We start from the raw sequence: 288,358 nt of genomic DNA on the forward strand, positions 1-288,358 counted from the left end.
GTCTGGGTGCTGAAGCTGTTGTCGATGTCTGCAATCTTGCAGTGGAAGAAGGTAGATAGAGAGTCGCAGAGGACTTGTGACAGCGGGATTTTGTTGGAGGTGGAGATGGGGATGGCGAGTTCCTTCACGATTTTGAAGAGCTCTTTGCCATTGTGTGCGCTGATGTCGATGCGTTCCTTGAAGGAGGTCCTTTTGGCCATTCGAATGAGTTGGTGGTGTCTGCGGCTGGCGTTCTTGAGGGCTGCATGGTTGTCCGGTGTTTGCCTCGCAGCTCCATTTCTTCTCTAGTCTCTGGCAGGTCTACTTGGATGTCGGGAGGTCGGCGGTGAACCAGATGGCTCTTTGGTCAGTGCATCTGTGTGTCTTGATCGGGGTGAGAGTTTTGGCGCAGTCCTCGATCCATCGCTTGAGGTTGCGGGTGGCTGTGTTGGTGTGGTCGGTCTGTGAGTCTCGGGCGAGGGTGGTGGGGAGCTGGTCTTCGGTGACCTTGTTCCAACTGCCGTGGGGATTCTTCGCTGGTGGTTGTGTGTGGTGGTTTTCTTGAAGGATAAGTTGATGCAGCGGAGGTCGGTCCAGTGGAGTTTGGTGGTGTGGCTGATGAAGACGTGTCTGCTGGCGGAGAAAATGGGGTCGAGCGTGTGTCCGGCGGAGTGGGTGGGTGCTGTAATGAGATATTTGAGGATGAGGTTGGCAAGGTTGTCTAGTAGTGTGGTGGAGTAGCTGTCGTTGGTGTTTTCGCGGTGGAAGTTCAGGTCTCCAAAGAGGCTGTAGCCTGTGGAGGCCAGGGCGTGCGCACTGACGGCTTCTGTGAAAAGTCGAACTGAGGTCAGGGTCCGGGGGGTCTGTACACGAGTGTTCCTTTGAGGGTGGTGTTGGGATCAATGTGGATCTGGAAGTGCAGGTGTTCGACGGTGCTGAGGGTGTCTTTGGTGTTGGCCGAGATAGTGAGGGTATTTCTGTGAACAATGGTGATTCCTCCTCCAGGTCTGTTGGTGCAGTCCCTGCGGGTAATCTTTTAGCAATCCAGGATAGCTATGGTAACGTTGGGTGCCGATGAGAAGTTCATCCAGGTTTATGTGATTGGTGGTTGACACTGGGGGCCATATTGGAGGGATAGAGAGAGTAGTATGACAACTTCTGCTTGGAGTTTCGGAGGGAGCAGGATGCTCATTGGTATTACTGTGGCGAGGAAGACGGATGAGGTGGTAATGCAGCTTTATAAAATGCTGCTGTGGAAGTCATAGAAAAACCAAAGGTGGTGATGGACGGAGCGTTGACAATACAAACACTCACCCACAGTCAACTGATCTGGGTTTAATCCATCACTGTTCTTTAGCTCAATCCGCCACCCCAGTTCAGACATGGCCATATGCAAATCAGTCTAACCCTGTGCCTCATGGGAACAGTTCAGCCCGAACTGCCAAGCCACGTCTTCCCTGGATCGGAATCAAGCTTCCCAGGACCGGTTTCTGGCATTGCAGCCGTCTTCAGCAGGGCTTGCTTGACTCCAGTGCCAAAGTGAGCAAGGGACTCACGTCTGAGCATACCCTGCCAACTTAGGGCGAACAAAGAAAAAACACTGTATGACATTGTTCTGCATTCAGTCCATCACCTGTTGTTTTTGCATTTGTCACCCTGAGTGGGACGGGTATGCTCAGACGTGAGTCCCGTGCTCTCCATGCCACTGGAATCAACCTATCCAGGCTGATGAGGGCTGAAAGCCCGAAACCGGTCCTTGGATTCTTGTTTCCAGTCCAGGGAGGACCTGGCTCTGCAGTTCGGGCTGGACTGTTCCCATGGGGCACAGGGTCAAGACTGATTTGCATATGGCTGGGTCCAAACTGGAATGGCATGGTGAGCAAAAAAAAGATGGATTTAGGCCCAGATCTCTGTACTGGGGTGAATGTATGACATTGTTCTGCATTCTGTCCATCACCTGTTGTTTTTGAATTTGTCACCCCGAGTGGGACGGGTATTCTCAGACGTGAGTCCCGTGCTCTCCATGCCACTGGAATCAAGCTATCCAGGCTGATGAGGGCTGAAAGCCCGAAACCGGTCCTTGGATTCTTGTTTCCAGTCCAGGGAGGACCTGGCTTCGCAGTTCGGGCTGGACTGTTCCCATGGGGCACAGGGTCAAGACTGATTTGCATATGGCTGGGTCCAAACTGGGATGGCATGGTGAGCAAAAAAACGATGGATTTAGGTCCAGATCTCTGTACTGGGGTGAATGTATGACATTGTTCTGCATTCTGTCCATCACCTGTTGTTTTTGCAGCTGTGGAAGTCATGGCAGTGCAGCGCTGAGCAGCAATAGAGTGGTGCTTGGGGTGATTTTGCAGTGCTGGCGACGGTTTTAAAGGTGGTGACAGTATCGTAGTGTGTTGGTAAGCTGTCTTTGTCCAGTGCGCTTGCATTTCAGGTCGGGTGCTTATATTAACCACAACAAGTGCTGCAACAACTCTTACTATGTCTGACTTCAAATATATCTTGCACACGGGATAGGGTGTTTTTCTGTTCGGTGATGCAAACCACTTAGGGACAGAAATGCATAATGCAATGGATCAATAAATGGTCTAATCTGCTTCAATGAACCACAGATCTTTCATGACATATATTTCAGTAGCTGTAACTTTAAGGGAGAGCAGTATTAGAAAGTACTCTCTGTTCTTTTAAGACTCAGTCTTTTCTTTAACTGCATCCTGTAGAACTGAAACATAATTTTACATTCAGAGTGAAGTTAAACCAGTATTTTATTAAAATAACAATTCAGTAGAAAAAATGTAGAACTAAACATTCTATTGTTTTTTAGAATAATTTTCTTTTTTGTATTAAAATGAATAACTAACTTATTAGCACTAATTCATAACTTGTGAGAAATGGGACTGGAGGTTATATTGAGATTCAATTTAGGAACGATGACATCTTTTATTTGAATTTGGGGACGGTTAAATTAAGAGCAAAAAGAGGATATTTATAGAAGGTTACACAGTCTAGGAGGCTAAGAGATTGTGATGGGGCAAAACTTTGAAAATGAATGAACACTGGACTGTGTAGGCAATTTGCTTTCTGCTACCATGCCTCTCAAGAGAAGAGTATCATGATCACATTTTGAGGAGTCTTAGTTGGACTTCAGTTCACAGACCGCTGAAGGACATTACTTTGTGTCTGGAGAATGTTGACCACTTGCTGAAGAAGTTCATTGGTGCGCTGGTGGTAGTCTTCCAGTCTTTGAACTCTGGCGTTGAGTTCTTTAAGAAAAGAAGAAAACATGAAAATGAATACCTACAAGTACTTGTGTATATTATTACTTTCAGCCAGTTGGTATACTTGCAATTATCAGTAACACTCACATTTAGCTAAAAACATATTTGACTTTTTGTCAATTTTGATATGACAATCTAATTCTGAATTCCAAAACACAAACAAGATAAGGTGTGAAAAATTCAAGCAGAAGGTACCACTAACATGTTGTGAATATTGAATAAATGACACTTGAAACTTGTTAAGGCAGAGAAAAACAATGTTTGAATGACTTCTGGTGCTAGCGGACTCAAATTGAAAAAAAGTATTAGGGAGCTCATCCGGATGCCCCCTTATTCTGGGAAGTAATGGCGCACAGGGTAAATAGAGATACCTCATTGCACAGCATTTACGATGCATGGTATTTCCTTTGCAGTCTAAGTTCTGTATCGTGGAATAGTGAATAAGGTTGTACTACTTTGTTTCCCCTAATGCGAGGTGCAAAACTTTGCATGGGGAGTGTTTTTCAGGGAATATTTTTCAATAGGTATCACCAGGCAGTCTGTGTGTGGGAAAAACTACTAGGTGCAGTATTTTATTTTAACAATGTAATCGGGCAAAATCCTGGTTGAGGTCAAATCTGGATTACAGGCAGAGGAATAAAAAGCACCTACTACATTGAGATTCTCGTAACATTACGCTACTTATCGAGTGAACATGTGGGGATTGTGTACTAAACCGGAGAGCATGCAGCTAAACAAAGATCACTTTTATGGAAATTGGCCAATATGTATTGGTTGAATACCAACAACCTAGCCCTAGCCCTAAAATATTGGAATTTCTATTCTGAAAACAATCTGACGTTAAACACCAAAATTCTTTTTTGAACAGGCCGGCAGGGGTACAGCTGCACTTAAAAACCTACACAATTGTTTTAATATATCACTGATAAGCCTATGAGATAGCATAAACCACTGGACCACCTAAGGAACCCAGGACACCCATCCAAACAAACCCTAAAATTACAAATCTTAATCACATTGTAATATTGTTCGAGCACATAACCTAAACAATTACAACATTGTAGGTCCCACGAAACAGCGCACAAGTTCAATCTCCTCACCACAGCTGCCACACACGCAAGAATGTTATCAACAGTGTCACGTCTCTTCGCAAATGTTTTAGGGGCCCCTTTCCAATCTATGCACTTTATCTATCACAACAGCCGCAATCCGCTCCATTGCACCATATTTTACCCCACCAAAAGTTTATCGACAGTTGATATGCCTGCTTTCAGAATTGTGCAACTGGAAGCTTGGAGAAAGTGAGTAATAAGCCCACCTAGTGTGGAACCTAGTGGATAAGAGGCATTATTGCATGTGTTTCCCAAACTGAGCTACCAGTGAATCAGCTTTTAAAGTAATACCAGTTATATCTTTATGATTCTCAATATTATTTCCCAGTATCTTCGAGCATGCCCACCCCCTGTTGGCCATAGTTCCTCTTACGACACATTCCCTCCAGCAATGAGATGAAGAACAAGTTACTTACCTTTGGTAACGCTCTTTCTGGTGCAAAATCCTCACATTTTGAATATTTCCCCAGGCCTTAGACTTGATTCGGAACATTTTCTAGCAGTACCCCCTTCAGGAGGCTGCTTTTTGTTCAATACAGAGGAGAGGAGTTGGCCTAATGGCTAGGTTGGTCAACCTCGAATCTGGGGAACTGGGTTAGAGTCTCGGCAACGACCCTGCCCATCCTGTTATTCTGGGCAAATCATTTAATCTCCCCATGCCTAACAAAAAAAATTATATGAATGTGTCCTCCTGTAACGCAACTGTTCCTATGTAAAGCGCTCTGATATCCAATACCTTTGGGTCAAGTTTGCGCTATATATGATGGTCTTTTTCTGCAAAGCTTTGCCTTTCTTCGCTCCAGTGAACCTGATAAATAGCTGGTGTTCATTAGCACGATCAATATAGAAGCTGAGGGCTCTTTTCAAATCCAAGAGGTGAATCCTTTCCTCCCAGATTATAGGTTTGAGGTGGAGTACTGAACGCCAGAAGGGTGATGGTCTGACCAAAATGAAATGGAGTCACCACCTTCTGAGGGAGGGAAGAACCTGTCCAGAGGAGAAGCTTGTCTGGGTGTAACATAGTGCGAGGTTGATTACAGAAAGAGCCTGAAGCTTGCTGATCCACCTCGCTGATGTTATTGTGACAAGAAAGACTGTAACAACTCCTTCGCTGCCAGGCCTTTTCTCCCCTGTGCCATGCCCTTTTTTGGCTATTTGGGGTAGTTTGTACTTAGGCCCCCATAATGTTTTGTCCACATAAGGTATCCATGCCGAATTGGTGACCTTTACTTGCAACATAGTTACCCAGGGTTTGTAGATTCCCCTGGAGGGGTTCTAGAAATTAAGCAAAATACAGCAACATGTTTGAGTTTTGGGGGAATATAGGAAAAAGTGCTGCGGAGGAAAACACCTGGTTTATTAACTGCAAATGGTATCAACCAAGGGTTTGTAGTGCTAAAATCACTGTCTTCCTAGCTTTCAGGAACAGGTAGACTTCTGTCAGAAAACCATAACTTTGTACACAGTTTTGGCATTTTACTGGGACAGAGCCTATTTTTACTATTTTTTGTGCTTTCAACCTCCTTCCAGTTAGTGGAACAAATGGGTGGGAAACAAATAATGGATCCCAGCTAGCTATAAATTTCTGAATTGTGAACAAAATTCTGAATTCAGCAAGGAGTAATTTGTGTAGATCCTTCAAGGTTTTCCTATATTAAGTAACAGTTGAAATAAAAGAATGCTGAAATTTAGTTGAGAAAAACAGCCTTTTGTGCCTAGATTTTCACCTGTAACTTCTTTTAACTATGGTAGATTTTTGAAAGCTATATACTGTTACGGCCGCAAGACCCTTCTGGTTGCGGAGATATATGAGGCTTGTAGGTTCACCAAGAACCTGAAGTACGCAGAGCCAACAACTGAGTTGCACTCTGCAATGGTTTTTCATTGTGTACCGGGTATAAAGAAATTAATTTGGTAAAATATAAAGAGTGAAAAATAGGTATCAAGGTAAATTATGTATATCTGAAATGGTAACAAAATATGGAGTTTGAAGCAGGGATTATTTGTGCATCTCTGAATTTGTGGGTACCCAAATTAGCATGTGAATTTCAGGATATTGTTCAAAATGACTCCTTTTTTACACACTGTCTTAAATTTGAAAGGCAGAAATGCATAGAAAGACAAACAGTAATAACACTTGTTCTACTATTCTTTTTTCCCCTAAGTCTCCCAAAAAAATGATACCTCACTTGTGTGGGTAGGCCTAGTGCCCGTGACAGGAGATGGCCCAAAACGCATGATGGACACATCACATTTTTACAGTGAAAACTGACCCTTTTTTTTGCAATGTGCCTAGCTGTGGATTTTGGGCGCTAGCTCAGCCGGCACCTAGGGAAACCGAGCCAACCTGTACATTTTTAAAAACTAGACACCCAGGGGAATACAGGATGGGTTGACTTGGTTGGTTCTCACCAGGTTCAGCTACCCAGAATCTCAGGCAAACCTCAAAATTTATTAAAAAACCAAAAAACCTAATTTTCGTCACATTTCTATGAGTGAGGTATCATTTATATTGGGAGACGGAGGGGAACTCTAGGTCATAGGAAATTTTTGCTGGCGAGGTGATCCCAGACAGAAATGTGAGGTAGCAATTTTATTGAGAGACCTGTGGGAATACTGTCTGGTAGGAAATTTGTGTGGGCCAGGTGATTCCTCACCTTTCCCACACAGCTAAATTTGAGGTTTGCAGGGGATTCTTGGTAAGAAAACGGTGGGAGATATACACACAAGCCACACATCCCTAAACTACCCTGGGTGTCTAGATTTCAGAATTGTCTAGGTTTGGTAGGATTTCTTTGATGGGTACCAAGCCCTGGACCAAAGGCACAGGTAGCCCCTATATGTGACAAAACAACCTGTTTTTGCAAGAGAGGCACCTGCATTTTTGGTCCCGGGCTCAGCGTCCATCTAGGGAAACCTACCAGGCATTTCTGAAAGTAGACATTTGTGTGGCTCGCATGGATCCCCCAATATTGCTTTACCGAGAACCCCCTGCAAACCTCAATTAAGCTAACAAAATCATGTTTCACGTTTGGGAGGGGTGGGGGCATTATAGCTCCCATTTAGGGCTTTCCCCAACCCTAAGTACAAAAAAAATCCCCTGCTGTCTAGTAGACTTTCTGCCCCCTTGTGGGGGCAGATCAGGGGTAACAACCCCATCAAGACTGACCTTTTTTTGTTGGGGGCATTGGCATGCTTATTGTGAGCATCCCCCACTCCTCTTTTATTTAAAAAAAAAACAATAATTATCCCTGGTGCCAAATGGGTTTTCTGCCCCCGTTTGGGGTTATTGACTTATCTGCCCCCAGAGGGGCAGAAAGACTGCGGCACATTTTGGGAGGGATGGGGGCATTATAGTGCCCATTTAGGGCCGCCCTCACCCCTAAATACTAAACAAAAGAATCCCTGGTGTCTAGTGTGCTTTCTACCCCCCTGAGGGACCAGATTGGGGGATACTACCCCATCAGCCTCCCAAGGGGGGCAGAAAGCCCGAAAATGCCCAAATTTTTATGGGGGAGCAAAGGCCCTTGCCCAAGAGGCCGTTCCCTCCCTTCCTGGTGTCTTAGCGGGGATAGTGCCCATTTAGGGCCGCCCTCACCCCTAAATACTAAACAAAAGAATCCCTGGTGTCTAGTGTGCTTTCTACCCCCCTGATGGAGCAGATTGGGGGATACTACCCCATCTGCCTCCCAAGGGGGGCAGAAAGCCCGAAAATGCCCAAATGTATATGGGGGAGCAAAGGCCCTTGCCCAAGATGCCGTTCCCTCCCTTCCTGGTGTCTTAGCGGGGATCTGACTAGGGAAAAGAACTATTTGAAAGGGGAGATTCTTCCCTTTCCAACGTACCTCACCCACGTGTTTCGGTGCTCTGGGCTGAGGTAGCCCCACGAGCACCGAAGCAGTGAAACTGAAACGAGCCGATTGGCTCGTTTAAGTTTTAATGTAATGACATCATTACATTGAGAAAAAAAAATACCTCTGGAGGTTGGGGTGCTCTTCCACACCTCCCGGGGCTAAAAAAAAGACAAAACAACACAAAATGGAAATCTCTCAGCTGTTTACAGCAGAGGGATTAGGAGGTGGTGTGCCGAGGACATAATGGTTACCGGCCCCGCAGCCGGGGACGTAACAGATACGTCCTCGGCACTCAAGGGGTTAAAGGTATGGAGTCTGAAAGGACAACTGTATAGGGGCTCAAAAGGCATACATGAGGAACACATGAGGCATGTGAGGACCAATTTTAAGCCCCATTTGGGTGCAATAGAAGACGGAGCAAACATATGTTGCAAGCCTTTGCAAAATTGCATTATAACAGGAGATTTAAATGACATAGGCTCATCTGGCAACCCTAAATAGTCAGGAAGAGCTGACAAGTACCTTTTAACAGAGCCCAAAGCAAGGCATTTCTGGGCTAGGGACAACACAGTCAAAACTTCAGAGAGCTTGGCCTGGAGGGGTCAAGTCAAAGTCTAAACAAGCTTTGTTCGGTATATAAAAGAGTATCAATGAAAGCATTCTACATAGTAAAAACAAACTGTCAAGAATTATATAGCAGAGTTATCACAACGTGCAAGGTGCTTATTTGGAGATTGGAGAAAGTATGAGGACTAAAAAAACGTAACTTGATATTAGCCGAACATCAATGGAGATCTTACCCGCCCATTGAGCATCGCAAGCACCTGAGATCATTAAGGAACAGTTACTACAAGAACATCAGAACTTCTAAAGCAGACTTATTCAGAAACCAACTCAATCAAGCCAGTAACTGAACCAAAACACTATTTGATCTCATAAAAGCACGACTGACCTGCACTCTCAATCAGTCACTGGTGGGAACCAACTCGCTTCCAAACTGAGGAATTAGCCTCCTTTCTGCGCAGAAGGCAGAAACCATGAGAAATGGCCTGCAGCTAGACTTAGAAAAGCAACCTGTCCCCCCTCAATCCTGCCTATTCCCTCTCAGGCGTTTTGTTCCAGTATGCTCTCCCAGTCTTTACCCCAAAAATAACACCTCATGGAACTCTTTTAGAACATTTGATGAAGAAACCATTCATAAAATCTTAATTTGGCTGAAAACATCAAACTATTTCCATGACCCTCTTCCCTTGAAATTCTTCAAGGAAATAATACCTGCATTACTCCCAATCTGGACCAAGATTGTCAATGCCTCCCTCCTTCAAACCTCCATCCCTGATTGCCTAAAATCAGGACAATTTACCCCCATTCTGTTAAAAACAAAAACGGACCAAAATAACCCTAAAAACTTCGGACCTACTTCCAATATCCCTACCCTGGCAAAACCATTGGAAAAAGGTATTCACACTCAACTCTGTAACCATATCGATCTTTTCCATCTATTAAACAAAGTCCAATTGGGCTTCTGTTCTAGGCACAGTACCTAATCTGCTATGACATACATTGTAGACGATGCACTATAAATGCTGGACTAGAACCAAGCCTGTCTTCTAGTCCTCCTTGAACTATCATCGGCATTCGATATGGTGAAGCTCGCAAATCTCCTAGACCTTTTGGAACACCTCTACTGGCATTACAGGTTCTGTCTTTCAAAAGCTTTCCTCCTACTCCCTAAACAGATCTTAAAGAGTCAAGCTTAATCTGTCTCTATCTTGTTGAGGGACAAATTAACAATATATATATTAAAAAAACCTTACCGGATTGCCGTTGCTGTCTGCTGCATTGCGTTCTTCTGTATTCCTGGCATAGTCTCCCAGAATGCACTGCAGCAATCCTGACGCTGCATGAAAGCAGTGTCAGGATTAACCAGAGCGCTGGAACTTTGCGCTCCTAGGCAAACAGGGAGCCAGTGCCTGCTTGCTCAAGCCCCAGCAACGCAGCTGAGGCTGGAGAAAGCTTCTTTGCGCATGAGCGTTTTGGTTGGCCTGAGACAGCAGGACAAACCCTCATGCGCTGTGACAGGAGTGCACTGCCACTCCCTCATCACAGTGGCATCCCCTGGACCCGCCCCAAAGACTCAGCAGAGTCATGGGGGCGGGTCCACAAGGATTAAAAGAAAAACATTTTATTATTGTTTTATTTGTGGGTGGTGGCGCTAAGCATGGGCGGAAAATCCGTTACGCTCGCGGATTTTGCGGATTTTCGGGAAATCCGCAATCCGCGAGATTTGCGAATTTCCCGCAAAATCCGCAAATCCGCGAGCAGCGGATTTTGCTCGCGCTGCTCGCACTGTTCGCGTGAGTTCGCGCCCCGCGAATAAGTGCAAAATTGCAGAAATACGATTTTAGCAAAACTGAAAGTAACTACTTACCAGGTTCAAAAGTTCAGGCACATCATTAGTAGCCATTTCCTGTAGTGCTTCCTGAGGGGCCCCTCCAGAGTTCAGTTGCCAGTTGAAACTATTATGTGACCCTGCTCTGAACCTCAGAATAGTTACACATATGCCACAAAGGTCCTGAATTACAGCTAAGGGAGACAAGCAGGAGCCAGGCTGGAAGTTAAAATCCATTAATCAGCCCCTAATTCATTATTGTCAGTTGGGGCAGGGCAGGTGTTGTAACTAATTTTGCAACAATGAAAGCACTTAGCAAGTGCAAAAGATCACTAATCAGGGCGCACTAAGGAAGCAGGTGCCAGCTAAAAAAATATTCTGTGACACATTAATCAGCCCCAAATTAATTCAGGTCACTTGAGGCAGGGAAGGTGTGCTTTGCTTTGCCGAAAATAATGTACACTGGACAACCAGAGGGTGTGGTGATGAAACAGAGGGTGGCATGGGTGGGCCAGAGGTTGGCATGAGTAGTCAGAGAGTGGCAGTGGTGACAGAGAGTGGCAGTGATGAAGAAGAGTGTCCCAAACAGGCTGGACACGTAGAAACAACAAGTTCGCCAAACTTGCGACCCGACAGGTAAGTTCGCAAATTGCGAAATTGTAAAAACCCTCGCGAACTGGCAGAAACACGGGCGAACACAAAAAAAAAAAAAAATCCGCAAATTCGCGGGAATTCGCGGATTTTGCGGATTGCGAATCCGCAAATCCGCAAAATTCGCGGATTGCCAATCCGCAAAATCCTCTCATGCTTAGGTGGCGCTCCTCTCCTCTAGTCGAGGGACCGTTCCTGCAATGAGCCCTTCTGTGCAATACCGAAGTTACCCCCCTGCTTCTCAACTCTGCCTGGTATTTGCATTTGATGAACTATTACATTATGCTGTTATTAATGACAGAACCATGTTATTCGACTGTTAGTGAACGTGTAGTGAATGTGATTTTACTGCTTTTACTACTGTAGTTCTGTAAAGCGCTCTGATAACCGCAAAGGTCATGTTTGCATTATAAAAACGATTATAAAATAAATAAAAATGTTATCTGCCAAAATGCTATTTATGTTCTAAAATGAACTTATGGATGAAATATGTAGGCAAGGCTACACCTAAAGTCAAACACCATATTCTTGCACACAAAAGCAGTATCCAGTCGGTAGGCTTACACCTAAATTAGAAGCCCATTTAATGAGAAAAGCACATTCAGAAAAGAAATTTGAATGGATCATAAAAGAGAGGACCAAACTATCAACACAACAAATATTTTGCGAATTGAAAATTACTTGCCACAGTATGCATCTGTTCTTTGCATGTAGAGCTGTTGAATCTTATGCTATGCATGGATCGTCATCTAGTGTTGGGTCCGGATGTTTTGTTCGAAGAAGTCTTTCCAGTCATGAGGTAGGTGACTCCTCCTTTCGGTGATAGTGTGCATGGGCATCGACTACATCCTTAGATTGTTTTGCCACAGAGGGTGATGATGGAGTTAGTAAGCGTGGTAAAGAGAGATGTCCAGTTATATTGTATCTAAGTAAGATAGTACTGCAACAGGTATAGGTGCCCGGAGAGACAGGCAGGCACATGAGATTCTACAGCTCTACATGCCAAGAACAGATGCATGCTGTGGTAGGTAGCATTTTTCGTTCGAGGTATGTGAGCTGTAGCTCCCATGCTATGAATAGACTGTTTAGCAGTCATCTCCCAAAGCGGTGGCTAACCTGTAGCTGTTGCAGCTGTCTGAAATAGTGTACGTAAAACTGGCTGGCCCACACTAGCTTTTTGTCTTACTAACACATCTACACATTAGTGTGGTGTAGACCATGTTGCAGCTCTGCAGATGTATTCTATGGGTATATTTCCTAAGAATGCCATAGAGGCCATCAGTTTGCATGCAGATGCACTCAAGGGGGAAATTTAATGTGGTTTTAGCTTTGATGTAGCATATCTGAATGCACTTAACTATCCACCGTGCAATACTTGATTTTGATATTAGACTGCCTTTATGTGGTGGAGCAAAAGCAACAAAAAGTTGCATGGTTTTCCTGAAAGGTTTTGTCCTTTGTTATAGTAAAGTAATGCTCTTTTGACATCTAAGGTGTAAAGAGCACGTTCTGCCACTGACTCTGTTTGAGGGAAGAACACAGGCAACTCAACAGATTGGTTGATATGAAAGGCAGAAGTGACCTTAGGTAATAATTTGGGGTTAGTCCTTCGAACCACTTTGTTTTGGTGTATTTGTAAAAATGGCTCTTCTACGGTTAGTGCCTGAAGCTCACCCACTCTTATCAGAGATGTGATAGCTAGGAGGAAGGTGAGCTTCCATGTGAGAAATTGTAGTTCACATTTGTGCAATGGATCAAAAGGCAGACCCATGAGTCTTGTAAGAACAATGTTGAGATTTCACATTGGAGCAGGTGGAAGTCTGGGTGGAATGACTCTTACGTCCTTCTATAAATGCTTTAATAGCAGGCACTCTAAAAAGAGACAAATGTTGTCCGTTTTGAAGATATGCAGCTATTGCAGCAAGATGTAAGCGTATAGATGTGTACACTAAATTGGAACGCTGTAGATGTAGTAGGTAGCAAATGATGATGTGAATTGAAGTATCTAGTGGATTGATTTTATTGTTGTTATATTAAATGACAAACTTCTTCCACTTTGCTGCACAGCATGCTCTTGTGGTAGGGCGTCTAGCCTCTTTGATAATATTCATGCAGTCTGGGGGAAGATAAACATAACCAAACTCTAGGATTTCAGGTGCCAGATCGCAAGGTTGAGATGACTGGGATCTGGATGCCTTATCTCTCCATCGTTCTGAGTGAGAATATTGAGAGTAAGATGCAGTTTTTGGTGAGGAACTGCTGATAGCTCCAACAGGGTTGTGAACCAGGGTTGACGGGTCTATGTTGGAGAAACTAGGATTTGTGTCAGGGTCTGCTGTCTGAGCTTCCGAACCACTAATGGAATGAGTGGGAGAGGCGGAAAAGCTTAAGCAAATATCCTTGACCAAGTCATCAATAGAGCATTGCCTTTGGACAATGGGTGTGGATACTTGAATGCGAAGTTTGGGCATTTTGCATTTAGGTGGGTGGCAAACAGGTCTATTTCTAGGAAGCCTCACGTTTGGAACAATGGGTAGAGTTCCCATTCATGGATCTGCTGTCGTTGGCGACTGAGCAGATCTGCAATCTAGTTGTTTACTCCTGGGAGGTGTTCTGCAAGGAGATTTATTTTTTGAGGTATGGCCCATTTCCAGATACTCTGGGCTAGCTGAGAGAGCTTGAGAGAGTGTGACCCCCCCCCCCCCCGTTTTTGTACGTAGTACATTGCTATCATGTCTGTGCGAATCAGGACAACTTTGCCTACTAGATGAAGTTGAAAGGATTTCAATACAAAAAAAATTGCTAGAAGTTCTAGATGGTTTATGTATAGTTGTTTCTGTTGCAGAGTCCAAATGCCCTGAACGGTATGTTTTTGAAGATGAGCTCCCCAACCAGTGAGCGATGAGTCTACCATTAGCACTATTTGTAGGACCGGGTTGACGAATGGCCGCTCCTTGGAAAGGTTTTGTATGTTCCACCACTGCAGAGAGCGATGGGTGCGGCCATCCACCAACACTAGATCTGATAACTGACCTTGAGACTGGTTCCACTGACATGCTAAGCATTCCTGTAAGGGACGCATTTGGAGTCTTGCGTAAGGAACGATTAAAATGCACGAACACTCGAGCTGGTAATGAGTGTTGAGGCTGAAACTATGATAATAGAGTCTGCATGTTGCAGATCCTGACTGGGTTGGGACACGCTAGAGCTTTCTGAGTGTCTATTGTGGCTCCTAGATACACTTGTGTGTTGGATGGTTGGAGATGACACTTGGTGAGGTTTACAGTGAATCAGAGGTCGTGAAGCAGTTGGACTGTTTTTCGAGTGTGGCGTAGGCAACTCTGATGCGTGCTGGCTTTTATTAGCCAGTCGTCTAGGTAGGCAGTCGTCTAGGTAGGGGAAGACGTGAATGTGCTGTCTTCTTAGATGAGCCGCGACTACTGCTAGACACTTTGTGAAAATCCTGGGTGCTGTAGTTAGTATGAATGGGAGGACTTTGAATTGATAATGTTGGCCGTCGACCATAAACCTGAGGTATTTGCGGTGAGCTGGGTGAATGGAAATAGGCGTCCTTTAGATCCAGAGTGGACAGAAAGTCGCCTTGCTGAAGGAGTGGGAGAACCTGTTGAAGCGCGACCATGTGAAAGTGGTCTGATTGCATGTAGAGATTTCGTTGTCTGAAGTCTAATATAGGTCTTAATGAGCTATCTTTCTTGGGAATTAAGAAGTACAGGGAGAATACCCCGATCCCTTGGTATTGTAAAGGGACTGGTTCTATAGCTTGTTTTTCTAGGAGAGAGAGAACCTCCTGCTTTAAGAGTGAGAGATGTTCCAGTGACATTGCATGTGGTTTTGGAAAGATATTTGGGGAATTGGCTGTAAGTTCCAGGCAGTAACCATATTGGATAATTTGCAATACCCATTTGTCTGAAATGATGGAGTTCAAGACAGGGAGAAATTGGATTAAACGTCCCCAGACAGGAATGGAATTATCGGGGTACGGGATGGAAGTCACTGTTTCTTGCTGGATGGGGAAGAGCGTGTGGAGTTGCCTCTGTTTCTTCCCTTACTATTGATCCCTCTAAAACCTCCTCTGAAATAACCTCTTGGTGAAAGGGATGGAGTATTACCCTTGTAAGAGGAGTAGTTAGTGTCTGTGGATATGTTTTTAGAGCCAGGCCTATAAAAGGAGTGGCAAAAGGACCCTCTATTGATGTGTGACTGCAAAGCCCCCATGGACTTTGCCACCTCTGTATCTTTCATTTTTTCCAGCAAGGTGTCAACTGCTGGTCCAAATAGATGTTCCCTATCAAAGGGATGGGTGAGGATGAAGGTTTGTACCTCCAAGTTTTTGAAGGTGAAATCCCATTCCATTACAGTGTGGAGTGCCTCAGGGTTCTTCCCTGAGTCAGACTCTTTGTAATGTCTTTATGGCACAGTTGGCAGATATTGTATCCCGCTTCGATATCCGTATAGTAACGTATGTCGACGACACACAGTTGGTCGTAACATTCAATCAGCCCAACCAGTCCTGCAATAATCTCCAAGCCTGTCTTGAGGAAGTTGCCAAATGGATGAGCCTGTCTCACCTAAAGCTCAATGCTGAAAAAACTGAGCCTATGATTCTCGGCAATCCCCTAAATTTTAAAGCAAGTACAATGTGACCGCCGTGTATGGGCCCGATGCCAGCCCCATAAACTGAGAAAAAAAGTTAGGGAGTCTGGCTAGATCAGTACCTCACTTTTAAAGTACAGGCTAGGAAGACGGCCACCTCATGTTATGGCCTACTTAAAACGATCAATAAACTCCTCCCCTTGCTACCATTCCAAGCAAAAACACTGCTGATCCAGGCTTTAATCCTCTCAAGGATAAACTTTGAGAATGCCCTCTATTTAGAGGCGCCAGAATCAGTGGTCGCTAAACTGCAAGATATACAAAATCGTGCAGCAAGACTTCTGACAGGGACCCCGAATCGTTGCTCTGCAAGGCCTGCGTTACGCTCCCTCCACTGGATCCTGGTGCAGGAGAGATTTAACTTCAAGGCTCTCTGTGTCGCCCATAAGTCTCTGGAAGGGAGCGGACCTTCCATTAACAAAGCCATGATTTGCCCTTACAGGTCGAACAGAAAACTCCACTCCGATGAACTCCACTTAGCAGTCGTTCCCAGGATTAAGAAGGTCAGAAGTGGCGGCTGGTTGTTTTTTTACAAAGCCACCAGACTTTCGAACGCTCTCCCATTGGACCTTCATAGAGAGCCCAACCATCTCACCTTCCGAAAACAGTTAAAGACCTGGCTCTTCACCTAGGAAGTTGTGCTTCTAGCCACTGTTCAGTGCTAGGATCCTTCCGGGTAGCCATGCGCTATATAAGAACTATTTCAACCTCAGTTTTGAATCCTGAAACTCTCAACCAAGCATGCCTTCGTAAGAGTACACTGGTGTTAATTGTACAGGCTGCTGTGTCTGCCGCATCTAGAGCACACCTGATAGAGGTATTTGTAATGAGCTTACCCTTTTGAATAAGGTCATTAACTTTAGTCTTGTGTTCGTCGGGTAAGAACTGCATAAGTTTTTCTAATTTATCAGTGAGCCGTTTCATAACGAGCCAACAAAGCTTGAGTATTGGCAATACGCCAATGGTTAGCTGCTTGTGAAGCTACTCTTTTGCATGAGGTGTCAATGATCGTTGCCTCCTTATCTGGAGAAGGAGCTTCACCTGACGTTGGGAGTTGGCTCTCTTGCAAGCATTAGAGACTACAAGAGAGTCTAAAGGTAATTAAACATTGATTTATGTAGGGTCGGTGGGTGCAGGCTTATATTTTTTCTCCACCCTAGGAGTAATAATTCTTGCCCAGACAGGGTCTTTGAAAATGTCATCAGTGTGCCTTAACATGCTTTTGAGCATGGGTAATGTATGAGTGACTGTGAGAGGAGCTAAGGGTCTCAGAGAGGAAATCCTGCTCTAATGGTTCTGATTGTAATTCCACCCCGTGATATTGAGCAGACCTATTAAGGAGCTCAACGTATCCAATGTTGTCATCTGCTGTGGAGGGCCTGGAGGGGTACAACTCTGGATTATTAACTTGATCTGGATAAGTGTGATAATCCTGGCAAGGATCAGTGTCCTGTGGGGGATCTGGATTGTCATCCCCATCTCCGTCCCCATCATCTTGTGGGTCACTTAAAGTTGGTGGTGGTGAATTTTCAGGTATAATGAGTAAATTAGGATTAATAACATAAGTAGGTGGGATGTAAGGAGGAGAAGGGTTAGTACCCTAACTTATCTTCTTTAGAGGGATGTGGTAGTCCTCTGGTAGGCCTAATTTTCGGGTAGAGATGCCTGAATATGCCATGCATCAGGTAAATCACTATTTTTTTCAGCTTCGGATCCAAAATAGAGTTATCGGACCGAGGCTTTTCAGACGAAGTCTCTTTATCCTTGGTTGCCTGTTTCCTCGTCAAAGGTTTTGGCCCCAGTGATGTCGGCTTGGACTTGTGTATAGGTGCCGAAGGTGTCGGGTTGGCACAGAGATGAGGTTGGTTCGAGCCAGAACTGTAAGGATTTCTTTATGTTTCTGAGCCAGGCCCGAGGTCGGGCACCCAAAACTTTTTGCAGTGCCGACCTTGGCCCGATCGAAGACAGAGGACGGATAGGAGCCTTTGTTTTAGGTCATTAGGGGGGGGGGGGGGGCAAGGGGTTGTCTTTACTCACTATACTCTGACCCAGAGTAACTTGCTCCTCTTCTTTGATGTCTGAGTCGGCCTAGGACACAGAGAAGTGTTCTTCTTCTTCGTCTTCTTCTTCTTCGGCTCCCTGGGCATGATGTTCGGAGACGGAATCTTCTCCCAAGATGTCCGGTACGGAGCCGCTTTGCTCTTGCATCTCGTGACGACGATCATGAAGAGTCCTTTCCCATCGTTATGTTCCGGGGCTAGACAGAGGTTGCACACTTCGTGCAAGGCAGTGCATGGAAACTTAGCACAACTTGCGGGACATAACTTGAAGGGAGTCTGTTCCATTGACTGCTAGAGCGGTCGGAGCTGGTAGGCCCGGCGGCCTTCCATGAGTTTTCCAATCAAAGATGTTAAAGTTGAGACGATACGCGACGAATGGGGAACCGCGATCAATAACAATACCGTCGAGGGTATGGATTGCGCGTCGAAGGGGTCCGAGAAACAGTGCAGAATCGGAGCGCAGCAATACACATCCGAACCCGATGGCGGAAAAATACAATCTAAGGATGGAGTCAATGTCCTTGCGCACTATCACCAAAAGGAGGAGCCACCTACCTTGTGACTGGAAAGACTTCTTCGAACAAAAACAAAGTGCAAACATCCGGAACCAACACTAGATCTATACATAGCATGTGATCTACAGCTCACATGCCTCGAACACATATTTTCAGCCTTACTACTAATCACAGTGAACTGAATGACAAGCTCTTGTGGACCCTACCCAAGTTAATAGTGTAGAAAGGTAGGGCAGATATGTCATTAATAACTTCCAAGAGCAAGATGCTTAGGTAGACTGTCAAGTTTATTTTTCAATACATAACCAAAGCACAGACAGTTTAATATCTTTCAATCAGTTTACAGATGCACACAAATAGGCACTTAAAATATTTTTGACTAATGTATTACTGCATTACCTGATTTTTTTGGACATTTTTTCACTAAATGAGAATATGTCTTAACCCCTTCGATGCTATTGACGGAACGGTTCCGTCATGAGCGTCGGTTGGCCTGTGCTCAAGACGAAATCGTTCCGTCATGAGCCCGTTGGCTCATTAGAACGTTCAGCACAGCGCAGGAATCTGCACCGCGCTGATGTGGTTAAAATTAAATTGGGGCGAGTTCAAGATATTTCTGTGGGTCCCAACTTCTTGGCTTGGTGGACGGGGTCCACCCTGTGGAAAGAATGTGTAGACGCCTTTAACCCGCGTGTGTCTTCGGCTTGAGCCTTGCCTCCAGGGACATATTCTGGGTACTTTCCTTAGTAACTTATTGTGCACAAATATAGCAGGCTTTGACAGCCGCCTATCAAAGAGATTAGACTATTCAACACTCTTTCTATGACCTCACTTGATGGAAGTATAACAACACATCCAATTGTATGAGTGTAGTAACACCCACATATGATTTGATTACAGAATAACTACTCACAGTTTATCTTATATGTGCTGGCAGAAGTGTGTTCGGGCTGAGCTGTAAAGAAGAGTACACAGAGTGCTATCTTCACTTCATCACACAACAAGTACAAATGTCATGATAGGAAGCTTCTTTGGCTAATATGTAACAAATATCTGTACTTTTCTACACTTTTCTGTCCAAGGGGACTCATCTAAACCGCCATGTTTTAAACTGGGAAAGGAAGGTGTCATCCTTTTTTCATTTCCTCCAATAGTGTATTCTTGACTCATAGGAACATACCTTCTAGAATGGACAATGACGTAGGCAGGAACATTGGAAGTCACTATATGTCCTGGCGATGGCCTTGACCCCACTGGGCAGATAGCAAGGGCAGAAATATGTTTCCGACTTGTATTAGGGGGCAAATATAAATAATAAACAGCCTACAATACACAATTCTATTCAGTTTGTGACCTGCGTCAGGTACAATTCTACTTACATGGAATATGACTTTTATACACAAGTGAACTCTCCAACAACACAAATCATCAGCAAAAATAGCTTGTGGAGAGCCCTCATTGCAACAATCTTTGTCAGTGAACAGCAAACCCCCATTGGGCATACCACGAATTGTTCGTGAAGGTTTGCGTCCTTTTTATTAAAAAAAAGAAAAGGATTATTTTAGTGTGTTCGTGGGAACCTCCAGTATGGAATAAGGGCTGAAAAGCAGAGGTACGAGTGTGGAGGAGAGAACATATGGAGGGACTGTGTAAGATGAGGAATGAGAGCTTGCTTAAGGAGAAAATTAAGAATAGATGGAGTGCATGCTGGAAATCAGGGGACGAGGGGGTGGGAAGAGAATATGGGCTACAAAAATGAACCTAAAGGTTTGAGGAGAAAGCAGAGTGGACGCAGTATGTAAAAGAGGAATATGGCTATAAAGAGAGACTGTGGATAGTAAGTTGAAAGGAGGTGTGATGGATGATCATGTGAAGTGATAAGAGCGGGTGTGGGTGATAGCTTGGATGATTCAGAGGGATGCCATTAGCTGTTATTTCTGAGAAATTCTATTTAACGTTGCTTTCTGAATGTGCTACTAATTTAGGTGTATGTCTACCCACTGGAAGTGGTGAATACTACCTTGAATTCTTATTCAGATATCGCCCGCATGTTTCTCCTGTTCAACTGTAAGGAGTGGCAAGACCACATAATTTCTCAGTTCAACCCATGCCATTGACGTGGCTTTTTGGTGATTTTACGGTAGATTCAAAACTTTAGTGAAATGGAGATGTGGGTGTATCTGCCTTACCTAGGCTACACAACTTTGCAAATAAGGGAAGAATTGCAATTGCATACAGATGAAATTGCACAGTTTCAATGCCTGAATGTACCACTTGTTTCTATGTCTCTATTTCTTTTAATTTCATTTTTATTAAGGCTTGTAAGGATATTCATGTTATTATGATGATTTCATTTGCACCTGTGTGTGACTTTCACTCTTGTTCTATTTTTTCTTTATTTGTCTTTTTTGTAATAGCTTAACTAACATTAGTCTTCACGGATCAGCGCATAGTGACTTGCTAGACAAGTTGCATCTCAGGAGAGGTCCTTCAGATCAGTAGACCAGATGTTCCTGACAAACCAAATGACAAAAACGGCATTGGAAGGGAACAAGTGATTTTCTGTAATAGGCCTAATGATTTGGACCCTTCTTTCAAACGATATCTAACACAAACCAACCCTTCATGAAACCAGTAAAAACAAACGTATTTCATCTTTTAATACAAGTACTCAAGGGTTGCCCCTGACAATGTGCACAGCTACTAAATATTCCCTACGGATGTGATTGTGTTTAGCCCTCTTTATGCCCACCAGCAAATAAATTGCGGAACACACATTATAAAGAAATATGTACATAAAAACATTGTGTTTTTCTTTTGCATGTGCTCTACTGCTTAGTTTGAATATTTATTCACCTTGCTTGTCCGTCCACTTGTCCTACCCCTTCTTCCTCTACATGCTTGTGAAGAATTCCACTCATACTGCTTTCTGCTCTTAGCACACCCGAATTGAACTTACTTATACCCCATACTTCCCATATTTCCTTTGTTTAATATGCTTGATTGCGTCCATTGAAGAACCTCTGCGGAAGAGCAGTAAAATACGATTGGTAGTAAAAATAACATAAAATACACCCCCTTGAGAAATTTGTAGTACAATAACCGTTTAGCCAATAAAAATATGAAATTGTAAAAAGGAAGGTTTAAGGAAAGAAGTAAATGACATTGTGCGTAAAACAATACAAAATGGATTATGTGAGAGGTACTAGAGTTTTAAGATTCTGTTTGATGAATTTCCAAATGTTATTTTCCGTTTGGCTCCAAAGAGACAGGTGTGGTGAAAAGAAGAAAGAGAAAAAATGAGTGAAACTGGATTGGCAAATTTGGATTATCAGCAGCGATTTTAGATCAATTTCCTCGAGGAGTCACTGCTGAGGTGACATATATTTGTTTACTGTACTGTTTCAATTACCACTTATGTACTGCATCTCAGCTTTTAACTTTCTAACTGTGATCGCCCGTTACCAAGCATTCAAAAACTCAAGCTCAATGCAAATGAAAATAAAGCTGTGATTTAGCATTTGAGGACCCAAAGTAACAGAAGGAAACGCAGATTAACAATATCTACAGTTCTCATTCAGTAGCATATATAAAGAACAGCCCTGAAGCAGCTGCCGGGTCTGGTGGCTCAGAGGACTAATGTGTCCACTGCAAGGGCCTGTGTGTGACATCATGGTCACATGTTCAAATCCCAGCAGGTCCACTCAGCCTTTCTTCCATCTGAGGGCGATAAAATGAGTACCATTGAGTTGGATAACAACAAACATCTGTTATTCAGCGCCAAGATACCTATGGGTGAAAGTGCGCTTTACAAATACACGTTATGTTATATTACAAACCAGCGAGCTCTGGTGAATGTCATTGTTCCTTGCATCCACGTTCAATCTCACAAATTGATCCTCCTTCAGCAGTTGCTATATGGTGCAGTTTCCAAGCAAGAAATGGAGACGAATGTGGACAGGTGTGCTGGCCTTCTGTGTAAGCATCTTTTATAACTTGGCTTGTGGGCACAAGCCACTTGCCAATTTTTTGCAAAACTGACAATGCAAATCTTCGAATCAGAAAAGGCAGTTTGCAGGCTCTCCTTGATAAAATAACCAATTTTAACCTCAGGCACCAGCTGACCTCGTACTATTTTGTTATGTGCATTTAAATACTCTAGTGCATGCTTACCTTTCAGCAGCTCAGTGTTGTTTCCTGATGCTTGGCAAACGGCTGGGACAGGTGAAGATGCAGTTTCTCCTAAAAAGCAAACCAGTATTCAGGTATTAGGAAAAACGAGAAGTTGCTGTTGTGGGAAAGTAACGCGAAATAGGAGGCTGTCACAACTCTGTGGATTGACCTTACACTATACTGAACGTGCAAACCAGTAGAGCCATCTACATTCCCATACCTTTTCAAATCATGTACCAGACACACTACACAGATACACAGTAAACATTACAGCAACAGATCTTCGCTCCTATAATTGGCACAGAAACTTGGAATAGGCATAGCGACAAGTCATAGCAAAATAGCACACCGATAGTAAGAACTGTAGTGCCATAAAATATAATTTCCTTATCCTCATAATGCTAAACCATCTATAAATGTTTAAATAAAAGTGGTTCGGTTGATACAAAATAATTCCATAAGTAACCTGTATTAGGTTCCTTGTTGTCAATCACATATTACAAATGTTTATATTGTCTATATTCATAAGAGAAAGTTCTCACCAATACAAGTTAAAACTGGGGAAAAGACGCATTAAATGCTTTTCAAAATTGCAAAAACAAATAATAAAAATTCAGATATTTTAGTGTGCTTGCGTGGAAGGTTATATCAATCAATCAATCAATTTTATTTGATTCAGACCTCAACTGAGGTCAACAAATACAAGTACATAAGTATAAAACAGTTATATTTGCACTTAAACTCATTAAAAACTTAAACAGGGTATGGCATATTGAGGTCGACAAATACAGAATGCGTGATTATAAAAACCCTTTTTATTCCCCTATTCTTATGCGCATATTGGTACGCGAGCAAATCCTTTGCACGCGTTCATCAAGGTCTCCAGCCGGAGACCGACTATAATATGCACCAGCCGGTTTAGATTATTACTCACGTGCAGCAAACAAAATGGCGTCTGTACTACACACCGGCGCCCCCCCCCGATTGCTTAGAGGGACGCCCGGTGTACCGACTGGAAGGTTAGTGCCTTGTAATAATCTAAACCGGCTGGGGCATATTGTAGTCAGTCTCCGGCTGGAGACCTTGATGAATGCGTGCGAAGGATGTGTTAGCGTACCAATATGCGCATGAGAATAGGGGAATAAAAAGGGTTTTTCACTATACTAAGTATGCGCAGGTTTGTCAAGCAATGTTGTGTGACATACTGGGCATGATGTATGCATTAGGAATATCGATTCGCTAGTGCATTTATCTGTTTGTGCATAAACAAGCTCAATTCAACAACTATTTGAGCACATTAAGTGAGCCCAAGATTGACGAGCAATACCTTAAGATAATCACTGCGCAGCATACTACAATTCGAGGAACATGACCTAATGTTCTGTCCATTCAATTGGACTTGAAAGTACATAAACTTATTAAGACTGAATCTAAATTGCAGAGGATGTGTCACTGTTTGGAGTTAGTTTAAGTGGTTTATTTTGTTTTGTGTTTTTACTAGAGCGGTGCTCCTCATACCCGAGCAGCAGCCAGGTGGGGTGATGCAATTCCTCCTACCAATTAGGTAAGATGGCTAAAAGTCTAGATATGAGATAAAGGTGATTTTTTTGACCATCTCTATGGATATGATGAAGTACTTACATCATATGGCTAAACTATATGGTTATGCCCAAGTGCTAATTTTACTGTGTTTGCGTTTGCTGTGGTGAATTGTTTCCTTTTTCTTTTTCTTTCATTATTAGTCACGGAGGAGAGGACTGAGTAACACCGAGAAAAATATACAGGGGATATTTTTCCATTTTTGTGCAGTAGCCATTAACATCTAGGTCCTGAAGAAAGCAGTGACATATTTAGAGTCACATTTGCTGAAACATGTTGACCCTACTGACTTGCAGATATTATGTCAAATCTGCTTGTTTTCCTATTTTTTTATATTGGGAGTATTCAGGGAACTTAATAAAATAATTCTCATATCCACTCAACTACTACCTAATTTTAATACTTGCACTTTATTATCACAAAATGTATTTTTGGCACTGTAATTCAGCTACCCGGATATACAAAACTTTCCTGTCCAACCCAATGTACAACTCTTGATTTTCTTGAAGTTGTCAGTCTGTCAAATATCACGTTCATAGACAGACTGTACTTTCTCCTGGGTAAGGAGAGCCCAAATGATGTAGGGCGGTACCGGGCGGGAGCTGATGGGCACTTTTTTCCAGACTCAGGAATTTAAGTGCAGTATGACACATACTTTCACATAGTAGTCTTACTTCTGTCCATCTCACAGCACCTATTCTGATGTTTACACAGTAGGATTGTAGCATTTTTTGACCCCCAGACATTCTTTTCGTCTTTAAAATTTGATAAATCGTCACCAAGCCTCTACCAGGATCGTATTTGGACAGATTAACAATACATGAGAAAGGTCTTGTTCTCTACTATAACAAAAGTCACAATTACCTGAGCGATTTTCAAGGGGGTTCCATTTAGAGGAATATACTTTTAAAGGGAGGATTCCTACTCGCAGAAGAAGGATACAATGCCTTACTCTTTGCTCTAACTGAAACTGAAGATAGTGCTCGGGGGTTGCAGTGCTGAGTGACTAGTATTCACACAGGCTGGACCGCTTGCGAACAATTCAGGATTGCTGATCCAGGTCAGGATAGTGCAGTGAGTGGTTAAAGTGATGACCCATGACCGCCACACTCACTGACCGTCTGGTTGGGTTGCAGCGGCTGCCAGGAGAGAACTCGGACAGACTGCCAGAACTAACTAGGCACCGGAGGCAAACCCAAAGATGATTGCCATGGAGGGGGGGCTGGAGGCATCCTGAGCCTGCTGCCTACCTGCTGCAGTCAGTCGCTCAGGCCAGTCACGCAGCGCTGCGGCTGCCTGACTGAACAGATCTGATCAACAAGAACAGAGTTTGGTAAGTAAAGTAGTTACCACTTGCCACCCCCACCGAGAGTCTGTCAGTGTACCAGGTTAGTGCCCTTCCATTTCTGGTCCTGTGCAGTACTTTTAAGATCTTCTTAGAGCAGGGATCTTGAACCTTTTCTGTGCTGAGAGCTACTTTGCGCCTTGATGCCCTTTTGGGGCTACGTTTGCGCGTTATAAAATTCTTTTAATTCATTCATTCACTTAAACGCATTGAGAGCTACCAATATTACTAAAGTTGTTATATGTATTTTAATTCAACCAAGCAAAAGCTTTCTAATTTAATAAGCTGGGCTGCACACAGAGGAGCTACTCAGATGTAGCTGGCGAGCTACAGTAGCTCACGAGACACTGATTGGGGACCCCTGTCTTAGAGTTTCTCGTTGCTGAAATGAGTTTATTTGCTGATATTTATATACTTCCCTCATCTTTATTGCTTTATTTTGCTTGCAAGAAAGTTTCACTCTTAGTCGCGGAAATGTCACTCATAATTAAACTGAAATTATGAGAATGTCACAAATAGCAATCTGAAACCTTGGCAGCGATGAAACTGTCCTAATAATACCTGTACTTGTTGCTTGTATTTCCTGTGTAACAATGCTACTAATTCTTCCACAACCTGCATATTGGACCACATATTTGCAGGATCCTATTTACATTTCTAAAAATTAACCCGCTGGATGACTCCTACAGAAAGCACCTCCTGCAGGACTGGTTGTAAACTGATGATCACGGGTGGATTCGGGCAGAAAGACTTAAGGCTTGTGTCCTTGCATAGTTTATAAATTGTGGATTACTGAGTGGGATGATAATAATGATAGCTAATTAGCGCCTAGAGCCTGTTCGTTTTTTTGTGGTGTGTTCTATTTATACTGTCAATGTTATACTAATCTGCCCTGTGACAGCTCAACAGCATGACCCCATGTGTCCTTCCTTACGTGGCAGCCTGCAAGGGGGGTTTTGGGCAAGCTCTGGTACACATCCTGTACAGCACCATTTGCGTTTAAGTTCCTCATTATCGCTAGATAGGGACTTTCCAAGCACTCTTTTTACCAGTGTTATGAGAATGTTATATTTCTGGTGCCTGAATTATACCTTAAAACTGAACATTTTTGTGTCATCATCTTACACATGTTATGGAGCACTGATAGCCGGAAATCATAGCCTATGTTCCTGTTATCCACAACTTAATGTATTTTGTATTAAACTAAAATGAAAAATAACTACGACATTGAGTAAACTTTATAAAATAAAAAATTGTCTCTGGAATCTAAGTCTATGGATTTATGGAACAACGCTCACCCTCTACTTATCGCACTCCAATGGACTGATTTAGAGGTTCATGGGAACAGATCTTCTGCCATGGTTTGGCCAGATGCCAGATCTTCTCATTTTATAGGTAGAGGAAGTGCATGGTGAGTCGACCCGTGCATTCCCAAGGGGTTGTTTTCTGTGCTTCACTTAAGAGGATGGGTAGACAGCCTCGCTCCAGAATATCGAGGATAGGCTGTCTGGCGGAGGAGGCCGTCTCGCAGCTGGGGCAGGTCCCGGAGCGCCAGGTACAGGGACTGCCGGGGGGGGGGGGGGGGGGGGGGGGGGGTTCCAGCTCTGCCTTGTAGGTGACCCGTAGGGGCATGGGCTCTGTCGGGTCGGCCGCCCTCTGGGGCCGCGGTGTGGTGCGTGGGGCCGGCCGGGAGAGGATCCGAGGCACCAGCAGCATTCTAGCTGAAGGAGATGGCCTCCCCGAGAGATGTGTGACAATTCAAGCATTTCTAACCAGCACCTCGAGGCTAACAAATGCGCTTCAAAGCACGCGCAGTGAAGGAACTGGACATGCTGCTACGGGCGGGAGGGGAGAGGAAAGTAGAGTGCGAACAGACCAGTGGAGCGCCAACACTTCCCCACCGCCACGCAGTGCGAAACATGTGAGGCTGCGGCTGCGGGGCAAAAAGCGAGGTGAAGACTGCTCCAGTCCCGGGTAGCGAGGACAGGGATCGCCGTGGCGGAGCGAAAGGCAGAGCCGCAGGCGCACAGGAGAAGGCGGCGAGGCAGCCTCCCTAAGGTACCGGGGCTGCAGCGGTGATGAGGCAATTAAGGCAAGAGACCCCAGCGCATAGCAGGCACCGCGTGTGGGGGACCTCAGCCAGGTCCCGGACGACTGTAGTTGGCCAAACCTTCCGGAACATGCCCACCCCAGGCCCCCAGAGAACACTCTTCATTGGAGCGGCCTGTCCCGCCACGGACTCTCATGGACCTCTTTACTTTTTCTTTTGTCCTGGCCGCCATTTCGCTGCTGTTCTCGGCCTCTCTTATCTGGACCCCGACCCGCCATTTTGTCCATTCCCTTGACCTTTACCCTATTCCCTCGTTTCCCCCTTGACGATCCTCAAATGTTTCTTCCCTTTTCTGATTTGCCTTTTCTCCATACCCTTGTATCCCTCCCACCCTCCCTTGGTGCTGTGACTGCGTCCCCCCTCCGACCCCACTTGATGGAACTCTGCTCTTCTGGGGTTTTTTTTGGGGGGGGGGGGGGTCTTGACCTGAGAACTTTTTTTGGGGGGGTCTTGACCTGAGAACATCTATGTGTATATATATATGTATATAGAAATAACTCTAATCACTAGTATATGCAGTAGACCTTTGTACTCTCTACCATTCCTATGTGACTCTTAGAGTATATCCATTTGTATCTCTTCCTTGAGTGACTTTACTATTTTACATTTGCAATTTTTCTTTGTTTGTATCTCTTCCTTGTGTGACTTTACATCTTGTACATTTGCAATTTTTATTTCTGTTTGTATCTTTTCCTTGTGAGACTTTACATCTTGTACATTTGCAAATTTTTCTGTTTGTATCTTTTATGTAACGCATGTAATCTTAAATCCTTATGTTTTGCAACTGGTTCTTATGTAAAGCGCTCTGACACCTTCGGGTAAAGTTTACGCTACATAAAATCACATTAAATAAAAATACAAATAAAATATACTATATTGTACGCAAATTGTTTATAGTGCTTTAATTGCTTACAGTTCTCCATATCTAATTCAAAACGTATTCTTGGCGTCAGATATTTTCAAAAGAGCTTCAGGTGGGCTGGGGACCAAGCCCGCAAAAGTGCTACAGTATATTGGGATGCATCGAGGGCTATTTTAAGGTTTCTGTTGAAAGTATGCTGTGTTGACTGAACTCTAAAAGTCTCCAATTTTAATATGTATCTTAGGGAGCCAGGGACAGCAAGTAAAGGGTTAAAAGCCCACCTTATAATGTTGGAAATGGCTCCAGCATATGACACTTAAAGAAAGCTTGAGACGTAAGGCTTGTGCTGGGACTGATTGGGTGACTTTTAGCAGTTTCCGTTGAATAATCCCTTCTTTCACTTTTACTGGTTGCCAGGTTTGAATCTGTATATAGTCCAGGGCATAAAATAGAATAGGTGGGATTTTCATACAGTAAACCTCCAGTAGGGATTGGAAATGTCTATTCCCAGTGCAGCAATAATATGTCTGTAATGCCCCGACATGGGCATCTGCCTTTCGCCTGAGATGTTGAAAATGGTGAGCATTTGGTAAATTATACAAACAAAATTCAATCCAAATAAGCGTATTCTTCGATTATCTCGATAGGGTTACCTCCCAGTGACCATGTGAAAGGAAGAGATTTCCTTCTTCCTCCAAAAGGTAAAATTTTGGTTTTTGAAATGTAAGAGACCAAAAAGTTCTCTTTTGTTCTTTTGTGTATCGATTTGATTTGTTTAAGATTCCTTGTTAGCCAATTGGGGTACGATCGAGTATAACGTTATCATCGACATACATTAGGCTATGGAAATACGCTTTGTGCTAATTTTGGTGGAGAATTAATATTTTGGGAAAAGTTCCCCAGTAGGTTACCTACATAAATCGAAAATAACATGGGGGCAAGAAGTCAACCTTGTTTCAATCCATTCATCGTGGGAATTGGTCTGGTTAAACCATTTTCACCCCGCATTTAGACTGAACACCATGTTGCTGTATGCAAAGAAATGATTATTGTAAGGAAATTGTGGGGAATCCCTAAACTTTCTAACTTTTCTCATAATTTTGGCCTATCCACGCTATCAAAAGCGGTCAAAAAAATCAATAAAAGTGCAGTAAACTATGTGTGATTTTAACACTACAAACATATCAAGGACAGTCTGAAGGATAGCAATATTGTCCGTAACCGAATGTTCTGGGCAGAAGCCAGCCTGTGCCATAGGAATCCCTCCATTCAAAATGCTCAGTCTTTTAGGTGGTCCAATACGCATGCTGGGAAGATCTTTCCAGTAGCATCTAGGAGGGCAGTTTGTCTATAGTTGTTTGGATTGGAGCTGGAGCCTTTTTTTTGAAAAGGGTGACCATGATTCTCCCCCGCCAATATTTTGGTATTGTCCCAGTTTCAAACCAATAATGAAAGAGAGGGGTTAAAAATGTGCTCCAATCCTCAGGGTTTGATTGTAAGACTTTGATTGATATGTTGTCTTGTCTTATTGCTGCAGATGATCTGGCAGATTTAATAAAAACGGCCATCTGTGTAGACGATATGGCTAACATGTCCCAATCAGATTGGCCCTTTCGGTAGGGGCACTGGCCAGGTGAGACTTGGTTTTGAATGTTCAATTCATATAATTTAAGGATGTGTTTTTCCCATTTGGTTATGAGGCTGGCGACGCTTGGACTGATTTTCTTATGACCATTTACATAGCTACAATACTCCAGAAAGACTTGTTATTTTTACGTTTTACTGCAATTTGATTATCAACCCAGTTTTTGTCTTTTTGGTCTTGTTTTTGTTTCTCTTTTTTCCGTTGTGGAGCTTTTTCAACTTTCGTATTTCTCTTTGTCTTGTGGCACAGAAAAACAGATGATCTGTTCGCTTTCCATTTTGGTGGATTTTACCTTCATCTTGCCTAGTTATATTTGCCGGAAGGGTAGCCATGACTGATTGTACTGTATCTTCCTAACCGGTTATAGGATCAGCTTCTCCGCTTATAAGGACTGGCAAAAAGGAAGAAATTTAAGTGTTCATTTTATTGATTGCTTTGGAGTTCCAATGGATCCTACCATATTTTTGGTTTACATCTGCCAGACCTTTTAAAGAATGTAAAGACCATAGGGAAGTAGATTGTGTTTACATTTCATTTCCCATATCAAAAATGCATGATCGCTTTCATGTGTGTACTGAACGTGTAATGATTAAACTTTCGTGATAATTGAAGGCTATATAATCACTTTGTTTAGACATATTGGGCCCCATTATGATGCCGGTCAGACACACTGTGCTGGAAATTAGCCCACCTGTCAAGGAATTAGTGGTCCCGCTTCCCAAATCAGAATAAGACTGCCTTCATGGTGGTCGGAAAGAATAGCTTTCCTATTGAGGCTTGTGCTGCGGTCTGCAGCCGAAGCCGCCATAGGAAAGATGCACTTTTTAAATACCAATGCACCGTGTGGCAGGCACCATGCAGTTTCTGACACACGATGCATGGATGTTTGGGGGGGGGCACCATAGGTGCCCTCCAGGCCCCATAGAAGAGGCCGCAGGGGGACAGGGGTCCTGTTGAGGCCCCCAGAGTTCGTTTCCGACAGCCTTTCTATTGCGGCCTGACCTCCATAAAAAAGCGGTCATAAACGTGCATCGTAATCCCTCCGCTGGTGCCTGAGCATTTTGGGGATAACGATCTGCCCTTCTGCCGGAGGGGGGGCAAATGTTGTAAAGAATAGCTCTTTTGACACATGCATCATGACATGCCGCCCATACATTGGCCCACAATGTTTATAACGAGTACTGGCCATGTCAATAAATTTTACTTCTAACAAAGTACTTCTTCAGTCACTGACGAGTTTAGGCACTCAATGAGTTACATGCAGTCTGTCATTCCAAAGATCCTAAAGACCGTTACCAGAGGTACAGCAATTACATATTATGGAAAATATCTTACAAAGATGACAGTCCAGTTTAGGAATAATGGCCGGATAGGATACAGCACACTGCAGATTAAAATAGCAGCAAGCAAGCCTCCCAGTGAGACTGCATAGGTAGCCGCAAGAGACTATTAAAAAGCAAAGGAAATGAAAGGGGACCTATAAAACAAACAAATGGAAAACTAAAGAATAGGCCACCATCCCTGATGCTGACGAGCACTCATTTCCAGGCAGATGTGCACGTGATTAGGTAAACCGCAGTTACCACCAGACCTAAAGAAGCAATGGCAGAAACTGGCTAACCTATTGCCCCATGCAGCATGTGTTAATCCAGAGAAACAGAATGTGAATGACACTCGAATAGACATAAGTGAGGCTGACCCAAAGAACCACTATGTATTTATATGTATGTAAAGATTTTTCTTTTGTTTTTAACAAGTTTCTGGAAGACAATGTTGCCTATCATTCCATTAAAAGAGAGTGTAGCAAGGATTCACAGTGCAAATCTTCCATCCGAGGGTTTATCAAAGGGATAAACCCTTGCTTAATACAGTAAACTCCAAGATTTCATTTATTAGGAAAGTGGTTTATTATATGGTGTGGTCGTATGGCCTAACCGAATACTGCCATAGTCTTTGATGGAGTGGTCCTTATTTAAGGTAAACCAGATGCTGAGCCGGTAACAGTGGTCTTCCTGGGGCCATCCCTCGGTACATGAACACAGTGAGGTGATTTAGGCTGCAGGGGTCGATGTCCCTCAAAATCTGGGTGAAGTCCAGTTAAAAAATAGTTGGCAAGGGTCTACTGGTCTCAGAATACAGCAAAACCAGCGGTTCCCTTTAACTGGTGGCAACTTCCTTGTTGGGTGACTAAAACGCACTCTGATGACTCTCCTTGGTGCAACAGTCTCGGGTGCAACTTTTTAAGGCTTGCTGATCTTTGGCGGTCAGTGGCGATCAGGCGTTCTGGAATACCAACGTGCCAGGGTAGGCTTCTTCAGTTTTTGTGCCCTGTAGCTTTAACAGGAAGTCAGTCAACTGACCCTTGGAGTCACCACTTCTGTCCGGGGCTTGGAGATGATGTTTTCTTGAGCAGAGCACCACAGGCACAGTTCTATCTTTGTTAGACCAAGGAGAGGCCGGTGCAGTCCAGTGTTTGGAGCAGCCTCTCTCCAATGGGTCCAGAGAACAGCAGGGCAGTCCTTCATTTTTCTCACTAGTTCAGACGTGATCTGAGGCCTGGATACCAGGGGTGCCACATTTATGCCCAGTTCTCGCCCTCTGGGATGTGGCAACTACAAGTCAATAAGCTACCAGGTGCCCTCCACCTTCTGATGACTTCCTGTTAAGTATGGCCTCCAGCTAGGTCTAAAAGCACCATTCAGCCCACTCCTAAATTGGCAGAATCCTTTTCTTGGTGTGTTGAGCTCCCGAATCCATCCCAGGGATGTGGCTTTCCTTTTGAAGTTGCCTTTTGGGCTTACATCCTGTTTGGTCTTCCTGTCAGGGTGAGGTCACACCTCTCCAGTGGCAGGCCCGTTGTGTTCTTTCCGGAGAATCATTCACAACCTCCCTACCCTGGAAAGCAGAAGCTGCCTAGTGGCCAGCAACTGTAAATGGTCCCTGGAAGAGTTTGGGCAAAAAAAATGCAAAAGTTGCATTTATTACCTGAGAATCAAGTCAGGTATTTTATACCTTGAAGTATCTTATTTAGTAGTCCTAATCAGTAATTTTGACTGAATTGGAGAACAAACGCGACTATCGACCTTTTTTGACCCCCTCCAATCACATGCAACCAGATACCCAATGTGGCCGACGGTACTTACAGCGAAGTGATCTTTTTTTGCGGCACTTCGCAGCGGATTATGCCTTCCTGTTCATTTCACTTGCCATAACATGGACATTATTTCACAGTGATGCGGGCCATGAAAGAAAACAAGCAATGAAAACAACAAAAGTAAAGGAAAATTAAAAAAAGTCCCACAACATACCTCGCGCCCTTCAAACCTGCTCCAACACTTGTACAAATGGCACTTCTAGTAAACAGTTAAGTCATCTGGGGCGAACGTGAAGAATACTTTCAAAGTAGTTGCTGCTTAAGTCTATGCTCGTTCGGGCTGGACTGTTCCCATGAGGCACAGGGTCAAGGCTGAGTTGCATATGGCCATGTCTGAACTGGGGTGGTGTGGAGTGCAAAAAAACGATGGATTTAGGCCCAGGTCTCTGTACTGGGGTGAATGTATGACATTGTTCTGCATTCTGTCCATCGACTGTGGTTTTTGCATAAGTGTATGCTCAGCATGCTGCCAGTACTACAGTAAGGAGTATGCAGCTGTTTCGTGGTCCATTGCGTGGCCACAAAATCATCAAGTAAGGCGGGCAAACAACTTCTGTACAAATGGGGGTATGCAGTGCGGTGTGCCGCCATTGTTTCAAATGTGAATAAACAGCAAAAAAAGTTGCTTGTCTGCCGTATTACTTTTACACACAATGGAAATGGCACACACAGTTCACCCACCTCCTCCTCCTCATAGAAAAGACTCGAAGCAGTGTTGTCAAAAGTAAGGCGGCTGTCTCACATTTCACCAAGTATACCAGATGGTGTTAGGAGACAGGGTTGGATTGGGATTAAAAATCGGCCCGGGCACGCAAAACAAAAAAAATAAAAAAAAGGAATTGTCCCACATTTGCATAATGCCTTTCCTCAAAATCACTGCTTCAGCGTAATTTTATAAAATAACAAGCATTTACAATGCAATGGTCTGGGTATTATTACAGGTAGAGCTATTGGCATTGTTCATGATTTTTTTTTTTTAAATCATAAATAAATGGCATTGTCGTTTACATTGCCAATAGCTTAATCGCTCGCAAATGCATGACCTATTGCATTTACACCCACACAGAGCCACTCACACAGAGCCACCCACAAAGAGCCACCCACACAGTCATTCACATAGAGCCACCTACACAGAGCCACCCTCACACAGACAGAGCCACCCATACATAGAGCCACCTACAAAAATAGATATCCACATGTTGGACCCGGGCCTTTATGGCAGGTTCACCCCTAAACTTTTTGCTTTGTGAGTATGAATTGGAGGTAGTGATTTTTTGGTTTCTGCGCACTTTCACTGTGTCCCAGTGGAAAGTGCGTGCACACTCTGGGTGTGTGGAGTAAGGTTGGCCTGCCCTCCCATAGGAATGCATGGGGAATGTCTGTGTCCCTGGTAGTTCCTGATGCGTGAGGTGTGCATGCTCGAATTTGGTATGTGCGAACTCGTGAGAGTTGATGTTTCGCAATGATGTATGTGGCATGAGTGTGTCTTGTGTACAAATGCTACTTCTAGGAGTTGGCATATTAATGTAAAATATTCCTGGCGTGTGATTGGCTGGAGCTGGCTGGTGAGCCTGTCTACAGGAAGGCTGGATGGGTCTGCCCGGTGGTGAGTGTGAGATTAGCATGTTGATGGCTGGGGAGGGCTGCACCTGGTCCCTGATGGGCCTGGACTTTCCCCACACAATGCTGGCTCCGCCCCCTGTGGTGCGACTGATGACCCTAGCCCAGCCAGTGAATGAAAGGGGTGGTTGAGCTATCAAGGATGCTCCAAAACCAGCTGCAACTGGTTTCTCCCCCCACCCTGCACCTACAGACAAAGGTTTTCATAGTATAAAAATGGGGCTGTGTCCCCACAGATGTTGTTCTCTTCCAGGATCCTGAGGGGGCTGCTGCTGTTGCTGGGCAGGAGGACCGCCACTTGGACTGCCTCCCTGCCTGGAGGCCCAGTGAGCTGGCTCTGGGCCCAGCCTTGCCCCCCTGACCTCCTCAAGGACTTTGCCTGGACTTTGCTTCTACTAAGCGCCTGGGAGCGCTTTACTTGGGCCCCTAGCGCTTGAGAGCGCTTTCTTTTTGCCCTAGCGCTTGGAAGCGCTGTTGTTTTCAGCCGGTGCCTACCCGGCGTGTGGCCGCTTGATTTGCCGATTTAGGAAGTCCTGGCGAGTGCTCACCTCGCCAGGGACCTGGCCGCCATAGCGAGAGACCACCTCGCTTTATATTCAAAAGTGGTGTTCTGCCCGTGAAAATCACCGCCGCAGCCCCGGGGCCGCGGAGAAGCCGCGGAGAAGCCGAGGGAACCACCGCTGACGTCACCCGGGAGCCGCGCTGCCATTGGTTCAGGCTGCGGGAGGCTCGCCGGGCGACCTGCGCGGTGATTGGCTGCTGGAGTGAGGAGAAACCAGGAAGCGGACGGGAGGCCACCCCGCGCTCCTGCCGGGAAGAAGAAAGAACCGTCCTCCGGCAAGGCTCTCCCGAGGAGAGAGCCCTGTCACCGCCACCCAGAAGAGCCCAGCAGAGAGAAGCCGACGCCGCCTCAGACAACCGGTGAGTGCGGGCAGGCTCCGGGTCGCTCTTATGCTCAGAGGAGTGCCGTGGGCAGGTTGGTGTGTTCAGAGCGGCCCCGTTGGCAGCGGGCCGCTCCCATGACCTCGGGGGCATTCCTAAATTGAGCCCGAGAGGCTCTTGGGGCCAATTCCTTATTCTGAGTCCCCCGAGCGGGACTCCAACGAATGGGCCATTCTTGTGTGGAGCCCTGAGAGGGCTCCGGGGGCATTTTCGTCTCCCGAGGATGAACTCCAACGAACGCCCGCAGTTGGTAATTTAGAGCCACGAGGAGCTCAGGTGCCACAGTAGCTTTTAGAGCCAGGAGGCTCCCGCGTTCAGAGGGGCATTATTGCTTTAGAGCCCAGAGAGGCTCAGGGACAGTGCTTTTGGCCAGAGCCTGCGAGGCTCCAGCGTTGGCCCGTCATTATCTACACAGCTGCCCAGCACTTCGTGGGCAGCTGCCACGTTTAGGCCTACCCTGACTTTGGGACACAGGGCGTCCTAGCCCAACAAGGCCAGAGGGCCTAGGGACTGCCACAGGTTGTGGCTCATGTGAGTTTTGCGCAATTGCTTGTGCTTGCACCTCTGAATGTGTTTTGATGCATCATGTGTTTTTCCTTGTTTTTACACCGCTGAATGTAGGTTCTGCATCATGTGTTTTTCCTTGCATACACCTCTGAATGTGTTTTGATACATCATGTGTTTTCTTTCCCTACACCGCTGAATGTTAATGCATCATGTGTAATGTTCCTATGCTTATACCCCTAGATGTTGGTGATCCTTAGGTGGTTGTTTTTCTCCTAGTACAGGTGTTGCTAGTGAGGTCTTGGTTCCCTGCGCAATATTTTCCTAAGGTGGTTAGGGTTGCATAGGAGGTACTTATGCTTTACCAGTAATTACTGGTTGTGTGCTAATTTGCGCTACATTTTCTATTTGGTTCTACAAAGTGTTCTATGTGCTAATTACTATTCCTAAAAAGTGATGATTCCTGACAGTGGTCCAGGTGGCCCTGTCTTGTATATATCCCCTGTAAATTCTGCCCGTGCCTGTTGGCACATTGTAAAATGTGTGTTCTTATCTAATGTGTTTTGGTATAATACAAAGGCTATTTTTATATAACCTTGTGTGGAGTTTCCTTTGTGGTGGGCCTTGGGTGTTGTTGCTGGGTGCGCGCGCAAACACTTAACCTACATAGCCTTCAAGTTTAGCCTGGCTGCTCGCGTCACGTTACCTAGAGGGTGAGCAGGGGTTATCTTGGTGTGCGACTCCCTTGCCCTGACGTGGAAGTGGTGGTCTCGGACTGACATTGGCGCAAGCCCTGGCCAGCCAGAGATCCCATTTCTAACACCACACATAGAGCTACCTACAAAAAAATCTATCCACACAGAGCCACACAAACACAGAGCCACGCACACAGAGCCACACACACAGAGCCACACACACAGAGCCACACACAGAGAGCCACACACACACACACACAGGAGAGCAAGCACAAAGAGGGGGCAGGAGAGCAAGCACAGCCAGGGGGCAGGGGAGCAAGCACAGCCAGGGGGCAGGAGAACAAGCACAGCGAGGGGGCAGGGGAGCAAGCAGAGCCAGGGGGCAGGTGAGCAATAGACACCCAGAGCCACATACACACACCGAGAGCCACACACACACACCGAGAGCCACACACACAGGGCCCCACACAGAGCCCCACACACACAGTCTACGCTAGCTGGGACCTAAAAAAAATAAAAAACACAGAGCCTGGCAGATCGTGTGTTGGTTGCACTGTAATTTCACTAGAGCACAGACTTCTGGAGACATCCGAAGGGGCTGGACTTCTTTAGAAGAGAAACAGCTTGACAGTAGGTAGATATGGCCTGTTCATCAGGAAGGCGTCTGTCTCTTGTGTGGGTACTCCTCGAGGCACGGCTGCCTCCGTCTTGGGGCACAGTCTGTAATCCGGCCTTCACCCCTTATCCCTCCACACATCTAAACCAAAACAGCCCCATGTTTGCACTTCTTTCTTTGGGGATAAACAGGCTTCTTTTAAATCACAAATCTATCACCTGCTCCGCTTCTTACCTCGCTAAGTGCCTTTCATTGTGTTTTCCTGCCTCGTCCGCTGCTAAACAAAACACCAGGAAGTTTTTAGGAATTTTTCAGGAATTTTAGGCCCAACACTTCAAGGATGTTTTATTCTCTTTGAGGCAAAAAAAAATAAAGAACTAACTTTCGATATTATGGGTAAAGTTGGATATAGGCCCTGAATAAATGCTTCTGAAATTGCCAATGGACTGCATTAGCTTGGTCTTGTGCTGCTTTCACCAGACCTTCGCTGGGCCTGCCTCACCCTCAGTGTTAGGACCTGGGCGGGCCCTGGAAAGCACAGTGTAATCCCATTGAAAAGTAAATGTCTCGAAATGAACCCCTGGGTCTCGATCAGCCGTTTCAAAATGACAAGAGCTTGGCAATGTTTTGGAAAGTCGAGAATTTTCAGGAAAGTGGTCTGTGTTTTCATATGCAGATGTATCTGTTGAATACAAGGAGTGCTGAAGTGGGGGCCATTGAGAGGGAACCCCGTCAGGCGAGCACTCTTCACAGAACATTCAACCCCACTCGGCGATGCTTTGTTTTCTGTCCATGTGTGAACGTGCTTATAGCCGGCTGGCTTTACATGCAAATCACCTCAATGTATTTCAGCCTCTAAATAGATAAGGACTGCACACCTCTCGCCCTCAGCTGTGCAAATGGCTTCCCAGATTCCTCATGTTTGGGGGGACAGTGCGCACTTTCGGGGGAAAAGTTTGAATTTGTCTATTCTCTCCTTTTCATATTAAATAACTTAAGCGTTATACGTGGACCCGAAAGAGCATCTGTGTTTGATATTTACATAAATATATATATTGCTTTCTCCCATTTGAAAGTTTCAGCTTCATTACACTCTTTTCTCTGGAGGAGAAGCGCTGTAGGTACAATCACTTAGAGTCTGCTGCCGTGTGAAGCTGCCCATACTGTCCCTGGCTGTAGTGTGTACATTAAACTGGCAGTGGCATTCTTTGGAAGGGCAGGTCTGTTCACAGGAGAGGGCTCTGAGTTCCAAATATTAAACAGTTCGTTGTAGCTGGTGTGAAAAGAAAGCAACTGTTTGCCTAGTCAGTCAGGGAGTGTTGCACTAAGACTAGAGGCGCTATGGGACATACAAAACACAGACATAAACTGCCACTACCATTCATCCATACATTGATGGATTCTGCCAGACACCTCCTACCAGGACCATGGTACAGAAAGACATTGCGGGGTTAGTCAGGTGCTATAGCCCATGAGTATGCCAAGAAAAGAGAATGGAGTGAAATACACGAAGGGAAGACTGAAAGGCACGTGGGGAAAGAAGGACTGAGGAGAAAAAGACGGTAAACATGCGAGGCAGTAGTAAAAGCTCCACTTCATTCTGACACCTTTTATTTTCGATTTTCTATAGCACTAAATGCCATGGGAGTGGTTACATACTCCTGCACTCCCACTGCGTGCTGCCATCCCCGGTCCCCTGCCGCTCCACGTCAAGCGCCTCAGGGCCGAAGCTCCTGCCGACGAAAGTGTGAGGGCATGCTGTGGGAGAGGCAGTCCAAGGGGTGTAAATATCCCTCCCCCACACCGCGACAGGGGAAGTGAGGGGGGACTGGTTGTACCAGGACCTTGCTGCCGATTAGAAACTGCTGCTTGTGCCATTTGCGAGCGACAGGGTGCGGGGGTGAGGGAGCAAATGGTGAGAAATGAGGGAAAGACACCACATTTAAGAACACTCGCTTTTGTACAGCCAATTATTGAATCTATATTTGAACCACCTCGTGCCCGAGTGGTCAAGCCCAGGCCTGGTCCACGGCTATCAGTGAGACTCTCGCCTCCTCTCCCCATTCTCCTGACTGCCAGCGGTCCCTTTCCCGAGCCACGGATGCAAGATTTTTCCAGCACTACGGCCAAGTGTGGTGTGATGGGTGTGGAAAATCGTTACGGTTTGGTGAACATCGTCTGCGCCATCTTGCCTTTTTTCCCGATGCCACACTTTTTGTCATACGTTCCCACCATTTTAGCTGTTTTTGATCAGAACCGCTCTCTGCACGTCCCTGACCCCCAACCCGGTTCTTCACCCTCGCCAGCGCCCCCATGTACTAGTCACCCCCGCCCTCACATACCTTGCGCATAAGCGGCAGCCATTTTAAGCACCATGGCCTCCCTGTCCCTCGCTGATAGCCGGCGCGTCTCACTCTCTCTTAACCTCACAGGCATCCCCCGCACGCTGACAAACCCCCTCGCTCTCACATGCCTTGGGTCATAAACCCCTCTTCAGCGCAGATCTGCCTCAGAATCCCATCCTGTTCCCAGCGCGACACCTCCCTTCATTCCTTTCACAGTCTCAGGCCCTTTGATGCAAACCCCCCTTTTCCTGTGTGCCCGTCTGTCTTCCTTGTTCCCAAGCCACCACCTGGCCCTGCGGATACTGTTTATTACCCCGTACAATAGGAAACCTCCCCTCCCCATCAAAAGACCCTCGAGCCGATCAAAAGCCCCCCACTCAATGAGATCCGATCAAACTCCACACATTCCGTGAATCGGCGGAATGTCCAGCTGCGCGATAATCATCACCTGTTGTGACCGGGGTGGGGAATTCAACTGTAAATGTATGTGGGAACGGGCCTGAAGGGGAGATTCCGAGGATGTTCTTTCACATATCAAAGTGTTGCAAGAATGTGTTACGTGCAATAAAGATCATAAACCTGTGTATAAGAGGCCAGGCCTCAGAGATGCGGTTAGAGCACCTCGTGACGATACTTGCTGTCCGAATTGATGTGTTCTCCTCCGGAGAGAATAAACCCTCGTTTCTTGCCTTTCAGTCTCCAGCGCCTGCTTCTTCATTGATTAATATTGGTGGGTCATTGAGGCGACACCGCCGGGCAGCACTAAAGGGTCTTTGGTCACTGGTTGTCTTTGCACCCTTTTACAATTGGCGTCCCAAGCGTGGGGCCCATCAGCGACTCGTGGATCCAGTGGGAGAGGTCCTGACGACAGAGTGAACGACTGCAACGATCGGAAGGTACCCTGTCCGATAGACCCTCGTCTGACAGCCGATCATCCGAACTTCACTGGTTCCGAACGGACCTCTCTCGAGTGATCTACGGTCCTGACTGGGAACCATCAGGAGTGCCACGAGGAGTACGAAGAGAAGAGGACGATCGGGCGCTGGATTCGGAAGACAAGAAACTGTCCATACGGTCCGGGTAAGGTCGTGTAAACACGACGAATTGTGGAATGAATGATGATTGATGGAAAAATACTAGTATTATTCTTTGTTAATTTATTTGGAGTTTCGCTGTCGGCAAACGGAGAAACAACCGGCTCTCTCTTTGCAAGCAGTGAAGGATAGGTAACGCACCCGTCGTGCCTATCTTTCTCCCCCACTGATCAATTGCCCCTCCCCATTGATTAACTGTTACGGATCGTTTTCTGGAGATTCTCTGTCTGCAAACAGGAAAGAATAGGTCCCCTCTTTGCAGATAGTGAAAGGGTAGGTGACGCGGACCTTTGCGGGCCTACTTATTCTCCCCATTGACCATTTTTTATTTTTTATTTATTGACCAAACACTGATTGCCCGATATTGGTTCTTGAGGTATTCACTGCCTGCAAACAACGTAGAATAGAAATATTCTGTCTAGTCTTTGCACGCAGTGATAAGATAGGTAGTGCTGACTATTATCCCCATTGTGATCCGTCATGCCTGTCTTCTCCCCACTGATGGATAGCTGGTTCAGCCCGGACCGTTTATTAGAGGTGGACCATCTAGCCCCGCTGGAAGGCACCCCTAATAAAGACATGTTCACGAAGTATGGATTAATTACCATAGCCTATAGTAAGCTAGGGCACAAGTATACCAAAGCAAACCAAGAGAAACAGTGGCCACTGATAGGATCCTTCGATTTAGACAAAATAGAAACGGTAGAAATAGCCCTTCGTAATAATAAGACAACGCCTATTATGCTCGATAGTCTCGGTATGTGGCGCAAAGAAGCTACGCAACAAAAGGAAAGAGACGAAGTCAGAGTAGGTAAAGAAACGCGGCAGACAACCCTCCAAACGTCTGGTAGGCAAAAGGAAGGGCCAGCGACGACACAGTTCCGAGGATTAGACACAAAAAGAGAACGGTGTAAAGGGATGTGCCGACAGGACAACCCCGAGACACAACGACCCAAAAGTAATCCCCCGACACTATGCACAGGACGAACAGATTTAAGGCAAAACCAATGTGCTTTTTGTAAATGTCTCGGGCACTGGAAAGCCCAATGCCCGACTCTACAGAACATAGGTAAGAGCGGAGGGTCGACAGAAATAACAGGCCGGCAGAAAGGGAAAAGGCGCGAGATAAAAACAAATCAGACTAACACGGACAGGACGGATAGAACCACCACGTTTGATTATGCTCGATGGCACAGATTTAGTCAGACCAATTTCAACGACATGTTTGAGTTCTGGGACTGATTGCTCCCTGTTGCCCCCCCCCACTCTGAAAAACAAAAGCAATTACAGGCCTGCGTAGACAACCCCCCGTTAGAAAAAGGACTCAAGGAAGCCAAGCATCTGTTATATAATTTAGGATTTAATTACGATAAAGATAATACACAACCAACGATAAATAGAAAAACTAGTAAAACATTCTTTAAAGTAAACTGTACTAATAGGAACAATACAAAACATATTACGCTCACTCCGGAAGTTCTCAAAATGTAACAAGTCAACGGTCCCGCCCATCCAGAAGGTGAAACACACAGCACGTGTGGGGCGGGCCAGCCATCAGCCATAGACCAAAAGAAATCGCCGACGAGAAGGTACAGGAGGCTCCATGGGCCGACATGAAATGGTCTTCCCATACTCTCCTTCCTGGGGTGACGTCCCCCGGGCCACGAGTAGGGAGGGGGCGAATGCAGGTGACCCCCCTCCCTCGTATCTCCTGGTCCGGCCATCACGAATTCCTCCATCGAACTGATGCAGGGTGGGCTGGGAGGGAGAGGCGACGCGGACGAGCCTCTCCCACCTCCACAGGTAGGAGGTCTCCCAGCTCTGGCCCGGCGCCGAAGTCCTCCAGCCGGGCGATGGACCCATATTTGCGCAGCACCGAACATACAATGGTCCCCCAAGAGTCGGAGTCAGGGGTGTAGGGTGGTCATCATGTGCACCCCTGATTCGAAGGGACGGCGTGGGATGCGCTGGGAGAGGGAGGCGGCGCGAACGAGCCTCCCTCACCTCCCCAGGTGGAGGCTCCACAGCTGCACCCTGGCGCCCCGAACCAAATGTCCTGCTCCAACAGCATGGTGTTCTGTCTTTGTCGCCACAAGAAGTTTCTTCCACTCCTGAAAGACACGACGAAGGGCGGCGGCTGCAGGGTCTCAAAATGGCGTCTGGGCCCTCTGGAAGGTGGGTCTAGGCCGCTGGAGTAACTTTGTCCGGAATTGCAACTCGGGCACTTGCCCACCTGGGCACAAGCCCCCACCTTCGACAACATCCCCACAGCTTTGAAGATTCTACCAAAGTCCCGGGAGCCCTCGGCCCCTACAGGTTTCCGGAGGGGAACCGCTGCATTTATCACTAATGAAATAACCACTACACAGCCACAAGATGGTGGTGCTCTCGTGACAGCGCCAGCTTCAGTCTGAACCACCCAGGAACATTATGGGCTAACGAACTCGAGTAAGTTCCGGCTGAACATCAACGTGACCCGGTAAGAAAGATTCTACCTCCCTCCCCCCTTTTTGATTGACGGTCCACACCACCAGCCCCTCTGTTAGCACAGGTTTTTGAACTGCCGAAAGGGACTCTGGTCCAACCGCCAATCGTCGGAGACATTTTGCCCCTGATGCTACTTCCGGACTAAACCGGCCTCGCCCAAAATGGCGCTGGTATCAATAGGAACTAAGGGACACCTCGTGGTGTTCTTTAGCTAATGAGACTTGGTGTACTAAGATATATATGTGAACCTTTGCACACTTGACGAAAAAGGGAGGAGGGTTCACTTGGCGAACATTTGAAAGGGGTCCCGTCAAAATGTTGATTTCAATGAACGATTTATTTTGATATTTATTGTAACTGGTACATAACGTCGCTTATGATGCACACCCACGGTATACATCTAGGAAATGTGATTACAATGAGCTTGACTGTGTTTCCATTTATGAACTAAAATGCCCCTGATCCCTCATCACTTAATGAGACGTTTTTAGTTACTTGCAAATAATTAATTAGGCCTTTTTAACATGTTCTTATGCTGCAAAATAACCCCCCCTACTGTATGTGCTTCCACCGTCGCCATGTCCGGCCAAAATATGATAGCACTCTCACATTTTACGTACTGAACGATTATGCAAATAAAGGTTTTCCAAACTATGAATGGGTATCACATACTTTTGTAAATGTGGGAATTGGTGGGAGGTCTTTTCTGTGCACAACCGTTTTGCTCTCTATTTAAGGTTATTAGAAAATGGTTGGTCGGCCCCGGATGGATGATTGAATCTAAGGTATGATACGCTGCCTCCAAATGTGCGACTAGGCTCAGGAACTAACACAGGAAGAGGGACCACGACTTCTGAGAACGGGTAAAGTGAAGCGGTACGAATGACAGAATGTTATAAAGGTATGATACTCGAAGGTGCTAAGGAACAGGGTCGGCCGAAGAACTGATATGCCTTAAAACATCACAGCATTGAGGATGATTTAAGGGTCCCGATAGCTAGATTCACCTCCAAAAACCAAATACCTTGCGCCAGGCGCCCCTGGTTTCTTCTTAGCGTTTCCCTACACACGATCTAAAATACCACGCTCGGACCGTCTCCCCCGTGAACAACCTATCGCTCGCCACCCTTACCACACTGCCCACCCCTTTGACTTCGGAAACCGAGGCCCCAGGGATTATATCCTGAGGGGATAAGATGAGTATGTGGTAAGTAAAGGACTTTCGTGCCCGTACATTTGATATGCTCGAATGTTGTACCCCCTCCCTTTCCCTCTTTTTCTCCCTCTGCAGGTTACAATGGAATCACGATTAGGGTATCGTAACAGATCTGGAGCCACGTCACGTCCGATACATGAAACGGACTAACGCTGCAAGATGACACCAAAAGGCGCCCAACTCAATGCACGTCCTTCTTGTACCTGACCTAATGCTCTTCCGTCCCAAAACTGCATGCTTTCTACATCCTAACACAGACCCGAAACGTCTCATATTGGGTAATGCACTGAATAGCCTAAATAGTACACAGTCACTCTCCAGGACACATGTGTATCATTTAGCCTATCGTTGCACATCTCTCTCTCTCTCTCTCTCTCTCTCACTCTCTCTGTCTCTCCCTAACGACTGGCACCTAATTGGCGAACCTGGTGTACCACCCAATTGGCTCCAAATACCACAAGTATTTGCACAAAATTCGTTTTTAATAAAATTGCATTGATGCCATGTTAATACCTCTCCTTTTCTGCTAAATATTGATGAAAACTAGATTGGCCGAAAAGAAAGGGATAAGTAAGACGACTACGGTTCCCTAATCTGACCCGTAATGAGGGACTACTTGTCAGTGGCTTCTATGATAAAATGTCTCTGGTAACGCGACCTTCCCCGTCCCAAATTGTCTCAATGCCCAATCAGTAAAAGCGATCGAGACATACCCGCCTTCCCAGGACACCATCAGTTTTGTATCGGCTGCCCCAGACGAGAATTTGAAAAATTTCCCTTGCTCCAATTCGCTGTGTTCCTAGTTGTTTTCCATAAGACCCCACTCACCCCAAAGATGAGTTTAATGGTTATCGCAAGCCCCCCCGAGTTTTTAATGAAGTAGCCAGGTTGTAAGAAACGATGTAGAAATTAGAATGATGTTTACAAAGTTAAAATTAGATCGAAAAATGAAAGAACTTGTTGCAGTAAACCTTGTTGAAAATAAGATGTTTAGCTAAAAGATAGGACGCATTGATGTAATGGAGAATCGTTTAGCCTATGTTCATTCCTCAGAAGGATGCCTATCAGACTATGGTGAATAACACGTTGCACTTTTCCGTAAAATACAAAGCCCTGAAGACCGGTCTAGCCTTGCAAGACTCGTACTAGGGAAATGGGTCTCTACCAGGAGAACTGACATGACTGTAATAAACGAATGCAATGAATGGGTATCAGACCTCGTACCACGACAAATGAATGTAATAACCAACAAAACGCCAAAGAAATAGCCACAAAGGGAAGTTGTTGGGAATCCAGCAAACCCATCATCAATTGTTTATACGTTGGCTGCAAACCTCAATGTAGCGGATGTTTACCCCAGTTGCTTGGTGTTGGGAGAGAAATAGATTTACGTAATTACCTTCCTCTGCAAAATCTCTAAAGACTGTCTTTTCAAACTCATTTAAGGGTACCACTGTCGGAGGAGAAAGAGACCGGATGTGGGAGCACGCGGCCTGACTGCAGATCGTGGAACCTCAGCGACGGAGGCCAAGGCGAGACCACAACAGTAAGGAGTCGCAGGACGAGGCACTGTTTCCGACAAAACTAAAGGAAAGGGCTGACCTGAGGCCCCTGCTCTATGATCGACGTGTGCCGAAAAGTCCCCGTTCTCTGAACCTGGTTATGGACCCGCCTGTCAAAATTTTCCGTCCCCCTGATCTGTTCCCGACTTGGCCCTGCTCCATCCCCGCCTCCTCCGACCTACCATAAGGACTACTCACACACACCCCCCTTCCACCTGAACTTTCAAAATCCTCTAAATCCTACTGAACCATCCAGAGAAGGGTATTGCCTGCGACTAAAGGGAGGGAGCTCCGACTAAGTAGACCACGAACTATGTTAATCTCAGAACGGTGACCTAAACTCCACCAAGGGTCGCTCCAAAGAGAAGATGAACGAAGTATGTGGTTCTACCCGCTGCTGAGCGCCTCGACGATGATGGAAGCAACAGGAAATACCCACCACAGAGACCCAAGAAACAAACAGACTCCACAACTCAAAGACAATTGCACTTTCCATCGCAATCCTTTTCTGCCTCCTAATAACTATGCTCTGAGTTATGGAAGAAAATGTACGTGCTCCGAAACCATAACGCATTTCTCCCATGAGGTCTGGCGAAACAAAAATGTACTCCCGCCCGCAGACCTCCAACGACTCAATCCACATGAACATTCCTGTTGACAGAACGAATTGTAATACAGGTGCTTAACAGTGCCAACAGAAGACGACAAAGAATGCTGAGAACTCACTAATGCGGGTCCATGACCATAAGACACTGAGAACTCTGATTATTATTTTTATTATATCTCATTTCTCTCCCAACCACCATTGGATTTGACTATGCTCCCACCGAGTACAAAAAGGGCTTACTTATATGATAACTTACCAGTTCCTATTCCGAATGACTATAAGCATCGATGATCTGTACCCAACGCCCTCGCTACATAATTCTAGTCTGATATTGCATTACTATGACTTTTTCTGCAACAAGCTTAACGATGAACCCGCCTACTAGATGACAAGATTTTCAAATGTGATGTTTATAATGTGATATTTATGTACAGTTCCTTTTGCCTAGGTCTCCATCCCCTTACTTATGACCACCGCAGTAGAGATAGATAGGAAATAGGCCAGCAAGATGTCTTGGAAATGTTAAAGGGAGGACTGTGGAAAATCGTTACGGTTTGGTGAACATCGTCTGCGCCATCTTGCCTTTTTTCCCGATGCCACACTTTTTGTCATACGTTCCCACCATTTTAGCTGTTTTTGATCAGAACCGCTCTCTGCACGTCCCTGACCCCCAACCCGGTTCTTCACCCTCGCCAGCGCCCCTATGTACTAGTCACCCCCGCCCTCACATACCTTGCGCATAAGCGGCAGCCATTTTAAGCACCATGGCCTCCCTGTCCCTCGCTGATAGCCAGCGCGTCTCACTCTCTCTTAACCTCACAGGCATCCCCCGCACGCTGACAAACCCCCTCGCTCTCACATGCCTTGGGTCATAAACCCCTCTTCAGCGCAGATCTGCCTCAGAATCCCATCCTGTGCCCAGCGCGACACCTCCCTTCATTCCTTTCATAGTCTCAGGCCCTTTGATGCAAACCCCCCTTTTCCTGTGTGCCCGTCTGTCTTCCTTGTTCCCAAGCCACCACCTGGCCCTGCGGATACTGTTTATTACCCCGTACAATAGGAAACCTCCCCTCCCCATCAAAAGACCCTCGAGCCGATCAAAAGCCCCCCACTCTATGAGATCCGATCAAACTCCACACATTCCGTGAATCGGCGGAATGTCCAGCTGCGCGATAATCATCACCTGTTGTGACCGGGGTGGGGAATTCAACTATAAATGTATGTGGGAACGGGCCTGAAGGGGAGATTCCGAGGATGTTCTTTCACATATCAAAGTGTTGCAAGAATGTGTTACGTGCAATAAAGATCATAAACCTGTGTATAAGAGGCCAGGCCTCAGAGATGCGGTTAGAGCACCTTGTGACGATACTTGCTGTCCGAATTGATGTGTTCTCCTCCGGAGAGAATAAACCCTCGTTTCTTGCCTTTCAGTCTCCAGCGCCTGCTTCTTCATTGATTAATATTGGTGGGTCATTGAGGCGACACCGCCGGGCAACACTAAAGGGTCTTTGGTCACTGGTTGTCTTTGCACCCTTTTACATGGGGACCCCGCTCTTCGGAGAGTGTGGTCCTCGGGGAGCCCCGCAGATAGGGCGGCTAGCAGGGCAGGGCGGGGCGTAGGCTGGGAGCGTGAGAGAGGGGACACGGAGTGTGAGAGAAATTAGAAAGAGAGAAAGTCAGGGGGTTCGTGGGACGAAGAAGTCAAGGCTATTCCTGCAGAAAGAGGAGCACAGCTCCTGGGGTTTTGTACCTGCTTCATCCCTCCCGTGACCAGGCACCTGGGCGGATTCCTGTAAGGAACGGATTGCGCTTCGTGGTTTTCAGAGGGTGTGTTTCCTTCTCTAGCTGTCTGAGAGTCCCCCTCGGCGCGTGTATCCGTGCTGCCCTGCCAGGTGTGATGCGCGGCTCGCGGGCGTCCGAGGTTCTGGTGAGTATGGCTGTGACCTCACTTCAGCACACAGGGTAGCTTTTTAAGGTAAACCGGTGAAAGGCAGCATTGTTTACAACCTGCCACAATGTCTTCCTGCGTCCTGCCGTTTCTTTCAAACCTCTTTGACTCCGGTGTGTGTGGTGTTGTTGAAGCATTTCTGCCCAAAACCTAACCAAATGAACATGCAATTTTTATGTGTTCCACCGTGTCTAGTGAGGTATTTGGTTCTCCCCGAGTGTTTTTTTTTTTTACTTGAAGTATTTGTGCGAGTTGTATCTGTCCTCGCAAAGCAACAGACTGCAGGACATAGTTCTGGGTTAGGGTAGTGATGTGGAAATGCTGGAAAACGTCCCGGAAGAGGATGTACAGGCAGTGGGGTTTGAGCATTTTTCCTAGTGGGGGTGCTGGGCAGTGGCTTCAGTTCATCAAAAATACAGGGCTTCTAATAATTCTGGTGTCACTAAACAACCAAATGCAGCAAATCAGCAACAAAAACAAGGGATAGTTACCTCACGCTGCTCTCCTGGTTTTACCGAGCATTAAAATGGCGACCGCAACTCCGAAAATTTCGGAATTGGGGGAGTGTTTTTGGCGTTCTGAGTGACGGATGACGTCAGTCGAAAGAACGCAAAACAACACGCCCCCTAATCCGAAAGAGACGGGGGCTTTAAAGGAGTGACGACCCTCTCCTCCAATAGTTGGCCTCCATTTAGGAAGCCGGCCAATGGAGGAGAGAGGCAGGTTCAAGCCCCGATACTCTAAAACATTAAATCTCCTCCCAGAGACTGTGCAAGCGCAGCCTTCGGTCCTTGACCTAAAAAGGGGTGGTAAAAAACATGCGCGCATTAGTTTACACTAGTGAAACACACCTGAAAACAAGTGAGGCCACTTCTGCTCAGGCCCAGCGAGAGAAAGGGAGTGACACCTCTGCCTGTTGCTAAATGGGAGTCAATGGATGCCCATCTCCCTCCAGAAATGCCACTCAGACACCCACTGCCCGAGTGCCCCCGTTACCAATCCGACGCTGTTAGGAGACTTCCCATGCCCGCTATATACGGCGCAGACCCAATTAAAATAAAACAAGAAGGGCTGTGGCTGGTCAGTTGTTGGGAAAGCTAGGAGCTGCGGAGACCAGACGCTAGTAGTCACCCAAGAAATGAACTAAAACACATACTTAAGTATGTCAGTGAGTAAGAAACATAACAGCAGTGCACCATTGAAAACATTTGCAGTCATACATGTAAAACTTAAGGGTAGCAGGTTCAACAAATGAACAATGCCGGCTGGCAACTTATTTAAACAATGTTATGTAGTGTGTGGTGTATCCCAGTGCAAATAAACCCTGGCCCTGATGAAAAATTACCTTAGACAGTAGGGGAACTTCGTGGTGGTACACAACTGTATTATACTCCGGGAGGCGTGAAAGTATGTGAAGCTGAATTAAGACCCCAAGTTGCATCAGAAGTCAGCATGAAGAATAAAGTAAATATATTTAAAATGCAGTTGAGGAAGCATACAAGGAATGTAGATCAGTGTCTGAGATTTGTGAGGGAAGTGTTAAGTGTGTCAGTGTTAGATCTGGGGGTCTCTAGTTGGCAATGGTATTCACCTTTGTCCAAATAGGGACCCTTACTTCTAAGTCGGGATAAGGGGATTACACTCCAAATAATGACTGCTCACCCCCTTGGTAGCTTGGCACAAGCAGACAGGCTTATCTCAGAGGCAGTGTGTTAAGCATTTGTGAATATACACAGTAATACAGTGAAAACACTACAGATGAACACAACACAGGCTTTATAAAAATAAGTATTCTTTATATAGACAATACTACACTTAAGATTGCTTAAAGATGCTAAAATGTTGCTAAATTCAAGTTGATGATCAATGCGTCAAAGTTCTCAACAAAGTACCTGGATGCGTAATGCAAAGTAAACAAACGGCTCGCAAAAAGGGGAGATGTGTCGGGCCTCGCAGCTTGTGCAGAGTAGGGGATGCGTCGTGATCCTTACCGGTGCGGGGTTGATGCGTAGATTCTCCGCCTGAAGGCCCCTTGCGATGCGCAACATGGCGCCTTGATGAGATGCAATGATCCAGTTGTGATGGGAAAAGATGGCGCCCTTGACGTGGCGATGCGATGACGATGCGTAGACGCCCTAGCAGCCTTACGATGACTCTGTACTTTGGAGCTACGACAGGCCCTGCGACACGCTTCTTCGGTGATGAGATGGCAACTCTCTCAATGGCGTCACGCTTCTCCGGTGATGCGACAGCAGGCAGCTTCGATGGACACACACATCCAGGGACATGAGACGAAGGCTCGGTTCTCCGGCGATGCGACGATTTCAGCTGCGGAGGCGACACGCTTCTTCATGATGCGTCGCGCTTCCATCTCCCAGCGACACGCAAATGTCTGGAGTTGAGCATTTCCCAGCAAGGAAATTCAGAGGGGAGCTGGAGATGAAGTCTTTTGTCCCTGACACTTCAGCGGGAGGCAAGTACAGTTCAAGCCCTTGGAGAATATTCTGTAAATGATGAAAGTCTTTAAAAATTTCCTTCTCCTTTCCTTGGCAATGAAGCAACCACTGCAGGCCAACCCAGCAAACAGCACACTGGCAGAGGGGCAGTCAAACTCCTGCAGCTTCCTTGGCAAAAGGTTTCTTTTCCAGAAGTGAGCTAAAGTTCTGGGGACTGGGTCCCAATATTTACACCCCCAAATCCTTTGCTCTCTGAAGGCAGAGAGGCCTCTGTCTAGTCTAAACCAGTTCCTGAACACTTTGTTTACATGACTCCTTCCGTCCTTTCACTGTGCAGGGCAGAGACATCAGCCGCCCCACATGAGGTGGAGCCAGCACAGGGGAGGGAAGGCACAGCTCTGGAGCACTTTGTTGACAAGGTTCCTTCTCTCCTTTCACAGTGCAGGGCAGATACATCAGACAAGCCACAGGAGGTGGAACCAGCATTGTAGAGGGAAGGCCCAGCCCTATTCAGGTCCCAGGTGCAACTCCTCCCTCCCATCTAGATGCAGATCTCTCTATTCACCACCCGGCTGCCCCAGTCTGTCTCCTGGAATCCCCAGCCCTATCACTTACAAACCCAGACAAGGAATACACAACCTAGCAGAGGCAGGCCTGGACAGTTAGGCAAGAAAATACCTACTTTCTTAAAGTGGCATTTTCAAACACAGAATGTTAAAACCAACTTTACTAAAAGATGTATTTTATCATTCTGAGTTCAGGCATATTAAATTCGAATTCCTACCATGTTCCCTGAGTCAGTTAGGATTATAAGAATGTAATAATCTAACTGCCTATTCTAGCCTAAGGAGATCAGGTAGCCTTGCAACAGTGAAAAACGAAAATGGCTGTAATTCACTGTTAGGACATGCTACACACATCAGAGCATGTCCTACCTTATACTTACAATGCACCCTTCCCTTGGGCCTACCATAGAGGTGTCTAATATGAAGCAAAGGGAAGGTTTAGGGAATGGCAAGTGGCTGCACTTGCCAAGTCGACATGGCAGTACTAGACTGCGCACAGGCCTTTCAACGGCAGGCCTGAGACACACTTTACAAGTTGCTTCTGTGGGTGGCACAACCAGTGCTGCAAACCCACCAACAGCATTTGATTTACAAGCTCTGGGCACACATGGTGCACTGTACTAGGGGCTGACAGGTAAATCAAATAACCCAATCATGGGATCGCCAATTAGTACATCAATTTAACATAGGGAGCACTTGCACTGTGGCACTGAATAGCAGTGGCACAGTGCCCAAAGCATATAACCAGCAAAAACATATCAAAACAGGGGAGGAAATGGAAGGGAGACTCACGCCAATGATGCCAGGTCTAACAGTCAGCATGTGGTGAAAAGCAATCAATGTTTAGGTTGGGGCTACTGCTCCCAGATTAACAAAAGATGGTGACACAGATAGTGATCAAAGGCCTTCTTGCCGGACTGTCGAACGGATTACTTGAGGGAATGTTTCCACAAGGAAACAAATCATGGCATCTGTCTGCTGCTTCCCACTTTTGCCGACCAGAAGAACCATCTAGCATTATATTATTCAATTTTAAAACAAGTGTTGCTCTAGTGTACGGCATTTGATAAAGTATATACCGAGATAGCGAGAGAGCTGTACTTCCTTATCGAGCTTACAAACTGAAGCACTTCTAATATAACCAATAGATACTGTGCGTTTTGATGGTGCAGTTCACCCGGGGGTGGGTGGGAAACTACCGCAGTATTGTAAAAAATAAGATAAAAACATTACTGTTGGGGAAAGTTGTTGGTGATGCAAGTTAACAACAGACACAAAATTACATCTATTGTGAGTAATAAAGCGTAAACGGGTGTGAAAGTGCATTTAATCCCCTAAGCGTATCCCAGTGCAATTACATCCGGGTACTAATGAAAATTCGACACAGACACTCTGGGAAGTTTGTAGCTGCACAATAAAATGCATAACATTTCCGAAGAATAAAAGTATGTAAAAAAATATATAATTTCATTATCGTTGGTGATTTGTAGCTGGTGAAGTGTATTGCTGTTTCGCCAGTAACACTAGACAGAAATTAGAATTCTGTAAATGCGGTATCGGAGGACAATGTTCCTTAAAAAAATATAAGTGACATTTGGTTCAACAGTGACAACATATAAGAGCCGGTACGCACTGTAACTTAATTAAACACTGTCATTTGGCGAACGCGTATTATAGTGCAATTAAATCCAGGGACTAGAATATCACAACTAATATTCGCTGAAGTCCGTAGCTGGACACTTAAATACATAAAATTTGTAGAAGCATATAAGTATGTTAGGGTGCAGTAAGACGTTTGTTTAAAAAGTAACAGAAATAATAAAAGAAATGTTTTATAGTAGGCGAAGCACCTACAGTGTGTGTAATAGTGCGCTTACAGCCTGAGGCGTGTTCAAATTTACCACAATTAGCCTGTGCGCTGAGTGGGAGAAGAGGAGCAGTGGGAGGGAGAAGGGGGCACGAGGGAAACAGAGTAGCAGCAGGCAGCGGAAGTCAAACGAGCAGAGACAATGTGCAAATATAAAGTAATAAAAAAATACCCTATCTCGGATGTTTTGTGAGTGCCGTCTCCTGTGTGGCGCTGTGTTCTGGGAGTGCTACCTTCAGGTTGTAGTTGTGAGGCGGGCTTGCAGAATGCCCAACAGAATTTGTTGAGCGGTGTCAATTAAAATAAAGGCCCGCCTCGCCAAACTCTTTTTTTCAATAGTTAATGCTTTTATTAAGTAGCGCAGCATGCCACCTGTGCCACGCTGCTTATTAAAAACATAACCGGGCATCAGCAGATGAGAAGGCAACCCCAGAACACGGGGAAACATGTGCTCCGCTGCCGGTGCCAGCTCACTCCGATGTTACCTTACCGGACAGGTGTCAGAGTTACTATACTAAAAATTCCACGTTTAAACACTCGCTACACAAATAAACACTGGATACACACAAAAAATAAAACAGCTAATTCAGCCTTCTACGGGTGCCAGTGCCAGCTCACTCCGATGTTACCTTACCGGACAGGTGTCAGAGTTACTATACTAAAAATTCCACGTTTAAACACTCGCTACACAAATAAACACTGGATACACACAAAAAATAAAACAGCTAATTCAGCCTTCTACGGGTGCCAGTGCTTTACACGGGCTGAAGTGGTCAAGTATTGAGAAGCTTCACATCTTACATTTGAAAGGGAAATTGCCATCCAAGTACTGCAGCTGCACCGGAGTACTACTTCAGGATGTAAGCAGACACGGTGATGGTGTGTACCCTCTGAGCTGCTTTCCTTGATGTGAGCGGTGTTCACTCCTCTGGTTCCCCCCGCCCCAAGGAGCGTTGGACTGCTCGACCACGTTACTACTGAGACTTAAGTGCAGAAGGGGGACTTGGCCCAGTTGCTCAGAATCCATAGTATGTCAGGCCCATGACATCAGGAGCAAAAGACCTCAACCCCTAAAGTTGGGCCCAGAAACCTGTGCTTGTCCCGTGGCCCTCTGAAAGAGGTTCAAACAGTACTTGTAAAATTATTTCTGAGAAAAGCACCACCATCGTCTAACAAAAAATCCACCTGCTAAGGCAAATTGGATAGCAGTTTGCCTTAGAAAATACTCCATGGATGTTGGGGCCCTGTTAATAATAGTCACGTCTTGGGGATCAGTAAACAGCAAATTAGACACCCCATGGAGCCACCCCACAGAATTCTGTGATTGAATTCAATGAAGACTAGCTTAGAAACTCTTCTGAAACAATATATCTTTAACCCCTTCACTGCTGGCCCGTTTCCGCCCCTGTGCGGTAAACAAATGAACAGGGGTGGGCCATGACGAACCCCAGCCGTCATCAGCACACGAGCACCGTAGTGCATGACGGCTGGGGTTCGTCATCAGCATGCAAGGGGTTAATGAAGCAACCCTGAATGTTGTTCCTCAAAAAGGTTCCAAGGCATTGGATGAAGGGATTGGGTAATGCCACTATTAGCTCAGAGCTTCTGCCAAAAAGCTCAGAAAGAAACATGTAAAGATGAACTTGATAAGGTGGCATCAATTTTAGGAACACTTTGCAGGCACCTCAGGTCCTCCTCCCGGAAAATTTTCCTAACATCCTGGTAAAGTGCACCTTAAAGAGGAAGTGGCTTGCCAACATGGCAGTGTAGACGTGCTCCGAAATAGCTACGAGCGGCTGCCCGTGTTGGCCATAATATCCTGTGGAATCCTGGCTCGTTTGGGCTGAAAAACGAGCTTCTAACTTAGTGGGAGACCTTGGCCCACGGCCTGAAGGAGGAAAGACCCGCCGAGATCGTGTCTTCCAACCCGGTGCCCTGATCGGGTGGAGCTTCGGCCACCATTTTGAGAAAACTTGGGTGGGACCGGGCTGGTCCGTCGGTGCTGCGTGCTCCTGGGACCCCAGCGGAAGGGGGTAATTACACTTACACTCCGATTCAAGAAAGGAGCCACCGGCGGGTAGCACGGCTCGGAGGACGACCCCAGGCAGTTGCTGTGAGGCCGCTGTGTGGGACGTGGTTTCTCCGTTGCGCCGTTGCTCTTAGCATAGACTGAAGCCCTCTTAGTGGAGACTGGACGGCTCGAGAGAGTAAGTGAGTCGATGTGCCTCACGGGACCTCTGTGGTGGGTGGAAAATGGTAAGGCCGTCAGCTGTGGGATGGGGGCTGTGAATAGATTGCCATTCTCATAATACTGCAGGGAGCAGTATCTCTGAGTGGAGACCCCCCCCACCCCGATCGTCGAGGAGTGGTCTGCCATTACTAGATACGGACGGCGTGTTGGGAGGTGGACAACGCGCCGTGACGGAGACGCACTCACCGGGACCCGATCTGCTGGGTATGGGCTAGCGAAGTGATTCAAATACTTGAGAACCTGGGGCTGAAGGGCTGTGGGAGACCGAGATTGAAGGAGATCTCCTACACCGACAAAACCTGTGGATCAGCCGGGGGTGCGCTGGATGAACTAGAAGGGGGGGTGGGGGGTTGCTGGACGCCCTTTGGCAGGAGGATCCGTCATCCTGAGGAACGGAGTTGTATAGCTGTGCAGTGTCCAGAGTTCGTATTAAATATCCCTGCATATCCTGGGGTCTGGAACAGTATCATTCAGTGTGCATAAGACTCAGACCCCGGCCGGGGTTGAACCCAATCAGATAAGATATAGCCTGCGACCCCCTCCCCCCAGGTTGGTTAAGACCCAATCTGTACAACAAATTGGCCAATATGGGTAAAGATAAAATGACAAAATCACAATCAACTAAACTTTGCCCAGCATAATCGCGCTGCCCGGAGGATAGAATTGATGACCGAGCACTGGAAAAAGGAGCACTGGTGGGGGCTGGTGACGATTCCCCGACCCTAATGGAGGTTATCCGCGCAGTTCGGTCGACCAGAGAGGACATGATCTGAAAGTTTGATGCTGTGGCTATCAACGTCAATCAGCTGAGGTGTGACCTCAGAAAGGTCTCGGACAGGGTGGTGGTCATGGAGAAGGACATAGAGACCCTGAAGGAAGAGGTTAACAATCTTAGTGCCACGGTAATGGAGTTGAAAGGACAGATGATCAAGCTCGATGACCGGGCCGAAGATTCAGAAGGCCGGTCAAGAAGGGGGAACCTAAGATTTGTGAGGTTCCCTGAGAGGGCAGAGGGCTCTGCGGTGGACCTCTTCCTGCAGGATTGGATCACTCGAGAAATGGCACCCAAACAGCTGTTGAAATTCTTTAGCGTGGATCGGGAGCACAGGGCACTGGTGGCCCCCCTAGACCCGGAGATCCTCCTCGAGCCATCATCGCGAAGTTGTTAAATTCCAGGGACAGAGATCTTCTGCTCCAGCTCTCTCGCAGACTATTCTTTTTTGAGGGTCACTCCATACCAATATACCCTGATTATACACAAAGAGTCCAAGAACACAGGAAGACTTTCATTGCTATTAAACGACGACTCAGAGACCTGAACTTGAAATACAGCCTCATGTTCCCGGCAAAGCTACGTGTGGAGAGTGAAGGACGAGCATTATTCTTTTTCTCAGCGAGAGGCTCGTTGGACATCAGGGCTCCAGAGGGGAGGCGCCTGGTCCCTTCTACGAGCTCTGCAGGATCAAACTCCTCGTCCCCTGTGAGGAGTCGTGGACAGCTTCAGAGACAAGGGCCCAAAAAGATAACGATGAGCTTGGGCCGAATCACAGTCCTACGTGATGGCACACTACAGGCCTCGGACCCCAAGGTTGTCCCGGATTCAGTGGAAGTGACGCCAGAACTTGAACCCGGTACAGTGAGCAGGACTAAGCTTTAAGAGCTGTGTATCAACTGCTGAACTGTACAGATAAGTCTGCGAGTGTCTGAACTATGCTGAGACCTGGGAGCCAGCCCTGTTTGCCTATGGAGGGATGCCAGGGGGTAAAGCATTCTGAGTATGGGGAAGTGGCCTCTCGATTGATGTGGTATTATGCTTCTCCTTCGTTCTTTCATTAGACTACAGTATAGGTCGAAGGTCTTGTCAATTGTTGGAAGCATTGAGAGCACAGGCTGCTGTCGGAGCAGCTATGCCCCCATCAGAGACTAGGTTGCACCCCGGTGTAACCAACTCTCTTGCACAGCGTTACTTGTTATGGGTAGGGGGGAGGTATGGGGCGGTATGTATGATGGCTTATATGGAACTGTATATTCGCATTTACGTTGCTGCACAAGGAAGGGGTTACGAAAGTTTTAGTTCCTGGAAGTTTATTTATTTGTTCTGGAATCTACTTGGTCACACAGAATTACACCATGATGCACGATTTCTGGTTGAGATGGGGGGACTCCCAGGACGGGGAGTGCTACACGCCTTGAAAATACTACCACCTTACCATGACAGTACAATCACTAAAGTTCCTTAATTGGAACGTTCGAAGGATGGCAGACTTAGTTAAACGCCGTAGAGTACACGCTTTCCTGAAGAGGTATAGAATAGCGATTGCGGTTCTACAGGAGACACATATCTGGGGGACACCATAAAGTGTTTACATAAACGGTGGAGGGGGGAAATATATGCCACATCTGGGGCATCGGTGTGGGTGGCACTGGGCGTTCCATTCCAGGACCTTCATCAGGTCTTGGACCCTGAAGGACGGTATGTTATTCGGTTCGGGAGGGGGGAAGAAAAGGAATTATGTATTATTAATGGGTATGCATCCAACCTGGACTGCCCCAATTTTTACCCAAAAGTGCTGAAGGCAGCGACACTGTACATGGGAACGGAAATTCTTCTTTTTGGTGACTTCAATTGTATACTTGATAGGAAGTCAGATAGAGCACCCCCAGAGACAATACCAAACCCTGTATGGTGAAATCCCTTACGGGTATTCTACAGGGTATGCAGTTACGGTATGAATGGAGAGCATGCAATCCTGATAGAAGGGAGTTTTCCTGCTACACTCCTACAGCCAACACCTTATCTCGGATTGATAACTGCTATTTCACGGCCAGCCATGTTGCCGTGACAGAGGCCATCTCTTACCTACCACAATATTTGTCTGACCAAGCACCATGGCTGTTGATCCTGACCTCCGTGCCGGGTGGATTGCCCATTCAATTATGGTGACTTCGAGCTGAGGCCCTTACAGATCTCCCATATGTACAGACTGTGAGGGAGGCTCTCCAGCATTACTTTGGGGAGAATTGGGGATCCACCGCCACAAAATCCACAGAGTGGAAGGCCATGAAAGTTGTTATCAGGGGAGTCTGTATGAAGACCACCTATGGGGCGTACCACCAGCTTATCGCAGATATCGATTCCTTAGAAAAACGCTTGAAAAACCTAGAGGCTACACTGCATCGTGCTCCAACTAATAAAACGAAGTGGGTGCGAGTTAAGGGGGAGTTACTTGAAGCTTGGTCGCAACTAGAGAAATACAAATACACCACCTATAGACAGAGGCTTCATATGGAGGGCGACAGGTCGGGAGCGCTGCTAGCTCCGCTGATTAGGACGGAGATGGACCACACTCCGGTATTACAGCTCTGTGAAACCATGGGGAACATAGTATACACACGACATGATTGTAGGTGAATTCGCGTCACACTTACAACAGACCTGTTCGATTGTAGCCCGGGCCGGATGTCTTGCATTTCAAGACTTTTTTAATGATATAGTTTTGGGACGCCTCTTACAAGGGAAGAAATACTGACATCAATTAAACAGCTGAAGAACTAAAAATGCCCCGGGAGTGATTGTCTCCCGGACGAGTTTTATAAGAGGTTTGCCCCAGAGTTGGTGGACCACCACCTTGAGGTGTGCACAGAAGCCCTAGACAAGGGGGCACATCTCAACACCATGATGGAAGCACTGGTTTTCATGGTCCTTAAGCCGGATAGGGATCCTCACTCCCCGAGCTCTTACAGGCCTATATCTCTTTTAAATATTGATGAGAAAATACTGACCGGTGTCCTAGAGGCACAACTTTTGCCGTATATGACTCAATTGGTCCACCCGGTTTATCCCAGGTCGGAATACCACACATAATTTGCGCAGATGTGCACACTTATGGCATGCGCCGGATCTCCGGGAGTCTGAGTGGGCGTTGTGTCTTTTAGATATTCGTCAGGCCTTCGACACTGCTGAGTGGGATTATATGTGGCTGGTGCTTACCCGAATGGGATTGGGGGATAACTACTTAAGTGGCTGAAATTGCTTTACTGTAATCTCACGGCTCGGATTCGCCTCTGGAAACAGGTTTCAGATAGTCTGGAACTCCAAAGAGGTACCCGACAGGGCTGCCCCCTATCGCCGCTCTTCTTCCCCCTTGCGATGGAGCCTCTGGCGATTGCCCTCAGACGACGGATGGAATGCAGGGGGGTTAAGCTGGAGACTGCGGTTCATGTTGTGTCCATGTACTCCGATGATGCCATGGTATACCTCGGATACCCTGAGATGGCGGTCCCAGAGCTCCTCCAGGAGCTGACTCGTTTCGTTGAATTTTTGGGACTTTGCCTTAATCCGGGAAAATCTAAACTTTTCCCCATGGGCAGCCTGTGGGATGTCGGGATAGAAGCCCTGCCTATAGTGGGGATGAGCTGGGTCACTGACACGGTCCGCTACCTGGGGATCCGGCTGACTCACACGCTGCAACATGGGAAACAGCAATTAAAGCTGTGGTGAAACAAGCATTGTATGCCCCGGAGGCCCCGCTGCAGGGAGTGATACTGTTCAAAAGAATAAATCTAAATATGACCATCACTAGATTGATGGTGGGAGGTTGCAACACAATGGGGGATCTATACCTGGGGCAGCATTTCCTCACAAGGGAGGAAGATGAGTCGATGTTTGATTTGGGTCAGGGACAATATCTCCACTGTGCAAAGATCTCTGCAGTTGCACAGGAGATCTGGCCGACATTTCCAAAGGAACCACCCATAACTGCCAAACTCTGGGCCCTCACTTGGATGGCTTTGGGCTGCAGACTGGTATCACACATATACAGGGTGTTAAGAGAGGACCTAGCCACATATCCACTCCCAGTGCAGGCTAGATGGAATGGACTATTAGACAGAATCTACCCGGATCGTTCCGCCCACTGCCCCAAATGTGGTTATTATGACGCCCAGTTCTTACATATGACATGGGACTGCCCGAAACTTAAATTGTTCTGGAAATCGATCTTAGAACGTTTAAAGCAGGTGGCGGGGTGGTTGATGCCAAAATCTATTAAGCAGGGGCTTTTGGGACTTATTCCAAGGCCCAAAAGAAAGGAGCTTACACAGAGGTTCCTACAGCTGGGACTGGTGCTGGCAAAAAGAAGGATTTCAATTAGCTGGCTGGGCTCTCTGCCACTCCACGATGGATAACTGAGCTAAAGACTTAAAGTAATGGGCCACAGCGGAACTACTCCGCGTGAGGCGAGTCCGTAGGGAAGACAAATTAGAGACGACGCGAGGGCATGGCAGGGTATGAACTGAGAAATCCCCATTGGCGAGAGCCCCCTTTCACACGCTAATGAGGGAACACAGATGGATGGAGATAGGTCAGAGGAGAGATCGTAGCCAGAGAACAATCCCGGACTATGAACCTTCCAGAAAGCCTGGGAGGGTGGTACGGACTGTGCCGTGGCACAAGTTGCGGGGAGGGGTTTCCCAATGTGACCCAGGGTGGGGGGATGTTTATAGTTGAATTGTTTAGAGTTGTTTTTAGGAGCTGTATTTCTATATTCGAACATAGTATGGAGTGGGTAGCACCAGATCTCAGTTGTAATCAGGTCTTTAACAGATGGAATTGTACTGCTGGTTTAGTCTGTGTATTAGGAACCAACGAACTATGTGATATGTAACTGCTGCAAAAATATAAAATAAAAAGGTAAAAAAGTGCCCCTCAAAGAAAAGTTCTCAAAAATACATGATGTGTTGCTCAGACACCACTCCACTTCTTTCAGTTGCAGGTTGAACTACAAAACTCGTATTCCAGTTCCACAAGACACATCCACTACCACTAGTCATCAGGAATTCTCCCTGACCGGTACAACCTTCCTCTGTCTCAGCAATTTTAGTAGTCCTAAGCCTCAGGAGACAGCAATATTTCAGGTCAACCATGAATCAATTCTCTTCAATTACCCAGGTAAGAAGGTTTCCATAGAACAAGCAGGTGTGTTTTCAGTTCTCTTGAGATATTAAAATATTCTGTCTTTGGAATGGACTAAACAGAGTATTTTAAAAGTTACGGTAGCCAGTTATTGCTGGTGAGAAAGACCTAATACCATTTTTGCTTACCTCTACTGTTTTAGAACAGTGATGCACTTCCAATATTGGGTGTATGCTTTCTCGCAACAAAACTATCTCAAAAATCTGTAGTGTTGTGAGACTGTGTAGACTCAGTAGAAGAAGTATGTAACTAGCTGTGGAGGTGTTAAGGTGTGGTTATTAGCTGTTTGGACATAATCAGAGATCAGAACATGATTGTATCTGAGGAATAAAGACGTACATGTACAGCTCAGTGTGTGGCTTATTCCTTTGTATGTTCCCGGTCTCAGGAGCATATTAAAACTGGCGACTAGTGATGGATCTGTGCCCTGAAGAAACAAGACGGCTCTCCCAGGTAAGTCTGCAACACTATTGCAAACCCCTCTTGTGTACCATATGCGCCTATTTCGATGAGAAACAGTTCACAGTTGGCATGTGTTGAATCGAAAAGTCCCGCTCCAGCCCACTTATGGCTCTTGAAGAAGTTGAAGACCCTGCAGAAACCCACTGTTACTTCCAAAAGAAGAGATACTGCGCCTCAGCCTAACACAAAGCTATCATCGGTATTCAAGCAGATGGCAAAGGCAGTGGCAATCAGGTACTAAAGAACAAGTGTACTTACCAGCACAAGTGAGGGAAGTGCAACACAACTGCAAATCGGGCATAACGACCATGCCTGGCTGAGCTGCGGAAGTGTGCAAAGCGGCAAGTGGAATCCAGTGCACCGAAAGGCCTGCAGAATAGTGACATTTTCCATGGCTGCCGAAAGAAGTACTAAATATGGTGCAGCCACATTTCTGAAACCACCGCTTTTTTTCGACACTGCCAAGAGGCAGAATATTGACGCCAGAAGGACTGCATGGATAGAGACCTTCGATAATTTCATAGATGTCCTAGAAGATGTCGATAATAAGAAAATCATGAAGTACCTAAGAACTTTGCTAATGACGAAGTAAAACAAGTACTGAAGAAAATACCACAAGCTGACACAATCTCATACCGTCAAGTCGAAGAAGAATTAGAAGTCAAGTTCAATCCGATGCCGAACGTCTACTATAAAAGGCACATTTTTATTCAAGCACGGGAGCAAGCTGGTGAAACTATGGATGAGTCTGTTGAAAGATTTGATGAGAAATCAAGCATTGCAAATTTAGTGAACTTATTGATGAAGAAACCAAATGTCTTTGAGTTATTGATGGCTGTTAGTCACACTCCTACAGAAGCCGCATGTTGAGAGAGACACTCAAATTTTGAGAAAATGCTTATGGCCACCAAGGGCGAAGAAAGAGCAGATCGACAAGCCGCTGACATGTAAGCTGGAAAGGCGAAAAATGAATCAACGTTGGCCATGAAGAGTGAGCAGAAACACCGAGTAGACACATGCAAGTAATAGTCTACAAAGAAAAAAATAGTGTTTCCGATGTGGGTTTTAATATTCACATGAACACAAATGTCTCACCATAGGTAATATGTGCTAAGGCTGCGGTAAGGAGCACCAGTTCCTAACGGTTTACCAAGCTAAAAAGAAACTAATTGCTTCCCAGTGAGAAGAGAAAATGAACCCCAGATCGTTCCAGAAGCCTTTTTGCCAATGCGCCCAAAAAACAAAGGAGGCGTCAGGTACGACAAGTAGAAACCAAACAAAGTCACTCATAGTCAAGTTTTTCCTACAGAGGCTTCTCAATGTCCTCATTGAGCGCCAGTGAGGAAAGAAACTGTGTGCTGATGGCATCGACTGACAAAAAATGGGCACATGTAGGTTTGGCTGCTTGCAAGGAAGTACTAATGACAAAACCAAACCACCTAACGAAACAACAAAACTCATTTGAACATTGCCCCAAAATTACATTAACCCCTTTGATGCTGATGACGAGCTCAGCTCGTCATCAGCCACGGTGGTCGTGTGCGGATGACGAGCTGAGCTCGTCATCTAACGCGGCTTTTAGAAAAAAGCCACGTAGCGGAAAAATAACCGCTGCAGCGATGCGGTTAAGGGTCAGCGGTTGCCCCAAAACTTTCATTATAAATAGTGGAGCGTTGATTAACGTCATGCCAGTTGAGAACAGCTTATCTCATGTGCCACGTCTCCAGCCGTGAAACACAAAAGTATACTTGTGGGCAACCTCAAAACCATTGTAGAGTCAAGGGTCCTTCACAACGACTTTGAGACATACAGCAGTATCCGTGCAAGCGCCAATTCATGTTCTTTAAGGAGCCTCGTCCAGGGCTTGCCCCCTCAGCTTTTTCACCGCTGGTGACGCAAGACTGATATCTATCAATTACAACCTCCACACTCAATCTGAAGTAGTGAGTCAGTATTGATCATTACTTCATGGCCTGGGCAGGCTCAAGAGTTAAATTGTGACTACACATTAATGAGGACAGAGTCGCTTTCCGCTTTCAAGAAGTTGTTGAGAAAGAACTAGAAACGCTGTTGAAGCTTGACATCATTGAGAGCTCCATGGGTGTCGCCCATAATGGTGGTACCAAAAAAGGACAGCGAGGGTGCAGTGCGCATCTGTGTTGCTATGAAACCAGGCCAACAAAGCAAATGACAGAGAAAGAAATCCTGGTCCAGATATAGCGCACATGAGCACCAGGCAACGGAACAGTGCCAAAGTTTTCTCCCGTCTTGACCTGAACATCAGATATCATCAACTCGAGTTGGGAGAGAATTGCAGGTATAACTACTTTTTAGACTTATGTTGGTTTGGTCAGATATAAAAGATTATTTCAGGATGAGCTATTTTTAGGGACTACTTGTCCTTTCTGGGGAGTTAAAAAGCCTCTACCTTCAGGGAAGACAAACTGACTTTTGACCTCTGTCTCTGAAAGCAGAGCCAATGTGTCATGATAACTTGATATAATCACATCTTTATTGCTTACAAAGTGAAAGCACCATAACAATGCCATTAAATCTTGTTATCTTGTCACATTTGCTGGCCTTCAGAGACAGAGGTCAAAAGTCAGCTTATCTTATTACATTTATTTTTCTTTCTATGACTTCAGTTAGAGGATTTTGTAAAATAAACTGTGTGATAATTGAAATAAAAGGCTGTATGAAGTCAGGCTTTTTTCCAACACAACACTGAAATAGCTTAGTGAACTATTCAAACATTTCAAATATATTTCACTAGTTATAAAGATCCATTTTTGTAATTCTGTGTTGAAAATGTTTTATAGGATCAAAACAAACTAGAACACTTTACTTGGTGATGTGGAAGACGTGTGGCGCAGTGGCCAGGGTGCCTGAGTCCGGACCACGGGGTTCCCGGTTCAATCCCCAGTGCTGGCGGCAGGTTAGCCTAGCACCATGTGACTCTGGGCAATAGCTTGCTTAATCTTCCTGAAGGCCCCCAGCGCCGGGACACCTCTCCGGAGGTAACTGTGCACTTTACAAATGCTGGTATTTTCATTTTTTTCATGTGCAAATTTTAAATACTTTTTGCAGAAACACAATTTCGAATAAGATTTTAGGAGCTATTATCAGTAAAACTACATGTTAGAGGGAAAGTTTTGTAGCCATTTCACTGGATAATATGTTAGCTGTAAAGGACAATGCACTACCACATCATGCTTTGGTAATATATTTATGAAAAGTGAGTTTTTAAACATGTAGTAGGAATTATTACTGCTTCTACCTAGATGACAATGCTATTAGTGAACTAAGAGGCAAGCCAGTAATCATGTGTACCCTATATATGGGCTTGATTCTGGTTATACATAGAGCAAACGTCTAGTCAAGTAAATAAAAAGTTTCTTTGTACAGAAAAAATAGTGAACTTGCATATTTTAAGGTGCTCTCCTATGTGCTAATAAAGAAAAAGGCAGCTCCATATGACAAAATATTTGCCTAGGATCACACAATTTAAGACCAGTTCAAGGGTCAGGTACATTACAGTTAGGTTGAGTAGATTATTAAAGTTACTAGACCTGCAGGTCTAGTAACTTTTTTATGATTTTTCGAGCCCTGAGGGTGTTGTACATCAAATAATTTACAGATACTTTTAATTGCAGTGATGACATATATTTATTTGGAGAGACATGAAAGGAGCCCGGCAAGCCTCTTACACAAGTGTGCCAATTATTAGCTGATGTAGGTCTTACTCTGAATACAGCAAAGTGTGAGTTTCACAAGACCAAACTCATATTCTTGGGACACATATTTTCTGATAGGGAAATGACTCCTGACCCTGAACTTGACAAAGTAAAAGCACTGTCAGAAACTTGCCCCAACAAGATGTGAACATGCTGCGATCTTTTCTCAGTATGGCCAGCTATTGTTCAAGGTACATTCAAGATGTAGGTACTGTAAGTGCTCCATTTAGAGAGCTGACAAACCAAAATGTGCGGTTCCAATGGTCTGGTGAAAATAATCAAAGTTTCAAAGGAATAAATCATGCAATTGTGCATGCAACCAATATATCCTACTTTGATCCCAAACTACATACTGAGATCTCAGAGGAAGTGAGCCCAGTGATGCTGGGGGCAATCCCTGCGTAGCATAACAGTCATCCGAATGCTAAGAGACACACTGTGCCAGTCGGAATCTGTCTGACATAGAACGGGCCTATTGTCAGCTGGAGAAGGAGAGTCTGGCTGTAGTATGGGCCTGTGAAGTGAACATTTTCATGTGTGTCTGTATGGAAAACATTTCATTATCCTCACATATCACCAAGCGTTACTCACCATCTTTGAGAATCTAAAAGACAAGAGGCTCCCTCTCATTGAGAGGTGGGTCTAAGACTGTAAGAGTATGATTACATGGCTTGTGTACAATTGTGCAAAGATTAGAACCCTGCTGATTATTTTCCACGAGTACCACTAAATCGTCAAAGTTCATCATTCAAGAAAGCTAAGGAGGACATCAACTTTATTGTGAAGTCTAATACGCCAGTGGCCATATCAATCGAACAGATTGTTGAGGCTACAAATGCTGACAAGAACATGCATAATCTCAAAATCCTAGCTCAAAAAGGTACAGGATGAACTGAAGGTGTTGTATTGAGAGGCTCAAGAATTGTCAGTCCTGAAAGCCTGAGACAACAAGTCATTCAACTAGCCCATGAAGGACATTGTGGTATTGCAGCGATCAAAAGAGCCCTAAGAGACAGAGTGTGGGTCCTGCACTTTGATGAGCGGATTGAGAGGGAACGTAGAGTTCCATCTTTGCAATTGCCTTTCCCCTAAAGTGACACAACATCCACTGACCATGTCTGAACTTCCTCGGAAGGCTTGGGAAATGCTTGTAGTTTCTTTCTATGGGCCCCTAGGGAACAGACATCATCTCATGGTAGTCATTGATGAATATTCACCTTCCCACTGTTAGAGTATTTGTCATCAATAACCCATGACAAGGTCATTGAGTGACTGGACAACATCTTTGCAGCATGTGGGTACTCCGGCCATTCTCAACTCTGACAATGGTCCACCGTTCAACAGGAAAGAGTTCAGAGAGTTCCAAGTCAGAATGAATGTCAAGAATCAAAAAAGTACACCTCTGTGGCCTCAAGGAAAGGTGTGTGGAACCTTTTATGGATACCTTCAAAAGGGTTATTCAGCAAGCATGCCTTCAGGGAAATGAATTGAAGCAGGCCCTGTGTCAAGCCCACCGTGCTTATCCTTCAACTCCTCACTCCACAACGGGTGAAAGCCCCGCCACCTTGCTGTTTGGGAGAGCCATCGGAACCAAACTGCCACAATGGACAACAGAGTGATACTTGAGTGCTGACGAGGTTAGTATCATCGACACTTCTCTGACGTGCAAGTTGAAGACATACGCCGATTGGTGTCGGAGAGAGTCTTTAGTCCTGGCTAAACAAAGCGGAAAACAAACCCTCCATTTGCTGTTGATCCGCTGAGGGTTGTAACGTGCAACTGGTGCTGCACATCATCCCGACAGTCCAGCACATGGGACATGTTACATTATAAACACCTACCCTTGCGATCGTCTGCTCCTACACCTACTGATTAATCCATCCCACCTGACAGTCCAGATCAAGCATCAGAACCTGAACCAACTGTTCCTTAACAGAGTGCATCTCAACCACTCCCTGGCACTCGATCTAGTTGAGTCTTGCGAGCGCCTCAACGACTCATCGAAAAAATATAATATAACTGTTGCTTGTACTTTTCATTCAACAAAGGGGGGATGTACTGTGGTGGGACCATGTGTGCTAGGAACCCTTGTGGGTCTGGGCAGACTCACTAGAGGAAGTAGTTAACTAGCTGGGCAGTATTAAGGTGTTGTTATTAATGGTTATTATGTATTCAGAGATCAGAATGTGATTGTATGCTGAGTAATAATGAAGTGCAATCCAGAGCTCCATCTGTGGCATAGTCCTTTGCATGCTCTCAGTTTGGGGAGGACGCTACAAGATCCACAACCAAAAATCAAAATGGTGATTTCTTCCCTAGGCTGCACAGAGTAATGTCCTAAATTTCCAACTCCACCCAAACCCAGGCCTCCTAATTAAGTCCTCTAAACTTTAAAGCCTATCTCCTTCGTTTAGTTAACACTCCTATCTAGACCATCTCCAGTATAAGGATCCTTGCCTGCATCAAAATGCGAAAAGATGCTACACTTTCATACAGCAATGTGCAAGCTTTTTGAATGTACTGCAATTGCGCTCATACATATTAGATTTCTTATCTCAGGACTTCAATACGGATATCTGATAACTGCCATCTACCGTCACTGCTTGTCTTTTCAGACTAGATTTTCTAAATGCTGGAAATCTGTTTTTGACAACATTTGCTAATTGACAGGTACACACTAAGAATTACATAACACTTCCTAAAGTAGAATCTATGACTTGCAGCAGAGAGTGCAAGAAACAAGCATCTGCAATGCAATAGGTCTCGCTTTTTTGAGAGTTTAAGCTACTGGCATTGTAATTAGCAATGCCTTTTATTATCTGTTTTGATAATTAAAACAAATAAAAGGCACAGTAATTTACAAAGCCAATAGCTCAAACCCTTGTAAATTCAAGACCTATTTCACTTCAAAAAAGCACCCTCCATTGTCCCGGATTGCTTGGAAAGTGAAAGCGTGCATGGCGCGCTGAATGTTGCAGGAAAGCATGTTGTGCCTGAAGTAGGATTAACTCCTTAAGGAAAATGGTGCTTGCACACTAAATAAGACATACCAGTGTAACAACAGAAGCAAAAGGGGCAGTCCTCATGGGAGGTTACAAATGAAGACAAGGCAGTAACTAAGGAGGGACTAACAAGCCTATTAACAAATCAAACCAATGAAAAATATAAGCGGAAAGTGAGGGTAGCTTCAAGTCCATACTCAAACACAGCCTGCCTCGCAGAGCTGCGCAAGCGCTGCCTAGGCCCGACCTAAAAATACCTTTATTTAACAGTGTTACACACAACTTCACTGAAGATCGCAGATTTAGTTTCAAAGCCATGCTCTGAATCTCTCCAAACTGAACAGCATTTTAATCAAAGCCTGGCAGATTCAAACTGAAGGGTAATTTTCCATGCTACATCATGCAGATTTCTTACGTCGCACCAAAAAAGTGAAGTACACATGCAGGTAAGAGAGGCCTTTGAGAACCACACCACGTCCCGTTCCTCAGCACATCCCTTTCCTCCTTTTAAAAGCGGATTCTTAAACATACACCCTGGAAAATGAACTAAGAATCACAATTAAGACCTAGACAAATACCTTCCAGGCTGTTTAAACTAAACTAATGCCAATGTAAGGTCCAGTAATCTAAACAACATTCTAAATTAGGAGACTATGGCTCTTAATATGGCTTAAACGCATTCCAGCTCTGGTTATTCAAAGGTCTCTTTAGGAGGTTGCTGTACTCGGGAGGCAATCTGCTTAAATGTGCAGCCACTCAACTGTGAAGAAAACAACCAGTAATGAGAAATAGGCTTTTCAGAGTTGTTTAATTGGGAATTACTAGAGATGGTTCTGTTTCAGATAGCAGCAATAATGGTAAGCCACACAGGTTAGGAAAAAGTTAACTATTTCAGTGCACTGGTTGGCGCTTGCTGTCACCAGCGCACTGGTGACTGCTCTCTAAAAGCAGGGCAAAGGGTATCTTACCGACATCCGATGCGCCTTGGCAGTTCATAAAGAACCTTCGGTAAATTTACAACATCAGAATCACACATCCTCAGCTCATTAAACAGGACAGGGACACATAATCAGACTGACTACAGATACCCAGAACATATATATCATCACAGGACAATTCAGACTCTGAGGCTGTGAAGGAAATACCTAAATAGCTGCTGGGCACTATCAGACAGCCTACAGCGCCATCAAGGACGGTGAATGTGCATTACAAAAATGTCAATAACACAAGGTAAGACAAACAGGGCTGTGCAGCAGCACAAAAACAGCAGTAGTTTACTAACCATCACCTACAAGATTCCATCATTCTACATTAAGCATTTAACACACATCCAAGCCCCCTTGCTTCAACGTGTGTGGCATCTCCACACATACCATATGCAATTCTTACAGAAAGCACAGATCACAAAGTGCTTTGGTAGTCCCCGGCTGCCTCCCAAAAAAATGAAAACAAGACTTCAGGACAATGTGGATCGATTGCTCCTTGAAGGTAAGTTGTCAAAGGTGTTCACACTAAACAACACAGGAATTATAAAAAAAAGTGGGTATACAACGGTATATTAGAGAAGGTCTACTTTTAAGCTCTATAAGTTACAAAATCGGAGGATCTGAAACACAAGTCCAAGTCCCCCAGATGCATTTCAATAAAAATAAAGGGACGGTCAACTCGTGGTAAGTGTCAAGTACTGTGCAAGACTCTGTGCCTCTCTCGAGAAAGTATGTCTTGCTACAAGCACCAACACTCTCTTGTGCTGCCAGGCAAGACCGAGTAACATCCACAAATGGCAACAACCACCTCGCCATGGGGCACAATCAATCTTGTGCAGGTAAAAAATAAAACGCGCTTCTAGACTTTGCGCCCGCCAGGAAATCCGTTTCAAATGAGAATATAGAGGCTGGCCCCAAAGATATGTTCACCTCGTTGTAAATTTCCTATGTAAGATAGCACCAGCCCCAGGCATGGCAGCGAGGGTGGAAATTCGCCGACCTGACCACAACAAAGGAGGCCGGTGTGACTCAGGCAGGTGATCTCAGGCCCAGAAGAAGTAAGGTTCAGATGGTGAGGCACAGGCGTGGGCATCTCTGTGCCTGGGTGAACGTCCCATTGGTTACAGATTCTCAAAACCAAAAGGGTAATGATGACCCAGAAGGGGTGGATAAGTGCTGCCATACATACCCATAGATTTATGGGAACGCTCCCCAAATATGAACACACACACTTTAAAGTAGGTGATAAAATCCCCAAGTGGTCGCTCAATGCATAATGGAAGTCGGTAGGGATAGAGGGGTTTCCATTAGCTAGTTTCGGATAACTCACCTGGATTATAAAGTAGGTGTTTGAGGACCCCAGTTTTCAATCATCAGACACCCCTCCACCCCCCAGTGCTCCGGCACTCCAATGACAGCCACACTCCAACTACTGCCGCTGCAGCAGAGCAGTTACAGGCGATGGACATTAAAGTCAAGTGCACTCAGAGTAGGCACTAACACTGGCTACTTTTCCCACACGATATACCGTGTAATAAAATAGGAGACATCTCAGGCCTCTTCTTATCCTTTGTTTAATGGGGTAAGGATTGAAAACGCAATCTAGGTATCAAAAGGATTGCCGCTTTCCACACATACTAAATAACATATATAATATTTATTCAATCTTATAGGCTTTGGGCTGTAGGCCGCTACCAAGATGAGGCCGGTCAAGACATCACTGTCTCAAGTATATTCCTAGTGTAACAGTGACGTTTTGCCTGACCTTTACAATTGCAGAGGCTCTCACTGGCCAATACTATGTATAACGTCTTCAACAAGAACTACTCATTCGGTTTATTCTGGACTGTCCTCGAGGGTTAAGACTGAAAAAACAAACAAGCGAAGGATAACGTCGTGAGCGAGCGAGCATGCACCTCAGCTGTACGGGCGCACACTCAAAGTCACGCTGTGCGCGTTTCCATGTGCCGTGAGCGTGCACATCGGACGTCTAGGAAACTCGTCATCGAGAAAAGGAGCTGAACCTGAGGCGAGGCGAGGCGGGGCCGCAAACAGGAAGCAGACGGGAGCCTACCCGGCGCTCCTGTGCCCGTGAAGCCAGCCGGAAGATTTGCGGTGTGTGAGCTAGCGGGGCTCCCGTGCTCATGGAGAGCCCCGCCTGCTGCCGAGCCTGAGCCGCTGACCCTGCACACACCTGAGGAGGAAAGACCGGCCTGGAGAGCAGCGGGGGAGTCCTCAGTCAGCCCGGTGAGTAGGGGGACGTGTAAACACTGTTTTTTGGTGCATCAGGCTAGCGAGACCGGAGATGGGCACTTCGAGTGTGTGGATGCGCGTGTGTGACTGAGTGTGTGGATGCGCGTGTGTGTGACTGTGTGTGTGTGTGTGTGTGTGCGTGAGCCCGTGAGTAGGTTGGGGGGTGTGTGTGTGTGTGCAAGCGTGTGTGTGTGAGCGTGTGTGTATGCAGTCTGTGTGTGTGTGTGTGTGTGCGCGTGACAGAGAGGCATGGCTGACTTCCTGGCAATCTGAGACAGGAGATGCGCACGGCTCCGGGGGGCTGGGCGTGCGCGCCCATGATGTGAAATCGACGCGCGTGCCCCAGTCTGTCTCCCTTGAGAGGCAACTCCACGACAATAGGTCTCGAGAGCGAGACCTCAAAAGTAAAACAAAAATGGCACATTAAGTTTTCGTAGCAGATGAGAAAAAAATATTGTTACAAATTGAGTCTCTAGTTGGCAGAGCACCCTGTACAAGTAGGGACCACAATCGTAGTCAGGGAAAGCTATGTACACTTTAAATAATAACATGTGCTCACCCTCTGGTAGTTTGGCACAGAGCAGGCATGCTTATCTTAAGAGCCAATGTGTAACAAATTTATGCAAAACACAGTAACACCACAAAAATACTTCACATAGGTTTAAAACAATAGAGAACAATTTTCGGAGTAAGACAACACCAAAACAACAAAACTACAATAAGTAGAACTGGAGTTATGAATTTTTGAAGAATTAATCAAACAGTAGTGGTTAGAGTCAAATAGCGCTTAGGTGTTATTTGAAGTCGTGCTGAAACGTTGTAAATCCTAAGTTAAGGCCGACCATGATGGAGGGCAGTCCGGCTTAAGTACCCACGCAGGGCCTGCTGAAAAAGTATTATGGCTGGAGCAAGCGTCGGGTCAAAGCATGGTTGTTGAGCCTCGCAGTCGGGTCTTACGTCGAACCCTTACGATGCAGGCGCTGCGTCATCATCGAACCTCAAAGTTTGGGTACTTGCCGTCGACCCACAGTGCGCGAGGGATCGGCACTGTGTCAGCATCAAGGGCACTGCATTAGTTCGGATCAGCGCAAAGTAGACATAGTGTCATTTCTATGGTTCTGGGCAGCAACGTCAACTTTCAAGGGCCCAGGACTGGATTGGCACCACTTGGAAGGGCAGGACTCAGATATGGCATTGCCCATGTGCTGTTGCAGAAAGTCTTTGATAGCCTTGAGACTTCAGAACAGGGGGCAAGCCAGCTAGCCCTTGAAGTCACTGTGGGTTCAAGTGGGATGGGTCCAGTCCTTGTCCTCAGCAGCGCAGAGATCAGCCGACAGCAGGGAAGCTCAGCAAAGCAGAAAGCTGTTCCTTCAGAGCAGCAGTCAAACATAGTGACACTCCATGTAACACAGCAGTCCTTACTCCTAGCAGAATTCATCACAGGCCCAGTAGTGCACTACCTTAGTAGGGTCAGAGCCCCAGTACTTATACCCAAATGTGCCTTGGAAGTGGGGTGAATTCAAAGCAGGCCCTTGAAGTGCACAGGTCCCCTTTCATCCCAGTCCTGTCTGTCAGACTATCTCTGGGGGGCAAGCAGGCCTCTGTGTGGAAATGGGAAACTGCCTATTCAGCTATTCGGGCGTATCAGCTCTCCTTCTATTTTCCTGCCCAAAAAGAGCTATCAGAATGTAGATAAATGCTGATGAGTTCTCTTTCACACCTACCCTTTCTGAGTTTGTGGCTGTCGAGAGGGAATGCACAAAGTGCAGCTGTCACCCTTCTCAGACATATATTTTAGAGAGGCTGCAAGGCACACAGAGCATTACGAGCAGAAAAGTGTCCACTTTCTAGAAGTAGCATTTCAAAAACAGTAATGTTAAATCCAACTGTACCAGTAAAGAGGATTTATCATTACCATTCCAAAGATGTGACACATGATGTAGCTACTTGTTAGAAATGGGATCCTTGGCTGGCCAGGGCTTGCGTCAAAGTCAGTCAGAGACCACCACTCCTAAGTCAAGGCAAGGGAGTTACACGCCAAGATAACCCCTGCTCACCCTCTAGGTAACGTGGCGCGAGCAGCAAGGCTAAACTTGGAGGCAATGTGAGTTAAGTATTTGCGCATGCACCCCAGCAACAACACCCAAGGCCCACCACAAAGGAAACTCCACACAAGGTTATATATAAAAATAGCCTTTGTATTACACCAAAACACATTAGATGAAAACACACACTTTACAATGTGCCACCAGGCACGGGCAGAATTTACAGGGGATATGTACAAGACAGGGCCACATGGACCACTGTCAGGAATATGCACTTTTAGAACTTAGCACTTGGTAGAATGAGCACTTAGAACATAGAATATATATCACTGTAGCATAAAATAGAACATAAAGCACACAACCAGTAACCACTGGTAACCGGTAAGTACCACCTACGCAATCCTAACCACCTTAGGAACAGGTCACGCAGGGAACCAGGACGTCACTAGCACCACCTGTACAAGCAAGAACAACCACCTAAGTATCACAATACCTGTAGGGGTATAAGCACATTACACATTATGCATCACAACACATTCAGAGGTGTAGGGAAGGAAAACACATGATGCAGAACCTACATTCAGAGGTCTAAGAACAAGGCACATGACGCATTAAAACACATTCAGAGGTGCAGGGAAAGAAAACACATGATGCATTAAACAACACATTCAGCGGTGTATTAAAGAGCAACTGCGCCAACTCACATAAGTCATCACCTGTGACTGTCCCTAGGCCCTCTGGCCTTGTTGGGGCTAGGACGCCCTGTGTCCCAGTGCCAGGGGCCTAAACGTGGCAGCTGCCCACGAAGTGCTGGGCAGCTGGGAAAAATGATGGGGCCAACGTGGGAACCTCCTGGGCTCAAGAACACAATGTGGGAGCCTTGCAGGCTCTAAATAAACAAATATGCCCCACGAGCCTCTCTGGGCTCGCAACTAACAAAGGGGTGCCCCATAGCCTCCGTAGCTCTAGAACTGTGGCGCTGCGAGCCTTTCTGGGCTCTCAAGACAAAATAGGCTGCCTGAGCCTCTCGTGGGCTCGCAAAACAGAGGTATCGCCTTGAGCCTCCGCGGCTCGTCAACCAATGGCAGCACTGGCGGTGTAGTCCTTCGTGGACTCGAGAAGTAATGCCCCTGAACAACGTAGGAGCCCCGCTCGGGGGACTGGAACACAGATTTTCCCCTGAGCCTCACTGGACTCGAAAGTAATCACCTGCGAGCCTCTCGGGCCTCTGAATAAAACGATTGCCCCCTGGGCACCCTCGTGGGTCCGACACAAATGCTCCCCGTCGTCGGAGTCCCCCACTGGGGACTCTGAAAGCAATGGCCCCTCTGCTGGAGCGGCCCACAACGGCGGGCCCGCTCAGAACTGTAGCCGGGTTGGGGCCGGCTACACCGTGGCACTCGTGGAGCCCCCACCAGCCCTCCTTACTCACCAGGACGGAGGGGACTCTGCTCGGGCGCTGCTCCTCAGGCTTGGTGTGGCGGCCGGGCTGCAGGAGAGCTCCCGCTCCTCGGGGCTCTCCCTCCTTTAAACGGGTCACCACGGGGCTCTCCCTCACTCCTGGGAGCCCCGTGGAAGGCGCCGGCTTCCTCTCTCTCCTCCTCTCACCGGAGTGCGGGGTGGGCTCCCGTCCGCTTCCGGTTTGCCTGAAATCCTGCGGTGGGCCGGGCGGCGGCGGGGACGATTTTGCGGGGCAATGCCGGGTGGGCACCGGCTTTAAAGATGAATTCAGCGCTCCCAAAGCGATAGTGAACAATTAAGCGCTCCCTGCGCTAGGGCACAATAAAGCGCTCACAGGCGCTTGTGGGCACAAAATACAGCGCTCCCAGCGCTAGGCGGGTAGAGGAAAGCGCTCACAGCGTTAAAGGAACCAATGCGCTCCCAGCGCTAGGGACAACAGGAAAAGCGCTCCCCAGGCGCTAGGAGCCACAAAGACCAGCAAAGTTCTAAGGTAGGCAGGGGGGCAAGGCTGGGCCCAGAGCCAGCTCACTGGGCCTTCAGGCAGGGAGGCAGTCCAAGTGGCGGTCCTCTGGCCCAGCAACAGCAGCAGCCCCCTCAGGCAGGATCCTGGAAGAGCACAGAACAAATTGTAAGGGGACACAGCCCCTTCTTATACTTGAAATCCCTTTGTCTGTGTGTGCAGGGTGGGGGAGAAACCAGTCGCAGCTGGTTTTGGAGCACCCTTGATGGCTCAACCACCCCTTTCATTCACAAGGGAGGCTAGGGTCGCTAGACGCACCACAGGGGGCGGAACCAGCATTGTGTGGGGAAAGCCCAGCCCCATTCAGGAACCAGGTGCAGCCCTCCCCAGCCATCAGCATGCTAATCTCACACTCACCACCGGGCAGACCCATCATGACTCATGGAGCCTGGCATCCCAGCCAGCTCCAGCCAAATCACATGTCAGACACATGTTACACTAACATGTCAACTCCTAGAAGTGGCACTTCCGCACAAGACACAATCATGCCACAAACATCATTGCAAAGCATTCAATCACACGAGTTTGCACATACCAAACTCGAGCAGGCACACCTCCCGCATCAGGAACTACCAGGGACACAGACATTCCCCATGCATTCCTATGGGAGGGCAGGCCAACCTTACTCCACGCACTCAGAGTGCGCACGCACTTTCCACTGGGACACAGTGAAAGTGCGCAGAAACCAAAAATCACTACCAATTCACATTCACAAAGCAAAAAGTTTAGGGGTGAACCTGCCAGAAGGGCCAAGTACAACACTACTCCTTTTTAATGAGCAATTGCAGGTTAAAAGTGTTTTAAGGAATTCCCAATATTAGCATCTGAGAGGAGAGGGCCTGGCAGTAGTGAAAAACAAATGTATCTATTTGCCACTGCCCGGACTGGACATGTAAAACTTACCTGTACATGTTGATCCTTTTACTTACACAGCACTCTGCCTTAGGGGCTTCCTAGGGCCTACCTTATGTGTGACATGTGTAATAAAAGGGGAATTTAAGGCTTGACAATAGGTTTTAAATGGGAAGTAGAAGTGGCAGTAAATTGAGCACACAGGCCTCACAACGGCAGGCAAGAGACTGGTTTGAAAAGCTACTTGTGTGGGAGGCACAACCAGTGCTGCAGGCCACCAGCAGCACTTACATTACAGGCCCTGGGTATATGGTATACCACTTTACAAGAGATTTATATTTAAACCAAATACGCCAATCATGTATACACCAATGTCACCATGTTTAAGGGAGAAGCAGATGTACCATAGCACTGGTCAGCAGTGGTAAAGTGCTCGAAGTCCTAAGGCCAACAAAAAGATAAGGCAAAAAGTGGAGGTAAGCAGACAAAATGTTTGGGGAAAAACAACCCAAGGATGATAGGTCTAAAACATATATTTCACTTCTGCATTCTAGCTCTGTGCACTCTACAGCTGTGCAGGGGATCAGAACAAAGTCTGCGTACCGATCAGTGTGACTCCTATTGTGATTAGGAATACAACTAGATTTTTCTTGGGGATATCTGTTAAAATACAGCCCTAGAATGACTCTTCTGGATATTGGCTCTGCTCAAGGAAGGCAGACAGCAGTGAGGGTGAACACTTGAGTGGGAGATAAAACAGACAATATAGGATGTGGGGTGATTTGCAGCAGGTGGCAGAGACCTGCATTACAGCAATAGGTGATAAGCAGAAGGTGGAATATTAGTTATGACCTAGTAGAACACTAAACAAATGTGCTAGATTGCTCACATTAGTAATACTTTCAAGTTGTATTGTGCACTGTTGAACCTACCTTGACTCTGTTGAATGTGTGATTGTGGCCTTGTGGATGCAGGCTGACACGGGGGCGTGTGCTGAGACTGGTTGGGTATGTCTGGAAATAGAAAAGCACGTTAACGTTTTTAGTTTCACTATAAAAAGAAAAGGAGGACGCACAGCTTAAAAAAGAACCACACTGTACTTACAGGATGAAAGAGGTACATGATTCCCTCTCTCCAGTGTCGTTTCTTGTGCTAAAAAGCATAACAAATATTTCAATAAAATACTTTTTTTTAATAATTAAACATTGGTGACAAAGCAGTAAGCATAAGTTGTAACGTCAGCACTCTTTCATCTATTTCAAAACTAGAACATTACCCCTTTCCATTTATATGGAAGGTGGCCTGGGCTCAATTCATTCCAAAAACCCACCAGCAAACAAACAAACACACACATTTAACCTTGACATTTAACAAACTAGCTTTAAAAAATATTCTAGTTTAATACCAGTGACAACAATGCTTAGCGAGCTTGTATTCTTTTATGTTACTGCATACTTTTACATTAGGGCAACCTGGATATGCACACTTCTTCCTTCTATAAGTGTTTGAACCTTGATATTACTTTCTTTTAATTGCCAAGGCTAAGGAGGTGTACTTTAGGTATGTTTGTTAAGGTGGCACGAAATTACTAGGTATTCATTCAAATACGAACCAAAACCTCTATTTGTGGAGCAAAATACTTTCATACGTTCAACACAGAACTAGAGAGCCCTCCTGATACCCAGGTTATGGAGCATCTGAACAGAGTGCATAATTAATAATTGAAAGGCACATTTCCCAAGAGAGGTGGAAGTCTTTGTTCCAAGGCTGACATATCAAGACTGACATAAGATGCATTTGTCCCGGGGTGAACAAAGAGGAAATAAATGTAGATGTATCAACTATAAAACACATGAGAATTCCTTTGGACTGATAACTAGGCTGGTAGATGAGGGAACGTTACTTGTTGAAGTTCTATTGGCTCTCCACCAAGATCCTGAATAGTAGTAAGATGTGAAGTGGAAAGTGTCAGTGGATTTTTCCTACTGAATGGCAACTATACTGCAGAGGTGTGGATTTGTCCTGGATGCCCAGGTAGTACTAACCTTTGCTTATGTTGAGTGTCTTAACGTTAAAGATGTGACGTTTCAACCCATTGAAAGCACAACGAGGAAACAATGTTGCTTCTGGGCGTGGGAGATGAAGTCAAGTATGTGAAAGCTAGGGGGAGTGATGGGGTCTTATGATGTGCAAGAGTGCTGATGGCTTGCGAGGATGCAAATGTCTAGGGGATTCCAGGTTATGAAATGGAGGAGTGTGACAGAGCCAACAATGTCTGAGAGGGCCCGGAGTGAGCAGGGAGAGTAAGGATGACCATGCAAGCATAAGGGGACTAGAAGATTAAGGAAGACCAGGGAAGGCAAGCAGGAGGCCTACGTGTTTGTCAGTTGCAGTACCCTAGAATCAATTGGTGAAACTGCTACCTACTCAACTCAGAGCATGCCTCTTGGAGACCTCCCTCTGCAACAGTCGTTGGTCTATCCAGGAAAAAATAATTGTGCAGGCTTGTCAAAGATTGTAAGAACAAAGGAGCCCAAGGTTCTGATCAGTGATAGCACCACACTAGATGTGCGCTTGTGGGGAGGAACCATCAGCAAGGGAGGAACCATCAGCAAGAGCAGAAGCACCCACTGAAAAAGCTGGTGCAGCCTGCTACTCCCACCACCTCTCTACTTTCCTCCTCGTTAACTGTAGGAAGGAAACTCAGTTCCAGTTCCTGCAGCCAAACAAGTTCCTCTGCAGTGGTCGGCCTGTCATAAATCCGGCACCCCCATCGTAGACTGAGTGTGGGAACAGTGTTACAGTGCTATATTAGAGTCACAGCAGGCTGTACCAGCACTCCATTTCTCTCCTAACCAACTGTCCACGCCCGCAGTGACAGTATCTGACTCATCGACAAACCATGCTAAGGCACCGGAAACTACACTGTGGGCCTCACAGGGTGTTAAAGATAAGCCACAGTGACTCAGAAGAGGGAGGCTACTTGGTTAATGTTAATTACCCGTCCACATCACGGGCATAACTTACTATTTGGTAATTATTAGATGGATGGCTATGGCCTATATTGCCTGCATTGACTTATGCTGCTCCCACCAGCATAATGGGCTCCACCCTATAACATTCACATTGCCTACCCTGAGCCTAGATATGAACATAGTCTGTAACTTAATTTTAACTCGCCCAATCCAACTTGATGAGACTATTTGTTCCTATTTTTCTACCACAGCATTCTAACCCAGTTTTCTTACCCGTTTCATGTTATTCACCTGAAGTTTCTCCAAACTTACTTGAAACCAACCATTTAGATATCCCACAACCACCTCAAAACTACTAAAAAATCACTCAGAATGGCTCCAAATCACACTAATCCGCCCGAATCTCCAAATGGAGCGAAGACGGAACAAATACAATAAGCCTGCCACCTTTTACAAGGGAAAGGCTCAAGAAGGGGGCCTGAACTACCACAGAAGGCCTCAATCTTAGGAGCAGTCAGCCCCAACCAGAAGCTGAAACAAAGGCAGATTGCAGAGTTGCTTGTCTGTGGGGGGTTCATGGGGTGAAGGAGAGAGAGAAGCGGGAGAGAGGAGAGAGAGAAGCGGGAGAGAGGAGAGAGAGAAGCGAGAGAGAGGGAGAGAGAAGGTAAATGCAGGTCTAATAATCTCAATTTGTTTAAAAGGAGAATTAATAACCTATATGTAAGTCCAAGACGAATTATTCAATCTTCCAAATACTAGAACATTGATTTGTGGTCAAAGTGATATTTTTTATTCTCTTCTTATTCCATAATAAATGACAGACACAGACAGAATGTAAGTGACAAACAAGGCCAACCCCTTTCGTCCCGAAGACAATGGGACTTCTTCAGGCCTGATAAATAAACACATTAGACATAAAAACCATTTGCAAAAAATTGATTATTTACAGTTGTTTAAAAAATAAAAATCAAATATACATTATTAAAAACATGATATCAATGCTATAGATTGATTCGCGAAACAATTTAGGGCTCATGACCATACCTAGGTATGGCCCTAATTCTAAACAGGGCCTGCACCATATATTTATTAGTAATGAATTTGTCATCAATGAAAAGTTGACTCATAGTTCACATTGGCATCTTAATCCTAAAATAATGATTCAATATTTATTAATTTATTCTCAAACTGTTTTACGTGTATAAGAATACTGGGAAAGAATAGCTTTTTTTTATACCTGAAACTTGAAAATGTGAACTTTTATTATGTTTTTAAAGGGTTTTTATATATATGAATATGAAATTGATGTATTTTTATGAACTTTTATGGTCTTTCAAAAATTATGGAAAACCGAATAAAGATGATTTGAATTTATTCTCTTGATTCATCAAACGTCAAACTTGATCAACACAAATATAGTGAGCAAATACGGGACAATGCCTAGGTCATTAAAACGATCATACATTAATAATTAATACATTTTTGCAAACTACTCACAGTATTTTAAAACTTCAAGCAACCAGTTATTTAGTAACCGTTTTTGATACGAATGTCAAATCCAACGGAGAGACATGATAGGCTTATACAGTCCATGTGGTACCATCACAACTTGTCACCTATATCCACACCTATACTATCATTTCTTAGTAAAGCAATGCAGACAAATCATCACAAACAATATCCTTATAAACTTGCATTACCAATTTGCTATTGTCCAAAAGAAAGCAGTAATTGATAATTTAATTTATCTTTCATTCTTGAGTTATATGAAATAGGATCATATTCGCAGTTCTAGCAGTGCTCTAACAATAAAAATATTATTGTTGGACTCACTAATCCTCTCACAAGAAAACCATTTGGCCATTATGCAACAGATTAAGCACAGCCCGAAAGATGACCTAACAGGTCAATATGTAATCTACATATACTTAACAGGCCCATAAACTGCATTCCTCATATAAGGAGTAAATACAAATTGACCATTGATTAGTCAGCAAGACAATAATCCAATTCTACTTCTATGTACCTATAAATCAGTTTAGCAAAACATTTTGTATGAAAACAACTCAAGACCTGGCTGTTCGAGCAGTAGGTGTCCTCTGAGTCCGATATGTAACTAAGTAATAAATAGCAACAGTTCTGCCAATACCATTGAACACAATGGTCTTACTACAGTCGCATTACCTGAGACTGCACTTGGGAGCCAAAACGTAGCGTCATAGTCCCATCCAAACATGTGCCAGTGTTGCTCGAAGTGGCGTGGGGCAGCAGAATGGGCACAGCGCCATCTTCCTTAAATTCAGCCTCCTCTTTGAGGCCTACAGATCAAGACAGAAGAATAAAATGGGCAAAGGTAATCCCGGAAGACTTTTACAAAAAATGTTTCCCCAAAATCAAAACGCAGACCGAGCTGTGTCAGAACCCGGACACTCAAGGGAAACTACTGGTCTCCGCCTACGAGGAAATCTGTGCACAGGTCTCGAGAGATCTTAAAGCTAAACCTCTTCCAGGAACCCAAGTTCATAAGCGTTGGTTTGACGCCGCATGTTCGAAGGCCCATAGAGACCTGCTAGCCGCCCTCAAAATTGTTCCAAGACCAAAGGAGGAAATCGTGAGGCTGAGAAAAATCTATAAGTCAGCAGTAAAGAGCCGTAAAGACGCCATTAAGCGCGAAACATGGGAGGAACTCCTCTCAGCTTCGGTGCTTAAGGACAGCAGAAGATTCTGGGCAATTATCAAGCACCCTCTTTTCATGGAAGATGATAATTTACCGCTGGACTGTGTGATCACTGAAGAAAAATGGCTATCCTTTTTTAAAAATGTGTATGGGGACAATGTAGCCGTTGAGGACAATAGCAGACATTTACCTTCTTATGGGATGGATAACCGTATTGTTTTTAACCCCCAAGAAGTAGAAAATGCACTCATGAATACAACCAAACATAAGGCCCCGGGCCCGGACGGCGTCCCGGCCGATTTCTTTATGTTTTCCCCTAAAATGTGGTCGAGAGTGTTAGCTAATGTGTTTAACGCAGTAAACTCCAGTACAGCACCTGCCTCATGGGCCAACTCTATTATTGTTCCCATTTATAAAAACAAAGGCCAGAGGGACGATCCAGCTTTTTATAGGCCCATATCCTTGTTGGACTCCACTGTAAAAATTCTGGGGAAAGTTCTTTTAGTAAGATTAAGGGAGAACGTTGAGGGCTGTGGCGGGCTGTGCGACTTACAATATGGCTTTAGAGAGAGTAAAGGCACGATTGAGCAATGCATTAATTTGTACTTACTCATCTCTAAGTATACAATGGCTAAGGAGGGCTCAGTTTTTCTGGCCTTTATGGACCTTTCGTCGGCCTTCGACCTTGTTAACAGGTCCAAATTGTGGTCGCTCTTGTTAGACATGGGAATTGACGAAGCCCTAGTCACGTACATGGCCTCGCTACACCAGGAGCTTTTCGCAGCTGTTAGAGTGTCCAACAGCGGTAGGTGCACTTCCTCATTTAAATCCCTAAAAGGAGTACGCCAAGGCTGCATTCTCGCCCCTACGCTTTTCACCATCTACATTAACGGCCTAGGGGCACATTTGAGGAGCAGGGGCTCGGATGTACCGCGTGCAGGAGACACACATGTTCCAGCACTCTTGTATGCGGACGATGCCGTATTGATAGCTCGTACGGGTGTTGGCCTGCAGATTCTTCTTGATGCTTTTGGCTCCTTTATGGAAAATCTCGACCTAAAGGTCAACGCCTCTAAATCCCATACCATGGTCATGGGATTAGAGGGCGCAAAGAGAAGACACAAATCATTCTTTTGCAGGGGGACCGCCGTATCCAGGGTTACCACATTTCCATATCTGGGAGTGCTGTTCGATCAAAAATGCACTTGGGGCCCACAGATCAACGCAAAGAGGTTGGCAGTAACTAGATCTTCCTCCGCTCTCGTGGGATTTGCCGGAAAATTGGGTGCCAGACCCATGGAAGCGTTGCTGAAGATATACAAAAGCAAGCCTGTTGCCATCGCATCTTATGGATCCTCTCTGTGGGGTTATGTAAATCTCGACCCCATTCAGAGAGCGGAAAACAGATTCATAAGATCCCTTCTTTCTGTCCCCCAATCAACCCCTACTTACTCCATTCATAAGGAGGTTGGCTTGCCATATGTATCGGACCTATTGAGCGTAGCACCCCTGATTTTGTGGCTGAAAATATGGCTAAATGCTGATTTACCTCTGAACCATAAAATCCTGAGGGATGTCCTATCATTGGACAACCAGAGCAAAATTCCATGGCTGGCCTATTTAAGTAAATCATTCTCAGAGCTGGGTCGTCCAGAACTTTTTCGTTCTCCGGAGAAAATTACGACCAGCGACATAGCCCAAACCAAAAAAGCCTTTTTAGAAAGGAAGGAAGCAAGTCGTGAGGCAGTCGAGCTTCAGAAGCCGGCAGTTAGGGCTCATTTCCTATTGCTGAGCGATTTCCAAATGGCCCCATACCTACGCTTTGTAACTATCCCCTATCATAGGTTTTTATTAACTAAACTAAGGTTTAACCTCATTCATTTTCACCTAGGTTCCTTTAAGGGATGGCAGAAGCCAGAACTAGCCGCCCCTTGCTGCTGCGACCATTTCTCTGTGCAGGATACCATGCACTTCATTATGTTCTGTAGCCTATTCCACGAGCAGCGAAAAAAGCATTTACTTCCATTGCTCAAAAATGCTGGGTTCACACAGGTGAGACCCGCACTGCTCCATCTACAGTTAATGGCTAATCCATGTATTGCATTTGGCCTTGCAAATTTTTTAGTCGCGGCAGCTAGGGCGAAAGCTGCTGGTCAATCTTCACCCTAAAAGTTTATTAAATGCATGAAATCACAGTACAGGCTCTGTTTTATATATATATACCTTTTTAATTAAGTGTAAATAGTATTTTTTAAATGCGTATTTAACTGTCATGACCGTATGTATAATGTATACTTTTTAACGTGTTGTTTTAATGTTTTCTTTCTTTGTATGACTTTAATAAGTCGAATAAAGATATTCTGACTGACTGAGGTGCCATGTGGTAATTCCTATCAATTTATAGGCATTACACCTATAGTTGGTACGGATACAAAATCACAGTACATTGGCAGCCTTCTTGAAAGAGAAATAAATCTCCTTCCTGACAAGATTGCTTTCTCTTCTAAGATGGCCGCTAATGTACTGTGGTTTTGGATATATTCAGGGCATTTGACTCAAATGTGTGTCCACTTTTTTTAGCTGAACATTCCGCTAAATATTACATTCGATAATAGTTGTGAAATTAATATGTGCCCACTATTGTAATCAGGTTGTTCAGTCCAGTCTATCTTGCAAGAAGGTAGATTGCTTTCTCGTTCAAGATGGCTGACAAATTATTGTAGTTTTGGATACGCTCCCACTATTGGTGTAATGTGACTTTTCCCTGAAGTCCCGAGCCAGTTCCTAACATAGGTGGGATGAAGAGTGAAGATTAATCGAGGAAGTCGTGAAACACAGCACTTACAAAGTATTCATCACTGCATACTTTAGCTGGATGAAGTCAGTAATGTTTAGCAAATGCATGCAAAAATGACCAGTTGGCTGCCTGGAAATGCCATCCAACATATTGCCTGTGGTGATAACTGCAGAAACAGCCATGCCCTTAGTGGAGAGGACACCGATTCCACCCTGAGGTTTTTTTTGTTTACTGTGTAGCAGATAATGATACAAAGAATGACTTAATGTGGAATGGTGCATTTAGTCATCACCTTGCCCTTTTTAGCTCTGAAGAAGCTCACAAAGCTGATCATCCACCCTCTGTCCCGCTGAGTGCGGTTGACGTGATAGGATACAGCACTTTTGGGGTGCAGTCTCTGCAGCCACTTCTCTTTTGTAGGAGTTGAAGGGAAGAAAGTTAGAAGGCTAACAAACTGGCCCGTGTGGAGGTTAGATACAACCCGCGGTAGAAAGGATGAGCAGGTACAGAGAACCAACTTGCCCTGGCAGAATATTGTCAAAGGTGGACAAAGTGAGAGTGCATGAAGTTCCACCAAGAAGACAGTCCTCAGAGTAGGAGATTGCATTGTATGCATTGGCTTGGCTTGAAAGAGGATGCCAGTCCAACAAGCATTTGCAACGCAATAGGTCTCGCATTAGGGTAATTTTGCAGCTACGGGCGTTGCAAATGATAATGTTTGTTAGATTTTGTTTTGTCAAACAACAGTCCAGCAGTACCATAACTAATATAATAAAACCCATAAAACAAGGAAAGGGGGCAGTACCATAGTCTGCTACTAGGTGTCCCTGTGGAGTTGTAAAGGGACCTGTATTAGCAACTTAATGTACTCTGCCCTTAATGCAATTATAAAAATAAATAAAAAATGCAGCTGACCCTACTTTGCCATTTGCTTTTATTGGACGCATTCTCAGTTACAATCTTTCTTTTTATGATTGCATTAAGGATGCAGTATCTTATGTGGATAATAGATGCCCATTTACAACTCCACTGGGACACCTAGTAACAGCCTGTGGTATTGCACCCCTTCCTTGTTTTGTGGATTTCTTTAATTACTTATGTTACTGCTGGGGTATTTTTTGACCCAAAAAAGAATCTAAAAAACATTCTTAGTTGCAACTAAAATAGACACTATACTGCCTTTAATAATCATTAAACTGGCTTCCAATATATCTCTGCAACATGACAACTAGGAAGAACGAGAAGGGAGAGATGGTGACCGTGCCTTTGGAAATAGTACGCTCATTTGTGTCACCCAGAGGAAATAGAGAAGGCTGTAGAAGCACGCTTCTTCGCTTCCATCAATGTGACACTGCTTAAGTGACGAGGCAGGGGAGCGCCAACATGGGTATAACCAGAGCCGCACAAGAAATGTCCACCAATGAATCACGTGTGATGATGGATTCCCCGTGGAATTGTATAAGAATTGCAAGGGAAAGACAATCTCCTCGTAGGGTTTCTCCAGGCATAATAGAAAGAGGAGACAAAGGAAGAGCTAGACAAGGTCCTAATATCGGATACAGCGAGTGCTGGTTACAGTTCACCTCTGCTAAACTCCAGTTAGGGCTGAGACTTCAAGAAGCAATTCCACCGGTGAGTCACAGGTAGGCTTTGTGTAGGGTCGCTCGTCCAGAGACAGCCTGCGATTACTGGTACCCATGCTACGTAGTGGAAGGAGGATCACAATGACAACATTGGCCGCTCAGGAGAAGCAGTCGAGGAGTCTGAATGGATCCAATGGTAGCACACCTTCAGAATGTATGTCGTGTGCTGGAGCGTGTGTAGCATGAACCTAGCTAGACAGCAAGAAAGCGCTACACAAGGGCAGAATGCCTGTATGAAGTGCCATCCGTGGGGGAAGAAGCACTGTGGAGGTGGGGGTGCAGCAATGGCAGTTTAGTGTCCCTGGGGACTGACACAGGACATAAGAGGTTCCATTTTCAGGAGCGGGTCTTGGCGCGTGGAGCAGGGAGGGATGCTGCAAGACTCTGCCTCCCCTCATTTATTGGCTCAGCTGCTGCAGGAAGTGAGTGGGGGTGAAAGAGCAACAAACCTGAACACTAAAAACAACAAACCCAACGCAGCAGCAGAAAGGGTGGTGCAAGAAGCTGAGTCGGATTACCGTCCCTGATGTCTGTGCAAAGTTAAACCCCTCTTCACCCCCTTCACCTCTTTGAAAGATGAAGGGCTTTGCGGAGTATCGACGCTAAGCTGGAGGAGGAATGGACATTTACGAGCTGCGCCGTGCTAAACAAACAAAGGTGTGGCCTCCATAATTTAAGATACGGCTCGGCATGTTTCACTGCAATTAAAGAAAAACAGAATGAGTTCCTGGAAATGCCACAAAAACAATGGTTCTTTCATTTAGTTGCGTCTACGTGAAATGGATCTAAGAAGCCCGAATAAAGCTTGTTTTGATTTGACTCGCAAAATAGCGTTTGTACATGCCATTACCCTTTTGTGTAGTCTCAAACAGGAGGATCGCCGGTGTGCGGCCGCAAAAAATAGGTCATACATCTGGCCCCTAAATCTAAGGAGGAGACAATTGACCTAGTTCCTGACGAAAATCTTAGGAATTTTGTTGTTGAAATACCAAGAAGAGCTCCAGACCTGTGAATGAGGCAAGGAAAAAACACAGGAACTGACAGCAGAGCATCACTCTGTGTCTTATATCTCTCTAAGGCGTCATGCTCCTTGGTGGTCAAGCCGAATGGCACCAACTGGTATTACAGCAGGGCTATTGCTGGTGGGAAATGGTCCAGATCCAGTCTGGTACCTGGAGGATATTATACAGGTGGAAAGTACACAGAAAGACAAATCCATCTTAAGACTGAGCACCCACAAACTGGGCCAAAACTCTGACTGCATCATCTTAAGGCTTGGCCACAGTAGTATCAGAACACTCTCATGGAAAAAACAAAACCAGGACTGGAACAATGAACATCCATTCCATTGAGTCAAATGCCTTTTTCTCATCCAGCGAGATATACTATACGTATTAGGCTCAATTACCCATTCAGCCATAGCCAGGCAGAAACACACTCAGCTGAGATTGGCATGAATACAGATTGTTTTGGGCTCATAGCTTCTTTCTCCCACTACCGCCAAGAGTTACCTGGCTAGATGTATGGCGAGAACTTTCTTTTCGATCTTAAACAAAATGCTTTAGTCATGCCATGCCATTGTTAGTGTACCTGTATTATATGCATTGTTCCCTTACCAAAACTGTGTTGTAGTTAACCTATTGCTTATTCTCTGCATCATGACACATTTTGTGTTGTGTAATTGTACTCCTTTACTCAGAGAAATTTGCTAGAGTAAATGATCACACAAGAGCAAATTAAAGCCTGAACTTGGAAAAATCTTGATAGCCTATGTTTACTAGCACTAATGCCCTGCAATCCATCAGTGGAAAGAGCTGTAAAGATGCTTTGACACTGAAGTTAATATATTTTCAAAGCTTAACTAGAACTATTATTTCAACTATTGAAAAATGAATAGTGTGGCTGGGCATCGAACACAAAAAATAATGCCTATTTTGGTTAACTTGTACAGTCAGTGCTTTGCTGGAACTAAAGTGAGCTCAAGCTGGAAGTAGTCATCGTTAGTGGAGAAGGTGAAATAGTGGCAGTGCCCAGAGACATGAGGAGTCCTCTGTGCTTAAAGTAAGGGAAGAGTTATTACTTCTGTCTGACATTAATTCAACCATTCCATGTAACACTTTATTGATATGCTCATTGCAATGCCTTAACTGTGCAGAGTATGCTCAGATATGGATCCTGTGGTGTGTCACACGGATCAAGCTGCACCTTACTAAACCCTACTGACGAGGCACAATTTGGACGAAATCAATCTGGGGTTGCTTGTGTTTCCGGTTAGAGAGGACCTAACCTGGAGGTTTGGGATCGACTGTTCCTATCATTCCCAATGAAGTTGGAACACGGTTGATTTGGCTTGTTCCTGTCTGAGGTGGCATGATGGGCAAACAAATGACTTACTAGAATTCGACCAGAGTAATTTCTAGTGGCTCAGATGAATTCAAGCATCCCACCCATCATTTTCTGTTTTTCTCAAGGCTGATCACCCAATCATTAAAAAGACACATACAGTATGGTGTTTCTGGATCGGTTTACCTTGGTAAGCTGAAGTTCGGATATTCTGCATACTTTTTTGATGTGGAGATGGATTGTGTTGGAAGGAGGCTGCAGCGAGGACAAAATGTTGTTTAAAACAATTAAACAGCATGCATCAACTTCAGTATTTAATAATGGGTGATTCAATGTTCTCTCCATGTGGTTAAATATTTATTAGCAAACTGCTATCTGGAAAAGCAAAAGTTCTAAATGCTTGCACATTTGAAGCAAAAAATTGGCATAACCAAGGACAAAAACAGTTGCACTGTATATATTTCAGCATGTTGTTAAGGGGTTTGCTTCTTGTATTACCCCTCTTTAGATAACTGATGTTCAATCAAGTGGTGCGATCATTCAAGACCCGTCCTACAATGTTACCTTTGATTCGTTTCACTCAGAGACATTATATCACAGATTCATTCTTCCATAGAACAGATCAGTTTTGGAGAATATAAATAAAACTATTATTAATGGGCTATATTACTGCTTTAAATGAACTTCATACAAGTTCTCACTTAGAAATTCCGATTTTGTACCATACCTTATCAGAGGATGTACAACTTTACAAAGCTTGTAATAAACACATATGTAATACAAAGTGTTGCATTATATTGTGGATCTTTACCACTCCTTTTCATGGTTATATGTTACCCACTAGCAATCGCTACTGGGTAGTTATAGTATATAATTTCCATAGAAAATGCTTTTTTTTTTGAGTAGCGAATAACTTTGGCGCATCTCCACAAAATTTCTAACAAAAAGCTACTTTTTGACCAGTTTCAGCATAGAAAGTTTCTGGTGATCCATAAAGCGGCCCTTAGAAAAAGGGGAGTGGTCCCTAAACATATTTTTCAATAAGAATTTTAGACTCAGCTACAGACCAAACTGCTGAATGGATTTACAGAAAGCTAGATCTTGGTCCATAAAGAGCACTTTTTGTAAATTGGTGTAAATCGTCTCAGTAGTTATTGAGCAATTATTGCAACTACAAAAAAAATGTACATTTCACACTGCAGAAGATCCGTCGAGCCGACAGACCTCTTGCTGAGATCCGATTGGCAGCCACCATATCAACCAGGGAAGTGGTGGCAGCAATTTTAGGACTCAGCCCAACCCCTAGAAAAATGCACAAAAAAAACCAAAAAAATACATGGGGCAAGGTAGAGAAACACTGACCTACCTAGGTCTGAGGTGAAAAACATCTAAGGAAAAGAAAAAAAATTGCTGCAAATACACAGAGAACAAGAAAATCTAGGGCAAAAAATAATAATAATAATAATAAGCGCTGGCTCGGTCCCTGGTTAAAATAAAAAAAACAATACAGGTGTGGGCCAGGACCCACGGGGCAACACTTGTTTTTATTTTGGAGAGGGTGCCCATGGCCCTCCTCTCCAAACCTCAAAGAGGCCCTGAGGGCCCTATTCCAGAGGCCAAGATTAAAAAGAAGGAAGGGAGGCACACGGCTCCCATTCCGGACAGGATTAGGCAATCCCCCCAATCCCCAAGGGCCGAAATATATGAAAAAGGGGAGTAGGGCCACATGGACCCCCTCTCTGAGCCTAATAGGCCCAGAGGCCTCATCTCTCCGGCAGAAATGCATATAAAAGGGGAGGGAGCTCCCCTGGAGCCTTAAAAAGGCTCAGTGACCCCATGCCCCGAGGCATGATACTAATTAAAAGGGAGAGGCCGGCTCAGGTACTGTGTCCCAGGGAGCCCCTTCCCCTGGGCACAGTAGTTTATCTACCAGCGAAGACAGGGAAACAGGTTGCTCCCTCCTGGAGGAAACATTTTTCAATCTCCTGCAAAGATGGGCGCAAACAAGCAAGTCTGCTCCCGCAGGGCAGAATGTTTTAAAAAGCTAATACCGCCTTGAAGCAGAACTCTGTGCTCCCGCCTGGAGGGAGCAAGGAGTAGTTTCTGTCCTGTAACTCCAGTTCTGTAGTAGGTATCTCTGTTATAGTCATTATCTAGTGAATAGTCCCGCCCATGTGCGTGGACCCCGGCAATCAAAAATAATCTCTTGAGCTGTCAAAAAATTGCAGAACTGCAAAGACACTTAAGAGAGAATTTAAAGACAAATAATGCAGCCTATATCCACAGGCTACACTGTCCAGTACTTCAACTAGAAATTCCACCAAAAACACCACACATACAATACAGCCTGACCAGTTTCTTTCACTGAGAAACTAGCCTCTCCCAGTAAAAGCCTCTGGAATGATAGAGAGGAAGGCCTGGACAGACAAGCCCCATAGGCTGCCATTATGTGGCTTAAATAGGATACTGTGCCTTTAAGAGAACTTTCCAGAACCTCCCCCAGTATCCCAGAATGCACAGCAGGTCCCATTTACTTTCAGTTCTTTTTGAAGGCGTAACACGCCAGACCTGTAGCATTCCCTACATGAAAAACGTTCTCCACCGGGGAGGTGGGAGGGCGCTTATGACTATAACAGAGATACCCCTACTACAGAACTGGAGTTACAGGACAGAAACTACTCCTTCTGTAGTAGGGGATCTCTGTGTATAGTCATAATCTAGTGAATAGAATGGCAAGCCCATCCCCACACCAAGTGGCGGTGGAGAGAAGAAAATTAACACCACTACTGTGCGAACGGATTTCGCAGCGAAGCCTGCCCAACCTGAGCGTCTGTCCTGGCATCAGTGTCCAGATAGTAACGCTTAGCAAAGGTATGAACAGACTTCCAAGTGGCTGCCTTGCAGATTTCTGCAATGGGCACGTTACAGAGCAAGGCTGTCGTGGCAGCTTTGCCCCTGGTGGAATGAGCCTTAGGCTTACCTCCTAAGGTCTTATTAGCTTTTTGGTAATACAATTGTATGCAGGACACAATCCACCTAGAAATGGACTGCTTAGAGGTAGCAAGACCCGTCCTGACTGATCCATAGTTGATAAACAATTGGTCAGACCTACGAATATCTTTGGTTTTGTCCAGATAAAATTTCAACTCCCTCCTGACATCCAGGGAATGTAGAGACCTTTCCGCTGGAGATGAAGGATTCTGAAAAAACGTAGGCAAAGTTATGGTCTGGTTGACATGAAAATCAGAAATAACCTTGGGAAGAAATTTAGGGTGAGTACGCATAACAACCTATGCAGCATGAAATACAGTATAAGGTTCTTGACAGCACAACGCCTGAATTTCACTCACCGTGCGGGACGATGTAATGGCCACGAGGAACGCCGCTGTTAGACCTGACATCATTGGCTTGAGTCTCTCCTCCATTTTTTCTGTTTGCCTCTACTGTTTTACGATGTTTTGCTGGTATATGCTTTGGGCGCCGTGTCACTGCAGATCAGTGCCATAGCGCAAGTGCTCCCTATGTTAAAATGATGTATCTATTGTATCCATGTTTGGCTTATTTGGTTTACTGTCAGTCCCTAGTCTAGCGCACCAGGAGTGCCGGGGCTTGTAAATACAAATGCCGCTCGTGGGCTTGCAGCACGTGTTGTGCCACCCACAGGAGCGGCTTCGTAAAAGAATGTCTACGGGTCGGTCATGGCGAGACCCACGTGCAGTCTTGTACTGTCACGCCGGCTGCGCAGGTATACCTACGTGCCAGCCCCTCCAACCTTCCCTTAACTTCATGTTAGTCACCCCTATGGTAGGCCCGTGGGCAGGGTGCATTGTAAGTGTAAGGTAGGACACGCCTGACCAAGTTGGCATGTCCTGATAGTGAAGTACCGCCATCTTCGTGCTTCACTATGGCGAGGTAGCCTGCTCTCCATTGAGTAGAATGGGCCGCCGGGATTGTTAATGCTATTATCCTAGCTGGCTCGGAGAGTACGGTGCAATGTCGAGTTTGGTATCCCTGGACTCGGGGTTTAATTACGCATCCGTTGGTGTGGATGGTTTTTGGACTCTGGGTTCGAAAATGGCACTTTTAGAAAGCGTCTATTTTCTTGCCTAACCATATCTGGTGTCTGCTGGTCTTGCGTGTGTGTGACAGGAGCTGGGTGGCTCCAAGAGGTCTGGATGAGTCAGTGTGGGATGAGTGGGACATTTACGTTGAGAGTAGGGGGAGAGTAGTTGTTGATAGCCTGCCTTGCCTGATACAATGCTGGCTCCACCTCCTGCTAAGCGACTGATGGCTCTGTACCTGCCATGGACGATCCTAGCCCCACCTCCTGCCAGGAGGGCGATAGCTCTGCTCCTGCCAGTATCAATGCTGGCTCCACCTCCTGCGGGGCGTCTGAGGACTCAGCCCGGCTCAATGAATAGGCAAGGTGCTACTGCCTAGCTCCACCCACCACAGACCCAGGATGTTGGGAAATCCCCGGCATAGACAAAGGGATCAAAGACGAAAAGGGGTATAAGAGAAGGACCCCTGAACTAGGAAATCAGATCACTTCTGACAAGGAACCCTGTAACCAAGGACAAGAAGCCTGCTGATCTAAAGGACTGCCTACCCCTTCTGCCAGTGTGCTGTTGTTGGGGGAATCCTGCAGTGCTTCTTTATTTTTGCCAAGGAACCAGGAGAGAGGAACTGTGTGTGTACTCTCACGCTTGCTAAGAAAATCTCCAAGGACTGGAAGAGTGCCAGTCTCCTGCTGAAGTCACAGGGCTAAAGGACTTCATCTGCTAAGAGTGCTATTTGTTGGAAGTGTGAATCCAGCACCTCTGAAAGGAACAGCAATCACGACGACCGGACGGTGGGCCCGACCGACGCCAGCAGCAACGCCAGTGAGTGGGAGTACGGCTCTAGCTCCAGAGGACCTCGTGTCTGCACCGCTGCTGATCGCATCACCTGTGTGCCCTTCGACGCCGTGAGCGCTGCTCACTCTGTGCAACTGCACCATCGACAACGCCTGCTGAGGCCTGATCGACACCGAAGACGCGACGCCGGATTGCTCGACGCCGCTGATCATCGTGTGCTGCATTTTCCTAAAGGTACTGTGTTGTTGGGGGTCCGTGTGACTCCAGGCCCGACGCCGCGCTCCTCGCGGTCGACGCCGAACCTGTGGATTATCTTTGCCTCGACGTTGTGTAGCTCCCGTGTGAGTTACCCTGTTGCTAAGAACTGTGTTTCCAAGAAGAAGATTTACTTGATACTAAAGACTTTTATGCTAAAGAAGAAACTACCCTTGAACTATCCTTTTTCCTTCCCGAACGTATTTATTCCGATTGTGTACAGTTTTGCCGTTATTTGGTCTTGTGCTAAGCCTTATATAAAAATACTTATTTTTATAATACTACGGTGTCGTGTCCATTTGTAGTGTATTCACTGTGTTACTGTATGTGGTCATAATTGCTTAACGCACAGCCTCTGAGATAAGCCTGTACTGCTCTGCCAAGCTACCGAGGGGGTGAGCAGGGGTTATCGAAGGGTGTGATCCCCTTGCCCTGACTAGAAAAGGAGTGTCCCTATTTGTCAGAAGTGCATACCTCTGCCAACTAGAGACAGCCGGTTCTAACATTGGTGGGTCAGCGGTGAGGATTTGGACTTTGCATTTATGACCCATGTACAGTGATTAGTGGGCGCTACATAGTGAAAGCAGACCATAGCGCAGTCACAATCCGATTCGGAAGGATCCTATTTTTGCTCTCCGCTTTTCTGAAACTTGATTTTCTGAACACTGCCAGTTTTAGCCATGAGTGACAACGGAGTCACTGCCCCTGCTATCGTTGTTGTGGAAGAGTTCGAGAGGAGTAAGCTAAAGAAATACAAGAAAGATGAGCTGAAACACTTTTGCAACCAGTTTGAAGTTCCTACCACCGGCCTCTCGAGAAAAGATGATTTTTATAAAGCATTGCAGGCCTGGTGGGAATCGAGAAATCCCTCTGATGTGGTGGTGGTACCCACAGAGGAAGGGGATGAGGAGGTGCCAGTGAATGGACCTGTGCCCTCTCCCGGAAGCAGTGTTTCCTCCAAAGGTCTTTCCCCTGAAGAAAGAGAAGAAAGGGCGAAAGAGCGAGCTTACAACATGGAGATGGCAAGGCTAAAGATAAATGGGCAGTTAGAGTTAGAAAATGCAAGAGGTAGAAGGGAAGCTGATTTAGAGATCAAAAAGTTGGAGTTTGAACGAGAGAAGTTAGCTTTGGAGCGTGAAGCCAGGTTGAGGGAACTGGATATCCAAGCTAAAAAGTTAGAGTTGAATCCCTCTGGTGGCAGCGTTCCATCCGAGCCTGCAGAAAGTAAGTTTTACTTCCCGAAAGATGTGATCAAAGATTACAATAAGAATGAAGATATTGGTCAGTGGTTTAAAGCATATGAGTTAGCATTGTTGGCCCACCAGGTCCCTGAGAAGAATTGGGGAGCGGGGTTGTGGGGTCGCTTTGTGAATGAGGGAAGAGATACCCTGTTAGACATGCCTGTTGCAGATAGGATGTCGTATGCTCATATGAAAGATGCTTTAATGTTGCGATATGGCTTAACCCCCGAGCAGTACAGACAAGCTTTTAGAGAATGTAAGAAGTTGCCTGGTACGACGTGGGTTGAATATGTGTCTTATTTTTGCAGAGCCATGGATTGTTGGGTAAAGGGCAGCAAAGTGGAAAGTTATGAAGCTCTTTATGATTTGTTTGCTTGGGAGCACTTGTCTAATAACTGTTTTCCAGAGCTGCGCCAGCACCTGATCGATAGCAAGATATCTAGCCCTAGAAAACTTGCTGAGGAGGCGGACCGCTGGGTCAGTACCAGGGTCCACAAGGGTCCAGTGGGAGACTCAGCCAAAGGTGGGCAGGGTCCCCAGCAGAAGAGTGGGGGGGACAAGGGAAAACAGAAGGAGTCTCAGAAAGGGCCCCAAAGTAATCCCCAAGGGAACCAAGGGAAAGGTTCCCAGCCTCCCCCTGAGAAGAAGCCAGGGGCCCCGACGGGTAAACCTGTTCATAGGGGCCCTCTAACCTGCTACGGTTGTGGACAGGTGGGACACCGGTTTTATGACCCTCAGTGTCCCAAAAAGGATTCGAATGCACCGCCGCGTGCACCCCCTCGTCAGTTGGCGAGTGTAGCCTTGGGAGGGGAGGAGATGGTTGTCCATGGTGGGAGGGGTCCCGCAGAGATGTCCCTGGTCTCGCTAGGAGACATGCAAATGGTCCCTCCACCCCCTCTGCCTAGTAACACTAGTAAATATAGGCAGTGGGTGACCATTAATGGCCATAGAGTGGAAGCTCTCAGAGACACCGGAGCGAGTGTGACAGCTGTCAAGTGTCACTTGGTGTCCAGAGAGCAGGTGGTTCCCCACGCATTCTACCCCGTGATAGCTGCCGATAACTCCCAGAAAGAGTGTGAGGTGGCTCAGGTTTCCTTTGAATGGGGGGGAGTTTCAGGTACTCTTCAGGTTGCTGTGAGGCCCGCCATGCCTGTCGATTGTCTCCTGGGCAATGATTTAGAAGATTCACCTTGGGCTAAGGTGGAGAGAGCGGCGCACTTGAAAATGTTGGGTGTGCCAGAGTGGGTGTGTGCAACCACTCGTTCGATGACAGTGAATAAGGGTGTTGATGGGGTCCCGGAGCCTGAAAGTACGGCACAGGACCCAGCTGTGAAGAGAAGAGGCAGGAGGCGCGGGAAACCGGCCCCCGTAGTTCCCGTGGTCCAGGAGGAGGTAGACCCTGAGGGGGATGCCCTGGAGCCCACAGGGGAACAAATTGCCGAACTGGGAGATCTGCCCGAGCTGACCCATTGGCAGCAGGACGGTGGTCCCTCCAGGGAGGAATTCTGTGCGGAACAGAAGGTGTGCCCTTCTCTTGTGGGCATGAGGCAGCAGGCCTCCGCCCAATCCTCAGGTGATCAGTCAGGGTCCCATTTTGTGTACTGGGAGAACGATCTCCTGTATAGCGAGCCTAAGGCTGCTGAACCTGGGTCAGCCCGTGTGCTGGTGGTACCCCAGCGCTTCAGAGCCTTCCTACTGGGTTTGGCTCATGACGTACCGTTAGCTGGACATCTGGGGCAGGACAAGACCTATGACAGGCTTGTCACCCATTTTTATTGGCCTCAGATACGTAGGGATGTAGACATCCATTGCAAGACTTGTCGCACTTGCCAGGCAAGTGGGAAAAGCGGAAGGAAGCAGAAGGCTCCCCTCCAACCTTTTCCAGTAGTCAGCACCCCCTTTGACCGGGTGGGTATTGACATTGTTGGGCCCCTGGACCCCAAGACAGCCCTGGGCAACAGGTTCATCCTGGTCTTGGTGGACCATGCCACGAGGTACCCGGAAGCCATCCCTCTCAGAACAGTGACGGCCCCCGTGGTGGGACGGGCACTGATGGGTGTTTTCTCCCGGATGGGGTTCCCCAGAGAGGTGGTGTCCGACCGAGGCACCAACTTCATTTCGAACTATATGATGTCTCTGTGGAAGGAGTGTGGGGTAACCTACCGGTTCACCACTCCTTACCACCCTCAAGGAAACGGGCTGGTGGAGAGATTCAACCGGACCCTGAAAGGCATGATTATGGGTCTTGAAGAACCAATGAGGCGGAAATGGGACGTCCTCTTGCCATGCCTGTTTGCTTACCGTGAGGTGCCGCAGAAGTCTCTAGGGTTCAGCCCCTTTGAGCTCTTATACGGTCACCCGGTAAGAGGACCTCTGAGTCTGGTCAAGGAAGGCTGGGAGCAATCTCCCAGGAAAACTCCCCAGGATGTATACAGCTACATGCTGGCCTTTCGGAACCAGACTCGGCGCTTCAGAGAACTTGCTCAGGCAAATCTGGAGGCCAGCCAGGAGGAGATGAAGCGTTGGTACGACCGGAATGCCACTCTGGTAGAGCTTCAGCCTGGTCAGGAAGTGTGGGTCATGTCCCCTGTGGAACCTTGTGCGCTCAAGGACAGGTGGACTGGACCGTTTAAGGTTGTGGAGAAGAAGAGCGATGTCACCTACTTGGTGGACTTGAAATCTCCCAGGAACCCCTTGCGGGTCCTGCATGTCAACCGTTTGAAGCCCCACTTAGAAAGGTCCGAAGTGGGCATGCTCCTAGCTACAGATGAAGGAACGGAGGAGGAGAGTAAGCCTCTTCCTGACCTCCTGTATGCTAAAGAGCAAGACGGGTCAGTGGATGGTGTGGCCCTCTCTGACACACTGACCCTTGAGCAGAAACAGGATTGTCACCAACTGTTGGGGCAATTCCCGGATCTGTTTTCCTTGGTTCCGGGTGTCACGCATTGGTGTGTCCATGACGTTGACACCGGAGACAGCCCTCCTGTGAAGCACAAGGCTTACAGGGTGACTGACAAGGTCAGAGCGTACATTAAGGAGGAGGTCTCCAAAATGTTCGCGTTAGGGGTGATTGAGTCCTCTAGCAGTCCTTGGGCCAGCCCAGTGGTCTTGGTCCCGAAGGCTGCAGCGCCTGGTGCTTCACCGGAACTTCGGTTCTGCGTGGATTACCGAGGGCTCAATTCGGTCACGAAGACTGACGCGCACCCCATCCCCAGAGCTGATGAGCTCATCGATCGGTTGGGGGCTGCCCGGTACCTTAGTACGTTTGATTTAACGTCTGGGTACTGGCAGATCGCCTTGACTGATGGGGCAAAAGAGAGGTCAGCATTCTCCACACCAGATGGGCTATACCAGTTCCGGGTGATGCCCTTTGGGATGAAAAATGCCCCTGCCACCTTCCAGAGGTTGGTCAACCAGGTCTTGGCTGGACTGGAGGACTTCAGTGCCGCCTACCTGGACGACATCGCAGTGTTCAGCGCCAGCTGGGAGGAACACTTGCGCCACCTCCAGGAAGTGTTGTTGGCCCTGCGCGGAGCAGGCCTCACAATCAAAGCCAGTAAGTGCCAGATTGGGCAGGGTTCTGTGGTGTACTTGGGGCACCAAGTAGGGAGCGGCAAGGTTGCCCCCCTGCAACCCAAGATCGATACCATCCTGGCTTGGGCGCCGCCCAAAACCCAAACACAGGTGAGAGCCTTCTTAGGTCTCACGGGTTACTACAGGAGGTTTGTCAAGGATTATGGTAACATTGTGCACCCCTTGACGTCGCTGACTTCCAGGAAGCAGCCACGAAATGTGATCTGGACTGACGCCTGTCAGACGGCCTTTGACACCCTGAAAGCTGCAATGTGCACAGCACCTATACTCCAGGCACCCGACTTTTCGAAAGAATTCATTGTTCAGACGGACGCTTCAGAGCATGGCCTGGGGGCTGTTCTAGCTCAGGTGAATGAAGAGGGCCGAGACTTGCCTGTAGCCTTCATCAGTAGGAGGTTACTTCCCAGGGAAACCAGGTGGAGTGCGATAGAGAGAGAAGCATTTGCTGTGGTCTGGGCGCTGAAGAAGCTAAGACCCTACCTGTTTGGGACTCACTTCCGGGTTCAGACAGACCACAGGCCCCTCAGATGGTTGATGCAAATGAGGGGTGAGAATCCAAAACTGTTGAGGTGGTCCATTGCTCTACAGGGGATGGACTTTACGGTGGAACACCGCCCTGGTACAGATCACGCCAATGCTGATGGTCTGTCCAGATTTTTCCGCCTTAGTGATGAGGACTCCCTAGGTTAAGGGTAGTTCTCCCCACATTTCAGCTGGAGGGGACACGTGTTAGACCTGACATCATTGGCTTGAGTCTCTCCTCCATTTTTTCTGTTTGCCTCTACTGTTTTACGATGTTTTGCTGGTATATGCTTTGGGCGCCGTGTCACTGCAGATCAGTGCCATAGCGCAAGTGCTCCCTATGTTAAAATGATGTATCTATTGTATCCATGTTTGGCTTATTTGGTTTACTGTCAGTCCCTAGTCTAGCGCACCAGGAGTGCCGGGGCTTGTAAATACAAATGCCGCTCGTGGGCTTGCAGCACGTGTTGTGCCACCCACAGGAGCGGCTTCGTAAAAGAATGTCTACGGGTCGGTCATTGCGAGACCCACGTGCAGTCTTGTACTGTCACGCCGGCTGCGCAGGTATACCTACGTGCCAGCCCCTCCAACCTTCCCTTAACTTCATGTTAGTCACCCCTATGGTAGGCCCGTGGGCAGGGTGCATTGTAAGTGTAAGGTAGGACACGCCTGACCAAGTTGGCATGTCCTGATAGTGAAGTACCGCCATCTTCGTGCTTCACTATGGCGAGGTAGCCTGCTCTCCATTGAGTAGAATGGGCCGCCGGGATTGTTAATGCTATGATCCTAGCTGGCTCGGAGAGTACGGTGCAATGTCGAGTTTGGTATCCCTGGACTCGGGGTTTAATTACGCATCCGTTGGTGTGGATGGTTTTTGGACTCTGGGTTCGAAAATGGCACTTTTAGAAAGCGTCTATTTTCTTGCCTAACCATATCTGGTTTCTGCTGGTCTTGCGTGTGTGTGACAGGAGCTGGGTGGCTCCAAGAGGTCTGGATGAGTCAGTGTGGGATGAGTGGGACATTTACGTTGAGAGTAGGGGGAGAGTAGTTGTTGATAGCCTGCCTTGCCTGATACAATGCTGGCTCCACCTCCTGCTAAGCGACTGATGGCTCTGTACCTGCCATGGACGATCCTAGCCCCACCTCCTGCCAGGAGGGCGATAGCTCTGCTCCTGCCAGTATCAATGCTGGCTCCACCTCCTGCGGGGCGTCTGAGGACTCAGCCCGGCTCAATGAATAGGCAAGGTGCTACTGCCTAGCTCCACCCACCACAGACCCAGGATGTTGGGAAATCCCCGGCATAGACAAAGGGATCAAAGACGAAAAGGGGTATAAGAGAAGGACCCCTGAACTAGGAAATCAGATCACTTCTGACAAGGAACCCTGTAACCAAGGACAAGAAGCCTGCTGATCTAAAGGACTGCCTACCCCTTCTGCCAGTGTGCTGTTGTTGGGGGAATCCTGCAGTGCTTCTTTATTTTTGCCAAGGAACCAGGAGAGAGGAACTGTGTGTGTACTCTCACGCTTGCTAAGAAAATCTCCAAGGACTGGAAGAGTGCCAGTCTCCTGCTGAAGTCACAGGGCTAAAGGACTTCATCTGCTAAGAGTGCTATTTGCTGGAAGTGTGAATCCAGCACCTCTGAAAGGAACAGCAATCACGACGACCGGACGGTGGGCCCGACCGACGCCAGCAGCAACGCCAGTGAGTGGGAGTACGGCTCTAGCTCCAGAGGACCTTGTGTCTGCACCGCTGCTGATCGCATCACCTGTGTGCCCTTCGACGCCGTGAGCGCTGCTCACTCTGTGCAACTGCACCATCGACAACGCCTGCTGAGGCCTGATCGACACCGAAGACGCGACGCCGGATTGCTCGACGCCGCTGATCATCGTGTGCTGCATTTTCCTAAAGGTACTGTGTTGTTGGGGGTCCGTGTGACTCCAGGCCCGACGCCGCGCTCCTCGCGGTCGACGCCGAACCTGTGGATTATCTTTGCCTCGACGTTGTGTAGCTCCCGTGTGAGTTACCCTGTTGCTAAGAACTGTGTTTCCAAGAAGAAGATTTACTTGATACTAAAGACTTTTATGCTAAAGAAGAAACTACCCTTGAACTATCCTTTTTCCTTCCCGAACGTATTTATTCCGATTGTGTACAGTTTTGCCGTTATTTGGTCTTGTGCTAAGCCTTATATAAAAATACTTATTTTTATAATACTACGGTGTCGTGTCCATTTGTAGTGTATTCACTGTGTTACTGTATGTGGTCATAATTGCTTAACGCACAGCCTCTGAGATAAGCCTGTACTGCTCTGCCAAGCTACCGAGGGGGTGAGCAGGGGTTATCGAAGGGTGTGATCCCCTTGCCCTGACTAGAAAAGGAGTGTCCCTATTTGTCAGAAGTGCATACCTCTGCCAACTAGAGACAGCCGGTTCTAACAGCCGCCTTCCAGGACAGGTGCTGCAACGAAGCCTTGTGAATAGGTTCAAAAGGCTCCTTCATCAACCTGGACAGCACCACATTCAGTTCCCATGAAGGCGAAGGAAGCCTGACAGGAGGGAATACTTTCTTCAAACCTTCCAGAAAATCTTTGATCACAGGGATCTGGAAAAAGGAAGTCTGTGAAGGGCATTTCCTGTAGGCAGTCAAAGCAGCAAGATGAACCTTAATGGAGTGAACATTAAGTCCAGACTGCGCCAAATGTAGAAGATAAGGAAGGATGACATCTTCCTTGCACGTCGTCGGGTCATAGTTCTTGGACTTGCACCAGATACAGAACCTCTTCCACTTGTAAGCATAGGACGTCCGAGTGGAAGGCCTCTTAGACTCCTTCAGTATGTCCATGCAATCTTCAGGTAGATTCAAATGGCCATATTGCACTATCTCAGGAGCCATGCCGCCAAATTCATGCAGTGGACCGGAGTCGGGACAGACTTGGACATGTTAATGTGCAACCCCAGCTTGTTCAAGAGAACGCACGTCTTCTGGAAATGCGCTTGAGCTTCCGAGAAGGAGGAGGCCTTGATCAACCAATCGTCCAGGTACGGGTAAACAAACACCTTGTTCTTCCTCAGGTGTGCTGCTACCACCGCCATGCACTTCGAGAATGTTCTCGGCGCAGACTAAGTGTTCTCGGCGCAGACTTCAGTCCGAATGGGAGTACTGTGTATTGATAATGATTGGCGCCGACTTTGAATCGCAGGAACTTCCTGTGTTTGTGTGCAATGGGCACATGGAAGTACGCATCCTGTAGGTCTATTGCGCAAAGCCAGTCTCCCTGTTGCAACTGAGGATAAATCTGATGCAACAACAGCATGAAAAACTTTTCTCTGCGAATCCACTTGTTTGCCTGTCGCAAGTCCAGAATGGGCCTGAACTCGTTCTTGTCCTTCTTGCGAACCAGGAAGAACCGGGAGTACAGACCTCTTCCTCTTTGAGACCGAGGTACGTCTTCTATCGCCCTTTTCCTTAACAGGATATCGGTCTTCGCCTGGAGCTCGCGCAGTTGATACTGTGAGCTGACCGGAGGGATCGCTGGAGGCGGGCTGGTGAACCGAAGACTGTATCCATTGCAAACAATATTCAGCACCCACTTGTCCTGAGTAATTTTTCTCCACTCTGCCAGAAAAAATTGAACGCTTCCCCCCCACCAGAGTGGGTAACGGATGTAGGGGAAGTAAGCGCTCAGGGCCTAGACCCGGCCGGGCCTTTGGTCACTGTTGCCGACTGCTGGCCTCCTCTGCCCCTCTGGCTCTTCTGGAACGGCCTTCGGAACTGCTGTTGTTGTTGCTGCGGTCCCGAAGGTTGGCCACGCCCTCTGCCCTGTCCGCCGAACCGCCTCTGGAACGGTCGGTAGGACTTCTTAGTCTCTTTGGGCTTCTACAAGGCCCACAGCCGTAAGCGTCTCAGCCTCAGTCTTCATTCAGGCCATTTCGTCATCCGCATGCTTCCCGAACAGAGTTTCGCCAGAGAATGGCAAATTGGCGAACCCTCTGTTGGGCGTCCGGTTTTAACAACGTGAGGCGGAACCAAGCGTGTCGTCTCTGATTAATCCCATGGCAGAAGCTATGCGCCGCCAGGAGGGAAGAATCGGCCGCAGCACTGATGACCTGATTCGCCACCAACATCCCCTCATTTAACACCTCCTGGAAATCTTCCCTTTTGTTGCGAGGCAGGTGTTCCACAAACTGCTGGAGGGATTCCCAGAGTGCGCGGTCGTAGCGCCCCAACAGGGCCGTAGCGCTCGCCGCCTTCATAGACGTAGCAGACGTTCCACAAACCTTCCTCCCAGCAGAATCCATCCACCTAGATTCTTTATCTGGTGGGACCGTGGATGACGGAGTGGTGGCATGTTGTTTATGAGCCGCCGTCACTATCACAGAGTCTGGAGGGGGTTCCACACTTAAAAAGGCCGGATCCGAATCGGGAGCCCGGTACTTTTTCTGTAGTCTCGAGGGGGCCGCCTTAGTCACCGCAGGGGTGCGAAAAAGGTCCATGGCCGGATCCTCCAGGCTCGGCACCAGTGGCAGTAATGGTCGAGACAGATGTTTTTTGGTGCAGCGTCTCGAAAATTACCGACGTCTTGGGAGTGGGCACCGTCAACGAGATGCCCAACTTAGCTGCACTCCGTAACAGGACGTCGTGAAAAGACACCAGATCGTCCATCGGTGATACTCTCGTCTCCTGTGACTCCGACAGAGTCGGGGAGTAGTCCCTGGTCTCTGAGGACCTCGTCGGGGAACGAGACCTGTTCCTCCTGTGGCGTCGTCTCGATCTCGTGGATGACCTGTTGCGTGATCGTTCCCTCCTCCTGGAACGAGAACGCGATCTCCCGGTCCTTGGACGCTCCGCAGGTTTCCTTGGAGGTGTTCTCCGTGGTTTATCCTGAGGCTTCGGTTTTGGCGTCCCCTTAGGTGGTGTGGGAAGGGGAGGCAGTGACGTCGACCTTGGAGGAGGAACGGGAGGTACCTCCGTCCGAGGGACGGGCCCACGTGGCGGAAGTGGTGGTGGTTGTCCTGAGGGAGGTAGTGGCGGAAGTGGAGGCTTGATGGGAGGATCCTCCTTAGGAACAGGGGGAGGAGGGGCCTTTGGCCGAGGTGGTGTATAAACCACTGAGTACACCGAGCCCGGTGACTTCTTCGGGGGAGGGGACTGTGACCCAGTCCCTCTAGCAGGCGATCGCCTTCTCCAGCGCCCTCCACCGGAACCAGCGTGACTTCTGGCGCCAGAACTCCTCCTGCGCCTCTTAGGAGAGTTGGAACGACTCCTAGACGCTGATCTCTTCCTCTTCGACGCAGAGCGTTGTGCCTCCGGCGTCGAATGTCGTCTCCGCGACTCCGGCGTCGTTCGCCGCCTCCGCGACGTCGAACGCGTCCTCCTCGACGCCGAACGTCGAGCGTTCACACCTAGACGACTAACGTCGGCTCTTCCTCGATGCCGACCGCTCATTCGAGGAACTCGACGGCGAGGATCCCCTCGACGCCGATCGTCGTAGTATCGACGCCGATCGTCTCCTCGACGGCGAACGGCGGTGTCGCCTTGACGGCGAGCGCCGACGCCTGTCATGCCTTCTTCGACGTCGATGGCTTGACGCTGACGACGAAGAGGCCGTCGACTGGGACTTCGCCGGAGGCCTACCTCGGCCCTTTGACGTCGATCTTTCCCGTCGTCTCGACCCGGAGCCCCTGGGAGATGGTGAACACACCGTCGTCATCCCTCTCAACGTCGTCGTCGATGCAATCGACGTTGACGGAGACCGGGACCGTTTGCTGGTCTTCCTGCCTCTGGGGAGCCCCCCAGAGGCCTCAGCAGAGGCAGAGGGAGCCTCCCCGGTCTGCCCAGACCCACCTGCAGCCTGCAGTCGTCTGTCCTCCAGGCCTTGAAGCCTAATCTTCAGCCTTTCCCTCAGAGTCCTTGCAGAAAGGTTCTTGCAGATGTCACACTCTTCAGGGACATGTGCTTCAGGAAGGCAGATGATGCAGACCTCGTGTGGATCGGTCTTGGCCTTCTTCCTCCCACATACTGGGCATTTGTCAAAAAGAGCAGGCATTTTAGAGCCCTAAAAAGCCTAAACAAACACACAGGAGTGAAGGGAAAGCACCAAGACACAAACTGAAAACACTTTTGAATCACAAAGTGCACAAAATCCAATAAACCCTTGAAAAAGGGAGAGCTCAATGCACCAGGGTCCTGTTAGCAGGAGCCGGAAAAAAGAACTGAAAGTAAATGGGACCTGCTGTGCATTCTGGGATACTGGGAGAAGTTCTGGAAAGTTCTCTTAAAGGCACAGTGTCCTATTTAAGCCACATAATGGCAGCCTATGGGGCTTGTCTGTCCAGGCCTTCCTCTCTATCATTCCAGAGGCTTTTACTGGGAGAGGCTAGTTTCTCTGTCAAAGAAACTGGTCAGGCTGTGTTGTATGTGTGGTGTTTTTGGTGGAATTTCTAGTTGAAGTACTGGACAGTGTAGCCTGTGGATATAGGCTGCATTTTTTGCCTTTAAATTCTCTCTTCAGTGTCTTTCCAGTTCTGCAATTTTTTGACAGCTTAAGAGATTATTTTTGATTGCCGGGGTCCACGCACATGAGCGGGACTATTCACTAGATTATGACTATACACAGAGATCCCCTACTACAGAAACATATATACCTTCTCCCTCTGGGCATTAGAAATGCTGACTCCTGCGCCATGCGGTAAGCCAGCTAGGGCTCCATATTATTTGTAAAACATCGCTTAGCATACAGTAGGTACAGGAGTGACATGAAAGTGAGCCTTCAGTGTACATTTTGGTTAAAGCAGCACATAGGGACAGTAAAGCATGATTATATATTTGAAATGGAGCCTTTATGGCCAATGACGCTTTGTAGTATACAGATTTAGCAAACTTCCAAGTGGCAATGTTCATACTCTTCTTCCTGGCTCCACCCCCATACTCAGCACTCTGGAAATTTGTGCCAGTTATCCCACACTTTTCCCCACTTCTTGGGGCAGCCCCTGCTTTGATAGACGACTTACTCTAAGCAGATTGGCACCGGTCTAAGTTCGACTAACTCTTCTATCCAAGGGGGAGTTGCTCCGTCCCAGGTCCACATAATATTACATTTATCCAACCACGCTGCAACGACCAGCCAAATCTTTTGATGTTTTGGCAAGGTCACTTTCTCTGTTATAGACAAAAGGAGCCAATTTGCTTTTAGGGTAACCTCCAAAGTTAATACCCAAGACATTCTCCTGGTCACTTCTCCCCATTAGAGCTGTATGATCGGACACTCCCAAAGGATGTGAAAGAATGTGCCTTCTTGTCCTCACTCTGGCAAACAGGGAGCAGAGCCCCTTTTCCCTATCTTCTGAAGTGGGACTCTGGAGTAGTATGATCTGTGTAGGATTCTCAGTTGCACCGGTCATAAATCGGCACATAACACTACCTCTCTCGGGCTTTGGAGTGCTTCCGTCCAGTTGTCATCGTCCAAATCACCCAGGTCTCTTGCCCAGGACTCCCTCAATGCCACCATAGGGTTAGCGGAATAATGGTTCGGTATGCCCTTAGGAGACATATGGTAGAGGAGGAGAAGCCCAATCAGTAGGTACCTATACCACGCAGCCTCTGTCAATTCATACTCCTGTTGCAGGACTTCGAACCTAACTATTGCTTGCCCCCTCCAGATGTCTCCCAAGATTTCTAATGCTGATCAAGGCCCATTTCGAAAAACCTTTCAGGTCACCCACCTCTTGCAGTAGGTCACTGTCCCATAGTGGCGTTTGGTTAGTGAGCTTACTCCCACAGCCCAAATACTAGTTCGCCTCCTTCCATACGCAGACCACGGTCTGGCTATGTAAAGGGAGGTCTCGTTCTTTTTTTGTCTGTATACGACTGCCAAAGGACCCCTGCCACCCATAGTCTCTCTATCTACTTGGTAGACCAGTTTGCTATGATCAGTAAATACCCAGTCATTGACTGATACTGATTTAGCAGCCCAGTAATACGTAGTATGTCTAGAACCGCCAGTCTTCCATCATATACTCATCTTTGGAGCGTGCTCAGGGCAATTCAGAAGCTACTGCTATTCAATAGCAAAAGACAGGCTTCATGATCTATTTTAGGGATGAACTCTGGGGGGATCTCAAAAAGTGTATTTTGAAGTATATTTAGGAGGCGGGGGAAGGTCATTATATTGTATAGGGCAGCTCTACCCATTAATGATAGAGGAGAGTCCTCTAATGTATGTTCTACATCCTGATGGAGTCTATCCAGTTGGGGGAACAGATTCCTACACAGGAATTAGTTAGGATAATGAGTAACGTAGATCCCACGATATTGGAGCCCATCCAGCACCAAGGGCCCCATACAAAAGGAGGGGAGCCTTGGCTTCCCATGCGCCAGGAGAAAGTTCAATGATTTGGACCAATTTATTTGATATTCTGAGTGATACCCAAAGATTTGCAATATTCTAGCCATGGAGAGTGTGCGCTGAGTAATATAAAGTAACACATCATCCACATACAGAGAGATGCGCTATTCCCATACCCGTTTCTACCTATTCCTTGCATAAATGGATCTTGGAGGATCCACGCTGCCAGCAGCTCAAGCGTCAGTGCGAATATCATTGGGGATGGGGGAGCCCCTGCCTTGTGCACTTCTGTAGGGCAAAGGCTAGGGAAAAGTGTGCCATTGACCTTCATCCTAGCAAGCGGGCAAGATATAAGTTTCACTTATACGCAAAACTCTGGCCCAAAGCCCATTCTCGCCAGAGCTGCAAAGATCTAGTTCCACTCTATGTTGTTGAATGCCATTCGTACATCTAAGGCCATGAGCGCCGCCTGTCCGGCCAGCAGCATTCTGGTCATGTGCAGCACACCATAGAGATGTGGCAAGTTAAGATGTGAATTCCTATGGGGCAGGAAGCCCAATTGGTCAGGGTGAATCACCAAAGTGACAACCTTGCAGTCTGGTTGCCAATGCCTTTGCCAGCATATTGGCTTCCACATTTAATAAAGAGAGGGGCCTATATGATCCACAGTCAGTCAGCGGCATGCCCTTTTGTGAATACTTACAATAGTGGCGATCCTCTGTTCCTCAGGCAGACTGCCTGTTCTCGCAATGTTAGATTTGTAATTCCCTTTCCTGTAATGCCTTTGTTGTGCTGATTTAGGTTAGCAGTGTGCAGCTAAAATACATGCATTTGTATTCACGTTACCACTGAGTTATCCTCGCAACATGTAAGCTTCAGTTAGCCAGTGTGCATCCATTTTGAATTTCCCAATCCATATTAGACTGTGCCAGGGTTAGGCCTCAGTGCTCATATTGCTTGCTTCAGCAGAACACTGTGTTTTGTTATCATTGCTCCTGCTGTCCAAGGCTGTTTCCTTGACTTGCTAATGAATAAGTTAATCTGCCATCACAAGATTAGCTGAATGGGTAGCTTCTGCCCCCACCTTAGGAGATGCTGAAACCCAGAACCGTGGCCTTGTATCACTGATACAAATGATCCCATCTGGCATGTGTTAGCTGATCTCGTTGTGCTCCATTGTTCATGTTCAACCCAGGCTAGTAACTTTCCACGGTGGGTGGTATTAGAGATGTCTGGGAAGTTCTTTTTACCTAATGTAACCTGTTGGGGAGCTAGTCCCCTCAGCGTCCATCTTAAGGTTCAGGTCTGACCGGGGATCTCTCTGAAGAGAACTACATCGAGCCCGACGATCATGAAGGCTTTTCTTCGACCGAGACGATCTGCAAGCGTCGCAGTCTTCTTCTTTGAACTGCAGAGAGAAGCACAAGTTACATACCTGGTGTGAGTCAGTGCACAGATACTTTGCGCGGCACGGAGGACAGAATTTGAAAGGTGTCCTTTCCATTGACGGAGAGCTGGGCAGATGCAGTTAGGCCCGAAGGCCATCCACAAAGCTTTCTGATCGAAATGTATATTCTGTTGACCATAACGACACGCAGAGAGGTGAGAAACATGTACAAAACAATATTGTTGAGGGTAGAGAGGATTGCGCACCGAGGGGAACCCGAAGAACGGGTTAGAACCGGACAGCAGCGATATATGTCCGAACACAGTTAGGGTTTGCACTATCACCGAAAGGAGGAGTCACCTTTCCTCGTGACTAGAAAGACTTCTTTGAAGAAAAACAACTTGCAAACATCCGGACCCAACACTACATGGCAGGAGTTTGCAAAGCATGTGTATCTACAGCACATATTCCTCTAACAACCCCCCCGCCCCCCAAGGTGAAAGGGAATGTTATAATTAGGTGAAAATGCCAGTTAAAACATGTTTTTAAACTAACAAAAACACCGAGATGTTGCAGTAAAGATACCAATTATGTCACAGAACATGTCATGAGTGATGTAATATATGACGTAATTAGCAGTGTTGGCGAAGACGCAAGTTATAATTACTTTAGGGCACAAGTTAGTTACTTGAGATAATTATAACAGGTTAATTTCAGTGGTTTTGTTTGTTTAAGATGGTATGCTTTAACTGACATTTTCAACTAACTATTTGCATCCTTACCCCGCGGGCGCACTATACCTCTGTAGCGCATGGACTTTGGCTGTGCATAATGTGATGGTGGGATTGGGCGCAATGCCAACCCATCCTCCGTGGGCACGAATGGCTTACTATGTGATGTCACAATATAGAGGGTGCAATTTTAGATAAAAAGACCTACTGACTTTATCAAAGGCTAAGAACACCAAAATAAATAAAGCTGGGACTATTGGATTTATCAAGGGGTCTGTGGCCCAAAGTAGACCTATTGTCTTTTTCATAGTCATTAATAATTAGAATTTAGGATTCCACTTTTCTAATGGAGTTAGATTTGGAGACCATTGTGCTGCGGCTTTAATAGTCTGAATACGTGATTTGCCTCCACTGATGGTAATACTCTTGAGAAGGTGTATACATTTCCATATCATGGTATTGCGTTTGACTCTGGATATTCATGGTCTCCCAACATAACTATTAATCAATCAATAACATTTGTAGAGCGCTCTACTCACCCGCTAGGGTCTCAAGGCGCTGGGGGGAGAGGGGGGGGGGGCGCTACTGCTTGAACAGCCAGGTCTTGAGTGGTTTCCTGAAGGAGAGGTGGTCCTGGGTCAGCCGTTGGTGGGTGGGGAGGGAGTTCCATGTCTTGGCCGCCAGGTAGAAGGATCTTCCTCCGGCGGGGGTGCGAAAGCGTGGGACGGTGGCGAGGGCGAGGCTGGTGGATCGGAGCTGGCGGGTGGGTGGGTGCGTAGAACGTGAGGCAGCTGTTGAGGTATTTGGGGCCCATGTTGTGGAGAGCCTTGTGTGCATGGGTGAGGAGTCTGAACATGATCCTCTTGCTGACGGGGAGCCAGTGCAGGTCTCTCAGATGGGCAGAGATATGGCTGTGACTGGGGATGTCCAGTATGAGTCGTGCCGAAGCGTTCTGTATGCGCTGGAGTCTTTTCTGTAGTTTGGCTGTGGTTCCAGCATAGAGGGCGTTCCCGTAGTCCAGTCGGCTGGTGACGAGGGCCTGGGTGACCGTCTGAACTATTAGATGCGAGAAGCTTAGTCGCTCAGTGGGTGCATTAGTTAATCTAAAAGCCACAGTAGCTAGTAGGGCCATCATACCCCAGTTTGACATTTTTAATATTCAGTGTCTTCCGATCACCCTATATGGCGCAGGTGGTTGGGGAAATGCATACACAAACTGTATACAACTTGAAGAGAATCGGTTTAGTAGCGTCTACTTTCACTTCCTCCGAGATGTCCTCATTTTTTCAGTCATGGTGAACGGAGGCTCTCCTACATCGAGGATCATATTAAGCTTGCCCCTTTGCGGTTATGGCTTTCTGTGTGGTCCAACCCCATGCCACTATGAACCAAAATATAATCACTGACAGCTAAAGCTGCAATGATTGTACCAAGATTCACTGGTTATTCAGTGGCGGTTTTGGACCTGCCCCCATTATTTCTCAATTCCACTACTATCAATAGGCAGGGCAAGACAAGGGTCAAAACATCCTTTTTGGATAATAGATTCATGAACTAGGAATCTAGAGAAATAATTCAACCTAATTGCAACATTATACTACCTTTGAGACTACTCCTTGTGTTAAAGCCTACTTAGGGCCCTATTTTGATGTCGGTCGGAGAGCCTCCGACATGTGGTCGGTGGCTTTCCGGCCGACATCTTCGGTTTCACTTTTGACCACCGCATTAAAATGCTGGCGTTCGAAAGTGAAATCGGCCGGTCATTCCTGTTGGGTTCAGACGGGCTCAAGGAGCCCCACCTTAACCATCGGGATTACGATGTCGGTTTCCGACAGGCTTTCCATGTCGGGCTTTCCGACATATAAAGCCAGTTAGAAAGCAACTTTCGGGCTCCTAGCTGGGCTCCATTCCTCCACAGTCTCTGGTTGTGGGCTGAGGGGACACCTATGGTGCCCTCTTGTTAATCCAGCTTGAGGTGCCTGCAAAGCGGTGCAGGTAATAACAGAATCTCCCATTTCTCCATGGGAGCTTGTGCCACGGGTGGTTTACAGCCGCAGCACAAGCTCCCGTAGAGAAATGGGAGTACGTAATGTATGTTGTATTGTAATGGGGGTGTCAGGACTACCAACCGGAGGTTGTTTGGTCCCAAGACCGCGGAGTAGTCGTACGTCCGACATCTTAATCAGTTCCTTAATGTGTGCACTAGAAAAATGGGAAAGACCTTCCGTATCTATATTCAGAGTTGGGTCGATTTGTAGTATCCTGTTGTTCACCCTTGGTCAATACAATAGTGCAACTGTTTGCGTATGCCCCTGTGATGAATTTTCTGATCACTCTGTACTGAGTTTTTTTATTTGTAAAGTTTATGGGATTGATGCCAAAAGGTATCTAATTTCTCTTTTGAAGTGTTACAATTTTAGGCAATGTTTAACAGCACTTTTGCAGATTCTATCATGACAGGACGTCTCTTGCAGTTGGCTCAACGTAAAATAAGCAGTACGACATAGGAACTCGGTGCTTTTTTAACTCTTGATTACTGAATTATGTCTGGATTCACTTTTATGATTATATTTTTCTAATAAAATAAAGTTATGTTTTTATATTGATTGACACCGCTACTAGAACGTGAACATCTCTTCCTGTAATCAAGTGATGCTACTCTAACCCCATCATTCAGCTAAGAGTCACACTGTATATTGTAGCAAGGACTGTGGAACACACTTTATGGTTTTGTTTCTAAAATTGTAATAGAGTCAGAACAATGTATAGAGAGCTACATTAGTTGATTCTGAATGACTGTTAAAAACACACTTACAGGTGAAGCGAGATGCTGCCGTTCTGGAGGGTAGGGTTACCACACGTTCTGCTACGGACAATAAAATATAAAAAATGAAAGCAATTAAAAAGAAATGCATGAATTATCAGAAAAAAACTAAATTGAGCGCATTTCTACAATGCTTTAAAAATATAGACTAAGAACATTATTACTGTAATGTGCGATAGCTTGCCAGTAGTAGCCAAGAACAGTAAATGTCAGCAGAAATGGTCGGTTACCATGCATGGAGGTCCTGTTGGACTCCTACCAATTTCAGTGGAAAAGCTGGGAAAAGGAAGAAAAAATGCACCTCCTTACAGCACCTGAACTAATTTATTTAATTCAGCTAATAGACAGCTGGTCGGTGAACGGGTATGTGAGTGATTGTGTGGGTGTGTGTATGAGAGGTTATATAGGGGTGTAAGTGGTTCTGTAGATGATGTCATCAGTGATGTCACTGACCATGTCATGAGTGATGTAATATGTGAAGTCATAAGCAGCGTATTGGGGGCGTAAGTTATAGTTAGCTCAGGTAACTATAACTGCTGAATATCACTGGTTTTGTGCGAGTGAAATTTGAGTTTAACTATAACGTCCCTCTAATCTTTGTTTTTTTCAGTGGAAATGTATATTATATATATATATAAAATAACATATACATATATATCTCATAGGTTACAGGGAATGTTATAATTAGGTGAAAATGTCAGTTCAAACATGCAGTTTTAAACTAACACAACCCCTGAGAATCACCAGTTATAGTTAGCTCAAGTACCTACAACGTGTGCTCCCGCTATGTACAGTGTTATCATCAATTGTGTCATTTCAGATGTTACAGAGAAGATATAAATGATGTCACAGAATGTTATGAGTGATGTAATATATGAGGTAATTAGCAATGCTGGTGAAGGCGGGAGTTAAAGTTACTTTAGGGCACAAGTTATAGTTACTTGAGATAATTTTAACGTGTTAATTTCAGTTGTTTCGTTAGGGGACAAAAGGCAGGGTGGGCAAGAAACAGACCAGTAGGAGAGTAATTGCTGCGGGCAGTCCTTTTTTTCTAGTGTTCTACTGCTCATAGATTAACAATATTGTTGGCCTAGGCAGATAATTTTGTTATCGAAGAGAGACAGTTTCCAATGTTTTCTATCTAGGGCATCAATATATTTAGTCTCCATAAAAAAGTGCAAATACATAATTTTCCATAAGCAGGCAGGACAAACGTTTTCTATCTTAAAACATGGCATATGGGCCCGAACATGGCTTTGAATATAAAGCATTATCAGAGCTTCAATGCTCAAAGCATGACCCAAAGCATTGGCAAATTATTACTCTCCAAAGTTAACATATACTTGCCCCAAAATATAAAACTAGATTTGCCTTCAAATACCACTATAGTTCACTAAATATATACATATATAATACCACACATATAAATAGGTGTACTTCTGTATGTTTCTTGATTCTAAGAAACGGTATAGCTCCTGCAGTTTAGGCAACGCAGTTAACTATTCCTAAAACATAATTACAGATTTTTAGAGCCAGATGGGATCAAGAGCAACTTAAAAAGGTGGCTGCTGACCTTGCATGAGCTGCTCTAATGAACAGATGACTCTTTAGGATTACTCCATTTGTACTCAATGTTCCATAAAAGGATGTGGAAAGTGATTACAAACTGATAGCATAAACAATTAAGGCAAACTGCATTAATACCCATACCAGCCAAGGCAATTCCAGTCTAAAATGGTTTAGCCACAAACTAAAATGTGTTTCTGGTAAAGGGATAGGAGATTTTTGGGAAAACACGCATTAGGCCAATCAACCATGCTGCCTTCCTAGGTAAATCTACCTTTAATTTCAGACTCAATCAGTATTAAAATGGTCCCATTCCCATACACAAGACTTCATTGTGGGAGTGAACAGATAACATTATGCACTAGACACATCTTAGTTTCTCTATATTTCTATTCAAAGAGTCCACATCTGAATGAGTAAGAAAACAATAGCACGTCGGTCTGGAAAATAATTTACTCAAAATATAAAGCTTCAAAGGATCTAGAGCCTTAAAAACCAACACACAGCAATTAGACCCATAGTTGTGTAAGTCAATAAACCCACAAGGTCGCCACTAGAATTTGTTTTCTTAAAATAGGAGGAAAATATTTGAGGTACAGTTTTTTAATTTTTCAAAATGATTGCACACTTTAAATGTCATTGTGTGATGCAGTAATATTAAAGCAAAGTTAGATGTATGAGACTATAAATGAATCACTAATGTAATGGCAACTAGGATAACCAACTTGACAGGAGGTAAGCTACATAAAGTCCAAAACGGTTTTATTCCAGATAAACATAAGCAATATTTTCTCACAGTTAAAATACTGACAGTTCTAAAGCTGTTGGATGCTGAAAATGCCTTTGTCTTTGTGTGCTGGGAAAGCCTTTTTAGGTCTGGCCAAGATCTTTTGATTTTAATAAAATTATATGCATTATATATTAACTTAAAGGGGCTTTCGGCAACCTCTCTTCATCAATTAGTCTGTTGTGTCATTCACATTTTACTTCTGGCCCCTACAGCATAGAGCAATGGATCAGACTACTTCAGCTACTGGTTAACTTTTTCTCTTTCACCAAAAGCATATCTATCAGCACACAAGGTGTTTCCCTTCAGTTCCACTGTTTTTATTTTTACTTTATAATTACTTTAGTGTTACACTTGTGTTTAGAGACCAGGGTGAAAGCAGGATAATTATACCAGATGGGAGCAAAGGCCTCATTATGTGCTTTATCAGTTCCTGATTCTTGTCAATGCTGTTGCAAATTCCTTTTCAAATGTCCTTTGTTCATCTGACGCTGGTATTTCACAGCACAACAGCCTGCAGTCTTTGGTTTTTTCTTCTTTCTTGCCTTATTTTTCCTTCTTACCCTCACTGGTATTTTTCTTTCCTTTTTTCATTATTTATATATTTTTTTCATTCTTTCTTCCCACCTTTGCTTCCTTTTTCTTATCTTCTTTCTTTTCTCTTTCTTTCCATCTTTCCTTCTTTCCCTCCTGTCTTCTTTCTTTCTTCCCTTATTTCGTTAATTCTAGCATCTCTTTTATTCCCTTCTTTATTTCCACTTGTCTGCTTTCTTTCCATCATTTTTCGTTATTTCTATCTTTCCTTCATTCTTTCAATCAAGCTTTCATGCCTTTCTTGCTTTTTCTTTTTCTTTATTTTCACATTTCCATCCTTCCTGCCTTGTCTTCTATATTTCCATCTTTTTTCCTTTTTCTTTCCTGCTGTATTCCCTCTTTCTTGTTATCTTTGCTTCTTTCCTTTTTTTGTTCTTTCATTCGTTATTTTATTTCTTTCCACCTTTATTATCTTTCCTTCCAGCCTTACCTTCCTCCTTTCCTTTATTGTTTTTCCTTTCAACTTTCAGTATTTCATTTCATCTTTCCTTGTTTCTATTTTTCTTTCTTTTTTTTTCTTTCTTTCAATATGTCCTTTCTTGTTTCCTTCCCGCCTTCTCAGTATTTCAATCCTTTCTTTCTTTCCATCTATCTTTCTTGCCTTCTTTATTTCTGTGTTTAATCTTTCTTTTTTCTTTTCTTCTAGCCTTTTCTCCCTTTTCTTCCTTCCTTCGGTCTTTCTATCCTTTGAATTTTTCACTTGTGCTTTACTTTTCTTTCTACTTTCTCTTCATCTTTCTTTCCATCTTTCTAGCTTTCTTTCTATAGTTCCTTAAAAGTACGTGTCGTTCTTTCCTTCCTGCCATATTTCTTTCTTTCCTTCTGTCTTTTTCCATTCATTCTTTCGTGCCTTTCGTCTTTTTCATTCTTTTATTGCTTTCCTTGTTTCTCTCTTTTTTCACATTTCCCTCCTTATTTTAATTTTTTCCTTCCTTCCTTCTATTTCACTCTTTCTGTCCTATATTCTTTTCCCCTTTGCCTTCTTTCCGTTTTTATTTCCATCTTTCCTTCATTCCTTCTTTCAATCTTTGCTACGTTTTTAGCCTTCTTTCTATTTATAATTTCTTTTTTCCTTAATTCTTTTGTACGTTTTTTTTTCCATACTCCCTTACTTTCCATGCGTTTGTCTTTGTTTTCTACTGTCATTTTTTTGTTCATTCCGTATTTCTTTCTACCCTTTTCTTTCCTTCCCATCTTTCTTCGTTTCCTTTTTTCCATTTCCTTCCAGCATTCTTGCCCTCCTGCTTTCCTTCATTCTTTTTTTTCATATTTGCTTCCTTTTGTCCATGTTTTTGCCTTTGTTCCTTCCTTCTTTCATTACATTCTTTTTTCCCTCTTTCCTTTCTTTTTTCCGTCTTTCCTTCATCTTTTCTTTCAATGTTTCCTTCCTTCTATTCTTGGTTTGTTTTGGTCTTTTTCATTCCATCATTCTTAGTATCATTCTTTCTTTACTTCCTGCCTTGTCTGCCTCCTTTATGACTTTCTATCCTCGGTCATTCCTTCTTTTTATTCTTTATTTTTTTCTTTCCATCATTCCACCTTTCTTTACCTCTTTCTTTTCAGCCTTCCAGCTTTATTTTATTCCGTTTTTATCTTTCCTTCTGTCTTTCAGAATTGTTTTCCTCTCATTTTTTCCCTCTTTACTCCTTTTCTTTCCTTTTTATTTACTTTTCATTCCATCTCTCCTTCATTCTTTTGTTCCATCTTTCTTTCTTTCCTTCGTACATACTTTCTTCCTTTTTAGGTTCCTTCTTTCGTTCTATTCTTTTTTCTTTTCATCTTTCCTACATTTTTTCATTGTTCTTTCCTTCCCTTCTTTCCATCTAGGTATAATTTTATATTCTTCATATTCTTTCTTACTTTTCTTCTTTCTTTTCTCTTCTTTCCCTTTTTCTTGCGTTTTTCTTCTTAGTTTCCTGTTTTCTGCTTTTTTTCTTCGTTCATTTGTTTTTTTCTTTTTGCCCTCTTTACTTCTTTCTTTCCATACTTTTCTTTCTTTCTTTCCTGCCTTCTTGCCAACTTTCTTTCCATTTTTCGACCCTTTCTTTCATTCTTTCTTGCTTTCCTTCTACTTTTTCCTTTGATTTCCCTTTTTTTCCCTTTCTTTTTTCTTTTGTCTTTCACTCAACTTCCTTTTATCTCTTTTCTTTCTTTCCATCTTCCTCGCCTTCTTTTATGTTTTTTCCTCGTCTTGTTTTTTCCCTCTTTCTTCTTTTTTCATTTCTTCTTTTGTTTGTTCTTTGTCCTTTCTATCGTTCCTTCATTTTTAGGGCTCGCCTGCTGTGCGCTTGCGCATAGCTGGCAAGCTATATTGCAGCTTAAACAGAGTTAAACCAACTCGGCGATTTCTTTGAGTGCCCGAGAGCGCGTGCACATCAAAGCCACCAGCCTCCTCGGGCATCTCAAGCTTCCCTCAGCCGGCATTTCTCCTCCCCTAATTAGTCATGCACGGCCGGCCGGTCAGCACATCAAAGGCTGCTGCTCCCGGCCCCTATTCTTCCCTTCTTGCCTCTCCCAGCCCCCCTTCCCACCACAGCAATGCTGAGGGCTTGTTTATATTGCAGCTTAACCATCTCGCATGCTGCTCTTGAAACAATAACCATTGTTGGTCATGATATAATAAACGCTCTAATTATTTTATCAGGGCCACACAGAATTTTATAAAGTCTTTTGCTGGCATTTTCGTTTTATGCTGATTGCTATTTTACACCTTTCACATGCTGGCGATTTGCTTCAAAGATATACATTCATCCTGAATCCCGTTACTAGAGCTTTCTCCTCTTCTGCTATATATGGGTTTTAGTTGAATTTCATTGATCTCTTTTTACTAATGATTTATAAAAAGTGCCACCTACCACACAGCTCCACCTACACAGCTCCACCGATGCACCCACCACACAGCTCCACCGATGCACCCACCACACAGTTCCACCGATGCACCCACCACACAGTTCCACCGATGCACTCACCACACAGTTCCACAGATGCACCCACCACCCAGCTCCACAGATGCACCCACCACACAGCTCCACAGATGCACCCACCACACAGCTCCACTGATGCACCCACCTCGACCGATGCACCCACCACAGAGCTCCACAGATGACCCCACCACACAGCTCCACTGATGCACCCAAGACACAGCTCCACCGAGGCACCCACCACACAGCTCCACAGATGCACCCACCACACAGCTCCACCTATGCACCCACCACACAGCTCCACCGAGGCACCCACCACACAGCTCCACAGAGCCACCCACCACACAGCTCCACAGAGCCACCCACCACACAGCTCCACAGAGCCACCCACCACACAGCTCCACAGAGCCACCCACCACACAGCTCCACCGATGCACCCACCACACAGCTCCACCGAGGCACCCACCACACAGCTCCACCGAGGCACCCACCACACAGCTCCACCGAGGCACCCACCACACAGCTCCACCGATGCACCCACCACACAGCTCCACCGATGCACCCACCACACAGCTCCACCGATGCACCCACCACACAGCTCCACCGAGGCACCCACCACACAGCTCCACCGATGCACCCACCACACAGCTCCACTGACACAGCTCCACCAATGCACCCACCACACAGCTCCAGAGGCACCCACCACACAGCTCTACCGATGCACCCACCACACAGCTCCACCAAGGCACCCACCATACAGCTCCACCAAGGCACCCACCACACAGCTCCACCTACACAGCTCCACCGATGCACCCACCACACAGTTCCACCGATGCACCCACCACACAGCTCCACCGATGCACCCACCACACAGCTCCACCTATGCACCCACCACACAGCTCCACCGAGGCACCCACCACACAGCTCCACAGAGCCACCCACCACACAGCTCCACTGAAGCACCCACCACACAGCTCCACCGAGGCACCCACCACACAGCTCCACAGATGCACCCACCACACAGCTCCACAGATGCACCCACCACACAGCTCCACAGATGCACCCACCACACAGCTCCACAGATGCACCCACCACACAGCTCCACCGAGGCACCCACCACACAGCTCCACCGAGGCACCCACCACACAGCTCCACCGAGGCACCCACCACACAGCTCCACAGATGCACCCACCACGCAGCTCCACCGATGCACCCACCACGCAGCTCCACAGATGCACCCACCACGCAGCTCCACAGATGCACCCACCACGCAGCTCCACAGATGCACCCACCACCCAGCTCCACCCACCACACAGCTCCACTGATGCACCCACCACCCAGCTCCACCGATGCACCCACCACACAGCTCTACCGACACAGCTCCACTGATGCACCCACCACACAGCTCCACCGACACAGCTCCACTGATGCACCCACCACACAGCTCCACTGATGCACCCACCACACAGCTTCACTGATGCACCCACCACACAGCTTCACTGATGCAGCCACCACACAGCTCCACTGATGCAACCACCACACAGCTCCACTGATGCAACCACCACACAGCTCCACTGATGCAACCACCACACAGCTCCACCGACACAGCTCCACCGATGCACCCACCACAGAGCTCCACAGATGACCCCACCACACAGCTCCACTGATGCACCCAAGACACAGCTCCACCGAGGCACCCACCACACAGCTCCACCGAGGCACCTACCACACAGCTCCACCGATGCACCCACCACAGAGCTCCACCGATGCACCCACCACACAGCTCCACCAATGCACCCACCACACATGCTCCACCTATGCACCCACAACACAGCTCCACCGAGGCACCTACCACACAGCTCAACAGATGCACCCACCACACAGCTCCACTGATGCAACCACCACACAGCTCCACCGACACAGCTCCACCGATGCACTCACCACAGAGCTCCACAGATGCCCCCACCACACAGCTCCACCAAGGGACCCACCACACAGCTCCACCGAGGCACCCACCACACAGCTCCACCGAGGCACCTACCACACAGCTCCACCTATGCACCCACCACACAGCTCCACCGAGGCACCCACCACACAGCTCCACAGATGCACCCACCACACAGCTCCACAGATGCACACACCACACAGCTCCACAGATGCACACAGCTCCACAGATGCACCCACCACACAGCTCCACAGATGCACCCACCACACAGCTCCACAGATGCACCCACCACACAGCTCCACAGATGCACCCACCACACAGCTCCACAGATGCACCCACCACACAGCTCCACAGATGCACCCACCACACAGCTCCACAGATGCACCCACCACACAGCTCCACAGATGCACCCACCACACAGCTCCACCGATGCACCCACCACCCAGCTCCACCGATGCACCCACCACCCAACTCCACTGATGCACCCACCACCCAGCTCCACCGATGCACCCACCACACAGCTCCACCGACACAGCTCCACTGATGCAACCACCACACAGCTCCACCGACACAGCTCCACCGATGCACCCACCACACAGCTCCCCTGATGCAACTACCACACAGCTCCACCGAGGCACCCACCACACAGCTCCACCGAGGCACCCACCACACAGCTCCACCGAGGCACCCACCACACAGCTCCACCGAGGCACCCACCACACAGCTCCACCGAGGCACCCATCACACAGCTCCACCGAGGCACCCATCACACAGCTCCACCGAGGCACCCATCACACAGCTCCACCGAGGCACCCATCACACAGCTCCACTGACACAGCTCCAATGATGCACCCACCACACAGCTCCACTGATCCAACCACCATACAGCTCCACCGATGCAACCACCATACAGCTCCACCGACACAGCTCCACCGATGCCCCCACCACAGAGCTCCACAGATGCCCCCACCACACAGCTCCACCGATGCCCCCACCACACAGCTCCACCGATGCACCCACCACACAGCTCCACCGATGCACCCACCACACAGCTCCACCGATGCACCCACCACACAGCTCCACCGATGCACCCACCACACAGCTCCACCGACACAGCTCCACCGATGCACCCACCACACAGCTCCACCGATGCACCCACGAAACACAGCTCCACCGAGGCACCCACCATACAGCTCCACCAAGGCACCCACCACACAGCTCCACCGATGCACCCAGCACACAGCTACACCGAGGCACCCACCACACAGCTACACCGAGGCACCCACCACACAGCTCCACCGAGGCACCCACCACACAGCTCCACCGAGGCACCCACCACACAGCTCCACAGATGCACCCACCACACAGCTCCACAGATGCACCCACCACACAGCTCCGCCGATGCACCCACCACACAGCTCCACAGATGCCCCCACCACACAGCTCCACAGATGCACCCACCACACAGCTCCACAGATGCACCCACCACACAACTTCACCGATGCACCCACCACACAGCTCCACCGATGCACCCACCACACAGCTCCACAGATGCACCCACCACACAGCTCCACCGACACAGCTCCACCGATGCACCCACCACCCAGCTCCACCGATGCACCCACCACCCAGCTCCACCGATGCACCCACCACACAGCTCCACCAATGCACCCAACACACAGCTCCACCGATGCAGCCACCACACAGCTCCGACACAGCTCCACCAATACACCCACCACCCAGCTCCATCGATGCACCCACCACACAGCTCCACCGACACAGCTCCACCGATGCACCCACCACACAGCTCCACCGATGCACCCACCACACAGCTCCGCCGATGCACCCACCACACAGCTCCACCGAGGCACCCACCATACAGCTCCACCGAGGCACCCACCATACAGCTCCACCGAGGCACCCACCACACAGCTCCACCGAGGCACCCAGCACACAGCTCCGCCGATGCACCCACCACACAGCTCCGCCGATGCACCCACCACACAGCTCCGCCGATGCACCCACCACACAGCTCCGCCGATGCACCCACCACACAGCTCCGCCGATGCACCCACCACACAGCTCCACGGATGCACCCACCACACAGCTCCGCCGAGGCACCCACCACAGCTCCACCGATGCACCCACCACACAGCTCCGCCGATGCTCCAACTAAGCTCCACCAATGCACCCCCCAAACAGCTCCACTGATGCACCCGCTAAGCTCCACCGATGCACACACCACTCAGCGAAACCACAGCATCACTCAGCGCAACCACAGCATCACTCAGCGCAACCACAGCATCACTCAGCGCAACCACAGCATCACTCAGCGCAACCACAGCATCACTGGTTCAAATATGTTCTTTCAATGTTTCAAGCTGTTTTCAAGCTTTCACGCTTTATTACAAATCACAAAAAGATGTTAATATTTCACTTCTGTTCTTGAATTTTCGTCACAATAAAAAACACTGAACATAATCTTCACAAAAGTTATTTACAAAAGTTTAAGCTATTGCCATTACAAATTAAATAAATTATTTAAGTATTAATTATTTTTAAAAATTAAAAGCCATTGTTATTTGTAATATCAATACATCTAAGTCACGTAAATACAAAACATGTTGCATTACAAATGCTATAGGTGTCACATTTGCGAAAGTTATAACTATTGGCATTGTAAATGACAAAGCTATTAATTTAGCTATTTAAAAAAAAAAAAAAAAAAAAAAAAATTCATTTATAAGACCAATAGCTCAAACTTTCCTAATGCGAGCCCTATTGCATTTCCAATGCTTGTTATAGTATGTTTTCATCTCTGTAGAATGTGGTTTTACATTTTGCATAGGAATATAAAATATAAAATTTTCATGAAGAAGGGAAGATGATCTGGAGATCTATCTATAAGTTCAGCAGCACTTTATGGCATTCCACATCCAATCAATGTTCATGAAATGCTGATGTTTGATTAGCCAAGAATGTTCTCCTGGCAGTTTGATCCAGGTGCTCCCTGGACTGGTGGAGAATAAACTCTGCTCCCCTTCATCTCCCTGCGTGAAAAGTCATCATTACACCCAAAATCCCAACGTAAAATTTATTTACACATTTGATTGGTAAATGTGTTGTTTATTCGGATTTATGCTTGAACCTTAAAAACAAACCTGGTAAAACAAAAACAGAAAATATATAGTATCTGCCTATATTCCTAGTCTGTTTGCGGTAAACAAGAGACAACCTCTCAGCCAGTATTGGGCTGCTGGTGATATTGCTATATCCCACTACCCACGACCGGAGTGATATAAACAAAGCTGTGAGCTCTTCCGCTTATCTGGATCTAGGGACTACAGAAAGAAAGTCCAGCACGGAGGCCAATATATCCCCCACCCCAACAAGAAGCGACTGGATCCATAAGTGAGAACCTCAATAACATGCCTGAACCCCTCTCCTGGCCATGGATCCATCTACCCGGTACTCTTCAAGAAAAGCTAGCTACCTTTTACTAAATGTATAACATAAACCTGACTTCGAAGGGTAGGGTTCCCAATATTTGCCTTCGCCACATCGCCAATATCACTATAGGAACAACATCTCAGCCTGTTTTTCCCCAGTGCTTTTCATTTAGAAGGATGGTGTTAAGCTGCAGGATCCAAGAGCATCTAAGTCTTGCATTGAACATAGAGCCTTGTTTCTATTGTTTACGCCTTCCTATCATTACTTTCTTGCGCTCCCTCTTTTTTTAATTCTTTCCCTCTTATTTGCTCTTTCCTTCCTCTTCAACTTTTTCTTTCTTTCATTCTTTTTCACCTTTCACATTTCTTTCTTTTCATCTTCCCTTCCTTTTTTCATATTCCTTTCTTTGTTTCTTCTCTTTTTCCAGCTTTCTTTATCTCTGCCTCTTTCTTTCATTTTTTGGACTTTCTATCATTTCATTATTTGCTTCCTTTTGGACTTCTTTCTTGCCTTCTTTAGTTCTTTTTTTTCATTCCTTCTTTCTCAAAGGTTGCCAATGCAGAATGATTGGCTTTTTTAGGTCTAGGTTAGTCTAGTCCTTTTAGGTGTACTATAATTATGTGTATGACAGTTATCTACAGGACCTTAAGCCATATTTCATCCATTTGTCTGTACTTTTGTAATTCACATTTTTCTCCAACCCACTCAAGCATGCCTCACAGGGCAATGTGTCAGCCACTGGCTGTATTCAGTACGAGTTATGGCATGCTACCCTTTAACAATGAGCACATCCACAGAAAATATAGTTTCCTTCAGGGCCAGGGACTATATGGTAATGTGTGTGCTTTTTTGAGACCCCAAAAAGATTTTTGCCTTTAGTAAAAAAAAAATTTGTTTGACCAACACCCGCCACTTCCTGAACAGTAAAAGTTTGCAAAAAGTATAGCAGAAGAAAAGATGAATTGACAAAAGTTTGGCAGACCAAGCCAGACCGTCTAGCTTTCCCAGTGCTTGTTTCCATCATAGCAGAATTTTGCTTCCAGTCACCTAGCTCATAATTTTAACAGTCAATATCCACACATATGCTGAAGCTAAAATTATGGTAAATTTGGTACTAGCTGATAAAGTCAAGGTGTTAAGAGGCACACAACAGGGTTGCACTATGTCACTATTTTTTTCTTTACTTTTGTTGAACCTTTAGTCATAGCTCAGAAATATAACACCACTACAAAATACTTTGAAATGAAAACTACAAGTTCACAAAATTGTTTTACTTTTTAAAGTAGTTAATCTTACTTTACACAAGGGATTTATGCTCTTGTAATATAAAACATGTGAAGACCGAAACCGTGACTTCTTTTTTTTTTAAAGCACAATAGATATTTTACCACAGACGAACGCTAACATATATAGGCAGTAACTGAAACAATATGAGAAAATTCTAGTTTTAGTAAAATCCTTAGACACATATGACCAAAACTAGGTGATTTTGAGAAATGTTTGATAAATGCAAAGATCTTCCTCTTGTAATAATTCGCAGGATTGCCCTAAAACAAAATGTCAATACCTCCCCTTTTCATTTTTGTTTTCTCCAATGCACCATGTGTTTTGTATATAAATGTATTTTCAAAAGATCAAGAGTTTATTCTCTAACTTTATTTAGGCCAATAAATGCTTAGGACTTGCACTTCATACAATAATTCTAAATTGGATTGTGGATTAGGGCTACCTAATTTACACATGAATTATTATTACGTTTTTGAATACTATTGCTTCAGGATTAAGTAAAAACAACATAACATTGCTATGATAACTGCCTGGTAGAGGAAATGATAAATGATCTAACTGCACCAAATACACACAATTACTAAAAAAATGTTTTTCAAAAGAAAACATACATTTTTAAAAACATTTTACTAGATCAATGACCTATGTCGGAACTAGACTAGAAGATTATATAACAGATTTGGTATTTTTTCAGTCTTGCCTCAACCTCTTGCTAGCTAGCCAATAGAGTAGATTGCCTACTTTATCTCCCCATTGGTATATTCCCTGCTGAAAATGCTGCTAATCATAGCAGGCAGAATCCAGCATCTTTCCCCGCAAGGAGTTTTTGAGCATTTCAAGCTGCTTGAATGTTTCCTCTGTTTGTGCGTGATTAGAGTGCATTTTTAGACACCTAATCTGTTTTTTCATCGCCTCGGTCTCTTGCACTCCCTCCCTATCTTTGCGCCTATACATGGCATGGTCTCTCTGAACTGTTGCGAATGCCTCCTAGAGGGACGCTTGGAGGGAAATAAACTCTCTTTAAGCTCAATGAATAGCGCAATTGCAAGTCTACCATCCGCACATCCCTCAACCACTGGGAGTTCGGACTTCAAGTTCCACCCCGCCTATGTCTGCCCTCTGAAGGCACAACTCCACTGGAGAGCCGTCAGAGAGTCTCCTTATAGGACTCGAACTTGAGAGACAGAGGCGGCTCCTGAAGCCCGGAGGAAGAAATTGTTGATGCATGAGTGGAAGTGGTGTGCATGTGAGTAGAATGTAAATGTTCGGTCAGCCCGTTCCAAGGGTGCCATACATCTGTAAGTCCTAGTGAGGCAGTCCACATGCCCAAAGCAAGGGGCCTGCCTACAATACCTGCACTATGAACATCCAGTGTGGGCTCATTATAAGACTGAAGTTCCCATCTATATTTATCTTCTCAGGTGGCGTATTCTATAGGGAATTGGACATGTGTATGATGTTATATTCTTGAAAGCAAACCTAATTCATGGGGTGTGCGCAATTGCCCACTCAGCTCTTACCTCCATCATTCAACAAATTGTTATTTGTAGCATTATCCTCCACACCCAAAGTATGCCCGGCCGTATCATTAGGCCAAAGATGAACCAGTGTTAACTCCTGCCCAGGATATTGCCATCCCGCAGAGTGGGGCGTTACTGCCTTAACAAGCTGCTCACCAACACTGCAGCAAAGGCTACCTCTCACGAGGCCGAGGTGAGGGGGACTGGGCCCCTCAGACATACCTGGAGTCAGGGGGGGCACAAGAGTTCTTAACACATCAGCTGAGTCATTGCATCTACACTATTGCCATCATGTGCAGGACTCCCCTTGTGCCTACCGCTCCGTAGATGGTATAGTTTCCTCTGTGGCGAACAAAGAAAAACCAAAGGAAATGATGGACGGAGCGTTGACAATACAAGCACTCACCCCCAGTCAACTGATCTGGGTTTACTCCATCAATGTTCTTTAGCCCACTCTGCCACCCCAGTTCAGACATGGCCATATGCAAATCAGTCTGACCCTGTGCCTCATGGGAACAGTCCAGCCCGAACTGCCAAGCCATGCCTTCCCTGGACCGGAAACAAGCTACTGAGGACCGGTTTCTGGCATTTCAGCCGTCTTCAGCCCGGCTTGCTTGAATCCAGTGGCAAAGTGAGCAAGGGACTCACGTCTGAGCATACCGTGCCAACTTATGGCAAACAAAGAAAAACAAAAGGAAATGATGGAAGGAGCGTTGACAATACAAGCACTCACCCCCAGTCAACTGATCTGGGTTTCCTCTGTGGCCTTGGACGCCCCTCAATTAATGTGCCTAGAGTGTCTGCCATTGGTTCCCCCAGGTGTTGCTGCAGAGCCTTCCTCTCCTCCACCCAGTCCCATGCTGCCTCGGAGTGGTCAAAGAAAAAGGATCTACCACCAAAGTGAACTCAGAGTTTAGCTTGATACACTTATCCTTTTACCCCAACTTCACTGGGTGGTGCAGGTGACCCCCCGGGAGTTTCTCCCAGCTAAACGTATGCTCCAGAAAGCAGAGATCCCATGCGCCTTGGTTTATCCTGCCCGGCTCAAGGTGACCTGTGGCGGCAAATAAAACTTCTTGCGGAAGCCAAGGCAGGCTTGAAATTTGCCAAATGCTTCACTAAGGACCCAGGGGCATCACAAAGCTCGTCGGTAGCGATAATGACTGATTTGATACCTCCCTGGCCCTCACCTGTGTTCTATTGTTGAAATGTATGACACGTCCACCTTTAATAACATATATATATACTACTAGAGCCTATACAGGATGTTTGTTTCTAAAATCTGCTCGTTGGTATCCTTGACTCGGCCACACTGCCTTACATGGTAGAAGGTGTTCGCCAGGTTTTTCTCTGTCCCCTGGGACGATTCCTCTCAAAAGTTCTTTACAAGGTTTGTTTGAGGAGGGTAAGGACGGTGCACAACCAAGTTGAGGGGTTGATGTGAGGGTGGGTTTATTATAGTTTTTAACATCAGCACCTATCTGCTTCAACATATTCGGGCACACTATACATGTAATGAGGGTTATTGTGCATTATCATTACATTAGAATACTGTTTTCTCATGTACAACATTAAATTGTTAACATGGAATATCTGCAGCCTTAACGACCATCGGAAGGCATGTCAAGTTTTTGCATACTTACATAGCCACTCCATAATTATTTGCCTGCTGCAGGAGCTCCTCCTTGCAGAAAGTACTGCAACTAGACTTAGATCACGCTGGTTCGGTGAGAATGATGTGGCTGCCTATTCAAGCTGTAGGCGGGGAGTGGTGACTGTGATACAAAGGGGCTAGCATTGCTGAGGCACAGGGTCAAAGTTGACGCACAGGGTAGATACGTTTTGCTTTCGGGTGGCATGCTGGGACGCGCAGTCAGGATACGGTCTGTTTATAACTCTAAGATAGAGGACTCCCAATTCTTCACAGAGGTATGGCAGCAGGCAGAAGCATTAGGACCTGGTGCAACATTTTGTAGGGGCAACTTTAATGTCATACGTGACCCTGAAATGGACAGAGCGACACTAGGCGACCACACCCATGGGCCGCTGGACAACTGCGCTTGATATCTGCTGCATAGGACATGCCCACCTGAAAGAAGGAACCTGTGTAAATAATGAGCATGCAACATGGTCGCGACCTGACTATTGGCTTATTTCACAGGACGTGGCATCGTGGTCGGCACAGGCATCACACCTGCTGCACATGCTCTCAGACCACGCCTCAGTGCTATTGGAACTACAGCTGCCTGTAGTTCGCTCCCCGGCCTTCACCTGGCGGCTCCCACCTAGAGCGCTACACAACCAAGTGTTCTGCAAGGACACAAAAATGGCAATCATGGAATATTTCGAGCATAGTGACAAGGAGGACACAATTAGGGCCACCCTTTGGGAGGCCTTCAAGGTGGTTATCAGGGGAGCTTGCATCGACAGGCAGGTGTGCTTTGCGACTTAAAGGGCGAAGGGGGGGTGGGGGGGGGGGGGGGGGACTTGCTGGGCCAGAGCTACAATGCGAAGTCGTGTGGAGCCTACAGGCAAGAAGGAGATTTTGGTGACGAGCTTGCAGTCAATGGCACTGACGTCGATAGACCAGGGCTGCAGTGGGGGATGGGGCGATGCTTCGTGTATCTCATGGGCCATGTCCACAGGTCACGGTGCAGGCAGCATTGTCGATGTCAGCATGGAGCATAGTCATTGGAGATATCAAGGCTGCGATGCGACGTGTGGTGTTCACAGGTCACGGTGCAAGTAGAGGCTCGATGGCAGTGTCGGTGAGTCCAGGGTTGCGTTGTTAAGCAGGCAATTCTTCATGCAGTGCCGTCAGGTCACGGTGCAAGCAGCTGAGTCGGTGACGGCCTAGATGTTCCTATGTCTTCTGTTGCAGCACTAAAGTGCAGTTCTCAGCCCTGGTAAGCATATGAAGGCTGTAGTGTTCCTGGAACTTCCAACAGGAAACAATTTCTACTTGAAGCCCTAAGAGAAACTTCAACAGCAGGATAAAGAAAGTTCAGTCCTTTTACTGACAAAGACAGAAAAAGCACACAGGCTGGGATGACAGGAAAGGGTAGCTTCAATCTAATAATATGGGGAAAATAACTGGATACTACCATATTGTATGCACCCAGGATGGGATGGCAGGAAACATTTGAGAATTAAATCTGGAGAGCAATGAACATCATGTCTGCAACAGTACAGCAGCAAAACCGGAGTACTTTTCTTAAAACGCAATGAATTATTTACAAATGTAAATAATCTGAATATATTTAGCTTTCTTTATGTGCTTAACACCGGCTAGAATCTTGTTACTCAGTAGCAAGTCAAGGACAGCATTTAGAGAATGTAAGGTTTAAGTAGCTATCACCTGACAATTTGGGTGAGGAAAAGATTTGGGAAAATTTCGAAAAAAGTCAAAATCCGCCGATTTTCTTTTTCACCTTAAGAGAGAAATTAGTGCTCATTAGCTTCCCCATGGGTGGGGAAAAAAACAACGTTCACCAGTGCTATTTTCGTGAGCAAAGTAAAGGCTTTTTCAAAGTACTCACATCCATGAGGACACATGAGAAATCAGAGGAACCAATCAGAACTGCCCATTTTCGCATCTGCTTCTGGCAGACTAAAACAAACGGTATTTGTCCACTCCACTCATTATATGGTGGGAAATTTGTAAATATCGCCCTAAGCAATAGGTTTGTTGGATTATTTTCTCTATTATATCACCGATGGTTCCTTGTCAGACTTAAATATAACTAAGGTAACTCAGAGCAAGCCTGTAGTGACGGCTTAAATGACAGTCGGAGCCGTCACGTATGTAAACAGGAGTGTTTATTAATTAAGTACAAACACCTGCGACCTCAGCCACAGCCTCGCAATGCAGCCTCCTCAGCTGGTGTCCCCGGCGCTCGCCTTGGAACGCTGGTCGCGGTGACATTCTAAGTGATGTCACCGCGAGCAGCACCATCACACGCGGAGACGCCGGGGGTGGAAAGAAGAGGGAGATACCACACATCCCCCTCCCCTGCAAATTGAAAACATTAAATACAACATGTGCAGAAAGAAAACATGGGGTGACTAAAAGAACGAGTAGTGGGGAGTATTGCACACAGGAACCCTGACCCAGAGAGGGTGTAAGCTTACAGTAGGAAGAGTGGCAACGGCTACATCATTACATATTGATCAAAATGCCTGGGAGGTCTGGTCACTCTCCTGCTGGGCCTGTGGCCTGGGTGAGGGACACATGACGGCCTCATGGTGGTGGAGCTAAGGTCCAATCTTGGGTCACCCTTTCCCCCCCTTGCACTTTCAGGGACTACCGCTGGAGGGTGGTATTTTACAACTCTCCCCAGGTTCCATATTTTCCCTTCTTGAGTTTTGACTGCATTCTTAAATATTTTAGTGATTTTGGTGGGACTGCTGTACCCTGACCAGTTTGCCCTCCCTGTGGGAGCTCTGATTTTGATGTCGTCTCCTACTTTGAATTCGACCTCCCGTGTGGCTTTGCGCTGGTCGTATCCTTCCTTCCTCACTTTCATGGCTTGTTCATGCTTCTTCAGGCTGTCCTTTTCTTTGGTTCGGTCCGACCACCCCTTGTGCCATTCCATCAACCCTGGGGTAAGCTTAGTGTTGGGTATCCTGGCGCGGAGCAGTTCGAACGGGTGACGCCAGTCGTTTGATGCGGTGTGAACCTGTATGCTTCTATGCGCCTCCACACCTCTTCTTTCCAGCTTATGCCACTGGCTTTGGCCAACTGGATGCTCTCCTTGAGGGTTTTGTTGAAGCGTTCGACCATGCCGTTTGTTTCGGGGTGGTATAACGTGCAACGCTTGTGTCTGATGCCCCTTTCTTCTAGGAAGTCTTCCATCTCCTTCGAGCATAGTTGTACTCCGTTGTCAGTGAGGATGTTGCTGGGGAGCCCCTCTCGGATGAACACCTCCTGTAAAAATCCGATGACAGTCTTTGTCGTGACTTCATTGACGAATTTTATCTCTGGCCACCGAGAATACAAATCTACGAGCACCAATATGTAAGGCGTCCGCAGTTCACCAGACATCGGGCCCACGATGTCTAATGCCAACTCATCCCATGGTCCTGACGGGGACGGCCTACACACCATGGGTGGCGTCTGTTGCTTCAGGACCTTGTCGCTATTGCTGCATGGAATGCACTCCCTGATTCTCCTTTCGGTGACCAGGTCCATGTTCGGCCACCAATAACTCTCCCTGAGTCTTTGCTTGGTTTTGGTGATACCCAAATGCCCTTCGTGGGCTATCTCGACCAGGTTGTCTCTCACAGTTGCTGGTGGTACAAGCCTTGTTCCCCTGAACAGGCATCCGTCAACAATGGTCAACTCGTCCTTAATAGCCTGGTAAGGCCGTAGGTCTTCATCTCGTTTGTCGCCGTGCTTCCATCCATCCCTCACTCTTCTGCAAATTTCCTCCAGTATCTTGTCCTCATCCAGCGCCTTTCTCCATGTTTCTTCTCCCAACGCCTTCTGGATGGTGCAGACATTCTCTACCATGAATCCCTCTTCTTCTTCATCCGTTTTTTCTTGCATTTCCCTTGCTTCTTCTTCACTGACGAGTCTGGATAGACAGTCAGCTGCAAGGTTTTGCGTTCCTGGGACGTACTCGACGTTGAACGTGTACTCCTGGAGGCTGACCACCCAACGCCTAATCCTGCTGGAGATGGCATCCAAACCTTTTTTGCTGAATACTTCTACCAACGGCTTGTGGTCGGTTCGGAGGGTGAACTGTGCACCCCACAGGAAGTCTCTGAATTTTCCTACTGCCCATGATACCGCTAATGCCTCTTTTTCGATAACTGAGTAGTTGTTCTCAGACTTCTGGAGCGACCTTGAGGCAAAAGCTATGGTTTCTTCTCCTTCCTCGCCTTTTTGGGTGAGGACAGCTCCCAACCCTTTGGCGCTTGCATCTGTGGTGAGGATCGTTGCCCGGTTGGGCACGTATGACTTCAAACTGGGGGCTTCAGCAAGTGCTCTCCTTACATCCTCGAACTCCCTCTGGCATTCCTGGCTCCATTTGAATTCATTTTCTTTTTTCAACAGTAGCCTGATGGCGTAAGTCCTGCCTGCCAGGTTCCTTATGAACTTTCCATAGAACTCCAACATCCCCATGAATGATTTGATCTCGTCCTTACTTTTGGGGGGCGACAGATTCACGATGGTGTTTTGCAGTTCGGCCTTGGGACGTATGCCTTCCGTCGTTACCTTGTGACCCAGGAAATCCAGCTCTGCACAGCTAAATACACATTTGTTCTTCTTTACGGTAAGGCCTTGGGACAAAAACCTCCTCAACACACATCTCAGTCTCTCATCATGCTCTACGTGGTTCTTTGCGAAAACAAGCACGTCATCCTGGTAACACATGGCGCCTGGGATGCCTTTTAGGATGTTGCCCATGATTCTTTGGAACACGGCGGCCGCCGAGACTAACCCAAAAGGCATCCTTTAGAACTTGTAAGCGCCCATAGGTGTCACAAAAGCAGTGAGTTCCTGAGACTCCTCGTGTAGTTTTATCTGGAAATAGGCCGAGGTGAGATCGAGGGTGGAAAACACCTTGGCACCCTCTAGCATGCTCATCATTTGGGTGATGTTCGGCAAGGGGTATCGGTCAACCACGGCCTCCTTATTTAGTGCCCTTAAATCAATGCAGAGCCGGACTGACCCATCCTTCTTCTTCGCTGCCACGATGGGTGCCAACCATTCAGTCGCTTCCACAGGTTCGATGACTCCAGCCTTGCACAGTTTCTCCAATTCGGATCTGACCTCCTCCTGAATGGCTATGGGGAGCTTTCTAACTTTAGCCACAACGGGCTTGGCGTTCACCTTCAATCTTATTTTGTGACAGTAGTTCTTCAAGCATCCAAGCCCTTCCCTAAACACCTCTTCGAACTCTGTTGTGATGTCAGTCTTACATTCTTGTATCTCCTGTATTAAAATCTGGGGATTGCTGTTGGGATTGAGATACACACCCAAACCCTTCTGAGCTTGCCACCCCAAGATGTTGTCTCCTACAGTGGATACATATACTTTAGACACAGTAGTCCTATTCCTGTACTCAATTTTACTCAGAAAATATCCTTTCATGGAGATAGGACGCCCCGCATACCCTCCTGGCCTTAAGTCTAACCTCTTCAAGATTATCTTTCCCTTAGACACATGTGAGAACTCCTTAGCATTGATAATTGTTATTCTAGAACAGGAGTCAAACAATGCTTCTAGGTCAACCTCCCCTACTTTTATGGCGTCTTTTGGGCTACTGACTTGACTTTCATCTTCCTGTACTGCAATTTCCGCACACGTGGGGTTTCCGGGACTTTGTGCCTTCAACTCTTGTATTTGCACTACAATCTCGTTGCACACCACATTCGTTCTGTCTCTACTCTGCCTACTGGCCCCCTGCCCACTCTTGCAATATTGCTTGAAATGGCCTTTCTTACCACATTTGTTACATGTGAATCTGAGGGCGGGACACTCCTTGTCGTTGGCTAGGTGCCCTTGCTTACCACACCTGTAGCAGGTACCTTTGAATGTTCCTCCCGGCCTGCCTTCCTTCCTTCTGTTCTCTGCCCACTACCTTCTGACCTTTAACTACGGACACAGTCTCGCATTCGGACACCACCTCACTGACATTGGTCTTGTCATCATTCTTCTTCTCCCCTGCGTCTTGCTTAATCTCCTTGACGCACTGCAACATGTGCTCTACCTGCTTGGCTATGATGAGGACCTCTCTCAAAGGCGGGTCATCTTTAAGCCATAGCTCTTCACGCACTCGCTCCATCCTGCAAGTCAGGACAAACTGGTCCCTAATTCTCTCCTCACTCGCTCCACTAAACTTGCAAGTGGCAGCTAATTTTCTCAACTCAGACACAAAATCTTCTATAGACTCTCCTTCCTTCTGTGCTCTCTTCCCAAAGTGGTACCTCTCCATGATTGTGCTTGTCTTAGGGAGGTAGTGCAAATCTAACTTCTTTAGGCTAACTTCAAACTCATTCAGACCTCTTGCCTCCTGTGCCCCTAAATCCGGGAGGTGGTCTAGGACTTCCTCTCCTTCTGCGCCTAAGTAATAGGCCAGCAGCGCAACTTTCCTTTCTAGTCCTAGGTTGGGCCCACACACAGTAGCGTAATTCAAGAACACTTTTTTCCATTTTTTCCACAGGATGGTGGGATCACCTGGGTTGGTTAAGAAAAAGGGTGGAGGGGTCACACTTTGCATGCTTACTTCACAATAGACAGGATAAAAACTTTCACTCTTCAAGCATGCACCAAAACACTGTGAAACTTTAGTACGTTCTGAGAGACGCTGAAGTCTGTGCCAAGGTAAGTGTGCCTTGAAAAAAAAACTACTGGTGGAGACACCTATACTTAAGGAGAAAACATCTAACCACCTCTGCACAGCTCTCACTTCCTTAAACAAAAATACAGAACATGCAACCTGCTACTGAATGGGTTACTGAAACACAGGAGATTCTGAAGTTATATGAACGTATGAAAAGACCAGCAGTGGGGAAGTGGAGGTTCAAAATACAACATGAATATTTTCCCCGTTTGTACAGTCATTCACACTGGGGCTGACTGTACTCAGCGCAAGGCTTGCCCTATGAAAAGTCAATGCTTTGCTCTAAATGCTGAAACAACAGTTTTTTTTTCTTGTGTTGGCTGTCAACACCGTTCTCCCAGAGAGATTCAAATGTTGGCAATACACATCTTCTTTCTCGTCTGCTCCATGGGGGTCAAAATCGCCAACAGTTCATCACACGTGCAGGACAATTCTCCGTCAAGCCACAGGCAGTGCACCTTCTCTCACATGCACATCTCCCCTGTCGCGTTCAGATAGCGCCTGCCCACTGTGGTGACAGGGGAAACTGCCACACACACGCGCGCGAAGCAAGACCTTCATTAACCAGCAGGGTTACAGGGGTGAGGAACGCTTCTCAAAACAGGTCAAATGCCAGTCAAAGTATGTCGATTGCACGCCGGTGACAATCCATGGAACCAAACAGCCGCGTTAAACGCTGAATCTTTACTCGCAGTACAGTGCGTGCCCCCTCACGTTTATTCCACACTTCTCCTGCCTTCGCCTTGACTGATCTCTCTCAGTATTGTTTCAGGCAGCAATCAGTTCAGTCAACGTGGCTGCCAGTCCCCGACAGCCCTGCTCTTCTGCTCCGGATGGGGACACAGCGCGCCTCGCTCTCGCCTTTACACTCGGCTCAGAGGCGCTAAGGTTACACGCTAGCCAGGCTCCGGCACGAACGGGACGTCTCCCACACACTAATAGCTGAAAACACGTAGCTCGCCACAGTCTAGGGGTTGCGCGCAAGGATGGCAGACAGGCGTACCTCACTTGTCAGGAGAGTTTCGGATGAAAAGTCTACACCGACCTGCAGTTGCCTTCACACGTATTCCGCCATGGCACTTCAACTCCCTCTGCACCTTCTTCGGGTGTTAGACAAACACCATCCACCCTGGGCTGCGTCTTCCTCCGGTCCGTTCTCCGCGTAGTAACACGATGCCCTTTCCAGTCAGCCGGCTGGTTTTCCTCGAGTCTGCTGTCCTACTTTTCTTCCTTCTGGCGTGTTGAGGTCGCAGAAGGTTACCCTCCTCGCCAGTGTGGTGACGGCTTAAATGACAGTCGGAGCCGTCACGTATGTAAACAGGAGTGTTTATTAATTAAGTACAAACACCTGCGACCTCAGCCACAGCCTCGCAATGCAGCCTCCTCAGCTGGTGTCCCCGGCGCTCGCCTTGGAACGCTGGTCGCGGTGACATTCTAAGTGATGTCACCGCGAGCAGCACCATCACACGCGGAGACGCCGGGGGTGGAAAGAAGAGGGAGGTACCACAAAGCCACATCATCTATGTGACCATTATTCAAGAGAGAGTCAAAACTATGGGCCTCATTTGGTGCTTTGAGGGATCTGAAAATCCTCTAACTTTAAGAGAAAGCTCTCAATACAGATCACAATTCACAGGTTGAATTTCTTTTAACACAGGGATATTGCTTGGTAGGAAATTCGCCTGAAGATTCCACCCCCTATTTACAGACTCCAAAATCGGGAGAATTTTCCAATCCCCCCCAAATTCTAAATTAGGCCCTTTACCTAAATGTAATTTTAATTTACTGAGTTCAGTTTAAGTTTAACAGTCATTATGGCTCTTTAGTTCACTTTTTGTTGCAGTAGTTAAAAGAAAATTAGTATCTTATTATTAGTTTTTCCGTTAATGCCAACCACTAAACTCTCAAAACTGCCAATTTTAATAATTAAATATCACCGAAAACAACAATGCAGTTAAACTAAATTATAACTTAAACCTTTCTGTTACAGTCGACACCATGTATGAATCTTGACCCATCCCTTTCCACATACAAGTGCCTGGAGAATGGTCTTTGATTCTGCAGACATATTTCATAGACTATAATAAATTAACATAATGAAGAGGGAACAATTTAAAGAATACAGTATTATGTACTATGATTAAAAAAGCGGTATTTACCTTGACGGGAAGTTGGGACATGTTTTAATCCATGCGCCTTTTGCATAAATCCTGAAGGATGCAGATGGAAAGTGTAGTGTGGCTTGGGATGCCCGCCCTCTATCTTACAAGGAAAGGTTCTGTGTCCTCCTTCATTGTGTTCCACGTCTATTAACTTTGACATTTCCTGTGTTCTCTTAGCATTCACATTTTTGCTAGAACTGTTAGCTAAAATAAAAGGAAAACATAACTGAGAAACGTTTACAAAAGAGGACAATGTTTGATGCAGCAATTAAGTGCCAGCAATGAAAACATACTTCACTTTGCTGCCACTTGGGGCTGGAAAAGAGGGAAAACAGTGCGTATGCAATCATTTATTGATAAGGAACAAGGTACTTACCTTTGGCTACACTCTTTCTGGTAGGTACTCTATCTAACTGGAGATTCCCTACCTTAGAATATCCCTCCGGTACAAAACTGGAGATGAATAATTCTGCAGCAGTGCTCACGGGCGCCTCTAGGTGGTGTTGTAACTCCATACTGCCCTTGAAGTGACAGAGTAGAGCTGCATTTACTTGTTACTCCTGTGTGCAGAGCATGGGCAATTGTTCGTAATAGTATGCCATTTACAAATTAGAGACCTGTTTAGATAAGAAAAAGAGGCCGCTCCCAAGAGTGGAGTCGTGGGAGGGCAGTGAGGAATCTGGTTAGATAGAGTGTCCACCAGAAAGAGTGCAATAGAAGGTAAGTAATATGTTATTCTGGTGGACATACCAAACCCCAGATTCCTAATTTCAGAATAAATACCAAAGCAATAAATCCTCAAGGTGGAGGGTCTGTGGAGTGGGCTCAGACAAAAAAAAGGAGACAAAATGTCCTTCTCGGCAAACTTGGTAGTCAAGGCTGTAAAAACAAAATGCCCTTCTCCATAAACCTGGCAGTCAAGGCAGTAGTGCTTTGTGAGGTCCAATAGACCTTGTGTCACGTTCTAGGTAGAGGCCTTGGCCCTGGTAGAAATGGCTCTCAGAGAGCTGCTTATTAGCCTATGTGCAGCAGTTTTCAAGGCAGAGGGCCATACTTCTCAACAAATTCCTCTTCTACAGTGCCATTCACCATTCTTTGCTCCAGAGAACACTTCTTCCGTGATATGATCAACAGAAAAAGTCCAAACCAAACTTGCAGCTCCTCCCCTTTTAGGGGGTCAGGCAAAAATGTTGGTACATTGATTGGCTAATGTGGAAAGTCACAACTTTCACTAAGAAGGCCTACCGACTCCTCAGCACCAATCTGTCTAAAAAAAAGTTAGTAGGGTGGTTGCAATGAAAGCGCCTGCAGTTCACTCATGGGACATGCAATGAGTAATACAGTGTTCAAGGTCAGGAGATACAGGAAGGAGCAACACATTGACTTGAAAGACTTATACACATGAGGAATGTCAAGACCTAGTTAAGGTCCCACTATGGCATCACAAGTGATTTAAACAAGGACAAAGTGCAAGACCTTCTAGGCTAATAACAAAACAAACATAAGGATTTACGAAACAAATTTTTCCAGCAACTGACATAAAAGAATTATGTAGAGGAAAATTTGGAGAAGATGATGGCATCTACCACACCACTTCATGTGGTAGATTGAAAACAGTTAACTGCTGCCACTCAATTTTGTAGCATGGAGGTGTAACTTGCATATATGGCAGGAACCTGCCCTGCTGCTGAGACAAGTGTTCCTCCTAAAGTAGTAGTCTTATTGGAAGACAGACGCTCATGGAGGATAGATGTTCATGGATGGCTTGGTCTCAGTTTTTTTTTATCTTCTTCAGAATTTAAGACAGGAGCAGTAGTGTCGGAAAGGCAATCACTTGCACTATTCAGCCGGAATGAGTCTCCTAAAAAGTGTTGTTGCGGAAACCCCAGCACGCAAAGTTTTTGATACTGCAAATTCATGACTGTGCAAAAAAATCTAGCCAGGGCTCTCCTTTGGTGAAAGACATGATGTGCCACCTTGGGATGTAAACACCACAAGTGAACTGCCAGACGTCTTCTGCTCAGTCCGTTCACTCTGGCATTCAGGGACCTCACCAAGAGGTTGGAGAACAGCAAGATGTCCTAGTGCACTAGCCCCCTCTAAAGACACAAAGCCTCTTGACACAGGACTCAGGACCCTACTCTGCCCTCCTTGTTGCAGTTCCACACAGCAGTGGTGTCGGTGAGAACCTGCACCACCCTCCCCTTGGTGGATAGCAGGAAGACCTTCAGGGTCAGATCAAAGGCCCATACCTTGAACAGGTTGACACACAGCTAGCCCACCACTGGTGATCAGAAGTCTGTACCTGGTGGTCCGTCTCCTTCGTTGCCGGCTTAGCGTGAATGCTTGCCAGCTGCCGAAAGGAGCTGATTTGTGTGTGTGTATATATATATATATATATATATATATATATATATATATATATATATATATATATATATATATATATATATATATATATATATATATATATGGTTCTACTTATTGGATGTTTGTCATTCTGATATAACTTCATTTATTTATTCACCTTACTCTATGTTTTTAATTGGTTTGGGATTTTTCCTATGTTCTGCTTTTACTTTAATACTGTTTGAGTGCTGCAGAAATACTTTACATATTGCCTCCAAGTTAAGCCGGTCTGCTTAAGCACAGTTTAATTTAGTGACTTTTGTGGTTCATCCTGACAAGAATTTTGGCTGTTGATTGAGTAGGGTTTTCACCTCCTCAACCAATGACATTTTTTACGACAAAGCTGATGGCTGCTGTTGTTCGTTATTATAGTATTTAGCAGAGTGGAGGAAGAGAAGCTCCGGGGAACAGATGGTCATGCCCATAAATACCAAATGTAAGATGCTAGAGGCCTAGCTCAAGAAGCCCTTAAGGAATAATTCAATCAAGTCTCATGTATTTAAGGATGTCATAAGCAGTGAGATCTTCTGCTCCCAGGCCTTCCTTCCTTCTGTTAAGTGATACTTTGAAGTCAATGACAGCAGAAGATGTAAACCTCGGGACACCTTCTCTAGTTGAACATATTTTTCTGCTCTTCAAACTGTAATTACCAAAGAGTGATCACCTGCTTTGAGTACTTAGTTGATAGCCACCGAGATCCCCTACTGCATAAGAAGTTTTGAGTTAAAGGGTCTCAGTGTAGAACTGGTGTATCTGCTTTACCCCTATCTATTTGTTATCCACAACTATAGGCTTCGTTTTCCTCCTAAAGTGTGTAGTCTGATGTGGGGGCTGTTCACAAATCTTTTATTCAGAAGACTCATGTTGATCAGGAACATCAGGTTATATGCTAGGAAAACTGAATATTGTTCCAAACTCATCATTTATTCATTTACATCTAAGGTTTTGTAGGACAGGAGTTCAAGCCAATATATAATTATATTCAACATTTAGCTGGTTACAAGTCCAAAATACGTTAGCTACAAACAAGAAGTCCTAAATGACCGAAGCAAGATCAGAGAAATGGGCATAAACAATGACCTATGTTTTTATGGAAAAAATAATAATGTGGGCCTGCTTTCGAAGTACAGGGGTTCACTTGAGATGCATACTGTGGTATATTTACAGCAGCATTGAGGTAACATTATGCAAAAACAGGAGAACTTTCGGCCCTTTGAAAACCAGTAGTAAAGAGAGCAATAGTAACTTTGAAATGTCTTTATATTGACCTCGGGACGAAAATTCTGAGTGTAAGGGACAAGGTAAGTGACATTCTAAGGGTTAGAGCTGGTACATCGATAATTTATGGTTACTGGGAAAAGAAACAGTAAGGGTAAAGTTAGTGTAAGGCATAACCTTAGGAATAGAAAAAGAGTTAAGTAAGGGAAAGAGATTAAGAGTAAGGCTTACTGTAGGGTTTGGTAAATGGTAAACCATAATGAAAAGGCTTCAAATTATATATAGAACAATATATGGAGGGAAGGGGCATCTTCCCCGTTTATAAAGAAAAGGGCATCAGAACTAAGCTGATAAGTTAGGGATAGGCTTCCCGAGAATATTCTGCAAGATTAATTTTGAAGTGATTACCCTGAAAATAAAATTGCAGTCATAGCAAGGTTACCCTTTCAGATTTTTTCACCATGTGCGTCTCCAGAGTCATCCAGGTAACCCTCAAATGAGAAGGCTGAAGTTCAATATCCTAGAGTGCCTTGGCCTGTGTTGTGATCAAGCTTTCCAACTTCTGGTAGAAACTCAGTGTATAATGTCTTTTAAAGTATGTATTACTTTTACAATTTACATATTTCAGAGATGCAGTTAGTGCACATCCTCCCCATTATAGTGAACGTAACATTTCTGTGTCTCAAACAAATATGTATGTATTTCTATTGAACATCAACACTAGCAAAGCCAAACTTGTACTGGTCATTGCTGGTCAGCACAAACATATGGCAGTCCTAGAAATCAAATATCCTTATCATTTACCTATATAATCTGATGGATTGTGTCTGAAGTACATTAGTATACGGTTATAAATTTAAATATTCTTGTGAAACAACTAATTATAAATGCTACATAGGTTGCCACTTACAGATCTATGGAGGTTTATCTTCACTTTTTCCAGTTGGGGAGATTAGGCTATAGTCCCAAATAGCAGACGGGTAATGGAGAAGTAACTCCTAAACACCCAACACCTATTTTTAATCCTGCCAAGTGGGACCACCAATAAACAAATGTATACGGTACGCACTTAAACCATTTTAACTTAGTATTCCTTTCTGCATTAGGGATCCCTCTTTTAGAGAACTTCCTCGCTTTCTTGTTTTAAAAGAAATCAGTGCTCCAACACCCTGTGTGTTGGTCAGCACCAAGGTGTTGATAGCGGCCCTATGATGAAGCATTCCACTACTTTGTGGGTGAGGGCAGTCTTAAGAAAACTAATAGATTTCCTTTAAGTCAGTCACTGTTATCCACAAATTCTTGCACTTTTGCTTTTACTCCCTATTATGCACATCCAATGTATGATTAATTAGGATACCATCCATTCTTTAGCTGTTCTATTTAAGCAGCTGGTTCCCATCCTTCCCTTTTTGTGAGGTATATCTTGCCCCAAACAGTCAACAACAAATGGTCATCTCCATACCACTGATGTTATAGAATGGCCACATCTCCGACCACCTCCCATTGTAGCAGCTCTCTCCTCCGTTTGGACACAAGTGCAGTGCAGGGTGATTTCAGTGTCACTGCAATATGTATTTTGGGCGGCAATAGTGCTAGATCTATACATTTGCTTTCTAATTTTGTTCTTCGTGTCTGGGCATCAGGCTATGTAGATGAGCCTAAGGTTTATAAATGCGGGCCCGGTCTTTAAGTACAGCTAAAAGGGCCAAAAGTACAGACCGATATGGCTTTACGAAGAGGCATAAGATATGGTAAAAGTTTGCATCTTCATGTTGCATCTCGTAAAACTGTCTGGTATCATTTGTAATATGGGTTGTATGAGTTGAGGAGTAACGCTAGTTCGATGTGCTAACTCAGGCTGTATTAATTTGAATCTAACATTCCTGGAGACCTTGACATGGGAACTCAGGACAAGGACTATTTTGTGTCTGTCATCTCTCTACTCTTCTCCACTGTCCATTATCCTTTAGTTGTTACAGCTTAGTGTTGTTCATAACCTAAATAGCACCATACAACTGTGTAATCATTTTCTTAGTACCAGCCATTGTGAAACATTGATTTGGCACACCATGTGTTACATCACATTCAAAGTCCTTTACAAGGAATCCGTATGCTAACAATTGACCATTGGGGATACTGTTGTCTAAAACTAATCATGAAGCAACGTGTCTCCCAATAAACCCCTCACACTGGAAATGTCTGTTTCAGTACACAACTTTATGCTAGCTGCCATTAATGCCTCCCAAAAACAGAAATAACACCACAATGATAGATTTGGGGCACCTCAACAACCCGGGTTTGTATGTTTGAGGCATCGCATTGATCAGCGTGTAATTCTGTTGCAGGTATTTATTTGATAATTACGTTTCCCAGCTGTACCAAACATCACCACAGAGTTTCATAAAAACAAAACAAAAAACGGTAATGGAAGAAATGCCTGAGTTATTGTCACAAACTGGCAAGCACTTCGGCCCCATTCCAGACCATCGCTTCTCACCTACTCTGCCCTTCTAGCAAGCAACCTGCCTTATGCAATCAGCCTTGGGCCTGCTCCAACAGGAACAGTCCAGACCCAACTGACATAGTTGAGCGTGGCTTAACAAGCAACAGCCTCAGGAGATAAGAGTTGATCAATTTGAAAGGTGGCTGAGAAAAACTGACCGTACAAATACTAAAAAAGATCAAAGAATCACTCAAATCATAGCAATTAATGGCTATCTTTCTAATAAAACGGAGGACTTAAAACGTCAGTACTAGAACATTACATCTTTCAGAATACAGGAAGAACAGGTAAACACCGGTCCAGAGGGCTACTTAGTAAAACTGCTGTGGAATGCTATTTATCAACATAAAAAGTGTGGTGACGCAAATAGCAATAGAACAACTGAAAAGGAAAAAAACTCATGACCCTGTCAATTGATAACATCGTATCAACAAGGCCGAAATAGCATTATGAGAAGCATCAGGAGAGGCGACAGAAAAGTTCATTTGAAGGCAGATCAGCATCCAGAAAAAATTGCGAAAGACCACTGTCTGATTAACACAAAAAGGCAGTGTAATGATACAAACGGCACGGACAATGAGTTAAGAAGAAATCAGACACCACCTTCTCACAAGCAAACAAAAGAGAACATATCAAATATAACAAATAGGTTCCTATTTATGCCACATTATCAGTGACAAGGTCTGCAAGATTATCTGAACAGAGGGAACATCTTACGCCTCATGGCAGAAATCCCAACATTACAACATCTAATGTCTGCAGACCGAATAGCAATAGAATTTGTTAATCCTGGAAACAACATAGGAAATGAAGGCACCCTAGCAACATGGAGGAATAAAAAATAGTAACAGCGATCCTGCAAGAAACCATAACATTCGAAGTCTGGGGAATATCAGTCACCAGCCCAGTAATACAACGTTATCCATCTCCATTCCTAATATTAAGCATTTCCCAAGCACAGACTTCATCAAAATGTATAGTCACCTCGGTACTGCGAGGTGCCAAAGGTGCAGATGGTACAAACACAGAGCAACAGAGGAAAACAAACCTAGGGCTGCCCATCACCGGGTGGATGGGAGAATGAAGCTGCAGTATAATTGGCAAGACAGCGCTCTCCCCCGTAAAATATTCTATCCTGGAACATCGCAGGAGCAAAAGGAATCCTATAAGACAGCGGAAAGTTAGAGTCCTGAAATAGACACAAAATAATTGTGTCCCAAGAAACCTGGCTGACAACCCCAGTTGAGGTCCCTGACAGGATAGGCTATCATGTGAATGCAATAAGAACTCAGCAATACGGAAGAGCTAAGGGGGGCCTTGCTGTTTATATCTCTACGATTCAGAAAAGGGGGTGGTGATGAACAGAGTGTCTGAATTGAGCAGACCACTCTTACCCAGTCCAAAGATCAGGGCTTGATCCATCACCGTTATTTATCTCACTGCACCATCCCAGCTCAGAACCTGGCTATATGCAAATCAGTCTGTCCCTGGCCCAGTGCATCATGGGAACAGGGCAGACTAAACTAGCAAGCCAATTCTTCACCAGAAAGGAGACAAGCGACCGGTCCCCGGTAGCTTGTTTCCTTCCCAGTATAAGAATTGGCTTATGTAGTTTGGTTTGCCCTGTTCCCATCATGCACTGGGACAGGAACAGACTAATTTGCATACAGCCAGGTTCTGAAACTGGGATGGTGCAGTGAGCTAAAAAACGGTGTTGGATCTAGCCCTGATCTCTTGACTGGGTGAGAGCTTTCTGCTTAATTCAGAGACTCTGTCCCTCACCACCCCTTGTTGTAAATATTTTTGTCCACCCTAAGCGTGGAAGGGTATTCTCAGATGTGAGACCCTTGCTCATTGCACCATCAGGATTCAAGCAAACCGGGCCGAAGACGGCTGTAATGCCAGAAACCGGTCCCCGGGAGCTTGTTTCCTTCCCAGTGTAAGAATTGGCTTTTGTAGTTTGGTTTGCCCTGTTCCCATCATGCACTGGGACAGGAACAGACTAATTTGCATACAGCCAGGTTCTGAAACTGGGATGGTGCAGTGAGCTAAAAAACGGTGTTGGATCTAGCCCTGATCTCTTGACTGGGTGAGCGCTTTCTGCTTAATTCAGAGACTCTGTCCCTCACCACCCCTTGTTGTAAATATTTTTGTCCACCCTAAGCGTGGAAGGGTATTCTCAGATGTGAGACCCTTGCTCATTGCACCATCAGGATTCAAGCAAACCGGGCCGAAGACGGCTGTAATGCCAGAAACCGGTCCCCGGGAGCTTGTTTCCTTCCCAGTGTAAGAATTGGCTTTTGTAGTTTGGTTTGCCCTGTTCCCATCATGCACTGGGACAGGAACAGACTAATTTGCATACAGCCAGGTTCTGAAACTGGGATGGTGCAGTGAGCTAAAAAAGGTGTTGGATCTAGCCCTGATCTCTTGACTGGGTGAGAGCTTTCTGCTTAATTCAGAGACTCTGTCCCTCACCACCCCTTGTTGTAAATATTTTTGTCCACCCTAAGCGTGGAAGGGTATTCTCAGATGTGAGACCCTTGCTCATTGCACCATCAGGATTCAAGCAAACCGGGCCGAAGACGGCTGTAATGCCAGAAACCGGTCCCCGGGAGCTTGCTTCCTTCCCAGTGTAAGAATTGGCTTTTGTAGTTTGGTTTGCCCTGTTCCCATCATGCACTGGGACAGGAACAGACTAATTTGCATACAGCCAGGTTCTGAAACTGGGATGGTGCAGTGAGCTAAAAAACGGTGTTGGATCTAGCCCTGATCTCTTGACTGGGTGAGAGCTTTCTGCTTAATTCAGAGACTCTGTCCCTCACCACCCCTTGTTGTAAATATTTTTGTCCACCCTAAGCGTGGAAGGGTATTCTCAGATGTGAGACCCTTGCTCATTGCACCATCAGGATTCAAGCAAACCGGGCCGAAGACGGCTGTAATGCCAGAAACCGGTCCCCGGGAGCTTGTTTCCTTCCCAGTGTAAGAATTGGCTTTTGTAGTTTGGTTTGCCCTGTTCCCATCATGCACTGGGACAGGAACAGACTAATTTGCATACAGCCAGGTTCTGAAACTGGGATGGTGCAGTGAGCTAAAAAACGGTGTTGGATCTAGCCCTGATCTCTTGACTGGGTGAGAGCTTTCTGCTTAATTCAGAGACTCTGTCCCTCACCACCCCTTGTTGTAAATATGTTTATATCTCTACAGCATTAAAAATTAACTCAACACAGCTGACAACGACTTCAGCCATGCAAATAATAAAAATGGAACTGGGCACATTCGCAGGGTTAAGCCCCATTAAACTCATCAATATCTATGCTCACCCGAAATCTAAGATGAAGAAAGACCTTTTTAAGAAAGTTACTGTTGTCATTGCGGAATTTCGCTTTGAACAGCCAACTTGGGAAATAATCCTTACAGGAGATTTTAATGCATATCTACTACACACTCAAGAAGAGGAAGACAATATCATCGCATCAAACGAAATTTGGGCGGTAGAAACGCAGCGGTTTCCCGTTCAAAAACACAATGACAAAGTAGGCCAGCAATTTACAAGGGACCTCTAACATCTAGGTATGCGCATATTAAACGGGAGAATAAAACAGGATAAACCTGCCAACTGCACGTATATTGGCCCCTGCTCAAGTTCTATCCAGGACTATACAATAGTAACCCTCCCTCTTTTAGGGCAAATAAAGAGTTTTTAAATCAAATGCTCACCTGACCGCGATCATTCAGCACAGCAGATCGAATTAAAAATAACATCATTTAAACATCAAGAAGCTCCAGAAATCGAGGGAGAAACATCAACAATCAACTTGAAGCGTTTGAGTGGACGTGTACCACACTACCGCATATAGCTGTAATAGCCAAAAATCTAATGCCAATCCTTGAGTCAGAAAATAAAACTACCATAGAAATATGGATCACATTTTTGGCAAAGCTAGCCGATGCAGGAGTATCCGTCAACAAGATAAATAAAAAAATGCACAGATAACACCAGCCAGCTTAGTCAAGCATCACAAACTTTAAGATATCTCCTGAGAAAGTCCCTTAGGAATGCTAAACATCATAGCCCGCTATCGAAAGTATGGGAGGAAGTACGCTCTTTAAAGATAAAATACAAGAAACAAATTTGGATTGATAAAAAAACTGAAGAAAACAACTTCTGGACAAAAATACTTCATAATGCAAAAAAATCTGACCCCAGAGCATTCTAGGCGCAGGTGAACTCTATGGACAGACCCTCCAAAATCATAAATATGACCAGCGTTGCCGAGCATGCATGAGTACAGCTCCTCATTTCCACATTCTCCATAAACAATTTGGAACAGCTGCCATCAGCTGGAATTTCCATGCACGAAAAGCAAAAAGATACCCCTGACTCTACTCTCGTCCATTCTGAAGTACAAATTTTGCAAATCATAAGGAAAAGTTGGCTTGATAGCGCACCAGGACCGAATGGTATGCCACAGGCAGTCTACAAACAAGATCCAAATTACTGGGCAAGTAAGTTCTGTAGTTTGTTCAAGATGATTGGCACTACCAGTCGTATTCCAGAAAGTTGGAGAGGTGCGATTATTAATCCGATATATAAGGGCGGGGACCACACAGATCCAGCAAACTACCGCCTGATCGTGTTGATAGATGCGGAGGCCAAATATTATGCATCGCTGATCCTAACTGATTTAGTAAACTTGTCAGATGAGAATAAAAAAATCCCAATAAACCAGTCAGGCTTCCGGCGTGGCACAGGCACAATTGCAAACGTATTAGCAATAGGGCTAATCTCCGAGAAAAGTCTACGACAGCGGCAGGGACTCCATCTATGCTTCGTGGATTTCAAGGCGGCCTTTGACAATGTTAGCCGACACACACTATGGGCCAAACTGAAACTCCAGAGTCTACCAGACACAATTTTAAACCCAACCATGTATCTTTACACTAACACTTGGATGCAAGTTAAAATCGCCAATGGCCAAAGGCTCACAAGGAAGATCCCTACTAACGAAGGGTTAAAACAAGGCTGTGTCTTGGCCCCGCATTTGTTTAAACTATTCATGGCCGATCTAACACCAAGGCTAGACAGGGTCAATTCACACCCGCCACGGCTGGGCACGCTGCCACTAACACACTTGTCCTATGCTGATGATGTGGTCCTTCTAAGTCAGACAAGAATCGGCCTGCAACGATTAATCCAGGAGCTAGCTGATTTCGCTAACAAACACCTGATGGAAATAAATATAAAAAAAACTAAGGTCCTGATCGTAACACATTGTCGCCCCAAACAGCCGAAATTTACAAATCGACAACATTGAGTTGGAAGTAGTCGATGGCTATTAATAGCAGTGGATTCATTAGGACCAAAGGTTCACATTCGCCACACAATATGAAATAATTTTAAAAAAGGGAACCGCTCTACTGTTTGCATTTTGCAGGATATCAAAACAGTTAAAAGGCCCATTGTTCACCCCACTCCTGGCAGTCATTAAAGCAAAACTACTTCCAACTATTGCCTATGGAAGCGTGGTCCACTATGTAAACAGCACACAAATCCTAGACAAAATCCAAATGCGAGTGTACAATAGAGTATTTTGTTTGCCATGTGATGCCTCACCAGCTCAGGTACGTCTAGAGTTCGGATTACACCATCAAATACTCCATAAGAGGTATGAGACAATTAAATTCTAGTACAAAATATGGCTCAATCGTTACCTAGAAATCAACTCTGCACTCTGGGAAGCCTTGCAATATGATCCAAAATCCCACTATGCGAAGTACCTAAATACCTCGCTAAAAATAACAAAGATGGCAGACATTTGGCAAAGGAAATTACCATGGACATCATTTCAGCTGATCGTGAAAAAAGCAGCAAACTCGCACTCTTTAACTAAAGATAAAGCAACCTTAAGCCGACGTGCGGACACATGGATGGTTTTATAATGCTATACAAGGCTTGAGCCAGCGGCATACTTGGGCCTCGCTTTTTCCCCCACCTAAAAAAGAAGTATTTGGAGTTGCGCATGGGGAAATTGCCCCCCAATGCTGACCAACCCAATTGGAGGACTCCAGGCCCAAAGGATTGTAATCTATGTGGAGCATCAGTTCAGGACTTTATACACCTGATATGTATTTGCCCGGTGTTAGAGTGCAGTTGTCGAAATTTACTTAGGATGAAGTTTAATGGAAAAGGCATCCGCACCTGTCTATCAGCAATACTTAAAACCCTAGACTCGGAGGACCCACAATTAATCTGTCAATTAGTAAAATTTTTAAACTATTTTGAGAATTTACTAAAAGAATAATACAGGTCATAATAATAATTTAGCAATTCATGCTTGTTTTTAAAAAAGGTACATATTATGCAAACTGAATTCAAATTTTAAATGTGGTATTAATTGTTTATATCTAACAAAGTACGTGAAGGAAATACATTTTATGTTTTGTAATATTGTAATGGTTTTAATTAACTGTACAATAAAGAATTTTTTCACTTTCACTGCTGTGAAAAGCCAGCACTGAATTATAAAAGCCTAAATATTATTTATGAAATCTAGAACATGCTCTGTCTACCATTTTCAAAAGTACCCAAAGAAAATTTCAAGGTTGCAACGTGGTTCTGCAAGCCAATACATACTGCGTTGAGTCCTTTCAGTTGCAAGATGACTGTGAACACTTGCAACAAGCGCAGAAGAGTGTCAACAGCTTGGCTGCTTAGTCCAAGAATATCATTAATTACCTTAACGTGGGAAATATTCATGGATTTTCCACCTGTAAACCTAAATCTCCCATTTGATTTATAGAGGTTTAATCTACATTTCAACAAAGACAAGTGTGACATACATTAAATTGTCTCTACAACAAGCTACAGAACTTGTTGTTCACGGAAAGGTCACAGAGTTTTCGAACAAAAATAGTCTACATAGAAAAGCACCAACATATAAATTTGAGGTAAACTGCAACTATCTATTAGACACAAATGTTATCACACTTATGTTTAGCATACAACTACGAAGGGTTGAAGAGTTACGAAAAGATATATTTTGTACTTTCTTAGAATATAAATAACTTGAGAGGGTGTAGTGTTAGAGGCACTCTTGTGGTTTGAGACCCTGTGATGACCTTTAACTACCATTATTTTAACTGACTTTAGTGTCTTATTTCGTCCTAGCCTGGATGTACGACAGTCCTGCATATGCCTTGCTTGTTTCTTGTAATCTTGCTGTCTTTCATTGGGAGCTGTCATAGAGTAAGACAGCTTTGCCAAGAATAGAACATGTGGGTTGAGCATTTGAAAGCGTGAAAGGGAGAAAGAGGTGTGTAATGTGCTCTTTGGTCTCGAAGTGTAGTGTTGTGGGCAGTGATGCACACATGTGCTCGGTGTTGTATGAGAATTATGAAGTTCTTACTATTGGCTTTGACATGGCCTAATGTCATCTTGTTTTCTGACTTTGCCTTGCTTCAGCTTTTCTGCATGCAAAGCAGCGCTTGCAAGTTTTTTGGGTTATGAGATTTATAAAGTGCTAACTATTTATTGCCTTTGACATGGCCTCATGTAATCCTTTTTCCCTGGCTGTGCCTTGCTTCAGCTTTTCTGCGTGCACAGCAGCGCTTGCAAGTTGCTTGGGTTATTCACGTTCAAGGTCTTTCTGTTTTGTTGCAGGATTGTTTATGTTTTCTGAAAGGCATTGTGAGCTGTGAGCTTCGTCAAGATAAAGGCTGGAACATGTGAGATTTGTAGAAAAGGGAAGTGAGAGCTCCGTCCTGTCGCGGGAATGCTTGCTTGGAACCTGGCCAGTTCTGGTAAGATTCCTTTGGCCCATGGGGGGGTCTTTCTCGAACCTTCTAGTGTGTTTAAAGCTGAGGGTGTGGACTTGGAAACTGGGAGTTTGGAATCCGAGCGAGGATGGATGCGTCTATCTCGGAGTGTGAACCCTGGATGCTGAGCTCTCAATCACGGCTGTTTACTTTCCCAGTCTGAGATGCGGTGCTTTGCACTAGGTGATGTATTGAGTTTTAGTTATTGCCATTGTGATGTGAGCCAGTGGCTGTGATCATTTGATGTGTGAGTGAGTGCGTTTTCTTTGTGATGTGTGAGTGAGTCAAAGTGCACCTCCAAAGTACTCATTTGATGTATATATAGCTTTCTGATCTCTTGCAGGACGTCCAGTATATTTACTTGATTCTTATCTCATATTATTTGCTGCTTGTTTATTCATCAGTATTATTCATTCATTAAATTTACCAAGTGTGTTATTATTGCTTGCATATTAACATATATATATATCTCTTTTTATATTTGAATCTTTTGCATTTGGCATCTGGGAAAGCTTTTGAGAGCATTGGGTAAAATAAAACCCCAAGCCTTATTCTAAGAGAGAGTCCTGGCATTTTGTTAAAAAAAAAACCTTTTCTAAAGGTGCTGTGTTAAAGTGTTTTGACTGGGCCGGGTGTTGGGCTACCGTGTGGAAGATTCTGTGTTATATGATAGGCACATATCAAAACAGAGGGATAGCTACAAGGCAGTGCCATAGAGAAAGAAGAAAAATTACTATTACATCACACAACTATGATTTCATATTACCTTTGGTCAACGGAGTATTAAATTTTGGTTTCCCAGCCTGTCTCCACAGATCCATCATTCGAGGAAACCAGTGAGGCAAGGATGTTGTGTTCTTGCCACCAGGTCCCCAACCAAGTCTCAAGTGATGGAAAACACGTCTTATACCCTTCATCTTTAGTCTGCACTGGTCAGCTGAACGGCAGAAACCTTCCTGGCGCATATCATCCTCAACCGTTTGCCATTCATGCAGGGTGGACATATGTTTAGACGACATTAGGAGTCCAAGGTGGGGTGATCGTCTCAAGGCATTAAGAAGACCCTCCAGCTCCTCTATGGACCAGTTCACACTGCGCCTTCTGACCTCAGTCCACTTTGCCGCTATTTTCCCTCTATGTCCATGCATCCATTTTCCCTGCTGACGAGACACTTGAAACGATCCAACTGTTGCCATGTCCTCTTCATGCCTTCTAGTAGTTCCTGTCATATTACAGGTAAACAAAAGGCATTAAAATGGTGTGCATTCAAAATATTATAGCTAGAACATGCTCACAAAATCTTGAGAAAGAAATCAGGGAGTACCATCACAGCTACAGAGAAAAAACATGTTTTGATAACGAAACACGCAATACGAAAACCATCTAAGGTATATTGTGATTACCAGTTACCAATATTATATTTTAAGTCATTTAAAGAAAACCAGGATCATGCAGTATTTTTCCCAGGACTGTTACCATTGTCTGTCTCCAGAGAAGGTGGGGTAAAACATATGTATTATTTGCCATTAAATCATTGCTACTTCTCTATAGTAGTAGGAGGAGGACATATTAACTAGCTCTGGGCGGAGTTCGCACAGTTGCACGACGCTGGGCTCTGCGAAGTGCAAAAAAAAACTCTGCCGCACTATGCGGAGCTCCGCAAGCGGTGGAGCACGATAGAGAAATGCTGTTTGGTGTGATTGCACAGTGCCGAATGCCTGTCCGCAATGTGCAATCATTGCAAACGGCACCTTGCACAACGCAAGCAGTCCCTGCTTTCCTATTCTGCCGCTCAAGTAGATTTGTACTCGAGCAGCAGCTTTCTCAACCCCGACAGGCTGTTTCTCAACGCAAGCATTTGGACCACTCGCAATGAGAAACCTGCCCCCCCCTACCCCTCCCCCCCCGAAATGAGAAATCTCTCCGGGCGGTTGATTTTCCACGCTCATGTTCGCCAACTTGATGTTGACGATCGCAAACAAGGAAAAATCTCACCAGGAGTTTCATTTTCCTCGCTCGCCAACTAGACGTTTAAGAACGCGAGCGAGTTCCCCGCCCAGGGTTAATATTAACTTCAGATGCGTAGCAAAACTCCATTCCATTAAACAGAGTTAGGACAAGAAAGCACAAATGGATAAGATTCATAAGAAAATGAATATTAATTTGACCAAATATTAAAACAAAACTTGTGAGCATAACACAGAGCAAGCAGTTAAGAAAGTCCTTAAGTGAATGAAGGCAGCCACGTTCATAATGAAAATTGAGTTCTTGAGAAAAACTTCAGCCTGTAAATTTAAATTCTGTGTAATCTACCTCGGAGTTTCTATACTCCAATCTGTCAATATTACAAAGAAACTCAACAGGAAATACCCTCTTTGCAGGCAGAAATGTATATCAATTAGGAAGCAACACCAAACTTATTGGAAACATGTAGAACTCAGTCTTTAAATGATTTTGAAGTCATAAGAGTTGATGACATTGAAATATCTTTGAGCAACAATGAAGGAACAAATATTAAACATGTTGAAGGAATTACTTGCATCATAACTACGAAAAACGATCTTCCTCCTAAAACGGAAGAGTTGAAATGTGTTAATATTATATTTTTTAGTATTCAGGAAGATCAAGTTAAATGAGGCCCAAAGGCTACTTAGTAAATCTGTTGAGGAACACATTCCTGAACTGAAAAAACAAGATATAAATTGTTAAATCAAGAATGTACTCTACCATTTCCAAAAGTACACAAATAAAAATACCAAGGTGGACTCGCATCACCCTCACAGGTGACGGTGGTTCACACTCTACAGATCCGATTGATTGACTGACCCAGTGCAAATCTTAGTTTACATAGGTACTTGTCAAATAAAATAAATGTTGATGGCTGCAATGTGATCCCTTTCCTTTCTTCTGATTCACATCAACTATAATATATAAAATATATAAACATCACCTCTTTACAATAGTCTAACAGACAGAAGATTCTGAAATGGTAAGTATATAAAAATATGCATTGTTTAAATTCAATAGGAATAATAGATACACACTAAGTGTCAATATATAAAGCGCAGAAGAAGAATTAGGACCTCGCCGACTGGAAGGATTGGGTGCTGCATTAACAAATGGAGCCCTCAGCTTTGGTTTCCAGACAATTGTGTATTTATATTAGCAGAAAGAGGACACATTCATTTCAAGTCAGTGTAATAACCTACAATTTAAGCTTAGCTACAATACAGTTTCATTCAACTGCATTAAATAGAGCTAAGTGGGTCCTAATAGAGTTTCACCAAATTCTAGTGGTTACTCTGTGAACTTAAAATTTTGTCAAGTGTACCTGGTGTTCTCTTTAGCCAATAACCAGGGCTTAGAGTGCAAATCTAGTGTTTCCAAGACAGTATATTAACCTCATATGCACCGGAGCCATCATGTACTGGTGCATTTCACAATCAAAATCACAAGAGAAAGCAGACAAAAAAACTGCAGCCTGAGAATGAGAGGGGACATCATGCTTCTTCATCCGCCGATAATCAGTCCTACAACAAGAGACCCAAAGCTAGCAATCTAACGGGTAAAGTTAAGCATCTGTTATCTTTACTGCCCACTTAGCGTTGAACTTGTTTGAGTAATCCTGAAGGACATGGTTAATCTTTTCATATGCCAACAGCTGCCAGAGTATAGGAAGCTACATTCTTTCATTTGGGTTTAGGCCTTTCTCACAGAGACTCAATATAGTCTTCTTGGACACCAGGAGGAGGTAGGAGATCCTCTAACCTCTGAGAGAGTGGAGGGAATACGAGTCCCTTTTGAACAGCCCCAGAAGACTGAGACAAGGGTCCCGGTGAAAGGCTGGCCCTCCACCTCTGATACAACAGCCAAAATTGGCTCAGACGATGGCAAGATCACAAAATATGGCAATGGTCCCCATCCCAGCACACGCCATTCAGTAAGTCCTGGGTTTGCTAGCATCTATCATGTGAGTTAGAGTGCACTGCCATCAATAGACGATCTTAAAGAGCACTTCCCTGCCTTGAGAGTGTTTACCGAAGTTGGCTGTTCGTGTATGGATAGCTTCCCATTGGTTTTGTCTAAAGCAACACCTTAAATATTCTCCCAAGTCCTCTTATAAGGGGGTGGACTCTGGGGTGAGCTGAGGAGCAGAGGTTTGTATATCTGGGAGATCAAGTGAAGAGTTGTTGTGAGACCCTGGAATTTCTCCAGGTACATAAGCAGTCTTGTGGCCCCCACTTTAAACAGGGGATGGAGGACCTAGTGCCTGATTTGCAGATAGTGGAACCTCTATCTCTCTTCCTCCGGTATGCGGCAATTCCGCATAATCTCCTCAAAGGGTGGATTGCTCCTCATGGAATAAATCCGAGACAATAGCAGCTGCTCGCGATCGAGGGCTAAAACGTGAACCTCTTCAGGCAGGAAGAAAAGTCTGTTCCCATGTATCGCGGTCAAGGGGGACGGGAATATGGTTGCTCCTTTATACTGGGAGAGGTAATCCCAAACTTCAAAGCTGGCCCTCATGACTGAGGAAAAGTAGAAGTTACAGCACCTCTGGCACTTCGGGGAGCCAGAAAAGCTCGGCAAGTGGCCTAGCTGCCATATTCAGGTTAATCAAGCAACAGGGTTTGTCTGTTTCCCCTCTCTACCGCACCAGAGCTGCTAGGTAATAAAGGCGGATATTAAGGACACCCAGTACGACGCGCTTTAGGGTGCATGTGATGGACTGGTGGCTGAGTTGAGATAGCTTCTCTGGTCAAATAAAGGACCAGCATATATCCATATATCCATCAGCTGTGCTATTACTGCCCTTTAAAGTGGAAGGGTCTGCAACAAATTCAAGATCTTCGGGAGGGAAGCCATTTTAAAGGAAGCTATTTTCCATCCCATAGAGAGGGTGTGGGGATGACATGAGTAGGTGGCAGCCATAAGGAAGCCTGCCAGTTGTTGATAATAGCTCTGGGAGCATGTGTACAGGTCCGGGGTCAGTGTCATTGTGAGAAACTGTCTCTATATATACTGGACAATAATGCGTGTATAGAGTCCACAAACCCCAAAGGTATAACAGAGGTTAAAGTCAGGACTGACCTTATTCTCAAAAGTGGTATCTTGGTCGAACAGTAAGACAGTACCTGAGGGCAGTGCAAAGCATTTGTTGTAAACACTCAGTCAGCAAAGGATATCACACACTCAAAGACTGAATTCCAGGCCTATGGCTGTTATATCCAAAGATATAGTTGTTTTATTTTAAGAACCAACAGGCATAAAAATATACTTTGCTAGATATGAGAACTCTCATGTAATTACTTTGCAAAGAAGCATCTCTCTAGCACCTTAGAAATCCTATGATGATATAAGAATGTGGAACTGGTGATGTCTTGGCGTATGGTGTTTGCCTCCAGTCCGTTGGTATCCTTGTTACTGAAATATTTTAACAGTGGCAGGTAGTTTTGATATAGTCCTTTAAAGGCACACAAGAAGAATATCACATTGGGAGTTGACCGCCATGGCTAGTTCTGTTTAAAAACAATATGACAATTTGAGACCATAAAAGATCTCAAAGAAAATATTTAAACATGTCCAGCTTGGACTCCTGTAATCATATTCACAGACACTACTGACTAGAAACCAAAACTCTTGGAAATAAGAATCTGCACCACTGATTTAATGGAGAGTGATCATTGTTATTTGTATAGTGAGTTTTTCGTGACTAGAAATTCAGAAGCTGGGGCTTCAACCCCTTGAGAAGGCCTGTTGTGCAGACAAAACCTTACCAGATGAAATAGCGGAACCGTCACATCTGAGCAAAATTGCTACACTGCATCATTTTCTCTGACACATCTGCCACACTGGTTAGAACTGCTAATCATCACAAATATATGCAGGTGGATCCTTCAGGTCCCTGATTTGACCAGAACGCTACCTCGGGGACATTTTGCACTGGCATAAATATATTAATGCACTGTGACTGAAAATAAAAGAGGCCCAATAAAATAAGTTATTTGAAGTAGGAATAAAAGTTTATTTACACCTTTATTAATGAACGGCAAATGTCTATTTTATGTTAGGACTACTGTATTAGTATACATAATTTAAGAAATCACTGCTTACATTCTGTCCATTCCAGGTTGAAATCACTTTATAGAGCAAAACAACTGGCCTATACTCGATTGGCATGATGAATGAGATTTTATCTCCCTGCATGGATTAAACCCCATGTGCTGTGGTTCTGGATAAACAACTTTGTTTTTAACTTATATACATGAAGGAACAGCATGGCGTAAAATATAGATGCAGATTCACAAGACTAATGTGATCACTGGTAAGGAAAGTGAGGGGCATCATGACCGGCTTGAGCCTTCACCTCTTGTGAACCTTTGCCTCTTTCCTCAATCCCCAATGAAAATACATTGTATAATACAGTCTGATCTGATTAAGAGAATAACTTAATTACCAAAAGCATCCGCTAAACTGTGCATTGCCATCTGTATTAGAATAGTAACAATGAGATTCAATCTAAATAAACCACTAAAAGGCTGAAAGAAAACACTACATAGAGAATGTTACAAAGATAAATATCCATTCCTTACCTGCAGAAGACGTACCATCCCACTCTGTGTCGTCTGATTCATAGTGACTCCCGTCAGGTGATGTCTGTCCTATTTCAATCTCTAACACCTCAGGTTTCACAGTTCCAACAGCTGATCAATGAAAATGTATAATTACAGTTTGTAATAAAATACTTAGGTTATTAATATGACGGCATTACAAATTAACAGATATTTTGCTTAGAATTATCTTTACTAGGTGCAACTATCAGTTGGCTGTATTGCAGGCCCCATACTATTTTTATGTGGTTTTGGTCAAAGTATTCAATAATGTCGTTGACTCGTGTAACTGCCCTAGTTGGTGATTTACAGAGCGATCTCAAATCCTTCCAGGATAGTCATAACAAAGAGTTATTGATTGTCTTGTGGGGTGGGGGGGATTTTAACGAAAGGCTTTGAGGGAAAGCTGATCCATCCTCTTGTGGCTTGGAGATATCAAAGGGAGAGGAGTATATACATTTCCCACATACACCTTTTGGGAAGGCCCTGAATAGATTGTTAACCTATAGATATGTGGTTTTTATCAAATAATTCAATGCCTCGGTGCCCCTCATCGCTACTTTTAATGGTGTGCAAAGGGTAGTAAGATCGACTACATCTTAGGGCCCGATTCTGATCTAGTTTGGAAAGAATTCCAACCGAATCCGCTCCGGAATGCTTTCCGGACAACTCAGATCTGGGTAGTCCGACCGTGCAATATGGATGCATCCGGAACGTTGAGGATACGATTCGGTTAGACGCCCATTAACTTCAATGGGAGCCTGTGTTCCGAACAAGAACACAGGCTCCCATTGAAGAAAGGGGTGGCTGGGGAAAATCGTGCACCCTCTGGCGGGCACCCCATCGTGTATGGTTGGAAAGGGAGGTCCCTTGGGTAAATGTAAATGTAAATGTATTTGAGCTTATATAGCGCACAGCTACCCGCAGTGGGTGTCCCGGCGCTTGCTTAGGGAACCCGTCCTGGTATTCCCCTGTGAGATAGCCCCAGCAGGGTATCCACAAGGTGAAAGCCAGGCATCCCGCCGCGAGGGGCCGTTGTGGAGATTAAGCAAGCTATTGCCCAGAGTCGCAGAGTGTGAACCCGTGAGTCGAGAAGGCACCGGAGCGAGAATTATCGAGTCCGTGGAATTTTTAACCCAAGACCCGCCGAGGCGGGGAATTGAACCCTGGTCCAGGGCCGATCTCAGCTTCCGGGTCTGCCGCCTCTAACCCCTGAGCCACACTTCTCCACTGGTACTCCCACAGGCCTGATTTGGAGGGCCTCGGGTGAAGGGGGGCCTGCTTAGGCCCCCAAAGACAGATTCTGGCAGCCGTTTTGTTCCAGAGAAACAGAATCGGAATGGCTGAACGAATCAGTCATTGTACTTGCTTGCTTGGAAACTGAGTGCATAGAGCTGTACGATTCTGCTCCGAAAGACATGTCCGAATACCTTTCAGAACCGATTCAGATAGCCCTACTGGGTTCCAGGCATCGTACTCGGTCGTTGGGAAGTGTGTACGATCAGTCGGAAACAAGGACTCCGGATCAGATTCGGCAAACACAAATCCAATTCGGAGCCCTTCCAAACGACATTGGAAACGACCCCTTAGTGTCCCATGATTTAGCCAAACTAATACTAGACCATTACGTTCTGAACTCTTTTATTAGCCACCATAACCAATTTACAGTAGTTTTGGAACTTACACTGACAGGGACAAAGGGACAGCAGGAGAACCTGACCCAGCCTTACTCGCGCAATGGGGGTGTCCCGAAAAATGGGAGAATGTGGACAAGGATGCCTTTCTGGGATAAACTTGTGTGTGAGAACAGTGAGCCATTCTCAGTACTTACCCGGAAGAAGGAGACACCAGAGAACATCTCCAATGTCTTTAGAAGTGTATGTTCTGTGGTGGTCATGGGGTTTAGGCAGTCTAAAGTCCGAAAAAATTCCCCCCACAGCTTGGTTCGACCATGCCTGTACATTGATCTAAAAGAAACTGAAACTGGCTATATCTACTAGACCGCGCTCAAAAAGTGACATATTGAATGCCAGAAGAAGGTATAAATCTATTCTGGAGTGTAGAAGTTGCCTCCTAAAGGAAGAAGCTTGGGAGGAGCTGCCAGAAGCCTCAGTTTTGAAGGACTCTGCCCTGTTCTTGAAGTCAAGGATATAATTGCCGCCCTCAGAGTGCGGCGGGGAAGGCGCCAGGCCCGATGGTGTCCCTCTCGATCTCTTAAAAGATAATATTGTACTCTGGGCCCCGATTTTAACAAATTTTTGCAAAGCTTCAATAAGGGGGAACCTTAAATACACACATGGAAGGAAGCTGTAGTGGTCTCGATTTTTAAGACAGGGGATCATCATGATCCCTTCTGCTGCTGGTCAATTTTCTTTCTAGATAGCTCGCTCAAGACCCTCAGCAGAATTTTAGCAAGTAAACTGGAGTATTGGCGGGACAAAACTGCATCCATTTCTAGAGCTTAATACGGGTTTCGTACCGGGCTCGGTACAGTCGAGCAAAGCTCGAATCTCCAGCTGGTCATTAGCAAGAATGTCAAGGCAAGGATAGGCTCCATTCACCTAGCGTTTATGGACCTCTCCTCTAGACACGGTTAACAGATCTAAGCTCTGGGGGATTATGGCAAGGATGGAACTTGGCCAAGCCATAATTGGTTCGCCACAGAGGATGCACTGGGATCAGGGTCAGGTTTTGTACGGAGGGCAAACTTTCTTCTGAAATTAAATCCTCTATGGGGGTTAGAGAGGGGTATGTGATGTCCCCCTTATTGTTTCTTATTTACAGCATTGACTTTGAGGAGACTAAGTAAAGCGGGGAGGATCTCACCAAAGTGAAGTCAAGTGCCCTGTCTGTTGTACTGTAAGCCGATGACGCGGTTCTTATGTCAAGAAGCGCAAATGATTTACAATGTCTTTAAGACTCTTTTACTGTTTTATGGGGGGGGGGACGACTTAAGAACTAATCTCAGTAAATCCTTTGCTTATATTCCCACAAATATTTTTTAAAACCTGAACGTTTTATTTGGGTCGTAAGAAACCCAAGAAAAAATTGGTCTGCGTGAACACTTTTTGCTCCTTTTCTAACCAGGTAAAAAAAGTGATACATAAGGACTGGCACATACAGAAACCCATAGTCGCTTTCTAAGAGTCGTAATTTAAAACAGTCTGGTTCATACTAAACCAAGTACACTCCAAATTACCAGAAAAAAAACTCTATGGGGTCTCCCACCTGTACAAGGACATTACCCATGTGGCTCTTGTGGGTATATGCATACAAACCTTTGTAACTAAGACCATGGACACTGGAACAGGAAGACCTTGGGTGTTAAGACAGCACACAAATTGTAACAGTGAGAGACTCATATACCTGATTACATGTCCTTGCGGCCTGAGGTATGTGGGTAGGACTTCTCGCAAATTAAAGCACGCATACTGGTACACAAGAACACCATTAGGTGCAAAAAACAAGCAACCAAACTGACAAAACTCTTTTTGGAGAGGAAGCACAATGTGGAGGACCTGCGGTTGACTGTCTTGGCCAAGCCCACTCTGTCATCTACGGCGCTCAACATAAGTAAAACCCTGTTGAGGATTGAACAAAAATGGGTCTTCACGATGGGCACAGTAGGAGTGCTTAATGAAGATATACATTGGCTTTCTTTTACATAATGCACCAATAATATCTGCTTTCCTGCCAGGATAGATAATACCTCAATGAAATAGGACTGTCCACTGTAAAACGAGGTTCATCATTGATAATGAATGTGAATGGGCACACACTCTCCCACTTAGCAGGTTCGAAATTTCTAAAATTGTTTTCCATTTGTGACTGCCAAATGCCATAACACTTTTCCTTAACTCTTAACCTTTAGAGTCCATGTTTCCTTAATTGTCACACCAAACTGTCTCTTCTGTTACCATTCCTCAAAACATTCACTTGTTGTGAATGATCAAACAGTACCTAATTGTACCGTGACTAACCAGTTAAATTCTATGGCAGTCCACGGAGGCTCTGATTATGCTTCTCTTTACTTTACTGGCAAACAGCAGCCAATGAAACAACTTTAAACTGAGCATACCCCGGAAGTACAACCCCCTTCATAGTCTTCACCAATCATTATCCGTCGATATTGTATATATAGTTTGTCATACAGAAACCGTTTCCTCTTTCTTTGCTGCTGCAGCAGCGAGTTAAGTGATTTGCATGTTTTGTTTCAGTAATTGTATTACACGCGCTTGGCAAGTTCATTGCGCTTTGTACCTTCTCCCCGCGCTGTGTTTTCAGGCTTTGCACTGAGTTGCGGTGATCGGAGCGCATCGCCTCTCGGTGAGGCATTTTAATGTGAGATGGAGCAGGTGCAAGGCAGACGCGCGATGCGCGCTTGAGGGGCAGCCAGTCATATTTTTTTTTTGTCAAAAGTATTTTTATTGATTGTTTAGTAAAAAACAGTAGAAATAAACATGCGACAATCCCGCACTTCATCCCACACAGGGGGTAGCCAGAGCAAGCGCCCGAAGGCGACAGCAGATTGGGGAAGGGTCATCGTGGTCAAGCCTCTTACACATGGCATAGAGTCCTAGGAAGCGCCGATCCCCCAGCATGTGAGTCATCATTCAGTAAGCAATGGAAGAAGAGGTCGCTGAAAAGTCACAGTTGTACAGAGACATAACAACGTGGTCAAATGGCTAGAACTCCCAGTAAGTCGGTCACAAATAGAAGGCAGTAGTGCTAAGAGGCCCTGCTGTAGGCATGTGGCTCGGCATGCAATACTGTAATGGAGCACTAAGAGGGACGTCATAACGCACAAAGAAAACAAGCAACCACCCCCCCCCCCCGTCCCCCCCTCCCCCCTGGTGGTAGCAATAAGCACAGGACAAGAAACCTGATGTGTAGCGGCAGGGATTCAGAGTTGAAACAGGTGGAGAGTGTGGATGCTAGGTGGACAGACTGCGGATTGCAGGCCCTTAGAGAGGAATGCTACCAGCGGGCCCCAGCAAAATACAAAATTCTTAAAATCATCTAAAAAGATATCCGCCATCCTTTCCATACTAAGCAACCTCCAAATCCTCGAGTGCCAGAGAGAGGTGGCCGGAGCCTCCTTTTTCTTCCACGCTGCAGCAAGAGTAATTTTGGCCACGCCAATACTGAGCCACATGATCCTCTTGTCCGCCCTGGTCTGGTGTTCGAGATCAGGATCACGGAGACCCAACAGAGTGGAGGCCATCGAGGTAGGAATAGGGTAGCCCAGCATATCCTTAATTTGGGCTAGAATTTCCTCCCAGAAGGGTTGGATAACGGGACAGCGCTGGGACGCCCTTGGGTAGCCATCGCGCTTTACAAATTCTCATTCCATTCCATTCCAGTCCCACCAAATGTGCTGGAAGTCCGTAAGAACCCACATCCCCTCCAACATCTATCGGAGGTGCCCAGGAAAATCATGTTTTAGCTTGGCGGGGTATAGGTACCAGTCCATCATGATTTTCATATGTGCCTCCCTAAGCTCCTTTGAGTGCCAGTGCTCTTTTTATTGCCACGACGCTCGTGCATGCGCGAGAAGCCGGATCGGAGATTCAGTCCCGATGGGCTTCTCACGCATCAGCGAGCGCAGCTGCTCAGCCCTCAGCCTCCTGAACACCTGACGGGACTCAGAAGCATTTAAAGGCTCTGCCTCAGGGGAAGTAAAAGGTGGCTCCCTCCACAATGATCCAAAGACTTTTTGGCAGTTTTTGTGAGTGTACTAGACTGAGGGACAGTGTGTGGTGCTTTCACGTTCAGGGACAGTGTAGTTAGGGCTTTAGCTTGCAAGTTTCGTTATCTTCCCGACAGTGATCACCCTTGGGTTCTTCCCCCCTTAGGGTCCTCCACAGCTCCTGTCCTACAATGGCGTACTACACCAAGGAGGCTGACCAGTGGGCTGATTATTATGATTACGGTGGTTATGAAGAGGTACCCCAGGAGCACCAGTTGAAGGAGCAGCTGGTCGAAGCCCTAAATACCCACCTCCAGGGCTCTGTGAACAGGACGTTAATTAAGGTTCTACAGCCGTATGCTAAACCCCTGAAGAATTATGGGAAGCGCCAGATGCAGGCGGCTTTAGGCACCACGTCTCAACCCTCCTCTGCGGGGAGCCTTGCGCAAGTGGCGTCTTCGATCCTTGATCATGGTTCCTACGGCGAACCTTTATCGGCAAAAAATTCCACCTGGTTGGCAGGGGATACGGATCAGTCATCTCCGCCTGCCACAGATACCTCCGACACTGATAAGGACACGATAGCACCACCTAAACCGGCGAAAAAGAAATGCAAAACTCACCATGTCAAAGCAGCTTCACCTAGCAGTAATCTCCTTTTTGACCCAAAAAACATCATCCACCAGCGTTCCACAGACTGGGTACCTTGTGTGGAAGTGGCACATTATGTCCAGGAGCACCTTCGACAAGGGTTTAAGAATGCAGTGCGTGCCACTTTACGCTCAGAATGTCCTAGACCAGCATTGATGGGTAAAGTGGCCGACACTCCCGAGTTAGTACCTAACAGGGCCTCTTTTCTAAAGACGTTTTCTAAGGATCCAAAGTAGGGTTTGGATAGAGCCTGGAGAGGGTGCCAGGATAAATTATTAGATATCTCTGGCCCGATTACTAAGATCCTGGATGCGGCAGTGCACGCCAAAGATACTAACACTCCGTTAGATGGGATGAAAATTTTGGAATGGGCACAGAGGGCACTTTGTTATTTGGGCAATGCCAATTGTGCAATGTCAACAGAGCGCAGGCGGTCATTTTTAATACGCATAGACCCCCAATTGGCAGACATGGCCTCAACAGAAGCTGGCACTTTGGCCAGTGGTTTTTTGTTCGGCGACAAGTTTGTGAAAGAAGTAGGTAAATATGTCACCACTTTCTCTGCATTGGATAAAGACCAAGCCAATATTAAGAAGGTTTTCAATGCTGGCCTTTTTAGCAGGGCCGGTCGCTACAGATGTCGAACGCCCAGTCGTAGATTCAATCAGGCCTCCAGAGGTTCCGAGCAGAGAGGCAGAGGAGGAGCCCAAAGGTCCAATTTCTATCTCACCAGAAATCGTGGGGGTCCCAGCAGATTTCAGAAAGGAGGCTACCGAGGACAGGGTAGCGACAGAGACTCCTCCGATTCAGCGAATTCTGCCTCAGTGTGGGAATGCCAAGGTGCGGGTCGGATTGCTTTGTTCCTCAACAAATGGAGAACCCTAACATACAACCCTTGGGAACTGCAGATCGTACTCGGTTTTCAAATAGATTTTTATGCCACACCTCGGCAAACACACAGATCACTACCACTACATTTTTCCCAAGTAGAGAAGTCTTTTATAGACAGCGAAGTGGCATCTCTGATGCAGAAAGGTGCAATTGTACAAACTACACATCACCCTCATGGTTTCACCAGCACAGTGTTTCTTGTCCCGAAGAAAGATCAAGGCTTTCGCCTGGTATTAAATCTCAAAGAGTTCAATTCTTGGGTAGTGTATCGCCACTTCAAGATGGAGGGCATACACTTACTCCGAGACTTGCTCTTGGAAGGGGATTGGATGGTAAGGCTAGACCTCAAAGACGCTTACTTAGCGGTCCCTATATTTCCTCTCCACAGGCAATTTCTACTGTTCCAATGGGGAAACGTCTGGTACGAATTCTCCGCTCTGCCGTTCGGCCTATCGTCCGCCCCTTGGTGTTTCACCAAACTCCTAAAACCAGTGATTGAATTCTTGAGGGAGCAAGGGGTCAGGCCTATCATCTACTTAGACGATATCCTGAAAATGGCTCAGAGTGTGAGCACAGTTCTTCAACATCTGGCTTTGACAACACAACTCCTACTAGAGTTGGAGTTTGTTATCAACACCGACAAATCTATCATGACTCCTGCTCAATCGATGGAGTTTTTGAGGTTCCAAGTGAACTCGTGACATCACAGCTTTTACTTCCAATGAAGAAACAGGTTGCCATCAAGAAGGAATTGAGAGCGCTGTCCTCTCAGACCATATCATTACAGACTTTATCCAGGTTGGTGGGCCCGTTAGCCTCATTGATCCAGGCTTTTTTTCCGGGCCCTCTTCATTACATGGCACTCCAATGATTAAAGATCTTACACTTACGCAAGGGTCTGAGTTATACGGAACCGATTCTGTTGAGCCGCGAGGCCAGGACAGAAATCTCTTGGTGGTTGGAGTACATGGATGCGTGGAATGGCAAGGCCATTTTTGCACCAGTCCCAGAAGTGGTGATAGAATCGGATGGCAGCCGTAGGGGTTGGGGAGCCCGGTGTGGTTCAGTGGAGACTGGGGGGCAGATGGTCTCCGGAGGAGCTACGTCTCCACATAAATTGTCTCGAGTTGCTGGCGGGCTCTTTTGCGATTGGGATTTTGTCACCGCAGAATGCAAGCTGTTATATTCTCTTGAGTATGGACGATGTCTCAACAGTACGGTATATCAATAGGCTGGGTGCACCAGGTAGCGACTACTAGGGGATATAGCCACGTTTTTTTGGCATTACTGTCTTCTCCACCACATTTCAGTGACAGCAGAGTACATTCCGGGCAGCTCCAATGTGGGGGTGGATTGGAATTCTCATTTTCTTCAAGATTCCAGTGACTGAAGTCTTTATCCCAGGATATTCCGGCAACTCAAAAACAAGTGGGTTCCTTGTGTGATAGACCTCTTCCCGTCCAGGCTCAATACACAAAAGCCTCTGTTCTACAGTTGGAGACCAGATCCTCTGGTGAACAACTCGGACGCATTCCTTCAGTCATGGACGACGGGCATGCTGTATGCATTTCCTCCGTTCGCCATGATTCCGAGAGTGTTAGCGCAGATCTGCAGACAGAGAGCGGAGGTGATGTTGATATCCCCATGTTGGAGAGCACAAGAGTGGTTCCCAGTGGCATTGGCTCTTTCTTGTGCATCTCCAATACGTCTGCGATTGTTTCCGGAAAACTTGACGGACCCTCTGGGTCAACCGCATCCATTGGTTCTTCAAGACCAGTTGCCGCTCATGGCGTGGATACTTTCCGGAGACGTTGGCAAGTGCCTGGAGTTTCGGAGAATGCACTGTTTTCTCATCCCAATCATGGGCCCCAGCTACGCACAAGCGATATGAATCAGCTTGGCGTAAGTGGGTTAGTTGGCGTACTGAACGACAAGGGGATCCCATGGGATCCGGAATCCATATGATTGTTAACTTCCTGTCGGAGATGGCAAGTACAGGATTAGCCTAAAGGACGGTGAACAATTTTAGATCTGCTAACTCAGTGGGTCATCCTCACATGGATGGTAAACGAGTGGGGGAACATCCTTTGGTCTGTAAAGTGGTGAGAGGTATCAGGTTGGTAAATCCTCCAAAACCAAGGTATTCACAATTATTTTGGGATGTGGACGTAGTACTTAGTTTTCTCAAAAATTGGCCAGCTAATGAAGGTCTATCCCGTAAGCAATTATCAGCTAAACTGACTTTATTGTTATGTTTGATTTCATATAGACATGTGTCTGATGTAGGGGCTCTGGACTTAGCGGGGAGAGTATTCACTTCTTCGGGGGTTTCATTCACAATTTCGAGACAAACTAAAACCAATTCTAGATGTATTTCCTACCCTGCTTTTCCGCATCATAGTCAATCGTGTGTTGTTCAATGTTTAAAATGTTATGAGGATTGTACACGTGAGTTTGAAAATGATGTCGCAGGACAATTGTTAATATCTGTACAGAGACCTTTCCGACCAGTCACTGCCGCAACTTTAGCCAGGTGGGTTACTTGGTTGTTGAATTTGGCAGGCATCGATACTGCGGCCTTTGGCGCTCACTCAGTGAAATTAGCTATGGCTTCCAAAGCTTTTGCTACCGTTGTATAGCATTTTAGGACCCTAGTGTAATTTTCCCGATTCATGTCCTTATATAGGTATAAATCACCATATCCTTATATAAGCATAGAAATCATAACCAAATTTAGACATAGCTCATGCAGTCCAAATACGGCATGGCTACTTCCACTAGTTCAGAAAATCCACATCGATTTCTTGGAAAACTCGGCTTAAGCAGTTAGGGACTTCCCCTTGCTTGAATATTGATTTGTCCAACAACTCATGGAGGTTTCAAAGAACTGAGACTCTTTGATGACGTTATTATGTCCACCTTTACGTCAAACTCGGCACCTTCAAGGTATAAATATGCGCACACTTGCCCAAGCAAACACACAGTGGTTTGGAGGAGTTCGACTATCTTCTTGCCCGACAGATAGATAGCTTCCTGCTACAGCAAGTGCCGAAGGAAGCTGATCCTCCAGCAAACGCACTGAGACACTGTCTTTCTCTTGCCGAGTAGTCCAGCTCCAGTTTTTCCAAGCTACCCTTGCGGGTTGTTGGGAAATCGAGTCCAGAGACTGACCTCCTTCATTCTAAACCAAGGTACGAAGCTGATTAGACCCTAAGAGAAATCTTGGATAGATTCTTGGCAATGAACACTAAATTTATGCGTGAACAATACGGTGATGGGAGGGTCCAAGGGGAGGTTTACCGACCTGACACAGCTACAACCCCCAAACAAATCAATTTTGTAAGACATAGAGTAGCTGTGGATCACAGAACAAACTGTCAACTCTCTGTGTACCTGACAAAAAGAGAATAATAAATAGAGCCACATAATTAGAGAATATATGTAAGACACTAAGACAAGCAGTCAAAAAGGATATTTTCTGTATGTGAAAAAATACCCATCAGTTGTCGACCGGACCCGCCCTAGTCATCATCTGGAATCATTCACACCAGGAAGGGTAGGTGTTACGACCCTTATAAATGAATTGTACAATGAGTGTGTCCCAGTGAAGCAGAAAAGATATGGGCGTGTAATGACAACTGTTAGGCAGTGCACTAAATGGGAGTGAAACAAACAGGAATAAAGTGCCGAAAAGACCAAAATTGGAGAGAAAAGAGGAAAAAATGTTTTAATCAGCACCTCTACTTCCAAATCAATAAAACCACTGTGATATAGTAGTTTAAACAAATAGCTATTATGTGTGTTAACAGGTCAACATGTTTCTGCAGACTAATGGACCCTAGTAGGTGACCGCTGCTTTCATCAGGACCAAATGGCGCTACTGCTTATTAGGTGATAAACAAACAAATTGTGTTATTTTGAGTGTTGTTTAAAAATAAAGACAGATTTCACCTTGATATCCTAGGTGTAGACATTCTCCAAGTTGGTAATCCAGACATCAGAAGTGGTGGATTATTCACAGTCAGGTACATAGAAGGACAGACAAAATACAAACAGACATTCATTAACATTTGGGTAAGAATTTCTCTCTATTATTATAGCCAAATGTGAGATAGAGACCAAGAATCTTGTTTTATTGTTATTAAGCCCCTGTGTCAAACATATGTACACTAGTCCCCTATTAGGGACTCTCGCTTACCTAATTGGCAGGAGAGAAAAGCTCCACCTCACCTGGCTATGGCGCAGGTAAATAGAGCCCCGCTCTAGTAAGGAAAAACACAAAAGAGAGTTACACGGACATGTCAGTAAAAACTAACTTCACAGACCCACTCAATATAAGTACCCCGTGGGGTAGTTGCTGCTTCATAGCATAGGGCATACATGTTTTATTCGGCCCCTGTATTTGCCTTTTAGCCTCATCATGCCCAGGTCTTTTTGATGACTCATGGCGCCAAAAAGCCCCCCCATATCACTCGTTGTCAGTTTTGCAGTAGAGCAGCGCTTGCAGCCGTGATTAAATTGCCCCGGTACTGAAAAGCCACACTACCAACGTGCCTGTCGTTGTCTCATGCAATAAGGTATTGTTAACTATTGCAACGAAGTTGTAAATTAGTAGTGCCAACAACTTTTACTGTTATTAGTTATTAGGAGTATCCAAGGTTTTATGAGGAGCCATACGCAAAATATTGCCTCTTATGTAGTGTAGATACTGCTCCTACACTGAGAAGTGGTACGGATTAATTATAGGCAACACTCTCGGTCCCAAATGTTTACAATAGGTCCCAGCCTTAGCCAAAGTGCTCCGCACCACGTACGTCTTATCCAAGTTGCAATGCCTCGCCTTTAACGCTATTTCTATATTTAGGAGATGGCGCTGGCATCCTTGTATTTGGCTTACCTGACCGTCGGTACTCCGGGCGTCCCTCTGGGCCGTCTCGGGGAGGTACCCGGTCAGGTGTGGGGCACGTATTTCATCGTAGCGCTGGCGGCCGGCAAAGACGTCACGTGCGTCAATACCGTGCTGCGCACCTGAGAATCATGAGAGATGTAGTTTTGAAAGTCTAACGTGACCCACGTGACGTCATTGTAGGCCGCCAGCGCTACGATGAAATACGCGCCTCACAGCTGAACGGGTACCTCCCCGAGACGGCCCAGAGGGATGCCCGGAGTACCGACGGTCAGGTAAGCCAAATACAAGGATGCCAGCGCCATCTCCTAAATATAGAAATAGCGCTAAAGGTGAGGCATTGCAGCTTGGATAAGACGTACGTGGTGCGGAGCACTTTGGCTAAGGCTGGGGCTTATTGTAAACATTTGGGACTGCGAGTGTTGCCTATAATTAATCAGTACCACTTCTCAGTGTACGAGCAGTATCTACACTACATAAGAGGCAATATTTCGCGTATGGCTCCTTATAAAACCCTGGATACTCATAATAACTAATAACAGTAAAAGTTGTTGGCACTACTAATTTACAACTTCGTTGAGATAGTTAACAATACCTTATTGCATGAGACAACGACAGGCACGTTGGTAGTGTGGCTTTGCAGTACCGGGGCAATTTAATCATGGCTGCAAGCGCTGCTCTACTGCAAAAGTGACAACGAGTGATATGGGGGGCTTTTTGGCGCCATGAGTCATCAAAAAGACCTGGGCATGATGAGGCTAAAAGGCAAATACAGGGGCCGAAGAAAACATGTATGCCCTATGCTATGAAGCAGCAACTACCCCACGGGGTACTCATATTGAGTGGGTCTGTGAAGTTAGTTTTTACTGACATGTCTGTGTAACTCTCTTTTGTGTTTTTCCTTACTAGAGCGGGGCTCAATTTACCTGCGCAATAGCAGGTGAGGTGGAGTTTTTCTCTCCTGCCAATTAGGTAAGCGAGAGTCCCTAATAGGGAACTAGTGTACATAGGCCTGAGGGGGTGGGAGGGGGGATTGCTATTATTTTTAGGAAAACTTTGGGCTGTTACCTAGAGCGAACGATGATTGTGGAGAGTGAGGCGGGAGTTTTCACGATTCAAATCAACGGGGGCACGACGATCAAAGGCTGTCTGGTATATCGGCCGCCAGGAGCCTGCACAAAGTTCAGAGAGAGCCTGCTAGAAAGCCTTATGGAGGCTACCCTACGCAGGGATAAATTTCTCCTTTTAGGAGACCTGAACCTGCATTTAAACTGCCCAGAGGATACAGGGGTTAAGGACTTCTGCCGGGATATGTTAGCTGTTCAACTGGAATTGAAGCTATCGGTCCCCACGCACCGCCAGGGACACCTTCTGGACCCGGTTTATGCTAACTGGGGAGGTGTGGAGGTGTCCGGAATAGAGCCTATCCCCTGGACAGACCACTTTCTGGTGGCATTTTCCATACAGAGCCCAAAATCCAATAAAGCCAGTCAGGCACCCCCTAACTACCTTAGGAGGAAGTGGGCTAAATTCTCGGTGGAGGATTTCAACCAATCCTTAAGTCAGGGTGGTCAGCCTGGTGGCGAAGATATAGAAACAGCGGTCTCAAACCTGAATCAGCGCATTACTGAAGCGCTTGACCAGACAGCTCCACTCTGCCGCACATCCACAGGTGCTCGGAAAGAACGTTCTGCCCCATGGTACAGTGGTGAGCTGAGGTTAACAAAGGCAGATTGCAGGCGAGCCGAAAGAGTCTGGAGGGTGTCTTATGACAATCAAGCTAGAGAACTGTTCTTGGAAAAAAGGCGCCTACATCATAGGCTGATCAAAAAGTCTAAGGCAGCCTACTATGCAGGACAAATCCTGGGGTCGGAGAATTCGGCCAAAGAACTTTTCGGTATTTACAAGTCTCTGACCACGGTAAATTCACCTACTGAGCCGGAGAATTTCTCTACGGAGTCATGTGACCGAATTGCCGAATATTTCTCAACTAAAGTCGAGAAGATCTACTCGACTTTCCCCCATCCGCCGACAGGGATTGACCTCGAGGCAGCATTTGTGGACACGGAGTTGGCAGGGCACCTTACTAACTTCCACACCCCTCCATCTGAGGATTTAGTAGTGGTGTGTCGCTCTGTTAAATCAGGGTCCCCGTGGGACCCAGTGTCACCCAAACGCCAGGCGGACAGCCTTGAAGTTCTGGAGCCTTATATGAGGCACGTCCTAGAAATCTCCTTCAGATCGGGGAAGCTGCCTGAGGGGTGGAAACAGGCGGTGGTGCTCCCGCTCCGGAAGAAACCCCACTTAGGCTTCGAGGTGTTAGAGAATCTGAGGCCCATCTCCCTCCTGCCTTTTCTGTCCAAAGTGGCAGAAAAGGTGGTTAATACCCAAATCATGAAGCACGTGGAAGAGACGGGACTGCTCCACGCGACGCAGTTTGGCTTCAGGCCACGCCATTCCACCGAGTCTGCCCTCCTTATGGCTACGGAACATCTGAGGGAGGGGGTGGATGCAGGCCATACTATGGCTCTGATCCTGTTGGACCTCAGCGCGGCGTTCGACACTGTAGCTCACAACATCTTGCTACAGTGTCTGAACAGAGGTGGCATCTCTGGCACCGCGCTGAGATGGATCCAGGACTTCCTCAAGGGGAGAAGCTTTCGAGTTAGGCAGGGAGACTGCTATTCAAAGGGGGTTCCCCTGGGCCAAGGCGTGCCGCAGGGTTCGTCATTGAGCCCGACCCTTTTTAATATGTATGTCGCGCCAGTTGCCTCGATTGTGGAGAGTCATGGTCTCCAATTGGTTTCATACGCCGACGATACGCAGCTGGTGATCTCCCTATCGCACGCGCCCTGCCTTGCTGCCGATGGCTTCCGTTTGTGCATGAAAGATCTTGCCGAGTGGATGGCTATCAATTGTTTGAAGCTTAATGGCAGCAAGACAGAGGTGCTGGTGGTGGGGAGAGCCCAGTCTGCCTGGTCATCGGCATGGTGGCCACCCTGTCTTGGACCAACCCCAACCCCCTGTCAAGAGGCACGCAATCTGGGGGTGTGGTTTGATGCGGGTCTTACTTTTGGCCCCCAGATCAACCGGGTGGTAGGAGTCTGCTTCGGGATTCTGAAGAAGCTGAGAAAGGTCCTTGACTTACTCCCGATCGGTGCCCGTCAAACCCTGGTCCACGCCCTGGTGACAGCTAGGTCGGACTATGGGAAGCTGCTGTACCTGGGGGCTCCTGAAAAAAGCATGGCACGCCTGCAAGTGCTGCAGAATGCGGCAGCTCGTTTGATTCTCAGGCTGCCCAAAAGGGCGCCTTTCAAGGCGGCCCTCCAGAAGTTACACTGGCTCCCCGTGAGGAGAAGAGTGGAATACAAAGCCCTCTGCACCTGTCATCGAATCTTGAATGGCAGGGCGCCCGACCCTCTGAATAAATTGATCGAAGTGTATCAACCAACACGTGCGCTCCGATCCGCAGGGGGCGGTCTTCTCAAGATCCCCAGAGTTAAGAAAGCCCGCATGGGAGGCAGGTCCTTCAGATGCTTAGCGGCTAATAACTGGAACAAACTACCAGTGGACCTGCGCTTGGAACCGGAGGAAGCCAGATTCCGAGCGAGATTGAAAACATTCCTCTACACAAAATAATTGTCCGCTCTGTCTTTGTGCTCCCTGCTCGCTGCCTCTCCCTCTTTTAGCGCGTGGACACGCCGGTGTGCGTAACGCAGCGCTCTACAAATGTCCCAATAATAATAATGTTTGACACAGGGGCCTAATAATGATAAAACAAGATTCTTGGTCTCTATCTCACATTTGGCTATAATAATAGAGAGAAATTCTAACCCAAATGTTAATGAACGTCTGTTTGTATTTTGTCTGTCCTTCTATGTACCAGACTGTGAATAATCCACCCATTCTGATGTCTGGATTACCAACTAGGAGAATGTCTACACCTAGGATATCCAGGTGAAATCTCTCTTTATTTTTAAACAACACTCAAAATAACACAATTTTTTCGTTTATCACCTAATAAGCAGTAGCGCCATTTGGTCCTGATGAAAGCAGCGGTCACCTACTAGGGTCCATTAGTCTGCAGAAACATTTTGACCTGTTAACACACATAATAGCTATTTGTTTAAACTACTATATCACACTGGTTTTATTGATTTGGAAGTAGAGGTGCCGATTAAAACATTTTTTCCTCTTTTCTCTCCAATTTTAGTCTTTTAGGCACTTTATTCCTGTTTGTTTCACTCACATTTTTTGCACTGCTTAACAGTTGTCATTACATGCCCATAACTTTTCTGCTTCACTGGGACACACTCATTGTACAATTCATTTGTAAGGGTCGTAACACCTACCCATGATGACAAGGGTGGTTCCGGTCGATAACTGATGCACATTTTTTCACATACAGAAAATATCCTTTTTAACTGCTTGTCTTAGTGTCTTACATATATTCTCTAAGTATATGGCTCTATTTGTTATTCTCTTTTTGTCAGGTACACAGAGAGTTGACAGTTTGTTGTGTGACCCACAGCTACTCTATGTGTTGCTATACTAAATTTATGCTACACCTCACTTACTTCTTCCCTCATACTAGACTTAGGTTAGGTTCATCGGGGTAGGCGTATGTTAGAAGCACCGGTTGAGTACTTTTTAGCCTTTGTTATTTATGTATGTATTTATGGTCTAGGAACCATAATGCTTTTACAGTATTATTTTATAATACTCTTCTTACTGTAAGCATTATATTTTGCAACCAGTATCACGATTGTAGCAGTTCATTTATTCTCCATGAGAAAGAAGACTGTTCAATAAATACTTTTATTGACAACGCCCGTCTCTCTATTTCTCTGCACCTCTGGTGAAACGCAGCATGCAGGAATGACTGAGTAAAATATCTATCTATTGTTTCCACGACTCTGAAGATTAGTTTTATCTTGGGGTAACAAAGTTGTCATGTTTATGCGGTTATCAGAAACTAAATCCCTTTTTGTAAAATCGAGAAAGTTTCTAGTGACCTCTGAGCTAGCTGGCACTCACAATTAAGTTTACTAAATTCGATAGAGACCTAGTAGACATAAGTCCTACGTCACATCTATAGGATATTGTAGGAAGGGGGAGTCTCTAGTTGGCGCAGTGGCGACCCTAGCGACAAGCAGGGACTCTCCTCTTCCTCGTCAGGGCTGAGGGTTACCTTCCAGACAACCTCTGCTTACCCTCTAGGTAGTGTGGCTTAAGCAGTCGCAGGCTAATCTTTGGGGCATATAGGTTAAACACTTGCAATAGTACACCTTTACAACCAACCCACCACACAACGAGACCAGACTGTATTCTGTAAAAATATATATCTTTATATAGATTTTAAGCAGCCTTGTGAATACAGTCAACGTACTTTATGATAACGGTTGCAAGTTACTCAGTTCAGGTTACCACAGTTCTTATAGCAGTTCTCTTTGGGCCCGTAGGCCGGTGTTAACCAAAGTTCTTGTGGAGCCGGCGGCTTCCAGGGGATCTGTCCCACGTCGCGTTGCCTTCCCGGGGTCGCTGATCGTTGCGGCTCTTCAGCCGGGCAGGTCACTGGTCATCCGGGGCAGCGGTGTTCTGTGGCGGCAGGGTCCTCTCCTCGTCGTCCGCTCCGACCCTGGCGGCGGCGGCTGTGCGGTGGTGGCAAGTGGCAGTACGGTCCCCAAGTGCAGGACGTACCCATCCACGTGCCGGTGCAGCTGTGCGCTCACAGCTGGGCTGTCGGGCAGGTTACCGACTTTGCGGATTCTCACAGGGCAACTGTCCGTCCTTGCAGGTGAGTGGTTGCTCGTATCGCAGCCCACTCGAGAGCTTGGACCGGACGGGTCCTCCTTCGCTTTGCTCTCGGGCTCCCGGTGCAGTTGAGGTCACGGTGTTTGGGCCAGCGGCGGCTGGTCCTCACTTTGCTTCCGCTGTTGCTTTGGGCCCCGGTCACGGTGGTCAGGCAGGGGTCGTCGCCTTGGAGGAGATTCCTCCGTCAGTACTGCAGCGATGGTCAGCACCCGCAGTCGCTTTCCTTCAGGGGGTAGCGTCCACTGGTCCTGGGACGCTGGTCAGGGGGCAAGTTCACAGCAAGCCCTTGGAGATCTCTTTAGCAGAGTTTGGCACAAAGTAAAGCAAAAGTCTTCTCGTAGTCTTTTCTTCTTCCTCTCCTTCAGCAGCAAGGCACCAGACACAGGCAAGAGTCAGCACCCTTCCTTGTCTCTCACGGTCCTTCTCGTAGGGCAGAGTCCGTCTGTGGCCCAAACAGGATCTAATTTCCAAGGAGCAGGGCTCCTTCTTTTATAGGCCAATTCTTTTGTTCTCGCAGGCCAGGGGGGCCTTTGCATAGCCACTCTCAGTCCTTGAGTACCCCGGCGGGTGTACTCCGGCTTCTGTTTTCAGTGTGAGGGGCAGGCGCATCAGACGCCCCACAGGGGGTGGAGCCAGCATTGTGCGGACAGGGGCGGCCAGAGTACCTTGTTGATGGGGGCTTCGCCCTTCCTGGGCCAGGTGCCGGCAGAGTCATCCGCCGCTCCCCAGGAGGGTGGAGCCAGCATTGTGGTGGCCGAGCACAGCTACAGTTCGAGTCAAGAGGCACTCCTACCTCCCACTAAGGTGTAATCTGCGCATTCACCACCTGTCATCCCTCCAGCCCTGTCACTCACACATCCCAGACAGTCAGATACACATACCAGCAGAGGCGGGCTGAAATGGTTAAGCAAGCAAATGCTAACTTTCTAAAAGTAGCATTTGCAAACCCAGGATACTAAAATAAACTTGACTACAAGAAATATTTTATCATCCTGAGTTCAGGCATACTAAACAGGACTCGCTACCATGCTCCTTGAGCCTGCGGGAATTATAGGGTGTAATAATTCTCGCAGCTCAGTCTGGCCTAAGGGAGCAGGTAGCCTTCAATAGTGAAATACGGTCTTGGTTGTAAGTCACTACTAGGACATGCCACACACATCAGGGCTTGTCCTACCTTACACCTACAACGCACCCTGCCCGCAGGCCTACCATAGGGGTGACTAATATGTAGTCAAGGGAAGGTTCAGGGGCTGGCAAGTGGGTGCACTTGCCCAGCTAGCGTGACAGTACGAGACCGCACGCGGGTTCTGCGGTCGCAGTTCCCAGACACAACTTTACGGCTGCTTCGGTGGGTGGCGCAACCAGCGCTGCAGGCCCACCAGCAGTATTGGCATCTACAAGCTTCGGCACTCTCTAGTGCGCTTTACTAGGGACTGACAGTAAATCCAATGCACCAATCATGGATACCAATCGTATGTACAGTTTTACAGTAGGGAGCACTTGCACTGCGGCACGGATCAGCCGTGGCGCAGTGCCCTGAGTATCGGAAAACCAGCAAAACATCGGAGGCACATCAGCAAAAAAGTGGAAGGGAGACTCACGCCAAGGTGCCAGGTCTAACATGTGTCCCCTCCAGCTGAAATGTGGGGGGAACTACCCTTCCCCAGGGAGTTCCACATCACTAAGGCGGAAAAATCTGGACAGACCGTCAGCGTTGGCGTGATCGGTGCCAGGGCGGTGTTCCACCGTAAAGTCCATACTCTGTAGAGAAATGGACCACCTCAACAGTTTCGGGTTCTCACCCCTCATTTGCATCAACCATCTGAGGGGCCTGTGGTCCGTCTGAACTCTGAAGTGAGACCCAAGCAAGTAGGGTCTTAGCTTCTTCAGCGCCCAGACCACAGCAAATGCTTCACGCTCTATTGCACTCCACCTACTTTCCCGTGGAAGTAACCTCCTACTTATGAAGGCTACGGGTTGGTCAAAGCCCTCCTCAGTCATCTGTGAAAGAACAGCCCCTACACCATGCTCGGAAGCGTCTGTTTGCACAATGAACTCCTTGGAGAAATCAGGGGCCAGGAGCACGGGCGCCGTGCACATGGCAGTCTTCAGGGTGTCAAAAGCCTTCCGACAGGTGTCAGTCCAAATCACATTCCTGGGCTGCTTCTTCGAAGTCAGCTCTGTCAAGGGGTCACGATCGTGCCATAGCCCTTGACGAACCTCCTGTAATACCCAGTGAGCCCCAGGAAGGCTCTCACTGCAGTCTGGGTCTTGGGGGGTTCCCAAGCCAGGATGGTCTCGATTTTGGGCTGCAAGGGTGCTACCTTGCCACTCCCAACTTGGTGTCCCAAGTACACCACTGAACCCTGCCCAATCTGGCACTTGCTTGCCTTGATTGTGAGGCCTGCTCTGCGCAGGGCCATCAACACTTCCCAGAGGTGTCGCAGGTGTTCGGGCCAGGTTCCGCTGAACACTGCGATGTCATCCAGGTAGGCGGCACTGAACTCGTCCAGTCCAGCCAACACCTGGTTGACCAATCTCTGAAAGGTGGCAGGGGCATTCTTCATTCCAAATGGCATAACCCGGAACTGGAAATGCCCATCTGGTGTAGAGAATGCCGACCTCTCCTTTGCCCCATCGGTCAAGGCGATCTGCCAGTACCCAGACGTTAAATCAAACGTGCTGAGGAACCGGGCAGCCCCTAGCCGATCAATGAGCTCGTCAGCTCTGGGGATGGGGTGCGCGTCAGTCTTCGTGACTGAATTGAGTCCTCTGTAGTCCACACAGAACCGGAGTTCGGGTGTGGCTCCCGGCGCAGCAGCCTTCGGAACCAAGACCACGGGGCTGGACCAAGGACTGCTGGAAGACTCAACCACCCCGAGGTCAAGCATCTTGGAGACCTCCTCCTTGATGCAGGCCCGGACCCTGTCAGTCACTCTGTAAGCCTTATGCTTCACAGGTAAGCTGTCTCCAGTGTCCACATCATGGACGCACCAATCTGTGACACTCGGAACCAGGGAGAACAGGTCTGGAAACTGCCCCAGCAACTGGCGGCAGTCCTCCTGTTGTTCGGCGGTCAGGGTGGGTGAGAGGTTAACTCCATCCACTGACCCATCTTTCTCACAGGTCACCAAGAGGTCAGGAAGAGGCTCCGACTCCTCCTCCATTCCGTCATCGGTTGCCAACAACATGCCCACTTCGGACCTTCGCAAGTGGGGCTTGAGGCGGTTGACATGTAGGACCCGCAAAGGGTTCCTGGGCGTCTTCATGTCCACCAAGTATGTCACGGGGCTCTTGCGCTCCACAACCTCAAATGGTCCTGTCCACTTATCCTGAAGGGCACAGGGCTCCACTGGGGCCAGGACATACACCTCTTGTCCAGGCTGAAGCTCGACCAGAGTGGCATTCTGATCGTACCACCGCTTCATTTCCTCCTGGCTCGCTTCCAGATTTGCCTCGGCAAGTTGTCTGAAGCGTCTGGTCTGGTTTCTGAAGGCCAGCATGTAGCTATATACATTCTGGGGAGGTTTCCTGGGAGATTGCTCCCAGCCTTCCTTTACCAAACTCAGCGGTCCTCTCACGGGGTGACCGTACAGTAGTTCAAAGGGGCTGAACCCTAGGGACTTCTGTGGCACCTCGCGATATGCAAAGAGCAGGCATGGTAAGAGGACGTCCCACTTACGCCTCATCGGACCTTCCAGGCCATGATCATGCCTTTTAGGGTTCGGTTGAATCTTTCAACCAACCCGTTACCTTGGGGATGGTAGGGCGTGGTGAACTTATACGTCACGCCACACTCCTGCCACAGGGACTTCATATACTTCGATATGAAATTGGTCCCCCTGTCGCTCACCACCTCTAGAGGGAATCCTACTCGTGAGAAAATTCCCATCAGTGCACGCCCCACCACGGGAGCCGTCACTGTCCTCAGAGGGATGGCTTCAGGGTACCGGGTGGCATGGTCCACCAAGACCAGGATGAACCTGTTGCCCAGGGCTGTCTTGGGGTCCAGAGGCCCAACGATGTCAATACCCACTCGCTGGAATGGCGTACCGACTACAGGGAAGGGTTGGAGGGGAGCCTTGTTCTTCCCTCCTGTCTTCCCACTTGCCTGGCAAGTCGGACAGGTTCTGCAATAAGCATCTGAACTCTTATGCATTTGGGGCCAGTAAAAGTGGGTGACAAGCCTGTCATAGGTCTTGTCCATCCCCAAATGTCCTGCTAAAGGCACATCATGAGCCAGACCCAGTAGGAAGGCTCTGAACTTCTGGGGTACCACCAGCACACGGGCTGACCCAGGTTCAGCAGCCTTAGGCTCCGAATACAGGAGGTCGTTCTCCCAGTACACGTAATGTGTTTTGGCCTGAACACCATTGGCCTGGTCTGCAGCCTGCTGCCGCATACCCACGAGAGAAGGGCATTCTTTCTGCTCCCTGCAGAATTCCTCCCTGGAGGGTCCTCCTTCTTGCTGCCAATGGGTCAGCTCAGGCAGGTCCCCCAGTTCGGCGATCTGTTCCCCTGTAGGCTCCAGGGCATCCCCCTCGAGGTCTGCTTCCTCCTGGACCGTGGGAACTTCAGGAGCCGGTTTCCCGCGCCCCCTGCGCCTTCTCCCTAATGCCGGTTCCTGGGCCTCTCCTTCAGGCCCCAGGACTTCTCGATCACCCCTACTGGCTGCCATTGACCGGGTGGTCACGCACGCCCAGTCAGGCAGACCCACCATCCGCAGGTGAGTCGTCTTCTCCACCTTTTCCCAAGGGGAGTGCTCCAAGTCGTTCCCTAGCAAACAGTCAACAGGCATGGTTTTTCTCACACAGACCTGCAGAGTACCAGAGACCCCCCCCCCACTCGAAGGGAACTTGAGCCATCGGACACTGACTCTCTGAATTATCAGCGTTGATAACCCTACAGTAGGCATGGGGTACAACCTGCTCTTGAGACACCAGGTGCTGCCTCACTGCAGTCACACTGGCTCCTGTGTCTCTAAGAGCCTCAGCTTCCTTACCATTGATGATCACCACCTGCCCATATTTCTTAGTGTTAGAGGGCAGGTAGTTCGTAGGGATCATCTCGCTGTCTCCTAGCGAGACCAGGGTCATGTGAACGGGATCTCCACCCCCCGGGACCATCATTTCTTCTCCCAGGTGAACGCTAGTCACTTGTCGGGGCGGAGCACCAGTGGGTGCGGGTTTTCCAAACAGGCGACACTTGGGGTCACTGGATATGTGCCCAGGCTCGCCACATTTGAAACAATTGAAGGGCCCCTTTGGAACAGGTTTACCTGTCGGGGCCCCATTCTGCTTCGGAGGTGGGGGAGGCTGAGAACCCTGCTGCGGGCTCCCTTGGGAACTACTTTGGGGGCCTTTTTGGAACCCTTTCTGTTTTCCCCCTTTGTCCCCCCCACTCTTCTGCTGGGGACCCTGCCCACTCTTGGCGGAGTCTCCCACGGGACCCTTGTGGACCCTGGTGCTGAGCCAGCGGTCCGCCTCCTCAGCAAGCTTCCTCGGGTTGGACAGCTTACTATCGATCAGGTGTTGGCGTAACTCAGGAAAACAGTGATCAGACAAGTGCTCCCATGCAATTAAATCAAAGAGACCTTGAAAATCATTAACTTTGTTACCTTTCACCCAACCATCCAGTGCTCTGCAAAAGTAAGTCACATACTCCACATACGTATTCCCAGGCCGCTTAGTACATCCCCTAAACTTTTGTCTATACATTTCAGGGGTAAGCCCGTACCTGTTCATTAAAGCTTCTTTCATGTGGGCATAGGATCTCTGATTTTCAATGGGCAAATCTAGCAAGGTATCTCTCCCTTCGCTAAGGAACCTTCCCCACAACCCCGCTCCCCAATCCTTGTCAGGGACCCGGTGGGAGGACATGGCTACCTCGTATGCCCTAAACCACTGTCCTATGTCATCCCCCTTAAAGAACTCCTTAACTACGTCCTTCGGGATGTGCACTCTTGACTCTACCTGCACTGGCGATGTGCTGCCACCAGAGGGAGGACGATCCAAGTCTCTCTCCTTGAGACTTATCTCCCTCATTTTCACTTCATAATCCATTTGGTGCTTTCGCTCTTCCAGCGCCATTCTTTTCGTTTCAAGCTCCAGTTGGATTTTCAATTCTGCCAACTTTCTTTCGTGATTCCTCGTTTCCTTCCTGTCCGCCAGCTCCTCTGGCGACAGGCCTTTACCAAAGCTGTGCTCGCTGTCTTGCCTCTCGAGGTCGATCAGATCTCCAAGTGCATTCTGCTCCTCAGTTGCAACTTGCTCCGCGAGGGCGTCTTGATCTTCCGGGGTCTTTCGGGACTCTATCCAGGCTTTCAGGGCCTTGGAGAGCTGTGTCTTGTTTTTGCAGCCAGCGTGCGGGACCTTGAGTTTCTTGCAAAAGAACTTCAGTTCGTCCCTGGAATATTTATCCACTTTGGCGGGGTCCCACTCCACCTCCAACACCTCGGAGGTCGTGGACTCTGCTCCATCCAGGCTCTTTGTGCCCGGCATGGTTTCTGCACTCGGAATCTTTCTTTCGGCAAAATTCAAAAGCAAAGTCTGTGGCTAAGTAACTGGACCGTAATCCTTGTGTAGTGGTCAGAAGCTCAGGTATAGATATCGCAAGTGTAAATTCGAAAATCCTCACCGCTGCGTCCAATGTAGGAAGGGGGAGTCTCTAGTTGGCGCAGTGGCGACCCTAGCGACAAGCAGGGACTCTCCTCTTCCTCGTCAGGGCTGAGGGTTACCTTCCAGACAACCTCTGCTTACCCTCTAGGTAGTGTGGCTTAAGCAGTCGCAGGCTAATCTTTGGGGCATATAGGTTAAACACTTGCAATAGTACACCTTTACAACCAACCCACCACACAACGAGACCAGACTGTATTCTGTAAAAATATATATCTTTATATAGATTTTAAGCAGCCTTGTGAATACAGTCAACGTACTTTATGATAACGGTTGCAAGTTACTCAGTTCAGGTTACCACAGTTCTTATAGCAGTTCTCTTTGGGCCCGTAGGCCGGTGTTAACCAAAGTTCTTGTGGAGCCGGCGGCTTCCAGGGGATCTGTCCCACGTCGCGTTGCCTTCCCGGGGTCGCTGATCGTTGCGGCTCTTCAGCCGGGCAGGTCACTGGTCATCCGGGGCAGCGGTGTTCTGTGGCGGCAGGGTCCTCTCCTCGTCGTCCGCTCCGACCCTGGCGGCGGCGGCTGTGCGGTGGTGGCAAGTGGCAGTACGGTCCCCAAGTGCAGGACGTACCCAGCCACGTGCCGGTGCAGCTGTGCGCTCACAGCTGGGCTGTCGGGCAGGTTACCGACTTTGCGGATTCTCACAGGGCAACTGTCCGTCCTTGCAGGTGAGTGGTTGCTCGTATCGCAGCCCACTCGAGAGCTTGGACCGGACGGGTCCTCCTTCGCTTTGCTCTCGGGCTCCCGGTGCAGTTGAGGTCACGGTGTTTGGGCCAGCGGCGGCTGGTCCTCACTTTGCTTCCGCTGTTGCTTTGGGCCCCGGTCACGGTGGTCAGGCAGGGGTCGTCGCCTTGGAGGAGATTCCTCCGTCAGTACTGCAGCGATGGTCAGCACCCGCAGTCGCTTTCCTTCAGGGGGTAGCGTCCACTGGTCCTGGGACGCTGGTCAGGAGGCAAGTTCACAGCAAGCCCTTGGAGATCTCTTTAGCAGAGTTTGGCACAAAGTAAAGCAAAAGTCTTCTCGTAGTCTTTTCTTCTTCCTCTCCTTCAGCAGCAAGGCACCAGACACAGGCAAGAGTCAGCACCCTTCCTTGTCTCTCACGGTCCTTCTCGTAGGGCAGAGTCCTTCTGTGGCCCAAACAGGATCTAATTTCCAAGGAGCAGGGCTCCTTCTTTTATAGGCCAATTCTTTTGTTCTCGCAGGCCAGGGGGGCCTTTGCATAGCCACTCTCAGTCCTTGAGTACCCCGGCGGGTGTACTCCGGCTTCTGTTTTCAGTGTGAGGGGCAGGCGCATCAGACGCCCCACAGGGGGTGGAGCCAGCATTGTGCGGACAGGGGCGGCCAGAGTACCTTGTTGATGGGGGCTTCGCCCTTCCTGGGCCAGGTGCCGGCAGAGTCATCCGCCGCTCCCCAGGAGGGTGGAGCCAGCATTGTGGTGGCCGAGCACAGCTACAGTTCGAGTCAAGAGGCACTCCTACCTCCCACTAAGGTGTAATCTGCGCATTCACCACCTGTCATCCCTCCAGCCCTGTCACTCACACATCCCAGACAGTCAGATACACATACCAGCAGAGGCGGGCTGAAATGGTTAAGCAAGCAAATGCTAACTTTCTAAAAGTAGCATTTGCAAACCCAGGATACTAAAATAAACTTGACTACAAGAAATATTTTATCATCCTGAGTTCAGGCATACTAAACATGACTCGCTACCATGCTCCTTGAGCCTGCGGGAATTATAGGGTGTAATAATTCTCGCAGCTCAGTCTGGCCTAAGGGAGCAGGTAGCCTTCAATAGTGAAATACGGTCTTGGTTGTAAGTCACTACTAGGACATGCCACACACATCAGGGCTTGTCCTACCTTACACCTACAACGCACCCTGCCCGCAGGCCTACCATAGGGGTGACTAATATGTAGTCAAGGGAAGGTTCAGGGGCTGGCAAGTGGGTGCACTTGCCCAGCTAGCGTGACAGTACGAGACCGCACGCGGGTTCTGCGGTCGCAGTTCCCAGACACAACTTTACGGCTGCTTCGGTGGGTGGCGCAACCAGCGCTGCAGGCCCACCAGCAGTATTGGCATCTACAAGCCCCGGCACTCTCTAGTGCGCTTTACTAGGGACTGACAGTAAATCCAATGCACCAATCATGGATACCAATCGTATGTACAGTTTTACAGTAGGGAGCACTTGCACTGCGGCACGGATCAGCCGTGGCGCAGTGCCCTGAGTATTGGAAAACCAGCAAAACATCGGCGGCACATCAGCAAAAAAGTGGAAGGGAGACTCACGCCAAGGTGCCAGGTCTAACAGATATATTATTCCAATGCACAGAGCCTATTGGAAATATAGGAACTACACTACAATGCGTCCAACGTTTGGTAAGGCACTAATTTAACACTAGATACTAGAGTTACTCAGTCGTGCTTTTCACAGAGACCTCTTTTTTCCCGTAAAATACTCCAATAGACTTCTGGAGTGGGTTAAAGGATAAAATATCTGCCATAACTAAGTAGGACGAAAAATCCTATGTATTAGCTTTGGTTTTATTGAACGTTGAAGGATAAAGTGCCCCTTATCTTTGTTTCCTTGAAACTTGCTCTGCAAAAACTTTTAACAGAATGTCAGATACCGACGAAGAGAACGGTAGATCCGCAGGAAATAATACCCGACCGGGTTTAGACATTACAGGTCTCCAACAAGATGACCCGGATGCTATAATCATCCCGGAAAATGTAAGGAAAACAATTGTACTAAAAGCTCATAGAAAATGGCCTCAACCAATGAACTTTCCCAGATAGCCTAAATACAGATGTTTGCACTACTGAAGAAACCCACACTGAATTCAGATGATCTTGCAGACAACCAGTCTACCACCCACCATTTTGCATTGGAGAAACTCAGCACGGCAGCAGTCTCTATGCATTTCCAAAAGCAAATCTACAATGAAAATAACCCCAGGACTACAATCTAGTTTCAGACCATTCTACAGCACATACATATTACAAATCAGTTAGTTGACAATACCTTCATTATATCTGACAAGGATACTGCATCTCCATCCTAATCGACCTGTCCTTGGCCATTACACTGTCGACCACAAAGTATTGATCTACAAACAAGCATGAACTTCTCCTGCCTCATCCTGTAGCGGTTCTTGTTCTACCTCACTAATCGCCATGAATTCCTCCACAGCTAAACCTCAAAATCCCAGAAACTACATTACAGAGGAGTAAACATTTAGTATTGCTGAAGGCTATCCGTGAAGGTTGGCACAGGGGGACATCTTCTTTAGGTCTCGACTATTCTATCCCGCAGGGAAAGATAGGCGAGAGTATAGTAGGCAGTTCAAAAACTCTATACCAAACTGGCGGATCCTGTGCAGTTCATGTTGAGTATGCGTGTGCACGCCATCACCAGCCACGTTACACCACCATTTGTCAGTGCTTTGCATCAGACTTCAAAGGCTGCCACTCCCCCGCCCCCCACGTGCACCTCGCGTACCACCATTTGCCTGCTACCCGCCTTCTTTGCTGCTTTTGCTCTCATGTTCTACCCATTTTTCTGCCTTCTTCTGTCCATCCAACACACCAGCTCTCTCCTGTCACTCCCTCGGTTTCTCTCCTTTGCTACTTCTCTGCCTTTTGCTTTTAGTCTCACCTTTCTCTCTTGAATGTCCCACCCATGTCCCCCGCTCTCTGTTGCTTCTCTTCCCACGTCCGATTCTGCCTCCCCCGTTCACCCTTTCCTCTCATCCCCTTTGTCTCTATGCATCTCTCTTCTGTCTTTGTTCCCCTGCAGACTTTTCTTCCGCCCCCTTAGCTCACTCTCTCCCGCTCATTCCTCTCCTTTTAACTGATATCCAAGCGGGAGTTTTCTCTTTTTCTCCTTCTTCGCCCTCTCCCTGGCTCTCTGCCCCCATTGTTCCATCCTCTTAACTCGCCTTCTCACCGAGTGACTCTCTACCTGTCCCGGCCTCGCCGCCTGCTGCCCCACCCCCTTTTCGCCCCCCTCCGTCTCACGCCTCTGCCCTCCCATTTGCCTGCTATGCACTGTAAATACACCACATCACTTTCTAGCTCTAGGTCTCATCTGTCACCCACCCCATCAGCGAGTCTGTGCACGTCCCATTCTCTTGCCCCTCACCCTATTTCCATCTGTACAGAATCACAATCCTCGATTCCCAGTCCCATTTGGTCTCATCATCTCCGTCCGCCCCCCCCTTTTTTCTACTCACTCTGCTAGTTAGACACCTCACTTTCCACTTATGATAGTCTCTCTCCCACCCCACCAGTCCCCCACAGTCAGCTTGCCAACTGCACGACTGTCAAACCCCCACTTCAATCTTTTTCTCACCGTCACCTTCTACCCACTTCCCTCATGGTTGTACGGAATGCATGCATAGTGCTTACTACCCCTAATAAGCCCCTAAAGCGAACCACAGCCCCCCTCGCCTCACCGTGCAGCAATCCCACCCTGCGGGTGCCACCATCCTCTACATAAGCCCGGTATTTGTAAACCTCACCCTCATAACCCTCTCACCCTCCCTCACCCTCACACCCACACCCTCGCACCCCCTCACTCTCACACACCCTCTCGCCCTCGCACCCCCTCACCTTCACACAACCACCCACCCTCATTCACCCTCACCCCCACTCACTCACCCTCACCACCATCACTCACCCTCACTCCCTCACACCCCCACACACCCTCACACCCCCTCACCCACCCTCACTCACCCTCACCCCCTCTCCTGTGATGATCTTTCTGCTTTCTCCCATCCGCCTCTTTCTCTAACTCCCTGTTCTCTTCTCCTGTGCTGATCTGCTGTTCTCTTTCACCCGCCTCCTTCTCTAACTCCCTTTTCTCTTCTCCCTGTGCTGATCTGCTGTTCTCTTTCATCCCGCCTCCTTCTCTAACTCCTTGTTCTCTTCTCCTGTGCTATATGCTGTTCTCTTCCACCCGCTTCCTTCCTTAACTCCCAGTTCTCTTCTCCTGTGCTGATCTGCTGCTCTCTTCCACCCCACCTCCTTCTTTAACTCTGTTAATTTCTCCTGTGCTGATCTGCTGTTCTCTTCCACCCACCTCCTTCTTTAACTCCCTGTTTTCTTCTCCTGTGCTGATCTACTTCTCTCTTCCACCCCACCTCCTTCTTTAACTCCCTGTTCTCTTCTCTTCTCCTGTGCTGATCTGCTGCTCTCTTCCACCCGCCTCCTTCTCTAACTCTCGGTTCTCTTCTCCTGTGCTGATCTCCTCTTCTCTTCCACCCGCCTCATTCTCTAACTCCTTGTTGCCTTCTCCTGTGATGATCTTTTTGCTCTCTTCCATCCGCCTCCTTCTAACTCCCTTTTCTCTTCTCCGGTGCTGATCTGATGTTCTCTTTCACATACATCCTTCTCTAACCGCACACACATACATACAACCACGCACACACAAACACATACAACCACACAACCACACACACAACCACACCCAACCACACACACAACCACACACACAACCACACACACAGCCACACACACAGCCACACACAACCATACACACAACCAACCACACAACCACACCCATCCATCTATCGCCCTCACTCTATCGCCCTCACTCTATCTATATATCGCCCTCACTCTATCCATATATCGCCCTCACTCTATCCATATATCGCCCTCACTCGATCTATCGTCCTCACTCGATCTATCGCCCTCACTCTATCGATCGCCCTCACTCTATCGATCGCCCTCACTCTATCGATCGCCCTCACTCTATCGATCGCCCTCACTCTATCGATCGCCCTCACTCTATCGATCGCCCTCACTCTATCGATCGCCCTCACTCTATCGATCGCCCTCACTCTATCGATCGCCCTCACTCTATCGATCGCCCTCACTCTATCGATCGCCCTCACTCTATCGATCGCCCTCACTCCATCTATCTTTCGCCCTCACTCCATCTATCTTTCGCCCTCACTCCATCTATCTTTCGCCCTCACTCCATCTATCTTTCGCCCTCACTCCATCTATCTTTCGCCCTCCCTCTAGCTATCTATTGCCCTTACTCTATCTATCCATCGCACCACCACAGCATCACTCAGGGGCACCACAACCTCATTATGCACTACCACAGCGTCACTGAACGCCACAGCATCACTCGTCGCCACCACAACATCACTCAGCGCCACCACAGTATCAATCTGTGCAACCATTCAACAAATGGTTCAAATATGTTCTCTCAATGTTTCAAGCTTTATTACAAATGTCACAAAAAGATGTTAATATTTCACTTCTCTTCTTGGATTTTTGTCACAATAAAATACACTAAACATAATCTTCACAAAAGTTATTTACAAAAGTTTAAGCTATTACCATTATAAATTACAATAACTTTTATTTAAGTATTAATTATTTAAAAAAATTAAAAGCCATTGTTATTTGTAATATCAATACATCTAAGTCACGTAAATACAAAACATGTTGCATTACAAATGCTAAAGGTGTCACATTTGCAAAAGATAAAAGTATTGGCATTGTAAATGACAAAGCTATTAATTTCGCTATTTTCAAAACCAACACATAAATAAAAGACTTGTCATTTACAAGACCAATAGCTCAAACTTCCTTAATGCGAGACCTATTGCATTGCAAATGCTTGTTTAATAAGAGCTATGGGAGGGGGGGGGAGTGGGATATGCAAAAAATCTTTGGTTTTAGTGGTTTGTGAATTTGAATTTTGAGAGTTTTGCGGGATGAGTACTGTGGAGATCAAAGCACTATCCACAAACTAGTAGTGAAAGAGAAGGGTTGGTGCTGGAGAGATACAAAATGCCTCAACTAAGAAGCTAAATACATTTTGCAACTCCACATATTGGAATAGATGAGAAGAGTCTTAATGCTAAATGTCCTAAAACTACTGGAGTACTTCGATTCTAAGATTTGCCTTCTACAAGAGAGGCGCTTGACTGGTGATAAACTTGCAACATATGGCTCAAACAAGCATTAGCAGAGACAATAGGTCTTGTGACACACTGGCTTTGCCAATGGGTTTTATCAATGTTGTAAAGCATGTCTAAAGAAAAAGGCACTGCAGGTGCGTCATTTTCTAGGCTTGCCCTTTTGTATACCTTCAAAATGACGTGGGTGCCTTTTCTTATTTACCGAGCAGAAATATATCAGTTTTAAAAAAAATATCGAAAAGGGTTTTTTATTTCCTTAAAACTAAGCAGCAGATAGGCCGCTAGGGAAAGCAACCAAAGGCAGGTACCAGGCTTCAAGTCTAACTAACCAAAAAGTTACAGGTGGATAAAATAAAGACTTTTAAAGAGGTTGAGGCAGGGTAGTACTTTCCACAAAAATGTACTTCCAAAGTTCATAACCTGAAACCAAATAGCCTCCTCTATAAAAGAGAAAAAACCCTTGGCCACAATCCGAGTTTGTCAGAATGAAGATGCTATATATTGCACCTGATAGAGCAGATTTATTAATTAAAATACTTTTTAATTTGTGTGTGTTTAAGTTAGCTTAACTATGCCGCATGGAAATTTCACTGCGCCTTTCTTTGTGTGTATTGACAACTAAAGACAATGTGGCTTTTAAAAGTTGCACAAGAAGTATCCTTTATGTATGTTTATCTCCTTTCAGTGTTTTTCCTTTTTAATGAAATAGTCAAAATGGGGTTACTTCTGTAGTGAAACTTCTCGTACTGTATCTTGTGCTTCGAAAGAAGCCATGCCAGAAATGTTTTCGTAATGTTGCAATAATCAAGGCTGTTTGCTGCTTGCAGTCACTAATGTTCTCCGATTCATTTAAATGGTTAACTGTTTAGCAGTGCAATGTGGTTTCCCCTGTTTCAATGTTTGGGCAGCCTTTAGAGTAGCCTGTTTTATATTACACAATGTCTACGTTGTAGATTAGTTTGTGTTATGTAACTTTATTAGTTGTGCCCAAGGCTCCACTTCACACCATGCAAAGTGGGTGGTATTCTACCCCCCTGAACCTATAAAATGTGCTTTATTTGGGATGTGTGCTACTCAACCTTTGCCTATACTTGATGTCAGTCATCTTACTGACTATGTAGTTTTTCTTTTGACTATGATATATATTGATGCTGATTTGATCTGACTACCTAATTGTTGTTTTGCTTTCTGTAATTATTATTACTTGCGAACAAAACTTAATGGTTTGGACTACGAATAGGGTCGTGCGTTGGTTTCCATTTTTTGCCTTGGCCCTTCATCCTTTGGCAAACACATGGCGCCAGTCCTGTGTATCGGCCCTTTATTAATTTATTGGTGCAAAGTGTTCACACACTTGATAAATAACAATGGGTTATGTTATCAAAGGCCAGAACCGGCATGGTGCTGTAAATACTGTACATTTTTGACCTTTTAAAATTCGACAGGCATGACCAGTAATTAGCGGATGCACTGAATACCACCCATATCAGAATTCTAATCCCTGTGCAAACAGGAGATTACGCTGGGTCCGAAAAAATTCTGACCAACTCATAATCAGGGACTTAGAAGAGTGGCGTAGAGTGGCAAACAGTGTAATGGTGTTTTGCAGAGTTGAGTGGATTGGTGTGGAGTGTCGTTGAGTGGCATAGAGTGGCGTACAGTGCCGTAGAGTGGAGTAGAGTGTCTTAGAGTGGAATGGAGGGGCATAGAGTGGAGCAGAGTGGCATAGAGGGAGTTGTGTAGAGTGTCATAGAGGGAGATGAGTGGAGTAGAGTGTGGTGTCAGAGTAGAGGCGAGTGGCGTGGAGTGGAGTAAAATAAGTGTAAGCTTATAATCCCCTATAGTAGCATCTTTCCTTTAAGGGCTACTATTAGCGGTCAGGGGCCATTGGATAACATGACTGGCACACGAGTACCCCAAGGTTGCCAGCTCCATTATGGTCCAAATGAACGACTTGTCTAATCAAAACTGTCATGTTTTTTATGTCAGATTTGATGTGACATGCACTTAGGTGGCTAGCTTAGAGGTTGCCCCAGCCTTTCCTGTGGCTGACAGGCCGCAGCGGATGCCGCCAAGACAGGACTCTGACCCCCTGCCAGGAGGTATGAACACTCCCACGAGTCAGAAACAAAGGCTCAGCTCGAGGTTTCACTTCTCTCCCCGACAGGATGGCTAGTGAAGTTGCACACCAAGGTGGTGAACTTCAAATCTCTCACCACCTTTGATATGCAACCAGTAGAAAACAGCCAACGCCCTGCCCCCAGGGACATTTACACGAGTACCCGGACAGGTAGGAAAATTAGTTAGTTAGAAGGCGTACACCCCCAGAAGGCTAACCACACCCCTAGGGTTGGCTACTTGGTATGTACAGCCGAGGATGGGCTCTGCCATTTTCAAAAGTGGCACAATAGAGGGTTCAGGGTAGAAAAGGTGGCACACATCCCTGTATATAGTCACCTCAGGAGCAAATTAGGTGCTGAGGCTAGTAGCACATTGGCTACATACACCTACACCCCTAAACCTATGATTTAAGTGGCACCTCTGGCACCAAAACCTAGGATCTGCTTGAATTGCAACCAAGGACAAAGAAGAGACTGGTGACAGCTACTTCAGGACCTGCACAAAGCAAAGGCATGATAATATGCACCTGTGGCAACCACCATGCAACTGCATGACCACAGCTCGTCTTGGACCAGTCACCAGCTTTACAGGAAAGAGAAGCCTCTCTGCAAGCCAAAGGCAACTCCAGAACTCCCTTGGACCAGAGGTACTAGTCCCCTGCAGCCCTCAGGCAAATCACTATCACTGAACCAAACAAAATCACTGGCTATCGGACCTGCTGATGGATCGGCCACAGGTAAATGATCTAGTGCACTGTGGGAAACATAGTCCTTTTCTCCAGCAAATTTCAGGAAGCTACCATTTTCCCCGGGACTCAAGGACATCAAAATAAGTAAAGACTGAGCTTGCTGCTGTCAAGGCTTGTTGGTGGCTAGTCTGGCTACCCCTATCTTTGTTTGACGCCTCACAACTAGTTGTCGAGTATTTGCATCCATTTCACCAGCAATAAATGTTAAAACCAACAATCCCGCAGCTTCCACTTCAGCACCAGGGACAGCCAGGACAACTCTGCACCCGGGCCCTGCTAGTCAGGTAAAATTAAACTAACTGTTGGAGCCGGTTCCTGGGACCCACAGCACATTACCTCCCAGTGGTTTCCAATGGACTCGACCTGCAAGTGACCAAGTGTCCTTAGTGTGTTTTCCCATTGATCGCAATGTTATCATTTTGCAAGTGTTAAATGCACAATTTTGTTTTCCTTTGAAATCCTTAACTCCGGTTATACTCATCCAATTGTCTAAAATTATATAAAAATCTGCTCTATTTTTGTAAATTGGTGTTGAGCTTCTTTTGAGTCGCGTCAATTACTTACCATTCAAGTTGAAACTCTGAAATGCTTAACACATGTTCTTCTAGTAAAGCCGGGCTGTTCTGTGCCACACTAGCAGGACTGAGCTAAGGATTTATTAGTTTGAGTCCAAAGGACGTATTTGGGGTAATGTCAAGGTTTTACATAGTAAAGCCTAACCAGCCTCACTGCATCATACCCCAGTTTCCTACAGTGGAGTAGTAAAGTTGAGTGGAGCGGCATCAAGTGGAATAGAGTGGAGCGCTGAAGAGTGGAGTGTGGTAGAGTGGAGTGTGGTAGAGTGGAGCGTGGTAGAGTGGAGCGTGGTAGAGTGGAGCGTGGTAGAGTGGAGCGTGGTAGAGTGGAGCGTGGTAGAGTGGAGCGTGGTAGAGTGGAGTAAAGTGGTGTAGAAGGAATTGCTCGGAGTGTCGTAGAGTTGAGCAGTGTGTCGTAGAGTTGAGCAGTGTGTCGTAGAGTGTCAGAGTGAAGTAGAGTGTCAGAGTGGAGGGTCAGAGTGGAGGGTCAGAGTGGAGTGTTGCAGGGTGGAGTGTCGCAGGGTGGAGTGCCGCAGGGTGGAGTGGCGCGCAGGGTGGAGTGGCGCGCAGGGTGGAGTGGCGCGCAGGGTGGAGTGGCGCGCAGGGTGGAGTGGCGCACAGGGTGGAGTGGCGCACAGGGTGGAGTAGCGCACAGGGTGGAGTGGCGCATGGTGGAGTGGCCCAGGGTGGAGTGGCCCAGGGTGGAGTGGCGCAGGGTGGAGTGGCCCAGGGTGGAGTGGCGCAGGGTGGAGTGGCGCAGGGTGGAGTTGAGTTGCGTGACGTAGGGTGGAGCAAAGTAGGGTTGAGTGGAGTGCAGTAAATTGTATAGAAGTGGTGCCGAGTGGAGGGGCTTAGATTGGAGTAGAACGCGGAACTGTGGACTGGCATTGTTTATTGTCGAGTGGCATTGAATGGCGTGCAGTGGAATGGTGTAGAGTGGAGTAGTGGATTAGAGTGGAGTGGCATAGAGTAGACTGGAGTGAAGTGTTGCAGAGTGGAGTAAAGTGCAGTAAAAGGAATTGCATGGAGTGTTGTAGAGTGCAGTAAAGTGGCATATAAGGAATTGCTCTGAGTGGAGTAGTGTGTCCTAAAGAGGCACAGAGTGGAGTAGAGTGTCAGAGTGGAGAGTCATAGAGTTGAGTGTACAGGGTGGAGTGGCCCACAGGGTGGAGTAGCACGCAGAGTTGAGTGGCACGAGGGAAGGAGTGGCACCCTGGAGTGGCAGGCAGGATGGAATGGAGCAGGGTCGAGTACAGAGTCAGAGAGGAGAAAAGGGGCATAGAGTGGAGTGCAGTAAAGTGTCTAGGAGTGTTGCAGAGTGGGGTATGCATGGCACTGCTAACATAGACAACACATTTTCAATTGAAATGACTATTACATTGTCACATACAGTTTTACTTATAAAACTATACAGCGCACAAACGATAATTGGTGGAAATGTCATCACCTAATGCAATGATTTGTTTTGATCATTTTATATGTTTCCAACACACTTCAGAATCACACAAAAATGCCTTTATTTGTACATTTTAGAGTCTGATATATTCTGAAAAATGTGCTCTGATTAACTTGTGTTGTGTGTGAGTGCAATACCTTTTCTTTCCCAGTATCCAAGCAATATTGTTACATAAATACTCTCACTTTGACGTCTGAACAAGAAAAGTAAACACCACAGTTACCTCTGAAAACAGCCTGACACTTGACCTCGGTCTTTGTGTGCACAGCAAATGTGACAAGAATCAGATAGGAACAAAATGTAAAAACCTGCTTACAGAAAGAAAGTAAGGGCTCAAAGAAAGATACAATTAACATGCTATGCTCCATTGGATGGACCAAGACATGCTAGACAGAATAAAATAAATAAAGTCACCAAACAGAGAGCAAGCAAATGGGAGTTTACAAACCACAAAGCCTATGGTGAGCAATGGGCAGAATGCATTCCCAGGGAAGCTTTAGAATGTCCCCAAGAAGTCTTATTGCAACCAGACAGCTGCGCTGGCTTTTGGGTTTTGATTTAAAAACACAATCCAAGGGAATTTACAATTCAACGGACCCCAGCTACTATGGCGACCCGGGACAAGGTTAGCCTCAAGGCCTTATCAAATATCCATCCCACTTCATTCTGATAGGGTTTAACTGCCGTTAAATTGGCATTCAGGCAAGACCTCCTGGATAGATGATTTGTGTTTGGGAAAGAAAGGAAATGTACAAAAATGTGAGATTTATAAGAAAAATATTATTAAACCTCACAGAAGATGAAAGGGGACTCCCCATTTTCGGAATCAAAAAATATTTAGTTATAGTTAGGTAACATCAGACACTGGGTCTCATAACCATCTACAAAAGAACTACACAGCTCACCAACTTTTAAAGGTGAATTTAGGCAAAAGATGGAGAAATGGATCTAGTGTCGCACCTGTATCAATTTCTTTTAGTGAGATGACCAAAAGGAACCCCTATCAGCAAGGAAAGGAAGAGGAATTACCAAGAAGATTTGACAGATAATCCACAGGAGGACAGTTTATTTAGAATATATATGATGGCTAAGAGTGCCAAAGTAGAAAATCAGCCTATAAACTTCAACCATAATGGTGCTATGCATCTTCCAGAATGTACAACTGGGACAAACTGAAATAAGAAAGATGTTGGCTGGGCACACTGCTGGACATATTTAAGGGTGTTGTTCGTGATTGATTACACATACACATTGCTTTGCCTCAAGAGCCTCAAATCATTCTGCTGTAATGCCCCGTAAAGCTAATTTAACTGCTCCTCTCACCAACAAATGGTACAGGCCCTACTGGCCTCCAAAGAGATGATGGCATCCTTTTGGGGAAAATAGGATTCCTAAGGTGAGAGGATGGCTACTCAGATTACGGTAATAACTTGCTAATGAGAAGTTGACCATAGACCATAATTTCCTTAAAGTTGCCAGGTCCATCCCACTAAAATGAGCCAAATTTTGGCAGGTACCAGTTCATTAAGGGGGGAATGAGGAACAAATAAATGTGCGCTAATCAGATGCAGACGCAGACATTGGGAATGAACAGGAGCACCACACAAAAGCAAACAAAAATAAGATTACACATTTTCAAATCACTTTTAATCATATCTATAAACTCATACCTTCTGACAGCACTACATCTTGATAAGAACCAACACTAACAAACCAAATATTCTGAATCCCAGTAAAAAATGTTGAATCAAATCTCCGTGCTACCGCCCATTTTCAGTGCTCAAGTGCTCTTTAGTTTGGTCACACTTGAGAGGTTCTCATGCATACACAATTAAAAATAGGAGAGTTTAATTCACACCTGTGACGTGCTTCTGGAACAACTGAAAAGGAAGGAACTGAGAACCTTGAGAGAAGTTCTTTTGATTTTTTCAACTGTAACACTGGACTGGCTAGCAGCTTTTTGATGGGGTCAAAATTTGCACTTCTTTGAACAGACAGATCTATCAGATTGATTTCCTTGCAAAGCCTATCTTAGTGATAATGCTAGAGAAGGCTGATTCCTGTCCTATTGTAGGTTGGAATTAAAGTATGAGATTTAGCTGTAAGTGCTCTCATTTTATATTTTTCAAGGACTTAACTAGGTGAATAAATGGTCTTTCCATCAAAAGGGAGGCTCGTAACCTCATTTTGAAAGTCAAAGCAGAGCAACAAGGTCCCGAGTTTTGGATCTCAGAACATAAACACCGAGCTGTGTATCTCTATTGCTGCATGGGTCACCATGTGTTTGTGAATTTACTGCTTCTGATTGGCAACTTTCTTCACCCTTGAAGGAAAACCCCTTACTTGCACGGCAAACACTCCACAGTATTCTTAATTTTACTCCATTCTGAAAATTATAAGACGGCATAATTGTGGTGGAATTGCTTTGCTCAAGAGTAAGGTAAGCATTTCAACAATTTCGCAGATTCACCTACACTTTCATTTAGACCAATGTAGACGAACGAAGACCCAAGGCTTCTGTGCCAACAGCAGCAGGCTGAGCTGGGAGATTTCCCATAATAATGAAGGTATCATCTTTAGACAACATTATGCTACAACATTTTGAAATGGCAAGTTTGTGAGGCCTTCAACAAGTCATTACAGATTGTTCATGGGGCTGCTTCTTTCGAGCAGACTTGGTTTAGTAGTACCGAGAAAGAACAAAGAACAAACTATCAAAAGAGCCCAAAAGTAGCAAGACTGGTAGACCGAATTTATTCAAGTAATTGGATGTTCTTTTACATGGTTGTATGGTCAGGTGCATGTTGGTACCCTGATATGAACGCTACCTCTAAGATCCACAGGAAGATAGATGATCTGGTCGAAGGAAGCATCATTGTCTGTGGAATACATCTTTTTGATTACTAGATTACTGTATTATTGCTGAGGAACCTTAAACCAACTGGATTTGTAAAATAAGTGTAAGAGTCAAAACTCTTAGCATTAAAAACAAGCACTGGCGTTGCCAATAGGTCTCGCAGTAGGAAAGTTGGAGCTATTACAATTGCAAATAACAATGCCTTTTATTTTTGTTTTCATTTTAAAAACATAAAGGGCTTTGTCATTTACAAAACCAATGGCTCCAACTTTCCTACTGCGAGACCTATTGGCAACGCCAGTGCTTGTTTTTTCTTTTGCAACAACCATTGACAACGCCAATAGGCCTGGCTTGTGGTTGGTGTAATGGTACTTATTATATTATATATCTGGATGCAATTACAGAAGCATCAAAATACCAGTCGGGCTGCAAACTATGCTTAGCACAGATTTTTAGCCTAAGTTGTTTTAAGACGCACCGTTAATTACATCTGCCACGCCCCTTTGAGAGAGCCCACAGTTTTTCATGCCACTTAAAGCCCTGACTACAACACCCAGGATGCATTATACTATCACACAAGTCTGACCTCCGTGGCGTTTGAGCACCATCGCGCGAGCCATGTGCAGGAGATCACACGGAGTGCTCTACCTGAGCGGCCTCTCTGGTACCTCTCGTGCAAGCCCTGCGATCATCGCCCTCCCTGGCCCGGACACACAGCTGGAAAGTGTTACCTTGATGGGATTCTGACACATGAACAGCAGGCGCTCGCTTTTGGGTTCATGCACTCCCGGCGCTTTGGTGTGTCCGTGAGTACTGGTACGTTCAAACGGCGGGACTCTTAAAATAGCTGCAAATGTGGTTGGAATTTAGATTTCATGTAAAATAAGCAAAGGAGTCAGACGGCGGACGTCCTAGAGCGCGGAGCAACAGGAACAACGTGCAAGTCTGCGGGTTGGAGATCGGTGATGGTGCAAGGCTGACCACCACACCTCTGAGCGCGTCACACATCTGTGCCTCAGACGGCCTGGGCCCAGGGCGGCTCGCTCTGGGGAGAGGCGATGCACAGGCGGCCCACAAGAGGCGCCGCCGAGCCACCAAGGCAAGACGCCATAATTCCTGGACAGGCCAGTGCCTCTAAAAGGGCGGTGGGATGGCTGTCACACATAGAGCCACAGCAAGATTCGCCTTGTAAAGTGCTCTAAACGTATGTCAAAAGCTCTTGAAAATACAAGCAATGATTACAGAGCCAGTGTGAGAAGCATGTAATAAAGAAACGCGGAATAAAATGGTTAACTCGCCTCTGCTTTGCCTGCTAGACAGAGTCTAGTCATCCCTTAAACTCCATGCACCCACCGCGGCTGAAGAACTGCACACACCTCACGACAGGGAAATATCTACTCTTCCACTTACGAGCCACGTGGAACTCCTAGAACCCACAGTGCCCCTCGGAAGTAAGGGATGGAGCAAGGCATTCCTCTCTCTGACCTGTGAACCTGACCCACAATCCTTAGACGGCCTAAGGCCTCAAATGACCACGTACGTGTTTATGGCTATGTGGTATTACTCTGAGGGCTCCAGTCTTTGTGGCTCTGTCTTTTGATATTTAGATCTCTATGTAGCCTTCTTTTGGTCATGTTCTTGCACTTTATACATATTTATTTTTAGGTAGGTGAAAACAATAAGCTGCAATTAGTGGCTTTCTACATTTATTTAACTTTTAAATGTACACTTTTGTCAGTAGTGTTTTTAGTTTGCTACGTGGCCGTATGCAATATATCAATATACTTTTGTGAAACCATTCACTTTGTATGTAGTACCTGTACACTTATACATTTGCAGCTATTTAAGCTTCCTTAGAGAATCTCGCATTTTCATTGTTCATTGTGCTGTCAATATGCGCAACTGTTTATCCCTTTCTGCATGTGTCAATCAATGAGTTCAAGTCAGCAAAAAAAACAAGCAGCGTGGTGTGTAATGTGTAGCTAATTGGATGCACTCTGCCCTGCCTACCGGGGCTGCTGCTAGGGTTTGTGCTTTCTTAAAAATGACCTCCCCCCTTACAAATAAGCACGATTTGTTTCTTTAGTATCATCCTGACATCCCTTGGTGGTCAAATTCTGGGCCCTGATTACAAGTTGCACAGTACTGGGGTAACGGTGACACAGTTACTGTGTGTTAAGCCATTAAATAAAGCAGGGAGCTGGAAACACAGCGAGAGACAGGCAGAGATCTATAGCCGCTGGCGGAAAGCAGCTGGGGCCAGCCATGAATAATTAGGGGAGGAGAAGCCGCACAGCACACGCTGGGAGAAGCCCTTTGATGTGCTGTGCGGCCGTGAAAAAATGCAATTAGGAGGGAGGGAGGGAGGCTGATACGTGTACTTGTTTGTTCACGTGATTCACGTGAACTTAAAGAAAACCGCACGTACGAAACCCTTGGTTTCACGAGCATTTTGAGCACTTGAATTCTCGCTCCGCTCAATGCGCTTGCGCGCATTGATAGGTCGCGTGACCTAAAAAACCTACACAAACGTTCTTGTTTCCTGTTTGTCCAACAAACAGCTTATATACATAGAAACTTAAATGTATACTCTCTGGAAGAAAAGGCTCACATATCACTTTCTGCACAACCGTTTCAAATTGTATGATGGGGAGAAACTGACAACATTCTGGGTCAGAAAATTTATTGTTTCCTGCCTCTACTTTTCCTTTTTTGGGGCAGAATTTACACTGGGGTTACAGTACACACAACAGGCTGAAGGGTTAGATTGATAGACATAATAAAATCAGCCTTCGGGGTTTCTTTCCTAGGCCGGTTCAATTTGAAAATTAATATCAATTTTGAAATCAATCACTTACTTATCTAAGCTAAAAGTAGAAAGAATAGAGTCATCCATAGATGTCTTTACTGAAGCAGCAAAATCCCTTTTTTACAACTAGTTGCAATGAAGGATGAAGTACATCAATGTTTAACGTATTGGTATATTTGTTAAACACACAGGGTCCTATTCAGAAATGCAAGTAAATTTACTCAGGTTTACACCTAGTAGTAAATTTACACAATGTTACTATTCCTTAATTGCGAGTGTAAATTTACTATCATGTGCAGACTTGCATGTCTCCCATTCCTCAACACTGGGGATGGAGCTTGACAGGACACATGCAAGCAGAGGTCTCTGGCACCAAGGTGGAATCACCCTATGGAAAATGATAAGTAAAAAATATGAACGTTTAATAATTCTTCAAAATATTTCATGTGAATTACAAATGTACATTAACCAGAAATATAAATTATTAATCTAAAACTAAAAACTAAATAATTTTAAAAGCACATTCACTCAAAGTACATGTTTAACAAATAAATAAGTAGAATATAGTATTTGATTATAAATATTATTTTAAATAATTTAGGAATATAGCCTAACACTCACTACCGTTTTCATACTGAATTATTCACAAAATGTAATTCAAACCTATTTGTTTAATTCAATTTTAAATAAGTTTGATTTAACAATTGTTGTATAAAAGTTTAATAGCATACTACAGTACTTCAGTAGTACCATTGTAGCACTACTGAACATACTGCAAAGTGCAGTTTGTGAATAGATCTGAGGCCCCACACGACAGACAAATCATGAGTAGGAGACTTATGAGAAAGAGGTATTAAAGAACACTCTGTTAAACCAGACAGCTGTTGTGTAAAACACAGGAGGAAGAGTACAAGACAACACCCTGGGTTTCGAAAAGTTAATCAAGAATTCAAATAACACTGGTGCACTGGCACTGAAGAGAATGTAGCTTGATATAGCTTGGTCTCTAAGGGATGTTGTTTGTAACAAGCTCTATCATCCGCTCTTGGTTATTTAGCTCCAGCAGCCAGATCAACAGCAGAGAGCTCCAAATATGTTGAGTTGTGATCCAAGGCATAGTTGCTTCTCTGCCGTACCATGACGATAGGCGATGCTGTGCCGCAGGTGCCAGATATCTGCGACTGAGTGCTTTCCCACCACTAAGAGGGCCCAGAAACAAGAATGGTGATCAACACACTTGTATAGCATTGCCAAGAAGGGTCTTGTGGCCTCAGTGGTTTCAGAGAACAGATCGGAAATGTAAAAACAAACGAAAACACCACATCCAGGAAAGAGTACTCCAAAATAGAGTCTATCCCTGTCTTCTGGCGATGAGAAAAACACCATAACAGTGTAATGATGGTGGAGTGCAAATTGTGAAGCTGATGTAAAAGACTTATTGTGGGAGGCTGTGGCAGCCTAAAACCTAGATAGTTAGTAAAACAGTAAATAAAACTTGATCACATCAATATTTAGTCCGTGCTTTTTCACTGAAAAGGAAATGACTTTGTGGGCAAATGAAACATTTAAAGGTAGCATACAGAAAGAAAGGAGGTGATAGCCACTTCCGAGGCTGTGGTACAACCCCGAATATCAACAATAGACGTTATATGTATCCTTAAATTAGCCCAAGAGACAATTTTATCTTCCGGGGAATCGGTGGGCCTGTTTTTCAGGAGGTATTGATCACAGTTAATATTTTCAATTGGCAGGGGAACCCAAGATATTGGGGGTAGTCATTGCAGTCATTGGTGTCACCAGGATATCTGGGTTCAGGGACCTGTCTCGTGTGGTGGCTAACTTCCAGATACTATCTTAAGTGTAGCCCAACAAGAAAGAAAAAATGTCTTTCTTATAGTCCCCTCACTCACCGGAGTTTCCTCACGGTGACATGCTTCATCATCGGGGTCCTCCCAGTTCTCTACGAAAAGGGGCGTGCTACGACTTGCGAGCTACGTAGGAGCACTGAGTAGTGAAGGACTATGTGTGGTGTAAGGAATGTGAAGTGGAGTGGATGGGTGTGTGTGTGTTTAAAAATACTGTGCTAGTGGGCCTCAATGTTTTATTCTGCTCCTAGACCAGTATGTTAAAAATGGGGTTATACTGTGTACCAACCAATAATGTAGTTGGGTTCAGTATTTGGTCAACATGTTTCACGCTACCCCCAGCGTTTCTTCAGGACCATACAGGGACCAGCCCTGTATTGTACCACTCCTAAAAAACCTAAAGTTAGGAATTTATTAGTGCAACATATATTTACAGTGATTAACGTTGTCCCTATTCGGTACACACGTGGTTCTACATACATACGCTTGACTTTTAAGGCGAATGTATAGTTCAATGGTGAACCTGTAAAAGAATGAGTAAAGAACAATTAAAAAACACCTCGCCCCTATCTCTGCCGAGATCGGGGACTTTTTTCGTCCTTCACAAACATGCACGTTTTTGATACATGCACATATATGCATACAGACTATATGGTGTGGTTTCACCATATTGGTGCGTGCATACTTTCAGATCCGGTGTCTGTTCGCCAGATGCCCAACAAGTGAACTTAACGTGGAAAAAGACAAACGGAAGTGACTATACATAAAACAGTGGACACACATTTAACACACAACCAAAGGAAACGTTTGAATATTTACTTTTGTTGGCGCTTAATAGCACATCATGGTCTCTTAGGGGGGCGGTATTGCCTCGGTGGAAAACAATGCTAGAAGGATTTTTAGGGTTGTAGAAGACGTGGTTAGTGATCGAGCGTCTTTTACATATATCATTTAGTTAGAGGTCTAGTACTCGCTACCCTCTCTTGGCGGTTAGGTCAGATACACTTACTTCCTAATCAGCAACCCGCGCCGTGTTACCTATCAGCTTCCCCTCGGACCGCATCTTGCAATGTGGTCCGCGGGTTTGGTTTTTGTTTGTTTCGATTTCCGGGTTGGAACTAGACCGTCGCGCTCAGGCGGCCATCTTAGATGGATGCAAACGAGCGTCACATGCGTCTTTCTTCCATGCCGTTTGTTACTCGCCCTTATTATCGAACCGGCTTTTTAGAAAACACAACGTTTGGGGTAATGTTATAATAAAAACAAAGAATAAAAATGAAACAATGGGCATTCTTCACAAATAGGGATTGAAGAAAACGTGGACAAAAAAGTTACCACAGGATTAGTTGATATGGTTTATGATATATAACAAATAAACCAAGGATGGAGTGAAAAAATGGAGTTTGAGAAGTATTGTTTTAATCATGTTTTTCTATAATGGTTTTAGGGGCATTATAGTTCTAGAATGTTATTTTTCATGAAAGTTATTTTTCAGCTCTAGGATTCAGGTACATTAGTTTCAGGATGTTATATTTCAACGATTGAAGACACCCCAAGGTATGTCGTCATTCAACCCACTTATATCTGTCTGTAATCTGAAAACCCAGCGTTGCTCTCGTTCGTGAAGAGTTTTTTCAATGTTGTCTTTATTTACCACACACTCAAGGACTACCCATCTCATGTCATTTGGTGTGTGATTCTTCTCAATAAAGTGGTTAGTCATGCGTGTGGTGGATTTCTTACAACGTATGTTGCTTCTATGCTCAACAATTCGAGTGCTGACCTTTCTTGTGGTCATGCCCACATAATGTAAATTGCACGTGCAAGTGATCAGATATACCACCCCACTTGTATTGCAATTGGAAAAGTGTTTTAATTGCCATGTGGTGTTGTTGTTAAAAGTAACTGACTTTGTCACTGCAGTTAGATGGCAAACACTGCAGTTGTTACATGGGTAATGGCCATTCGGTAGAGGTTGTAGTCTGTTAGTATTGATCACTGGTTTAGGTCGAGTATGTACCAGATAGTCTTTCAGGTTCATTCCTCTACGATGGCTGAACATGGGTTTTGGGATATTTAGATCACCACTGTTTAGTATGCTCCAGTGTTTTTTGACAATCTTGCTGACCTGGTTGGAGACTTTGTCGAAAGTTGTGATGCAGATGGGTCTTTCGTTGGTTGAGGGTTTTTGTACCTTTGGTTCCAGGAGGGCATCCCTATTATTATTGCTCGCTCTTTTACAGGCTACTTTTATTACTTTCTTTGGGTAATTTCGTTGTTGTAATTTTTTACTTAGTTCTTCTGCTTGTACTAAGTAGTCTGATTTGTCTGAACAGTTTCTTCTCAACCGTAGGAATTGTCCAAACGGGAGGTTTTCTTTTAGATGTCTGGGGTGGAAACTGTTGTAGCTTAAAAGGCAATTCCTTGAAGTCGGTTTATGGTGAGTGGTAGTTGATAGGGTTCCATCATTTGCCCTGATGTTTAGATCCAGAAACACCAAATGGTTCCTGCTCATGGTGTTTGTGAATTTAAGAAAAGGATCTTGTTCGTTTAGCCAGGAGCAAAAACCCATGGCCTCCTCTTCCTCGCCTTTCCAAATCAACAGAATGTCGTCTATATAACGCTTCCACATTATTATGTGGTTAGTATACGGATTGTTGATGGTCAGAATTTTCTTTTTCTCAAGCTGATGGACATACAATCCCGCTACGCTCGGCGCAAAGGTGCTGCCCATGCTGGTCCCATGTTGTTGGCGGTACAAAGTTTCCTCAAAACGGAAAAAATTCTCTGTGAGGGCTAGACGGCAACACTCAAGCACTATATGTCTTGGTGTATGATATTTCCAGTCTTCTTCAAATAGCACCTCTTCCAGGATTTCCAAAGTTTCCTTGTGCGGTAAACTAGTGTAAAGACTCTCCACATCTAGGCTTATTAAAATATTAGATGTGGGGTCAAAATTGATCTCCTTCAATAGACATAGTACATCCTTTGTATCCTTGAGATACGTATCTGTTTTTTGAACTATTGGGCGAAGGAAGGCATCAGCATACTTAGACAGGGGCTCTAGAATGGAGCCTATTCCGGACACTATCGGTCTCCCGGGTGGTTGCTCCATATCTTTATGGATCTTTGGGATCGTGTAGAAGTATGGGATTGTAGGTTTTGAATTTACTAAGAAATCAGCTTCTTTTTTGTCCATCCAGTCATTTACTGTGCTCTCCTCAATGAGGTGTGCAATGCAGATCCGTAGTCTTTCAGTCGGGTCTTCCTTGATCACAATATAGTTCCTTGTGTCTGCAAGTAGACGTAGGCATTCTTGTCTATACTTTACAGAGTCCTGTAGGACAATTGCTCCTCCCTTGTCCGCCGGTTTTATTGTGATTGTCTTGTTATTTGATAGTTCATGGATTGCTTCAAATTCCAATTTAGTAGTGTTTTTGAACACCTTGATGGTATTGGGGTCAAGGTCTTTTACATCTTTCATTACAGCTTTCTCAAAAGCTAGCAATTCGACTGGTAAATTGTGAGACGGCGGGACAAAAGTTGAACTTTTCTTCAAACCTGTGTCCGTTTCTCTGGTAATTGTCTTATCTTTGTCTTTGAAAAAGACCTGGAGTTTCAATTTCCTCATGAATTCCTTTAGTTCACAACATAGTTTAAATTTATCAGTTACTGGAGTTGGGACAAAACCTAATCCTTTATTTAATATTCCAATCTGGACTTCTGTCAGAGATATAGAGGATAGGTTGACCACTAGATCTAGTGGTTGCTCGTCGTGGGTTCCGGTGGCCCCTTGCTGCGTGTGTGTCGTCCCGTTGTTTCCACGGGTTGGGCCCATTGTACCTGCTGAGCTGTTTTCGTTTTTGTTCTCTGGGTCGTCTGGCCTCTCCCTAAAAAAGGGCGGTTTGGATTGCCCAGGTGGGAGTTCCAATTTTGGAAAGGTTGTTGTGGATACATTGGTGGAAACTGTTGCGGCCCATAAAAGAAAGGAGGCGGGGGGCCGAAAGGTGGCTGGTAAGATGGCCACATCTGTGGTTGGTTTCCTCGATTTCTACCTGAGTTTCCTCTACCCCTTCTTTGTTTTCTATTTGTTGGGTAGTTGTAATATTTAGGAGAATTGGAATTCTCAGATCCACTGTCAGATCCATCGCTGTCTGTATTATATCCAGGATTCCTGTTACTAGGTTTATAGTCCTCTCGTATGTATGGATAGACTTTTTCATGAGAAAAGCTTTTTTTGTCTTTATCCAATTTGATGTACTTGGTATCCTTGAGACTAATCTCAAAGTCTGTCATGCTTTTGTTTAGTTCATCAAGTCTTTTTTTAAGATCAGCAGGTGACTGGAAAGATTTAAGGCGTATTTCTAGGGCCTGTATCTCTTCTTTTAATGTTTCAGATAAACGCGCTGCCGTCTTTATTATCAAGACCAGCCAGTCCCTGGTACAATGCCATGAAATCAATGACCAATCTTTTTTAAATTGTTTATCATTTTGAAAAATGAAGGGTTCATTTCTGACAATTAGACCTCTTGGTGCAGCACTGATTTTGAGATATTCCGCCATCATAACTCCATGGATTAATGTCTTTATCTGTGTTCTTTTTAGTTCCGTTATTTCATCCCAGCATTGATTGGAATCCCCATTGTCTCTGTTGTCTCTATTTGGTGCCCCCGTGTGTGGTAGTATGGACGCCATTACTCTCTCAATTTCTTCCTCTGAGAATGAGAGGCCTGTAATCTCCGCCATTGTTCTTAGTTTCTCAAGGTTGGGTCAGTGGTGTGTGTTACTGTTCTCATAGGACAGGTGTTTGAAAAACTGTCCAAGAATAATATTATTCCCGCAACCAACGGGTTGCCATTAACATGTACAAAAAAGGGGGGAGAAGGAGGTACTTAAGAACAGGTCATCCTCCTAAAGAGATTAATGTAGCAAAAAAGAGCCCAATATCTGGGTTCAGGGACCTGTCTCGTGTGGTGGCTAACTTCCAGATACTATCTTACTTATCTCTTGGTATCCTTGAGACTTTGAGATTAGTCTCAAGGATACCAAGTACATCAAATTGGATAAAGACAAAAAAAGCTTTTCTCATGAAAAAGTCTATCCATACATACGAGAGGACTATAAACCTAGTAACAGGAATCCTGGATATAATACAGACAGCGATGGATCTGACAGTGGATCTGAGAATTCCAATTCTCCTAAATATTACAACTACCCAACAAATAGAAAACAAAGAAGGGGTAGAGGAAACTCAGGTAGAAATCGAGGAAACCAACCACAGATGTGGCCATCTTACCAGCCACCTTTCGGCCCCCCGCCTCCTTTCTTTTATGGGCCGCAACAGTTTCCACCAATGTATCCACAACAACCTTTCCAAAATTGGAACTCCCACCTGGGCAATCCAAACCGCCCTTTTTTAGGGAGAGGCCAGACGACCCAGAGAACAAAAACGAAAACAGCTCAGCAGGTACAATGGGCCCAACCCGTGGAAACAACGGGACGACACACACGCAGCAAGGGGCCACCGGAACCCACGACGAGCAACCACTAGATCTAGTGGTCAACCTATCCTCTATATCTCTGACAGAAGTCCAGATTGGAATATTAAATAAAGGATTAGGTTTTGTCCCAACTCCAGTAACTGATAAATTTAAACTATGTTGTGAACTAAAGGAATTCATGAGGAAATTGAAACTCCAGGTCTTTTTCAAAGACAAAGATAAGACAATTACCAGAGAAACGGACACAGGTTTGAAGAAAAGTTCAACTTTTGTCCCGCCGTCTCACAATTTACCAGTCGAATTGCTAGCTTTTGAGAAAGCTGTAATGAAAGATGTAAAAGACCTTGACCCCAATACCATCAAGGTGTTCAAAAACACTACTAAATTGGAATTTGAAGCAATCCATGAACTATCAAATAACAAGACAATCACAATAAAACCGGCGGACAAGGGAGGAGCAATTGTCCTACAGGACTCTGTAAAGTATAGACAAGAATGCCTACGTCTACTTGCAGACACAAGGAACTATATTGTGATCAAGGAAGACCCGACTGAAAGACTACGGATCTGCATTGCACACCTCATTGAGGAGAGCACAGTAAATGACTGGATGGACAAAAAAGAAGCTGATTTCTTAGTAAATTCAAAACCTACAATCCCATACTTCTACACGATCCCAAAGATCCATAAAGATATGGAGCAACCACCCGGGAGACCGATAGTGTCCGGAATAGGCTCCATTCTAGAGCCCCTGTCTAAGTATGCTGATGCCTTCCTTCGCCCAATAGTTCAAAAAACAGATACGTATCTCAAGGATACAAAGGATGTACTATGTCTATTGAAGGAGATCAATTTTGACCCCACATCTAATATTTTAATAAGCCTAGATGTGGAGAGTCTTTACACTAGTTTACCGCACAAGGAAACTTTGGAAATCCTGGAAGAGGTGCTATTTGAAGAAGACTGGAAATATCATACACCAAGACATATAGTGCTTGAGTGTTGCCGTCTAGCCCTCACAGAGAATTTTTTCCGTTTTGAGGAAACTTTGTACCGCCAACAACATGGGACCAGCATGGGCAGCACCTTTGCGCCGAGCGTAGCGGGATTGTATGTCCATCAGCTTGAGAAAAAGAAAATTCTGACCATCAACAATCCGTATACTAACCACATAATAATGTGGAAGCGTTATATAGACGACATTCTGTTGATTTGGAAAGGCGAGGAAGAGGAGGCCATGGGTTTTTGCTCCTGGCTAAACGAACAAGATCCTTTTCTTAAATTCACAAACACCATGAGCAGGAACCATTTGGTGTTTCTGGATCTAAACATCAGGGCAAATGATGGAACCCTATCAACTACCACTCACCATAAACCGACTTCAAGGAATTGCCTTTTAAGCTACAACAGTTTCCACCCCAGACATCTAAAAGAAAACCTCCCGTTTGGACAATTCCTACGGTTGAGAAGAAACTGTTCAGACAAATCAGACTACTTAGTACAAGCAGAAGAACTAAGTAAAAAATTACAACAACGAAATTACCCAAAGAAAGTAATAAAAGTAGCCTGTAAAAGAGCGAGCAATAATAATAGGGATGCCCTCCTGGAACCAAAGGTACAAAAACCCTCAACCAACGAAAGACCCATCTGCATCACAACTTTCGACAAAGTCTCCAACCAGGTCAGCAAGATTGTCAAAAAACACTGGAGCATACTAAACAGTGGTGATCTAAATATCCCAAAACCCATGTTCAGCCATCGTAGAGGAATGAACCTGAAAGACTATCTGGTACATACTCGACCTAAACCAGTGATCAATACTAACAGACTACAACCTCTACCGAATGGCCATTACCCATGTAACAACTGCAGTGTTTGCCATCTAACTGCAGTGACAAAGTCAGTTACTTTTAACAACAACACCACATGGCAATTAAAACACTTTTCCAATTGCAATACAAGTGGGGTGGTATATCTGATCACTTGCACGTGCAATTTACATTATGTGGGCATGACCACAAGAAAGGTCAGCACTCGAATTGTTGAGCATAGAAGCAACATACGTTGTAAGAAATCCACCACACGCATGACTAACCACTTTATTGAGAAGAATCACACACCAAATGACATGAGATGGGTAGTCCTTGAGTGTGTGGTAAATAAAGACAACATTGAAAAAACTCTTCACGAACGAGAGCAACGCTGGGTTTTCAGATTACAGACAGATATAAGTGGGTTGAATGACGACATACCTTGGGGTGTCTTCAATCGTTGAAATATAACATCCTGAAACTAATGTACCTGAATCCTAGAGCTGAAAAATAACTTTCATGAAAAATAACATTCTAGAACTATAATGCCCCTAAAACCATTATAGAAAAACATGATTAAAACAATACTTCTCAAACTCCATTTTTTCACTCCATCCTTGGTTTATTTGTTATATATCATAAACCATATCAACTAATCCTGTGGTAACTTTTTTGTCCACGTTTTCTTCAATCCCTATTTGTGAAGAATGCCCATTGTTTCATTTTTATTCTTTGTTTTTATTATAACATTACCCCAAACGTTGTGTTTTCTAAAAAGCCGGTTCGATAATAAGGGCGAGTAACAAACGGCATGGAAGAAAGACGCATGTGACGCTCGTTTGCATCCATCTAAGATGGCCGCCTGAGCGCGACGGTCTAGTTCCAACCCGGAAATCGAAACAAACAAAAACCAAACCCGCGGACCACATTGCAAGATGCGGTCCGAGGGGAAGCTGATAGGTAACACGGCGCGGGTTGCTGATTAGGAAGTAAGTGTATCTGACCTAACCGCCAAGAGAGGGTAGCGAGTACTAGACCTCTAACTAAATGATATATGTAAAAGACGCTCGATCACTAACCACGTCTTCTACAACCCTAAAAATCCTTCTAGCATTGTTTTCCACCGAGGCAATACCGCCCCCCTAAGAGACCATGATGTGCTATTAAGCGCCAACAAAAGTAAATATTCAAACGTTTCCTTTGGTTGTGTGTTAAATGTGTGTCCACTGTTTTATGTATAGTCACTTCCGTTTGTCTTTTTCCACGTTAAGTTCACTTGTTGGGCATCTGGCGAACAGACACCGGATCTGAAAGTATGCACGCACCAATATGGTGAAACCACACCATATAGTCTGTATGCATATATGTGCATGTATCAAAAACGTGCATGTTTGTGAAGGACGAAAAAAGTCCCCGATCTCGGCAGAGATAGGGGCGAGGTGTTTTTTAATTGTTCTTTACTCATTCTTTTACAGGTTCACCATTGAACTATACATTCGCCTTAAAAGTCAAGCGTATGTATGTAGAACCACGTGTGTACCGAATAGGGACAACGTTAATCACTGTAAATATATGTTGCACTAATAAATTCCTAACTTTAGGTTTTTTAGGAGTGGTACAATACAGGGCTGGTCCCTGTATGGTCCTGAAGAAACGCTGGGGGTAGCGTGAAACATGTTGACCAAATACTGAACCCAACTACATTATTGGTTGGTACACAGTATAACCCCATTTTTAACATACTGGTCTAGGAGCAGAATAAAACATTGAGGCCCACTAGCACAGTATTTTTAAACACACACACACCCATCCACTCCACTTCACATTCCTTACACCACACATAGTCCTTCACTACTCAGTGCTCCTACGTAGCTCGCAAGTCGTAGCACGCCCCTTTTCGTAGAGAACTGGGAGGACCCCGATGATGAAGCATGTCACCGTGAGGAAACTCCGGTGAGTGAGGGGACTATAAGAAAGACATTTTTTCTTTCTTGTTGGGCTACACTTAAGATAGTATCTGGAAGTTAGCCACCACACGAGACAGGTCCCTGAACCCAGATATTGGGCTCTTTTTTGCTACATTAATCTCTTTAGGAGGATGACCTGTTCTTAAGTACCTCCTTCTCCCCCCTTTTTTGTACAGGGTAGTCATTGCAGTCATTGGTGTCACCAGGTCTGTTTGGGAACTGGTGATTTATAGTTAGGGCTTGACCACAACTACCACTATTTTATATCACCTTTAGAATCATAGTGGCTAGAAGGATGGTTCAAAGGGTCTTTTAATCATGTTGACCTTCAGGCAAAATATTTGAATACCATATTTTGGGGAGGGGGGGTTAATATGACTGGTACTTGATCCTTCTGGGACTGGTGAAGGGAAACCATGCACATTACAGACAAGTGCTGCAGGGTCAGGAGCTCTTACAATGACAGACCATGAAGCTCCACGACTACGAAGATGCTCTTGCTCTCATGCCCGGCTGTACCGTGGGATTTCACGGGTCACAGCAAATTCAATATGTCAAGACAACCTTCCACTGATCAGGTACATTCCAACTTATATATGTAGATAACCACCAACAGTTTCTCAGCGCACATGAACCCTAAATGTGCACAAGCAAGAAATAAAGACTCATATTCTACTGGCTTGATGACATGCTCATGCCTTTTATCAACAGTGACCTCATACAGGGAGAAAAACATTTTGAAAATTGCTGGTTATGGACATCCTGATAGCTCGGCCAGGAAACATTAGCTACATAAAAGCAGGGGGAAAAAAACAAATGTGCACATTCATCAACCGTGTTGTGGCCCTCCAAGGCACAGAAAATAAGGTTCCAAAGTCACAGTGGCCTTAGATTCACAAAGGCTTGCTTTGATCTCTGTGGGGATTTTTTTCTCTCCAGAGACAAGGCAATAAATGAGGTATCCATCTTACCACAAAGGAGATTTACTAAGTAACTTTGAATTTTCAGCAATGTAAATGTAAATCCAGTATTTGTAAGGCGCACAGCTACCCGGAGGCATCCCGGCGCTGGGGCAGTCGGGAAGATTAAGCGAGCTATTGCCCAGAGTCACATGTAGGGCCGGACTGGGAATCGAAACGAGCCCTAGCAAACTGCTCGCCTGGCCCCCCTGGGAAGGGGGGCACGGCCGAGCTGTTTGTCAGGGCCGGTTTTAGACGATTTTGTCACTGGGGCCGATATTGCCGGCCCCCGGGAACAAAAACGGCCCCCAGGGGTCTAAAACCGGCCCTCACCCTAACGGCCCACCGGGGAAATGCACGGTGCCTGTTACGGCCAGTCCGCCCCTAGTCACATGGTGCTAGTCTGACCTGCCGCTGGGGATCGAACCGTGAGCCCCAGCGTCCGGTGTCAGTTGCCCTGGCCGCAGCGCCACACGTCTTCCCAATTTATTTTTCTGTATTGTGTGCAACGCTTTGTTGAACACCAGATCCAGATCAAAGGACAGTCACTATTCCAGCTGAGCTTTGTTAAATGCTGAGGGCAGTGGCTTGCAAGAGCACACTTACGTAGGTCATTCTAAGGAAGGTCATAGGTAGGCATGCTAGCCAATGTTCTTCATCTCAATATTGTTCACTACTTTACAACTTATGCCACCACCCAAACCGACGGAGCAGAGTTATCTTAAATGTGCTTTTTGGCAATGCTGACTCAGATGACAGCTGCCAGCAAGGAGGGGGTTCAAAGTTTAATCCGAATAAAAGGAACTTTTGTAATCCTATGACGTCCTATTTAGGGGACAACATGTATCAAAGGCGAAAAACAGAGCTGACGTATACTTGACTTGCAAAAGAAGAATTGCAAAGGTACATATTCTCAAATGTAGAAGACCTGCTGAATCATCCAGAGAACCTAAAGGCGGCATAATTGTTCTACTAAGTTTTTAAAATGAGAAAAGTTAACATTTTTAAGCATGTTTCTTTCATTGGTACAGGTTTAATTAATAACTAAGCCTATTTTATATGCATTTTGACAATGTTGTGTACGAGGGACTATATGAGTCAATCTCATGAATGAATGCATTTTCAAGCTTGCTTTACATTTAGATGGCGAGATCAAGTTTGAACAAATGTAAATAAACTCAAGAAGCTTGGCAGCCTTGTCATTTTGGCGTGCATCTACCCACGCAGGTGTAAACAATTGGAAAGTTCATTGTTCAGAAGATGGAGAGGCAAACCCTGCTAAATCACAAACAATGAAGGGACCAGCAATGGATTGTAAAAGTGATAAACGTTTCAAAACATTTAGGAAGAAATAAAATGCATATTGTTACCTCGCGCCATAAGAGTGCCCTCTTCTCCAGTCATTTTCTGGTAAAACTTCCTTCACTTTCTTTTTGATGTAGTCGGCCTCTGAAACATTAATTTTGAAACATTTTAATTTGTTTCTTTTCCTGGTGTTCCATGATGAAAAGTATCAGGCTGCCACATACACTGAACGATATACGCAACCTGAAAGTGGGACACATACTTTCTGTCCGAACATTTATAAGTTTTGGTCCAATGTTAACTGGGCCAAGAAAGGCATGGATTAGGCCTTGCGTGTGAGACATTATAAAGCTGCTTTTCGAATTCTGTTGACGGGTACTAGACCTTTATAGTATTTGCTTTCGGCAGATATATATGTGCAGTGTGGCTCCAAAGGAAGAGTTTGGGTCTACAGAAATGACTTTTTCAATCAACAGTTTTCATACATTTTAAATATTTTCTAGCTGTATTGACGTGACTTTTGTTAACACAAACATCTAGAAAATTATGGGAGCAATATAAAAGACATTTTAGTTAAAGAGTGTATTTAACGTTATGACTTAGAATTGTCTATATGCATTTAAATTGATTTTAGCTTTTCTGGAGTGATTCTTGTTAATATGCTAACATGCATTTTTATAAGCATTATAAGTGCAATATTATGGACATCCCTTACCAAAAGTGTGAGCCTTCTTATTTGTAATACTTTCTTCTGCATTACTGCAGTTTCTATGTGTTTATTGCTTTTGAATTGTACGGACAAATTGTATTTTTATGTAGTTTTATAGGGCTAGATCCCGAAAAAAACTTATTTGGCATATATTAATTTAGAAAAAATGTAATTTGCCTCTCTGGCAAAGCAGTCCATGATGGAAAGTAACATGCCGCCACATATATGGACGATGTTTGCAACATGAGAGTGGGATACTTACTTTATAGCTTCTGCAACAATCATAGAAGATGCTTATATAGAAGAAATGCACTGAAACTGTGCAGCACGCAAACATACACATCAAATGGTCTACCTGAATGTAAATAAGGCAATCTCAAACAATTGGGAAAACGATTCAAAAGCTTTAAAAGAGGGTTCTCTTAAGAGTGGCAGGAATTTGACCTCTGTGAAGAGCATTTAAAGATTTTTCAGATTTATCATGGAGCATATCAGGGTATTTCGACATCACAGTACAGAAAGTACTTCATGGCCTGAAGAGATAAGCGACTAGGATAGGAATTACGCCAGCACCTTGTCAAATCTTTCCTGGATATGCACTTAACCTTTCAGACACATGAAATTTGAGGCACATATTTGGTACAATTCTGAATGACACCAAATAAATCATACTGATTTGGGGAACCAATATTGAAAAAAACAAACACAGGTTGTAGTAGCATAAATCTTATGTGTGTGTGTGTGTGTGTGTGTGTCTTATTTTGTAAATATTATCAAGAGCAATATATGTGCTTTTAATTCCAAGCTTAGCCATAGAACACCATGTTTTAAAAGCCATTAGCATTTACATTTCAGAAAAGATTATTGCTACCATAGTTTAATTGTAAAAATTAATTCTGAACTAATCTGGTGAACCCCAGGATCAATTGGAGAATTAATTTGATGAGAAACTGAGGAAGCCCGCAGTGGTTGTGTTTGACAATAGAGTAGTAGCATCAGTATACTTAGAACTTTATTTAATAGTCTTGATTCCTATTGTTGCTGGTTCCTACAAATAGAGAGAGAAAGAGTGGGTGTGTGTTTGTTCATCTCTTAGTATTAAGCATGTATTATTCAATGACATCCGCACATAACATATGGCATGCTGCTTTGAATGAGCACCACCACAATCTGCATTGATATTGTGGAATTTCAGGGACCATTGGTCTGCAATGCTAAAGGGAGGTGGGAGGAATGTATACTAGATGGAACAAGTACTTGGTTTTGTACCATTTGGAACATGCTGCTTCATGCATAGGTAGCAACGGTTAACAAGATTTAACTTCTCTGAAGCGCCTCTGAAGATCTATAGTGAAAGCGTAACATGATGATGACGAAGATTACCGCAGTGAAAATGGGAACTGTACTAGCTGTTTAAAAGAGAGGAAATTGCCTCATTGAAAATTTATCAGAACCTATTTTAAAATGAATTTTGAAAAAAGAAAGTGAAAATGTATGGGCTGTATCTACCAGAGTGCTATGTGGCCTAACTGAAATCACACACACACACACACACACGCACGCATACACGTGTTACCATCCTTGTGGGGACTATGTGTGAATACCTGCCTTGTGGGGACTTACCTTTCCCAATGTTTTTAAAACACACAACTAACAGAAAAATGTTAAGAAAAAATTCATGATACAGGATCCTGCTTCAAATTTGCAAATATATTGTTATTTAATCGTGCGCACAGCACCATCCTTGTGGGGACTTGAACACGTGCTACCATCCTTGTGGGGACCTAGACCGTAACACTATTTGTGATTGAATACAGTCGAAGGCACATGGCTAAATGTTTATTTTAGCAATAATATACACAAACAACATTATAATATATTCATATATGAATTGCTGCATATATAATAGGGGTATACAATAAAGGCAGATTATCTTAATGTGCCAGAAAATACCATATCATGCTTAACGAAAGACACTTAAAGCTGCATTTAACTTATTTATTAGTGCTTAAAATCTTAGGAGATAAGGGAACTAACACATAAAGAAATTAACATATGGAACAAAGGAATATGGTCATCCCCACAAGGATGGTAACACGTGTATGCGTGCGTGTGTGTGTGTGTGTGTGTGATTTCAGTTAGGCCACATAGCACTCTGGTAGATACAGCCCATACATTTTCACTTTCTTTTTTCAAAATTCATTTTAAAATAGGTTCTGATAAATTTTCAATGAGGCAATTTCCTCTCTTTTAAACAGCTAGTACAGTTCCCATTTTCACTGCGGTAATCTTCGTCATCATCATGTTACGCTTTCACTATAGATCTTCAGAGGCGCTTCAGAGAAGTTAAATCTTGTTAACCGTTGCTACCTATGCATGAAGCAGCATGTTCCAAATGGTACAAAACCAAGTACTTGTTCCATCTAGTATACATTCCTCCCACCTCCCTTTAGCATTGCAGACCAATGGTCCCTGAAATTCCACAATATCAATGCAGATTGTGGTGGTGCTCATTCAAAGCAGCATGCCATATGTTATGTGCGGATGTCATTGAATAATACATGCTTAATACTAAGAGATGAACAAACACACACCCACTCTTTCTCTCTCTATTTGTAGGAACCAGCAACAATAGGAATCAAGACTATTAAATAAAGTTCTAAGTATACTGATGCTACTACTCTATTGTCAAACACAACCACTGCGGGCTTCCTCAGTTTCTCATCAAATTAATTCTCCAATTGATCCTGGGGTTCACCAGATTAGTTCAGAATTAATTTTTACAATTAAACTATGGTAGCAATAATCTTTTCTGAAATGTAAATGCTAATGGCTTTTAAAACATGGTGTTCTATGGCTAAGCTTGGAATTAAAAGCACATATATTGCTCTTGATAATATTTACAAAATAAGAACCAAGTAGAAAATACGTCAGTGGGGGTACGCCTGCTCTGATTTAAATAACTTTACGTTAATATTAGGAGTTTCAATATATCAATGCTTTTATTCTACCTTTTAGGTTTTGCCTGCAGAGCGCGTGTGCTGTGCTTGTGAAATGTATTGTATTTATAAAAAATCTTAAATGGGACTTGCATCCCACCCTCACTTTTCATTGATTGGTGTGCTTGACACTTACTTTTCCACCATTTCTATTCGCTGGAGCATACTATTTCCTGTTGCTCCTCTGTGTGTTTCTCTTATCAGTCTCCCATGGCCAAGCACTGTTTTCATCTGCTTTGTAGGACTTTTTTCTTTAAGCTTTTGCCTGCACAGCGCTTGCGCTCAGCTTGTTTTTCAACTGCTGGCATTTCTGTTAAGAGGCTTGAAAGCTTTTGTTTGCCATCCCATCCGGTGTCTTTCATTTGTTTGTCTTCTATCTGTTTCACCCACGCAACAACTTGCATTTCTTACAAGAGTCTAGGAACGCATCATTCTCCAAGCCTCGCTTTCAGCCCTGAGTCCCGCCCCCGGGTTTTGCATGAAGTGCTGGCTCAGTACTCTTCCAAAATTACTACTTTGTTTTCGTTATGCTAGACTGTTCACTATAGGTTTTCAGGAGATCACCAGAAAGGCACAATCAAACAAAATGAAGGCAGACTCACCTTACTGACAGCAGCAGGCACTCAGAGACTCTCTTGGCGAGTCTCATGCCTGAGTGTATACTGCTGCACTATGCACTGCAGTGCAAGTTGCTGTGAGATCAAACAGGTTACACTATCTGATATACAAAATATGCTCATAAAAAAACTACAAAATGACAATGTAAGACAATGCACCACTGCTGGGCATCAATGTGAGAAAGTGACTCTATATATACTGGACCAAAGTAAGGTACAGTGTGCATAGAGTCCACAGACCCCAGAGGTATAACAGAGGTTAAAGTCAGGTCTGACCTTACTCTCAAAAGTGGTAGCTTGGTCGAGCAGTTAAGGCAGTACCAGAGGGAAGTGTAAAGCATTTGTTGTACACACTCAGTCAGCAAAAGGTTTCACACACTCAAGCACTGAATTCTAAGCCAATTGTTTTTATATCAAAAGATATAGTTGTTTTATTTTTTGAACCAACAGGTATAAAATGTACTTTTCTCAATATGAGTACTTGCAGGTAATTACTTTGCAAAGATGCGATAAACTTTGTAAACACAATAGGTACAGTAGTTGCAGTAGGCAACACAATTCTAAACACAATCTAACATTGAGCTCAAGGGGATAAATGCAGCTGATTACTTTATAGATTACTTTTGTAACTCAGGGACTGGATCCTGGATTCAGTCCTGGGGTCTAAGCTGGAAACAGTTTAGTAAAAAGTTTTAGTTAAGGCAATGATTTTTAAGGAATAAAAAGGTATTTTAAAAGTTGACACTTAGAAACTTTTCAGTGAAAAACTAGCAATGTTATCCTATGGACGGAAATTCAAGTCACAGGTAAAGTAGATTCTTGTTACTTTAGTAATCCAGGACTGGACTCCTAGGTTCAGTACTGGGGTCTCTACCTAAGACAGGTAAGTATTTACGTTTCAGTGTTTGGTACGATTTTAAAAGAATATTTGCAATTTTCAAAAGTGGACACTTAGAAGAAATTTCAGAGAAAAACAGTCAATGGTTTCCTTTGGGAGAAAATTCAGGTGACCGGTAAGTATAGGTTAAATCACTTTTGTGGTTCAGTACTGGGCTGAAAGGTACAGTACTGACTCCTCTCCTGATTCCAGGTGAGTAACACGGATTTCGTTACTCGGCGGATTTTAGAGGAATATTTTAGAGTTTCAAAGCTTCACACTTAGAACATTTTTCGAGTCAAACCAGTCAATGTTATCCTATGGCAGGAAAGTGAGTTATCGGTTTCCAGGGGAGTACTCGACTGGTGAAGTTAAGGTTCTTGGCATAGACTCAGGGGTCTCCCAGGGTCTGACAGTTACAGTAGGTACACCCTCAGCGGCACAAGGGCAGCCGGGTGCAGAGAGAGTAGGCCCAATGCAATCCAAAGGAGGGGAGGGGGCCTTCGGTTGGTGGCTGCAAGCAAGCAGGCCACGCGGCTGTGGGAGCTGAGCTCCTGGTCACTTACTCAGGGGAAGTAGAGTAGGGTAGTAGTTGCACTTCCAGCGGCACTCGGGCGGCTGGGTGCAGTGTGCTTTTGAGCCGTCGGGCGCCCAATGTTATTCAATGGAAAAGGTAAAAAGGGAACAAAGGCTGCAGACTCGGGCGGAGATTCTTCAGGTGCCACCACCACTTTGACAGGTAAGTTGGGATCTTGGAGAAGAGGTGAGTACCCCAAAGGAGGGCAAGGGGGCCGTGGGGCGCCGGGTGCAAGGGTGTCTTTGGGTGCCGGGAAATCTTACCCTCGGCTGGTCGCAGTTGGTGGGGGCCCAGGTTCTGAGGCTGCAGGCATCATCTTGGTCATCGAGGAGTGTCTTTGGGCACTGGACTTCGGGTCCCAGTCGCCAGGGGGATGTCCTTGTGGTCTTGGATCACTCGGGCACAGGCCGGGCATGGCGGTGCAGAGTGGGCTGGATTTGCAGTTCCTGGCTGGCACCAGGGGTGTTGCTGTTGGGGGAGTCCCAGTCTGTTAGAGGGTCAAGGCAGGCAGGTCTTCCAGGAGTCCAAGGTTGCTGTCCGCAGGAGTCGCCGGGATTTAGCAGGAGCAGGTTCCAGGGTCGACACGTCGGTAGGGCTGGGGCCAACTCAGTTGGTGTTGTCCTGTTTTTAGCAGCTGCACAGCGGGTCTTCGTCTTCTTGATCTTCTTTCCCCATCGGGATCTGCGGATGGAAGGTTCAGGGAGCCCCTAAATACTGAATTTAAGGGCGTTACAGGTAGGGCAAGGACAGGGACCAATGGGTCCCTGTCCTGGGGTGAGTACACCCCCTAGCCTGCTCCTCTCCAGTGGGTGGGGGGGAAGGAGCCTAGCTGGGATTGGGCAGGGCTCCCCATCTTCAAGATGGCGGGAGCCCGCGGTTGTGCTTCACCTCGTCTCCCCCATCTGAGGGGTGGGGTTGGCACAGGATGGCACACCCCCTTCCTGACGTAGGGTTTCCTGCCAGTCTTCCCGCCCGAGTGGGGGTCAGAACTGGTGGGGGCTAGTTGCTGGGTACAGCAAATGGTCTGGAGAAGCTCACAGAGGCGGCAGGCCTTTGAAGCTTCCCCCTGCCCATCCTAGGGGAGGAGACCTAGCACCTTACCCAGGATGTGCATTGTTGCAGGCCCAGGAGAGTGGGGGGGCTCTCCACCAGGGGTCCAGCAACATGTCTGTTGTGGGGCAGCCAAGGCAACCTCTCATTCCAGACGTGGATTGTAGGTTAGGTTTCAGGGGGCATCTCTAAGATGCCCTCTGGTGCATTTTACATTAAATCTCACACTGGCATCAGTGCGGGTTTAATGTGCTGAGAAGTTTGATACCAAACTTCTCAGTCTTCAGTGAAGCCATCATGGTGTGGTGCAGTTCGTAATGACGACCTCCCAGCACCATATACTCTTAATGGCAGCACTGCACTTACAGTGCCCAGGAATGGCCCTGGGTACTGTAGGGGCACAGAGCTCATGCACCTGTGCCCACACCACTGGCATAGTGCACCCAGCTAGAGGGGTGACTGATATATGCCAGGGCAATGGGTTTGTGGGCATGGCACACAGGGATGTGTGCCATGTCGACTCTCTGTTTAGTTCTGTACTGAGACACTCAGCCTGCAAAGGCAGTGTGTGGGTGTCAGGGTACAGGGCCCCTATGGGTGGCACAAAGTGCTGCAGCCCTTAGGTGCCTTCTCTGGTCACCATGCCCTAGGTACCTACGGTACCATTTACTAGGGGCTGATAGGTGGCCAGAGATGCCAATGGGGTTTTAGTTTCAACAGAGTTTTTAGGGAAGGAACAGAGGCCCTGGGCACCTGGTTGGCAGGAACCCAGGGCACACTCAGTCAAAGCACATCAGCAGTTCAGCAAAAAGTGGGGGCATACCAATGCAAGAAAGATGGCACTTTCTCACAATCATGGGTAACCCGATAGCTACAAGCTGTTTTTTTTTGTTATGTGTACTTGAGTTTGAACGTGTTATATGTGTGTATGGCTTTTGTATCTTTCCTGTTTACTGCCAATAAAGCTATGAATTCACATAAAAGCATGCACTCTGTTAAAAATAAAACGATCTTAAAGCAAAGTGTCCTCAGTTGTAGACTACCTAAAGGCCATAAGGCCACACGCCATACGCCATTACCCACTCTTGAATGTGTTAGACACAGCGCAATCTTTTGCGAACTTGCAATCATACTGCAAAACATTACACCACATACACTGCAAAAATTAAACATGGTACAGGAAAGATAGCTTAAAATTAATTTATTTAAGAAATATAGCAATAATATAAATGATAATATTTTTCAAATGTACAAAATATTACACAATCCCTCTCCAAAGGACTAATGCAGGTGCCTATGCACAACATGACAGTCCTGCACTGCACAAGAGAAGTGATTATGTTACATGTCCCCCCTCTTTCTGTTCATAGATCCCTTTTTTTTCCGTTGTGTTGGCAATAGCACTTAAAACTTAAAAGGTCCTGTTGCACTCAGGACAAATCCACCATGTCTTAAAGAATGAGTTCATTAGGACTGCATATCATTTACGTGATTTTCAACTGCTTTTTTTGGTTTAACACTTTAATGTAATCTCCTTGTGTCAGCATGCATTACAAGCGTGCTTGTGAGCTGTATGATTTTTTTCTACTTTGCCTTTTAACTCATCTTCTTGGCATTTCTATGGTGCGTCTTTTCACCCCTAAATCACAACCATACTAAAACAGGTTTCTCACATTTTTATTTGGGGAACGATGTGGGCTGCATTTCGTTTTAGTTAAATCCTCCGTCCTTCACCCAATATCCCCGCTGTATACCAGCTACTGCACAATATATTTAAGTTAGACCAGTGAACTCAGCTCGCAGAGTTTACAGAGTTTTCAGCACTCCGCGTTACGCGGAGCTCGCTGATTTTGTTTCCTCGCTCATCAAAAGTTGGCGAGCGTGAAAATCCACCTCCGGGTTAGATTTTTCCTCATTCGCGCTAGTCAACGTCAAGTTGGCAAGTGCATGCGAGTGAAATCAAACGCCAGGCGAGATTTCTCAATGCGGGTGGTCAGATTTCTCAATGCAAGTGGTCGCGTATGCTTGCAACCGCTCACGTTGAGAAACCATCTGTTCGCGTTGAGAAAGTTGCCTTTAGATAGAAAATCTACTCAAGCAGCAGAAAGGAAGCAGCGTCCGCTTGCACTGTGCCGTTCGCGATAATTTCACAGCGTGGACAAACACACAGCACTGAAAACTATCGCGAATAGCATTTTTTCTAACCCTTATCGCCGACTGCGGAGCTCCGCATAGCGCGGCAGAGTTTTTTTTTGCACTATGTAGAGTTAACTCCACGAACGCCGCCCAGGCTTAAATATATTGCCATTCTCAATAAACAAGTCCAAACACTTTCACGCAGTTTCAGTAGCTTATATTGCAAAACTATTCACCCAGCTAAAACCTACAACAAAAAATAACTTATTATTAAACACATAGGCGAAACATATTGCATTTATCAGTGCTGGGTATAATCAACTTGCTATCTTGCAAACTGAAGTCATTGCTCATGAAATTACGCAAAAAGAATTGGACTAATATTAGTAAAAGTATTACCTTCTTCACCATGCACATCAAAACGATCTTGAAAACGTTCATATGGATGCTGCGGTTTTCTGTGATTTCCAGTGCATCTTACTCATCATTCACCAGTCTCCACCAACGTGCTTTTCAAAGTCTGAGCCAAGTGTTATGCTTGTAGGTGTTTAACAGTTATATCGCAGCACCCTCTATATCTCTGCAGTTGCTCGGTGAACTACGTTTTTCCAGTGAGAAATAAAAGCATATGTTTTAATGTCAATTAAAATGGCACTGTTTAACTCCGAATGTCGTGAATTATAACAACACTGTATTTGGAATGGCCTACAAAAACATGTACTCAATTCTGCTTGCACAATAGAAGAAAGGAAGTGGTAAAAGGGACACAGCATGATTTCAGTAAAACTTAAAGTCCAACATACTAAAGGCACAAATCTTTATAGACAATTGGGGAAACTAAAATACAAGAGATGCTTACACACCATTGGGAGTTATACATAGAGTTGCATGTTCACTAACTACTGTGAAATATTTGAAAATCATGGTGGACACATTTTAAAAATATAAAATTACAGTACTTAAAGCTTATAAACCGTGCTTAATCTCACTTAACTATAGCATGTTTCTCTATAAAAAATAGGTTTATATTTGGCATTACATCACTTTGAAACCCAGAGACATCTAGCACTTGATGCATGGGTTATATTGATAAATCCTCCCTCTGCTAAGTTTCACACCAGAGGTTACATCAAATAACCATCATTTTCCTTTTATTTAGAGGGCTACTCTACGTCTAAATGATTCTGTGTAATTTCACTAACAGACCTCATCATGCACCAAATAATGAAAGCACGTCCATAATTCAACTTAGCGCTGGTTTGTTCCCATACCAGTTAAAGTGCAGTCGCAATTTCCTGTTTATTCTTCAAAATGTATAGCCCAAGCCTTTAGGCAAAGCTTAAAATGGTCCCAAGAAGTCATCACTATGGAAGGATTCTGCCCAAAAACTGCGATCACCTGTGGATTCGGTGCCATCACCAGCGTTATTTACTGTACAACTTAAAACCTCTGTAGTATTTAATTTCTCTTACAACATGGGTTTTAACATCTATGCTAACATCACACAATTCGTTTTTAGATCAAATAACATCTGACGCTGGATTCCAACATATAGAGGAATCAATTTTCTGCTCCGAAACTCGCTTGGATTCAGATTGCCTAGGGGGAATTTCAGCCTTTTGTCCTCTACTTCACCCACTAATACTCCATCGCGGATTATTCCATGTTTGTAGATTTAGTGCTCTTCCTAGTGTTATATAATTGACAATAATAAGAATATTTGTCCCACACAGTATTAAAGTTGGGAAGTGGCTCCTGCCATTGTATTTTAAAATGGGTCAGAAGGGGTGGCTCAAAAAAGAATGTGTCCTTCTTTCTTTCCACACCAGTCACTAGACATTTATTTTATTAATTTAAAATCTCAGTAAGGTCTCTGCCGAGTTGCGAAAGGGCATGAAGTTGCAAAAAAACAATACCTGTTTTATTCTGATTTTCTAAGTACTAATTTAAAATCAGGCAACAATGAACACAAATAATATTTGACTGGGTATCTCTATCACCCCTAGAAGGACGGAAGACAATATGGCATGGCTTATTAGCAAGGTGAAAAATGTGGAACCTCAATGATATCTGTCAATATTTTTTATGACCGAACTCGTCGGAAGGTTTTTTGTTCGAATGTACTCTATAAATGCATGGTTCTCAGTGTCCTTTTCTTTCCGCTGAGAAGCGTATTCTGTATTTTTTGCTCTCCTTATCTTAGCCAGAGTCTTTCTGGAATTCCTTGTAGGATTCATTCTCTGCATAAAGCATGTAGTTAGTTAGCCTGTCAACATTCTAAAATATTTTCACGAGAATTTGCTATATTCGCAATCTATTGCCTCTTCTTTTCAAACTCGTGTTTTCTCATACCTAAAATATTAGATTTTAGATTGCATTTGATTTATATTAGGCAGTGGTTACTAACTTAAAAACATGATGTCCAAATGATAAACGGTGTCAACTACACCCTAAGAGGATTAGTACGCTCGGTTTAGACTCTGGAAACGTACCTTTGTAGCCAGTGCCAATGAACGCTCGTCCTGCTTTCTATCGTTTTGACTCCTGCCAAAGCAAGATGGGTCTATATGTACAAATAATAATGGTCAATAAGCTATTTAGTTGGTCCTCAAAGACCATCCACGTTTCTCTTATGTTACTGCCACTTTACAGTATATGCATGTTCTCTAATTCACCATGCATCGTTTTCTTTCTTAAGGCCCTGACTAGAGGTGGGTTGCAATGGAGCGAGGTATTTGCTGTACCAAGAAAATTCCAACACTCAGGGATGTTTATAAGTTTTGATAAATACCTCTGTTTTTAGGTTTCTACGGGAAACCTGCAGAATTACCATTCTGTGCACCAAATTCAACGTGTCTTGAAATTTACCAAGCATTTTTCACGAGTAAATTTCGGAAGGTCTGACCTGGCAAAGTGTACCTTGGCAAAATTGTGGACGTGCTGTAGTTGCAGCACAACTCCTAATTTTAATCACTGTGCAAAAGGGGGACTGCACATTGGTTGGAATTTAATGTCCCCCTTCCCTTTTAACCAGGGCCTTAAAAGGTATTTTCACTATGGGAAATATGCTCCAAGCTTGAGCGACCCACAGAAGAGGTAGCACAAAGGCAGATGCAGGGTGTGCTCATTTCTCACTTATAGTAAATGAATGAATTGTACAAATTAGTTAAAATCGGCCTTTAATTCAAAGCAAGAAAACAAACAATTAATTTAAAACAATAATAAAGACATCTATTAGAGAGAAAAAACTGTCCATTACTTTAATGATAGCTAGATATAAAATGTAACAATTAAATCATAACAAGTGAAGGATATATTTAAATTATGTAAAAAGATGTTGGCCTTTTACCACCATGAACAATTCGATATTAAACTAATAAAGATTTATCAATCATTTTACCAAACATAAAACAACTGAATGGGGTCTATCAACGATTGTTCCTGTTTTTAAAAAAGGAGATAAGGGCAGTCCACATTGCTACCGGCCAATCTCATTAATGGACTCCATGGTCAAAATTATGGGGAGAATCCTACTACAGAGAATAACATGCTGGGCGACCGAAAATAACACCATGTCGATTTCTCAGGATGGTTTCTGTAGGGGGCGCTCCACCATAACCCAGTGCCTTAACCTCTTCCTTGTATTGAGTAAATACACCACTGTACAGAGGGGAACTGTCCATCTTGCCTTCATGGACCTTTCTTCAGCCTTCGACTGTGTTAACAGGGGGGGCTGTGGAGGTCCATGAGGGAGAAAGGTGTGGATCCAGGGTTAGTCGACTTTCTGGTGGATATGCACAGTAATACCAGTGCTAATGTCAGATATTCTGTAAATGGGGACACCACTGGTAACTTTGACATAAAGAAGGGAGTGCGTCAGGGTTGCATTCTTGCCCCCTTCCTTTTTAATTTGTATATTAATGATTTAGATGATTACCTACAGAATGTACAGGCGGATTGCCCCAGAGTTGGCAGGCGGGGTATTCCAGTTCCTTTATACGCAGACGATGCGGTTTTAATCTCAAGAACGGAGAAGGGACTCCAGGCTCTTTTAAATGCTTTTAATACTTTTATGTCTGACCGAAATCTATTGGTCAACAACTCTAAATCTTACATAATGCATGTTAGCCATAAACCTAAAAAGAACTTTATTTTTAAACTGAATGATGTTCCAATACCAGCCACAGAAACATTCTCATATCTTGGTGTCCTGTTCGATACCAAGCTTAATTGGGGTCCACACTTGGTCAGAAAGAAAGGTGAACTGACAAGGGCTAATGCTTCTGTTTTTAACTTTGCGACAAAACTGGGCAAGAAGCCAACAAACGCAATGATTAAGCTTTACAATGCCAAATCTGTTGCTACAGCTGCATATGGTAGTGAACTCTGGGGATATGTAACTGAAGAACAGTTGCAGGTTGTTGAAAACAATTTCCTAAAGCGTTTACTTTGTGTCCCCACCAGTACACCCAACTTGACAGTACACGAAGAACTGGGAATCCAGTATCTAAGTGATATCTTTTTCTTAAGGCCTCTGATTTGTTGGGTGAAACTGTGGATAAATCAGGACATACCCCTTACCCATTTGATTGTAAGAGATCTTGTATCTCAGGACAAACACATGCGTGTCCCGTGGTTAAAATATTTGAAAACTTGCTTTTCCAGGCTAGGTCGCTTGAATCTGTGAGGAAATCCTAGCGGAATTGTAAAAGGGGATATATTTGCAATCAAACAAGCCTTCTATAAGGATAAGTTGGCTCAAAGGGAAAGAGAGGAGCTTATGAAGCCAAGAATTAGGAAATATGTGATGTTAAAAACTTGTGAAAGCATGGAGCCATATTTAATGAGTAATTTCACCTCTCATGAGAAATTCTTGTTGACTAGGTTTAGATTTGACATCTTCCATCATCTTCTAATTCGACCGAAGTCAGACATTTTTAATAAGGATACAGCACCCCGTGGCTGCGACGGGAAGTCTCCTCAGGATATGCTGCATTTTATGTTTTTATGTAGGTTTTATGAATATCCCCGCAAACGATATCTTGTTGCCCTCCTAAGGAAACTTAATTTTAACCAAATCAAACCTGCCTTTTTTTACTTACAGCTTTTGTACAGTGATAGTGTTTTACAGGTTAAAGATTTTTTTAAATTAACAATCAAATTAAGGAACTGCCTAGACCAATGATGTTGTAGTTACTATTTGCACTTTACCATGTATCTGGATCATCGTATTGACAATGGGCTACGTGTAATATAATCTTTGTATGTGACTATGAATTATTGTATTAGTATGAATAATGTTTTTAATTGCATTGTACATATGTGCACTTTTATGGTGTGAAATATAACCGAATAAAGTCTCCATTGAATTGAATTGAACAACTGAATATTCCTTCAGAGAGCTATAAGTACTGCAGTATAAGAAGAAGAAATAGAGTCAGCTAGCTTTGTCAGGCACATAGCCAACAGACCAAAGAGCAGGGCGGAGTCCAAATGGTGAGCAGCACACGCTCAAGGTCTGGGCAAAGTAAGAGGTGCAGAAGTTGGCCGTGGGGTGGACCATAGAGATCCAAGGTAAAGTGAAGGCCCGTGAGGAGTAGCACTGGGTCAAAGGAGTAAGGGGGGCAGGGTTTAAAGGAGTAAAGGAGGCAGAAAGTAGCGCAGGGTCCCCTTTCACCAAGAGGCCTGGGCAGCACGTGATCGATGGGGCAGTACAAGGTCCAAGAAAAGAAAGCAGTGAAGGTACAACCGGAAAAAACTGCAGGGTCAAATTAGGGTAGAAAGTGCATGTCTCAGCATGGGGAGAAGCTCAGCGTCCATTAGTGGAGAAGAAACAGTGTTTTAACACTGCATGATCCAGGCTCTCGGAGTAGGATAGGATGCAGAGATCAAAGGGGAGGAGACCGAGACCCAGTGAGCCATAGAAATATAGCTGGGCAAGCAGTGTAGGGTCCAGGGAGACCAACGCACGGTCATAAGACATAAAATCAGATCTAGTGACTACAAAAACACAGTGTGTTTTGTTCCTCACATGACTTGTTATTTGTTCTACTACAAGAAAGCAGAAAAGTAGACTTAATGTAAAGAAACATATGGACAGGGGATACGATGAGAGAGAAAGGTGGTCAAAGAGAGAAGAGGGGATAAGATGAGAGAGAAAGGTGGTCAAAGAGAGAAGATGAGAAAAGAAAGTGAGGAGAGAATATAGAGAAAGGGAATGTGGGACAGGGTGGTAGTCAAAGTGAGGGAGCAAGACATCCCTTATAATAGTTATGGTGCCTGATTAGATAAACTAAGCCATAGTATCTCTACTAAAGAACATTTCAAAAGGAAGCAGCAGGTAAACCAAGGGAGGAGGATTTCAGACAGGGATGTGACCACAACAGAAATAAAGTCACCCCCTTCCGAACCGGTCTTCTGGGTTGGTATTCAAGGGATAACCCTTTCAACGGATAAATTGCCTACTGACCAATCATCATCAGAACGTGGCATTTTCCATAGTTCTCTCTCAGTTAAAGGGCTTGACAAGCAAGATCCTTGGGTCTGACATGTAAATCAGAGCCTTTTCCTGGTTATTCAGTAAGCCCATTTTTTTTTTTTTAGAGTGGGGGATGGAGACGGGAGCAGGAGAAGAATACTCGATCATCACACATCTGCAGTAGAATATCATTAATTTGTAACTGAAACCATAGAAATGTCACATAAGCAGTAATCCTCCATTTATAGGTTTTGCCTGCACAGTGGTCGTGCGGTGCTTGTGAATTCGATTGCATTTAATATAAATCTGAAGAGGGACTTACATCCCGCCCTCACTTTTCAGTTGTTTGTGCGCTTGACACTTACTTTTTCTTTGTTTCTATTGGTTGTAGTGCGCTGTTTCTTGTTGTTGTTTGTGTGGGTTTCTTATCAGTGTCCCACGGCCCAAGTACTCCTTTTCCTCCGCTTTTATCGACAAACTTCTTTGTTATTTGTGAGCAAGCATGACAGCACCCCTGCTTGTACCCTTCTCCTTCTGTGCCACTCCTCTCACAGAATCTTAACGCCTTCAACAGGCTCTGCTTTATCCTCGGCGTACAACCCAACCTGTGCCTCGGCCCCTACAGCTGCAGCTCACTTCACAAAACCCTTGCTTTAAATTACTGACAATTTTTCAACCTACAAAGTAACCTTTAGTCTGTTGTTGCTCAGCAACACAACGCAGCCTTCTTGCTCTATGCTTTGAGGGAAATGTGTTAAAAATCTAAATTTATTTATGTTTTAACAATCCATAAGAATGTGCATGCTTTTCGGCAGGCTCCCCTCCTCCTTCGCATTCCTTACACAGTTACTTGTAACAGAGCCCCTTCACCCACGTCCTTGCTTGTAACAGCCCACAACACACTCGTCCTGCATGAACTCTTCATTTGCATGGCTGAGGAAAGTTTTATGTTTTTGCAAGGGAGCAGCAGCTGACAGGGTGTTTCCATGTTGCACAGTAAGAATGTCTTTTTTACCTTTGAATGCGGTATTTTTTTTCTGAAACAATGCAAGTCGTTGAGTGATATTACAGGTTTACACAATACAGGGCAGCCTCATTACTCTAGCTTCCTACAGACCAAATACTACAACCTAATTACCATGTTCATGCCTTATGCTCTTCTGCCAAGGAATCGGAGTCGAAAGGGCAGCAAAGACTCAACTGTTTTGCACTACTATCAGGGATGTGGAATTCCTATGGCCCGACGCCCAGGACATATTGTTTGGGGTCAAGGGCAACAATTTTTTATGTGTATTTTGTCCTTGGGACAAGTAGGCTCAGCCCCCTGCAGCGCAAACCCTTTGGCTGCCAGTGTGCAGAACCACATTATGGATCAGGGAAGGGCACTGTCTGCAGTTACGGTAATATTTTTGTCCATATGTGAATGCTATTCAAACTTGTATTTATGGTTCATTAATTGAAAACCTTTATTATTAGGGTGAGCGCTCCACTTAAATGTTGCAAGCTCTGACTGCACTACTCACAATGGTTCCAGTATAAAATGTGTACACACGTTTTCAAAGTTTAGCAATACAAGACTATATCTAATGCTCCCAGCATGCTCTCTGATATGATGGAAATAGTTGCAGAAGCTTGAAAACAAGATTGATGATTCTTTGCTTTCAAAATAAAATGTTGATAAAAAAATGAAAGCAGGAAAAAAAAACATTTTGCTAAACTTTCTTTGCAGCATCATTTAGTAATGTGTTGGTGCATGCTAGTGTTTCCCAAAAATATTCATAATGGAAAATCAGTGTAACCATTTTCAATACGATTATGGGAAACAAAAATAAACAAGCATTGGGAAAGTCGGTAGGTCTGAAATTGGTGGTCAGCTTTTTGGTTTTGTTAATGTGTGACTTGTTTTGGCATGGTTTTTGTAAAACCTTATTGGTGTGGGGGCTGCCGAGCCCCTCACAATTATAACAAACATTGGCAGAAGAAAAAATTGTTTTTAGTCTGAAAAACACACTGCTACACTAGTTACTGGCACTGAACAAAACTACTTTGTGTGCCGATATGCTCCTTGTGAAAGAGCGGAATGCAGTCCCTCACAGTGAAGCCAGCTGATACAGAGAGACAGAATTTTAATAAACGCAAAAGGTCATGGCCAGACTAAATTTGGAGCCCAATTATTAAAGAAAGTCTCAAAAGTGCACCCATATTATATAGCTGTAAAGGTGCGAGGCGGTGCGCTACCGAGGAATGGTGGTCTCCCATTACTGATCCTGTCATACCTCCTCCCTTACAGACTGACCCCTGGGATACGGGACTGGACGACGTGGAAGAAGAGCGCGGCGCCTTTAATTGGGCGTACTCTGAGGAGGAGGTGACCCCTCCTCCTGTATTCGTCTGCGACGCCAGATTGGATAAAGAGCAGGAAGTACGGACAGAAACGTGTGACATCACCCCGGAGGAGGAGAAGGCGAGGAGCGGCGTCGGAGAGCGGTTGGAGAGAAGCGGAGAAGTCGGTAAAGAAGGACACCGAAGGAATTCCGAAGAGCAGGCCGAAAGAGACGAACCCCACGGAGAGCCAGGAGGCCAACGACCCTGTGAGCCGCCGTGCCACTCTCCCGGGGGAGGAGCGTGGCTATCCCAGGTACGGGACCGTATGGCGGTGTGGGTGGGAAGACGGCGTGCGTGTAAATAGTGTATAGCCAACCCCGTCTGTGTTTTCTCGTATCCCTCTCCTCTTGTGTTCATTACCCCGCGTTTAACCCTCACTTTCTGTACCCTCCCCACGTCACCGACTACATAGCAGTAAGTTCAACACTGGTGACCTTCCCCCACACGGCCCCAAGGTGCAAGTCCCCAAAAGACTGTAGAACTAACGGTTCCCTCTCTGTTGGTCTTCCTTTACATGGGCTCCGGAACACCGAGACGCTTCATTGACCAGACCTTGAGGACAAGACCGGAAGACCAAAGACCCAAGAGAAGGAGAATACCACGGTTCAAAGACGGATCCCAGTCACTTTGCTAGGGAGAGACTTACGTTTAGGACCAGGAGAACTTTGCAACCAAACCCTAAACGTACTATACCAATAAAACCCTCCTTACTCCCAAGACCTGTTGTCCATTCAGTTTCTGCTTCAATACCGGGTTTGCCTATCAGTCCTGTCCCAGAGCCTATTCTCGGTCCTACGGTTAACCCCTCACCCCTACACCCGGTCACAATAGCCTTGCATTAAGTGCTGCTATACGGCTTTTGTATATTCCTAAGAATTTACAAAAGTAGGACAAGAAATAGTACTTGAAGAAAATATTTGTGAACTGCATTTTAGCATGAGCAGATAGGCATGTGTAGATTTTCTCATACGAAAATCTGAGTGTTTGCAGATTCACTTTTCATCCAACCGCTTTTTTCCACAACACTGGAAGAAGGCTTATGTCTGCCTTTGCCAGGAGTACATTTCCAACTTTTCTCAGTATGGGAAAAAGATTAGAGAAGAGTTGTTGAAAACCCCTAAAACGTGCAAGTTAGTAGGTTTGCACAGACTCAAAAGGGCATTCTAACCCTGGAACTATTCCTTACCACTACCTTCAGCCCCAGTATGTAGATCTGGGGAAACGTGGCAACATATGGGCATTGCAAGTATTCAAACACTACTTTGGTATGAGCCCTGTCATAATCAGAGAAGCTATATCAGAGCTCTTATATAATGAGATTGCTGACATAATTTGTCGCCGCACTACATGGCACTAAAGGGACAAGTGGATTTTGTTACAGGACAAGTAGATTTATGAAGCAACCTGCCCGTTGGACAAGTAGATATATTAATAAATTCCACACCCCTGTGCTATAAATCACATACATTGTTCTCCTCTCTCATCATACCCCTTCATCACTCAGTTGCTTTCCAGTTGGCTACACATTTCCTCTCTGCTTCTTGTGTTTTGTCTATAGTGGTTTGCCCTCAGAGACCTGTGGGATCCGCTCAAGTAATTAATTTGATTTCTAGCGGTTTGAGGGTCTCAGTTGGAGAAAAGTGCAATGTAAACTTTCTAAAATAGAAACCTCAAAATGAACTGAATTTAAAGGAAATATAAATGTACTTAATCCCACAATGTATTTCAAACGCAGACCCTTCTACGTGTAAAGGACTTGGAGAGTTTTACATGAGCACGTTACATTACACAAGGACACATTTATTTTTACATACATGGGGGATTAAGTGTTTTTTTTAAATGTTATCTAATACTACATAAGTGTGCATCTACATGCCATCTCCTCTCAGGTGCTCTGCTCACATTGTTGATAACTGCCAAATGCCATGTGTTTTCAGGGCCTCTCTATCCCTTCTGACCCGCCTCCCCCTGTTCCTCTCACTTCCTCCGGCTCCGTCCTTGCTTGAACCTTCCCTCCCACCCCCTCCATTGTCCTTCTCCCCAGAGACAGCACTGACCACCTCATAGCCATAAAAGTTGCTCCTTATTATACAACTTCTATTTGTTACCTGATTTTTCTCCCACTTCATCCTTTCTTGTTCTAATACCGTTTAAAATCGACAGTCTCCCCTTCCAATTATGTGCTTGCACTTCAAATACAACAAAAAACTTGCAGACAAAAACCACGAAGTACAATATCTAAAAGTTATCCTGAAGGATACCGCTAAAACGCAGTGGCTGTGTATTTAGTAATAGCCTCCATTTAGTAATAGTATTTTCTACGAACATGTATTCGTTGCAAAAGGCATCAACAGTGAATCTATTGAACAGTAGTACCCAGTTCAATAATCTCTTTCAAATATTTAATGCTTGCTCAGGTTCGAGAGCTCTTACTTTATTTTTCTCTTCTGGTTTGCTGTGCTAGCAAAGTGAGTTGTAAGCTTTAAGCCTATGGTATGTCGTATGACAAAACTGTTAAAAAAGGGAAGCACCAAATTAGTTTTATATCAACATATTGCACATTTTATAAAACAATGCTCCCCTTGAAGTCTGCTCATTTCCTGCCCGCTCTGTGTTCACAAATCGTACGTGGTCTTCAGCTTTATCCACGCTTCCAGCCTTTATGAAGTTATTTTTGACGAGGGAATAAGGGGGGATGCACATTGTATAGACAAATCCTGTTCTGTAGAGAAAGCCTAGATGACAACATGAGCCTCACGCTTGCACCATTGGCTAGATTTCAAATGCTGTGTCCAGGCTACAGAAAGGCTGAAAGTCTCCAAGGAAACACTATTAGCCAGAGATACGCGCCATAAATAAGACATTAATAAATACCAGTGAGATTCTTGAACTGTGGCTCTGGCTGCGAATTCACGATTTCCTTTTGAGCAGATAACATTCCAGACCCCCACCCTGGACTCAAGAAGGGAGCTCTCGCACACCTGGGGATTCTGCAAAATTATTAGTCTGCATTAAAACAAACAGCATGATATTCTACAATGTGCATTGGTAAACAACCATAAACTAATGACTGTAAACACAATCCCATATGAAGCGGTCTGCAGCATAGCTCTTTTTGAGAAATATACTTATTTACTGCGCCTACAGCTCAGGCAGACAGCTGAAATTGATGTTACTGAACAATATATTGCCATTCTCAATAAACAAGTCATAACACTTAAGCAGTGTTTCAGTAACGTATATTGCACAACTGCTCAATAAGCTAAAACTTACAACAAAAACTTATAATTAATCACATAGGCTAAACTTATTGCATTTACCAATGCTTGTTATAATCAACTTCCTATCTTGCAAACTGAATGAAGTATTTGCTTATGAAATTATGCAAAACCAATAGGACTAACATTAGTAAAAGTATTACCTTCTTCACCATGCACATCAAAACGATCTCGAAAGCGTTCATATTATGCACATTAATGACAGTAATTCCCTTCCCCAGGACGTCCACGCCGTTCCTGACATCACTCTGCTCCTACACAACAGCACATCCCACGGTATTAGTGCGGTGACTACCTTCCACAAAATGTTGGGACAGTGTTGAAGCTAATATTCAACGGAAGTATTTATGTCTGTAATAACAGCCAAAAGACTTGGGACAAGCCGTGTGCTGACAACCAATCAGAAAAGAGAAAACAGATTCCTCTGGGAGTGTGAAAGCATAGTTAGCTTGAATTGGCCCGAGGAGCATTGTGATGGGATTGGCTAGAGAATTCTTATCAGATACTCATTGGATATGGGTTCCAGAAATTGGCCTGGGATCTCACGTGCTAGATGTTCAAAGACTGAAACGCAGTAGCAGCGCGCGTGCGTGCAAGGCATGGAATTTATATGTAACATATTGCAGCCTACATCTGTAAGCATGATGTTCCGGAACTGCTCATGGAGTGATTTTCCCTGCGTGTTTCAATAAACAGCATGCCGACTTAAGGCAAACAGACGAATGTAAATGAAATCTGTATGTTTTTTCTACACTTTCGGATTTCTGTCTGATTGCCTGGACTTCGCCCTGAAGCAATGTTAGAGGCGCCGTTTGTGACCTAGAGCCTCCCGGCCTGTATCTTCCGCACGACGAGACCAGCGCCACTTGTCCATCTTTTCCGCTTTAACCCATTTGTCATTGTCAATACTGAAACCGGCCCCCAAATTAAACTGCCCTCCTACCCTTCCAGTCGCCAGTCCGGCATAGTTACCTTTTTCAATGCAATACTGCAGATATGTATGCTTATTAGATATAAACGTCATGATTACTGTGTTTCCAGTTTAGGGTGCACAGGTACCCCGTTCAGTGTAGTCAGTTTGTTAAAATAAACTAGCTTGTGTGCCTCCCTGCACCACAGCATCCTCTACACAGAGAATTTTACACTCCTTGTTCTGGAATCCACTGCGAATCAAGGGCCGATATTACATTGCCAACAATCTGCTCTGCTCTGTTGTGTCACCAGTTAATTCACAGTTGTCCGATGCCCTTTCAGTGTTGCTTTGCAGGCCCCTAGATGGAAGGGAGGAGGTTGTGGGCACTGCAGAGTAGGGTGGCCAACTGGCATGGGCGCACATTCAGGATAGTGAGTGTAAAAGTTCAGGACAAGGGGTCAAAATTCACAACAAAAATTCAGGACAGGAGGTCAAAATTCAGGACAAAAATTCAGGGCAACAGGTATGCTTTTCAGACACATCAGTGGATGTCATGCAATAGTGTATAAATAAATAGGCAAGGAACATAAGTACAAGTCACTTCTCCTGCAATTTTTCACTTTTTCCAGCCCGGTCACTTCTCCTACCCCATCACCGCTCCTTCCCTGTCATTTCTCCTGCCCCGTCACTGCTCCTTCTCGTTCACTGCTCCTGCCCCGTCACTAATCCTGCCCGTTCACTAATCCTGTCCGTTATCTGCTCCTGCCCGTTATCTGCACCTACCCATTCACAGCTCCTGCTCATACCTAATCACTTCTCCTGCCCGTCACTTCTTCTGCCCCATCACTTCCCTTGCCCGGTCACTTCTCCTGCCCCGTCACTTTTCCTGCCCCGTCACTGCTCCAGCCCTTTCACTGCTCCTGCCCTTTCACTGCTCCTGTCCAGTCAGTACTCCTGCTCATGCACGATCAACACTCCTGCCTCGTCAATTCTCCTGCCCTGTCACTTCTCCTGGCCTGTCACTTCTCCTGCCCTGTTCACTTCGCCTGCTCCCTGTTCACTTCGCCTGCCCTGTTCACTTCTGCCCTGTTCACCGCTCCTCCCCTGTTCACCGCTCCTGCCCTGTTCACTGCTCCTGCCCTGTTCACTGCTCCTGCCACCGCTCCTGCCCAGTCACCGCTCCTGCCCGGTCACTGCTCCTGCTCATGCCTAATCACTGCTTCTGCCCCGTCACCTCTCCTGCCCCGTCACCACTCCTGCACGGCACTTCTCCTGCCCGTCACCTCTCCTGCCCGGTCACCTCTCCTGCCCCGTTGCCTCTCCTGCCCTGTTGCCTCTCCTATCCTGTCACTTCTCCTGTCCTGTCACTCTTCCTGCCCCGTTCACTGCTCCTGCCCCGTTCACTGTTCCTGCCCCGTTCACTGCTCCTGCCCTGTTCACTGCTCCTGCCCTGCTTACTGCTCCTGCCCCGTTCACTGTTCCTGTCCGTTCACCACTCCTGCCCAGTTACCGCTCCTGCTCATGCCTAATCACCACTCCGAACCCATCAATCACTTCTCCTGCTTCGTCACTTCTCCGGCCCAATCACATCTCCTGCCCGTCACCTGTCCATCACGTCACCTGCCCGTCACTTCTCCTGCCCTGTCGCCTCTCCTGCCCTGTCGCCTTTCCTGCCCCATCACTGCTCCTGCCCCGTCACTGCTCCTGCCCTGTCACTGCTCATGCCCGATCGCTTCTCCTGCCCCGTCGCTTCTCCTGCCCCGTTCACTGCTCCTGCCCCGTTCACTGATCCTGCCCCGTTCACCTCTCCTGCCTCGTTCACCGCTCCTGCCCCGTTCACCGCTCCTGCCCCGTTCACCGCTCCTGCCCCACTCACCACTCCTGCCCTGTCGCTTCTCCTGCCCAGTTGCTTCTCCTGCCCCGTTCACTGCTCCTGCCCGTTCACCGCTCCTGCCCTGTTCACCGCTCCTGCTCCGTTCACCGCTACTGCCTCGTTCACCGCTCCTGCCTCGTTCACCGCTCCTGCCCCTTTCACCGCTCCTGACCAATTCAACGCTCCTGACCCGTTCACCACTCATGCCCCATTCACCGCTCCTGCCCCGTTCACTGCTCCTGTCCTTTCAGTGCTCCCGCCCGGTTACCGCTCCTGCCTAATCACCACACCTGCCCCGTCACCTCTCCTGACCCGTCACCTCTCCTGCCCCGTCACCTCTCCTGTCTCGTCACCCCTCCTGCCCTATCACTTCTCCGCCCCATCATTAATCCTGCCCCGTCATTACTCCTGCCCCATCATTACTCCTGCCCCGTCATTTCTCCCACCCGGTCACCACTCCTGTCCGGTCACCACTCCTACCCACTCACCTCTCCTTTCCTGTTGCCTCTCCTGCCCCATCACTGCTCCTGCCCAGTCACTGCTCCTGCCCCGTCACTTTTCCTGCCCCGGGACTTTTCCTGCCCCTTCACTGCTCCTACCTGTTCACTGCTCCTGCCCGTTCACTGCTCCTGCCCGTTCACCGCTCCTGCCTGATCACTTCTCCTGTCCCATCACTTCTCCTGCCCCGCTCACTGCTCCTATCCGTTCACTGCCCCTATCTGTTCACTGCTCCTCCCCGGTTACCGCTCCTGCTCATGCCTAATCACTGCTCCTCCCCCATCACTCCTCCTGCCCCATCACCTCTCCTCTCCTGTCCTGTCACTGCTCCTGTCCTGTCACTGCTCCTGTCCCGTCACTGCTCCTGACCCATCACCTGTCCTGCCCTGTCACCTCTCCTGCCCCGTCACCTCTCCTGCCCCGTCACTTCTCCTGCACTGTCACTTCTCCTACACTGTCACTTCTCCTGCCCGTTACTTCTTCTGCCGGGTCACCTCTCATGCCCCATTACTTCTCCTTTCCTGTCGCCTCCTCTGTCCCGTCACTGCTCCTACCCAGTTCACTCTGTGTACAACATTTACAAATTACGCAAGGGGGCAAATTCCCCACAGTACTTTGTTTGGGAAAAGCTCCACTGTAATCACTAACTCTGATCTCACTGGCAGATGATATGCTAAAGACAGGCGGCGGGCGCATTGTCATTCGAAAGGGGATAATCAGCCTCAATCGGAATGACAATGGGCCTGCCCACTGTCTGTGAGAGCGCAGGGAGGGGCTGCTGCAGACTCTCGAGTTCAACAGAGAAGTGCGAGCAGCCCCTGGATGCTGAATGAAAAAGCTATCGTTTTTAAGTAGGACTATTCTTGCCTTCCCGGGACGATTTTTTGAAAGAAAGAAGTAGGGAAACGGACTGAAATAATTTTAAAAAATTGGGGCACGCCGTGCCCTTCCGATCCCGCCCACTTCTATCACTTCTTCAGGCTTACACCTAATACAATCAAACAATCGACAATCCAACACTCAAAGGTGACCCTGCTCCAAAGCTCAGGCTCCCCTCCTCCCTTTCATTACTTCAACTTCCGAACCCTACTGTCACCTTCACATTCAAACGGGGGTAGCTTGGTCAGTAAAACTGTGGAGCATGTAAACAAATTGTAGATCATTGCCCAGATATGAAGAGGAAATCTTTAATCTTTTAACCGATCAGCAGCCGGATGCTTTATTTCTAACAGAGACCTGGCTAAACGCCAGCTCCGGGCCAGATATTGCCACTGCCCTTCCCCCAAACTACGCCATAGTTACAAAAAACCGTACAAATCAAGGCGGGGGCAGCATCGGTGTTATTTTTAAAAAAACATTTCAATGCAAATGGGAGGATGTTGATCTGACCAACTGCAAAGCTGGTCTTTTTAAACTCACTTTAACTCCGAAAATCACTTTCACTGGTATCCTGATCTATCGCCCACCAGGGGCGGCTGGGGATTGGGTGGCAGCCCTCTCTGAGGTACTCGCCCCACTGTTAATGGAAGCTTCTATGTTTTCAATTCTTGGAGATCTTAATTTGCATCTGGAGGATCGTAGTTTTCCTATGATCCTCAATTTTCTCTCGGATTTGGAAGCATTGAATGTCCATCTGTGGAATAGTGGCCCCACGCATACTGCAGGTCACCTACTAGACCCAGTATTTGCTCATTTTGACTGCATAAAATGTGAGCCCGCACGACCCATCCCTTGGTCTGATCACTATTTAAATCATTTTAAAATATGGGTCCCCACCACAACAAACCAGATTAGACCGTATGTCTGGTCCAGGAATTAGCAAAAAGTGAATTTAAACGACCTTAATACACAGATCATTCACACTAGCCCTGACATTGTCTTCAATGAGCTCACAATTAGGGACTACCAAGAGATCAATAGCTGGCTAGCCAACACTGCAAACACTATAGTCCCACTCACATTGAACAAACAAAAATCATGCCACCCTCCAGCTCCGTGGTTCTCAGAGGAATTAAGGGAAGAAAAAAGTAAATGTAAAAAATTAGAGAGACAATGGAGAAGAGACTACGCTCCAGCCATGAAAGAATTATATAAAAAAGCGCTTAATGACTACCATCTGTCCTGTAAAATACCTAAAGGTAATTACGCTAAAAACACCATTCTAGGAGCACAAAACAATTCTGGCACTCTTTTCAAAGTTCTAAAAGACCTTGCAGGAGTAGATCTTCAACCAGAATCCGCGTCCTTATCTCGATTGCAATGTAACAACATAGCCAACTTTTTTAATGACAAAATAACTAAAATCTACTCCAATTTTAGCAAAACTAAGAATGACGTAGTTACGTCAGCTACGACCTCTATCCCTAGTGAAAGAGAGATTAGGGAGAATCCACATGAGACAGCACTGTTCAGGTGGTTACCTCTAGATAACTCGACTTTTGTAAAAATTTTAGACAGCATCAGATCGGGCTCACCACAGGACCCAATTCCAGCATTTATCCTAAAACAATTGGACCCTTTCATTTTGGGTGTGATCAGATCTATGTTAAACGCCTCCTTAGAAGAAGCTGTGGTTCCCGCTGAGTGGAAACTTGCTATGGTAGTCCCCCTGCTAAAAAAGGCAAATGGCGACCCAGAGGTTCTATCCAATTACCGTCCAATATCGCTACTACCAATCCGCTCAAAAATCTTAGAAAAACATGTGAATCAACAGCTAGCAGACTTTGTAAATGATAATAACCTTCTGCTTCCCTCCCAGTCAGGGTTCAGAAAAGGTCACTCCACAGAGTCCACTCTTCTTGGGGTCACGGAAGCTATCTGTAAGGAATTGGACAACGGCGGTACGGCAGCACTCATTCTTTTAGATTTGAGTGCTGCCTTAGATACGGTCTCCCACAATACCCTGGTGCAGGCGCTAAAGGATATAGGAATAAGAGGGAAAGCGCTGAGATGGCTGGAACAATTCCTTTCACATCGGACATTCCAGGTGTTCTCCAAAAACAACTCCTCCGATATCCTGGATACCCTCCACGGGGTACCACAGGGTTCCATATTGAGTCCGCTGCTGTTCAATATTTACATTACCCCTCTAGCCGCAATTGCAGAGGAAATGGGCCTCACTATTTATTCTTATGCGGATGATACACAACTTGTGTTCTCCCTAACAGCCACTGACAAATCAATTACCTCTCCCATTCGCTCTGGCCTCTTGAGAATGGCAAAAAAAGACCCAAACACCAGCACCAGAGACGCCTTCAAAAACGCCACCCGCATACACCACCAACTGATCCGGAATGCCAAGAAAGCCGCGTTCAAAGACCGACTAGACAACAACGCCCAAAACAGCAAGGAATTATTCAACATCGTCAAAGAGTTTACCAACCCTACTGCCAACTCCAACGACATCTCTCCCTCTCAAGCCCTCTGCGACTCCCTAGCTTCGTTCTTCCACGACAAAATCACAGACATCCACAACAGCTTCGATAACCAACCCGGAGACCAACCCACACAACCCTCTACCGCACCTTCACCCCCATTGAACATCCTTAACGATTGGAACCTAATTTCCACCGAGGACACCATCCGCCTGATGAACTCCATCCACTCAGGATCCCCCACAGACCCATGCCCTCACCACATCTTCAACAAAGCAGACTACATCATAGCACCACACCTCCGAGACGTCATCAACTGCTCCCTCAACTCGGCGACCTTCCCGGAAAGCTGGAAACACGCCGAACTCAGCGCCCTTCTGAAAAAACCCACAGCGGACCCCACCGAACTCAAAAACTACCGCCCCATCTCGCTCCTCCCATTCCCGGCCAAAGTCATCGAGAAAGCTGTCAACAACCAGCTTGCCGCCTTCCTCGAAACCAACAAATCCCTCGACTTCTCACAATCCGGCTTCCGAGCCAAACACAGCACTGAGACCGCACTTATCGCTGCAACAGACGACATTCGAACTCTACTGGACAATGGAGACACAGTCGCCCTCATCCTCCTTGACCTCTCCGCAGCCTTCGACACAGTCTGTCACAGCACCCTTATACAACGCCTCAAAAACATTGGAATCCAAGGAAAAGCACTGGAATGGATCACCTCATTCCTTACCGGAAGAACTCAAAGAGTCCACCTTCCACCATTCAAATCAGAGGCTACTGAAGTCATTTGCGTCGTGCCACAAGGATCCTCACTCAGTCCCACCCTCTTCAACGTATACATGAGCCCCCTCGCTACCATCGCACGCCAACACAACCTCAACATCATCTCCTACGCAGATGACACTCAACTGATCCTTTCACTCACCAAAGACCCTAACACCGCCAAAACCAACCTGCATGAAGGAATGAAAGAAGTAGCCGAGTGGATGAAGCACAGCCGTCTGAAACTGAATTCCGACAAAACAGAAGTCCTTATCTTAGGTTCCTCCCCCTCCGCCTGGAACAACTCTTGGTGGCCAGAATCCCTTGGAAAAGCACCCATCCCGACAGACCACGCACGGAACTTGGGCGTCATCCTGGACTCCTCACTCTCAATGACCAGACAAGTCAACGCCGTTTCATCTTCTTGCTTCAACATTCTTCGCATGCTCAAAAAAACATTTAGCTGGATCCCTACCGAAACTAGAAAAACGGTCACCCACGCACTGGTCACAAGCCGACTGGACTACGGAAACACCCTATACGCCGGCACCACCGCAAAACTTCAGAAAAAACTCCAACGCATCCAGAACGCTTCAGCCAGACTCATATTAGACATCCCGCGTAATGACCACATTTCAGGTCACCTGAAAAACCTCCACTGGCTCCCCGTCAATAAGAGAATAACATTCCGCCTCCTAACCCGCGCACACAAATCACTTTACGAACTTGGACCCGAATGCCTCAACACACGACTCTCCTTCTACACCCCCTCCCGCCAGCTACGCTCCTCCAACCAAGCCCTCGCTGCTGTACCTCGCATCAACAAAACCACCATGGTAGGAAGATCCTTCTCTTACTTGGCGGCTAAAACCTGGAACTCTCTTCCCACTCACCTTTGCCTCACTCAGAACCACCTAGCTTTCAGAAAGGAACTTAAAACCTGGATATTCGACAAATAATTCCCCACCCTTCTCCATCTGCTCGCAACCTAGGGGTAATAGTTGATGACAAGCTGTCAATGCAACCACAAACTGCCAAAACGGCCTCAACATGTTTTGTAATCCTTAAATAATTAAGGAAAATTCTGTGGCAACTCCCAGAAGGGGCACAGAGAACAGTAGTACAGGCCCTGATAGGTTCTAGATTGGACTACGGAAACATTCTTTACCTGGGAGTATAAAAAAACCACATCACAAATAGACTTCAGGTCATACAAAATGCTGCAGCCAGGCTGCTCCTCCGTCTTCCTTGGCGCACAAGCATTACGGAACATTTAAAAAAATTGAACTGGCTGAAAATAGCGAACAGAGTGAAATTTAAAGCACTCTGTTACATGTTTCGGATTGACAAGAAGGAAGCTCCTACATATCTATGTAAGCTGGTTCAGAAATATATCCCTTCCCGGAACCTTCGATCCTTGTGTCAGGCTAAATTTGTTGTCCCTAGATACAAACGGGCACGTTTGGGTGGACGCTCTTTCACCAACATGGCCCCGGTCCTGTGGAACTCACTTCCACTCAATCTTCTTCTTGAAACAAGTTATCTCCAATTCCGAAAGGGAGTCAAAGCATGGTTGTTTAACCAATAGTGTCCACGGTTTTTCTGATCAGCTAATTTAAATCAAAGGCGCCGGGAAACCCTCAGGGTAGCTTTTGCGACATACAAATGTAGTAAATAATAATAAAAGTTACTCCTTGGTTAAAAATTCTGCAGAAGAAACCAATTACTTGACTTTGTGCATGCACAGCTCAAAACTGTTTGAGGTCTCGCGTAGGCAGCGCTTGTGCTGTCTCTTCGAAACATGCTGTGTTCATGATATGTGCTTGAACCTCCGCCCATGTTTTCAATTGGCTCCTTTGACTGTCTTTTGTAAATGCTTCTCCTTCATTGGTTAATTTGTTCAGTAGTCCCTCCCTTTCTGCTGGTGTAACCTTCCATAAGGACTGACCCTGTTACATATAATCTTGCTTGGAATGTTTTATTTACAGTTCGTTTTCACTATTTTATTCATGACTTTTGGTCTGCTAGTGTTGCAGGCTGAACAGCTCCACACTTCCCCAGTCGCAGTTCCCGAACACCACGCTCAAAAAAACAATGGCAGCCTCAGTCTCGGCTTTTTTTCAATTTATTGGCTTTTATTGGAAATGGCGGCACGCCGCTCTTTAGCTTAAAACATCTGCCATTGCTTCACAGGTCAATATATAGAAAAACAAAGGCAGGTGGACGCCACATTTCTTTTCCATTTATTTACTTTCATAGCAATCTCAGCATGCCACACTTTAATTATTAACATATTAAGGTAAAGGGTGGCGTGCTGCGATCGCTACAAAAGTAAATAAATAAAAAATAAATATGGCAGGCGCACAACTTTTATTTTCAATTTAGTGACTTTTGTGGCAATGGATGCAAGCTACCCTTTAGCTTTAAACATCATTGCTACAATAGTAAATAAATAGAAAAAAATATGGCGGCCGCAAACTTTCTTTCTATATACTAACTGTTGTAGTAATGGCAACACACCACGCTTTAGCTTTTAACATCTAAAGCTAAGGTGCAGCGGGCCACGATTGCCTCAAAAGTCAATAAATATCAAAACAAAGCCAGGCGGACGCCACCTTTCTTTCCTATTTGCAAAGCTAATATCTCTCCATTTAACTAATGCAAGACCTATTGCATTTAAAATGCTTGTTTTTTTTAGATCATTCTCTTTAGAAACATGGCACTTCTCTATTCGCACAATGTAGCCCTAGAGAGAGAGTGTGGGTGTATTTTTTATGTTTTTTAAATGGGTGGTTTGTCTAAACACTTCAGCTGTTAATGGCAAGTGTAATCCAACATTACCTTTCTGACTGGAGGTCCCTGCACTCAACTGCCAATCATATGAAGCATTTATTAGGGGGGTGTTATACCCAAACTCCCCCCTGAAGCTACGCCCCTGCATCACAAGAAGCATACATTGCACATGCGAAGGAGAGCCTCTTTCCAAGCTTCATGACAGAGAAAGCCATTTGCTGTGTTTTTAAAGCCTTGTGATCTAGTATTGAAGACTTGAAGTTTTATGTTGTTTATCTACTTTCCCTGAATTATATTTCTGTAAATAGTTTTTGTTCAAAACTCCTGAAATGAAAAATTGATTTTAATATTCGAGGTAGATTGTTAATGGCCCTTAGAGGCAATTTAATTTCCAGCACTCATGCTGGTTTTGGCTGTGTACGTCCTATAGAAGCTGTGCTAAAGCTGAAAATGCTGTCACAGATGATAAACTAATTTGTGAGACATGCACTCTGCTGCCTATCAGACCCACACAGCAAACAAAGGCTCCCCGAACATGGTTGTTTTGTCACTGGTGTCCTGCAGTCCATCCTACTATGGCTCTGCAAACTTGACCAAGTATTCCCTTTCGCACTTCACTCTAAGGGTAGTGAGGGCAAGCAGACAAAGACTTCTCATTGGGGAAGTAATGAGGGGATAGAGCTTTGAACTCAACAGTCAACCAACCAAAATCATTTCATTTCCTACTTAGTGGTCATCTTTTAGCTAAAAGAAAATGTTCAAATCAAGCAGGAAAAACACACAAATATATGCTCCAAAAGTGGTTTCATTTCAGGTTTGCAATGTCCATATGAGGTCTAATGTAATGTTGACACCCTCTATGACTGAGGTCTTCAATCTCTGGGGCGCGACCCCCAGGGGGGCCGCAGAGTCTTGGTAAGAGGTTGGGTGAATTCCTCTGCCTTTTCAGCTGGAGTGTCATTCAGGGACTCTCCTCTGCTGTAAAACCAAAGCCGGGCAGACAGCTAGACACGCTATTCTGCCACTGTGCTGCTTGCATTAAAGAAATGCAAATGAACACAACAACTTAAATTGTGAGGGAAATCCGTAAATCAAAAGGATGCTTGAGAGATGGTACTGGCTTTAATTGATCGAATCACTTGAAGCTTTGTGATGACAAAGATTTATTCTTTTTGAGCGGCAGTGTACAAAGAGTTAACAACTGAGCTGCAAAGTGTGTTCTTTTAATTGTCATTATATTTACATAGCACTTATTATCCTTGAGGAGGTGTTGAAGGGACAGTAATGTAAAAAACAAAATAACATTTCATATGGCCCGGGTATTGCTAAAGTCTATATCTTGGAAGCAACATTTTATCATAAAACATTCTGTGCATTTTGTAGCACTCTATCTTATACTGTGTGTAATGCAAGTACAAAATAATGACTTACATATTCACAGTGCTTTCTGCCACAGACTGTGACCTCCTAGCACTAAAAATAAAATACACAAGTCAATATTCTCCACTGCACCAACCAAGATTTAATTCTGCGGCTCTCTGGTTACACGCAGACCTCGGCAGTGTATTATCTAATAGTGGTTTCATAATGTACCATAGTGCATTTCCCACTGAGTAACAACTTTTTATATTTATTTATTTTTCATTTAAGCTGCCCGTTATTTTATATGTAGCTACCTGATTGTGAAAGACATAAAAACATACAGAATATTTAGTTTTTAGCCACATCTTTGACTCAGCCCCATGTTCATACTCTCAAGGCCCTCTAGCACCCCCTAAACATGGCTAAAGTCAACAACAGCAGCAAACTAATATAACCTGGAGTCAGTTTTTGCTAAAATATAACTGTCTGTTTTCATAATGTTAAAAATAAAAACCTTTTTTAAAAAACAGTATGAAAGAAGATAAAGGGACCATTTCCTTGTCATTGAATTAAAGAAAGCATCCTACTTGGACCTTACAACTCATCAATAATGATTGTAAATGGTATGTTTTAATTATGATGAATTATGTACAGCAACCTACAGTTCCAAAATCCAAGCCATTAGCATCTTATGAAATATTGTATGGTTCTTCTCGGATGCCTTGCACTAATGTTGCAGCCTATGTACTACAGCTATTGTACCCAGGGCCACTGAAAATATGCCATTGTGTGGCAGCTGCAATTTTAGCATAATTATAGATTTACCACATTTGCTACATAATCTATCATCTGCCGCACAATCTGCTGATTTTCACACAAGTTTTTTTTATTACCCGTACAGTTCAAAAGTTACTAAAGAGCACGCTCCTCCCCCAAAATGTGCAATGATGTTTCTAATTGTCTGCAACATAATTGGCGATTTGTCTCGATGGATTTTATATTGATTTTTCCTGACTCTGCATGTGGTTATTCTCATAGTAATTTTTGCTTTGACAAATATTATATGTTTTATTTTTTTTAACTTACCCCACAATTATGATGTTTTTTCTGATATGCTTCTATTTACATTTCTCCCCAAATGTTTCTAATACATGATGTGAGCTGTGAATGATCAATTATTGATTGAATAAACTACTACTACTACTAAAAAGTAGAGGTACGCATTGCTGTTCAGAATAAGGTCCTTTGCAAAGCTGTACTGGTCACATTTTCATTGCTTATTGCTATATGTGGGTGTTAAACTGGTACTAAGGAGGTGCAACCGCAGATTGTTCGTTTCTCTGGAGAAAAACAGGCACACCCGTCACATTAGTTCAGAAAGGTCTGTTAAACTGGTACTATTGAGGTGCAAATGCAGATTGTCCGTTTCTCTGGAGAAAAACAGGCTCACCCATCACATTAATTCAGAAACATCTGAATAGGTTTTGTCAAATTATGTTTTGTTTGTGAAAAATAAAGTAATATTGTGCATTTTTAGGAAAATTCTTTTTGGGGACTTTTTGTTTGAACTGTTTGGTAAGCCTCTGACGCCGTACCACAGCCACCTATAAACCTTTGGTTTGCTAAACACTATTTAATATTATTTCCCCAGCAACATTGGGGGCGTTCACGGTTGTCGATAATGAGGAGTGACAGGTTCTAGACATTTTTGTCAGGAGGGGGTCCTTACACCTAAAAAATTTTGACAGGCAGTGTCTCGGCATCAAAAGATTTGAAGACATCTGCTCTATGGGGACCGCTTCCCCCTTTCTCATGCTGTGAAGTCCCCCCCTTAGGCAAATTTGGCAGTGAAACAGGAATAACCATAGATGAGTCACAGATGCAGACTACTCAAAGGTTTAGCTGGAGGTCATTTCAATAGTCTGTAGGCCAAACAAGTTAATTCAGGCAAAGATTATTGTTTCTAATTGCCAAAATTCCCTTTGCACATAATAGACCCATGTTTTCTGCTCAGTGGCAGTAGCAGTCCGTGGCTTAGCCCAGTACAGCCAGTGGCCTTGCACCTCAAGTTGACACCAGAGGTCCACCAACTGCAGTTGTGCTGTTATTGGGACTGCTTGAATTAGACAGTGCATGTGGCTGGCTTGTCAGATGTCGCACCATGTGGCCCGATGCAAGGGGACATTCATCTTCAGCTGTTGCAGCTTCCGGGGGGATGCAGCAGTTCCTAACAGGTGGACACCCTATATAGCTATGGTGGCACTTGGCCTTTGGGGCTGTCACTGGGAATGCTGGATAACACAGTGATTTGGCAAGCAAATTCTTGGGATGCTCACATCAGGAACAGGACTGGGGATCACCTCACACAACGGAGAGAGACCAGTCCAAAGATACCCTGCCTGCAGTCCAGACGCTCGCTCGCTTGCTCCTGGGGCCCAAACGCTGTTGTCTCGCCGCTACCGCACTCCACCTCGCGGCTTGAGACTACAGCTCCCATGGAGCCTTGTGGCCACTTCCTGCTTCCGGCCACAGTGCGCCCGGAGGCGCTACTTCAACAGGTCGCTCCCTCGGTGGAGCGGGGGCAAAACGGAGAGAGACCAGTCCAAAGATACCCTACCTGCAGTCCAGACGCTCGCTCGCTTGCTCCTGGGGCCCAAACGCTGTGGTCTCGCCGCTACCGCACTCCACCTCGCGGCTTGAGACTACAGCTCCCAGGGAGCCTTGTGGCCACTTCCTGCTTCCGGCCACAGCGCGCCCGGAGGCACTACTTCAACAGGACACTCCCTCCGCGTCGCGGGACGCGCGCGGGCGGTCGCCGGGCTAAGCCCGGGCAAAGGGCGGGCCCTCTAAGGCCAGAAGAGGCCAGAAGAGGCCGGGCTGGGCCACCTCCCTAAGCAGCTGCACTAGGCGAGTCTGATTGAGCAACCGTCAAAATGGTGAAAAGAAACACTGTAAATGTGGTACCAGCTACCAAAGGATCTTTTGCGACCCAAAGTTCCCTAGAAAGCATGCTGGAGAATGCCTTCAACATGGTAACTAATGAAATTGCCAACACTGAGAGGAGGATGTCAATCGGCTTAGTTAGTACACTCTCTGAAACATCTCTGCAAAATGCAAATTATGCCCCCCACTTTCTCCCACGATCACTATCTCGAAACAACCACTACCAGCTAGTACTTTAGAACCATTGTTAGGTGGGAGCACTTCTACTGTTACAACAGAATCCCTACTAGACTCAGCCGTCCCCCTGACTCCGAGTAACAAACCGGGAGGTGAAAAAAGAAAAATAGGGGTCTCCAAACCAACGGGAAACAAGAGGAAGCAACCCCCTCGCTATAAGAGCCAGCCAACACCTCAAAGTATGTGGTCCAAAGGGAACAAAGAATCTTCGAGGGGTGGCACCGACACGAGCGAGTCTATACCGCTTGATGATGTGATTCTAGTTGTACCTCCAACAACCCCGGTAAATGATGACCATACCTCTGTCTGCACGCAGACGGAGTCACTACTTGATAGCATCAGCCAACCAAAAACTAATGGGAACTTGATTGAAACTATTGTAGACACTATTTTTAAACAAATGGAAAGTCAAATGATCAAGCAATTTAATACTATTTTTAAACGTTTAGATAGGCTGGAAAATCTTGTAAAGAAAGATGATGTAAAACGGAAGGGACAGATTAGCCTTGATCTACTGAGGGGAGATTGTCTATTGAAAGACATAGAGTCTATTTGTAAGGTCAATATGGGTAAAGGGCCAAACACTGTCAGTAGTAGCACACTTACACCAACATCTGCACCTACTGCCACATCAAAAAGTAATATCACTGGTAAAACCCCAACTGTCAGGAAACCACAGCAAACCACAGTCACGACAGCTGTACCCCCCAGCTGCACCAGCGCTACTAGTGTGGCTAGCGGACCCCCGAAGGATATTCCCACCCCTGCAGTCCCTAAACCAGGGGCTATAACCACTACCACCCCTGATAAAGGGCCCGCTGCCACACCAAGGCTTGTGAAGCCTATGGGACCCACCCTGCATTTACCATCAGATGCATGCCCATATGTCTTAGTCCTAGCCAGCGTTCCACCACTCAAAGAAGGGCAAGGCGAGTCTTGGGTCCAGCTAAACAATAAATGTATAGACTGGTTGTGTAAACACAAAGGGGTGGGCCATGACATTTCAAATGAAATCTTGTCAGCTCGCCGGGTAAGTTGGGTTGGTCCCTTATTTAAGAACATCAATGGCGACTGTATTGTGATCAATTTTCGCCACCCTGGGACAGCAAAATACATCCTCAATAACAATAATACTTACCCCGGCCCATCAACTGTCATAACCTTACTCCCATTAGGCTATTTTTATAGGCCCCCCCCAGAGATCATTTAATCAAGCACCATCACCTTACCCCTTGTTCAACAGATTTAGTGTCCTATCGGATATGAGTAGTTTTGAATGACCACCACCTACAGCCCCCTTGGATACATTACAAATTGATCAACCACTCGTATTTGTCTCCACAGCCGAAATACTGTGTTGTTCCAACACAATGGCGCCCAATGAACCAGGAACATGGGCCCTACCGATCACACCCTTAACATCTTCCCAGGGCACGCACACTTTATCACCCACTGACAACCTGAACATTCTGAGTTGGAACATCGCTAGTCTCCACGCCAAAACACAAATTAAAGAGTGGACAGAGTGGGGAACTAATTTTGATGTCTTGATGTTCCAAGAGACGTGGTGCACTAGCCCCCTATTCCTGGAAGGGTACAGTTGTCATAATCAGAATGCACTCCCTTCAGCCATGGGCCGACCAAGTGGGGGACTTACCATCTGGGCTAAAATGACGGCAGGAGTTAAAACTGAACTATTACCTGTTAATGATAGGAGCTTTCAGGTGTTGGCATACACTAGTAAGATAAAGTTATGTATAATCAATTTTTATAACAATGATTTTGTAACCCATCCTAATCCGAATTTCATAAGATTATTTGATTTTATAGATGAAATTGCGGAAGGACATAAATATGGCAACTTTTATGGTATTTGTATAGGGGGTGATTTTAATGCCCACATCTACCCAAGAACCTCTAGCTGTAAAAGAGGCGTGGAACTACATGATCACATAACCTCTCGCGACCTAGTTAACGCTATGGAGGAGGTAAAAAGTTAAGGGACTGATGATGAACCACAGGCCACCTATGTAGGGCGAGGGTGCTCAACTACCATAGATTATGTATTCCTATCCTCGATCTTAGGAGATCTCCTACTATAGGCCAAGGTGGTTGATGTCCCATACAGCGATCATTACCCGATACTAATAAGTTTAAAATCTATTAAAAAACAGGGGATTGTGAGAGAAATTGGCGCACAAAATTTAGTAGCCTCCACAGACAGACTCAGGGTGGTTTGGAGGGGGGTCGACAATAGGGGAGTTTTGGCACGCATTATTAGGACACACCCCCAACTAGTGTCAGTTTGTCTTTCCACCGACAGCCCCGAACACACGATTATAGAGGCCTTTACGGACCTCTGTAAGGCCATAACAAACGAGATCTCCAAACCAACTCGAACCACCGATAACAAACAACCACGGTGGTTTGATTCCCAATGCTCTAAAGCCAATCGTGATCTTAGGGGAGCCCTCACAACGGTCCCACGTGACCAGTCTGCTGTGAGGAGATTGAGGGCTAGTTATAAAACAGTACTTAAAAGAAGGACAGAGGAGCTACTAAGAGAACACTGGGATTCTCTTGTGCGCTTTGCGACATTAAGGGATGTAACTGGATTTTGGAGTGAGGTTAAGAGCTTAAGATCATTGGGAAATAACATCACCCCGATAAATTGCAACATACCAGGGGACGAGTGGGTGAAACATTTTTCGAAAATATATGAGGCCCCACCAAACACCACGGGCGTCGTCCCTCCCCTAATCCCTCTTAACATCACTTTAATGGAGGTAGACAATGCCATCTCAGCTAGCGCAGGGAACAAAGCTCCTGGCCCTGACGGTCTATCCATCGACCAAATTAAATCGGAACCAGAATTCTGGGCGCCACTACTCTGTAACATTTTCAATCATCTATCCCATTCCCCACCGCCAGTAACTTGGTCAAATAGCACCATCGTGCCTATCTTCAAAAAAGGCAATAGATTGGATCCTGCCTGTTATCGACCAATATCTCTGATCGATAACACTTTGAAGATCTTAGGCAGGGTCCTCTTTAACAGGATTAGAATTTGGGCGGAAGAAAACTCCATCATACATCCATGCCAGCTAGGCTTTAGAAGCCATGTGGGCACTGTGGAACAATGCCTAAATCTAAATTTAGTAATGGCAAAGTACACAATTGCAAAAAAATCCCCCCTTTATTTAGGCTTTATGGATTTAAGTTCTGCTTATGATTTTGTTAACCGCTCCCGTTTATGGACAGTTTTTTTGAATTATGGTTTAGATGAATCTTTAGTTCACCTCCTGGCTCATTTGCATAGTGATTTGAGAGCCGGCGTCTGTTTGAACACCCTAGGCGAGGTATCCAGCGATATTTTTATTGACAGGGGGGTCAGACAGGGGTGCGTCCTGGCCCCCCTGCTTTTTATCCTGTACATAAATGAATTAAGCAACTGTGTGTGTAAATTGACATCTGATGTTCCGCAAGTGAATGGCAGACCACTTCCCGCTCTCCTCTATGCGGATGACGCGGTACTTATGGCCCGCACACCCAATGCACTACGAATTTTAATTTCAGGTTTTGTTGCCTATATGGCAGATCTGGGGCTGTGCACAAACTTTAACAAATCATTCATAATGTGTTGTGGTCCAAAAAAGCATAAGATCAATTGTATTTTAATAGGGGATAATGTTTTAAAATGCACAAGCACTTTTCCTTACCTAGGCCTGTTGTTTGCTGACTCTGGTTCATGGCAACCGCATGTAGCACAAGGTAGAAATAAATTGAGCAAAGCCATAAACTCTGTTACCTCCCTTCGCCAACCACAAAGCGCTGAGGTCATCGTATCAATGTTACATATTTACAAAACCCAATGCTTACCCACAGGAACTTATGGCGCTGAGGTATGGGGTTATACAAATTGTACCAATATACAGACAGTGGAGAACCGGTTTTGCAGGAAGATCTTGGGGGGGGGGGGGGGGTCATTTCTGCCCCAACTTATTTGTGCCATCAAGACCTGCGCATCAAGTATACAGAGGACTTTATAAGATCTAGACCTGCTCTGTTTTGGCTGAAAATATGGAGGAATCAAGCTGCGTCCTTGACCCACAACATCATTAAGGACTGTTTAAAATGTGACCGGGCCACTCACATACCATGGCTCGCGGCGGTGGAAAAAAGCCTAGTGAGTGTGGAGCAGGGACATTTATTTACATCTCCCCACATAATAGACTGCTCACATAAGAACTTAGTAAAAAGGGCCTTGTATAGCCACTACAACTGTGAGAGAGAAAAGAAAGACCTTACAAAACCGGCCGTCATAAGGTATCTATCATTCTTGATACCCAGTGACAGGCCTCCTAATTTACCCGAAAGCTACCTGTGTAGAAAGATGAGTTGATGGAACAGGAGCTTGCTGTTCCAGTTCAGGGAAATTTGGAAAATCTAAATTGTCCCTGTAGCCAAGGTGGCAAACAAAGCCTCTTGCACTTTACACTTTTTTGTGGTTTTTATGTCAAATATACCAAACATTTTTTAATGCCATAATTTCGCAATACTGACCAACTTGACTTTGAATTAGCTTTTGAAGATTTATTAAGGTTAAGCTGTGACGAAATAATTTTTAGAGTCAGTTGCTTTCTTAAATCTGCAGTTCGCTCAAGAGCGTCATTGAACTTGCCCTGAAAAGTTTTGTACTTTGAATTGCTGATTTTGCACATTGCCTTATTTTGCACAAATAATTGTATTTTGCAAATATTATAGAAATGATCTTTGAAGAGTCGCCAATCGTTGTTTCTTTTTAATGTGAACCTAAAAACTACTGACATTTCTATTTTTGAAGTTAATTGTACATACACACTATGATGAACCAGACGATTTTATTATGTGATTTTATTAATTCTTTTTGTAAGTGCACTGGACTTGGTGTCCTGTACGATATTCCATGATGCTGTGATTTTATGTACTTTTATGGATGTTTAATTCGAATAAAGATCTTTTGACTTGACTTGACTTGAACAGAAACTGCAGTCCCACCACTCACCTATACCACCTACAGAGAAAAAGATCAAATTATATTAAAATCTCACAACCCTTGGTATGCTTCCACCACCATATATGTGAATCACCCAGGGTATGGACAATAGTCAGATGCTCTTTATGAAGGCACACTTGATGCGTACCTCCAGGCCACAGAGAAGGCTCTGTACCTCACATTGCCAGGGAAAGGCTAAGTCCTTTGTGCACGTGCGAAATTAGCATAATGTCAGGGTCAAAGAAATAGTCAGGATACCGGTTTCACATGCAGTTAAGCACTTACGGCAATGGTACATGCACTCCACCATGCAGGGGAGATTCTCTTGCTAGGCCTTCCCCATTACCATAGGAATATGATTCTTCAGGCCAAATCATCATCTTGCTACAGTAACAATTGTCCATCGTGGGCTACTGTAATTAATTATCACGGCCATGTCAAAAGGGGTTTATGCACTGCCTCTTCATTTCATCTTATAGGTTCAAGCTGGCAGAAAGACACCAAGTGAACATTTAACTGACTTACATCTGTACCGGAGAAAGCATTCACTCTTTTAATGTCCCTCATGAAAAAGGGAGTGTACAACAATGCCTTCATCATGACCTTGTCGGCGGCTAGTAAAGACCATCAAATAGAGCAGCAATGGTAGATCAAAAGACTCTGAAAGCCTGATTAGTTGAACAAAAAATGTATGATTTATATCTGTCAATGGATGCTTTACAATCCATATAAACATCCGATGAAGAAAAGTTTGCTATTTATGGAATTTCCCCATGATGCACAGGCCAGGTAACGGGACTGCTTGCAAGAGCTGATAGCTAAATTATTAATTCTGGAAATCATGTCGATGCCGAAAAGGAGGAAGAAAAGACAAATAATAGACATTGATATTTTTGTTATCTATGTAAAAAATGTAACAAGAGGAAAATAGTTTTGCCCGCACTTAGAAATAAAAGTCCACTGTTTCATTTCATCATTCAGAGACATCAAAGAATCCTGCCATCTCTTTTAATTATTTCTTTATTCCAAAACACAGAAAGGGGCACATGCATCATTGTTCCGTTTTGCGATTCGTAAATTGCGTTTTTTAAGGAATCACAACTTGCGCATTGCAAAACGGAATGCATCATTTTTTTTGTGTTGAGTTAAGGAATCGCAAGAAATCACAATTTTTTGCGAATTCGCAAATAAATAGCGATTTTTTAGCGAATTCGCATGTTACGAATTCGCAAAAAAATCGCAAAATTGCAAATTCGCATTTTGATGCATTGGATTGAGGACACACCCAGGAAGCCTACACACTAATTGAATGCACCTGAGACCTAGTTTGAACTAGAGAGTGGCAGTTGGTCAGTACAGCTTTGTTTGCTGCACCAGGAGGACTGTTTTTTGAGAGCTGCAGAGGGAGAAATGGATTCAGAAGTTGGAAGTCAAGACCTTCATGCTAGAAAAAGGAAGATGAAGTTCAGTGAGCAGGAGTTGCAGATATTCATAGAGGAGGTCTCTCAGAGGCAGGAAGAGATTTTTGGAAGATTGTCTTTGAAGGTCCCAGAAGCAGTCAAAAGAAAACATTGGCTGGCCATTCAAGCCAAGGTAAATGCTGTGGGGGTTGCCCACCGAGATATCACCAACCTGCAAAAAAGGTGGTATGACTTACGCTCTTGCGCAAAAGAAAGGATTGAGACAAGGATCAAAAGTGCAAAGAAAACTGGTGGAGGCCCTCCCAAGGACACACCAACTACCCCCCTTGAGGATTTGGTTGAGGGGACGCTTGTGACTGAAGCAGTGATTGGAGTGATTCAGATAGACACCTCTGAGCATGCTGGCACTTCACAAGGTATGTGTATATTGTAAATGTGATAAATTTTATTTTTCATTTCTTTGGTCTGCAAGATGTAATTACACATAGTAGTAAAGCTTATGTTCAAACCCCTTTAAGAATAGGACACTTTGCTTTGGCTTATAGCAGTTTAAAAGGCATTTTATTGAAGGAAGCAGTGCATCATGGGATATGTAGTTTTCAACATGATTTTTAAAAGGTTCTTAAAGTTTCATGTTTAAAATTATGAAATGAAACATCACAAAAGGAATACTGAAAATGCTTGCAGTTAGAAATTTTATTGGTAAAGGAATGTGCATTTTATTGAACATTAAAACATGTTAGTTCAAATCATACATATACTGAATGCACTTTATCATTTGTAGATGTTGATAAGGAAACAGAAATAAATGTTTCTGAAGAAACCAACATGGATTTGCAGAACACATTTGATCTAAAGTAAAAAAAAAAATTCAACACCTGTGCACACATTGCAAGGTAGGAAGAGAGTGCACCAGCTTCTGAACTCAGACACTGAGGAAGAAAATAATGTCCCTGAAGTTGAAAAGGAAATTGCTGCAATCACTGACAATACTACTAAACAGCCGCGGTGCGTCCATTGGGGCATAGTGGCATAGCCCCTCTAAGCCTGGACGCACCGTGGCAACTTGCAAGCTATTAACACATTCTGACTTGACTTCACAATTAGAACCACAGCGCAGCGCGGGACACGGGGACAGGCGGGTAATTAATTATGCGGATGCGGTGCGGTTCGGACGGAGTGCGCAGGGGGTGGGGGCAGCCAGGGCAGGGCTGCTGGTCTGCTGCAGTTGAGTGACAGTCTGTGAGTCTGCAGCAGGCCAGCAGCACTGTGCTGCGCATGAGGATCAGCGGGCTGTGACTTGCCCGAACATGAGCCGATGGGCGACATACAGTTCTTCAATAGAAAGAGGGTCCGAAGGGGCCGGGGGTGCTGCTTCAGCCGGGCCCGGGTTTTACAAGGCTGCCAGGGCGAGAACATATTGCACCCCCCTAGCCAATCCTGGTGCTGCATGCAGCGCCAGGATTGGCTGGTCCACTGCACAACATCCATTATTGGATGCCGCGCATGGGTGGGGGCAGAATGCAGAGCACTGCATATATCTGGCCAATCACTGCGTGACTTCAGCATGAAGCCAGCAGTGATTGGCCGTTCTTACTGTTTCTGTTTCTATTCTTCGAACAGAACTTTAGTGTTGTCGCCAGCCACGTGCAGTGCAGACTAGAGCCAGCCCAGGCCAGCAGACGTCCGACTCAGATGACGGTCCAGTGGTCCACAAGGACCGGTCACACCAGCAAGGTGGGTGCGTGCTGCGAAACACGGCATTGTTGTAAATGTGATGTCATGTGCTTGCTACCCCATGCGGCCCGGGTTTGGCTCTGACGTGCCTCTTCTGCTCTGCGGGCCAGCTCTGTGCCTTCTCAGCAAGGTTTCCCAGCAGCCGGTGATTGTTCACCGGCACTAGGGAAAGAGCAGGATAAAGGCGCTTCCCCACCATCTTGTTGTTGTGCTTTTCCCCTGGCCCGCCTCCACGTCCCCGCCTCCCAGCTGACCCTCCCACCCACGGATAGAGGGCTCTCCACCTCCCAGGACTGATTGTGACCGCCTGGACATCGTCCTGAACGGCCGCTCCCCTCGCTTCCTGGTCCCAGCCCAGTGCAGCGCCCACAGCCCACAGCTGAATCTCGTTTGCCTTGTGACTCGCCTGCAGAGTCTGGTATTGTTGCTCCGACTTTATCATATCGATCTGTGCATTAATTTTAGGCAGCGCTTCTTAACTTGTAAGTGCATTAATCTTAGGCAGCGCTTTTTAACTTGTAAGTGCTTTACTCTTAGGCAGCGCTTTTTAACTTGTAAGTGCTTTAATTTTAGGCAGCTTGTTTTAACTTGTAAGCGCTCTCACCGGGATTCACTTAGGGAGCACGCTGGTAGTTCTGTGCATTCGACATTATCCGGCTTTGCATTGCGCCTTCCCGGTTTCACTTTCTAGCTACCCCACCATCTTGTTGTTGTGCTTTTCCCCTGGCCCGCCTCCATGTCCCCGCCTCCCAGCTGACCCTCCCACGCTCCGCCCCCTCCACCACCTATGTTAGTCAGATGGTTCCACGCGCAGCGTCCACGCGCTACGGCCGCGCCGAAGGTGCGCCAAAGGTAAGCCCGTCTACGCCCGTCCGCGCCTGGACCGCGCCCAGCGCCAGACCCCTTGGTCCTCGCATTGTCCACCCCTCCCGCATTACTTACGATGCCACCACCCTCCTAGCCCTTAACCCCGGCCGTCCCCCAAACTGCGCTCTAGCCGCCCCTGGACACACCCATGGACCCTTCTCTTGCAACTCCTGCAAGTTCGACGGCACCAAGCACAACTCCTCATCTACGAACACGCAACAGATATCCAACCCCAACCACCTACAATGCATCCTGCTCAACACCCGCTCGGTCCACAGACACACAATCGACCTCTGGAATCTACTTGACACCATCTCTCCGGACGTCGCCTTCCTAACAGAAACATGGATGAATGCCTCTTCCGCCCCAGACATCACCATTGCCATCCCGGAAGACTATAAGATCATCCGTAAGGACCGCACCGACCAAACAGGAGGAGGCATCGCTATCGTCCATAAGAAATCCATTCGCATCTCAACCAGCTCAGACGTCAATCTCGCCAACTCCGAACACCTGCACTTCCAGATCCACATCGACCCCAAGACCACACTCAGAGGCACCCTCCTTTACAGGCCACCAGGACCCCGCGCACAATTCAGTGAAGACATCACGGACTTCATCACTCCACACGCGCTCCCCTCCGAGGAGTGCATCCTTCTGGGAGACCTCAACTTTCACCTTGAGAAGAACAACGACCGCAACACCACCACCCTTTTGGACAACCTCGCCAACCTCGGACTCAAACAACTTGTCCCTACCCCCACCCACATCGCAGGTCACACACTCGACCCTATCTTCACCTCCAGCAAATATATCTCCTTCAGCCACACCACAGCTCTCCTTTGGACTGACCACAGCTGCGTTCACTTTACCTACGACAAGCCCACATCCAACAACCACCCCCAACCCACTCTGCAAAGAATCTGGAACAAAATCACCATCGACCAGATCTCCTCATCGCTTCTTCAAAACCCCCCAGCCCACTCCTCAAACCCAGACCAAGCAGCCACCAACCTCACCCAATGGCTATCCAACAGCGCTGACATCCTAGCACCACTGAAAAAATGACAAATCAAACTAGGCAGCAAGAAGGCCTCCTGGTTCAACGATGATCTTAAGAAATCCAAAAAACTCTGTCGCTCCCTTGAGAAAGCCTGGAAAAAAGACCCAACCACCAGCACCAAGGACGCCTTCAAAAACGCCACCCGCATACACCACCAACTGATCCGGAATGCCAAGAAAGCCGCTTTCAAGGACCGACTAGATAACAACGCCCACAACAGCAAGGAATTATTCAACATCGTCAAGGAATTTACCAACCCCTCAGCCAACTCCAACGACATCACCCCCTCTTAAGCCCTCTGCGACTCCCTAGCCTCATTCTTCCACAACAAAATTGCAGACATCCACAACAGCTTCGACAACCGACCCAAAGACCAACCCACCCAACCCCCCGCAGGACCCCCTCCCCCCCTGAACATCCTCAATGACTGGAAGCCAATCTCCACCGAGGACACCATCTGTCTGATGAACTCCATCCACTCAGGATCCCCCACAGACCCATGCCCTCACCACATCTTTAACAAAGCAGACTCCATCATAGCACCGCACCTCCGAGACGTCATCAACTGCTCCCTCAACTCCGCAACCTTCCCGGAAAGCTGGAAACATGCCGAACTCAGCGCCCTCCTGAAAAAACCCACAGCTGACCCCACCGAACTCAAAAACTACCGCCCTATCTCACTCCTTCCTTTCCCGGCCAAAGTCATCGAGAAAGCGGTCAACAACCAGCTCGCCGCATTCCTCGAAACCAACAAATCCCTCGACTCCTCACAATCCGGCTTCCGAGCCAAGCACAGCACTGAAACCGCCCTAATCGCAGCAACAGACGACATTCGAACCCTAATGGACAATGGAGACACTGTCGCCCTCATCCTCCTCGACCTCTCCGCTGCCTTCGACACGGTCTGCCATAGCACTCTTTTACAACGCCTCAGAAACGTCGGAATCCAAGGAAAAGCACTGAAATGGATCACCTCGTTCCTCACCGGAAGAACCCAGAGAGTCCGCCTTCCACCATTCAAGTCAGAGGCCACTGAAGTCATCTGCGGCGTCCCACAAGGATCTTCACTCAGCCCCACCCTCTTCAACGTATACATGAGCCCCCTCATGACCATCGCACGCCAACACAACCTCAACATCATCTCCTACGCCGACGACACCCAACTGATCCTATCACTCACCAGAGACCCTAACACTGCCAAAACCAACCTACATGAAGGAATGAAAGAAGTAGCAGAATGGATGAAGCACAGCCGTCTGAAACTGAACTCAGACAAAACAGAAGTCCTCATCCTAGGCACCTCCCCCTCCGCCTGGGATGACTCTTGGTGGCCAGAGGCCCTTGGAAAAGCACCCATCCCGACGGACCACGCACGGAACCTGGACGTCATCCTGGATTCCTCACTCTCGATGAACAGACAAGTCAACGGCGTTTCGTCATCTTGCTTCAACATTCTTCGCATGCTCAAAAAAACATTTCGCTGGATCCCCACCGAAACCAGAAAAACAGTCACCCACGCTCTGGTCACGAGCCGACTGGATTACGGAAACACCCTCTACGCCGGTACCACCGTAAAACTCCAGAAAAAACTTCAACGCATCCAGAACGCCTCAGCCAGGCTCATATTAGACATCCCGCGCAAAGAACACATCTCTGGTCACCTGAAAAACCTCCACTGGCTCCCCGTAAATAAGAGGATTACTTTCCGGCTCCTTACCCACGCACACAAAGCACTCTACGAAATCGGACCAGAATGCCTCAACACACGACTGTCCTTCTACTCCCCCCCCCGCCAGCTACGATCCTCCAACCAAGCCCTTGCCACTGTACCTCGCATCAACAAAACCACCATGGGAGGTAGATCCTTCTCCTTCTTGGCAGCTAAAACCTGGAACTCACTTCCCACTCACCTTCGCCTGACTCAGAACCACCTAGTATTCAGAAAGCAACTCAAAACGTGGTTATTTGACAAGTAATTCCCCATCCTTCTTCAAGCGCCTTGAGACCCTCTGGGTATGTAGCGCGCTATATAAATTTTTTGACTTGACTTGACTCTTCTCTCTCTGTGAGTACAGCGCTGGGTTCCGTGACAGTTTTGTACATCTGGGAGTGGGCCCTAGGTCTTGGGATTTATTTGTTCTTTTCATGTTGCAGTGATGCTATATTTATTGACCTCGAAAAGATGAGCTATATTGTAAAGAACAGTGGTCCTTAGAACAAGAAACTATAAAAGAAGATAAATATAGACCAAATGGAACTATAATTTTATGGGAAAAAAAGTCCAGCCGGACAGTTTATTACCCTGATACAAGGATAATTATGCAACAATAGAACACTGAGTGTGATAGAAGCGGGACACCAGCCGGTGTCCGACTAACACACTTAAGAAAACATATAACAAGGACAAGAATAGCAGGCAATAGTAGGACATCTGATTAGGGTAAATCATAAACCAGACAATCTGTAACATACACATATGCAAGGAAAAGTATAAAACAATTTATGCATTTAGTGTAATGGTGTCGACGACGTTTCGAACCACACTTAATAAAGGTTCATCCTCAGGACAGAGAGTAATTGCCTTAAGAATACACATTTATAAGATTATCACTGGTGTACATATAAATTTGCCATAATAAAAGAAGAGAAGGGAGACATAAAAAGATAAAGACATATCAATAAAACATTGATAAAACTGCGTGCATAATTTGCATGACTCATACCATGCCAAAGTGCTGACGGCAGCGGGGTGTAGTACATGCTAGGTGCAGGCAGTGTAAACAACGAGCGGAGTAAGGCTAGTGGCGCAGCGTATCAACAGTGATTAAAGGTGACTCTGGCTAGTGTGAGTCAAGGTGCAGTCGTGATAGATAACCATATGGGACGTGAATCTATAAAAAGCAAGAGTGCTGATAAGTGCAAACACGGGGTATAAGGGGGTGGGGGGCAGGATCAAGAAAGAGTGGCTTACCGATTGTGTAGCACTCAATTCAGGAAAAACTTGTTAAATATGTTTAGTTCCAGGGCAAAAGGACCATGGTAGATCTAATAGGGGGAAAAAGAGGGTCGGTAAAATCACTCGGACTAGTACCGCAATGACAGGAATGTAAGGACAGTTCCTACCCGGCTGGACTTTTTTTCCCATAAAATTATAGTTCCATTTGGTCTATATTTATCTTCTTTTATAGTTTCTTGTTCTAAGGACCACTGTTCTTTACAATATAGTACCTACCCATGGTCCTTAGCTTATTGCGCCTTGGGTTCCCTTGTCTTGTTTAAATAAACTCGAAAAGATGAGCAGCGGTATTAGTCATGCAGGGATTTGTTTCTTAAGTCCTTCTGAATTTTAAATCGTACTGCTCTCGTGCTAGTTATCTCTACTGTAGGAAAGTTAATAATGAAACATTCGTAGCCGTATTCGTCATCCGCCTTTATTGTGTTCCTTTGCCATTTGTCAGTCACTGGTTTGTTCTGTCAAAATATTGTCATTTAATGTATGTAGTCCTCCTTGGCTTTACAAGGCCAGTGGTGTCATTGTATTGCAGCAGATGAATGCTTCGCAGATGCCCATTAATAGCGGAACCTCATTATGTCATGGGTAAAGTGCGCGTGATTACACAGACGCACCTGCAGTCCTCCCTTCTCGGAGGAGCTTTATAAACAGATAAGCTGAGGCCGGGGACCTTAAAAATACAAATATCACTGACTATTGCACTGCATGAAGTAAGAGCGTAACAGGGTAGACAGACAGCCAACAAAAGACTGCTGGCTGAGGCATCCCAGGTGTTACAATATATTTGAACCAGTTGTTGAATGGTTGCACAGATGGATGCTGTGGTGGCACTTGAGTCTTGGTTACCTGGTAGCGCCTTAGTAGTTTGCAGCTCTGCTGCATTACCCAGGCCAGGAGTAAATGCCTCAGCACCCAGGCCAGGAGTAAACGCCCCAGCTCATCTGCTGCAGCTTTGGCAGACTTGTCAGACGGCATGAAATTTATATGTAAATAATTAAGGGAGAGATGCTTTGGTGGAGCCCCTTCACTGTTTTTTTGGTCCAGTCTACAATTACAATACATAAATACAGATTTCTAAGTATGCTTTCACCAAATTAGCTTGTTGTTTTCGCAAGGTTTAAAACACCTGAGCCCTGTAAATGGTTTGAAATAAAGGAGATGAAAGAAGTTAATTTGTTCGTTGTGTTTTGCTTGGCCCATCACTAAATATGTTTTCCATGCGCTCTGCTCCCTTAATTATCACACTGAATGAGTTGCTATTTTCATCATGTGGCTGAACCTGTAATCTGTGTGTAGCAAAGGGGTGGGTGCTATGCTGTTGGAAACCTTGCTGGAACTGATAAGCTGGAGAGTACTTTTAATGCCAATATCGGAGTCTGTAATAGGACGGAATGTATGAAGCTCTGTGGTTATAATGAATAAGCAGCTACCTATGTTATGCCATCTATTAATGTAATAACTGCACTTTCACAATTGCTTTATTAACCTTCCTGCTTTCTCAAATTTGCTTGAAAATGCCAGTTTTTCTTCTTTTTTTTCAAAATTTTCCCACAAACCACCCTTTTGGGGTTCGGGCTCGCTGCGCTCGCTCGGGTGCTGTATGCAAATCACTTTGCACCCTACCACTTTCAAATGTCACCCACCGCCCCTGCTACTAAACAGTCAAGTCGCCACAAAAGACTTCAAAAATTCATCAGTAGAAGGCCAAGGTCATCAAATCAAAGTGACTCCATAGACGATAACACCCTTGTAAGTGTTGTAGAATTAAAATTATTGAAAGTGCAGCGTCTGCAAGGGAAGGACATGAGAATTATGAAGGGGAAACTCAGTAATATCAGTGAAAATATTACTGGTATGAACAAAAATTTTACAACACTAACAAAAGTGATTGAAGGTGCACATAAGGCCTCATGTGACAATTTTGACCGCATAGCAAGTACATTGGAGAACATTTGTCATGGAATGGAAGGCCAGAAGATTGCAAATTGCAATAGACACATGAGGTCAATGATGAGCATGCACACATATGCCAGGGCATTAAATAGAGTTACTACCAGCAATGCATGACTAATGAAACATACAATATCCATTCAAAAGGACATTCGGCAATGTTATGGGGTACTCTGTGATGGTATGCTGTCTATGAGAAGTGCTGCTACTGAGATGCAGCCTAAAGAAAACCTTAACAAATCTGATGAAGGGGGTCCAAACATAGATTATGATGTAAGCAAGGACAAAATTAAACCTAAAGATTTGCCAGAACGCCGTAGTGCAAGAGGTCAAGACATGAGTACAGGAAAAGCAAAAAATTCTGAGAATGTCAAAACCAAAGCTTTAGGTTTGCGTGGAAGGAAGAAATGATTTTCATTATTAATTTGCTACTATTGTCATGATTTCATGTAATTCTGAAAATTAGACCTTGACTGATTGAAGTTTGTTTTCACTTTATTTTGGTCTTCAAATTACAAGCAGTATTGTTTTTTGAAGTGCCAAGCTCCTCCTTCATTTGCCAAATTCAAAATAAATGTTAAACACATTACATTAAACTCACCTTTTGTCAAAAATAGTGTTGAGTGATTTCTGCCCTTCTTCTCCTCCCTTCTGCTGCGTCAGGTCCATGTAATCTTGGCCGGGGTTATTGAGGCTGGTTGTCAATATTTGGTAGCATATCCTCCATATCAAGTTCAAGGCCTCTCTTAGTAGCTATGTTGTGCAGGATAGCGCATGTTGCAACTATTTTGCAGCAGACATCCGGACGGTATTGCAATGCTCCACCAGTCTTATGCAGTATGCGGAACCTAGACTTCATGACACCAAAGGTCCTCTCTATGATACTGCGGGTTGAGATATGGGCATGGTTGTATTGCTGTTCTTTGTGGGTTGTTGGAGTCAGGTAAGGTGTGAGTATGTATGACCTCACACCATATGCACTATCACCTAAGTTTAAAAATACAAGTTGGAAATGAGTATCAATTACATGCAAGAGCCTGACATTTAAATACTTTTCACATTGAATAATTGCATTTACCTAGTAAATATCCATCTCCAAATTCTCCAGCAAGCAGGCGAGCATGGATGGCACTATGTTTAAAAATGTAGGAGTCATGAGCACTACCTGGATAACTGGCAACTAAGTCAGTGATGATTCCTTTTGCATTGCAGATTGTTTGAATATTTAAGGAATGATAATTTTTCCTATTTCTGAAAATATATTCATTAGCAGAAGGGGGACAAATGGGAACTGAGTTCCATCTACACATCCTATTACATGTGGGAAATGTACCATGTTGTAGAAGTCTAATTTTGTCTGCAGCAATTCCTGCTGAGTTGTAGGGAACTTTATGTGATGGTTTATTCTATGTAGCATTGCATTAAGAAAGTCTCTAAAAAATCTAGACAATGCACTCTGTGAAACCCCCCCAGCAACAGCAATGATACCTTGAAAGGAGCCAGAGGCTAGAAGATGAAGACAACATAACACCTGTACATGGGTGGGTATGGCTTGAGGCCTAGCTGTTTGCCTCTGCAATTTGGGGTCTAATTCTGCTATCAGATCTAAAATTGAGTCTGCATTAAGCCTATACTTATCATATATGTCTGCCTGTGTCTGCCCAAACAAAGTGATCCGCAATCTAAATATTCTTTCATTCAGTGTTCTTCTCCTCTTCCCTGCTGCTCTCAAACGCCACCTACGTGCCAGCACAATCACTGCTGCCATCCTGGAAGAGTTCCTGAGGGTCTGTGAAACCCCTTTTGTAGTTGCCAAATCAATTGCACATGTTTCTGTTTTAGAAAAAAAAATAGCACCTGCTCACACTTCTTCTAAATTTAGGAATTCTTAATAGCGATTTCTATGGAAATCGCAAATAGCGAATTTTCATGCATTCCGCTTTTCGCAATTTTTTTATGGAATCCTTATTTTTGCGAATTTAGGTAAACTCGCAATCCTGTTTGCGAACAAATAAGGAATCGCAAAGCCAATTGCGATTCCTAATTATGAAAAAAAATGATGCATTCCAAAAACAGAAATTGCATTCGCAAACGGCAAATTTTAGCGATTCGCTCTGTTTGCGAATGCAATTTCTGTTGATGCATGTGCCCCAAAATGTTTTAAATGTATTTTAAGTAGTTTATATTGGAGGTATGCAGAGGATTTTCTACACACAGAGCTGTATGAAAATATTTATTTTGCCCTTCGTGAAACTTGCAGGTCACTTGGGTATTCTTTTAATTAAGCCAACTGCTATTATCCCCCCACAGTAGCATTTTAGCAGGTGGAGTCTATAAATCAAGTTGAGCTAACGTGGGCAAAATAAAGGATATGTAGGATATGGATAGCACAGGCTGGGATACAGACTAAAATACCAATTGATGTGTATTCCTCAATGTTTCGTAACATTAAAATACAAATATGCAAACAATAGCATTTGCATGGATACCATTTGCTCTATTTCTCAAACACATTTATGATGTTAGCATATGTAAAAGATCCCAATGTTCATCAAAGGCAATAGTCAGACTTGCCAGGTGCTTTCTTGACTTACTGCTGCTGGGCACACTACTGCTGAATGTCGATGCATCGTGATTCTCTTTTTTAGTCAAGTTTTGCCAGATGGTTTTGTACTTTTTTATGCTGTAGCACTTTCCATTGGGCTACTTCTAAGGATGCTGAAGTGTAAAGGCACACTATGACTGTTCTATCACAGGACAGCCATGAAGACCAGAGGGGTCTGTAAAACAGATACGAAGAATTGCCTTGTGGCCGGCAAATAGATCAGCCCATGCAGGCAAAGGCTTTTCCTGAAAGATCATCCCAGAATAAGTCAGTGAAAAGTATAATGTTCTCACTGAGCCATTGGGTCTAGTTGTTAGGTGGATTAATTCATCCCCCATGTAGATCTCTGTTTGTCCCCATGGTTATGGGTTTAAATCGTGGCAGTACTACCTGGCTTTTCATCTTTCCATTTAATAACATGAGTACAATTTAGCTGAGTAACAATATACATGCTACACTATCAGTAGCCAAAAAACGCTCCCAAAGGGGCAGATTCTCAGAATCTGCCCCTTTGCGACCGGTATTTTTGCATTTGGGATACATCATCCCAAATGCAAAAATCGCAATTAAAGAAATCGCAGAATTGCGATTACTTGCATTTAAGGAATCTCAAATTGGGTCGCAAATTACCATGAAGTTGAACTTCATGGTAATTTGCAAAAACTATGAAAAATGCACTAATGTGCATTTTTCAAAGTTCCATTTTACACACAAACATGCCCTTAGGGCATGTGTGTGTGCAAGATGTACCCATATGCAGATTTCAGGGGTGCAACAGGGTGTCCTTTTGACACCCTGGCACCCTTGAAATTGCAATCTCAATTTGCGATTCTCTAATTGAGAATCACAAATTGAGATTGTCTTCCTATTCATTCCTATGGGCCTCTAGGTCCATAGAAATGAATGGGGAGGTATTCCTCAATTGCGATTCGCAATTTGCGAGTCGCAATTAAGGAATTTTAAGGAATCGCTATTTTTTAAGCGAGTTCTTCTTGCATAGCATTTTGCTATTCCTTATTAGCGAATCGTTATTTTTCGCTAATAAGGAATCGCAAAATGGATACTTAATGCATCTGGGGGTATCTCCCTTGTGGCGGAACATGCACTCTGCAAATACACTTCTTAAGTCATTTTAAAAGAGCCATTGAAGTTAGGAACATTGTTTCTTTTAACAAATACTGCTTGGGAGACAGTGATATGAGTGGGACATAAATGATATGACACTGCCTGTACTTTTGACACTAACAGTTTTTTTGAGCAGTAGAGTAATAATTTCTTTAGCTTCAGTGATTCCAGGTGGCACACAGGTTTTGGTGGGAACTTGTTTTTGTAGTTACAGCTCTTATTTTCTGCTAGCGTGATACTTGAATGAGAAATACCAGACCAGAACATTTACCAAGTACAGCTTTATGGGTGATACTTGGTTACGGGAGGCAGGGATACAGGTAGTGAGAATTTTAAGGGGGTAGCGGGGCAGAACTGCGTTTGAGTGTACTAAAGTAAGTCACTAATAAAGAGGGGGAAACATGGCGGCCGCTTGACTCGCGTCGTGGGAGGCTTCTGGTTGCGGGGAAAGAACATGCCGGTATTGCTACGAAATCTCCATGCCTTGATATGATACATGCGGGGGAAGAATTATAGTTGTGCAATTGGTGCCGTTTGACCGTCCTGCTTGCTCCAGGTGGTGCCGGGGGAGAGACGCTGCTGTGCCGCTCGGTGTCGGGGATGGTGCAGTGAGTGGCGTTCTGGGCGTTCTGGACGCACTCTTTGCGGCGGTGATCTCCCGATGATTTCCCGGCGCCTGTCGGATTAGCTTGTGCTGTCTCTGCCATTGTTGGAGGTGAGGTGGGGTGGGCCATTACAATCACCATCTGGACGGTTTTTGCAGCGCAGCGAGAGTGGAAGTGTGTCGAGTTGGGGCGGGGGTCCTTGAGTCCTTGGGCTTCCTGTGCCCTACTATTTCGTCTATCTCTTTGGCCTTGGACCCCTGGGCTCGCGTTGCTCGGGATGGGCCGCAGGGCGCTGATGCAGCGGACTAAATGTGGCGGCATACATGCTATACATAGCATAAAACCGAGAGGGGCAGATATCATCCCATTTTTAGTGGAGGAGGCAAAGGCGAAGGCTGACCCCCTGAAGCAGGTTAGTGTCTGGTGTGCTGAGGAAGCTGATTTTAGCTCCCGTGCAGTCCCTGAAGAGACAGGTACCCCACAGGAAAGAAGAGGTGGAGGTGGAGGCAGGGCTTTGGGAGCAACTGAAAAAAGGGGAAGGAAAGTGGGGAAACCTGGTGAAAAATTTAAACAGAATCGCTATATTTTGAGAAGTAGTTTAGAAAAAAATTGTATGAAGAAAGGGCAGGATTCTGCTACCCCAAAATTAGAAAATAAAATCGTACCTCCGCAACAACAAGACAGTATTGTTCCAGGAGAGTAGGTAACACCGAAGAGAAGGAGGAAAATTGAACTGAATAGCGAGCCAGAAGTTTTGAGTCGGAAAATTACCCCTTCTTTGAAGACCTTTTTTAAGGTTGCTCCAAAAACATTACTACTAAAAAATCCCACCTTGGGTCCCTTGAAAACAGTTACAACAATTGAGGTAGAAACAGTGAGTCCAGAGAGTAGAAATAGATTTCAGGTACTGGCGGGACTCACAGACTCCATGGAACCTCAATATTCAGGTGACAAAATGGAAGTCATTCTCAATCTCAACTTCAACCTGCGCAACCTGCGCAACCTCAAGCACAAGGTCAGCTACAAGCAATCCCAGCCCTCCATGCAACCCCGCCCGGAATCTCTATTGTCCACACCATGATGAATTTGTCAAAGGGGGGGAGAGCAGAGAGCAAGGCGTAACTAAGACTGCTCAAGAAGAGAATCAGTATGAAGCTCCCGTACAAATACATCCCCAGCCAACAGTCCAGGTTTAGATACTATCACCACCACCTCTACTATCCACACAGCTTCAACCCCAATTTTAGGTACAATCAGTATCGGAGCTGATACATTTATTGACGGTAGAGATAAAAAATAGATTTGAAACTTCTGAATTGAATCAGAGAGAAATCCACTGTATCTGTGAGAGCCTGGGACGAAAACTGGACGAGGTAGCTGACAGAACTACACAATTGGAGATTTGAATGAAGGACTTGGAGTCACAGGTAGAGGTAAACACTAAGGAGATTTGGGACCTAAAGGGGAATGAACAGCAATTGAAGGATAAGATAGAATCCCTGGAAAATAACCAACGAAGTTGTAATCTTTGGGTCCTCAAGGTACCAGAAGGAGAGATATAAAAAAATTCATGATACATTTGTTAAAGGAAGGGTTACAACTCAAATGGTCAGACGAAGAACTCAGTATGGATATTCAGAGGGTCCATAGAGACCTTTTCAGAAGGAATCTTAATAAAGTTAAACCAAGAAAAATTTGGGTGAATTTTCATACCTACTGTTTTAAAAAAGAAATACTTTTTAAAGCGTTGAAACAGAGATCCCTGGCAGTTGATGGTATCAATTTTGAGATCAGATCAGACATCTTGCAAATGACAGCAAATAAGCAATGGGAAATGGGGAATTTGATTGAGTCCCTCAAGAGCTTAGGTGCTACTGCGCAGCTTAAGTTACCAGCTAGTTTACGGGTAATGCATAATAACAAGATGCATACCTTTCGTAGGTTTGAGGAGGCGGAAGGGTTCTTAAGGTCCATTTCAGGAGCGGGAGTTGGTAAGAGGTGGATGGATGTGATTATTGAGTTTGATATGGCACAAATACACACAGGATTCTTTCTTTCCTAATAAGATTTAGGTTTCCCTAGTGGAAAGTTTCCTAGCTATGACTTACTATGTTAGCTGTTTATTAGGTAGGTGTTTTTCACAATTTCCCCAAAACCAGGACTCTCTAGGCCTTAGCCTAGGCCATTAGAGAGAAAAAGGAGAGTTTCCCAAGGGGTAGGATAGGGTGGGGCTCACTGGTAGTTTTTAAAACACGGGTGTGGGAGTAAGGGGAGAAAAAAAAATGTCCTCGCAAAAGATCTAATTCCCGGTAGCAGTATGGATATTGAAGAGAAAAATGGATAGGAATGACAGTGAATCAGAAGCCATCAATAGAATTCCTATTGTGGAATGTTAACGGATTAAGGGGATGTCATAGGCGTGAGAGGATCCTACAATACTTAAAAGATTCTCCGGCCCAAGTCATTTTATTACAGGAGACACATCTAATGGGGGATGAGATGAGGGAGTGGTTTAAGAGTAGGAAATGGGTTCAGAACTTGATATGTTCAGAGCAACAACTCTCTATAAGGTGGGTGGCAATCCTGATAAAGACTAATCCCCTGCTGGTGGTTTTCAAAACCAAGGTGGATATAAATGGAAGATGGGCAAATGCAAAAGTTCAATTCGGGGAGCAAACTTATCCTGTAGTGAGTTATTATGGGCATAATTTGGATGACCCTGCACCTTTTAGTAAATTACTAACTGAATTGCTGGATTTCCCCGACCCGGTTATTTTGGCAGGAGATTTTAATGTGGTCTTAGATGTCAATCTCAATCGCTCGACCAAAATTAGAAATATAATGCATAATAAATCAAGGGTTCTGATAAAAAATACAATAAGAAATTTCGGATGGTGCGCTATATGGCGAGAAAAGAAGGGAGCCTTAAAAAGCTTCACCGTTAACAATAAAAAATATGGACATCAGTCCAGAATTGACCTGTTTTTAGTGAACCTCAATATAAAAGATCAGGTTCAGAATGTAAACCATGTAGGAGCACATATGTCCGACCATGCCGCAGTTTCACTGACACTGGTCCATACTTACTGACGACGAGGTAATAAAGAAACTTGGTCTGGAGTCCCAGGAGTTTTTTCTTAATAACCGAGGAAGTGCTCCAATAGGAATTGTTTGGGATTCGTAAAAAGCCTTTTTGAGGGGCAGGATTACATCAATCCAGTCCTCTAAAAATAAACAGCGCAGGGCAGGAATTCTTAATATTGAGAAGAAAATTCAGAGCTTGGAATACGAAATTCAGCAAAATGAAGTGGGAAAGGATGCTGGGAAGGCTTTGATTCAAACTCTTAAAACAGATCTGTCATCAGTTATAGAAAGGCGACTTCAAGAAAGGTGGCAAGCTAGTAAGTTGGCCCATTTCGATTATGGGGAAGGCTGTGGTAAATTACTTGCCTGGAAGGCAAAGAGTGATCAGGCAAAGAACTTTATAAAATAACTTAATTTTGGGTTGGCTGGGAGTCCTATTATAGCAGGGACTAGTATTGAAGATACCATGCTAAAATATTATGAAGAAGTTTATAAAGAAGATTTATGTACAACTAGGTCGGAAGTCCTAGAGTGGTTAGATCAGGAATTACCAGAAAAAGTATCCTTATCTCAGAAAGTTGGTCTTAACAATTTAATAACCGTGCAAGAAATAGAAACTGCCATCAAATTGGGATAATCCAGCAAGGCAGCTGGACCTGACGGTCTGCCCTTAGAAGTTTTTAAAAAAATTAAGTCAGTATTTGGTGCCCTCCCTGAGTGAACTTTTTTTAGCTATTTTCAATGCAGGTGATGAGATCCCCCCTTCTTTGAATGATGCCATAGTGACCTTAATCCTCAAACCTGATAAAAAACCAGATTGCTGTGATTCATACAGACCCATATCGCTGCTAAACGCAGATTACAAGATTTTTGCCAAGTTATTAGCAGAAAGGTTGAATGGGGTGGTGGGAGCACTCCTTCACGAAGACCAGAACGGGTTTGTGCGAGGTAGAAGTCTTAGAGATTTAACCTATAGCCTAATAGGTGCAATTAATTTAGCCTCAGTAGATAAACTTCCACTAGCAGTCATTACGGTAGACGCAACTAAGGCTTTTGACCAAGTTAATTGGTCTTATCTGCATGAAGTATTGAGTCTATCTAACTTAGGGGAAATTTTTTGTAGGGCAGTAAAACAAATTTATAACACTCTAACTGCAAAAATTCTGATCAATGGGAGGCTAACTGAGAAATGTAATATCCTTAGAGGTACGAGACAGGGCTGCCCACTGTCCCCACTACTTTTTAATTTTAATATTGAACCCCTGGGAGAAAAATCAGGAAACATGAGGAGATATTTCCTTTTCAGTCCAGGGGATGGGAGAAGAAAGTGGGTTTCTACGCGGACGATCTGGTAGTATGTACCTCAAATCTCAACACTTTTTAGAGTCCCTTTATACTAACATCCCCCAGACATCAGCATTACTTGTGATCCAAAAGAATTTAGAATCACGTCCCCGCCCTCATTCTGTGCCGAGCACTTTCATTCTCCAGCTGCTCGAAATATGCCTCACGAGAAATTTCTTTCTGTTCAATGGCACCTTCTATGAACAAATCAAGGGCACTGCCATGGGCGCAAATTTTGCCCCAAATCTGGCAGTTCTTTTCATGGACCAGCTTGAGACCAATGTGATCCTCAATCCCTCCAATCCATTTTTCTCAGGAATAGGTTTTTGGCGTAGGTATATCGATGATATTTTCATCATCTGGAGACAGGACATCGACTGCCTACGCCAATTCCTCCACTGGATGAATAATAACTGCATGGGACTGTCATTTACCATCACTACCAATAATGAGTCAATCCCTTTTCTGGACCTCACAATTTTCCATAATGAAGGTTTCCTACTCACACGACTATATCGCAAACCCACTGAAAAGAATACCCTCTTGGCCTATAACAGTAACCACCCAAGGGCCTTGCGCGATTCCCTTCCCTACTCCCAATTTCTGCGAATTAGGCGCAACTGTTCTTGCAAGGAAGATTATTTCCAAGAAGCTGCTATCTTAGCATCTAAACTAAAAGAAAGGGGCTATCCTAAGAGAATAGTTAAAAATGCCTCGAAACAGGCTTGGTACTGTCCAAGAGAGGTCCTACTCACCCCCAAACCTAAAACTGACTCAAAACGCATCGCATGTGTGTCCACGTTCTCACCTATTTCCCATCAGCTGAGGAAATCCATACTCAAACACTGGCCCATTGTTAATTCGGGTACTCTCGCCATTGAAAAACCATTGTTTGCCTTTAAGAAGAACAAAAATCTTAGAGACCACCTGGTCAGGGCAGCTCTTCCTAGTGCACCACCTGCCTCCACTCTTGACATTGTATGGGATCTGTCTCCCATTGTTGGCCACTCAAAATGTGGCGGTTGTAATAACTGTAACTTTACTATGGAAGGCAAACGTTTCACTTTTAATAATGTCACTGTGCAAAGCCATTCCTTCTCAAATTGTAACACTTCAAATGTTATCTATCTGATTCAATGCCCCTGCCTAAGGGTTTACATAGGGCAAACCAGCCAGAAAGTCAAGATCCGCATCGGACAACACCGAAGCCGCATCCGATGCGGGACCCCGAAAACACCATTGGTTGAACATTTTACAGCACTTAAACATTCAGAAAATGACATTAAATGGACTGTACTGAAAGTGCTGAAACTTCCGCCGAGAGGAGGCAACATGGGACAGTTGCTGAATAAGGAAGAATTGAAGTCCATCATCCAATTCAATTCCATACAGGATGGCCTCAACAGAGCCGAGGATTGGACCAGCCTAGTATAATCTCTCATGTCTCGGTTGTTGTACTGAATTTTTCTCCCTCCGTGAGCAAACTGAATTGCAAAATCACCAGACACAATCCTTTGATTGCACTTGAGCAAAGCGTACAAAATGTTCTGTTCAACTTCTTATTGTTATAAATGGTTTTGTGTTTGATAAATTGTCATTAGCAGAGAGCCTACAACCTTTTGTGTTCTCTTGTAGACACATACCCACCCACTATTTCACCATTCCAAGATGGCATGGATGCTCCAGCCTTGTATACGACTCCTGCTTAGTCCATTCTCAGTTTCGACTATGACCGAGATTGTAGAATTACATGCACTCCCCTTCCGGCTGCAATCAACAGCTACCACGCTGCCCAGACGAGAATCACTATCCGTCTCACAACGACCGCAATTGCGGTAAGTTTTCTATCCGTCGGCCACTGCACATGTCTGTAATTTGGCCCCACTGACCCACGGTCCTTGTACCCTTATTGTTTCAGGTTCGTTAAGAATAGGCTCGCGCCATCGAGCGCGCTGCCCCACAAGCCGGCAGTTATTACTGTGAAGGTAAACTCCACCCCACTTCACAATTGCAGTGATTCACATTGCCCTCCGGCATAGCACACCATAAACACCACTGTTTGTCTTTATGTTCACTTTATGCAGGATCGACCACCGGGCTCTATATGCTAACACTAACGTGGTTTTCGAAATGAATCGTGACGCCGTCTAACGCTAAAACGCCAGGCGCCTTAGGTAATCTATCATTCGTTTTTTCACCCTCTATGCATTCCAAGTGCCATTGACTACCACTAACGTGTCTTCCTGCGTTCCACCTCAGATTGAGACTTGCTGCCTCCCTTCAACGCCGTGCTCGCACTGCAACCAAGTGCCTTGGTTAGTACGCTGGCGATCCCCGCCGCTTTCACTAACGTCCGTACCAGTCACTGACCCTTCCCGGTTTTCGCACGCTAGAGTCACTTGGCACACGCCGATGCCTGCTTCCATTGCCACTCTTAAAACCAGCTGTCCCATTCACTGGCCTCTCCGTGTTGTGCATTACAGTTTCACTTGGCACACGAAAAACGTCGGTCTCCACCTCAATGAGCACCGCTCCATTCGTGCTGTAAAGGAATCCGCCTACTTTCACCTAGTGACCATGCACCAACTCTCTTGCATGATCCCTCACAAGGCCACTCAAAAATAAGCACATCACCACCTGTGCCCTTTTGAAATAACTACGTTGGCTCTCTGCACAACTGCCCCCGCATTGTTGTACTGTAAATGTACAGAAAATTGCAACTGACTAGCTGTTAAAAGTGTAAATACTTTTCAATGAGATCAACTGTTTATTCCCCTTTCCTCCCTCCTGTTTATCCCCACAGGCTTGTACAAATACAATCAGGCAAAAATTGTAAATGTTGTCCTGAAGATGATCCCAATTACAATTTGGAGATAGGGATCGAAACGTTCGTCGACTGTATGTACAGTACTGCTCCCTTTTTCATTTGGTAATATGTGTAGTCGCTGTTGGTTAGAGCTTAAGACTTTATTTATTGTATCGTAAGCCACCTTTTCCTCCTATTTTTTGCCTGTTACTTTCTCTTTCCCCATGTATTGTCCTTTTCCTTGACTCAGTACAGGCTTGTGCCCAGTTATCTATGTGTGGCTTGTTCCACTTTAAAAATTGTATATATTTCAACTAATTCTTTGAAATAAACGCTTCACTGTCCGGCTGGACATTGGAGGCCACAAGACACACAGTTCTTATTCAAAGCCTGTGCTTATTATTTGTTCTAGTATCCTTGAGCTTAGGACCTTTGTTAGCCTTAAAATCAAATCTCAACACAGCACTACCGAATGTTTATGATCTGGCCGCAGGGTTTGGGAGGATTTCGGGATACAAAATTAATGAAGGAAAAACAGTGGTCATGGCATGGAATATGATGACACAAGAGAGCTGCGTCAAATCAGAAATGAGATATCTGGATATTAAAATTACCCAGAAAATCGAACAAATTCCTGAAACCAATTTTCAAAAGATATATAAGGAGATAGGGAAATTATTGTTAGGATGGTCCCACCTGCCCCTATCAATCTATGGGAGAGTTAACATCATTAAAATGACAATCCTCCCAAAACTCACGTTCTTATTTCAGAATATTCCGTTGACTTTCAAGGATGAATGGCTAAAAAAAAATACAGTCTAAAATATCTAGTTTTATGTGGGCATCCAAAGGGGTGCGAATTTCGTGGAAAAAAGCTTAGACGACGGTGCGAGAAAGGGGAGCTAAGGCTGCCAGACCTATCCTATTATGCCTGGGTGTTTTTGTTAAAAGGTGGGAAAGGGTTATTTAAAACATCAGATGACTCTGAGATAGGGAAGATGCACACAGCAATGTTAAAAGACATAATAGGGGGAGAATACGGTTTCATTTACAAATTTGGAGACCCGAGATTTTTAGAAAAAAATACGTCTTAAGATCTTACTCAGCCTCGCGATAACTTGGCATAAAGTTAGGAAAGAGTTAAAAATCTATTATTTTAGTGGGATGGCACCTATCTTTGACTCTCCAGGATCCCCAGAATGGTTGAAGGACTCACTGGTGCGTCCACTGAAGGATGCAGGATTTACTTCCTGGAAACAGTTGATATCGGAAGGTAATTTAATATCATGGGAAGAATGCCAAAATATTTGTGGAGGCCATCTTTCGAGGTTTAAGTATTTACAAATGCTAAGTTGGAGTCGGACTGTTGGGCCCGGAGCGGGACTAGTTAATAAGTTGGAAGAGAGTTTGGTACTTGGAACAACTCATAAGAAGGAGGTGGCAAATTATTATTGGTTATTACTAGAACTGGCTGATGGAGACTTCAACCTTCCGATGGAGCTGTGGGAGAGGAGCTTGCCAGGAGAACAGATACAAGATTTATGGCAAGTATCCTGCGACATTCTTTATTCCACAGTCAGCCCCGCAAATTTAAGGCGTCTCCACGGGGTGTATTGGACTCCATACAAGCTATCTAAAATGGGGAGTGTAGTAGTTCCGAAATGCCCTAAATGCAATAAGGAGAAAGGTGATGATACGCATATGTTTATGACCTGTCCGGTACTTCGATCCTTCTGGCTGGATGTGAGGAACATAATCTTTTCCATTCTGGGCGAAGTACTTCAGGTGAGCGAACTGTTGATATTCTTTGGTCTCACTAATAATAACGAATCTATGGCAAATAATGTAAAAAAAAAATATTTTTTTTATCTAATATTACTTGCAAGAAAGGAAATATGTAAGAACTGGGTTAAGGTTACTCCTCCCGGTAAATTGGAACGGCTGGCTTTGATAAGGTATATAAACACCCTAGACAGAGCACATGAATGCAGGCGAAATGCTTTCTGGCTCCCCTATGAGATGTGGGGACAGACATGTATAAATGAGTCCAATGATTAGGCCTCTATATCGGTCTGCAAATACTCTGGTGGTAGCCAATGGTCTTGGGCGGAATTGGCACCTATGGTTGAGCAATATTGAAGATATAGACTGTACCGTACCTGGTTTTTGCAGCAAGATCACTCGAGGCGCACAGGGGAGAAGTGATCTGAAGCAGACTTCTTTCTCTTTCTGCTTATCCGGGCTATGAGTTATAAAAGAAAAAGACACTAATAAAGAAATATAATGAGGAGTCAGACGTTGCCAAGTGAGGGTTTGTAGCATATTGAAAAGCACAAAGCTAAGAAAAGAACCTCATGGAAGCCCTGCTTTAGTAGCTAGAGTGGGCTGGAAGCTGTACCAGCACCAGAAGATTTAGAATTTAGCATTCCATTTAAGGCAATCGCTTTCCGTTTTTTGTAAATATTCAAAAACATTGGAAAGCTTGTCTGATATAGAAATACAGGTGGTATCTGAGGAGATGTCGACATTGAAAGTGTATGAAAATGTACTGATTATTTGGGGTTCATTTTTCAATGGATGGAAGAGGCAAAAGGATGCTCTCACCACAATAATTTTTAAACTCTCAGGAGAGCTTGGGTCCTAAGTGCAGAGTTAGTTGGAGAGGACTAGATGAATTATTTACTACAGTTCTCTTTCTCTGAGATGTGTGCCCTCAGAGTCCCGGTTCATTCTCTGGCTGCTGGGGTGCCACTGAACGTGATCACAGAAAAATGTGTGAACAGTACGGGCTGCTGTGCCATCCTGCAGGTTGAGAGAAATGTGGTGAGACTCCTTATCAAGCACGAGAGTGCTGCCATTTCCTGACTTTGCATAGGTTGTGACACAACAAAGAAACTCTGGGATCTTGGTTTGAAATACATCTTACTGTACTATCAAAGCACAGAGCTATTGCTGATGGGAATCCGTGGTATTACCTAAAACCCCAGGAGTTGTGAGATTGGATGAAGGAATGGGGACAACTGGCCATTGACAAGTGGGTATTAAGAGATCTACCAGTAAAGGTGACAGAGCTGCAACAGCAAGGGACCCAGTCGCAGATGACCTCTCAGACCTCACTGACACAATGAGATCTAGCTGCTCACCTGTGGAATCTACTGAACCAATGCTGAAAACTGCTGAGGCAAATCGTAGGATCTGGTGAAAAACATGCACAACTGACTGATATTAATAGTATAATTAGTGCATTGACTCGGTGGGTAGGTTTGTAACTGAGCTCCATAAAGACAGCTTCAGGGATCTACTGATGTGGATGCACTGTCAGATTACCTTGGGAAGGTCTGGGCTCAGGCGATGTAGCAGGTCTATTATTTATTAGGATCCTATGCCGAATATTGACTGGAATGGTATAGCTCAGTGGATGAAACGGAGTCAGAGTTTTTAGGATGCCTCTACTCTTTGAATGATATATATTGGTCTTATTGTACCACCTATTATGCAACCAGCACCTGTGCAAAGACCTTTCTACCTGAACTTGAGTCTACCAGCTGGCCATATTTAGTAAATCTGTGTATTATGCATCGATTGCCTCCCATTTCCCTGATTGCATGTGAAATGTATGAAAATGCTTGGGTGTAAGTGAAGCGGGGCACCCGCGTAGGAATACCAGGCTGTTATAATCCTTAGGATGCGAGGCTACTCCAAAGGATTTAATGGTAGCTGCTACTGCTGGATCCCCTCCTCTCTGCATGGCCCCTTCCTGCTACTCAGTTACTTCTAGAATTTTTATGAAGTACAACTGTCTTTCTTGAATCATCATACTAGAGAAAACAAGATGGCATGGCACTGGAATATTGTTTTCAGAATGTTGTTTCACATGACTACTGTGCCCTGAGCACAAAAATATTGCTCCACTGAAGTTAATTTGTTTTATACCAATTATATTTTTGTAAATGATATTTCGGATGTGATATTTATCTCAGACAATATTTCTGTGGATGATATTTTGACACCGCCAGGAGAAGGAATTATGTTTTGGTGAATTGAGCACAGACCAAGCAAAGGAATTGTCCAATGGCAGGTCCAACTGTGTACCTTTTATAAAGAAGATGGGTGGCTTGCCCATCACATGCATCAACCACAAATCCGTTTCTTTGTGATGTTGACAGGGCAGTGTCTGGAAGCAATACATGAAGTTCCTTTTCATTTTATGGGGCAGTGACCAATTACATGTAAAATGCACTCTGAGCTGATTACTTACCCTCAAAAGTTAGGGCCTTGATTTTAAGTGGATAGCTACTTATAGGCCAACTGCTCTGGGGTGGGCATAAGCTGAACCCTGCAGCACGTCTTTTGTTCTAATTTGACTTCAAGAAACTCTGAGGATGGCTGATGTTAGAAATGGGGTTTCTGGTTGGCTAGGGTATGCCTCTAAGTCAGGCAGAACCCACCACTCTAGTCAGGGCAAGTAGGTTCCTTACCAAAGAAAACCTGTGCTCACCCCCTGGTAGCTTGGCACCGAGAAGGCAGTCTTATCATCAGAGGCAACGTGTAAAGCGTTTGCCCAACACACTCACACAGAAACACAATGATTACGCCACAAAAGAGACTCCACACAAGATTATATGAAAATATAGTATATTGTACATAATATAAATCAAAAAGACATGAATCATAAATATTGTGCATACTATGCAATTCCTGGGATAGTATTCATTATCCTGACATTGCAAGAATCAAAACGACATACATTATAACATCAGTGAATGTAATGCTAGTTTACTTTAGGGAAACACATAAATCACCATTTATCACCATAAGCATATATGCGACAGTACACCTAGTCCCCTATTAAAATTTATGCTATGACAATCACAAAACGTAGGCATAGAAGCGCCTGGGTGCATATTATAAGTGTTACTGTGATCTGGTAGGGGAATGTAAAGATACTCCTTGATATCCAAAATACACACAGTTGAGACATCACCATTTTATCTGGGGTGCTTTTAAGGCTGCTGTCAGAGGTTTCATCATTGATTTTGGCTCCCGGAAGAAAAAAAAGTCTCTTTCTCTCAGTCTTCCCATATTCTCAAACAAATAAAAGAGCTTGAACATCTTTTTTTCACCACTAATTCTTCAGATGCACTTTCCTCCCTCATCAAAGCGAAAATGCAATACAATAAACACACATGGGATGCCGCATGCACTAATCTCCTTAAATTCAACAAGAAAATGTATGGTGGATGCAATAAGGCAGGTAAATCCCTTGTGAACTATCTCAAAATTAAAAAACAAAAATCCAAAATCACCTTCATAACCGATACTCATGGGGTTCGTCATTTCACTGATGATAAGATTCTTGACTGCTTTGTCCAATATTACTCCTTTTTATTTACTCCGGAATCAACCCCTTCTGCTCAAATTGATTCCTTTTTTCAAACTATCCCCAAATCTCCCGATACTTGTATAGATCTCTATTCCCTCGATGTGCCCATGTCCGAGAAAGAAATACTTCATGCCATTACTCTTCTACCTAAAGATAAATCACCCTGTCCCGATGGTTTCACTGTTCGCTTTTATTTTCATTTTAAGACTATTTTACTACCACACTTATTTTCTTTGTTTACTCATTTCCTTACTATGGAGGATTCCAAGGTACTTTTACGCAGGCAATGCTATGTCTACTTCCTAAGAAGGATAAAGATCCCTCGCTCTGTTAAAATTATCGACCCATTTCCTTAATTAATACAGATTGTAATGTATGCAACATTTTTAGCCATTCGAATAAACAATGTAATTCCTGATCTTATTACCATCTATCAATCTAGATTTGTTAAAGGGAGGTCTATTACAGATAATTCTAGAACTCTTCTTAATATCATCTCCCTTGCTTCTAAGATGGATTCCCCAGTGGCGGCTATTACCCTTGATGCTGAAAAAGCATTTGATAGGGTTAGCTGGGATTTTATGTTTGGTGCGCTCTGGTGGCATCGTTTTAGTCCCCCCTTAATTAAGCTTGTCAATTTGTTATACTCCACTCCCTCTGCTTCTATTTGGGTTAATGGATCTCAATCCTCTTATTTTCCTCTCCATAGAGGTACCAGACAAGGTTGTCCCTTATCTCCCCTTCTTTTTATTTTAGCCTTAGAACCGTTCTTAGAAAAAATTCGACGCTCTTCGTCCTATACTGGTTTTCTATACAAGACTCATGATATTAAATTCACTGCATACGCAGATGACATTCTACTTTATATCTCTAAGCCAACCACTTCTTTACCTGCACTCTTCTCCTTATTAACAGAATACTCCTTAGTCTCTGCATATACATTTTATTTATTTATTTAGATTTATAAAGCGCCTTATCACCCAGAGGTCTCTAAGCGCTTGAATAAATTGAATATTGATAAATCTGAGGTATTGCCACTTAATAAATTTTGCCTTGCTCACATGTTCCACGGTTCCGGTTTTGCATGGAATCCTAAGAACATCAAGTGTTTAGGTATCCTATACACTAATAACATCAAAGAGACCATTAGAATAAATCACACCGATATTCTTACTAATCTTTCCTCACTTATAGATCGATGGTCTCCTTTATTTTTATCTTGGTGGGGAAGACGAGCAACTATTAAAATGATGCTTCTCCCTATTGTTAACTTTTACCTTTCAATGCTTCCTATTTCTCTTCCCCATTACTTTTTTACACTTATAAATTGCACTTTTGTCAAATTCTTATGGAATAATCGCAAGGCTAGGATTTCTCTTTCTCGCCTCGAACAACCCAAGGATTTGGGTGGGGTTAACTTTCCTAATCTTGTCCGATTTCATTCTGCCTTTACTTTAAAACAAATATGGCCTTTTTCAGCAGATTCCTCCTCTCTTCCTGTGACCGCCTGGAGCATGATTGAATTAGCGAAACTCTCACCTTTCTCTTTTCTTACAGCTACTCGTTTATCTCAACCACCTAAGCGTTTTCTCACACCTACTTTCAAGCATTTAAAAGCACTTGCCCTATCCATATTTCACCGTTTTTTGTCCCCAGCGCAGTTTCACTCTCTTACTCCGATTTGGTACAATACATTTTTAAAGATCAATAATAAAGCGCTTTTCTGGAAAGAATGGATTGATAAAGGTGTTATCCTTTATGACACTTTTCTCAAGGATGGTTCTCTGAGAGATTTCTCTGATATCCGTACATCATTTCACTTGTCCAACACATACGCTTCCCGATTCCCCTTGATTAAGCATGCCCTTACCTCCTTTATATCCCAACATAGTTCCCTATCCAATACTGTTCAGCCAGATTCTACACCACTAGATTTTACTACTCCCCTCAAAGCTGCTGCAATCTACAAATTACTTTCCCGCTCCACTACAGATAGGCCCAAATCTAAACTTGAGCTTACTTTGGAAAGGGATCTAATGCAGTAATTTTCCCTCACCGTTTGGGACTCCATTTGGTCTAAAATACACACTGTTTCTCGTTCGGCTAGTACCACACAGACCCTCTACTTTTTTTATAATCGACTCCTTTTTACTCCCTCCGATTTATTTAAATTCAAAGCCTCAGACTCTAAGAAATGTTGGTCTTGTCCATGCGCAGATAGTGATATTTTTCATATGTTTTTTCATTGTCCGTTGGTTAAATCCCTCTGGTCCTATGTTTGGTTTAAGTTAAATGAAATCTTATATACGAACCACCCTTTTGATGTTGTTCATATTTTTGGGGGTGGTTCCTCTCCCATTTGGAATGTTCATTGCAATGTTCGTAAATTTATAGATTTGTACATAGCTATTTCTTTGCAAATTATTACAGCAAACTGGAAAGATACCTCGAAAATTTCATATTGTGCATGGTGAAATTTGTTGTGTCACCACCATAGGCTTGATCATGCTTTTGCTACTACTGTACCTCTTATGATCAAAAAAGATTTGTTATGGTTACCTTTAACGAATTACCTTTCTAGACATGTCCCTTGAATTCCCCATATATTACATGAATTTGACTGTCTTATTTTATCTTTCTTTTTCTTTTCCTTTTTCCCTTTTCTCTCTTCTTTCTTTTCCTTTCCCTACTTCCCTCATCACAAAAATACCCATAACAAGCATTTTCTCTTGGTACAGTTTCTAGTTTTCCCTTTTGGGATTTTTGTTATACCAATAAATTACTAGTCCCAGGGGGATGCGGAGGAACATGGCGGCCGCTGACTGAACGGCCGTGGGCATTTTCCCCTCAGGGCTCTAATGGCGGCTTGACCTCGGGACGAAAACAAAGGTTCCCTCGCTAAGGTGTCCCTGACAATGGTGTGGTCTGACCCTCATCTCTACCTGTTCGATTCGCTACCGGTGTCTCCCGCTCTGCCGGTGTCCCCATTCCCATCTGCAGTGGCGGCTGCAGAGTCAGCGTTTCTGTCAGAGGCGGGGCGGGAGCAAGGAGGAGATTGGTTCCGGCTCTTCGCCTCGGGTCCCTGTGGGAGCATCGGAGGAGCGAGACCAGGGGGCTGGAAGGAGCTAGACGCGGCAGCTGAGAGAGAGAGAAGAGCGGCGGCAGCTGTGTGTACAACGAGCTGGGGGTGGGGAAGAGCCGCAGCGATACTGAGGCAGATTGGGCGGCTGCCGTATCGCCCGAGGACGGGACTCTGGGGGTGGACAGTGCGGTGCAAGTGGTAGGAATTGGATTGGGGGCGGGAAAGACCGGCAGAGATCGCTGGCAGAAGTGACTGGCCTGGAAACTTTTTTCTCGAGCGAGGCACCGGCTAGAACAGCTTTTACTAATTCTCCAACTTATTTTTTTAGAGTCAGAAAAAGTATTGTTAAGGGTAATCCTTCTGTAGCAGAGAGAGATATACCAGGCAAGGTATTGACTGACTGTATGGAGAGTGGAGCCTCTGCAAAAGAGGGTACTTTTACCCCCCTACCCACCAGATACTCATTAAGGGCTAGGGCTGCACAAATAGTTTCAAATAAATTGATTACCCATTCTATTATCCCCCAGCGAATCTCCCCCCCGGTAGCAGAAATAAAAATTGTGACCAGGAAGGGTAAACAGATTAAGCAGGAGGATCATTCAGGAACACCAGCGACACCCGTTTTTCTTAGATCACAAAAGAATAAGGCAAAACTAAGAGAAAAAAAATCTGCAGAAACTAAAGAAAGAATTACCCCATCTTTGAAGTCCTATTACCAGGTCATGTCTCTCACTTCTACTAAGGTAAACCCCCAACCCCACCCTAGTCCAAAAACCCAAGCTCAGCTCCAAGACGCTCGTGGCCCTGAAACAGCCTCAATATTAAAACTAGGGCTTGAACAGAGCACCTTGCAGGAACAGGAGGATACTCTACCCGAAGTAAGTGGGTTGCAAAAAAGTGCGTCTAGCAGGAAAGATATGGAAGAATATGCACTAAAAACTACTCTTAAACCCAATCAGGTCCTGGAAGTACATCCAGATATAACTTTAATCAACAGATACTCCATCCTAGACCAGCAGAAAGAGGCCACACAGGGGTCGGAATTACAACCTAGAGGCGTACCTGAATCATCAGAAACATTATTGAAGGGTCAAAACGAAGAGGTGGTAAAAGAAGGTCCTGTTGGTTCTATGGTGACTAAGGAGACTCCAACTCCAACCCTAACTTCCCACTCATTGGCAGATATTCTCTTGGCCCTAAAAGACGAGATGGCCAACAGATTCACAGTCTCTGTGGCGAACCAAGCTGATTTGGCTAACAGATTTCTGGTCTCTGAGGCAAATCAAGCGGCTATTAGGTCCTCGTGCGAGTTATTGGCCCAGAAACTGGAATTAGTAACTGCAAGGACGGATGCAATAGAGGAAGAGATTCCCAAGATCAAAACCACAATGGAGACTACGGCGTCGCAGCTGGAGAAACTGTCTACCCAAAATAAGGAGCTTAAAAACGACCTAGAGAGGTTGGAGAATCATGCAAGGAAAAGTAACCTGAAGGTTATGAATATTCCTGAAGCAATCGAACGGGACGACATCAAGGGTTTTTTGATTTCGCTCCTGAAATGCACAGTGCTGAAAGACAACCGGGGAATAGACTTAAACTACGAAATACAGAGAGTTCATAGAGACCCGTTTAAAAGGAATCCTGGTCGGTCGAAACCCCGAAAAATGTTGGTGAATTTTTTGTCGTACTCAGTTAAATAACAAATCCTGTCAGCTGCTTTAAAGGAAGGCCCTATCCCCTCCCCCTTTGCAGAACAGTCACCCTTTTCATTTTTTATAAGATCAGACATTTCCCATATAACAGCAGAAAGACAGTGGGAATTGGGGAAGAGGCTACCAGAGTTGAATGGGTTAGGGGCAAGAGCCCAACTGAGATTTCCAGCGACATTACGTGTCTTGTGGAACAACCACATGCACATGATTCGCTCATCCCAAGAAGTCGACACCTTAATAGCAAAAATTCACCTTGAAAAGCAGGGAGGCATGTGAGGGGGATGAAATAGAAGCTTAACACAAAGCCTCGAGCCAAGCCACCAATCTATGATTATGTGAATGAACGTTTTTTTCTTAAAGCCCAGAGATGGGAAGAGCCCGAATAGGCATCTGCCTTTTGGTAGGTAGGGTTCCTCAAGGGAATAGGGGGTTAGGGATGCACGGGGGTAGGGTGGGAAGGAGGGGAGGGAGGAGCACAGGGTGGCAGGAAAAAAAAGTGAAACAATCTCATCTCACTGGTTATCCAAACTAAGCTGTAAAGGCCGTTTTTCAAGTAGGGAATGTAAGATGAAAGAACAAAATGATGGGAGGCCGTAATATTAAATTTATTTCCTGGAATATAAATGACCTAAGATGCCCCAGAAGGCAAAGATTAATTTTTAAATATTTAGAAATGTCACCAGTACAGGTTTGTTTATTGCAGGAAACGCACTTAGATCAAACAGAGTCTAAGAATATCTTTTCTAAACTTCCCTGGTTACAATGTTTCTGTCACTCTCAACAAATGGTTCACTGCCGAGGGGTGGCAATTTTGGTCAAAAAAGGTTTTAGTTGTGAGATAAAATCAGTCTCAACAGACCTATCAGGAAGATGGATCATTGCTCAGTTGGACTTTGAAGGGGAAAAATTGACATGTAGTTCATTTTACGGGCTCAATGCAGATGACCTTCCTTTCTTGGTTAAATTGCAGGATAACCTTATATCAATGCCGCCACCAATGATAGTCGGAGGCGACTTCAACATCCACCTAGATCCAGTTAAAGATAGGTCCAATCGCAGTCGTGCTGTTGGATCTCCCAGATCCAGAAAGGTTCTAAAAAATCTCCAACTTAATATTAATATGGTGGACGTGTGGAGAGCAAAGATGGGGGGTACACAGGGTTTCACTTTTCATAGTAAAAAATACCATCACTTAGCAAGAATAGACTATGTAATGATCAATAAAGAAGCCCTAGACAATATCCAAAGTATTACTGTAGCACCTAGTCATCTTTCGGATCATGCCACTCTGCTTTTTGTTTTCTCCACGAGTAACCCCTCTC

At 45.3% G+C, this 288,358-nt stretch overlaps 1 protein-coding gene across 4 annotated transcripts; it reads right to left on the reverse strand.

The window, feature by feature from the left end:
- Nucleotides 1-2,732: 2,732 nt before the first annotated feature.
- On the reverse strand, nucleotides 2,733-235,848 carry LOC147705857 (uncharacterized). Of its 4 annotated transcripts, none has more exons than XM_086932296.1 (13): nucleotides 235,587-235,848; nucleotides 235,040-235,155; nucleotides 223,702-223,900; nucleotides 214,403-214,481; nucleotides 158,783-158,893; nucleotides 152,956-153,411; nucleotides 138,242-138,448; nucleotides 113,653-113,703; nucleotides 90,096-90,164; nucleotides 78,579-78,626; nucleotides 78,407-78,487; nucleotides 22,695-22,763; nucleotides 2,733-3,248 (listed from the first exon to the last, which is right to left on the reverse strand). In XM_086932296.1, exons 4-13 carry the CDS (start codon nucleotides 214,434-214,436, stop codon nucleotides 3,130-3,132), a joined length of 1,245 nt encoding a protein of 414 aa, XP_086788422.1. In that variant the 5' UTR covers nucleotides 214,437-214,481; nucleotides 223,702-223,900; nucleotides 235,040-235,155; nucleotides 235,587-235,848; the 3' UTR covers nucleotides 2,733-3,129. The 4 variants fall into 4 exon arrangements, with proteins under 4 accessions (XP_086788422.1, XP_086788424.1, XP_086788421.1 ...); XM_086932298.1 differs by having other exon boundaries at nucleotides 113,653-113,700; nucleotides 235,587-235,796; XM_086932295.1 differs by having other exon boundaries at nucleotides 113,653-113,706; nucleotides 235,587-235,764.
- Between the last annotated feature and the right edge of the window lie 52,510 nt (nucleotides 235,849-288,358).

Source organism: Lissotriton vulgaris, chromosome 7 (assembly GCF_964263255.1).
Source record: "Lissotriton vulgaris chromosome 7, aLisVul1.2, whole genome shotgun sequence".
Taxonomy (NCBI): Eukaryota; Metazoa; Chordata; class Amphibia; order Caudata; family Salamandridae; genus Lissotriton; species Lissotriton vulgaris.

What these genes read in the sequence shown, in the direction of transcription:
- LOC147705857 (XM_086932295.1), bottom strand. Translation starts at nt 214,436, where the DNA reads ATGACTGGAGAAGAGGGCACTCTTATGGCGCGAG. An exon ending in TCATGTACCTCTTTCATCCT is followed by an intron (nt 78,488 to 78,578) that starts GTAAGTACAGTG and finishes TTCTATTTCCAG; the next exon opens with ACATACCCAACCAGTCTCAG. An exon ending in ACACATTCAACAGAGTCAAG is followed by an intron (nt 22,764 to 78,406) that starts GTAGGTTCAACA and finishes TTTGCTTTTTAG; the next exon opens with GAGAAACTGCATCTTCACCT.